At 41.9% G+C, this 238,047-nt stretch overlaps 6 protein-coding genes across 22 annotated transcripts in view; 1 reads left to right on the top strand and 5 right to left on the bottom strand.

Moving 5' to 3' along the window:
- Positions 1-66,846, bottom strand: part of Fbln5 (fibulin 5) — a 67,865-nt gene extending 1,019 nt beyond the window's left edge. Inside the window, exons 1-10 of one of the 2 annotated variants that reach the window (XM_076921385.1) lie at positions 66,490-66,846; positions 62,269-62,323; positions 59,799-59,850; positions 57,351-57,605; positions 21,960-22,082; positions 19,131-19,247; positions 15,514-15,633; positions 11,475-11,597; positions 10,406-10,532; positions 6,936-7,131 (exon numbers count right to left, since the gene is read on the bottom strand). In XM_076921385.1, the coding sequence (XP_076777500.1) occupies positions 6,936-7,131; positions 10,406-10,532; positions 11,475-11,597; positions 15,514-15,633; positions 19,131-19,247; positions 21,960-22,082; positions 57,351-57,605; positions 59,799-59,850; positions 62,269-62,323; positions 66,490-66,506 (1,185 nt within the window). In that variant the 5' untranslated portion in view covers positions 66,507-66,846. Of the gene's footprint in view, positions 1-6,935; positions 7,132-10,405; positions 10,533-11,474; positions 11,598-15,513; positions 15,634-19,130; positions 19,248-21,959; positions 22,083-57,350; positions 57,606-59,798; positions 59,851-62,268; positions 62,324-65,987; positions 66,166-66,489 lie in introns of those variants that run through there. The other variant, XM_076921384.1, reaches the window with a different exon arrangement.
- A 17,712-nt stretch (positions 66,847-84,558) lies between these two features.
- Positions 84,559-155,653, bottom strand: Trip11 (thyroid hormone receptor interactor 11). 5 transcript variants are annotated; one of them, XM_076921379.1, is made up of 21 exons: positions 155,209-155,653; positions 150,453-150,514; positions 146,866-146,976; positions 144,613-144,891; positions 140,460-140,519; positions 139,036-139,201; positions 138,196-138,540; positions 135,281-135,321; positions 134,295-134,381; positions 131,617-131,829; positions 127,676-130,696; positions 123,853-123,993; positions 123,047-123,240; positions 118,908-119,071; positions 117,364-117,467; positions 106,009-106,108; positions 93,296-93,377; positions 92,037-92,151; positions 90,834-90,950; positions 90,558-90,702; positions 84,559-86,659 (listed from the first exon to the last, which is right to left on the bottom strand). In XM_076921379.1, exons 1-21 carry the CDS (start codon positions 155,345-155,347, stop codon positions 86,439-86,441), a joined length of 5,907 nt encoding a protein of 1,968 aa, XP_076777494.1. In that variant the 5' UTR covers positions 155,348-155,653; the 3' UTR covers positions 84,559-86,438. The 5 variants fall into 5 exon arrangements, with proteins under 5 accessions (XP_076777494.1, XP_076777495.1, XP_076777497.1 ...); XM_076921380.1 differs by having other exon boundaries at positions 150,453-150,511; XM_076921381.1 differs by having other exon boundaries at positions 86,286-86,659; positions 138,316-138,540; positions 155,209-155,494.
- Positions 155,654-161,421: 5,768 nt separating this feature from the next.
- On the bottom strand, positions 161,422-198,896 carry Atxn3 (ataxin 3). Of its 9 annotated transcripts, XR_013106640.1 has the most exons (12): positions 198,788-198,870; positions 190,210-190,374; positions 189,945-189,989; positions 187,745-187,830; positions 187,317-187,383; positions 184,596-184,683; positions 179,939-180,092; positions 177,049-177,215; positions 175,375-175,471; positions 168,928-169,025; positions 165,499-165,795; positions 161,422-164,967 (listed from the first exon to the last, which is right to left on the bottom strand). XR_013106640.1 is itself a non-coding variant. In XM_076921373.1 (11 exons), exons 1-11 carry the CDS (start codon positions 198,809-198,811, stop codon positions 165,698-165,700), a joined length of 1,068 nt encoding a protein of 355 aa, XP_076777488.1. In that variant the 5' UTR covers positions 198,812-198,896; the 3' UTR covers positions 161,422-165,697. The 9 variants fall into 9 exon arrangements, 8 of the variants coding, with proteins under 8 accessions (XP_076777488.1, XP_076777489.1, XP_076777485.1 ...); XM_076921373.1 differs by having other exon boundaries at positions 161,422-165,795; positions 179,939-180,071; positions 198,788-198,896; XM_076921374.1 differs by having other exon boundaries at positions 161,422-165,792; positions 179,939-180,071; positions 198,788-198,886.
- Positions 198,897-203,215: 4,319 nt separating this feature from the next.
- Ndufb1 (NADH:ubiquinone oxidoreductase subunit B1) lies at positions 203,216-210,607 on the bottom strand. 3 transcript variants are annotated; one of them, XM_076921367.1, is made up of 3 exons: positions 210,457-210,607; positions 204,748-204,892; positions 203,216-203,325 (listed from the first exon to the last, which is right to left on the bottom strand). In XM_076921367.1, exons 2-3 carry the CDS (start codon positions 204,882-204,884, stop codon positions 203,289-203,291), a joined length of 174 nt encoding a protein of 57 aa, XP_076777482.1. In that variant the 5' UTR covers positions 204,885-204,892; positions 210,457-210,607; the 3' UTR covers positions 203,216-203,288. The 3 variants fall into 3 exon arrangements, with proteins under 3 accessions (XP_076777482.1, XP_076777484.1, XP_076777481.1); XM_076921369.1 differs by having other exon boundaries at positions 204,748-204,889; positions 210,457-210,597; XM_076921366.1 differs by lacking the exon at positions 210,457-210,607 and adding an exon at positions 206,781-206,865.
- A 30-nt stretch (positions 210,608-210,637) lies between these two features.
- LOC143436859 (uncharacterized) lies at positions 210,638-211,346 on the bottom strand. The gene is made up of 2 exons (XM_076921365.1): positions 211,186-211,346; positions 210,638-211,059 (listed from the first exon to the last, which is right to left on the bottom strand). Exons 1-2 carry the CDS (start codon positions 211,190-211,192, stop codon positions 210,638-210,640), a joined length of 429 nt encoding a protein of 142 aa, XP_076777480.1. The 5' UTR covers positions 211,193-211,346.
- Cpsf2 (cleavage and polyadenylation specific factor 2) lies at positions 210,789-237,807 on the top strand. 2 transcript variants are annotated; one of them, XM_076921363.1, is made up of 15 exons: positions 210,789-210,932; positions 216,025-216,206; positions 217,278-217,437; positions 217,516-217,621; positions 219,155-219,284; positions 221,010-221,125; positions 222,206-222,393; positions 222,964-223,254; positions 228,016-228,116; positions 228,483-228,683; positions 230,376-230,528; positions 231,216-231,441; positions 232,405-232,704; positions 234,070-234,204; positions 234,569-237,807. In XM_076921363.1, the coding sequence occupies exons 2-15, from the start codon at positions 216,058-216,060 to the stop codon at positions 234,659-234,661; spliced, it is 2,349 nt and encodes a 782-aa protein (XP_076777478.1). In that variant the 5' UTR covers positions 210,789-210,932; positions 216,025-216,057; the 3' UTR covers positions 234,662-237,807. The 2 variants fall into 2 exon arrangements, with proteins under 2 accessions (XP_076777478.1, XP_076777479.1); XM_076921364.1 differs by having other exon boundaries at positions 210,790-210,932; positions 216,035-216,206.
- Positions 237,808-238,047: the final 240 nt, after the last annotated feature.

Genomic DNA, 238,047 nt, shown 5'->3' with positions numbered 1-238,047 from the left:
CTCAGTAAGGATGCTGTCTTAGTCTGCTTCTGTGAAGCTGGGTCACCTGGCCACCTCAGTGGTGCTGAGTTTTTTCCCAGCTTTGCCCACTCTTTACCTGGTATGTCTCACCTGAACGATCATTTCCTGAGGCAAGCTTTCTCTGATTCCCAAGTCTAAGTCAGACCCTGCTACAGGGGCTTTAGCTTTGCACATGAGAGAATTATTACTGTATATTGAGAGAAAGGATATTTTACTATATATAATCATGTGTGCTGCAGCCTTGGTCCATCTCTGCATCCCTAGAGTATAGTGTGGTACCATTGTTTAGAACCATGGACTTTTAGGCTCCACCAAAGATCTATTGAGCTAGGATCTGTACCTTAACAGGATTCCAGGTGCTTGGTGGACACATAAATAATTTTTAAATGCTGACCTAAAAGCACCAAATTCTGGGGTGGGGTGGGATAGGGGCCAGTTGCCCTTATGTAAGGATTATCCTGAAGGTATATCTCATTATGCCATTCTATCAACAAACAAACTGAGGCCTAGTACGTTAAATAATCTATTGGAGCCATCCAGGGCTAGAGCTAGGGGGCTCCAGTTCATTTTTCTGCCTAGTTGTAAACCTCTTCCCCCTTTTCATTATTCAACAATTATCAGAAGAGATGACAGACTTTGAGTCTTCTCCCTTATGACACCCTAAGTAGAGGTACCCAGGATCAATGCAACAGACAGATACAGATGTCTGCAGAGGAAATAGTCTGAGTGAGAACAGGGACAGGCTGGATAATCACTTCTCAGAAGCTGCAGTACCCAGAAAATAAAAGGAACAAACTCCATGAAATCAAGGAACTTGGCCTGGATAAAGGCACACCAAGCATTTACTTTGTCTCCATAAAGGGAGGGCTCCCCACAAAGCTTGGCACCTCCTCCAAGGTTGCTCACTGGCGTGACAGAGGTGTGGGCCAAGCACTAGGCCTGCCTTGGCCATTGGGCTATCAGCAGTTACAGCCATGCAATTTCCTCCTGGCACTGGCTTTCAGTATTTCCATCAGCATCCACATAATTGGTACCTGTTTGTGCAGGTACCTTGTGCAGACTTTCTTCTTGGCCCTTTCAAAACCCCAGAGCCCAGGGCTAGGACTTCAGTGGGGACAGCTGTGCAGGGAGACGGCCACAACATCCACACATTCACTCATTTTGTCAGTTTGCACTGTTTACTTCAACAAAGGTCAAGGGTGCTAAGGACCTTGACCTGAAGGTGTCTGTGAGGAAGACAATTTGCAGAGATTCATGTCTAAATGGGGAGTGGAGCAGGGAGAAGCTGCCAGGCTACTCTTTTCAACAATATCTTGAGTGTATGAGATAGTGCTAGACCCACGTAGCCTTGGAAGTCATTGAGTTCACACTGGCAGGACCAGAGCCTTTGCACCCTGGAAAAGGCTTGCCCGTGGCACCTGGAAGTGCTCAAGTGCCTTCTGGGGCTGAGGACAGCCACCTCCCCCACCAAATTTAGATTTTAAGGCATTACTAAAATACCTGCCCTAAGAATCCTGGTCATTTGGTGGCTTTGGTGACCACTAATTCAAAGCAATGGAGAGAACATATCTCATAGATGGAACATTTGCCTAGAATGTATGAAATCCTGGGTTTGATCCCTAAGATCTTACACACCCCAAAGTGAGGGTCATATGAGGTCAGGCATTTGGCTACAACATTTGCCCATTTCCTACTTAGCCCTAAACAGGAAATAGGTTAAGAGTTATGACCTTTATATTCCATAAGGTCATACATGATTGCAATAGTAGAGTATCTGACTCTAAATGGCTTTTCAATCAACGGGTCCTCTGGTTCTCCATTTCGTGGCAAGTATTTGGCTTTGTTAGTTTGTTCCACATGTGCACCTCAGAGTGTGTGCTTGGGCAGAAGCCATATCATGCTTGTGTCTGAATTCAGTGCCTGGCTCAACTCTGCTTTAAGTGAAAGTGTGCAAGAAGTGTGCAAATGGGTGACCAAGGAAAGAGTGGAGTCGACAGCCATTCTGATCCCTGTCACCATGGCTAGACATAATGTGGCACAGTCTAAATGATACTCTAAATGAATAATACTAAATAATAAATAACTCTAAATGATACTCTAAATAAAACAGTCTAACTGATTCTTCCAGATCTAACTGCACCTCCGTGCCCTCTAGTAAACGCCAATACAGGCTTCTGTCCAAGGCTCAGCTCTTGACAGACTGCTCACGGGGCTTCACAGGCTATGCCTATACATATGCATGTAAACTTTGGTGTGTATGTATAACATATGTGTACGTGTGTATGCATGCACCTGTGAGCATGTATGCATATGTTTGCATGGGGATGGGTGTGTGCATGAGTAATTGGAAGCATATATGGCTTATCTGCTGACAGAATACTACTCCCAAGTACTTCTTATAAAAACCAATGAAAGTCAGTATGGTAGAACCTGAATGGCCACATGATGCTCCAGTTCCCCGGGTAGCATTCCCAACTTTTCCAAGCTCTCAGAGGCAATGGCTTTCTTACAACTGCAGTAGCAGTAGCAGTGGCAACATCAGTGTCTACTTATTAAATGCTTTCTAGTGCTACAAGATGCTCTTCTTAGAACTTAACACTGGAAGAGTAAGTCAAAAATACTATACATTCCAGATCCTGAGTAATGGCTACTGGTTAGGTTGCCAGGGCAACCTGCTAACTTCACTACTGAAAGTCTTTGTGGACTATAATGCCAGAAGGAGAGGTTTGATGTGGCAAGTACCCAGCCAGATACCCTACTGCCCATACAGGGAAATGGTCAGTGGGATATCCATAGACAGAGTTATCATCATCATCATCATCATCATCATCATCATCATCCAACATGGTGTTGCAAGAATTTGAGTGTCTGTCTCAGAAAGGGCATGACTCCTTGCTATAGTGACAAGATAAGGACCCTGGTTGTCTATCTCACCCTGTGTCCATCTCACTATCTATGCACCCTGCCTCTAATCCTAGAGAATCCAAAAAGCAGCGCTGTCCTTGCTGAGAGGGGAAGAAGAGGGCTGTAAAGACTGCGTCACCAGGGGCAATCAGAAACTTGACACTGAAAGAGACAGAGGTTGTGGTTTCTATGTGCAAGGACTTTGGTGAAAGAGAATGAGACAGTAGGACAGTTGTCAGGGAACGTTCCTGGAGTCTTACAGAAGAAAGCTGAGATGGTGTCACCTAGGTGTGTGCAGTTTGAGGCAGCAGGGGAGAAAAATGGACAAAGTGCTTGACAGTTTCATGCCCTTCAACCCTGCAATTTGCCAAAGTCGTTCCGTGTTCCAGATGCCATGGTAAGTGAATGAGTTCAGCTAATCCTAAAGCAAATAACATTAGGATCTTCTCTAGAGATCAGGACATCGAGGCTGAGAGCAGTTAGATAACGTGCTCGAGATAACAGGATTGGGGAAAGCTGGAGAAGACCAAGGAAGAGGACTTAGCCCGGTCACAGTAAACAAAAGGGAGCAGCCTCCTGAGCGGGGTTCTGGGCTCTGGACAACGGTATGCTCAGAAGCCCACTGATCCCAACAGTTTCAGTGTGCCACTCTCAAGCCCCTTGGCTTCCCCAAGTCTCACTGCAAACCTTTGTTCTGGTCTCAGGAGCAGTCTTGGAGACCTTGGCTACCTCCCTCCCATCCTTAAGACCCTTTGGTCATTTTATGGCAGGCCTATGTTCCTTTGTTGCTTCTATGCCTCTTCTGAATAAAAATTTAAAAAGCGTGCAGGTCTTTCTTGGTCACGAGAGATATAAGCTACATGCAGCTTTGAGCTCAGTGTCCAGTGTTCCTTAGCTGCTATGATAGTCTGGGCCCAGAGGAAGTTCCAAAGAATGGGGTCTCTTTCCTGGCCATTCCATGTAAAGAATAGTCTCCTTTTTCTACCATCCCTGGGCACCTCTCAGACTGGTCGCCAGAATGATTATGGGGCCTGGGGGATTTTAGTGAGTGGCACTCAAAGGAGTGACCTGTTGCCTAGACAGGGAAGCTTCTACAGAGCTCTGCTTGGGGCTGGAGTTTAACTGAGGCAAGAAGAGTTAGTGATGAAATCTTAAATTCCTAAATAGTGAAGGCCATCTCTTTACCCTATAACTAACTAGGATGCCTGTGCTTCTGATGAAGGACACTGGTGGGTTGGACTTACCTTGAGAGGACAGTAAACCCACCAAGACTTGACAGGAGTGAGTTGACACCAGTGCATATGAGCCCAAGGAAGGACACACACACACACACACACACACACACACAGAGTCACACATACAGTCATGCACATGTACACACATGTACCATCCATTCATCTCTTTCATATTGCAAAACATCCTCCACTTCCTCTTCCAACTTTTCCCAAAGTCTTTGATCCTTCTTCTTTGGTCTAAGCCAGCTCTAAACCAGTTCGACAAGTCAGGTAGTCACACATGACCTGATTCTGTTTGGTTATTGCTGAGAGTGAATAATGTTAGTGAGAATCCACTAGTCCCTAAGATTGACAGCTCCAGAGGCAAGTATTGAAAGATTTTGTCAAGGGGTTGGGGGAAGGGCATGAAGTTCAGAGATATGGCTCTGTCATAGGCCCTTGAATAGGTCTCAGATTAAGTGTATAAAATGTCCATAGGCCTGTTCCCAGTGGTGACTCTAGAGGATCAGATACAGGCTTCTGGGTTCAGTGGGCCAAATTGTGACAGCAAGGTTTCAATCCAGGCAAGATGGAAACATTGTAAGAAAATAAAAGAATTTTGAAGATGATTTTAAGAGTCTGAACGCAGGGAAATGGGTGTCCCTAAGTTACAAGGCTCTCTGTAAGGAGTATAGACAAAGAAGGAGGCAGGGATAATAATGTATAGGTGACCTGGAGTCAGAATGTGCTGCATAGTTTTATGCCAACCTGACACAAGAAAGAATCCCTGGAGAGGAGAGAGCTTCAGCTGAGAAACGCTTCCATAAAATGGGATGTAGGCAAACCTGTAGGGCATCTTCTTAATTGGTGATTTATGGGGGAAGGTCGAGCTCATTATGGGTGATGGTGGTCCTGGGTTCTATAAGAAATCAAACTGAGAAAACTGTTAGGAGTGAGCCATAAGCAGCATCTCAGTGTGGCCTCTGCATCTGCTCCTGCCTTTAGGCTTCTCCCTGTTTGAATTCCTGTCCTGACTTCCCTCAATGATGGACTGTAATGTGGAACTTAAGACAAATAAACCCTTCCTACCAGCTCGCTTTGGTCCTGATGTTCGTCACAGCAATAGAAATCCTAACTGAGACACAGGAAACTAGAGAACACTGGAAATGCTTCTCCTCTAGACACGGGACATACAACAGCCCTGCAATGCATTGGTGTAGATGCAGAAATAATTTCAGACATTTTGAGTTTCAAAAGCATAAAGGAAAATATTTCTGTTGTCTTAAACTACCAGGTTTGGGGACATTTGCTACAAGAGCCACAGAAGGAATATCCTGTCATGTGTGTGTGTACATGTGTTTGTGTGTATGTATGTGTGTGTGCTCAGGTACTTGTAGGCATTATGCATATGTGTGCATATGCATGTAAAACAAGAGTTCAACATCAAGTGTCTTTTTCTTTCTTAATCGCTCTCTACCTTCCCCTCAACCCCCAAGACAAGGTCTCACTATAGTCCTGGATGGCCTAGACATTGCTATGTAAACCAGGCTAGCCTGAACTCACAGAGATCCACCTGCTCCTTTCTCCACAATCTGAGTGCTTGGATGAAAGGGGTGTCACCATGCCTGGCTCCACTTCTTTTTTGAGACAGGGTCTCTCACTGAGCCAGAAGCTCACCAATTCAGCTAAGCTGGCTGGCCAGTAAGTCCCAGGGATCCCTGTCTCCAACTCCCAGTGCAGAGAGTCCAGGTACATATTACCCTCGATTCACCATCTAAAACAGGTCATCTATAGAAATAAAGTTCTAGGACCTTCCCCAGGACGAGTGTTTACATGCATACTATAATATGACAAAAACTGGTTATAGACCAGTGTAGGTAAGTCATTCCAGGGGCTGAAGAGATGAGAAGTCTAGTCACATACATGTCGTGGTACTAAAGATATATCCACAGTGTGGTACTGAAGGTACCCACAGCATGGTATTACAGGCATACACATGGCACAGCATTGAAGGTACATGGTTTATTTATTATACAAAGTAGACACGTTTTAGGACGTGTGCTACAATGTTTTCAAGCTTTTTATAGTGTTCTGTATCTGAGCTACTTCAGATCATAGCTGCAGGTGCTACACAGCACAAGTGCCAGGGAAGATGTTATTATTTCATTGTAATTAGTTCAGATTTTAAGAGTGCTAATGCCTACTATGTAAGCAAAGTTAGTAGAGTCCACACCTGAAAACTATACCTTTTTTATTTCTTTTTTGCTGACATGTAAATACCAGGAGAGTGAGGACATAAAATGTTTTTTAATGCTCTATTTTCAGCTTCTAAATATGCATGGTAAGTGTATAATATACTTGTCAAGATACAAATAAATGTTTAAGCTAAGGAATGGAGTCTCCCATACTTTTGAAACTAAAACTGTGTCGTGGCCTAACTTCTCCTTTCACAGAGGAGGCCCCTGGGACACATGAAGGAAGAACATGCAGAAAGTGATAGACGAGAGTCTCTGAGCAATGGGCTTCACTTTCCTCTCCTCTTTCCACACTTCCCATGTGGTCTATATGCTTACCTGCTTCCATGAAATGTGACTGTAGACTAGACTATACACGGCTGTTATTAAAGATAGAAATCACCAGGTTGCAAGTGATAGAGGAAGAAGGTGGAGAGCAATAGAACAAAGACAATCAACATTGACCTTTGGCCTTGACATGTGTATGTCATACACACACACACACACACACATACAGTGGCCTTTGTTAAAGATGGCAGCCATGGCTCACTCTTCCACTTACCCGCATGTAGAACTCTCGACCCTCATTGCCAGATTTTATCTGGAAAATATAATAGGCACCGGGGTATCTGGTTGTTGCTTGCATCTGGAAGATGTCAGCGGGAACGGAGCGTCCTGATACCACATCCATGTCCCGAAACAAGATGGTGAATGGCTGGTCTCTGCAGCCGGTATTCTCAGCAGGACACATACAGCGGCTGACAGGAGAGAAGCCATGGGAATGCTCAGTAAATCCTTTCCAGGCACTGACTGTCTTCTCCTTCACTTGAGAACAAAGCCAAGTCATCCGTATCGTGCACTGGTGTAACCAGAGACCATCTCTGCTCCCAGCTCTGATCTGAAGGCTCTCTAGAGTGAACATGAGATCTGCCTCCTAGACAATCGCTTTCCCTGGAATCAGATATTCTGGCTACTAAAGGATTTAATTGGATCTCTGGTCATCAGCACACTGGAACATTCTCCAGTATGTTTCACGTGCGACATGTGTTCAGACATGTGCTGATAGTCATATAGCCCTCACTTCCCAGTCAGGGACATGCATTAACAATATTTAAAAGTGGAGGCTGGAGAGCTACCTTAGCAGTTAAAAGCACTGGTTACTCTACGAGAGGACCCAGGATTGGTTCCCAACACCCTCCTGGCAGCTCACAACTCATCTTCACTCCATTCCCAGACATGGCAGCTCACAAGTGTCTGTAACTCCATTGCCAGGGTGATCTGATGTCTCTTCTGGCCTCTTCAGGTACCAGGCACGAATATGGTAGATAAGATGAAGGCAAATGCCCATATACATCTTTTCAATGAAAATTATATTAGGCTGATGGTTTTCAAGGATCCTTTACGTTCTCTACTGCACTCAGCTCAGCATGCACGGACTATAATTGAACCAATATACAAGAGTGCAGGACTCGCTGGACACTTCAGAAACTCAGTATTACCATGCCCTCAAGAAGTGTACCTTCTAATGGGAGAAATGCAAATATTTAAACACAAATATTTAAAATACAAAGCAGATAATTTCTAATCCTAGGAATAACATAACCTAACAGAAAGCCATAGTCATCTGTTGCCAAGGAATGCCTAATAGAGACACCTGCTGGCTTATCCATCTTTCCTCCATTCCCAAACACCCTCCTCCCTTGTGGGGCAGAGTTCACAACAGGAGGTGGATACAAAGAGGCATCTAGACTTAGAATTTACTTTGGAAGCAGAGCCGACAGTTTTTACAGGTAGACTGGAAGTTAAGGAACAATGACCTAAAAACAAGTATTCACCCCTCAGTGCTGGCCACTCTGTCACTCATCTCTCACCTGGCCCTCTGTGATGGCCTCCTAACAAATTGCCCTTTGTCAAACTAAGTCAAGCTACATCGTCTCCTGCACACTCTTCAGTGGTCACTCGATGAAGCCCAAATGAAAACTGAACTCAAGTTTTAGCCTCTATGGACTCTATGAGCCTTCTGGATCTTTCCACCCTGCCCCCAACTTTCTCAGACCACTGTTCTTCAACCTTCTATGGGGAAGGAGCCCAACTTCCTATGATCCCTGTAGGCTTAAAGGCCAACCTGGCTTTAGTTGCCTTTATGCATGCTGTTCCCTCTGCTCCTCCAGTCTCTCACTAGTTCACATCCACTCAACTTCCCACCCTATCCAAAGGTCATTCTCTCAGTGGGGCCTGTAGATTCCCAGAACAGGTTCAACTTCCTCTTTCCTTGTCTATAAACTCCTCACTCTGTCTGCTGTTATGTATTCATCCATAAACCAATCCACTCGCTGTCTTTCCCCTCTCCTAGACTTTTGTTGGTGCTCAGGAAGTCCACATTGCCAGAAAGGAGCTCAACGCTGGATTGTAGGAGGATTTCTGGTGTTTAGATAAAAGCTAGCATTCCTCTGGAACTTGTGGAACAGGTTTTCCGTCCCCAAAAGGAGTCCCTCCCTGTGGCTTCCGCCTTCTCTACAGGATATGTCCACCCTCTGGTCACACTCTCTCACACTTTCTCCTGCTCTGTCACTAGCTCTTGCTCTCTCCACTCTTTTCTGCCACTCTCTGGCTTCCTTTGTCTTGGCCATGTCCAATCTGTTTCTCTTTTTACTCTCTCTGCTCTGGACTCTTCCAGTTGTCACCGGATATTTTCTTTCTCTTCCTCACAGTAAAAGCCTTCCCCCACAATGGATCGGTCATGCTGGCAGTTTTTTTTTTACTGTGCCTTCTCCCACACACTGTTAAGCTCCACAAGAGCAGAGCACCACTAATAGTTAACAAGCAAAAGACGACAAGGAAGCATCAATGTATCATTTTGTTAAGACTGCAACCGAGCAGCCAAGTCAAAATATCCCTGGTGCCAAAATGATCACATTAAAATGTCACATGTCAGAGAGAAAATAATTGTTTTCTAAAAGAAAATTGGAAAGGGGAGTGATGGCTCCCAGCTGAAGAGGATCGTGAACAGCTGGGAGAGGGGCACTGAGCAGAGATCTGAAAGATGGGCCACCAGGAGATGGAAAAAAAATGCCTTCCATCTGGCAGGAAGTATACGCAGAAGCGCTGGGAGGCTGGGCCTACTGGGTATTGGTCAAGGTGAGAACATGCCCTGTTCCAGCTGGTGGTCCTCCTGTACAGGACTCCTGAGCAGGCAAAGAACTGGAAGTGGATGGCCATCACTTGGCCCTAGGGCTTAGAAGGAGGAAGTTAGTAAGCTTTTTCAGGTCAGAGGTTTCACTGGTAATATCTGATCAAGCCTGCCAGTTGGACAACATCAGTTCTTGAACAGACAAAACCAGAGAGACCCTAACATGGAGAGTGGCTTAATGCTCTCTCTATTGGGCTACTTAGGGATTTGGAATCAGAAACTGGAAGGTCCCTGTTCTAAAGAATTTCTTGGAAGTACTGCTAATAGCAACATGTGACACCACCTCTGAAGGAGCCCCCAGTCCTGACTTGGACTTCTTCTTCGGTCCATTCTTTTTAATCACAGCAGGAATCTTATTGGTTGAGCCCTGAATCTTCTTTAAGAGAAGAATGGGATGCCTGTGGCTAATCCAGTCCATCATCTCCACTGTGAGGGTTTGCAGTTGCCGTGGGAAGGGGGCTCATAGTTGACTGTAGAAAGGAGGGAAGATGTACATGTATGTGCTGTGTGCTGTACACGTGTGCTTTACATGCAGGATGAGGAACAGAGATGGGCCAGCATGAGGTGTAGATGGGGTGGGGTAAGGGGAAAGAAAAGAAACACAGAAGACTCCAGGGTTGCAAAACACATCCCAGTGCCATCATCTTGTTGAAGCTGTCTCCTCAGTGTTAGTCCTAACCATGTGGTGATTTAGTCATCGGTCTACCTTTGGCACTTCAGAACTTTGACTAGGGCAGATCTCTTGACTCCTTGGCTTGGAAAACCTCCTTTATAAGACACTGACAGCTTCCTGAGCCAGGTCTCCATCCCCTTCCACTTCCCAAGGATTAGCCTTGACTTACTTATCACCAATCGTCACATAAGGCTCCTCACAGCGGATGGGATCAATACATTTGAAGCCCCCTTGTAGATTGTAGCAAGTCTGCAGTGGGGTGCACGTGTGGTTTCTGTGCTCACATTCATTGATATCTGAAATGCAGGGTAGAAAAAGAAGCATGGTGTTAGCCCTGAACCAGGTGTTGGGAGTGGGATAGGAGTGAGAGTACATGCACCTTATCATCCAATATGGTAGCCATTGGCTCCACACGGTTATTGGGCCCTCAAAACATGGGCAGTGAAAATTAAGATGTAACAGGAAATAGACACAAGATCTCTATGATTTAGTAAAAACAAATTTATAGCATCTTATCAGTGACTTTTACATTGAGTATATATTAAAACTATAAAATGTCTGGACCCATGGCTTTAAATAAAAGATAGCATTAAAAGTAACTATATCTGTTTGTCTATATTATTTTTAAAGTGGCTTGTATTTGCGGTAAGCCATGTTTATACTAATTGGAGTGATAATTCTGATGTTCATCACCACCATGGATAATTCTTGCATGTTTGGGGGAATAAAATTAATAAAGGGGCAGTCATTCTGCAAGGGGCCCTGTAGCTACAGTGTCAATCTGGAGAAGACTTAGCTGTTTTGTATTCAGGGTCTGGATCCCGTGAGAGACCTAGTATACAATCTAGGAAATCAAAGAGGGCCAGTTACATAAGCTGCCTTCAAGGCAATATGAGAAAGCCAACACTGATCACTCAGTGGGGCCTAGCTCTAAGAGGCCTTGGTTAGGTCCAAAGCAATCGTTCTTGGGGTTGCATAGATCTATATGCCTGGCAAGAGAGAGACCACCCCTCAGAAAGTGCCATCTACCGCTACAGAGTTCATTCTAGACATGTATAGACCCTCTCTCCTGGTCAGAGGAGAGAAGAGAAACATTTCCACTCAGACATCCTGCCCAGAGCTGCCAGGTCCAACCATACCCAACCCTGCCATCTTCCTGAAGCAACAAGATTCTTCAGGAGGAGATACCCATATGCCCATCTGAATCAGCTCCATCCAACCCCTGTGGACAGTCTTACCCTGGCAGCTTCGGTTATCATCCAACAGGACGTAGCCTGGAGGGCATGAGCAGAAGTATGAGCCGGGCTGGTTCACACACTCGTGTTGACAGAGGAATTCGGAGAAGCTGCACTCATCCATATCTGAGAGTGACAAGGTAGAATTGTTGGTTATTTTCACAGACTACCTGTCTTTCCTAAGAGACAATAAACTCAATGCTACGAGGTCGCCAATTTACTTCTTGATCATATCTACTGATGGTGAGCTTACACCCTGTAAGGACACTGATTGATATTTGTGGCAAGGAGCAGAGCAGGCTCAATGCCTCTGGTGGCCTAGCTGCCTCAGATGTTCCTTAGAACATGAGATGCAGCAGTCTCTAGCCAGCCTGGAACCATCCTGCAGAGGAGGGCAGGGGGCAGCACTGTCCCAACAATGGTACCATTACTCTACATAGACCTTGGCAGCTAACGTAGGAGCAGGCATTCCAGAAAAGCTAATTCTTGATCACACACAGAATTTGGTAATACAGGCCCCATTTGTGCCTCATTTGACAGGCCTGCCAAAGAAAACATGTTTTTCTTGCATTTGTTGTTTCCCGAAAACTTGCTTTCACTGGTTTCCCCATGTGACATATCCTCTGACTACTCTGTAACTCACAGATCACTGATGGCTCAGAACACCCCAAGAGAGAGAGTGTTGGCATGAAGGAGACTGCCGCTTCGTCTTTGAAGAACCCGCATATCACATGACTAATGCTTTCTTTATCCAAAAAGGGAACCTCTCCCCATTTTTCTGAGCTGTCTCTTGGCCATGGATGAAGAGTCAGTGGCTTTAGGATGTAATTCACTAACTAAAGTTAGCATACTCCAGTATTAGTATTATCTAATCCTCAACCAGCTTTACAGAGAAATCTGAGGGTCTCCAGCTCCAGCCCATCATGACATGTCACCAATTGTTTCTGTGTAGTTTGCAGGTTCCATTAACTCCTTTACTACGTGTTAGTAGTGATGTCCATCAATTTCCAAGGCCTACTATGTGTCAATCATATTAAATGCTCAACATGTCTCATCATATTTAATCCCTACCTCAACCCTGAGAAGGTGTTATGACTATACAAATTTAATGAGGCTCACAGGACTTTGGCAACTAGATCAAGTTCATAGCTCAAGTGATTAAATAAGAGATCATAGATCTGAATGTGGCATCTCAAAACTACTCTAGAGCGCATGATGAGGTAACATCCCCTGAATAACAGCTGCTCGGGATCTAAAAACCATCAGAGCTGGGAGTGCCCATGTGTGAGAATTAGCCCAGCAAAGTTAGCTCCACTGTAGGATACAAGGGAAAAGCCCACCCCCACCTCCTACTGGATGAAGGAGGGTCCTCAACTCACTCTGGTTTGCCTTAACATCTGCAATTCCAGAAATCCCAGAAAGTTTTTTTTTCCCCCACAAAGGGCTGTGGCTCCACCCTCCACTGAAAAGCCGAAATAGAAGCCAGGTGTCTGGCAAAAAGTCCACGTTAGGCCATTTCCATTCCTCCATGTGAAACCCCATCTCATTTCTAGGATCAGCAAGGCTTAGCAAATCCTGGAAGGACACGGGGACGAGCAGGATCTGGTGCTGCGAAGAGGGGCTACCCCAGCTTTGAGAGCCAACTAAGAATAATAGTGTTCCAATTTCTGGGGAAAGTGCATAAAACACAGTCCCTAGGCCACTTCTAACTGTCCACAAGGCCTGCTGGAGCCAGGGTTTCCAGTAAAGTTGGTAGAAGGTGGTATCCAGTGACCATGGAGAATATACAGGTCATTTAGGAACAAAAGAGAAATCCTGCCAAACTAGAAAGGATATGAGCTCCCCATGAAGTCCAAAGTCCCTAATACTTAGGGAAATTTCATTAAGTGACCATGACATTGAGGAATTCCAATTTATCTAGTCTTTATGACCACTCCATGAAGATAACTATTTAACTAGGAGGAAACCGAGGCTTGAAAAAAGCCTTGGCAAAAGCCAGGTTCAGAACTAAGTGTTTTAGTTAGGATAGATGACAGAGGTTCTGGTTAGTCAACAAAATGATGGACTGGGTATTAGGACTATCTTGTACCTCACTGGTACAAATTGGCATAATTATGCTCTAAATGTATTTTGAGAGAAAAGTTTTATTTTAACAGGAAGGGTGATATGTAGGAGGAGCTAAGGTGGGAGGAGTACTGAGAGGAAGAGAAGGAGTAAGGAGAGGAGGAGAAGAAAGAGAGGAGAAGCTAGGTGACGAGAGAGAAAAAGAGGGGGGAGACAGGGAGGCAAATGTTCACGTGTCTCCACCAGTCAAAGATAGTTAATATATCTAGGCTGGGTATTAGGTTACACTTATGATTGAGCATTACCAAACTTATAAAGCCTTTGATTAACATTTTTTAAAAAGTGTATAAATGTAAAAAGGAAAAGGGGGCATGGGATAGGGGTTTTCGGGGAGTGGGGAAAGGGGATGGCATCTGAAATGTAAATTAAATATCCAATAAAAATAAAATTAAAAAAAAAAGAAAAAGAAAAAGAAAAGCTCCTTGGCTATGGGAAGTAGTGACTAACAGAGGCAGAGTTTGAACCCAGCTCTCTCTGGCTCCAGAGTCCCTACCTCAAGGCCCTGACAGTGGTCAATAAACGTCTATGGGGTTTCAGGTAATTCCGGGGAAAGTACTAATCCCACCCCATAATGCAAAGCTCTCCACATCCCTCAGTTCTTTGGTCCAGACTCCCTAAGGAATGCTATGAAAAGAAATGAAATGGAAGAAAAAAGAGGCCTTTCATGGTTTTGGGTATTTTATTTCTGGAGAGAGGGGAGCTGGTCTGTAATCAGGCTGAGGCTCTGTAACTGCTTGCTGTGACTCTGAGGGTGACCTGGCCCTGGAAAGAGGTGACCATTTGTTTCTGAGAACTGTGTCCCTAGAACATTCCAGTCCCAAGGGAAGCTGGTAAACAAGTGACATTCACAGCCTCGGTAGGTTCCTGTTATGGTAAACCCCAAGACTGGGACTCTTTCCATCCTGCAGGACAATTTTCACACCTAGAGCACTGCCTGCTTTTATTTTGAAAAAAAAAAAATCATAGGAAACATTATTAGTGTGGACTGGGCTAATTTACAATTGCAGAGGACATCAAAACTGGTGGGATGATTTTACTTTAACAAAAAATTTACAGATAACACACATGTAGAGACAGACAGAGAGAGACAGAGATAGACACAGAGACATACAAATGAGCCTATGAATCTGTGTTGTATAGGATACCACAGACTAAATAGAAATAAAATGTGTTTCTTAATTTCAAAACGTTCTAACTTTCATGATAGTTTTCTGACTATTTAGAAATTTGACTTTCTGGGAGGAAAAAAAAGTTAATAAGATAACTACAACAGATTCAAGAAACTAGCGTGAGAAGAGAGTAACAGCACCTGGGCTTGGATGAAATTTATTTTAAAAGTCAATTAATCCACCGTAGCTGTGTTCTGGAAACAAATCTCTAAGATTCACTCACTCAACAGTCAGGCTTGTACTTACTGACTGTTTACTGCACGCTCACTGTGCGCCAGGCCTAGTGCTGGGTCATGATTATTTGATGACATTCCCAAAGTATATGCATGTATATGTATTATTTACTTATTCAATGTCCTTCTAAGCTAGTGGCAAAATCAATTACCCCTAGATAACAGTCTTCCATAAATATCAACTATACTATTTCTAGGTTTTGGGCCAGTGCTAGGAAAGGACAGATAACTCTCAGATCAACGGGCAAGATTGGGTGAGTTCTTCCTCTCACCAACTCCATCCAGACACTGGCTGTACTGACTTTTCATTAAAGTCAGATGACCAGGAAGGTAACAGTGAACTCAGGAAGTGACTCATCTTTACTCTGTGTGGTTATAATCCCAGGACACTGGGAAATGTCTCCAGCTAGATATACAACCAGGAAACCAGAGGAAACACCTGTGATAAATCCCTTGCCCCAGCCCCGGATCTCTGAACAGGTGGACGGTGGACAGCTCCAATGCCCAGCCCATTACCACTGCAGTGAATGCCGTCTTCCTCAAGTTCATATCCTGGGTCACAGCGGCAGATGAAAGAGCCATAGGTGTTGACGCAGGTCTGAACACAGGGATTCTCAGTTTCACATTCGTTCACATCTGTACAAAACCAAAGTACATCACTATTAGTGTGACCAAAAAACAAAACAAACAAGCAGACAAACAACCACACACACAAATGAGGCAGACACATGAACTGGCAGCAAAATCTATCACCAAGAGCCCAGATTCCCAGGTACCAAGGATCCACCAGCCATGACCTATCAGACCATAATCTCATGTTCTGTGAGACTATACTAACTGTCAATTTACAGGATCTAGATGAGGCTTCAGACACACCTATAAGGAATGTAGCCTCTGGCCATGCCTGAGAGGGATTGTCTTGAGTAAGATAATTCAAGTGGACAGCACCATTCCCTGGACTTGGATCCTGGGCTAAATACATGAAGAACGTGAGCAAGAATTAGATTTCACCACCCTCTGCTCCTTAACTGTGGGTGTCATGTGAGCAGTTGCCTCCTCCTGCTGTGACCTTGACATGATAGTGTACTGTAACCTTTTGTCATCCTGAACCATAAGTCCTTTGTCTTTTAAGTTGCTTCATCAGAATGCTTTATCATAACCACAGGGAAAGCAACTAGGACCATCTCCAACATGCACCCTGAAGAGCGAGAACTTCTGTATGCATGGCCCCTTCTAGAGTGGCGAGCCAGAAGGGAGATGAACATGTCACACACTGCATCTATGTGTGTGTACACTTGTACCTACCAGGAAGTCCGCTCTCCCAGACTCTCACCCACAGAATTCCCAAGTAAAACCACTCTTTCCCATCTCTGATTTGCTCCTCTCTCGCCCCCACTGACTGCTATCAGGTAAATCATCGCAGCAATTCTGAGAATATGTTTATTATAAATAAATAGCCTCACTGGTTATTCTTGTAACAATTCTGCTTTCAGACCATTGCCCCTCCCCCATTCTCCATGTTTCATAGGTAAAGGAAAAGATTAGCAAGAGTACCAAGAGCAATGGCAGATACCTCCTCCTCAGTGTGGTAATGGTTTTATATCAATACTAGTGGGATAGTATACCTACAGCAGAGTGTTGTACTGTGTATCAATTACACATCAGCAGAGCTATTTTTGATGCTTCTGAACATTAAGAGACATGCCCCAATTCACACGCCAACAAGGGCCTGGTTAGAACTACAACATGAGTCAGGAATCCCCATCATAATCCACAGGACTCACTGTGTATAGTTCATTGAGGTGAGGGATAGAGGGAAGGAGAGCTTTCTGATGCTGGCATCAACTGACCCTAGGCAAGCAACCCCTCCTACATGTCATATGCCTATGGTGGAGGTTCTAGTTATGAGATGTTTTTCTCTACTTCACAAGTCCAGTTAAGCCTCTTAAGGCTCTGAAAAGAGCTTTGAATGTTCTCAGAAGTAAAGACTTTTGTGGTAAGCAGCTTTCGAGGGGCCTCATATAGGGGAAAGCTAATCCCATGCCCACAAAGTGTCTGCTTCCTGCCAACTCTGGAGCCCTTAGAGGAAAAACAAACAAATGAACAGCCATGTAGGAAGGGTCTGGTGAGATACCAGGCTGCCCTGGTGCCCACGCACCCAGCACTCATGGGAGACTGGGCATTTCTCCATCCAGACAGGGGCAGGACTGGGCAGAAGCAAGTCCTTAGTCTACTAAACCACACACCAGTTTCGATAGGCCAGTGTTGCTGCACTTTGGGGCTGGTGTCCTCCTGGCCAGACACTTTGCCAGTTGGTGATGAATGAGTTCGATGTTGCTTCCATAACTCAAAACTACTTTTGGTAGACCAGAAAGGGTTATACCCCTTGCACCCTAACTGCCTCTCTCTGCCAGATTTTCCAATGGTTACTTCAAAATCCCCAGGGCAGGGAACTGAGGCAACAGCTCAGTCTGAAAAGTGCTTGTTGTGTTAGCATGAGGAGCTGAGTTCAGATTCCAGCACCCACATAAAACGCCGGGCATGGTTGCATGAGCTATGTCCAGAGCTAGAGAGGTGGAGATCAGAGGGTTCATGGGGCTTGCTGGCCAGCAGCCTGAGTCCTGAGGGCAAGGTGCCCCAAGTGACTCACTGAGCCCTTGGTCTTCCTCTCAACTCTGCCACAATCAAGCCACCTGACTCTGACCAAGTGGCTTTACCTTTGTGAGAGTCCGTTTCTTTATCTGTAGGTCATAGCCACAAATCCTGTCTATAAGACTATTGATAAGGTCAGTGAGGTTTACAGGACATAAGCCCTTTGAGGAGACAGGAGGTGGAATGATTGCAAAAGCTTGACAGGATTCGTAACCGCCTGTGTGACCTCTGGGCCCTGCTGATGCAATATCCTGGTGGCCAAGTGCCCATGTACAAACCTAAGCGCTGCCTGAGTATACCGTGCCAGTCTCTGAGGGAAAACCTGGGCTGGCACCTCCAACCCCAGCCTTGGCCCCAAGAGACTGTCATCAACCACAAGCAGCTTATCGCAACAGCAAGGGAGCCAGACGCCTGCTCCCTGCTCCAGTGGGAAGGAAGGGCCCTGTTTTATTTATTTCCTCAAACTCCTGGCCCAGCTCTGCTCTCAGACCAAAAAGAAAAAGAAAAAGAAAAAAAAATTACCACTTCTTGCAAAAGAAACCCAGGCAGGGGCTTCTTGGAATAATTAGCAGGACCAGCTTTAGAGTCTCATAAAGAATCCAGCATCAAACCCTGGAAGGCTGATGCCTTCCTGTTTATCCAGTGATTTAGATATGATTAAACTAATGGAGACATAATATCCTCTAAATAGCTGGCCAGGGCCTGCATGCCAGAACTCACTCAAATAGTGTGACAAGGAAATGGGCCTGTGAAACCCAGTGGCAGACTCCAGCAAAGGCTTCATCCTTTGTCTCCATCCAGACCAACGCTAGGGACTGGAGGCTGGGGCCAGAGGTAGAACTCAGACCAGATCATGACTTCCATTAGTTCTTTGGGTCTTAAGGCCTTCATTGACTTCCAGAGCAGAAGCCTTCCAATAGGACCATGATGGACACACAGATTGCTTTTCTTACTGATCCTTGTTGGAAGCGATCATGTGGAAACCAGAAAGTACCTTTATTTTCATCTGCTTTGTGAAGCCTTCTGAGGGATCATGAAAGGTAACCCATCCTTGCCTGTACTGGGCAATATGCACTCCTTATATACACCAAAGGAAAAATTCCTGAGAGATATCTGGAAACGGCCCATGTTTACATGGTACGTAGTGTTTGTTTTGTGATTCATCAGAGGTCAGAAGCCTTGAAAGCCATTCCTGCCGGCAGACACAGAATCACGGGCAGATCACAACCTCATATAATGCTGTTTTGGTAGATGACTGTGGCTTTTCCCTCTGTGATCCTCAGAGCACTTTTTGAGCTGTTTTGTCTGCATCACCAGCTCTAGTGTCAGGTTTCTCTACTCAGTGGGGGATAAGCGGGCAGTGACTAGGAATGAGGACACACTTTAATGACACGTGGTTTGCAAACATCAACTGTCAGGCTCCGAGGGACACTGAATCTAGTGTTTCATACTGTGTCCATGTTATCATACACGTCACATACCTTGGCAAGACCTTCCGTCGTCATTGAGGGTGAAACCAGGGTTGCATGTACAGGAATAGGATCCTGGAACATTTGCACAGAGCTGCTGGCAGTAACCATAGCGACACTCATCAATATCTGGAAACAAATGCAAGCAAGGTAAGACAGGGCTCTTCCCTGAGGCCACCATCACTCTGGAGTCATTGTCCTCTTCTAGGATGGGCCCAGCAAGGGCCGTGAGAGGAGATGGCTGCTTAGACAGAACCTACTACGTTTCAGGAATGATGACCCTTTTGGACCACAGTGCTCAGCTTCATTATAATCCTCTACCTCCCCAAACGATCTCTGTTCCATGAATAACTGAACCTATCCTGAAATTTGTGACAAAATTTTTCTTCCTTGATTGGGATACTGCACAAGATGACTTTTCAGAACGTACCCAACTCAGGCTTAACTGAGACTTATGCAATAATAAGGTTCAATACTATGAGTCTCTATGATCCTTTCAGTGCCCTGGACATGAGCAAGTTAGCTTAGCATGTAAAAAGAATCAGCAGGAGCACTCTAATGAACTGTCTGCTGGCCCTATTGATAATGACTGTGTCCAGATGGCAGGAACAAGATACTGGGCCATCAGGATGAGCTGGGCAGTCCTACAGTAAGACCTATAAATGTGGTCATTGAAGGATGTTTGTGCTCACCTTGGCTCTGGAGTGGACACAGACCTTCAGATATAAATATCTGACGCATGGAAAGTAGCAACATGGTGGGGAATGTACAGTCCCATCAGAGCTGTGCCATATGCCCTCCCTGTAACATGTGCCAGCCTATGAGGAGCCTGATGTCACTGGACAAGCACTTTATAACATCCTGAGCTAAAAACAAAACAAAAAAAAAAGTGATGGGCTAGACAACTCACTCCTATTAGGCAGGGTGCTGCCATTGAAACCACCATTCTCTGTTTTCTGGGAGGAGCTGGGACCAGTTGATCTGACTGAAGCAGTCTCCAAGCCTTACATCATCCCTACTGTGCTGGAGAATCCTAATGTTGCCTCCCTAGAACCTCAGCTCCTAGAAACATACAGATAGCACTCTTCACATCTTGATCTCTGTGCTCAGGTTCTACTACCTACTTCTAGAAAGAATTCCCCCACCACCGGTCTAGCCCAACCCATTTCCTGTTTTTTAGCCTTCACCATATTCTGCTTTACCAGATTTTGCCCTACCTTGTGATTCTGCTGTATCTTTGTCCCATTTGCTTCTAAGATGGCCCAACTACATTCATCTGAGGTGGGCAGCTTCTACTTGAAAAACATTTTGACTTGTATAGTTGCTAATTCTGACCTCCTCCCAAGACACAGTTGGGAATATTGCCAGTGCCTGGAGAGGCATCAGAGACAGAGAAGGTACCCTCTCCTTGGGAGTATTTAAGAATGAAGCCCTCATCCTTCATAGTTCTGAAAAAGGCAAGGTCTCCAACTGTGCACAGAAGGGATAGTGGGTGGCCATCGAACCCACAAGTTAAAGAGAAAGAAGAGTTCAACCAAGGGAAGGCACGGGATCTGCAAAAATTAATAAAGGTCCCTGTCAGATGTGAATACTAATGGACCATGCAGTGTAGGCAAGTGAAGTACCAGTGAGCATCCTCCATAGTGCTCTGTGAAAGAGAACAAACTTGACAAGCAGAGGAGCAACATCTTCTGGCATCTCTCAGATAGAGAGATCTGCCCTCTGTGTGTCTAGGATGAGTCCATGTACCCTGCCACACATCTTAGTGCCCTTTGTGGTAAGAAAAAAAAAAAATCTGGCTGGGAAAGCCAGAGACATCAATATTAGACCCGACTTGTTTTAAGTTTATCCAAAATGTTCCTCCTCTTTGAGTTTGTCTCCAACTCTATAAAAGTTAGATGACATAATATTGAACATCCTTTCCAGCCCTGGAGTTTTACATAAGAAGTTCCTGTACAAAGAATTCCCTCTTGTTGTCGGCTTACATTCAAGCCGGTAGGATCACATTTTCCATTAGAGCAGAGGTTGGTTTTAATGCATAGCGACTATCGTATTCCCAGAGGCCCATGCCCATCAGCCCTTCTGTGCCTGCCTGGGAAGGAGAAGCAGGCCAAGACCAGGCAGCTTATCATGCCTCAAGGTCTCTTCAGATAGGTCACAAAGTAAACCCAAACTCAGCCTCAATCCAGAGACCTGGAAAAAAAGGTTTTTGGTGTTGGTTTTGGTGTTTTTGTTTGTTTGTTTCCACATACGTATATATTCTATACTGTTGTTTGGTTCTAACTTTAAGGCAACTTGGCTAAATGCAAATCCAGAGCATAAGGGAAAAAACGCCCCTAGTCAATGACAACTGCAAGGGATAAAACTGTCAATCAGTGATGATTGACACCTTTGGAGAGAGCACAGCCCTGGGTGGGCAGAGTGGAGTGGCAGGTATCAGTGCTGGAAAGGATGGCACTGGCACTCCTGATCTAACTTTGAGGTGTGAAACATTCCTTTAACTAAGCAAAAGTATTCCCTTGGCTCAGGACTCTTCTAACCAGGGTAGAATAACCCTCACTTCTATTACTTCTTGGCTTAGCTGTAAGCGTCCTGAAGGCAGGAAGAGTTCAGCAAATTTATGCCAAATCCTTTAAAATGTAGCTTTTAAAAAATATGAAATGCTACTGATAGTGAAAACCTATTTTAATGAGTAGTGAGATGTGTAAGGTCATTTCATAGCTTTCTACACACACCCAAAGAAAAACTTACCTGAACCTCTCTACAATTCTCACATTGTACTGTATCCATGACAACCATCAACTCCCCAGAATTTCTCTTGGAGCCTTGAGGAGTTCTTACCTAGGCACTGCCCTTCCAGAAGCCAGTACCCATCTGTACAGGAGCAGGTGTACCCTCCTTCCGTGTTGATACAGATCTGGGTGGGGTTGCACTGGTGTGAGTCTGTCGCACACTCATCCACATCTGTAACACAAAAATGATTTCAGGGAATGCTGCTCATATCTAAGAATCCTGGAGCCACCAGAAGTGCAAGCTGTACCTCTGTCTCGCTGAGAGGCTGCTGATAAAGTCACTGGGTTACACCGAGAGCAGAGTATTTCCCTGATAGGGACTTTTGAGAAGCGCTGGCCTCTAGAGCAGGTTTTGCTCTGAGAACTACACACAGGGGAGGAAACAACTATTTGCGCTGTTTGTTGGCCTTTATCCTTCTTGGCCTTTGTCAACATTCTCTGAACATGCAGTACACCAACAGTGACTCTCTTCTTTTGATCCCAGGCTCTCTTGCCTACCCTTCCTGTCATCCCCTCTGTCATGACAGCAGCTGGATTTGTTCATTGACACCTTCTTTGCCAAATGGACCAGCAGCAAGTCAGAAGTATCATTGAAATCTGCCATTCACTGTGTGGTTTGCTGAACCCCACATTTATCTTCACGGGACTTCGTGAGCCCACTTTACAGCTGGGCAAATAGAGCTGAGGAAGCCATAAATACCAAGCCACAGGCTTAGCCCATGCCTCCTCCTGCCTGACTGAAGTCTTCTCTGTACAGAGGTAACAGAGGACATAGCCAGGACCAAGCAGATGCAGGAGGGGCTGTCCAAAGAAAGTGAGCTATTACTGCCTTCTCTACAATCCACTTTGCATATCTGCCTATTGATGCTGCAAATTGCAGACTTTCTTCTCATCCATTCAAATGGCGTTTTTGTCAAATGGCATCTTTGGGCTGAGGACATAGTGCACCTGTCTGACATGCCTGAGGTCCTGAATTCAATCGCAGATAACATGTTTGCTTGTGTGTAATGGAGCTGGAAGGCTCAAGGACCCCAAAGTGTGAGTATCCTGAGACAAACCCTGACATAGATAGCACTGGTTTTGGCATGCTGTGTGCTCAGGAAGCCAGCACAGCTGAACATAGTAAGCAGGTAAGCAGCAATATCCTCAGGTTAAATGACAATCCACTATCCACAACAAGCCAACACTAAGGGAACTGATGAATCCCTGCCAGACTCCAAAGTGACAAGGTGTCTGGGTCCCATGGGGAGCCAGTCGTCACTGCTCTAAGCATGAATATCCTCAAGAGTCTTGGTTCTAGGTAGTAGCACCTTCATTCCACCCTGACACGGTGACAACATGCAAGGTCCCTACCCAGTTCTCTGCTGCAAACCCCTGCCCCGGCCCTTTGCCTCCCCTTTTACCCCAGCTCTGCCCATACAGCCCAGCCTCCCTGGGGAGCCTGGGAATAATGCTTGGCCAGTGGCCACTCCTGTCCCAATCCACTTCCAAGCTTATGACAATAAATAATGCCACCATCCGCCAGGACATATTTATATTTTCCCAGCAGAGAATGATAGATGGTGATTATGCCCTGGGAACAGCCTTGGGAGACTCTGTTCTTGTCCCTGACTTGAGAATGGTAAATGAATGTGACCAAAAGGAGGTGAGGAGCTGTTGAAAAGCCATGGCGACAAGTCCCCAAGCCTCTGCCTTTGTGTGACATGTAACATAAACAACATGCCTTCAGAAAAGTCCTGCAGAAACCAAACACAGCACACTGATCTCAGGAGGACATATAGATCTTCAACATGGGTCTACTGTACATGCACACAAACACATACACACACAAGTGCATATGCACATACACAGACACATTGGTGTACATGCACACACACATGCAAATACATGCACACATACACAAACACACGCATACATGCTTGCATGCACATAAACACACACATAATTCATCTAAAAATTTAGATTTAATTGTCACTTAATCTTTTACTATAACTTTTACTATATATTTTAAATGGACTTGTCTATATAAAGTCTGTTTTGAACTCAGTGGATCCATAGATCCCTGGAACAAGAGTACTGTAAAATCCCAGCCAGGCTTCCTCAGCCAACTAACTGACAGGATTTTGGATTGTGGAATTTTAAAGTGGCCACCACCCTGCAAAGCACTGTCAGCTTACACACCTGCTGGAGGAACCCAAACTGAAAATGTTCAGTCTGTGTTTCCACAGGGGGTGAATGAGGCTTTGCAGATTCCAGCTCATAGCTGAATTGCTTACATTAAATACATCTGACTTAAATAACAGAAGGAAAAATACATAGAATGGCTCCAAGGACATTCTTTGGCAGGCTGTCATTTTCTGCATCAGTGGAAAAGCACAAGTTATGGCAACCTGAGCAGGTGTCATTATCCTTGTGTGCAATCATGTCTGTTCCCTTTCCTGTGTGATAGTTAGGAATGGTCCCCGCAGAGGAAAGAACACTGAGAGAGAACAATCACTTATTCATTCATGTATTCATTCTTTATGCTGCTTGGTGTGTGTGAGTGTGTGTATGTATATTGTGTATGTGTGAGTGTATGTGTGTGAGTGTGTGAGTGTGTGTGTGTGTGTGTGTCCATCCAAACCTCCAGCCCTCCTAACCCATCTATTAGCTCTCTGCTTCCTCTCAGAAGCTGCAGGCTGAGGCAACTGCCTGGGCACCTTAAGGAGTCTACCACAGAAATTGTGGCTGGTCTCTCCCCAGGTGGGAAAATGTCCCTCTGGCTGTCTAGGTGGCTAGCCTCTTAGCCTTTAAGGAAAGTGCTCATGACATTTTCTGGAACCTGGAAAAGCCCAGGGTGCTCCCACCCAAAAAGACATCCTCAACTCAGCTTGCAGCTTTGTTGAGGCACTGTGTCCTTCACATGTCCCCAGGATGGTCTTCTCAGTGGCAGACAACTCAGAAAAGCCATCAGACCAGTCCTACTGTGCTTTGATGCCTTTGTCATGGGCAGAGTGGACACCTCAACATGAGGTGACTCACCAGCACTTCATATTACTCACCAAGTCTCATCATCTTAGTCAGACAGTGAGCTGACATGGGCAGGTAGGCCAGAGCAGGATGAAGGCAGGCAGGCCCTCTGAATCTGGTCAAGGTCTCACAGAGTCACCAAACGGAGGTACTGGCTTCTCACAACTGCCAATCATCCTGGGGACAACAAAACGTTCTTCCACTCTGACTCAAGAGGCAGCACGAGAAGGGGCCGCCTTCCACAAGCTACCACAGGCCCTAGACCCTGGAGCTAAAGTGCAGTGGAAGCCATGTCTGACTGGCACTCTGGTCTCTAAGTTCTCTGAAGACATTGTGGGTATCCTGCTGCTGACTTGAGCTCAGTTGATGTCCCTTCTCAGAAAGCACCACACACAACACCTTTTTTTGTCCCGTATGAAATGGTTCCAAGAGCAACCTTAGTGTTGATTCTCAGTTAATTAGCTAATAATTTCCATATATGACCACAATAGACAACGTTCCATCATAGACCCATTGCAGTGTGGATAGCATGCAAATATATGCCTGCTGTTGTTGTATGTGGGTACTCACATAGAAACACTACCTTGTGGCAGTCGCTCCTGAAAGTTAACAGTGATGTCTTTACACTATTTTCATATCAATAATTCTGACTGAAGGAAGATGTTCTTTGCAAACGTGGGCTGGGGAGCTGGCTAGGTGGTTCAGAGTACCTGCTCTGTTTCCAGAAGATCCGAGTTTAGGTCCCAGAACCTACATCAGGAGGCTCACAACCACCTGTAACTCTAGCTCTAAGCACTCTGACCCCTTCTCCTGGCCTCTGTGGGCATCCACACCCATGTGAGATGTACTTACATAGACACATAGGTGTAAATAAAAAGTTAAAAAGTTTTAAAGTTATATAAGCTGAATGTAGTGGTGGCACATGTCTGTAATCCCAGTCCCTGGGAGACTGAGGCAGGAGGATTATCAAAAGATCAAGGCCAGCTTGGGCTACACACTGAGTATCTGGCCAAGTAGGACTATATAGCAAAACATTGTGGTAAAAAAAAAAAATGGCAAAACACTGAGTTAAAATTTAAAAGCATAAGTGAAAGGACTGGTATGGCAGCTCAGTAGATAAAAGCCCCTGTCCCTGAGCCTGATGGCCAAGGTTTGATTTGATTCCCAGGACTCACATAAGCTGTTCTCTGACCTCCACATATGCATCTTAACCTATAGAAGTAAGAGGATGCAAACATACATACATACATACATACATACATACATACAATTTTTAAAAGTTAAAACAGAATACCCATGGCTCTCCCATGCCACAGGGAGAACATTTTCTGACCCATACTCATAGCACCAAAGCTTAAGAGGGAAAAGAAAACCGCCAGTGGGCTGAGACCTCTTCGTAAATGACTGTCGGGTAAAAGAATAAGAACTTGAGGGACTGACATTGATGAATGTGGGCCCAGGTTCCTGTACTGATAACTGGGAAGTACAGGATGAACTCAACACCCTCCTCTGGAACCTGCTGGTGTTAATAGCTACTAAGATGGCTGCCTCACAGGCTGCTGGGAGATTGTTAAACTACCAAGGATACTCACCCCATCACCAGTGCCTACCACAGAACCCGTTCTCAGACATTCCAATTGATTTGCCAGTGACAAGTTGTCCCTACCAACCATGGAAGATCAGGAAGTCTGGCTTGTGCTTCTTGTGGGCCATGGTCTAGAACTTAACAGAGACGTGGGCTGTGTGGACAGGGACATGGCCTTTCTCCATCAGATCCCCCATACACTGAGCAATAGGAGATTATGGTAAGAGGAGAAAAATGACAGACATTGTCTTTCAGCAACATCTCAATTTCCACCTCTGCACTCCGGCATCTGTGAGTCCTTCTAGGATGACAGCCGAAACATAAAGAGACGAGTCCTACAGAGTTCCACAGCCATTCCTCAACCCTGCACAGTCTATCTTTTCCCTTTCTGCACCCATGCTCCAATTCTGTGAACAAGTGAAGCTGATTTGGGGAGTCTCCACTGAACATGCCTGCTCTAGTGTGAGAAAAGCCATCGGCCAAAGGGAAACATTCTTGCCGGGAACAGCTGTCCAAGAGTACTTCACGCCCACACCTTCCCAAGGGCTCCGATCTTGATTTTTAGACATGGCAGAAATTATTTCTGTGGTAGTAGAATTTTTAGCCGGTGAAACAACATGTTTTTCCAGCCCATTTTTGGTTCCTTCCTTGCCCAAGCTAATGGGGTTTGATAAGAACAGGGAGAATAATACTGCCGCATTCCTGCACCTCTGCAGGAAGGCTATTCCAGCCCGGCTGCTGGGCTGGGTCACTGCCATTTTTTTCAGGCAGCCCAACCCAGCCAAGCCTGGAAGCCACACAGGATCTACTTCCCAAACACCTGCTTAATTAAAGACCTCAGTGTTTGAGAACTTGCTTGCTAAATTCCTAGCACATCTGCGCTCCATGTGTCTGATGGTCTTGCATGATCATTAGAAGTCAAAAAAAAAAAAAAAAAAAAAAAAAAAAAAAAAAAAAAAAAAAAAAAAAAAAAAACCCTCCATGTTTACAACCCTTTTCTCAATTCTTGATATTAAGCGTTGGACCACTAATTAGGCAACAAATGTGTGGTCCATTTTCCAAACAACAACAAAAGAATCCTTCCATCTTGGATGAAACCAGCTGGAATCTGAGACCCAGACTCTCCCTGGATGCTATTCATCTATCCATAAAGTGAGGCTGGAGAAGTGTTCTCAGATGGCCTTAGCTCTCATCTTCCACAGAGACTAAGTATGTCAGTAATGAGGATCATCTTGGTTGGGGGGTGGGGGTGGGGAGTAATTATTTTCATCCACAGAATAAACAGCAATGGGCTGAGCTTGCTTTCAAAATGGGGAGAGAGTTGGCCAAGTCTATTAGACTTGTGCCAGAGTTGGGGTGGCCACTGCTGTGGAGAAGAGACAACACAGGGGTTTTCTCAAGCATCATGAGTCAAGATGTTCTCGGAGTAAGAGGATCAGCCTGCTCATTGGAAACCTGGACATAGTTTTTAGGGCTTAAGACTTAGGCCATTATTGTGACTATAATGCAAACAGCATAGCACTCAAACTAGATTTCCACTTATTAAATTCTTGCCATTTGCCCATCACCAGAGAAGAGGTTTGGATGTAAACCAGGCAGCATTTTACAAACCTCGCTGTCCACACGAATGACTGACTACATGAGATTGTCTGGGGTTGAGGCTTGGCGAGCTGCCTTATTTTGAAGTGATTTAAATGAGTCTGGGGCAGAGGAATCTGTGGGACAGCAATGCTTTTCAACTTTCGTGTATATATGAGTCAGAGAGGTTCTTGTTAAAACAGGATTCTGAGATACTGTACACTTGACAGCTCCCTGGTGACACCAATGCACGTGGCTCAGGGACTACGCTTCACATAAGCGCACTCCTCGGATGATGCCCGAGTTCTGTGCACTCCTCTGACTGATGTCTGTGCACTCCTCTGACTGATGTCTGTGCACTCCTCTGACTGATGTCTGTGCTCTCCTCTGACTGATGTCTGTGCTCTCCTCTGACTGATGTCTGTGCTCTCCTCTGACTGATGTCTGTGCTCTCCTCTGACTGATGTCTGTGCACTCCTCTGACTGATGTCTGTGCTCTCCTCTGACTGATGTCTGTGCTCTCCTCTGACTGATGTCTGTGCTCTCCTCTGACTGATGTCTGTGCTCTCCTCTGACTGATGTCTGTGCACTCCTCTGACTGATGTCTGTGCTCTCCTCTGACTGATGTCTGTGCACTCCTCTGACTGATGTCTGTGCACTCCTCTGACTGATGTCTGTGCTCTCCTCTGACTGATGTCTGTGCTCTCCTCTGACTGATGTCTGTGCACTCCTCTGACTGATGTCTGTGCTCTCCTCTGACTGATGTCTGTGCACTCCTCTGACTGATGTCTGTGCACTCCTCTGACTGATGTCTGTGCTCTCCTCTGACTGATGTCTGTGCTCTCCTCTGACTGATGTCTGTGCTCTCCTCTGACTGATGTCTGTGCTCTCCTCTGACTGATGTCTGTGCTCTCCTCTGACTGATGTCTGTGCTCTCCTCTGACTGATGTCTGTGCTCTCCTCTGACTGATGTCTGTGCACTCCTCTGACTGATGTCTGTGCTCTCCTCTGACTGATGTCTGTGCACTCCTCTGACTGATGTCTGTGCACTCCTCTGACTGATGTCTGTGCACTCCTCTGACTGATGCTGAGTTCTGTGCCCATACAATGTGCTTAGGATTTCAGGGAGTGCTTAAGATAAACTGGGGATGGGGGCAGGGTTAAATATCTAAAACTCAATTCTTTAAGATAAAGCCTGCTGGCCGCAACAGCAACTCAGTCCTCAGTATCCATGGGTTCTGCAGCCACAGACTCCCCCTGCTGAGATTTAGGACATGTGGAAACTGGAAGTGTACCGACTGCATTCCCCACCACCACTTTAACAGGTTCTTGCTATGTCGCCATGGCTGGCTTCAAAGGCTCAACCCTTCTACCTCTATTTCTTCCCAAGTGACATGGTGACGTACATCAAGCAGGTTTTTGTCTCACCGTTGGTCCCCACCCAAACATCTCAGTAGAGCCACTACTTGCATAGCATTTATGTTGTTTAGGGTATCACAAGCAGTCCAGAGACAGTTGTGTTTGGGGGTGGATAAGCAGATTATGCACAAATCCTAGGCAAGTTTGTAATAAGAGACATGAGCATCTGAGGATGCTTATATCCAAGGATCTCCTGTCGCTACCCCTCCCGGTGGATTCACTGAGAATTTAGAGTATTATTAAAGCCCCTAGAGGGTACTGGGTCAGAGGTTAAGAGTGAATACTGCTCCTTCAGGGTATGGAAGTGTAGGCTCCAGTACTCACATCTGACAACCCACAACCACCTGCAACTTCCGCTCTGTGAGATGTAATGTCCTCTTCTGGCTGTCATAGACAGGAGCACACACAATCTCACACATGTGCATGACCACACAGACACACACATATAGACATTTAGACATAATTTAAAATAAAATCAATCCTAATATAGCCTGACCCACACACATTGCTGTTCCAGTACACACCCACCTCTACAATTCAATCCTGTAGTGGTGGGTGGCGACCCTGGGCACCTACAGCATCACATGTCATGAAAGGCCCTCCCTCCTATTGGTTCACTGGTAGTGTTGGGTTTTCCATGAGTAAACTCAATTCCCCAGATCTTCACTAAGTTCTTAGAAAGACTCCCCAGAGGTGATGGCCGAAGTGCAGAGATCCCAAGCAGGAGAAAGGTCAAGATTTTCCTATAAGACGTGGAATTATTTTTCATCAGATCTGTAAGCTCATAAATGCATGGATCTTATATCCTGAAATTTCCCTAGCTCCCCAAATGCACTGTTTTCTTGTCCTCTCTGAGCCAATTCCTCCACCTCACATTTTTTATATTTCATTTGGAGACAGGGTCTCACTCCGTAGCCCAGGCTGGCCTGGAACTCACAGAGATCCACCTGCTTTCTGCCTCCAAAGTGCTGGGATTAACGTTATGCACTACCATGCCCAATATATTCCAGTCTGCTTTTTCTCAGCGTCACAGTCTGTCACACCACACACACACACACACACACACACACACACACACACACACACCAGCTCCCCATTCCCAGTGCTCTGTCTTAATCATTGACATCACCTTTTTTCAGTGGAGAGTGGGGGGTGGACTAAAGACCTCAAGGCTCTTTGTCCCTTTCTAAGACCCAGTGGAGGGTACCACCCTCATGACCTCATCCAAACATCACCACCTCCCAAGACCTCACTTCCTGTTCCATCACACCGGGGATCAGCACATCAACACATTAATCAGGCAGAGCACAGACTTTCGAAGCCATGCCTGATATAGCTTCCTCTGTCTTCCTCAGAAGGTTTAACTTTCCAGAGAAAGTTTATTCTGAGAAGTGTTGAGGAAAGAAAATAATGGCCCTCCCTGCCCTGAAAGCACATATCAGCAACACCCCTCAGGATGCAAGGAGAAGCCCAATCTATTTTTCCATCCAGAGCAAAACCCTCATGAGCCCTGCTACTCATGTGAGAATGTGCAGGTGTGCAAATCCACCCCAAGGAATTAATCAGTCCAGCAGTGGCAACAAACATTCCCTCCTGGGCTACCCTCCGAGCTCCCTTAGTAAGGAAATCTGCAGGTGTGCCCTTCCCACCCCTGAGGTAAGAGGACCCTTGATCAGACTCTCAGTCCCTCACCTAGTTACCAGGACAAACCTGCACACGTTGCTGACCTTCTGTATCTCAGCTTCCTTATCTCTGATAGGAACTTGCATCACCTGCTCTCCAAGAGCTTGTACCAAGTACAGAAAACCGAGGTAGCTCCTAAGTACATAGATGGGACCAGGGCATGGCTCAGCTGGTAGTGTGCTTGCCTCACAAACACAAGGATTTGAGTTCAATCCCCAAAACCTACATAAAAATGGACAAGGAAGCACAGGCTTGAATCCCAGAGAGCTACAAAGCTATATCAAAGGATCCCTGGGGCTGGCTGGTCAGCCAGTCTAGCCTAATTGATCATCTCCAAGCCAATGAGAGACCCTGCCTCAAAGGAATGGAACATGATCCTGAAAATGGCATCCAAGGTTATCCTCCAACCTTTATACACGCACACTCACATATGCACAGCACAAACACAAAAAGCACACATACAAAAAGCACAGTGACTTCTTCCCAACTGCTCTCTGAGGTTTACACTGCTAGTTCGGTGTAACAGTGAGTCAAGGTGGCTGCCCCAGCCATCAGAGTGAATGATCCGTGGAGCAAGAATCTTTATCCCACACTTACCCATCTTCAGGACAATAAACTCTCATGGGACATAAACAGACTCAGGCTCTTTATCTTAGGGATGCTGGGATGACTGACTAGAGCTACTCTCTGCAGTTACATGTAACAACCTGGGGGAATCTTGATGACATTCTGTTAAGCAAAATAGGCCAGCTGCAAAGGACAGACACTTACTTTCTGACCCCTCTTCTGTGACATGCCCACAGGAGTCAAATAGAGCCAGAGAGTAGAATGATGGTTTCTAGGCAAAGAGATGGTTGCAGAGTTTTCAAGTTAAAAGATGGAGTTCTAAGATCTGAGGTCTGTTTCATGTCAGTGTGAATACACTCAACATGGCTGAGCAGTGCCCCTGAAGATGGCCGAGGCAGTGCATTTTATATCATGTGTGTTTTACCACAATGCAGAAGTTAATGGCTGAGAATCAGAGCCTATTTCTTCACTCGGCTTTATTCCAAATTTTACAAACTGTTCCTAATCAGAGAGATAAACAAGTGACCTGTGCTCTACAGCTAAACTCCAGAAGGAAGTCCACGGCAGCCACGCTGTGCCCTAAGGATCTCAGCTCTGTGCTGGAACAGCCTACATGTCTTCTGTAACTCAGAGGCAGGGGGAGAGACAGAGAGAGAGAGAGAGAGAGAGAGAGAGAGAGAGAGAGAGAGAGAGAGAGAGAGAGAGAGAATAGAAGGAAAGAAGCTACAAGAGCTCTGAATTATAATGGAGGGTGGGGGTGAATCCAGCCTCTAAAGTTTGGGTTCAACAGGCAACAGGGAGGTAGCCACAGGGAAGCTGGGGCCAGACCTGGTTCAAATCCTCCTGACCTCACTTTTTAGACACATAATGTAAAACAAATTCTGAGGTGTTTTTTTTTTTTTTTTTTTTTTTTTTTTTTTTTTTTTTTTTGTCAGCCCCTAAAACCTGATTTTTTTTTCATGTATAAAGAGAATCAATTACCCCACGTTGGGTGGCCAAACTGTAATGGCCCGCTCTGTTCCATAGGTCCGGGTCTAGCGAGAGAGAGTGTGGGGCAAGCGACACGAAGAATGGAGACAAGACAGAGGTTCTGATCAAGTCTCAAGTCTCGTTTATTGTGTGTCTCTCTCTCTCCTTTATTGTCTCTCTCATTGTCTCCCGTATTCTCATTGAAGGGAAATCTGGGGTATTTATAGGCTTTTGCCACGTGCCTTGTAGACGAGTGGATATCACGTGCCTTGCAGGTGTGGATATGACATAAGCCTTACAGGCGCCTATAGCATGGATAGCACGTGCACCGTGCACCTTGCAGGCTTGGATACCACGTGCGCCTTACAGGCATGTACGGAGTGGAGAGCACGTGGACAGCACGTGAACCGCATGCCTTGCAGGCGTGGATAGCACGTGCACCTTGCAGCTGGGGGCAGTAAACAGCAAAACAAAATATGTGGGATATCAGAGTGTGTTTCAGCTGTTGTAGGCTGTTGAAAAACAAGTCTCACGTCAGGGTATATGGCTTGAGATGGCTGCAAAGCTGATAACCGCTTTCTGCTAAAAGTTGGCTCCCAACAATTAATAACAAGAATAACTCGGGAGGACCAACTGTAAGCCAAGTCCTTACCACAGTGTCAGTCAGGAACTGGTCTTCCCAGTCAGGAACCGGTATTTAGACTAGAAGACTGTTTCACTATTTCACTAGTGGAGGAGGGGGAGAAACAGGAGGATCTATCTCTTAAATGAAAAGAGAGGAAGAAAGGTTTGAAAGGCTCAAATCCCAAACTAGCTCCACGGTGACCTTCAGGGACACCTTCCTTTGCAACACCACCTCCTCTGAAAAAACAGACTCTTGTGTCTAGAGAAGCTGACAAACCGGCTCCTCTGCGAGCTCAGGTGCCTACCTGAGCTGAGGCAGGCAGAGGAAGCCCCCTGGAGGACACAAGAGGAAGCGATGCCAAGAAGTCTGGGGCTTGCCGCAGCATACAAAGCAAGTACACATAGGGCACTGTAGCCAGATATGTTACAAACACTGCCATGTTTCCTAGGATTTGCTCTGGAATCAGAATGCCCCGGTATTTCCCTACGGACTCTTCTCTGGACCTCTTTAACAGGCATATCAAAATGAGCCGCTGAAAAGACAGAACTGTTGATTTATTCTTCTCACATTAACATATCAAATAGGTATTGATTCATAAAGGGAATGCGCTGCTCAGCCAGAGCTTCATGTCACTTCCCTCATTTGGTCAACTGTACTGATTGGTGCTGAACAGATTGGGCATTTCCATTCTTTGTCTACTGCTCCTCACAAGCAGAGCTAAGTATAGTCTTTATTCACACACATTCTTTTAGGCAAGTCGAAGACATTGCCACTTAACTAGCCAGCTGCTAACTAGGTTGGTGTCAAGCCCTTCATCTTCTTTTTAATAAAAGCATCATGCCTGAATTGGGGGAGGGGTCAACAAGATGAGATTCCCTTAAGGGGCTGGGGAGATGGCTCAGTTGGTTAAGTGCCAGCTGTGTAAGCATGTGAGCCTGTGTTTAGATCTCCAGGAGTCATGTAAAAGGCAAGCATGGTGACGTATGTCTGTAGCCCCAACACTAGACAAGCAGAGACAGGAGGTCCCTGGGCTTGCTGGCCAGTCAGTCTGGCTCAGTCAACTCTAGGTTCAGTGAGAGACCCTGTCTCAAAAAGATAAAATGGAGAGCAATTAAGGGAGCAATCGATGCCGGCCTTTGGCTTCTGCATGCATATGCACTCAAGCATACCTATATGTATATATGAATTCATCCATGTAAATACATACGTACATACATACACACCACATGCATAACACACACACGAAGTGGGAGAGAGAGATTTACTTGGGGACATCCCATCTTAAATGAATTTACAGAATTATTGCCATTATGGAAAAAATTGTCACTCTGTGGGATACACAATAAGTAAGTGGATCATTATCTAAATCTTTGATGTTTAAGACTGTGGTGGAGTCTCAGTTTTACAAGCAGCAAACCTTCCGTGTCTGCTTCTGGTACCAAAGACCAAGGAAGTAAACAGGGCCAAGGACAGTTCTTCAGGTCATCGAGTTTCTGAATGTGTAGGCTACTCTAACACTCAGTCTAGCTGACAGGAATGGATGGTCTGAGTTCAGGAAGAGGCAACTCCCGTGACAGATGGTTAGCAGACCTCATCATTCACTGTCTCTACAAACATTCACTAAGCAAATTCTATGTTCTTGGCACTGGGCAGGGCACTACAAACACGAAAAGGATGAACATATTCCAAATGAACGCCACAGAACCTGTATCAGGCAGACTACATTTCGTGATGAAAATGCAATTAAATGGAAATCAATGTGAAAAATACAAATCCTAATAATTGTAATTTGGAAAACTCACCACTACCTACATAAGAGACCAAGATGTAACCACAGTGAAAACCGGAATATTCTTTGATCTTAATAGCATGAAAATGTTGTGTGCCCTAAGACAAAATGACATTTCAGTCAACAACAGACTACACATAAAGTATTCTGAGCCCAAAAGATTGAAATGGGGCTAAAAATAAATAAATAAAAACACCTGCATTTAAAAAAAAAAACTCTTTAACCATTGATTTAAAATTAAATACAGCTTTTTTCTTCGATCAGTGGCTCTCAACCTTGCTAATGCTACAACCCTTGAATACAGTTCCTCATGTTGTGGTGACCCCTAGCAATAAGATTATTTCTGTTGTTGCTTCATAACTGTAATCTTGCTACTGTTGTGAACCATGATGTAAATATTTCTGGAGAAAGGGGTTTGCCAAGGGTCTCAACCCACAGGTTGAGGACCAATGCTTTAGACTACAGTTAGCAGGTACTCCACAGTGATGCCATCAACTCAACAGCATGCCACTCCAGATTCTGCAGGAGCCAGTGAGAACCAGAGTTCTTCAGGTTCTGCCCACCCTGTCCCCTGTGTTTTTAGTACCTTTCTAGTTTTAGATACACAAATACTTATGGCCTCTCATACCCCTTCTCACCTACAGGGTATAAGTAAATACGTATGTGTTGCAGTTGCCTACAGCATTCAGTACTGTAACATGCTACATTGGTCTGTAGCTTGGGAACAAGGCTGAACCATGTAGTACAGATATGGAGGAGGCCATCCGTGCTGGCTTGGATCAGAGCAGCTCCCAGAGGCTCATATGTCTGAATACTTAGGTTCCCAGTTAGTGGAACTATTTGGGAAGGATTAGAAAATTTGGTCTTTTTAGAGGACATATGCCACTGGGGTGGGCTTTGAGGTTTTAAAAGCCCACACAATTCCCAGCTGGCTCTCTCTGTCTCTCAAGTGCTGTGCCTGCTTGCTTGCCTTCTGCCATGCTTGCTTGCCTTCTGCCATGCTTGCTCCCCACCGTGATGGTCATAGACTCTAGCCCACTGAAAGTGTAAGCCTCAAAAAACTCCCTTCTTTCATATGATATTTTGGTCATGGTGTCTTCTCACAGCAATAGAAAAGCAACTAAGACTTTATCTCATCTTGGTCTGTGTATGTACACTCCAATATGACCACATGAAGACAAAATTGCCTGACAACACATTTCTCAGGACATATTCCCATTGTTAAATAACATTTAGCTATATATTTAAACTTGTAGAACATATGGGGTGTGGGTGTGTTGTCTCAAGTGCTGATCAAGAAATTTTTTAACACTTAAAATTAATGAATTATGTCTCAAGCCAGAGGAATTATAAAAGAAAAAAAAAGAAACCCAACACTTAAAAAGAGGACAGTAAAGATCACAGCAGAGGATGGGACAGATGACTCAGTGGTCCCAAACATTTGCTACCTTTGCAGAGAACCTATGCTCAGTTCCCAGCACCAGACAGCTTACAAATGCCTGGGACTCCACCTCCAAGGGATCCAGTGCTCTCTTCTGTGGGAATATATACACCTACTTATACACAGACACACACCTACTGGACATGCACACACCTACCTACACACACACACACACACACACACACACACAATTTAAAATAATATTTTTGGAAATTAACAGCAGAAAAAATCAAAAGAAGGGAAAACAAAAAAAGAAATGAGTTTACCAAAGCCAGAGATTGGTTCTTTAAAATGGTTAAATTGTTCTATGACTTGGCAGCGTTTGTCACACACACACACACACAACCAGGTTAAAGGGTAAAGGGTGGCTCAGCGGTTAAGAGCAGCACCTGCTCTTGTAGAGGACCCAAATTTAGTTCCCAGCATCATCAGGTTGCTCATGACCATCTATACTGCCAGTTCCAGGTCACCTAATGACACTGGCTTCAGCAGGCTCTGGTCCTCACGTGCTCATACATATAATGTAAAATCATAAAGAGAGATATTTTTGAGTACAAAAATATTAGAAATGAAAATAGAAAATGAACTATGCCTGCAGCAGGGAATAAAAAGATCATTCAGAGAATGTAGGGAAAAGTTCATTCAAATGAATCTAAAAACATAAATGAAGTCATCTTTAGAAAAACATAACTTTGCAAAACTCCTGAGGGAGGAATTAAGAGCCAGATGTAGTGATTCCTGTCTGGAAACCCAGCACCCAGAAGGTGGAGGCAAGAAGTGTTGCCAGCTTGGACTACACAATGAGTTTGAGCCAAGCCTACATTACATAGTAAGACCATGCCTGGAAAAAAAAGAGAGACTAGAAAGTCCAAATAGTCAAATTACCACATAATTGTAAAGAATTTATATTGGCAGCTGAAAACCTTCCCATTCACACACATACAAAAATACCAGATCTCAGTGATCTTACAGGCAAAATTCTAATGAAGTTTCCATGAACCAGTCCATGAATAGATCAGTTTAGCTTTCCAAAGAATAAGAGAGAAAAAACATCTCACTCTATCAAGATGATATGATACCAGAATCAGCCAGCATAATTCAAAACAGGAATGTGAGAGGCCACTTTAATTTGTAGATATTGCTGTCCAAAATCCTAAACAAAGTGCTAGCCAAACAAATCAGACATATTTTAAACAAATTATGCTATGTCATGACCAAGGCGGTTATCTTAGAAATGAATATGTAAATGATATGTAAATTTAATATGCAAATTTAATGTGCAGAATTAATATGCAAATGAATATGAATATACAAGAATACCTACTAGGGACTGGAGAGATACCTGACTCAGAAAAGAACTTGGTGTGCAAACATGAGGCTCCATGTTAAGGGAGTTGGGCATGGAAGTTTATGGTTGTAACCTAGTGCTGAGTGGTAGAGACAGGCAGATCCCTAGCGCTTACTACCCTGCTGGTATAAACTGGCAAGCTCCAGATTTAGAGAAAGACTATTTCAAGAAATAAGGTGAAGAATGACCATGGAGATAACAGGTCTCAACCTGTAGGAATAAGAATATTAACATGCACACACATACACGCAACACACATATACAGACACACAAGCCTACCAATGGGAGTAATCATATAAGCACATTTTCAAAGTGTCTAATTATCCTAATATTTGTATTAAAAGCATTAGATTTAACACCCACTCATTCCTTTGCAGTGCTGTGGATAGAATCCAGTCTTCCACTTACTAAGCAAGTACTCTATCACTGAGATACATAATGATTTTTGTATGTGAATATGCATGTGTTATTCATATATGCATATGTGTATATGGTGTGCATGTGTATGTGTACATGTGAAGGCCAGAGTTTGATGTCAGGTATCTTCCTCAAATGCTCTCCACCTTATATATTGAGGCGTTCTCTCACTTAAAACCAGACATCGCTGATTCAGATAGTCTAACCAGGCAACCTGCCCTAGGCATCCCTTGTCTCTGCCTGTGAGAGTCTCTGCCACCCGAATACAGGTAGGCTCCCATGCCTGCACTTATAGGGGTGATGGGAACCCAAACTCCAGTCCTAATTGTGGGGTAAGTACTGTACCCCCTGAGCCACCATCTTGGCCCTCATTCTAAAATTTTTTTTTTTTTTTTTTTTTTTGGTTTTTTGAGACAGGGTTTCTCTGTGTCCTGGCTGTCCTGGCACTCACTCTGTAGACCAGGCTGGCCTCGAACTCAGAAATCCGCCTGCCTCTGCCTCTCAAGTGCTGGGATTAAAGGCGTGCGCCACCACCGCCCGGCCATTCTGAATTTTTTAAACAAGAGAAAGACAACTCAGTAAACATTATTCTTCATAATGAAGTATTAGCCATGACCTTTTTGCTACCCAGAGACAGACAACATTCACTGTCATCACCTGTCTCTGTATTATGCTAAAAATCTCCACCAGTACAGAAAACATGAGAAATAAAAATTTTTCAAAACTATAAGAATTAGAAAATAAGAGAAAATAAAAAACATCCATTACTCTTGGATAGTATCATTGTCAGTACAGCCAAAAAATTCTACCAAGGACTGGACATGATGACAGAATTTCACCAGCCATCTCGACATAAGATCAACACTTAGAAATAAGTTGTGTTTCTATACATTTGCAACAGAGAGACTATTAAGTTTTTGTATGCTTGTTTGTTTGTTTTTGTTTCTTTGTTTGTTTGTTTTTAGGTACCATTTATAAAAAACAAAACAAAACACCAGCTTGGCAGAAATCAAGAAGTTTGTCAATATCAACTGTTGGTGAACTTTCACATCAAAATATATCCTCCCTACTGCTGTTTAGGGTGTGATCTGGTATAGCTGGTTTGGAAAACAGCAAGAGACCCAAGCTGTCTAGCAGAGCCTGCCAACGTCCTCTTGCTGATGCTCTAGGGATCAGAGGCAGTCACTCTGGGCTAACACAAAAGCCTGGAAGTTTTCAGACACAACCTATTTTGAGAATCCAAGATAAGAAAAGACCAAGGCTCTTAGATCTGGCCATGTCTGGAACTAATGTCCCTAGGCTTTTTCAGTATTAAAGCACAAACTACTTGTGGCATATTTTACACCAAGTATTCTTTTGTCATTTTGTTGCTTTGTGTTCTTTTGTTTATTAAGCCAAGATGAGTTAGGTTTGTCACTGGCAGCATAGAACACAGTCTTCTGTACCAGGGATCTTTTAAGGTCAGACCACTAAGACTCATTCTCTCTTCTTGTCCTTAATGACCAGCCCAGCTGTAATCCTCTAGGAGAAGGCCTTATTCAGTCTTTGTCCTCACTGAAGCTCCTCTCTTTGAGTTCCCCAAATAGTGTGTTCTAAAGTTCTAATCAGAGTTTAATTCAACTTCACTACAGCTTCCATGAACCATTGAGTTCTAGTGCTGATGTGTGCGTTGTCAAAACCCAAAGCAGCAGGGCATGGTGGGGCGTGCCTTTGATCCCCGAATTTGGGAGGCAGAGGCAGGCAGATCTCTGTGAGTTCAAGGCCAGCCTAGTCTACAAAGTGAGTTCCAGGACAGCCAGAGCTATTTAGAGAGACCCTGTCTCAAAAGACGAAAAAAAGGAACAAGCAAAAACCTAAAGCATCAACAGTATCTAATTAAGTAAATGTTTAAAGGTAATGCCAAGAAACCTGCTGAGTTAGCAGAAATCGCTGAAGAACATACCAGTGAGACACTATCCTCTTATCTTTTGTCAGTCAGGGCCCACGGGGAACATTAGAAAAGTGCTAACCGCACACAGTTAGCAGGCATGGATGGTTCAAGGACATCTGAGTTCCCTGCCAAGCATCCCAGGAACCACAGAGGACAGTGTGGGCATTGGGTTGCTTTGTGCCAGTGCATCTTGGGTCTGAGGGAAAGCTGGGGTGAGGAAGGATCTCCTGAGCCAACCTCAGGTAAGTGTTCTCTCAGTGAGATGGGTGACCTGCCTTAGAGAGCACCACACTCTTTCTGTTCCAAGCTCCACTCTAGAACAAAGTGCTTTTCAGTCTTACACTATTTTTCGAAGGCCGCCTGCTGAAGCCCAGTTGTTTGTGCAGAGTCAGGCTTTCAGGGGAGCGTGACTCTGCCTCTGTGGGAAGGACTCCGAGTGCTGCTGAAACTGCTTTTGCTCTCTCCAAAAGACCCAGACATTCAGCCAAGAAACAGGGGGCCAGAAGGTCACTGGGTTGGGGGTGGAAAGAGAAGTCTTCATAGAGTTGGGCCAGAAGAATTCCATTATTTAAGAAATGATTGAAGACTTTCTTCAAAACTGGCCCAAAGAGCCAGAAGTCTTGGGTTTCAAGAATGCTAAGCACCCAGTTTGCAGATTCTTTTGTTGACCTGCTGTGGTCAAGCCATGAGGGAAGAATGGAAAGAGTCTCTCTTCTTTATAAATTCAGTAGCTCGGCTTTGTCATTGAGGGCGAAGAGTTGAAGCAAAGGTTTGTTGCGGTGGTGTTTGCTAATAGCCGTGTCTTCCTGTTTATTCAGTGCTTATTACTCAACATTCTTGGACCATGGGCCCATCCATAGGCCAACAAACAGAACTGACCCCCTCCTATTCTAGACAGGAGGTGAGGGATTCAAGAGATGCAAAGACAACCAAGATAGAGGCTTTAGCACAGGAAATAGAAGTGTAACTTTGGTCTATAAGAAATGGTGAGAAATATTTCAGTAAGGTTCAAGTAAAGCACTTTGGGGCACAAAGGAGGAGGTTCCAATGGGCTCAAAATACGAATGGTAAAGATTCAAGAAGGTCTCTTAGAAGGGATCACAAAGAAGATTTTAAAAAAATGGCTTCTCCATTGACTCTAGTCTCAGAAGGGTCCCTGCTAGAAAAAAGGCCATGTTCCATGTTTTTCTGCCTCCTCAAATTTATATGTTTAAGACCTGACTCTCAGTACCTCATAAAATGTCTGTATTTAGAGATGGGATTTTTGGAGGCACAACTGAAGTAAAATAAAGTCCTAATCCACAATGATCAGTACCCTTCTAAGAAGAGAAAACTGGACAGAGCCATGTGCAGAGAGAAGGGAAAGGGCAGACGTTAGGGGAACTGCAGCTGGCTACAGGTCAAGAAAAGAGACACACAGCAGAACCACACCTTGTGGTCCTTAGAAAAACCTGACCCTGCAACCACCTTCATCTCACCCTCCAGAGCCATGACATGATATACCTCTGCTCAGTAGGATACCTAGTCTATAGCACTGTTACAGACACACTTGCAAACAAACCTTCCGCAAGACACACACACACACACACACACACACACACACACACACACACTCCAATATTTCCCACAGTGGAGGCTGCTCCAAGGCTTCAGGGAGGATGAAGTACCTCATTCTCCCTCCTCATTTGCTCTCAACAGCCTTGTTGATGAGACACTATTAGTCTGCGTGTGGCTGCGTAGTTTGATTTGGAATCCCATATCCTGTGCTTCATGGTCAGAAGGCTGCCCTGGAATGTGACCCTGGCAAGCTTTCCATGCTCATGAGAGCCAAGGCCAAGTCCACACTGTCTCCTGTGGTCTTGACGACTTTGTTTTCTATTAACTCATTGGTGGCCTGTCTATCTACAGAGGTGCCAAGCTATCCTGCCCCCCCCCCCCCATGTTTTCTGTTCTTGTTGTTCTTTGCTTGCTTTTTGTTTTTGTATCTTTGGAGGGATGACATGATAAATAGTCACTGAGCTTATATAGGAGAAAAAATGGAGCTCTATGGCTTACGGAGGGTGCCAAGCTTGATGTGGCTATATAGTGAGTTTGGGAAGGGAACTTGGCAAATCTAGACTCTCAGGAAAGGAACTGGAGTTAAGAGCCTACTTTTAAAAAGAACAGTTGGTTTATGCCTAGGCTTGCCATATCCTGAGCAAACTCCTTAGAAAGTTAGCATGCAACAAGATCAGACCTGAGGGTCTGCAATGCTCACTGGTTCGCCCTCCTTCTCAATGAGACTCTGTACTCACTTCATAACCAAGTAATGACTTGCCCACAATCACTCGATTTCTGGATCCCATTTCTTCCCATAACAATGCATTTGCCTTGATAATGAAGAATCCAAAGACTTTAAGTGAATTTTTGGTACATGACATCACATAGCAGGTGCTAGTTCTCCATGGAGACTGCCTCCAACAGAATTGGCTCTCCCAGGGTGCTCAGTCCTTGCACAGCCATGCTGTGCTTTGCACGTGAGTTAGACTCCCTGAACTCATTACATTCCATTTCCCATGGTCCCTTGAAGGAACTAGGGGGAGGAGGAAAGAGGGCTCAGTTGGCTAAGCCTTGACAATTCCCCTGGCCACTACCTCAACTTTCAGCTCCCTTTTGTCAACGAAGACAAAGTTTTGTGTTTAAAACCTAATTGTAGTCTTGGAAGCATCAACTTTGTCCTTCAGAAATCAAAGACTAGGGGGCTTCAGGCACTACAAACTCTCAAAGTACTACTTCAGGAAGTATGAGAAGTGGTCTCTGCTACCAAATCATAAAATGCTAATTCTTTTATCTAGAGAGTTCCCAATAGCTGCTGCCTTTAAATCAAAATGTAGGACTCTGAGCTTCTTGTCCAGCACCATGTCTGCCTGCATACTACCATGTCTCCTGCTATGACAATAATGGACTGAACCTCTGAAACTGTAAGCCAGCCCCAATTAAATGTTTTCCTTTATACAAGTTGTCACGGTCATGGTGTCTCTTTACAACAATAGAAACCTCAACTAAGATACCAGTGTAAAAGTGACTTTTAATTCTCTGTTCACAGAAAAAATGACCAAGTCAGTTGCATGGCTCTCATCGGCACACAGTCTGGTCCCAGCCAATATTCAAAGCCTCATCTTTCATTCTAAGCCTCTCTGTTCTCAGCCTGTGCCTATGAAGCACACTGGATAGGTGTGTGTACAAGCAGGTGACCAGTGTGCTCATCGCCAAGGCTGACCACCACCGCTGCTAGTGGTCCTGCCATGAACTTCTCTGCTCCCCCTCTTTGTCCATGCTGCTCCCAGTCTTTACCTTTCTCCACCCTTCTCCAACAGGAAAATCCTGCTCCAACCTCCAATGATCCCCTAAAGGCCAGCAGATCCCTTCTCAGTGTGGAATTTACACAGAGCACCCTTTTAGCACCTGGCCCCAACTGATCTCACTGGTTACCCCTGGAGAGATTCTGACTATTTATGTGCCTGAGTCCTCCCCTGACCCAGCACTCAGCTGGGAGATCCCAAGGGTAGGGGTTGTACATCGTCCATCCCTCAAACTTGGCAGAATCTGATACAGAGAAGGGATCCATGGCTATCTATCTAATTAAATAGATGCAAATGTCCTGGAAAAGTTGGGACTACTCTAGCCAGGGCCACCACCTTGTACCTCTAATGTAGGTCCATTGTGTTGTGATTATTATGTGTCAGAGTTTGCAGTTCCCACCAACTTACCTGACTCCTGCAAAGAACTCAAGAGTGAATGGATTCGTAAGCAGTAATAAGTTGGGCCTATGTGAGCAACACTACCTGTGATGTTATCCGTTTCTCTCTCTCTCTCTCATTTGAAGCCTACTCACTCATTCACCATGTGTGGCTCATCCACTCACTCAGCAAATTCTCGTCAGGCACTAAAAACACAACAGTGAGCAAGACAGAAGGTTCCCGCTAGGCTGTGAGATGTTAAATAACCAGGAATGTCGATTTATCACTGTTACGGAGTGTGCGCCAAAGGACAAGTACAAGATGCTATGGTCACTCCTGAGCTCTCCTTGAGTTCATCAGCCCTGAGCCATCAATCTGCATCCAATACCAGTGGCCCCAGAAGACATGGCTACTCCTCACTAGGCTCAGATACGGAGAACATATATCTTTTCGTTCTCACCAATAGGAATAAAGCAAAGGCTGGAATTTTTTGTGTCTTTGCATTTCTTCATATAACCTCCCTCAAAATTATTATCCTCCCTCCTCCCACGGGAACTATGGAAGATGCCAATTTCATACTGATTCCGGATGTGAAGTTTGTTCTGTCTGACCTCACTGATTCCTGGGGGATGTGTAAAGACCTGTGAAATATGCAGAGCTCGTAAATCAAGTCTGGCTGCATTTCTGCAAATGTTCTAATTTGAAGGAAAGTCAGACGGCACTGAAAAGCCCCCAGGCAGCATTGCCTCCCCAGCACTACCACATCAGATGTCTCCTGAGCCTGTCCCAGATGCTAGCTGCCTAGGGCAGGACCAGCTCAGACTGTCCCCATCTCCCCTCTGGCCCCAAACCAACAAGCTGGAAGGAAATAGAAGTCCAGTCCTTGACTTCTTGTCCGCTGTCTGGAGTGCTCTGGAAGAAAAGAATCCTGTGAATGTCCTTCCCTGGACAGACCCTAAGGAGATGGCTAAGACCCTTTCTCAGACACACTTCTCTGTGTGTGAAAGACAAGCAGAAGCCCAAGAGTGGCTGCAGGTTCCCAAGGCACCTTGGCATGGGATGCAACTGAAGGACACGCTCTGGGGTTGTATGAGGGGCCTTAGCTGCTGGCAGAGGTGTTAAAAGAAAATTTTATGGGTCCCATGTAAAACAGATATTATAGATTCTTTCTCCGTAGCCTGAGTAGCTAAAGTTGCCCCTCTGGTTTGCCAACCAGAGGCCAGTTAATCCGTAAACAAAGAATGCAGAGTTACAGGACAATGGGCTACTGAGCCATCCCAGGAATGAAGATAAGAGATAAACATCCGCCTGCAGGAACTGCTCCCCACCCCCATGGACCGGTTTGGCCAGATGTTCAAAAATTGGAAAACAACCAATCGTGTGCACCCGCGCGAAAGTTTCTCCTTTTCCCCACCCCAAGCTTATATTAACCCTAAACCCTGTCTCCTACATTGAGACACGTGTCAGCCCGGAACGTTCCGCCATTAAACTACCTCGTGTTCTTGCAGCAAGTTGGTCTTCTGTGTGTCCTTTGGGTGCGCGCCATCCTGTGACTTGAGTGGGGTCCCCTTTGGGGGCTTCCCGAGCCTTACAGTGTGAGAGCCAGTCTTTCCCACTAGAACCTCCCCCTCAAGAGAGCCCTTAAGAAAAGGCCAGTAGAGGTAGAACTTCATAAGCCATCTAACCCAAAGGCCTTCACTGGCCATGTTCCATCAGCTTCTCAGTCTCCCTGCACATCAGTTCTATTCACTACTCACAGTGCAGTCATATGCCAACACCAAGCTAATGTGGGGTATACACAGTGACCATCATGGTTATCACGGTCTCCCTTGGCACACAATACAGTATGGGAAATCATAGAGGTGGGGTTTATGTGGGGAATGAGAGGTCAAGTGAGAGGAGGGAAGCATCACTTTACTGGGCTGTTGGCACCAACACTTTCATTCATTCATTTACTCATTCATTCATTCCATTCATTCCTATGATTACAACTGATTGAGAGCTCACTCTACCATAGGCTATGGCTACATAGTAGGTGCTGGTGTGGTGCCTGCATCCCAGGAATGCCCCCACCAAGAATCCAACCCACTCTGGAGCCCTACATCGTGCCCTCAATATAAAAGATATAAACAAGGCACATACCTGGGTAACAGAGAGCCCTTGCCTTTCTGATTTCAGCTTGAGGTCCAGGGAAACTGGTATAGAGGGTGCCCAGCCCACAGTCCCCACAACAGCCTGCCAGGCTAAATGTATGTATATGTCTGATGTGATTATATCACCTGGTGATGCTGAAGTAAGTAGATGCTATGACATTCATTCACACAGTGACCAGACCACCAATAGTGAGTGCACTTCTCAGAACGTACCCCCATTCTAAGCAATACACAACTGTATCTGTATGTAATCATAAACTGAAGGAAGACCCCACCTCACTTCCCTTTCCGTTTGCTACTCTCTTCCCAAGTCTTCCAGCCTGTGCTAAGAAGCCATCAAGCATTTGTGACTGGACATTCACAAATAAGCCACAAAGAAAAAGTATTGCTCTTACAATATAATGAAACATAGGTTTGGAAGCAGGCAGCGGAGACAGTACATTCTTTAGAGGGGGTAGACCAAACTATCAGACACACAACATCTTCTCTGCTAAACTTTCACAAGTAAATACTGGTATCCCATCTAACAGACAAGATATTATCTGCAGGTGTTTAAATCCTGAACTAGATCATTGTACAATGAAAGGGTGTAAACCTAAGTATGGGTGAGTCTGGGCTCTCTCTGTAGCATCACACTGTCTCCCATTGTTTACTGGCTTAACAGGTCACATGATCCAGGCACTTCAAGAAATGAAGGCCCTCCTTTCTTTCCTAGAAGCAGGAATTATAACTTGGAGTTCTCAGAGGCTACTTCCACTAATCTGTTATTGGCAATGCTGATATGACTCCTCCGTTTTATTGACCTTACACATGAAACAGATGACCTGCAATCATAAGGTGTTTTCACTTCTTATTTCATTTGTTCTGTGGCACAAACAGCTCCCAGGTTGTTGTTTCTTGCATTATGGCTGTAGTGCAGGTGACAGCCAGAGGTGTCCTGAAGCTGCCACCCATAACAGAGGAGAACCACACAGGATGTGCACAGAAGTGGTTAAGTTACATTCCGAACCTTCCCAGGGAAGTTGGTTCCACAGTCCACCAATGGTATAGTCAATCTACTTTTAGGTAGAGGATGCTTGAAAAAACATCTGTGGCTAGCTTTAATGATGAATAAGAAGGTACAATCACCATCTTCCACTTCCATACGTGGAGAAGCACTGTAGCCCTGGCCCTCTCCAAGGCTGAGGTAGAAAACCTACTTGGCCCTTATACTGGCTGGTTTTGTGTGTCAACTTAACATAGGCTGGAGTTATCACAGAGAAAGAAACTTCAGCTGAGGAAATGTCTCCATGAGATCCAGCTGTAAGGCATTTTCTCAATTAGTGATCAAGGAGGGAGGGCCCATTGTGGGTGGTGCCATCCCTGGGCTGGTAGTCTTGTGTTCTATAAGGAAGCAAGCTGAGCAAGCCAGGGGAAAGCAAGCCAGTAAGTAACATCCCTCCATGGCCTCTGCATCAGCTCCTGCTTCCTGACCTGCTTGAGTTCCAGTTCTGACTTCCTTTGGTGATAAACAGCAATGTGGAAGTGTAAGCTGAATAAACCCTTTCCTCCCCAGCTTGCTTCTTGGTCATGATGTTTGTGCAGGAATAGAAACCCTAAGCCCCTGAACTTAGCCCCTGAAGCTTGAGACTAGCCAGGACAGCATAATGAAACTGCCATCTCTACCATGACCTTTCTACCAACTTCAAAACCACATGCTTAGTGCTTTCCCAAGCCCTGGCAGGTGATTTTGACCCCATGGTCATCCAGCAGGGACTGTATGGAGACCTGGAACATTGTCACTTTGGTCAGAACCATTACAACAGAGCCAAGTGGTCCTGCTGTACTGTACCACCCATACTCCATCCTTCCTCTTGCAGTTACGTCCTTTACACACACACACACACACACACACACAGAGAGAGAGAGAGAGAGAGAGAGAGAGAGAGAGAGAGAAAGAGAGAGACAGAGAGAGCTGGCTAATTCCAAAATCAAACACAATTTTAAAAAAACATGACCACACTAAAGAATCTAAGATGAAAGTCCAAAAAAAAGCATGTAGGTCATTGAGAAAACTGCCATGCTGGGCACTGGGGAAGTGACCTACTGCACAAAGACACCAGAGGCTGGTCTCAACAGTGGAGTTTACCCAGTTCATGAGGCCAGTCAGTGCACTGAGCCTCCACGAACTCCACCAGTGCTACCTACTAAAGCTACAGAGGGAAGAGAAACACTCATACAAATTTGTACCACCCAGTAGAAGGTGCCACTGTTTGAAACACGTAAGTAGACCAGAGTCACGTCATCTGAACAATCCAAGTAAGAAAGTGTTACCAGAAAATAGAGTCTGCACATACACACACACACACACACACACACATACACACACACACACACACACATACACACACACATACACACACATACACACATATACACACACACATACACACACATACACACACACATACACACACATACACACACATACACACACACATACACACACATACACACATATACACACACACATACACACACATACACACACATACACACACATACACACACACATACACACATACACACACACATACACACACACATACACACATACACACACACATACACACATACACACACATACACACACACACATACACACACACATACACACACATACACATACACACACATACACACACACATACACACACACACATACACATACACACACACACATACACACACACATACACATATACACACATACACATACACACACACACACACATACACACACACACACACACACACGCACCACTAGGAAGATTTGGAATGATAGACTATTCTGGAGCTGGAGAGGTCCCAACAAATCACACGTCCTGGTGAATTGTGTACATGTATGCCACAAAACTGTCTTGCATGGATGCACCCCACCCCTTCTCAAAACAATGTTTTTAAACTGCATAAAACAAAATTCATAGGGTTACCAAGAAAAGCTCTATATTGTAGAACAGTGACCAAAACATTCCAAAAAAACAAGTGTGTGGTAGAGTTCTATACGTGCTTTTAATATTAGTTCAGTTTGTGTATACACGCATGCGTGTGTGTATACATGTGAGCAGGCATCTGGAAGTGGGAGGTCAGTGTCTGATGTCTTTCTCAGTTACTCTCCACCTCACTTACTTTAGAGCCACTGAGCCTGGGACTCACCAATGCAGCTAAACTGGCTGATCAGTAAACTCCAGAGAGCTTGTCGTCATCTCTCCCATACTGGTGTAGAAGCTCAAACTGCCACATCCAGCTTTTCACATGGGTGTTGGGTGCTGGGATCAAACTCCAGTCCTCATGCCTAGCAGACACTTTACTGACCAAGCCATCTCTTCCCAACATTTTATATATGCATGTCCTTTAGTGCACCAAATAGCAAGATTGAGCAATAGACCTAATGCCTTTCTCTAAATTCTTGAGTAGTGACAAGCATGAATAAGATTTCAAAATCGGTCCAAAATAACTGTCCCAGCTGTGCTGTGATCTGTAAACACCTGGCTTTACAGAGTCAGGGGTCCTACCAGGAAGCCCATGGCAAGTTAACAATATACTAGATGGCAATGCTAGCTTTCAATTATACATTAGCCAGGGATCAGGGTGTAAAAACTAGAGGCCTTGACGTAGATGTACTGAGCTCACGTTAAGAGCCCTAATATAATATTAAACCTTTTTACAGCTGACAGCACTTAGATCGGAGAGGCTATCTGACTTTCTTAACACCATCAGCCAATAACAAGTAGATCAAGGGCCAGAGTCCAGTTCTTACCCCTGTCTTAACTGTCCCTTAACCAGTACAGCTGCCTCGGTTAGGCTTTGCTATAATTGGGAGTATCTGTTTTTTAAGTAAAATAATACAATTTTAATAAAGTCTAGCAATTCGGTGACTACAATTTTTAAAATGTTTCTGCCTCTCCTTAAGTGAGCAGACATGCAGTCAAGGGTTTTGTGGCTTCAGGTGTAATCGTAGATTAGCAACATTTTACAACCTGGGAGCACCATAGATTGTGCTCCCTGACCGCTAGAGATATGTTTTCGTTTCCTACCAGCTGACTTCGCAGAGTCCCTTCTCTGCTGAGTTCTCTGGAAGTCCATGCTAACTCCAACTGCTGCAGATGGAACATGGCAAGAAGCCAGTCCTAGGCCAGAAAGGGTAAGGCTTAAAATCATGATAGTAACTAATATGTAAGCTGCTGCCATGAGCCAGCCAGATTAGATGATCTGTGTGCCGTATCCTATAGAATTCTCAAAATAATCCTTCAAGGTTTGTAGTACTATCCATATTTATACTTAGAAAAATGGGCCAGGTGGCTTTGGTGCATGCTTTTAATCCCAGCACTCAGGAGGCAGAGGCAGGAGGATCTCTGAGTTCAAGGCCAGCCTGGTCTACAGAGTGAGCTCCAGGACAGAGTCAGAGCTACACAGAAAAAAAAATCTGTCTCAAAAATCAAAAAACATGAATTAATTAATTAATTAATTAATTAATAAAAGGTTTAGAGAAGGTGAGTGAGTTCCCATGCTCCAATTCCCCAGCCTATGACAGGAACAACTGAAGCAGATGTAGAACACTGTTTGGGGATGGCCAGTGGATACATAGGCTTGCTTGGAGCAGCACAAAGGCTGCTGACAAAAGCCAATGGCAGAGCCCCTGCTTCTATGCTGTTTACTCCCACAACCTAGTTGATCCCAAAACCCTCAGCTACTGAGGAACCCCCCATCCTGCACACTTTCTGAGCCTGAGGCCGGGGTGTCACATTACAGCCCAAGCTGGAGAGCTAGAGAGAAAATACAAAGTGTCCATCCATCCATCCATCCATCCATCCGCTAGAAGCAAAGCCCTCCAGTTCCTCCCTCACGTGTGCGAACCACAGACCTGCTGTGCTGTGACTGAGGTTTCAATGTGCTCTTAGCTAAGTCTTGGGGCTGGGAACAAATGCCACACTGGGCTGACTTCCATGGCTTTGTCTCACAACTTAAACAAACCAAGCCTTTCTGGAACCTTAAAGCAAATTCTAAAATCTCAAGGCTTTGAAGGCCTACAAGGTGGGTGTGGTCAAAGCTCAGCTTTGAGTTATTCTTGTTAAGGTTTCTAAAGAATCAGGCCTTCGATACACTTCAAGCTGTATGAGTCTTTGCACTTGCTATCACTTTAAGACCCTAGCAGCCTCCACCATAAATCATTTCCAAATAATGTGTGTGACATTCCATGCAGACTCTAGGTAAGGTATTTTCATGCAGGCTAGGCATGGTTATACTTTTTTATATTTTAGACAAAGGTATAGAACTCCAGGCTTCAGCTGTAGGAAGTAGTCAACCGAGAAGAAATCCAGGGTCTGGCTCACTTCAGAACTTTAGCCCTTCCACTCCCAGAGTCTTCCTGGCCCTGTGCCACATTAGCCACTCCCAGGCTCCCTTGTCTTTCAGCTGCTTGCATAGTATCTGATCTCCCTTCCTTGACCACAGACCCCTGGCTATTCCCCTTCGTGCCTAAACCAGAGAGCCTGGCATAAATGGGGCACTCTGTGAAGTAAATTAGTTGACTAAATACTGGCTAGCAGTCAGGAAAAATAACTCAAGAGCGTCTTAGGCCAACTCAATGCATCTTCCAGAAAGATCTGTACTTTGTTGCTTTCTGCCTGCTTGGGTGCCCTGATCACTCACAACAAAAGCCCAGAGCAGCTAGGGAATAAACAGTGGTCTGACCGTGGTCTCAGGAATGGCCAGAAGATGCCTGGAGCGGCTCTGGAGAAACCACTTTCTCAGCTGCAGAACACATCACGAATTTCTGTCACTGGTGGAGTGAGTCCCTAACTTGCTCTTAAGCCAAGTTGGTTAGCAAAGCCAGGCTTATGTAGAATGTCACCCAGAGAGATGGCATGTTGAAACCCATAAGGAATAAATATGCAGAGACTGGTGGCAACCACATTGCAGGATTGGTTCACAGAAGCAATATGTCATGAAAAGAAGGTTCCAGGATGGCAGTTTGAATCTAGGAAACCCATCATTGCACACACCCACCCCACTCCTTGCTTTTAATTCAACATAGCCAGCCCTTACTTTTCCCAGATGGCTCTTCACTGGCTCAGAACTCTGTGTGTTGTTTGATCTGCACTATGTCTGGGTCCAGGTCTGTGACCTCGGCTCCAACAGCAGCGTTTCTTCCTTGCCAGTTAGCTCTGCCTCACTGCCCTCAGCCCTCATCTAAAGAATCTGGTTACCATATCTTCCAGGGGTGGAAAAGCAAGGTGACACATTGCACCCAGCTCTGGATCCCAACAGCCTTGTTGGGAACTGGTCACCCTCAACCCAAGCTGTTGTTCTTCTCAGTACAAAGCATTCTTGGCTTGGGGACTGTAATTCTTGGGTCATTATGCCCCTGTCCACAAAAATGTCCCAAGTAATCTAGACTTTTAGCTAGGGACTCAGGGACTCAAACCCAAGGCCACACTGTTCCAGAACAGAGTTTAGTCACCACTGAAGTGTAACCCAAACCAGAGAAGTCAGGAAGGAAGGTAAGAGATACTGGGGTACTGGGGTTACTGGGGACCCAAGGCACTGGAAGAAGATACAAGCTAACTTGAGTATGATGAAGATGGCTTCTTTGAAAGTATGTCTGGAATGCCAGAAAGTTGAGCTTCATGGGGTGGAGACAGCCATTAGCTTGTTCAAGGTGATTCTCACACTTTATGAAAGGAAACCCGGAAGGGATGGAAGGGGCAGAAGACCAAAAGGCACTACCTATGAAGAGGTTTGCCCAGAACATTATGACAGAGCTGGGACAAGTCTCTAGACCTATTTCCAGCTCCCAGAATACCAGTTGGAAAGAAGGAATGGGCTATGAGTGGCCACTCCAGACAAGTTTGTGTCCACAAGGAAGTGGCAAGGAGAAGGGATGGAGTCAGCAACTGAGGCGATTAAGAAAGCTATGCAGATGTAACTCTGTGGACACAAGGGGGGGAGCGTTTGTGGGGGTGGGGGAAACGCACGTGTGTAGATGCATGTGTGTATGGGGAGGTGCACATATGCGCCACATGTATGTGAGTGTGCACATAGAGTTTGATGTCAAATAAATCTTCCTTTTCATTATATTTTATTCCATGTTCATGCACATGCTAATGCCACAGTGTCTCTGTGGAAGTTAAAGGACAATTTGGTGAAGTCTGTTCTCTCTTTACTAGGTGTGTAAATGAGGTATTGTGTTATCCCAGGAATCAATTTGGATAGCAAGACCCCTTACCTCCTGAGCCATCTCACTCGCCCTCATGGTTGTTTGTTTGTTTGTTTGTTTGGAACTTGCTGATTAGGCTAGACTGGCTGGCTACCAAGCCCCAGGGATCTACCTGACTTCATTTCCCATAGTTGGAGTTAGAGGCATGTACAGTCATGCCTGGCTTTTCTATGTGGGTTCTGGGGATCTGAACTCAGGTCCTTAGGCCTGTGAGGCAAGCATTTTGCTCACTGATCTGTCTCCTCAGTCCTGTGGAAAGAGCATTTATAAGACAATCAATCTAAACAACATATAAATATTTCACGGCAAAAATGAGTTTTACTGATTTTTATAGGTTTGATAATGTATTATAAGTTGGTTTTCTGGGGGGAGCATTTGTTTGTTTGGTTGGTTTTGGTTTTTGTTTTGCTTTTGTGTTTTGTTTGGTTTGTTGTCGTTTGGGATTTTGTTTTGGTTTTTGTTTTGGGGCTGAATGAGTTTCTCTGTGTAGACATGGCTGTCCTGGAACTCACTCTGTGGACCAGGCTGGCCTTGAACTCAGATATCCATCTGTCTCTGACTCCCAAGTGCTGGGATTAAAGACATGTATCACCACCACCCAGCATAGTATAAGTTTTAAAGAAGGCTTTGGGGTTTGTTTTGTGGTCTTTTTATAAAGAATCTTTACTTTTTTCAGAAAATCTTATAACATGTAGGGGCTGGAGATATGGCTCAGCGGTTAAGAGCAATGATTGCTCTTCCAGAGGTTCTGAGTTCAATTCCCAGCAACTACATGGTGGCTCACAACCATCTGTAATGGGATCTGATGCCCTCTTCAGATGTGTCTGAAGACAGGTACAATGTATGTGTGTGTGTGTGTGTGTGTGTAATAAATAAATCTAAAAAAAATTTTTTTAAACCATTTAACCTGATTTGGCATCTAAAGCTAAAGAAGAGATGGTGCGAGTACTGATAGCTGCAAACCTTGGGTGACAGGTGGAAAATGTCCACAGTGTTCTCTCAACTCTTGTCCAGTTCAGACTTTTACAGAACAAAAATTTTCTTTTAAAATGAGCAAGGACTTTGCTGTTAACAGTGACTTCTGCACTGACTCTCTAATAGCCCTTTCCACAAGTTGGTTCCTCATCCAAAGCCTGAATGGTTCAAAGTGGGACTCAACCCAACACACAGTGTGACTACAGCCAGGTGTCTTAACTTCTCAGTGCTCTGACTTCCCTAAAGGCACAACAGAAATACCAGTTCTACCTGTAGCATGCTGAGGACCCATGACCCTACTACACAAACACTAAGCTAGTGTATGGCGTCACTACTGCCACAGCTGGTGCTGATGCTCATAGGTTTATTTTGAAGGGGAGAAGATACAGGCATCTCTCCATGAGCCGCCAAAGCTTCAGAAATGTCTGATTCTCACTGAATTCTCACCACTCATCACTGTTTCCTCCTCAGAGTCCATTGCTCTAGGAATGCCTGTTAAGCCCTTTTCCCTTGCATACACCTGCTAACTCGCTCCCTCTCCTCTGCTCCAAGCCCCCTGCCCCCTGCCCTAGTTCCCTGGAACATTGGTTAGAGCGCTGCCCTTCCCAGCCCTTCCCCTGCCCTGGCCCTCTGCCACTACCTCTCACAATGCCCACAGAGGCCTCAGCCCTGGTAAGTCAGGAAACGGTGGGGTGGAGTGAAGGGAAGTCAGAAGAACTCAGGACTTATGAATGCATAATACTAGACATTTTGGAAATGGATGGGCCTGGTGCCAGTCCTTGCTGGGGTTCCCAGATTGTACTGGGCTTACAAAGGGGCCATTATGAAAGGCTCCACATGTCTATGTAACAGGTTCTGAACCACAAGTGGTATGACATCAGAGGGGTCACCAGATGAATAGGCTTCCCAGCATGTCTTCAGTGCCAAGAGCCTTGAGTCCCTGGAAGGAGGTATGTAGGATGAAGAAGGCCATCCAGGGAGCTCTAAGGCAGTGAAAGCCCAAATGTTCAATGGAAGGGCTGAGTGAGATAGCCCAAGAACTGTCTATACCAGGACCAGATACCAGATGAGACCCTTTTCCAAAAGCCTGTACTGCCTTCACTCAGCTCATCTGCCCTCCAGTATCCTCCCCCCCCCCACACACACACACCATCTTCTTTGAGGCCATTTATTTTCTACTAGATGGGAGCAGTTAGCTGGTCTCATATCCTAACTGCACAATGACCTAACTTGCCGAGGTCCACATTCACCTTTCCAAAAAATCAGAGGCTGCAGCTAAAGAGTATCCCAAAAGTCCCTTCTGTTTACAACGGCCTATTGTTCTGCTGTGTGCCATAAGAAGCATGATGCTGTCTTCTCCTGCAAAGCTGAGAAGCATGTGGCTTGACTGGGTTCCAAATCTTCCCTTGGCATGTTCTTAGTTAAGGTAAATCTCAGTCAGCACATGCATATGTACCCCCAACATACACACCAGGTCCTTTGAGACTCGTAATAATGCAGAATTATGAGCCCAGGTATATTCAGTTTTCCCTGTAGCGTTGAAGGACATATATATTTGCATAGTGTTCAAATATTTTTAGTGTAAATACATACTCATTCACATGAACATATTTATGTATTTATAATCAGCGCAGTCTCTAGCTGTTAGTTACTAGCTCTAGCTACTTCAGAGCCCTGAAACTCACAAAAGTCTTATTAACTAGACTGATAGTCTCTCGCACTTTTAAGGCCATGGAAAGTAAATATTAGAATTTCATCTCAAATTTATTATTACATTCTTTTAAATTTCCTATTTCTTACGTGTGCTTTATATTCCTCAATCCACATGAGCAGAACAGGATGCATGTGTCATGTATAAATATGCCTGTGATAGGGATCTAAGTCTAAAAGGATTTGGCAGAGGGGATACACAGTCAAAAGAGTTTGAGCTTCACTGTCAATCTCTCTTCAATGTTACCCTCCAAAGTTGGAGACAGTTACAGGAATTTAATCCAATTACTACCAAAGGACTGGCAGGACCCCAGGCAACTCTTCTCCAAGGCAGCACTGGCCAATAGAATCTGAGCTCTATAGGGTGCTGCTAATTGGGTGCTTATGATGTAATAGTGTCTACTTTCCCCCCAGAATCCCTATCAGCAAGGCCCCGTTAGTCGTAAGAAAACTGGCTCCCACCTAAGAAACCCACTTTCTTTTCCAGGTCATCTTGTGTTGGCTCTCAAGGCTTTCCTGCAGCAATACTCAATCCGTTTAATACATAGAAGACAGAGCATTGGCCCTGAGTCTGATGAGATGCATTGGGTATTTAGTTAAGAAAACATGAGGTTGATCACCAATGAGATCAAAAAATGAGATGAATGGGTAGATGATGATGAATGGATGGATAAATGGATGGATGATGGATGGATGATAGATGGATGGGTGGATGATGGATGAATGGGTGGATGGAGGGATGGATGGATGGATGGTGGATGGATGGATGGATGGTGGATGGATGGATGATGGATGATGATGAATGGATGGATACATGGATAGATGGTGGATGGTGGATGGATGGATGGATGGATGGTGGATGGATGGATGGATAGATGGATGATGATGGATGGATGGGTGGATGATAGAGAATAGATGGATAATAGATAGATAGATAGATAGATAGATAGATAGATAGATAGATGCTGAATGATAGGTGGATGGATGGATGGATGGATGGATGGATGATCTATGCTGAATGATGGGTGGATGGATGGATGGATGGATCAATTGGTAGAAATAAAGAACAAATTGGCTTTCTAGATGATTCAGAAGAGGACCCAGAAATATATCTGGAATAACACATTATGTCATTTGTAGACAGCAGACTACTGTCAGATTGGCATATTTCACGGCAGCTAGCTCCATTTGGGAACACATTTTAGATTCTGACAGCACCCTTGAGAAAGTTCACTATGTGAGAGGACAGTTACCGGGTTACTCACCCACACACTGGTTGCCCTCATCCATCTGATATCCAAAGCGGCAGACAAGAGGCCTTGAAATCGTGGGGTAGTTGGAAGCTGGTACTGGTGGGGCAGCTGCTGGGTATGGGCCTGAGTAGACTGTAGAGTAGGGATTTGAGTAGGGCCCTCGATACACTGGGTTGGTTCGAGGGATACACAAATACCCGCCATTCTGGTTGACACACATCATGTCCCCACGACAAGCCTCAGGGATGGTCCGGCATTCATCAATATCTGCAGGGGCCACAGAAAGGACAAATTTCAATGGCCCCTCCATGACACTGTGCATATAGAAGCAGTGCAGACTGATGGTAATGACCCTCTAACATTTCATCTGGCTCACTGCAATCTGATGCTTTCCCAACATCAGGCAAATTGACTTGAAAATTGACCTGTGTTGCCAAACATTAGCTCTTTAAGCCCTCTTATCACAAATGACCCCCACCCACAGAAACCCAGACTATTGTTGGCATCATATTTTTCTTTAAAGAACGCCACATTTGAAACCTGGGCAAATGTAGTCTTTAACATATAGGAATATAGCAGATAAAAATGCCTTTGATTTACATAAGGAAAGCAACCGTAAAAATAAATAGATTGGGGTGTCTGTGAGTGCAAAAACCTGCCAGATACTCACTCTCCTGTGCATTTCCTATACTCTGAAAACATGAGAGCAGAACCATTTCTATTCAAAGTAATAGCTGAGCAAGAAAGAAAGAGACCTTTACACCCAGAAAGACAAGGCTTGGCTCATAGTTACTTGCTGAGAAAGCAGAGCCATTGCTTTCAAGTTGACTCAAACAGTGCCAGCAAAACAAGACTGTGTCTAGCCCTGCTGGAGATCAGCTCACTCTGGAAGGAGAGTGGTGGTCTGTCTAGAAAAATCAGCCTTGTCAGGGTGGAGTCAAGGGAGGCCCCAACTCTGGCTCCAGTGAACAGCAGACCTGGCTTTGGGTGCTGGACCCTGCCACCAGCTCTGGAGCCTGCTCTGTGTGGAACTGGAGACTGGGGAGGGATGCCTGGATCTGGGCAGCTCGCCCATCATGTCATCTGAGAAATTCATGCCAACTCCCAGCTTGGGAACTGCAGATGCTGTGGTTCAGAGTGCAATGGTCTGTTCTTTGGTGAAAGAAATGGGCTGGAAAAGAAGCCTCGGCCTTCTCTGCCCTGTAGTGCATCCTTAAACCAGAGAGCTATTTTTGGTACAGTAAATCCAAGAATGAGGCTGAGTCTTCAAGGTTTAATTCATTCTTGTAAGCCAACTATCTCCCTTCTGGTTCTCAGTTGATGTGACTCGGACAGAAAAATGATTTGACCTAAATTAAATCTAATTAAGAATTTAAGTATCCTCCCAATGTGGGGTGGCCAGGCCTTATCCTCTCCACATGCTCTACGCCCTACCCTCAGCATGCCATGCCTGAACTGCCTTTATACCCCAGTTCTTTGTCTATGCTGTTCCTTCCACTGTGGCTGAGATCTCTCAGGATTCTATTCATCAATATCCAATTCAAACTGGGTCTGACTCTTGGCTGAGTCTGAGCATAAAGCTTGCCTCTCTTCTCTGCCTTTTCAGGGACCATCATAGTTATCTCCACTTGAACATGAGCTTACTCCACTAACTTGTCACCACAACAGTCTCTCCACTAGAGGGCAGGCTGAGAGAATGTCCATCAAAGTACTTCCTCGTTCCTGGAACCTGGGAAGCCGTTAGGTCAGAGCGCTGATTCCACTCAGGTTACCGATCAGTTGGCTTTGAGATGAGAGCATCCATCCTAGGTTATGCTATGGGACACCCTGTGTAGTTGTGTGAGTGGTAAAAACGGAGATGGCAGGAGATTTGGTCAGAGGAGTTACAATGGAAGAGGGAACCCATAATTGTGACTGTCACAGGCTACCAACCAAGGGATGAACACAGTTTCTAGAAGCTGGGAAGGGCCTCACCAGACAACCAGAAAGGATGGAGGACCTACAACCTATAACTTCAGGAGAGTGGATCCCACCAACTTCTCCCATGAGAAAAAAAGATGCTCGTCTCCTTGAGCCCAGAGATATAAAGCCCTGCCAATACTTTGGTATTAGCCTGGTAGATGGATGTCAGGCCTCGGATCCAGAGGGCTATGGGGCCTGAAATTAGCAACATTTAAGCTGCTATTCTTATGGAACCTTGTGGAAGTGGTGCAGGGGAGCAGATCCAACAGAAATGTTTGTTGAGGAGAGAGATGATTCTTTGGCCCCGGGAAGTGCTTACTTAGCACAACAACAGAAGCAACAAGGGTGTTACTGGCTTGGTCATTCCATCTGTGTACTTCCATGGAGAAAGCACATGAAGATTTGACAACACCGAACAACAGCTATGGCAGAAACATCATAGCAATTGAACTGTCACCAAATGTCCCCACCTAAAAAAGGACTGTCAGCATCACATACCTAAACACTGTCCTGTCTGGCGGTCCAGGTCAAAGCCGTTGGTGCACTGTTGCTGTAGAGAAGGAGAAAGAAGAAACAGGTCCGGTCACTTGCCTTGCCTTCTTTGTCATTATAAAAGCATCACACTTTACAAAAGCATTTGGGAAGTGGAGTAAAAGGGGGGGTTGGAGAGGCACACGTAACACCCACATGTGGAATAGGTCTCTACTTGTAAATGTTTTCTTACAATCATTGCACACTTAGTATTGTTTTTGAGACACCCTACACCACTGCCTCATGACCCCCAGTGTCAGGACTTATGGATTTTTGTCATGCCCATGTGATGAGGAGCAATAATGACCACATATGAAGCTGTAACGCAACAGCCCCACTTCCAGGGAAGGAGACTCCCCGAGCGCTGTCCACCTCCCCTTCACAGACCCACAAATCAGAGAGTCCCCTGGCTCTCAGTTGTGTTGGTAAAGCAAAAGCTACATGGCAGATGTGGACCATTTTCTAAGGACAGGGGATGGGGACATTCCTTCATTTCAATGTCAGCAAGGCAGTGACACATTTTGGCAATTGGCGACAGTTGTGATTTTACCTGAGCTATAACTGTACATTCAGGTTTTGGTTTTGGTTTTTTTTTTTATTTTTTATCTTTATTTATTTATTTTTTTTAGTTTAAACTGGTTTACTTTTGTTTTGTTATCAAGACAAAGATCTCATTATGTAATCCAGGCTGGCCTGGAACTTGTCTTTCCGCCTCTGTTTCCTAAGTGCTGTGAACTTTTGTATTTTTGGCTGTGGGCTGAGCCATCTCTCCAGCCTTGACTATAAACTTTTAGAAACTTGAGCTGGGAACAGTCTGAGGGCCCCTTGCAGAGGCCTGGAGTCTGACATAGGAATGAGTTCAGTGTCTAGGATTGTGCTACACCTGTCACCAAGCCCCCCCTTCAGCCTCAAGGTCAGGCTTCCCTGAGACATGGGGTGATTTGTGGAGATGCTGAGCCTGGCCTGTACTACTGCTGAGGGTCCCAAGCCTTAGAGCCTCAGGACAAAGGACCCAGAAGAACCAGGAGTCTATACCACAGAACCAAGGAGATCAGATTCCAGCCCTGCTTACTGCCTCAGTTCTGGGGTAGAATGGGCTCAAGCCACTTGTTTACCTGATTTTTAATTCTCACTAGAGTCCTTACTCTCCTCATCCCCTCCCTTTGCCTCAGTTTCTGTATCTGTAAAGTGGGGTACTGTTACTTAGTTATAAGTACTTACAAAGAGGAACAATGTTACTATAAATGCTTATGCTAATTAATGTTATCTGAGACCACTGTCTGCTTCTTTGCCTGTAACCCTTGGGACTAGATTACAGGTTGCCAAGGTCCTTCTGAGATCTAAAATTCTTTTACATTCTCCTCAAGTCCTTCCTGTCTCCAATGGCATGAGTGTGTCTAATGGCCTTTGAATGTACTTCATAATTCTTTTCCTTGCCTCACCCCAACATATTTTTTTTCAGTGCTAGATGTCAAACTTACGGCCTTGTGCATGATGGGCAGGTGCCTACCCTTCCTCACCTGCACCCCTCAGCCTTAGTGAGGACTGTCTTTATTTTCTGTCCACAAGAAGGGCCACACAGAAGGGCCTCTCTGAGCCATCTAGAACAGTGGCTCTTGGCCTTCCTAACCTGCAACTGTTTAATACAGTTTCCCCTCTTGTGCTGACTCCCAACCATAAAATTATTTCATTGCTACTTCATAACTGTAATTTTGCCACTGTATGTATCACGATGTAAATATCTGTGCTTTCTGATAGTCTTAGGTTGTCTGACCACCCCCAAAGGGGTCAAGAACTGGTCGTAACCACAGGTTGAGAACCACCAATCCAGAGGAATCCTACCACATTACTTGGGGCTGACTCATCTGGCACAGCCCTCCCTGTAGCTTTAAAAATGAAACTACAACTGCTCTTAGGCCCTCGCTTTGAACTCAACTTCATTACCCCTTGCACACTCCTCCCAGGGGAAGTGACACCCCCCCACATACTCCAGGTAGCACACACCTAGCCCCACACACTGCACATTGGGATGGTTGGGTCTTCACCTCCTACCTCTTTCACTGGGCATTGTATGAGTGGAAACGCACATTGACCTATCCATGGGGGTCCTTTGCAAGCATCCCAGGGGTCACCCTGACCAGAAACACCACATTGAACTACCATTTAAGTTAGTGAGGGACTTAGGTTAGTGTTCTCTGAGGGACACAAAGGTTTGGAGCCAGGGTGCTGAGATCCAATTCCAACTTTGCCACTTGCAACCTACGTCACCCTGGGTCCAACCCCCATCTCTTAGAGCCTTAGCTCTGATCTGTATGTATGGAGGGTAGTAAGTGGACTGCAGAATGCTTCCCATTCCTGTAACCCCAGGACCCTAAATGCATGGCTAGATGCCCTCCCCCAACTTTGTGACATGCTTCTGGATGACGTGAAACCTTACCTGCGCATTCCCACGATGCGGAAGCCAGAGTGCCAGGATGGTGACAGTGAGCATCCTGTTGGCAGTAAAAACCAGAGTGAGTGCCACCGGACGCTCACATTCATGAAACCCGGCCCTCCTGCTACCCAGACATTTACTTGGCGGTTTTGCCATGTGTTTGCAAGTGAACAGGGCACACTCAGCAGAGCCCAAGAGGGCTTTTAGCCCTCTAGTCTAACCCCGCATGAGCCAGCCTCTTAACACTTGCTTCATGTGTTGGGATAGTGAGTTAGGTCACATGCTTGACTACAACAAGGCTTCGCTGCTTAGGAACAAAAATCCAAAGACCCCCCCCCCCCAGCTGTGGCATCAACCAGTTGTCTTGGCCTTTTGTCATTCTGCATGGAGACCACCTGAATTAATCATTATTCAGACATGACTGCAAAGCTAAGAGCTTCTGTGTCTTCAAACCATGAAAGCTAGAATATGAGAGGCTTTGTGTTTGCAGGAAGTCACTTAACCAGAATGTGGGGCCCTCAGTCCACACATGTGAGAACCTGGGCTTAAAAGGCCCAGGAACCCAGGGTCCACCTAGCATGTGGCTTGTGAGAACTGCCATCCCAGGGTGATGGAAGGCTGAGGAACCAGTACAGGAAAACCAGTGGGTAACAGCAGGAAATGCCATGACACCCTGGCTCAGCCAACATGGCCACCCACAAGCAAGTAAACATTTTTGCCTGTGGGTAATTTGGTTCTTTGCTGTGGCCAACATTTTGTCTGGTGAAACTGTGGTCACCAGTACACTTTAAAACTGAAAAGTCTGTGCCGCTTACACCCATTAAGAAGGCTATGTGTGCAGCATGCACAGACCTATGTGTGCTGACATGTGTTGGTGCATGTGTGTCAGTGCATATGTACATGTCTGTATATCCCTACGGGCGCCAGAGATTGGCATCCAGTATCTTCCTCAGTCATTCTTTACCTGATACAGTCAAGCAGCAACTTTCATTTGCACCCAGAGCAAACACTCATACACATAAAATGATTTTTTTAATCTTAAAAAAAATGCAAGACAGAAAACAGCAGGTATGGGAAGAACGTAGAAAGATCACAGCATTACTGTGCATGACTGATAGAACGGTAAAACTGGTGCAGCGGTGTGCTGTCCTCACCCGTGATCCAGCAGACTCACTCCAGAGTGCACTCCCCAGAGAACTGAGTCAAAGACCAGACAGACATATGTACATGCATGCTCACAGCAGCATTTTGGACAATAACCAATCCAAATGTTCATGCAAGAATAGCTAAACCTCTCTCTCTCTCTCTCTCTCCCTCTCTCATACATACACACACACACACACACACACACACACCAACAATATTATTCAGACTTAAACTTGAAAGCTGGACATGATACAATCTGGAAAGCTAGGCATCTTGCTATGTACTTATAGTCCTAGCTGCTCCAAAAGGTTAAAGTGCAAAGGTCACTGGAACCCAGGAGTTCAAAGTCAGCCTGGGTAATATAGTAGAAAGAAAGAACCAACTTTTGAAAGTTGTCCTCTGACTACCACACGTGCACAGCAACACAAGCGCCTCCCAAGAAAGTAAATAAATGTAATTAAAATAAAACAAAACAAAAAAACTAGGAGCAACAACATTGATGGTCCATGGGAATGCCATAGTGAGATGAGTGACACACACAAACACATAGAATTCAATTTACATCAAGTATCCCAGAGTTTTCAGATTCAGAAGGAAAACTGGTGGCTCCCAGGATTGTGAGCTTCTGGAGTGGGGAGGGGGGTGTTTAATAGGTATAGACTTTCTATAAGTTTTTTCTTTTGTGGCTTGGGGTGCATTTTTTTTAAAGCAAGGTCTTACTCTGTAGCCCAGGCTAACCTACAACTTACAATATGGCCCAGGCTGGCCTCAAGCTTGTGGCAATTGTACCTCAGCTTCTTGAGTACTGGGATTACAAGACAGACACTTCAGCCAGCCTTTTTGTTTTGTTTTGATTTGATTTTTAAAGACAGGATGTCATGTAGCCCAGGCTAGCCTCAAACTGGCTATACAGTCAAATCTGGCTCAGAACTCCTGATCTCCTACCTCTGCCTCCCAAATGCTGGAGTTACAGATGTGCACCACACAACACGGAATAGGGTATAAGAGCTGTTTTGCAGGTTAAAGAGTCACGGAGCCTAACACTACTGACCTGGGCTCTTAAAGCAGGAAAGGTGGAAGACAGTGTGAAGTCTATGCAGATGATCCAGTCTGTTACCACACTGTTCAGCTTGCTAGCGTTTATCCAAGCAACTACAGTTTGCAGCATAGATACTGGGTAGGAGAGCCACAGAGCTGTGACCCAGACACCAACCACCTGAGCTGGCTGCTTTGTGGCATGGGCCTGGATTATAGGTTTGCTTTAATAAGAGTGTCAAGAGTCAGCAGAGGAAGCTTCCTGGAGGAGGTGATCTTGAATGTTCTCAGCATGGCTAGAGACCTGGTTGGAGTCCGAGGCTTATTATTACCCACCCAGGACCATGACTCCACAGTCCCTGCCTTTTCAGAATGAGTGCTCAGTGGATTCCACGCTCATTCACATCCCTGACCCATGGCTCAAGAGAAATAGCAGTAGGTATGTAGAAGATGCAGAGGAAAGGTGGTACCCAGACAAATCCAAGCCTGATGTGGTACTGGAAGATGCAAACCCACTTCCTTCACGCAATCCCAGATCCAATCCTGAGTAGACAGGTTTTCATTTCATCTAACCGCCTATGTGAGCCAGGTTCTCCAACACTGGAGACAGCTCTGACCTTATAAAGCGCAGAGCCAAATCCCAGGGCTTTTTGATATTTGCAAGAGCCAGACTTTATATCTGGAAGGAATAAGAGAACAATAACAAATTTATTTTCCAGTCTGTAGATTATGAATTTCAATGTTTTCCTGTTTCTTCTCATGAAGTTTCCTTTCAGGTGGTTATAAAATCCCGTCTCGTTTATGTTGGAGACAGAACAGCCTGACTGCATGCAGCACAGTTCTAGAGAGACTGGAAAAGGCATGCTAACCCTACCGGCTTCTCCCCCTACCCAACTCCCCATTCCTTTTGGCGAAAGCCAGCCTAGGGCTGGCCAGCCCCAAGCCCAGCCTCCTAGAAGAGCTGTGACTGGGTCCTGGGGGCCAAATAATCTCCAGGCTAACACAGAGGCTTTCCAGAAAGAAATTGTTCCAAAAACGAAGCATAATTAATACTGGATAGGAGAAACTGTGTCTCAAACTTTTTCTTTTGAATCTGGGTCCACCATCCAAAAAAAGAAAAGGAGTGGGAGGGGGAGGAGGGGAAGAAGACGACAGACCCTCCAACTGTCTGTCAATGACAGTCATTGCTGGTCAGGGATGCAGGATGATAATATTAACTATGGTAATAGCTTGGGGCTGGCCAGCCCTGGGCTGGCTTTCGCCAAAAGGAATGGGGAGTGGGGTAGGGGCAGAAGCCGGTAGGGTTAGCATGCCTTTTCCAGTCTCTCTTACCAAAATATGGATCAGTTTGTATTAGCATGCATGCACCCTTCCCACATGCAAACACACAGAGAGAAAGTGCAGATCTGTGCAGGGCAGCTATATTTTCAAGAGACGCTGGAGAAAGGGAGAACAGATGTCATCCTTAAACTTCCTCAAGGCTCAAGGATTACTTGACTGGAATTGCAATTTCCGCAAAGAACAGCAAAACATTTGCTTACATGTGTCTCTGTCTGCAGTGTCCACTGTTCATTGGCTCGAAACTTCTAGGTCCCATTCCCTCTGTAAATCGCACACATAGAGCAAACGCAGGCAGAAGTGTTCCGAGACTCCTGCTTTCCTCACAGCCGTCGCAGCAAAGCAATTGCTGGTACCGTAGTCAGCAGTCTCCCAAATTTAAAAAATATGTAGTGTGATATTTTATAAACTGCGCACAGTGTCGCTTCCCTTTCCAAAAAGAAAACAAAATGACCCGGAGAGGTTGTCTGCTGCCTCGCTCGAGATGCTGACTCCTGACGCTGTTAGAAAAATCCCCACTCCCAAACGAAGACTTCGAGAATGGGCGCAGCTTTTTGTAATTAACAGGGTCATTGCATCACTAGCTAAAAGTCTTTTCCAGTGCCCTGACACAGGCGGAATCTCAGCCATAGCCATTTTCCACCCATCAGGTCTGGAGTTAAGTTTCCTAAGCCTGGAGACAGTTCCTGGCGCCTTCCAACCTACCTTTTTAATCCTGGCATGTCCGAGATGCGCGGGAGGAGAGGCGACGCGAGGAAGGCAGGCTCTGCGGCGGCGGGACGGGGCGGCTTGGTTCCGGAGGGGCCGAGCGGGCAGCGCGGAGGGCCGGGACAGTGCCGGGTGCTGGGAGCCACTGCAGAGCCCTCGCCGCCGGCACCTGGTTTCGCTTAACCCCCTTCAGTAATTCAGCATTAAGCCAATTGGAGGAGGAATGTTAAAAATGAACACTTCATTTTCTAAGTATGTTAAACAATGCAAATGGGGCCTCAGTCTGGACACAGCTGGTTCAGATTACAGTGCTCACCAACTGGCTAGACTCCTCACAACAATCTTGGGGCGTCTGCCAGGGCCAAGTGCTCGGCGCTGGGAGGGGAGCCCGGCAGAGCGTGGGGCTGGGGGGCGCCCGGCCTCCCTGGGGCGGAGCGGGGCGCGTGCGAGGGGGCGTGTCGTCCGGCCCAGTGGCAGCACGAACTTGAACTCACCACCAAAGAGGCTTCAGGGACTAGACGTGTGAGCAGTTGGGAACCAGAGGCTTAAAGCAAGGGCTGGAACAAGCTAGGTACCCCTAAGCAAGATGTGGGGTAAGGGCGGATCCGGATGAGCAGGGAGGTTGTAGGAGAGCAAGCAATGGCTGAGAACTCTCCTTGGCGGCCCTCACCTCGTTCTCCTTGGCTTTTTACTGTTTACTTGCTGTGTCTGGCTTTCAAAGTAGAAGGGTGGTTTGTAAAAGTCAAAGGCGAAAAGCCTAAGAATGGTGGGCTACACATGGGCCCACCTGTGTCAGGGCACATAGGCCTCCCTTTTGTTCCCTAGCTCTGGAACCCCTTATCAAGTGCAAAAGTGGCAAAGACACTGCTCTTCAAAAGACACGATAGGACCGGGACACTGCAAGCCCTTCCTTGCCTGAACCTTCTCTTGGACCCTCGGCTGCCGGACCTACAATTCTGAAAGCACAGGGGCAGAGTTTCCCTCCCTTACCATGTCTCTGTGCAGTAGAAACAAGCTCCATTTCCTTGGAGGTGAGGATAAGAGGGGCTGAGTGACTTCCCAGTTGCTCCACGGCTCTCAGAGATGCCAGCGAGCCTCTGAAGTCAACATCTTTATTTCTAATGACACTGTTTTAAGGAAATGGATTCCTACTCTAAAATCTCATTAGGCTGAACAAGAACAGTCAGACATTGATGCCATTGAAGCTCAGAATCCAAGTGACCTGATCTATTTACTATGGGTGTATGAAATGTCTAAGAATAAACTATATTTAGGTTAATTCACGAGGTTGTACATCCCTCCCGTTGTTCTAACAGCTAGGATTATAAAAATCCTTACTGTCCACCAGTTCTGCACTAAAGGGGCGAAAGAAAGAGAATTTCAGATTGGGGAATCAGTGAGAGTAACCAGTCAAAATAGGTAGACCTCTAAGTGTGCACACTGGCCACCTCTGTCTACATAAAGGTCGAAGTCAGGCAGTGACTGGCAGAAGCACAAAGGAGCTGCATAAGTACCTGATGGTAATTTCTGACCAAGGTGCTGTGTACAAGGAACACAGACTTGGGGTTCGTGATGTTGTGCTATAACATGTCTTAAAATGCTAAAGAGGTTCCTCATACACTGATATTGAAGGCTTTCCGATATATTTTATAGTTCTAATAGTAGAATCTTGATAGTCATATAGACCAATTTATTCGATTAATAAACATAAAAACTATGACTGTAGGGGCTGGCGAGATGGCTCAGCAGTTAAGAGCATCGCCTGCTCTTGCTGAAGACCTGGGTTCAAATTCCCAGCACCCACAAGGTGGCTCAAAACTGCAGGTAACTTCAGTTCCAAGGGATCTGATTCTCACTTCTGACCTCCAGGGGTACTGTGTGTCTATGTTGTGCACAGACATATATGCAGGCAAAATACCCATATATGTAAAATAGAAACTTTAAAAATAAAAAAAACTTTAAAAATAGAAATAAATAAATGTCTAGAACTTTGTAAAAGTGCAATCAGGGAAAGAAAAAGTTAATGAGACCAAAACCTTAAGAAGTAAGTTGTACATCAGTCAGACTGAGCTCAGGGAACCTGGTGGGGGAGCTGGCGGAAGGACTGGAGGAGCTGAGGGGGATTGCAACCCCATAGGAAGAACAACCATCAGCTGGTCAGACCACTCAGTGCTCCCAGGGACTAGACCACCAACCAAGGGGTGTACAAGGAGGGATCCATGGCTCTAGCCACATATGTAGCAGAGGATAGCCTTGTCTGACATCAATGGGGGGGGGGGGAGGCCCTTGGTCCTGTGGAGGTTTGATGCCCCAGTGTAGGGGCATGTTGGAGGGGTGGAGCAGGATAGTGTGGGTGGGTGGGGGAGCACCCTTATAGAGGCAAAGGGGAGGAAGGAGAGGGAGATTGTGGGATGCGGGGGCTTGTGAAGGGGTAACCAGGAAGTGGGCTATCATTTGACATATAAACAAATTGAATGATTAATTTAAAAAGAAAGAAGAAGTGGGTTGTGGAGCATTGTGTGAAGCATGCCCTTAGTGTTATTAATCTCTCCCTACACAGTTTATAAGTTAACAGTGTCGTGGGTATATAAGGACAGGAAAAAGCATGGTGCATACGGGCTCAGTACTGACTTTGGAGTCAAACCTCCATTTTATGCCCAGTGTGTAAGTGATTGCTTGAACATGCTAGGTAAGAGCTCTCCCACTTACAGAGCTACGCCCTCAGCTCTCAACCTGAGTTCTTTCAGCTGGTCATTGTATATCACGTGACCCGGAGGCAACCTTGTCTATCTTCTCCTCAGGCTGCTTCCTTCCTACCAAAGCTGCACAATTAAAGACCAAGTGTGCCACACAGCTGCCTGGCAGCTCTCCTCTGCCCGCTATTTTTAACTATCCAAAGTTTTACATGGGTCCTTATTACATTTTCATATGTTATTCAAACTCTTTCTTTACAAATTCTGTTATCAAAAGCACTAAGTATGGTCCCCAGCTGTGAGCCCTACATCTGCTCGAGGTGACTTATTTGCCATGATCAGCTCCCCTTGTAGCTGTCAGAAGGGCACCTGTCTAGAGTAGAGTAGTGACTCTGTCTCATTGTCCCTGGCTCCTTCTCTTTTGCAACAGCTTGGTGCTGCTGCTGACTGCAGGACTCTGACTACCACCACCTTCTTACCTCAGCTTCTCTGTGTCCTTGACTCCCCTGTGTCCCTGCCAGGCCACTCTTCTACCTCACAAGCTGTGTACTTCCAAAAAACTAGTCATCTGGTCCACAGCCTGTGAGAGATTCTGTCAAACATCTGATAACATCAAAACACATTAGCTGGCTTCCGGCCTGGGCCAGAGCACTGAGCAGATCCCGGGCAGCAGCTCTGCCCCCAATCTCAAAGAACCCAGAGGAAGCAGGGCTCCCAGGTACTCTAACCCGAGCAGAGTAACTGGGACCCACAAGGACCAGGAAGTCACTCCCGGCCTGGAGCACTGGTTCCTTCTGGTCTGCGCCTGAGCACTGAGCAGATCCCCAGTGGCAGCTCTGCCCCAAACCTCAAAGAACTCAGAGGAAGCAGGGCTCCCAGGAGCCCTAACCCGGGCAGTATCTTAGGTAACCAGACAGCAACGCCCACTGGCCCAAGCACTGAGCAGATCCTGGGTGGCAGCTCTGCCCCCAATCTCATAGAACCCAGAGGAAGCAGGCCTCCCAGGAGCTCTAACCCATGCAGTATCTTGGGTAAGCAGACAGCAATGCACACCCCAAACAGGGAGTAACTGGGACCCACTAGGACCCAGGAAGTCACTCCTGGCCAGGAGCATTAGTTCTTTCCTGTCTGCCAATGAACACTGAGCAGATTTGGGGCCCCAGCTCTTACCCCAGTAGTAACACCCACCACACACAGTTCTGATACAACCAAGATAATAGGAAAGACAGGATCCAGTCAGAGACAGGGTAGGTAGCACTAAGGAGATACAGATGGCGAAAGGCAAATGCAAGAACATAAGCATCAGCCCAGGGTACTTGCCATCATTAGTACCTAGTTCTCCCACACAAGAAAGTCCTGAATTCCCCATATCACTAGTAAAGCAAGATTCAAATTTAAAATCACTTCTAATGATGATGATAGAGGACTTTAAGAAGGACATAAATAACACTCTCAAAGAATTTGAGAACACAGGTAAACAGGTATATGGATTAGACATGACAAAGTCAGGCTGCCAGAAGACTAAATTCCAGAATTCAAACAAAAAATTATCTTGATACGAAAATTTGTTTTGAGAATTGTATATTGCAGAATACACAACCTTGGTGTATCTACTCATCAAGCAAGCTGAGCAGACCTGCTCGAACCTCTGATGTCTCCACCACCCTTGAGGCAGTCTTGTAGCCCAGTGGCCTAATTGCAGGTTAAACTTCCTCTTTCACTATAAGAACATGTCCAGTGAGCACCTGGGATTCCTTTGAACATTCTCCAGCACCTCATCCCTAGCCAACGTGTATATATGAATGTGCACAGAGGGAGTCTGTGGAGGCCAGAAGGGCTGGATGTGTGGAGATGGAGGCACTTGGGAACCATATAGTGTGGATACTGAGAACCAGACTTGGGTCTGTAAAAGCAATATGGCCTCTGAACTGCTGAGCTATTTCTCCACCCCCTAGCTTCCCTTTACCTGTTCCTGAAACTTACACTGGTATTCAACACAGGAGTGACATCTCCTTAACTTAGAAGCAGTGTTGTCAATCAATTATCCTTACCTTCCCATCAGAGGCCTTCTATGGGAACCTGAGAAGGGGGTGCATCCTGCCCACCCGATCTTCTGCTTGCCAGCTCTGTTTACTGTCTCTTCAGAATGAGAAGCTACTTGTTGTTCTTGCAGAAGGACCCTGGATCAGTTCCCAGCATCCACAGGTAGCTTACAACCATCTCCAGCTTCTGGAGATAAAATGCCCTCTTCCAGTCTCCACAGGACCAGGCATGCAGGCGGTGCACAGACACACATTCAGGCAAAATGTTCATACACATAAAATAAATCTTTAGAAACATCTTAATGAGCACTGCTTTCTGATTACTCTTTGTTCCGAGCACTGCTCTGTTGAGGAGAATACAGCAAGTTGTCTATAGGTATTTATATCTTTATTATTATATCTTTCCAAAACATCCTACTGAATGCTAGAATCCTGTTAAATCTTAGTCTTTTGGGGTGAGTTGTCAATTGCTGCAAAGAAAGGCCTCCTAACCAGGAATTGATACGGTTATTCATTTATGAAGACTTTTTAATGTCCTCTGTGAGAAGCTTCATGGATTCCTTCACGGAGCTGTCCATCCACTAACTCATTCATTCATTCATTCATTCATCCATCCCAGTGCTCCCTAAGAGCACGTACGAGTGCACAGGCTCTCCAAATCAGACCAACTGCTTTGTTTGGCTCATTAGTTACTCTCTGTGAGATCCCGTTCATCAAACTGCAGCTTTCTGCTGTAAAATGGGACAAGAAAAAATTAGCAGTATTAAAAGATAGTGCCTATTGGGCACCAATACACACAGCCCTCAGCAAAACTCGCTCGCCCTCAGCTCAGTCGCAGTTGTATTCTCTCTCTCTCTCTCTCTCTCTCTCTCTCTCTCTCTCTCTCTCTCTCTCTCTCTCTCTCTCTCTCTCTCTCTCTCTCTCTCTTTATATTTATGTGTGTGAGTGCTTTGCCTGCGTGTATATCTGTGCACCATGTGTGCCTGGTGCCCTCAGAGTCCAGAAGAGGGTGTCAGATCCCCTGGAGCTGGGGTTACAGACACTAGTGAGCAGCCGGGTATGGGTACTTGGACCCAGACTCTGCCCTCTGCAAAAGAGCAAGGGCTCTTAACCACTGAGCCACAGCTCCAGACCCTGCTGCTTTTTTTTTTTTTTTTTTTTTTTTTTTTAAAGTTCCAGTAGAAATGTCCAGGCCTTAGGATTTTGAGAGAGGATATTTTACACAAGAGACCAGCACCAAAAGAAATGTAGAAACTATGCTGCAGAGGGGCTAAGCTATCCCAAACCATAGAGGCAAAGCACTCAGAACCAGGTTCTCCTACCTTTTGCTCCAGGATTCCTTCTCCTGCCAGTACCTGTGGTCTTTACCTCTGTGTGTGTGTGTGTGTGTGTGTGTGTGTGTGTGTGTGTGTGTGTGTGTGTGTTCGCGCGTACTCGCGCATGCTTGCGCTTGTGTTTTGAATCTGTTTATTGAATCTAGAAGCTCCAGCATAGTAGACGTGAGCGGGATGTTGGGATGTTCTGCGCATGCCTGGAATTTCCTGGTAATTCAGAAAACCATCAACGTGCCTGGGCTTTCCCTGCATTGTTTTACTGACTGTAGTTTTTATATATAGTTTTGTAAAACAAATAGAGAAGCTTCCATGGAGCTCCGGACTCAGACTTAGGATTAGCTAAGGTCATGTCTCCATTTGCCATTATGTCTAGTTCGTTCTTGTTTATTTGTCTTCTGATACAGTATGAATTCAGGCTTGGGGATCTAACACGTTTAACTATTAAATGGTGTGGTGTGGTGTTCAAATGACCCCACTACCTACCTATAATTCACATGAAGTGAATCATATGCATAGCTCCTACATTCTTGAATTTAGCAGCCCAGTAAGATCAACTTCTTAAAAAAAAGAAAAGCTAAAAAACTGGGCCAAGCATGGTAGTGCACACCTTTCATCCTAGCACTAGGGGGCAGAGGCAGGTGGAACTCTATGAGTTCAAAGCCAACCTGGTCTACATATCAAGTTTCTGGGCAGTCAGGGCCACAGAAAGACCCTGTATCAAACAAACAAAGAAACAAACAAACACCAACAACTGAGGGTGGGGAATTGAGGAGATGGTTCGGTTAGTAGATCATGCACGAGTATCTGAGCTCAATCCCCAGTACCCAGGTAAAAAGGCATTGTGCACTGCAACCCCAGCTGCTAAGTCAGAAAACAGGAAAATGTTGGGGCTTGCTAGCTATCCAGTCTAGTGGGCTCCAGGTTCAGTAAGAGACCCTACCTCAGAAAGGAAACAGCACTAGAGAAGACACCCAGAGTTAAAGACACTGCTCCCATAAGGACATGTGCACATTCATGTGCATGTGCAAACACACAACCACACACAGATATGAATACTCCCCTGCATGTGCAAACACACAACCACACACAGATATGAATACTCCCCTGCATGTGCAAACACACAACCACACACAGATATGAATACTCCCCTGCATGTGCAAACACACAACCACACACAGATATGAATACTCATATGAACAACATTATTTTGCTTTTTATTTTGCCAAATAAAAAATAAAAATATATAACAACAAGTATTTATGACGTCGCCATGTTTCAAGGGAGAGGCCTTACAGCACCAGAGGTGGAAAGCACGGGCTCTTTTATTTCTTTTTCTCACTCTCAGTGGGCTGAAGACCACCCCAGATTTGCATGCATTTCCCCGATCAGCAAGTTTTCAGTCATGAACTGAGTTCTGTTCTAATGGGCAACATCTCCCCATCAGTTACAGACACCTCCAGCTGTTCCAAACAGCTTCACAGCCTCCCTCAAGACCCTGGCTCTGTCCTGACAGTTACAGCATAATTGTCAAGGTGTTTACCTCAGCTCTACTTACTCAGGAGCAACAGTCTTATGAGACACCTGCTGTCTTCACACCACCAAACCCTAACCCAACCGGTTCTTAACCTGTGATTGCAGCGGTGTAACCAAGGAATCTCCATTTTAACTGATACCCCTGGTCATCCTAATTTCTTAGCAACAATGTGTTTGTTTGTTATCTTATTTTATTGGATATTTTCTTTATTTACATTTCAAATGTTATCCCCTTTCCCTGGTTCCTCCGCCCCAAAAAACCCTATTGTATCCCCCCTCTCCTGCTTCTATGAGGGTGTTCCCCCACCCACTCCCGCCATTCCATCCTGGCATTCCCCTACACTGGAGCATCGAGACTTCATAGGACCAAGGGCCTGTCCTCTCATTGATGCCTGACAAGGCCATCCTCTGCTACATATGCGGCTGGAGCCATGGGTCCCTCCATGTGTACTCCTTGGTTGGTGGTTTAGTCCCTGGGAGTTCTGGGAGGGGGGGTCTGGTTAGTTGATATTATTGTTCTTCCTATGGAGTTACAAACCCCTTCAGTTCCTTCAGTCCTTTTTCTAATTCCTCCATTGGGGACCCCAATGGGGACCCTGTGCTCAGTCCAATGGTTGGCTGCAAGCATCCCCTCTGTATTTGTCAGGCTCTGGCAGAGCCCCTCAGGAGACAGCTATATCAGGCTCCTGTCAACATGCACTTCTTGGCATCCACAATAGTGTCGGGGTTTGGTGACTGTATATGGGATGGATCCCCAGGTGGGGCAGTCTCCAGATGGCCTTTTCTTCAGTCTCTGCTCTACACTTTGTCTATGTATTTGATCCCTTGAGTATTTTGTTCCCCTTTCTAAGAGGGACTGAAGCACCCACACTTTGATCTTCCCTCTTCTTGAGCTTTATGTGGTCTGTGAATTATATCTTGAGTATTCCAAGCATTTTGAGCTAATATCCACTTATCAGTGAGTGCATACTGTGTGTGTTCTTTTGTGCTTGTGTTACCTCACTCAGGATGATATTTTCTAGTTCCATCCATTTGCCTAAGAATTTCATGAATTCATTGTTTTTAATAGATGAGTAATACTCCATTGTGTAAATGTACCACATTTTTTTTGTATCCATTCCTCTGTTGAGGAACATCTGGGTTCTTTCCAGCTTCTGGCTATTATACATAAGGCTGCTATGAACATAGTGGAGCATGTGTGCTTGTTATATGTTGGAGAATCTTTTGGATATATGCCCACAAATGGTATAGATGAATCCATAGGTCCAGTTTTCTGAGGAGCCACCAGACTGATTTCCAGAGTGGTTGTACCAGCTTGCAATCCCACCAACAATGGAGGAGTGTTACTCTTTCTCCACATCCTCACCAGCATCGGCTGTCACTTGAAATTTTGATCTTAGCTATTCTAACTGGTGTGAAGTGGTATCTCAGGGTTGTTTTCATTTGCATTTCCCTGATGACTAAGGATGTTGAGCATTTCTTAAGGTGTTTCTCAGCCATTCGAGTTTCCTCAGTTGAGAATTCTTTGTTTAGCTCTGTTCCCCATTTTTTAATAGGGTTATTTGATTCTCTGGAGTCTAACTTCTTGAGTTCTTTGTATATATTGGAAATGGGTTATTAAGCTCTGAAATCTGAATTTCACTCAAACTAATTTAAGTTTTCATTTAAAAGCCACATGTGGCTGGTAGCTTTCCTAATTCTCAGCGTGGCTTCAGTCCTCACCTGATGGTCAACTTGCTATGCTAGAAATAACACAGACTAGAGTAGTAGAAAGCAATTAAAATACCCATGTTAATCCAGGTCTGACAGCTCAGATGTGTAATTCCATCCTTCAAGAGGCTGAGGCCATGTAACTGTCTCGATGGAGCTCAAGACCAGCTTGGGTTTACATGGGGATTTCCATGCCAGCCTGGGCTACAGAGTCAGATCTGCATGGCTCAAAAGGACCTTTTTTTTGTTGTTGTTGTCGTTGTTACTCTTGGGCCAGGGAAACTGCTGTCCATAAAGTCCTTGCCTCCCAAGCATGAGATGAGCATCTGAGTTTGGATCTCCAGGTTCCACATTAAGGCCCAGTGAGTTGGCCCACATCTGGAGCCTTTGTGCTGGGTAGTAGTGATGGAGAAGGATGTGTTCCTGGCAATCTCTGAATCAATGAGCTCTAGGTTCAGTGAGATATTCTGTCTCAAAAAATAAGGTAGAGAGAGATTCTCAGCCCTAGCCCCATCCCCACCCCACCCCCAACACACACATAAGAGCAAGAGAGAGCCAGAGAAAGAGAATTGGCATTTTTCCCATAAAAATGGAGCCTCCTCCCCAACTCCCCAAGGTGCGGTGGTGCACACCATTAGTCTGGTGTTGATGAGACAGAGGTAAGCTGATTTCTGAGCTCAAGACTAGTCTGGTCTACATAGCAAGTTCCAGGAGAGCCAACTCTATATAATGAGATCCTGGTTTGCTTGCTTGCTTGTTTGTTTGTTTAAAAAGTACAAAAATCACAAACAAAATAGAACCTCAAGTCATGTATAATGCACACACCTCCCAGTACTCCAGAGGCCAGATAGGAAGATAATGCATTCAGGGCCAGCCTGGATCACATAGTGTGTTAAAAGCTAGCCTGAGTTACATAGTAAGACTCTGTCTGTCTCTGTAGCCCAGTCAGGCCTTGAATTTGCAAGACTATGTAAAAAAAAAAATGACAAAAAATCAGTATCAAAAAAAAACCAAACAAACAAACAACCAACCAAACAAACAACAACAACAAAAACCAGGGGGAAGTAGAAAGACAAGAGAAATACAGAGGTGGGGGTGAGCCCGCAACCATCTAAATTATCCAGGAAGAAAGCAGCCAGCACTGGGGGCACTGAAGGCCGGGAGCTAGTTACAAGTGTTGAAAGAGCTAGAGAGCCGAATGGAATGCTAAAGCAAGCAGTCCTAGGCCACATCAGGCAGCGCTTCGTGGGGACTAGAGGGATCCCTCTAGACAGTGCCACAGAACCCAGGAGCCAGACCACCCACAGGAACTGAGATTGAAGAGAGAGTCAGTTGGCCAGGGAGTCTGAGAAGGAATGTCTGTGGGACCCTGGGAGAGCAAGAAGGGGACACAACAGTGAACTGAACTAAGAGCAGAGGCAGGGGCAGCCACAGCAACATAGCAGTGGTGCATTTGGATCCCGACCTGCACTTGCCTCTGTGTAAAAGGATGGAAGACCTTCGATGCTGTCAGAAAACATGAATGCCCTTTGAATGTTGGAGAATAAGGAATGACTTACCGTACTAAAAAATAGTGGGGAAAAAATGAAATTGAATATTTAATCCTGAGTACAGGTTTGTGGAGGTTCTGTCTTTAGTTTGATGTTTGTGAAGAATAATTTCTCTTTAGTTAAAGTTTTGTTTTGCCTTTAGTTTGTGTGTCCATGTGCTCACGTGCATGCTACACAGCCCACATGTGGAAGTCAGAGGACAATTTGTGGGGACAGTTTTCTCTTTCCACTCTGTGGGTCCGGAAATCAATCCCAGGCACCAGCCTTGGCAGCAAGCACCTTTACCTGCGACACCATCTCTCCAGCTCAGAACTGTATTTTTTAGTGAGCCTATGGTGGGGTACCAGAGGCTGAGGCAGGAGGTTTGTCAGTAAGATTGGGGCTAGCCTGGGCTATGTATTAAGTTCCAGGTCAACAGGGCTGCAGCCAAGAAAACAAAAACCTTTAATGTTTCACTTATGTGACAGAAGTGTGGCCTTTTCTTTCTCCTTTATCCCTGTGTGTGCACATGTGGAGGTCAGCGGGCAGTTCTCTCCTGACACTTTTGCCTGGGTTCTGGACTTCAACTTAGGCAGCCAAGCTTGCACAGGTACCATTACTCACTGACCTATCTCACAGGCTCCCCCTCCCAGGTATCCATTTGTGCAGGCACATTTGCTAGTGTGTTCGAAAGTGTGTTTAAGAAAGCCTGTGTCCAGGCAGAGGTCATCAGAGGAGGCTGGGTGTCCTCTATCATTTCTCTACATTTTTTTCTATGAGGCAAGGTTATTCCCCTGAACCTGGAAGCCAAAAGTCCAGCGAGCCTTCTGACTTCAACCCTGACTTCAAGCTGAGGTTACAGCATGCAGTGGCTGCTGGCTTGTTATATATACTGGGGAATGAGTGCCACTTCTCATGACCACACCATTGAGCCATCTTGCCAGCCCCAAGTATGGCCTTTTCTCCCCTCCCTGGATAAACTCTCCTTTTGATAACACCATTCAGACTTACTGGCAAAATCCATGGGAATCTGATGAGTTTGACTAACATGTTAATTTGTGCACATGATGCCTAGTTATCTACCTGGGACTGCTCTGAGGAACATTAACATTGTATTCTAAAGCTGCACTGAAAGCCTGAGTTTGAAACATCATGACCACAAATGGAGGCCCAACATTTAATTTCAAATTAGGGGAAACACCTAATTTCAAGTTACTCAAGTTTGAGGCAGTAGTCTTGATGCAAGCTTTGCTGGGATAAGTCTTCCAGGGTCATAGGAAGATGTTGATACCCGAACCCGTTTTCTGTGCCTAGAACAATAGACTTGGGGCAACAAACAGGAAATGAGATCAGATTATAAAATTCTATTAAAAAGCCATCTGGGCTCAACCCAGGTGTTCAAGGTTAGAATCTGAGACCATGACTGGAACTCTAGAGACGGTCACGTTCTGTAGCCTCCAACATTGTCACAGAAGTGACTGTCTTCTCATTTCTAGACTTAGACATGACCTGTGTGGTCCCTTTTCCCCTGTCCCAGTGTGTCGTGAGAGGTACACACGCCCTGCTTCTTCCCGTGAGCAATGGATACTACTTGGCTTTAAAAGTCCATGGCAAGCATACAGGCTTCAGGCCCCGGTCCCACCCACAGATGTTCCCACAGGAAGGCCCATGCCTCCCTGGCCTGAACCTGTGTAAGCATCTCTGAATCCCAGATGTGATGTATTTGGAGTTTAAAGTCATTCCTAGAGAGGTCAGGACCGGGAGAAGTACTCACTGATGTCTAGATCGTCCTTCACAGAGTAACTACCAGATTGCCTCCTTATTTGGTATGGTTTTAAGATGTGCTACAGAACAAATGCTTTAACAAATAATAGATGGGAGTTTGAGATGACACGGGAGCCCGTGGGCTCGGGCTGGTGCTGGGCAGGGAAGTTGCTGTTATTCACTCCTTTGTGTCTGTGTTCAACGCTTCCCTTACTCTAAGCCTTTTCTAACACAGCACTGTTATGATACGATGAGGCCCAAGAGCAAAGGCTCATCCTGCTCTCTGCATTCTTTGGACATTCTTGAAGTTTCTGTACTTGCAATCACACTTTGAAGTGTTTGTGGGCCAAATCCAGCATCTTGGCCCACAGATTTTTTTCTGAACTTTTGCTGAATGTGGGTCATACTTTCTTTACATTTCTCATTATTTCTGGTTGAAAACTGGACACTTTTGGTTAAACTGACTCTGATCTGTTTTTGATGGCTTTAGCTTCACTAAATTATTTAACTCCAACAGTTTGTCTCACCACAGGAAAGCGGAGCTACTTCTGATCAGTTTTACATTCGTGTTTGAATTTCTAGTCTGACTTCCCAGGCTCAATCCTGGAGAGATCAGCAGTCAGCAGTTGTTCTTGTTCCAGAGGCCCCAAGGCTTACATATGTAGTAGTAGGGTTGTGTGCAAGTGGAACAGCCCACTCAGGTCGTTGTCCCAGACCTCCCTCCCAGTCAGGCTGTTTGGTCTCCCCTGCACCTGGTGGCCTCCCTCCCGTCCCAGGTCACATCACCCCCCCCACACACACACACACCCCGATAGCTACAACTCTCCCTCACAGGGCTGCACAGTGGAGCCCTGCCCTGCTGGCCCATCACCCTTCTGCCTTCATTGCCAGTAGACTCTAACTCACTCTGCAACAAAGCTGCTGGTTTTCATGATCCATTCAGAGGTTTGGGGTAAGAGCTGCAGCAAGAAGGCCCCAGATTCCAGTAATTCTTACACAAAGTACTAGAAGCCTTTCAGAAACTGTTTTTAACTTCCTGGTTATCTTTGTCAACTTCCCGGCTGGTGACTCCCAGAGCCCTCAAGTTAGTTTGCTTTCTCTGGGGAGCCTGGTTGATCTCTTTATGTGGTCATCCAGATGCCCCTAAGAGCCATGTGCTGTTATTTCACATACACGGAAGACTGACAGCAGGGTAAATCTCAGCAAGTAAATCTGATGTCCAAAGTAGGAAAGAAACTGGGTGTGGTGACCCACGCCTGTAACAGGAGCACGGTGGAGGCAAGGTCAACAGGATCTATCCAATATCCAGCTTCCCAGCTGTTTAATGGTTAGGAGCTCTTCCATAGACTCAAACACTCACACTGATTGGGTGGCTCACAGCCATCTGTAACTCCAACACCCTCTTCTGGCCTCTGCAGAACTTAAGTGAGTATACAGACACACACACACACACTAAAAGTAAATCCTCAAAACCAACAAGATTTACAAAATGATCAGCCAAGCGACACAGATGAAAACAGACAGAGTGGAAAGAGGGGAGCTTTCACTTTAAGCGGCAGTCCCGTGGCCTCAGCTCGGAACATCGTTGGTGCTTTTCAACACAGGCGCCACTTCAGACAGAAAAGCACAGTTGAACAAGTGTCTAAGACTCCTGAGGCAGGAAGTTTATGTGGTGTGGAAATGCTTTAAGGAGAAAAACAACCCTCATAATAATTATTTTAAAAAATTTAAAAGACTAAACAACCTGTGTACATTCTAAAGACAAAAAAAAAATTAACTCACTGATTTATAATTTTATAAACCAGTGTGATGGCTTCTGAGAAAGTGCCTGCTATCAAGCCTGACAACTTTGGTTTGATCCTTGGGATCCACATGATGGAAGAGAGAGACAACTTCTGCATGCTCTCCTGACATTCATACATTCGAACACACACACACACACACACACGCAAAATAAGCTAACCTGTAATAAACAATTTTATCCTCATGGTCCCTTTTTAAGGAAACTATCTGAAAACAGCTTTGGTTAAGGGGCTCACACATGATGTCATGGTTCCTACTACCTAAACAAGCCATACAGGAAACCCAAGGCAGATTTATACTGCTTTGTTTTGCCAGCTGTAGCGGAAGTGCCTTCTGGAAGTACAGACAGTTAAGGATACACATCAGTTCACTGTGGCTCAAGGACAGAGACCCTCTACTGTGAGAGAACTTACACACCTTCAACATGTACACATGCCTTGTATTCCAAAGAGACAACAACAACAAATGTATCTTGGATTTGTAAGGAATTTCCGGGCTACCTAGAAAATAAATTTAACAAACTTTGTATGAAACTCAGCCAAATATTTCAAATCACCCAGATATAACTGAGGGCCAGAAATAGTGAACTGAAGTTAATGGTTGTTAGAGCAGAAAAAGAATGTGTAAAAAGACAGCTGAAAATTCTCAGTTAGGCCATCATTACAGGGTAAATTGCTGACATCTTAACCCCAGCGTGGCTCAATGAAGGCTCCATGTGAGGAGCCAAGGCAGAAAACCAACTAAAGGTTCATGTTTGCCTTAAGTGATCTAAGTAACATTTTAAATTATTCCTTATCTCCAAGATAAATATTGTTGCAATTATAAAGGATTAGTAATTTATAGTATGTGCAACATTTTGACACTATGCTATAAAACCCTCAGTCACATCTCTATTCATATGACCTGAGTTAAGGACAGAAGACAAGAAGGTTCAGTTGCTACATTCTGTACTCCATTAGAACTGGTTAGGGCTAGAACCATTGTCTGTTGGTATTTCATTTACCAGCCTGTTTCCTTCTAGATATGCTCTTCCCGTTTGTCTGCCAGCCCAAACCAAGGCTCCCTAGCTCGTTGAATGTGCGACCCCAAGATTAGTTCTCACACTTCTCTCACCTCTACAAGTGTCTGTCTCACCACTTGGCCCAAGCCTCAGATTCCTTCCTCCCTCTTTCTCAGCAGAGACTTCTCATGACACACCCCTGTACAACCATTTGTAACCCTTTCTCGATCCTGTCCATACCCTTATGGGGTCTTTCCCATCTGAAGACAGCATTCCACCTGTGCGTCAATATCTCCTTTGCTGTCTTTTATCTTGGGCTCCCCATCGCCCTTCCCACAGCATCTACATGCTGTCTCTCCACCCCTGACGTCAGTCAGCAGAACTGCCGACAAACACTATCTGCACTTGCGACCCAACCGCTCCACAAAGAAGCCTTTGCTCTCCCCTTCCATCCACACTTTAGTCAAAACAAGACAGTTCCTGATCCCTAAACTCTACAGCAGTGTAATTATCCATGTAACACACATGTGAACAAACATGTCAGGTGTTCTTTGTAACTGTACAAGGCTGCTATCCGGTGGGTACCACTTCAGTTGAGAAAAATGAAGCAACAGAGGAATTTTGTCAAAGGTCACATGAAATGGGTCAAAGTCTGAACTCCAATTCCGATATGAAATTAAAACTCCAATCCTTCCAAGGCTAACATATCAAGAGTTAAAACTAGGCTCTGTGCTTAAGAGCAGATGAAGATGTCTGAACAACCTTGGAGAAAGACTAAGTGACCAGTGATCGTTCCTCTGAAGGGGACAATGAGAAGTCCACCAGCTAAACCCTCAGATCCTCCTTTCACACACAATTCTGAGAGTCTTAAGTGAACCAGGCTTAGCATCCAAGGCTGAATCCCTGCAGCAGACGTGCAGAGCGAGTGAACACCCAAATCATCAGAGGTTGCTACAAACAATCCATGCAAGTTATTTCTCCTCAAGAGATGCCAGCAGCTGTTTCTCAAGTGTTTTTATTGTGGATGAAGACACAGCCAACTTATATCATTTTTATTTAGAGGTTTTTTTTTTTTTTTTTTTTTGCCTTGCAATACTCCTGAGAAATTCAAGAGTGCACTGGCTTTAGCTCTATATAAAATACAACCAACTATTACGGTACAGTTGGAAATTTTTCACATTTAGACACCTTCCTATAAATCAAGACAATTATCAATTTTAGGTGATCAAATCATAATAAGTTAAGATGTAAAGACTGGCAAATCATCACAAATATCAACATTACAATGATCATTATTTCCCTGTAGGAATATATAAAATAAATATTACCTAACTGATATTTACAGAAGAGAAATTTTTGTTGATAGATGCTTTAAATGCTTTGATATATAAAAATTCCTTTAATTTAAAAAACCCAGTTCAAATGGTCTTCATCTTCACCTGTGCCAGTCCTGCCTGCCTCTCATAGCTGACTTGAGTAAGCACTTTGATACTCTTGAAGCCTTGGGATGATTGAAGAAACTAAAGGCTTTTGGGTGATAGTTGGTGTTTAGCTCGCTAGCTGCATGCCGTCTCTTTTTGACTATTTGGTCCTCCCCGCTTTTTAAAAAACAAACAAGAATATCAGGCTGTAAGACTCAACAGCACACGTGCTGGTGATCACATTCAATCAACACCAACGGCAGGGTGAATTCTCGATAGTGTATTTCATTGTACTTGAAAACCATTAGGAATGTTGTGAAGAACTGTGGCTTCCAACGCAAAATTCAACTACAAATTCTATGTGCAGAAAGACATCAACAGCCCTCTTACAGAAGTAAGTCTGTGGCTTCTGATGCAAAATTCAACCACAAATTCCACTGAGTGGTTGCAGATCTCAAGAGCAGACTTCTGCAGTCAGCACGGAGCCGCCAGCGAGCCTCCAGCAGTGTCCTGATGGAGTCACCCAATGTGTGTGCTTCTTGCTCTGCTGAAAGGTTTCCTTGAGCAGATGGTTCATCTCTGACACAACTTAGTATTAGAAAAGCTGATCGGTTATGTCTGGTTTAGATCAATGCACATTTAGAATGCACACAACAGAGACGTTAGGTACTGCAGCTTTCAGAGAAGGTTGTATACTTCAATAGCAGCCATGTAAGACAGTGTTCTTTGATGCCTGGATGTAGACTCCCCCCCCACGGCAGCCTTCAAACTTAGGTTACATGAAATGGTGAGGGAGGGAAGGTTGTTTCAGTCAAGGAACTTCAAATGTCATAAAAGTTATATTTAAATATAAAACACATTGCTTAAATATCCACCATGTACCTCTTCTTTAAAAGAAAACAGTTTATATCTTCTTAGTGTAAAAACTAGTCTTTGGGCTACTTTATTTAGAACTTAAAATTTCCTGGCAAGCAGTACTAATCCAGGCTAATAAGAGAGACTAACTTTTTAAGAAACATATAAAAACCTGTATCAGTAGACCCTCAACTTACAATGGCTTAACTGTTTCAATTTTGGAGTTTGCCAAAATGATACACACTAAACAGAAACCATGCTTCAGGTAGAGTTTGTCTTCTCTCAGTGCTGGGCAGCTGTGGGAGTGGTGGCTCATGCTCAGCCGTACTCAGCCATGCCGTTCCATGGGGCCGAGTGACAGTTAAGTACAGCAAACAAATGCTCCATTCAAGATGTTTTTATTATGGTGGGTTTATTGGGCTGTGAGCCCACTGTAAGTTGAGGGGCATCTGTAACATCAGCAAAACTGGCCAGAGTAGCCAAACATTTCTATTAACCCTGCTAGCAATGTTTTCTAACACAGAGCAAGAGAAATTAGGATAATAAGTTAGTTAAGGACACAGGTGACATCAGAAAGCAGCATTATCTCAGTTACTTAATTTTTCAGAAAAGATATTTTAACCATCAACACATCATTAAAACCTCCAGACTTCCAACCACATTAGAAATATACAGCTTACCACAGGTAAATTTTCAAACAACACAAGTTAGCACTGACAGGCGCCAGGACTGTCCACACTTCGAATTACTCTCCTTTCCACCTTTCCTTGCTATGTAGCTTTTCTGTTTTAAAGGCTTATCTGAATTTACAAAATATGCATGAAATGACTTTTAAATGTACAATGCAACAATTAATACAAATATGAACATCCTGATATAATGAAGCTGTAGAATCAGGATTTTTTTTTCTTTTACAACGGCTTTGTAAAAAGGTTCAGAAATACTTGAAGTCCCAAACACCTGGTATTAGTACACTGAAATGACCACCATAATAAGCAGAGTGCTGCACCCCACACAGGTGAAGCTCTCAGAGGCAGGAGGTGATAGGTCTCAGGCTATTGCTAACAGGTCTAAGGTTTACGTGAGTGCAGTCATACGTAAAGTGTAACCTTATATGAAAGTTACATGTATTTGTGCATTTGTGCAAGAAAACTTTACGATTTTTGATTGTTTGGTTTTTTGATTTGTGTGTGTTTTGAGGAAGGAGCTCACTATGGCTGTTGCTCTGGCTAGCCTGAAACTCACTGTGTATACCAGGCTGGCCTAAAATACTAAGCAATCCTCTTGCTGCTGTCTCTCAAGTGGTGGGATTAACCATGAGCCACCAGGCCTAGCTGGAAACCTGTAGTTTTAGGTGATACTTTAAAAAGACAGTTCAGCTCCTGAAACTAAATGATTCCATTTAGTTACTCACAGCATGTATTCCACAATAAAAAGAAACAAACTACTGACCCATGAAACAACTTGGATGGATCTCAAGGGAATTATGTTAAGTGAAAAACACCCATTTGAAGAGGTTACATAACATATGATTTCATTTAAACAGCACTTACAAAATAACAAAATTATAGAGGGTGACAGTTAGTGGTTGTCAGGGATTAGAGGAGGCAGCAAGGGTTGGAAAAAGGCAGCTCAAGGATCCTTCTGATGAAGAGTTGGATCCTGACCAAGATGGTCAGATGAATCTACACATATGAAATTGCATAGAACCAAATACCTGCTTGCCTCAGGGCACTGATAACCTCCCAGGACCAGCTCTGTTCTCTGTAGAGCACAAGGTCCTCTACAGGTGATACCTCAATACGTACTGCAGAGCATTTTCTGCTCCATATAGAGAAGCCTTTACTAGGCATCTCTGGGGGTGGGGGCAGATGAATTCCTTATCTTTAAAAGATAAACCACTTGCTCAGATATTAAATGAGCTTGAAAATTCAGGAAGATAAAAGTAGACATACAATTTACTATACTTGCTTCTCTTTTAGAGTTTTGTAAATTAAAAAGTAAACCAAATGTTTCTAGTTTTAAATTAGGTAACATCATAAAGTAAAAAAAAAAAAAAGCAGATGATATATCAGATACTTACTTGCTCTTCTGACACCTGCAAATTTCTAAAAGCATTAAGAATATTTTTATTAACAGAGAAATTACAACTACAAACAGATATATGACTCTTTCCAGAAGGCCACTTTGTGATAAAGTTCACACACATACAGTGTTCATGGTTTCTTTAAAGTGCTACACAGTCTCAGCCTTGAAAGCTACCTATTGCTTTAGAAGGTCTTTCAGCACAACACCTGCGCTGTTGTCTGGAGACACTGGCAAAGGGGTAAACGTGGGTAGAACATCTGAGATGGGTTTCAAAAGAAGATGCCCAGGCCCACCAGGTCCATGTCCAGCTGGGTTAATAAGGGGCACAGCAGCTGAGCGGGGAGCCAGGAATGGATTCACATCTGTTCTTCTTCCTGCCCTGGATTCTGCTGTATCTAAAGGATAAGATACAGATTTAGTTTCTATCCTTCACAAAGAGATTTAATGAAAGAACCCTCTAAACACAGTAATAGTTTTATCAAACTCATCAACATAGTTGTTGAGGTTTGTTGTTGAGACAGGGTCTCTAGCCCAGGCTGGCCATGAACCCCTAATAGCTGAGGGTAATCCTGCTGCTCTACTTTGAGAGTGGAAATTGTGCTAACAACCTCAGTTTTAACACAAGCATTGAGTAATCAATTTGTCACTACCATCCATTTTAAAATTCCACCCTGCTGATCATAACACTACTATTAAGCACATGTTTGGGCTATCCTTTATTCAAAACAAGAACACCAACAGACCCTCAAATCCTAAGCATAAAATACTAATGTGTGGGCCAACAAGATGGCTCAGCAGGTGAAGGTACCTACCACTGAGCCTCCAACTCTGATGACCTACGTTCAGCCCCAGAGCCTGTGTGGTAGGAGAGAACCAAATCCTCAAGTTGTTCTCTGACTTCCAAAAGTGTGCAGCACGGAGGACACACCCATACATATAGACACATGTGCGCACAATAAACAAACAGGATTTTAAGAATCCTAATGTGTATTGTAAAAACCTCATGAAAATTCATTCCTAGTCATTCAAACCATTTTCTAGTTAAAAAAAAAAATCCACATGTGCTTTCTCTATTTGGCTACCTACAAATTCAATGTGTATTCTGTTGCGTTCTGGATCCTGTAAGTAGAATCTATCTATAAAAAGTAGACAGACAAACATGGGGGAGGCATGGAGATCCTGGTGCTCACAGATAAACAGGAGGGGAGCCAGGAATGCTAGCCACACAGGGCTGTCCCTTCAATGTGCTATCTGCATGGCCAAGATCACACTGAACACTCCTACAGACTCTTGTAGTGAGCTTGTCAGTCCATAAAACCTATCTTTATAAAAGGTGTCACATGTAGTCAGTCAATCTATAGAATCCATTTGGAAGATGTCATATGTACTTTACAAAGAGTGCTGACTTAGTCATGTCTTCAGCGTCACTGGGCACACAGGACTGAGTCATTTACTACCAGATAATTTCTCACCAAATTGTGCTGTGCTTAAATACACTCGGGGTCAGACTCCCAAAGTTGAGCCAACAGCAGCTACTTGGTCCTGTTGAACCAAACTGTCTTCTTGCCTCACACTGATCTTCACTCTGCTGGTCATGGTGGTCACAGAGACCCACACACAAAAGAGAAGAACCAGGGAAGAACTAGTAGTAAAGGAGGCAAGGAGTGTGTGTGCATAATGGCAGTACTGTATCCTCAACTGCTAGTGATGTCCCTGAAAACTACACTTACTATAGTAACTCTGAAATGATGCTGTGCACGTTGCAAGGTAAATCCATTTCATACCTACCTGAAAGATGAAGGCCGTGAGAACTTTAGAATTCCCAATGGTTATAATACCTATGAAAAATGCTGGTATATCACATTATAGTGATGCAACAGTAACTAAAATTAATTTACCAGAAGAATAAATAATGTATACACATATGACTCAGCCACTGTGTCAGCAGTCAAAGGCTGAAGACACTCTGAATGATATCATTTCTCTACCAACTTGCGCAGTTGTTATACTTAATATTTTAAAATGGTGGCACCTAATTTGGCTTGTTTGGCGGGGCCACCATGTTCCAGACTAGGCAAGGCCTGAGGCCATGAGCGGCGGTGTGTTCTTGCTGCTGCTCAGCTCTGACCGGCCAAATGCACTGGCCCTGGCACCCAAGAGATGCCAGCGTGGGAGATGGCTCTGCCAATCTCCCACGCTGTCTGCACAATGTTTGGCTGAGCCCAGACAATCCCGCCATCCACACAGTACCTGGTAGAAATGAGACTCTAATGCTTAAGATTAACCAATGGCTTTATATATTTGGTAATGCTCAATTAACAATTTGCCCACTCAATTAGAGTTGCTTCCTAATATCTAACCTTAAGATATAAATTGTTACCCAGGACCGTCCTGGACCCCTGGTTCTTCATGGCTCCCACATCTCTCTCCTTTCTAGCTCCTCCTCTTCCTTCTCCTCTTCCTCTCCTCTCTCTTCCCACATTAGCTCCTTCCAAATTACCAAGTTTTGTTGTAAAATGTAGTGGGGAGAAATATCCCGCTACAGGCAGTTACAATTCATTTTCATTAGATTAAGAATTTGGCTTATGGTGCTGGAGAGACGGCTCAGCGGTTAAGAGCACTCACTGACTCACACTGACTGCTCTTCCACAGGTCCTGAGTTCTATTCCCAGCAACCATATGGCGGCTCACAACCATCTGTAATGGGATCTGATGCCCTCTTCTGGTGTGTCTGAAGACAGCTACAGTGTACTCATATAAATAAAATAAATCTTTAAAAAAAAAAAAAAAAAAGAATTTGGCTTATAACCAGTCTTAGGGACTATAGTTCTGCCTTATTACCCAAGGACACTAATAACTTCATTGGTGAGAGCCAAGCAAACCCTTGGGAGTTCCTTCTTAAGCAATGGATAACTAAAAACGCAGGCTCCTAAAACAACGACAGAGACAAACTCATTATATTCAGCTGTGACTGAGCACTTCTGGATTTCCACTTTGAATTTCCTGTGACCAACAACTTTCCAAACTGAAAAAGCTACTGTGCTGCCTAATAACCTGTGAACACAAGTGGACACAAAGTTTTATACACACTGTGAACACAGGAGGACATAAGGTCTACACACTGTGAACACAGGAGGACATAAGGTCTACACACTGTGAACACAGGAGGACATAAGGTCTACACACTGTGAACACAGGAGGACACTAAGCTTTCGTCCTCCATGCAAACCCTGATAAAACTCTGCCCACCTCTGATTGACACATACACTTAGCAGAGTTCTGATGAAGGAAAGGGAGATGGGCGAGGGGGCGGGGGGGGGGGGGGGAGATATGAGAGTTTTAAAACTTTAAAAAAAAATTCTGTAATTATTTTATTCAAATTTAACTATGGTGTATGATATGAACTAGGAAGCATATGATATGTTCCCTAAATCTATATTAAAATATGTAAATTATTAGGAAAAAGAGACTGGTTTATAGTCTAGTGGATAATTAGATTTTAACTCAAGAAATGTTACTATATGCCAATATCAATATGAAATAAGTAAGACAATTACAACTCAGTGGGATCAAAAATACACAGATGTAACCACCAATCATTTCCTTCCAGACAGACCTTTTTGCATGCAAGGGTGCATGACGCATTCTTGGATGTTTAAGTCAGTTTAACTAAACCAACATTATATATATTATTTATGTGGCAAAGTTTGGTTATTGAATAACAAGAAGTCCAAAGATGAAAATCATTTTCAGACTATAAATTATACGTGTAGCTTTGATTAATAAGAAGTAACAACAGAGAGAAATGAAAACAGGGGACAAAGCAAAGATTTAACTAGCTCACTACCATTTCCAGGAAAGTAATTCAAAATGACTTATACTGATAATAAAAATAAATTTGCAAATAAAATCACAGGTTACTACAATGTCTATAAATATAGCTCAGTATCCCTAAATATACTATAGTGTCTATAAATATACATACATATATATATGAATGACTTAAGGGTATATGGAAACGGCCAATGAAAGATTTCTAATGAAGACTCTGAGAATTTTTCCTATATAAAAATAAAAACATTTCATACTGTTTACATTAATTAAAACAAATAAATAATAAGTTACTAAAACATATCAGGCCCAAATTAGCAACATTAGAATTTTGGAAGTAGTATTACAATTTCAAAACACTGAAAACTTTATGTCACTATCATGAGTAACAAGTTAGTAACAAATCCTAAGTTAAGCATTTGATTTTTTACCACTGAGGGAAAACCACATCCCTCATTTTACCTCTGAAGCTTTCGGGTATGCCTGTGTCAACTTTCCTTCTTCCTGGAGAATCTAGAGGCTTCAGGTCATGAACGGACAGCTTTGGGGGCGGGACAGATGGATGAGATTCTGTTTCCAGAAATTTGACAAAGAGTTCTGAAAAAGACTAAGAGAAGATATTTTGGTATATTACTGGGGTTGTATTAAATGATGCAGAAGAAATCTGATACTATGCAAATGACTATGGTGTGCAATCACTTTATCACTCATGTCAGTAGGAATAAAAATGGGTCTTACACTATTAAACACAGACTGTTGGTTTGGTCTCAAAGGTGTACTGGGCACACTTTTCGATCCTCTTCCCAGCCACCCAGCCATCCACCGAGTAACACCTCCTTGATCTTCTGCAAACAGCTGTAAGCACATTTTAAAACAGAAAATACTATCAATACAAAAATAAAAGAAATACAAAAGAAAATAAGAGCCACTCTTCTGTGACTTCAGAGAAGAGGAAACATGCTTTTTAATTCAAGTTCTAGTAGGTGCTTCCTAGACTGATAGGTTACAGAGAAAACAGAATGCCACCCCAAACACAATCTGAAGTAACTGTTCTGGACATGGTTATATCTCAAAAATTTCAATCATCTGATAAAACAACTAGTTTATAAGTTGTAAGATACTTAAACTAACACCATACAAACTGATCAAAAGCACCTCTTTGACTAGGAAAACTGTATTAAACCCGAGTTATATATACAGTAAGAAGAAACTATTTTTCATGGTACCCTGTATTATAAATGTAATTGTAGCTCAGTGGCAGAGCACTCACCTAACACGTCAGAGACAAGCTAGATTCCATCCCCAGTGAAACCAGAGACAGAGAAGTAGGGAGAGAGGGATAGAGTACCACAGAGTAAGAAAATGACAAAGAAAGATGTGGCAGGATTTTTTCCTGCCCATAGTATTTGCAGTGGAGCTTGGTGATTGGGCAGTAGAAGAGGTAGGTGGAGCTGGGAGTTGGGAGGAGGAAGGAAAGGGAGAAGAGGAGGATGGAAACAAGATGGAGGAAGACATGGGTGTCTCTAGGAGTCTCGGGTAGTTATTCACATCAAGGGTTAGATACTGGGTTAACAATTCTGATTGTGTGTGTATCTTGTGTATTGAGCATTTGCTAATACATAAATCTATTGGGTAATCTTCAACATTAAAAGTCTCATTTCTACCGGGTACTAGAATTGTTATATCTACCACATGTGGGTGGTGGTTATTCCCTGGGCTTGGGGGCATGGACTTCACGAAGCTGATTGGCGGAGGCAGCTGCCGTGCTAACGTCCCGGCAGGCACTCTTGGCTAGCCCATGCCCTGGAAAGAGTGGGAACATGGCAGCAGCCCAGGAGCTAGCAAGCCGGGCCACAGTTTTTTCAAATACTTCCCGATTCAGAAAGAGGTGGGGGTGGATAGAGGAAAGGGGGACTTGGAGTGCTTTTACTGCCTCCTCACCTCCTCCATTTCCTCCCTTTTAACACCCAAGATGCTCCCCATGAGTCGCAGCACTTCATGTCGCTGGTTTTTTGGCGTGTGGAAATGGCCAATGAAGAGGTTTCTCATGAGGACTCTAGGGAAATCAAGGCAGAAACAGCTGAGGTCAACCTAACATGGCCAATCTATGACAACCATACCTAAACACTAAACAAAGAAACATTTTCTTATATTTAAACAATGAGATGCTTAATTATAAAGACTGAATAATAAGATACTCTAAAGTAGCTTTTTAAATAAGTCTAATTAGGAATATTTCAGACAACTTAAAATGCATACTTTAAGAAAAATCCCTTATTAGCTAGCCATTTCCTTAGACCCATAGCTAACTGAAGGAGGTACCTCATAAGTAATTCTCGACACCTCAGCAGGTGATTCTCATTGAGAGACACAAAAATGGAGATAGATGTTATGCATCCCCAACCATACTTATTAAAAAATTTAAATAATATTTTGTTGAGGCCCACATTCTGCCTCAACATTTTTGCCTCAACACTTTGGTGCTAAGTGCTCTGGTCAAGAGAGAGAATGGGGCTCTTGGGGCAAGAGACGCGAAGAATGGAGACAAGACAGGGTATGATTCAGTCTCTTCTATTTTCTCAAGTCTCTCTCATTGAAGGGAATTCTGAGGTATTTATATACACAAGCAGGAGAACACAGGTGAAAACATTTTACCACGTGCACCATACAGCTGAGGTCACTAAACAGCAAAACAAGCTATGTGGGATAAACAATATATTTATCAGAGTGTGCTTCAGCTGTTATAGGCTATTGAAAACCAAATCTTTCGTCAGGGTATATGGTTCCAGATGACTGCAAAGTTGATCTAGCCGCTTTCTACTAAAGTCGGCTCCCAACAATATTTTAGATTTAAAAATATATCAGATATTATTATATAAATAACAGCTTTCAGACTTACATTTATATATTAGATATGTTTACCTAAGGGCAGTGAAGAGGGGAAAATATTAACAGTAAACCTTTTATTTTCCAAGTATTTCATAGAGAAGTGATTTTTTTAATTCTTGCATATGGTTTTGAGAAAAATGAGTTAGGAAACAGATTTTAAAATAAAAGAAGGTAAGTTATTCTATTGACCGTCATAAAAACTACCTACACCTCATTGTTTAAGAAAAGGAAAGGCTTCTTGAACTGTGGGCTTCATGTGTAAGCATCTACCGTAGCTAGGCTGTCCTAGGCAGTCAAGAGGCAATGCTTACTTGTCCACTTTTCCCTCTGTGCTGTTCACTAAGGTCATCAGTTTCTTCTGCGCATCATCCAGCATCTCTTGCTGGAGCTCATCTGTTTTAAGAGGAAGTGGAGAAAAACGGTGTTAACTGACCAACGTGGATCAACGCACGGCGAGGCTTACTCAGAAATGTGAATGCATGCCCATTCTACTGGAAATGGCCAATTGCTGTCACCTTCTCTTTGGTTCAGGGAACTTGGACCTCTATTACAGAAATTACATAGAAGGAAAGGGAGGCAGAATTCTGCATGGTTTGCCGCCAAGAAAATGATCAGTTCCTTAACAGAAGTGTAAAGATCACACGGTTCCCATCCTCCTTGAAACTTGCAGGCAACGACCAAATTGCCATCCCTGCTGTCTTGCACAATGTGTTTGCAGATCAACTCTCTTACTGGGAGAGAATGGAAAGGACAACCTTAGATCTCCCTTGCTTGATTTTCCTGGCTGGCCTCTGCTGCTGCTGAGCCAAAGAGTGTCTAAGAAACTAACACCTTGGCTGAGCTCAGCTGACAGGGCAAGGACTCTTCAGAAAGGAAACTGGAAAGCACAATGAAGAGCATGGGCTCTCACATGCTAATCAGGGTACAATGCTGCTGGCTGACTTAAAAGGATGTTTAGATAATTTCTAAATTTGTACTTTAAAATAAACAAAACCTGTAAAATGGTTGGAATCCCGGCGATTTTTATAGGTAAAGTGTAAATGAAATTAGGAGACGTCCTGTTCATAAGCTAATCATGCCAAAGGACCAGTACTGGCTCCTCTGTCTCACATCCACTCTTCATTCTGGAGTCCCCTCTTACTTCCTTGCATGCTTTCCTGAGACACAGTAGGGTCTCTCCTTTGTCTCCATTCTGCCCATCCAATGACTAGAATGCTAATTTACAGCACTAAGTGCAAATTATAAAGCGTCCACGTTAAAGGCTGCAGTGGTTTGTGCTTCTCTAAATTGTAATGCTATTCATATTATAGGCTAGCTTTACCAAAATAGAGATGGTTGCCATAACCATATTATAAAAACTGAGTTTATGTTTGGAAAATCTCCTAAAGATTTTTCCTTTCCTGTCTTTCCAATAAGGAATTTAGAATTGGATATAAAAGGCGGGGGTGGGAGAAGTATTACTGAAGTCTGACTCAGTAAAGAGCATTTTCTCCTGGATTCTTCAAATACTTTATACTATGGGCATGTGCTGTTATTTGAGCCTTTCCTTAGTATTACATCCTAGATGCAACAGAACTCTTGGCCACTGGAAAAACATCAAACCAGCAAGCTGAAGCAGGAATCACTGTAATGACGCCCCCTCCTCCAGGACTACAGAATAGTAGCTGAGAAACAGCTCAAAGTGCCCCACTCTAAGCACAGGTGCCTGTGTGCTCACACAGAGGCCAGAGGAGGGCATGACTCTCTGCCTTAGTCCCTTCAGACAAGAGTCCTCAGTGCAGGCTCACTGGGGATCCCCACAGTGCTGGCTTATGGGAATGAGTGTAACCATGTGGCCCTTTTACGCAGGTACTGGGATCCAAACTCAGCTCTTCATGCTTGCACAGTGAGCCCTCTTACCAACTCCCCTCATCTCCAGCCCTGCTACCTTCTCATTCTAAAATGTGTTTTATACTGATTACATTGCAAGTAATAATAATTTGGGGACATATGTTATTTAAAATAAATTATAAAAATTAATTTCATGGGGCTTGGTAGTTTCTACTCTTGCAGAGGAGCTAGGTTTGGTTCCCAGAGCCCATATGTGCCTTACAACCACATAGAACTCTAGGTTCAGGGGATCTGATGCCCTCACATACATGTACATATGTTGCACATAAAACCATGTAGATGCACATAAAAATAATAATCTTTTTAAGATTTTGCCTTATCTTATGTGTTTGGGTATTTTAGCTTATGCATGTCTGTGTACCACATGCATGACATCAGATTCCCTGAGACTAGAGCTAAGAGACAGTTGTGAGCTGCCATGTGGGTGCTGGAAATCAAACCCAGGTCCTCTGGAAGAGCAACTGATGAATCATTTCTCTATTTCCAATATATATAGTTTTATTTATTTATTCCTTTTAACTATTTCAATGTAGGCATAAAACAAAAACTTATATCAAGCATGGTAGTTAATACATGCTTGCAATCTAAGCACTCAGGAGCCCAGGGCAGAAGACTTCCTCATTTGAGGCCACCCTGAGATATATATGGAGGGAGAAAACTGCACAAGGCTCACGGCTTATCTGTATTGGACAGTATGTTCCTACCACATAAACCACAGAGTAATCTACATTACTCTCTCTGTTTAAACAAACTAGAAAAACAAAAAGTGAGCTGCTGAGCCAGGAGACGGTTTAGCGGGAGAAAGTGCTGCTCTGTGAGCCTGGTGACCTGAGGTTTATCTCTGGGATCCACAGAAAGGTGGAAGGAAAGAACTGACTACAAAACTGTCTTCTGACCTCTGTGTGCACCACGACGTGTGTATAAGGCCCAGTGCACATCATATGTACATAGAATAACAACCAATAAAAAATTAGTTGTTTTAATAAGCTGGGCATTGTGGTTTGTACCTGCAGTCCCAGATGCTGAGGAGGCCAAGGCAGAAGGATCAGATGAGCCCGAGAGTCTGAAGCCAGCTTGGGCAACATAGTAAGGCCTCACCTCAAAGAATACCAAACAAACAAAGGCCTGCATTATACATAAACATCTTCAGAGTAAAACTCATAAGCAAAGGTTCTGATAAAAGATATTTTAATAATGCAAGTCAGAAAGCCAAAGTTTGAAACTCACTATTGGTCCAGACCTAAGACACTATGGAATGCACAAGGCTGCTCAGACTCATGTGCATAAATGTACTGTGGCATTTGAGTAGACAAAGGAGAAACAAAAGGACCCAGAGGGACGCATGGGAAGGAACAGATTAATTTTGAGAGCTTAGAAGAAAAGGAAGTCACACACCCATTCCAAAGTCCCTCGAGACTCATCTTTTTCTCCAACAACACTTACTCTCCTCTCCTCAGAAATTCTGAATATTTCTCTACAAAAACTAAGTTCAAACCACAATTTGAAATCAGAACTATATTTATATGGGCAGGCAAAATATTCTTATTCAGAAATGAGTTCTAGTCCAAATATAACAGTGCTGTGAATAATCACACACACCCAGAGAATTGTTTAGAAATGCGAGCTAAACCTGAGGAGCGCTCTCAAGTTAAGCAATGAATCAGCCGAGACTGAGTCTAATCTGGAGAAAGCAGGTCTCTGAGTGTGTGACGCCGTAAATCTTCCACCACAGAGCTCTCAAATACCCAGAGATGACACCATGATTTCAGAATCAAAATTGAATGTGCAACAAGTCAGCACATCATAACTTTTCATTTTACTTGTGATTAATGACAGTGTATGATACCATCTCCAGAGAACATCTCACAGTGTGTCATAGTTCTTGTATTTATCTGTTATCTCATGACTAAGCATCTATGAATTGGTTTACTCCAGTCAGCTGAATGAGATAACAGTGAAGACCAGAGAGACCCAGAAACCCCAGAGATGAACCAGGTTCCTACTGCCAGGCCCTCTTTGATCATTTCCTTCCTTCCTTTCTTCTTTCTTCTTCCTCATTCCTCCTTCTTCTCTTCTTCTTTCTCTTCCTCTTCTTCCTCTTCCTCCTCCCCCCTCCTCCCCCTCTTCCTCCTCATCTTCCTCCTCCTCCACTTCCTCTTCCTCTTTCTCCTCCTCTTCCACTTCCTCCTCTTCCTCCTCTTCTTCCTCCTCCTCTTTCTCCTCCTTTCTCCTCCTCCTCCTCTTCTTCTTCTTTTCTCCTCCTCCTCCTCCACCTCCTCTTCCTCTTTTCTTCTTCTTCTTCTTCTTCTTCTTCTTCTTCTTCTTCTTCTTCTTCTTCTTCTTCTTCTTCTTCTTCTTCTTCTTCTTCTTCTTCTCCTTCCTTCTCCTTCTCCTTCTCCTTCTCCTTCTCCTTCCTTCTTCTCCTCCTCCTTCTCTCCTCCTCCTCCTCCCCTCCTCTTCTTCCTCCTCTTCCTCCTCCTCTTCCTTCTCCTCCTCCCCCTTCTTCTTCTTTTGAGACAGGATCTCACTACATAGCCCTGGTTTTCCTGGAACTATGCAGACCAGACTGCTTTCAAACTCACAGTGCTCTCCCTGCCATCTCTGAGTCCTGAATGCTGAGATTAAAAGCATGCACCACCATGCTTGGCTTTCATCTGATTTCTTAAAATAGCAATTAAATTTTGCTCCAATCAATAACAATCATATATATCATTTTGGTTGATACTTTGTAATTTTCCCCCCTTATTTTGCATTTTTCTCATTTTTAAGAGCCAATGTGAATAGAACAGAAGAATACTGAATAGAAGGAAGAAAAAATGTTTGAAAGACAATTTCACTTGTCTGTATAAATGTCAATAAGTAAATAGGATATGAAATCTTATTTGCATTGGCAATCTTTACAATTTTTAAAACTATTTGATTTTTAAGTATGTGGCTGTGTGTGGGTAAGTGTATGTCTTAGTCAGGGTCTCTGTTGCTGTGAGAAAATACCATGGCCAAAAACAGCTTGGGGAGGACAGGGTTTACTTCAGCTTGTAGTTTCACGGCACTGAGGAAAGTCAGGGCAGAACCTGAAGGGAAGAAATGAAGCAGAAGCCATGGAGGAATGCTGCTTACTGGCTTGCTCCTCTGGCTTACCAGCTGCTTTCTTATGGCATACAGCACCATGAGCCCTGGGGTGCACCACCCACAGTGAGCTGGGTCCTCCCACATCCATCAAGAAAATGCACTACAGGCTTGTCCACAAGCCAACTGGGTCAAGGGCCTTTTTCTCAATTGAGGTTCCCCTTTCCCAGATGACTCTACCTTTCGTCAAGCCGACATAAAACTATCCATCACAGAGTACACAAGCACAAACGCCCAGGAAGCCAGAAAAGGATACCCAGGACCCTGGAGCTAGAATTATGGGTGGTTATATGGGTGTGGGTATGGGTACTGGGAACCAAACTTGGATCCTCTGCAAAACCAGTTCATGGTCTTAACCAGTGAGTTACCTCTCTAGTCCCCAGAAAACTTAAACTTGATACAATGTTATGAACCATGAGCTCACTAATTTGGCTAATCTAACTATACAGCTTGCTCTAGGAATCCCTTGTCTGCCTCCAAAGCACTAGGATTACTGCCTCTCGGCATCCACAGGATGCATGGCAAGTTCTTTACCTGCTGAGTCATCTCTCCAAGCCTCCAAACAGTCTTTTTATTATTGGATTTCAACTTATACTTTAAAAAATCACTTTTAATTCTAAATATTTTTTAAAAGAGTATCGCATCTATTTATAACTTGAAGTAACAAAGAACCATTTTGTCTTCAACCCTATGAAGGGCAGAATTTTAAGGTCTAGAATACACAGTGAATGGTTTTTTTGTCTTTTGTTTTGTCTCATATAATTAACTGCTAAGTAAAAAACAGTTACCATTCTTTTTCTTCTTCTTCTTTTTTTTTTTTTTTGGAGACAGGTTTCATGTAGTCCAGGCTGACCCTCAATTTGCTTTGCAGGCAAAGATGACTTTGACCTTCCAATCCTCTTGCCTCTATTTCCTGAGTGCTGAGATTGCATCCATATCCCTCTATGCTTGTTCTATTTAGTGCTGAGGATTAAATTCAAGGGTGTGTGTGTGTGTGTGTGTGTGTGTGTGTATATACAAGTATTCTACCAACTGAGATATGTCCTCAGCCCCTAAAGTAACACTTAAAATTCTGTTTGTTGGCAATGAATTTATTCATTAGTATAGTATAATATCATTAGTATGAATTCTACAACACCATAAATTGTGATGAAAATAAAAGAGACTTACTGTATTGCTTACATAGTTAATTGGAATCTCTATGCACAATTGGAAAAAGCCAGAGACAGAGGGAAGGGAATGGGGGGAAAGGGGAGGGGGCAGGAAGATACTGAGATTTTTCATTTTCAGCTCTGGGGACTGAACCTAGTGAGAGTCAAGTATTCTCTCACTGGAAGAGATTTTATATAATTACACACTTTTATATGTGTATATAAGTGTTCATGTATGTGCATGTGCATGTGCATGTGTGTGACAGCCAGAGGTCACTGCTGGATGTCCTTTTCAATTACTTAACACCTTATTTTCTCAGATGGTTTCCCAGTGACCCTCAGATTCACTGTCTCCCCTGTACTGGCTGGCCACCAGGACTCAGAAGTCTGTTTGACTATGCTCTCCAGCACTGACATTACAGGACAGACAATACGCCTGGCTTTTATGTAGGTGCGGTGACTAAACTCATGTCCTTGCACTTGAATGATAAGCACTTTATTAACTGAGCCTTCTCACCAGCCCCCACATATATAATAATATTTTAATGCCAGCAAATCAAATATGCTTTCCCTTTCTATTAGAGACCCTCAACCCTTTGTTATCAATTCAGATCACTTACAGTTCCATATAGAAAGTTTTAAAAGCATCCTTATATAGTATATATTTTTTAAACATTTTGCATAAACAAGACATATCCCAAAAGATAGAGCTGCAATTTTACCTCTGAAAAGGAAAGCTGCAATACTTTTCCCACTTAGTAAATATTAATTCCATGTCAAATCTTCTAAGAGCAAAGGTTTTCTGGGCCACAGCATCAGTCTCACTTCTGAAAACTTCCTATTGGAAATCCTCATGCACAGTGTCCTCCCAAGAAGTGCCCTGTTCTACCCACACATGGCTTTTACAAAGTCCTAACTGAGAGAAAGCCACAATCTATCAAATTAAAATCTCAATTTCATCGTCCCTTGTAAGACTTAAGATCTGAAGCACTGGATTCCCAAGCCTATGTAGCAATAGTGGGGCTGAGCTGAGAATCCTACAAAAAATGCTTCAACTCACAGATTTACCAGGGCTGTCCAGTCTGTAGTCATAAGTAACCACGGCTGCAGCCTAACATAAAACTGTTAGCTTACTTAAAACATGACAAGATTAATTTGGGGGAATGCAGGGGAGACAACCCAATTTGCTGCTCTCCAGTGTGATAAGGACGGCATGTTACAATGGCAACAGATGCCCCCACCACCACCACCTTGCCCATCTCCTTTGCTGTTTTGGCATTTACAGTTTACAATCTGCTTGTGATTCATGACTGAGTTCCATTTCCCCATAGAGCAAATCACTTTGACTTCTACCTTCCATGTCCTCCACACCAACACACCCACCACACCAACAACCCACCACATCAACACACCCAACACACCCACAACTAACAATTCACCACATCAACACACCCAACACACCTTCCACACCAACACACCACACCAGCACACTCTCCACACCAACACACCACACCAGCACACCCTCCACACCAGCACACCCCCACACCAGCACACCCCCACACCAGCACACCCCCCACACCAGCACACCCCCACACCAGCACACCCCCACACCAGCACACCCCCCACACCAGCACATACTTACATGCACTCTACTCTTACGTTTTAGAGTATGCCACCTCACTTCATATGAATCCCTCCGTCTAGAATGATTTTTCCCTAGCTACCAATCTACTTAGCCTGTGTGCACCCACTAGGTGGGTGGGGGAGCCCCCTCGTAGAAGCAGGGGGGTGGGATAGGAGGGTTCTGGAGAAGAAACTGGGAAAGATGATAACATTTGAAATGTAAATACATAAAATATCCAATAAAGAAAAAAGAAAGAAGTCACTAACTTCTTACCCTCCTATACCATTAGTACCAAGTACAATGGACTACTACTTATACAGAAAACTCTTTTAAAACAATTTCTTTGGATAATTTTGTTCAACATGCTTTAATCTTAATTACCTGCTCCTACAGAGTCTACAGATCCCTCTTCCGGTTCTCTACCCACCTAACCTTGTGTCTTTTTCCCCTTTTTATAAGTGAAAAAAAATTATATTATTTATTTTGTATCCTTTTATTTATAACCCATCAAGTCCAAGGTGTACTGTCCATATATTTTTGGATGTGTGTCTTCCATTTAAGCACGGCTGCCTTACTAGAAACTACATACTGTTAAAGAAAAATGACTCTTTTCACAAGGGCTATCATCATTTGCCAATAGCTCCTCACCTCCTGCTGGCCGTTGGGATTTTGTCTGCCTTGAGCTTGCACAGTCCATGTGCATGCTGTCACAGCTGTGAGTTCAAATGTGCAGCTGCTCTGCTGTGTCCTTGCAGCTATCCGACAATTCTGGTTCTTTTAAACAAGTCCTTGCATGTACTTTATGACATGTCTTCCTCCCCTCCCGCCTGACTGTAAGCCTTCTGAAGGAGGCTTTGTCACCTATCTATCCTCAGGGCCTATTTTTTTAGGGCTTGGTACTCAGCACATAAACAAGGAATACTCGAAATACAATGAATAAGTGACTGGTATTCTCTGGAAAGAACAAATAAAATAAATTACATACTGAGTGATTCAGCTATTACTCAAGAAAAGGAGATACAGTACACAAAATATTCTCATGAGTACATGATTTAATTTCCCCTTTGTTTATAAAAAATAGTTTTAAATTCTAATTTCTAAGACATTGTTTAATTTAGATATCAATGTCAAACTCATTTTAAATGTAACTAGAAGTATGAAATGGCTTATTTACCTAATATTCTTTTCCCTTAATTTAAATGTTGGCATTGTTGAGCATACCCAGATGTTTATATCATTACAAATACCTTTTAACCATTTATGGCAACTCAGAAAATTTCATCTGGTATTTCTTATAATGTTTCCTCTAAAACTACCACTTCTGCCAAAAACATCTATAAAGACCTCTCTCAGAAGACCTGGGTAACAGGGTGTCTGGGAATGCGTTTGGCTCCTGTTCAACAGAACATTGTATGTTTTCTTGTACAAGTCACGTCCTGAAAAATGGAATGTCTCTATTTAAAATAAAAACCCGACCATGCAGCATCATAAAGGTAGCTCCATGTGAAACATTTCAAGCTCATTTTGCCTCTGTAGCTTTAAAACATGTTTTTATATTTAACATATATTAGAGTAAGGTTTATGGGGGCTCATTTTATATACACTTAATAGATTTTTTTTTCAAAATATTCTAAGGGAAAATTTCCATTTTCAACCCATACAAGACATTTTAAAAAGTAGCCACTATTCTTTAAAATTAGTTATAAAAGCCTTAATGTACAAGTATAGGGCTTGGGATACAGACAAAGACCGTGGGTTCCATCCCTAGCATAGACACAGTTAAGACAAACTATTTTCACTGTATAGAGGCATAAACTAGCAAGTAGAACAAAAGATGTTCCTAAGGCTAGAACTAAATTCTATTGCTTATGAAACATACTATTCTTCCCATACCACAAAATTCAGTGCTTTTTAGTACTAAGAACCAAATCAAAAACCATCTTATACCTTCCATTTCAATTTATCTAATCATTTTCAAATACACAGGAATTTATCTTAAGGGCAATGAAGAAAACCAAGAAAAGAAAGCACCCACCTACATACATGACAGCATATTTTAATGGCTCCACTGTACTAGGTTTACATAGGTGATACTTTCTCATTAATAACAAGTCTATAGGAATTCTTAATTCTGATGAACTATATAAAAGATACTAACCTACTCTCTTCATAGACTGGTGCACTGACTTTAAAAAGTACAGGACAGCATGAGAAAGAAGTCTTTGGAACTATGTTAATGTTGACAGAACCTGTCCAGAAGAACAACAGTGACCCCGGTACCAGTCAACATTACCTATTAAAATGTAGCTGCCATAGGATCTCTTGTGGGGTGGGAGGACGTTAGCCTGCCTAGTTCTTATGGTTTAAACAGTTTTCACAATTGCTAAGTGAAATCCTACTAGTGGCTTAACACTTTCCTTACGTCTCTATCCCTTAACAGTGTTCTAGAGGAACTAAATATGCCACTTAGGGCCACTGCTGTGCACAACTGTCTTAAACTGATGTTTGTCACATGTCATTTCCTTAGCTCCTTGAAAGGGGGCCTATTTAATGTTCTACACAGCAGCCAAAGGGAAGCTGAGCAGCTGGTCTTTATTAGGTGCTTACTGACCAGTAAAGCACCAGGTGTCTGTCTTCATGTTTCTCACACAGGGCCGATAAATGCCCTTACCATGTCATGACCATGGCTGCATGTACCTGACATTAACAAGCACATACTCTAAGAGGGACTGAGGTATCCATGTACTACTGCTTTAATACTGGGGTCATATATAACCACTCTTTCCTATGTTTGGCTGGATTGAATCATATCTAGGTATTAATGATATAATCAACCATTTTGAATAAAACATTACTTCTTAAAGTAAATTTCCTAATATTGTCTAGATGTTTAAAACAGTGTATTAACTAATCATTAGTCTACAGAGGCTTAGACATAAAACAATACTTTGCCTTTATAATTCAAGTCTCTGTGTATTTTATTGCAACAAGAACCAATTTGTCTTTTTCAAAATTGTTTCTCCTGGCAAAAACTTTGGCTGTCTGGCCAACTTTTGTGTTAAAAATAAAGTACAGTATTACAACATCAATCAACATGTAAAGTACTTAATGACTTATAAAAACATACAGGGATGCTTTTTGAAATAAGTAAGCCAATCAAGAATTTATTTATATTATCAAATCAAGAATACAGCATTGAGAAAATAAAATCACATTTGTGTTTAGAGATATAAAAGTGGCACTAAGAGCTGAGGTAATGTAAGAAAACACTGTTAGAAGCTATTAAAGGCAGGAATAACTTAAAGACACAACAGAATCAACTGTCGCAGCAGTGTTCCTTTCCTGTCTGGGCCACACTGGCTCCCTGGGCCTTTTCAAACAGCAGTTGTACAAGCTGAAGTAAGCACAACATTCTCTAATACTAGCTCCTAGAATGAGCCCAGAGTTCCTACTTACTAATAATGAGTATTTGCTATGTTTTACACAAATAGGAACCCAGCCCACCTGCCCTACCAGACACAATGAAGAAAAACTGAAAGATATCTACTCCCAGAAGTTTAACTAGGTGTTTGTGCAAATACCAAACACTATAGTAAGTCACAGACTCTTCTTTATGTGCCCTTAGACTACTGTGAGTGACTCAAGTAAATGTCTAAAGAGGATATGGTCTTTGACATCAGGGAACCCAGCACCAAGATGTCATACACAGATAAGTAATTTGGTGCAGAACCCACTGTTTCCCGTCCACTGACAGCTCAGCCCCATAAGCCTTGGCTAATGCTTTGGGTGCTCAGGGTTCCTTTGGCTCACCATGTCTTCCAACTAACATTGCAGTTTCACTGGTCTTCTAGCTAGCTAGATTATTTTCCCAATATATGCTTCCTCTTCTTAAAGAAGTGGTTTCAACAGTGAGGGCACAGTAAAAGGGACAACACTATATCTCCAAAGGAACCACAGAGAGAGAGAGACAAGTCAGGCACTTTACAAACACCCATTTTCTTAATAGGAATTCAGTGATGCAGAAAGATCAAAGCTTTGGTACAAGTAACGAGATCTGCAAGGAGATCTCCGTTTCTATAATCTGTGGAGGAGACTGATGTCCTACATTAATGCCAAATGAATAAGGAAAAGACTAAACATTATAGCCTTTGTTAGGCACCTGTTCATAACAGATACTCACTCTATTATTTCCTTGCTGCCTATTTCCAGGCCTACTTGAGACTCAGAGTTTCCCATGCTAATCAATACTTATAAGATCAAAACTCAGAACAAAGTCTCAGAGTGAAGTTAGCCCAATGATGCCAACTCCCTTGCATTTATTACTATTTTCTTGTACTCACTTTGGGGTCTCCTGGGGGATCTAGGCCAAGTTATTTAGATTGTACCCGTGGGCCAGTGGTTCTTGTGGGCTTATTTTCTGAGTGTCCATATCATTGTTCCTGTTTTAAGAGCATCTCTGTTGTTCCAGCTACTTCCATTTGTGTTTTCTGCTCTCTATTTTGTGACACATGGTATATATTTCTTCATTTCTTAGCAGCAGTGTTGCTGCTACAGCAACAGAGATGCTACAGCAGTGCATTTCCAGGCTCCGTTACCCCCTCCCCAATCACTTCAAGCCATTACTAATTACACACAGCCCCAGAAAAGCTTCAAGTCCCTGGCTATGCCTAAACAAGAATGAAATGAAATGATGCAATCACTGTCAGGTGTTACGCCTGCCCTATCACCGAGGTTCAGTTCCTGATCTGAGTACAGGCATCAGCTCTAGAGAACTGACAGAACTGGGGATACTCTACAAGCACCAACCCCAAGGGTATTGAGTGCCTCGGGGTAAGGCCATGTACAACCATAAATCTAGTAAAGTTACACTTAGCCAGTCGCTTCACAGAGAGTTACCCAGTACCTCACTTGAGAATGTGCCCTCTCTAGCCTATTGGCCATCAGCCATAGCATGAACTATCATCAAGAAGACAAAATCATAAAAAAATGGATCAGTCAAATCAAGCCCTCTTGATCAACAGGGTGACAGGCAACACAACAGTCACAGTTCAGTATCCAGAACTGACTGACAGCGAGGCTCTCCGAATGGCTTTCATTCCATTAGACTCAGACTCACATTGAAGCAAATGGAAGTCTAATAACCTTGCCTGACTCAGCTGTGCCAAGGTATGGCCAAAGAGCTCCCCTGAGTCAACAGAAGCACCGTTAGAGAGAACACAGAAAAAAGACTTACTTTGCTTTTTAAGTTCTTCAATTTGTTCTTCTTTTAAATCTAACTGCTCTGTAAGTCTTGATGCTGAATCCAATGCAGCATTTGCTTCATCCAAATGTTCCTGGGGAAGGAAAGTTTATTAAAAACAGTATGCAAAGTGCCCTGCAAACTACTGGGCTGGGAGGAACTTCAGAATCAATCAACAGCTCAGCCAGTGGTGCAGCTGCGACTCTGTGGCCATGTGCAGGTTTGTGCAGCCCGCTGACCTCACACTCCTTCACAACGCCCTTTACAGAAACGAAACAAAGACGATACTAAACAATAATATAACCATTTTTTAAGTAACAGTAACAAGCTACAATTTTAAAAGATGTATAAAGTTAAAACTACAGTAACAGCTGGTTTTGTTCTTTTATGTTTCTGTAAGCAAACCCTAGCCACTTCTTCTATGAAGCCACCGTCAACAAAAATGCACATTTTCGCTCTCAGCGGCATCAGGCACATGATCCACAAGAACAAGTCCTGCCCTGACATCGGCATGGATCTACTTTCTTATATGAAGACCTCCCTTTAGTCACAGCTTGTGTATCTCTACCTCACTGCCTCACCATCAGTTAGTGTAAGTACCTTGTATGGTAGATAGAAACCCTTTGTTCTCTGAGCAATGAAAACGAGGTCACAAATTGGTCTACTGACTACTAGCATTTAACCCCTCTGTAGGTTAAGGAACAAAGTTTCTCCTTTACTCTTATAGTTTCTTGAGTTTAATGGGGATTAAAATCCTCCTTACTTCTAGACTGTACATATAGTCAAGAGTTTATTGTAAAATATTTTGTTCTCTGTATTTAAATTTCTAATATAGTATTTCTCGATAAAAATACTTTTGATAATCCCTAGTCTACTAAATGTCAGAAGGACTGCCCAGGTCATCACACCATCAAAAACACTCTCATGGAGGAACCAACAGATTGATTTCCAGAGTGACTGTATCAGTTTGCAATCCCACCAACAGTGGAGGAGTGTTCCTTTTTCTCCACATCCTCCCAGCATGTGTTGTCACTTGAGTTTTTGGCCTTGGCCATTCTGATCCAGTCTCAGCATAGTTTTGATTTGCATTTCCCTGATGACTAAGGATGTTGAACATTGTTTTAAGTGCTTCTGGACCATTTGAGATTCCTCTGTTGAGAATTCTGTTTAACTCTGTACCTCATTTTTTAATTGGGTTATTTGGGTTTTTTTGGAGTCTAACTTCTTGAGTTCTTTATATATTTTGGGTATTAACCCTCTTTTAGATGTAGGGTTAATGAAGATCTTTTCTCAATCTGTAGGTTGCCGTTTTGTCTTATTGATAGTGTCCTTTGCCTTACAGAAGCTTTTCACTTTCATGAGGTCCCATTTGTTAATTCTTGATCTTAGAGGCTGAGCCATTGGTGTTCTGTTCAGGAAAACTTCTCCTGTGCCAATGTGCTATTTCTCACGTTGTCTTCTATAGATTCGGTGTATCTGATTTTATGTTGAGGTCCTTGATCCACTTGGACTTGAGCTTTGTATAAGGTAATAGATACAAATTAATTTGCATTCTTTTACAAGCAGAACACCAACAGAACCAGCACCATTTGCTGAAAATGCTGTCCTTTTTCCACTGGATGGTTTCAGCTTCTTTGTCAAAGATCAAGTGACCGGATCTTCAATTCTATTCCATTGATCTTCCTGCCTGTCTCTGCACCAATACCATGCAGTTTTTATCACTATTGCTCTACAGTACAGCGAGAGGTCAGGGATGGTGATTCCCCCAGAAGTTTTTTTATTGTTTAGAACTGTTTTTGCTATCCTGAATTTTTTGTTTTTCCATATGAAGTTGAGAATTGTTCTCTCCATGTTTGTGAAGAATTGTGTTAGAATTTTGATGGGGATTGCATTGAATCTGTAGACTGCTTTTGTTAAGATGGGCATTTTCACTGTGTTAATCCTACAGATCCATGAGCATGGGAGATCTTTCCATCTTCTGATATCTTCTTCAATTTCTTTCTTAAGGGACTTGAAGTTCTTGTCATACAGATCTTTCACTTGCTTGGTTAGAATTACATCAAGATAATTCTACCTGAAGACCCAGATATACCACTTCTGGACATACACATGCTACATTATGGTCATAGCAGCCTTAATACTTACTATTCAGCTATAAAAAATGAAGACATCATGAATTTTGCAGGCAAATGAATGGAAATAGAAAATATCATCCTGAATAAGGTAGCCCAGACCCAAAAGGACACACAATAGTATGTATTCACTGATAAGTGTATATTAGCCAGAAAGTACAGAATACCCAGGATACAACCCAAGACCATAAGAAGTTTAAGAAGAAAGAAGGCCCAAGTAAGGATGCTTCAATCCCACTTAGAAAGAGGAACAAAATAATCAAGAAAGGCAGAGAGAGCGAGGCATGTGGGTGGGATACGGAGGGGAAAGGGGGACAGGCTCAGATATGAGGATAGACAGGAGAGAAGTCCAGAGGAGTCAGGAAAATGAATGGAAATATGCAGCTGCAAGGGGATGGCAGGTAGGAGGAACCTCTAGAAAGTCCCAGAGAACTGGAATGTCAGAGGCTCCCAGAACTCAATGGGGATGATCTTAGCCAAAATGCCCAATAGTGGGGAGATGGAACCTGAAGAGTCCACCTTCAATAGCTAGACAGGGCCCCTAGTGGAGGGATGGTGTCACCAACCTTCCTTCAAAATTTATGGCCCAGAATTGTTCCTGACTAAAAGAAATACAGGTATAAAAATGGAGTCGAGATTGAAGGACAGGCCTTCTAGTTACTGGCCCAGCTTGGGATTTATCCCATGGGCTGGCACCAAACCATAACACTATTACTGATGCCATGTTGTGCTTGCAGCCAGGAGCCTAGTGTGGCTGTCCTCGATAAACTCTACCAGCAGCTGACCAAGACAGATGTAGATACTTACAGTCAACCACTGAACTGAGGTCTGGGACTCCTATAAAAGAGTTAGGGGAAGGACTGAAGGAGCTGAAGGGGATGGTAACCCCATAGGAAGACCAACAGTGTCAACTAACCCCGACTCTAGGGCGCTCCCAGAGACTAAGCTACCAACCAAAGAGCATACATGGGCTGGTCTGTGACTCCCCAGCACATATGTATCAGAGGACTGTCTCATCTGGTCTCAGTGGGAGACGATGCACCTAAACCTGTAGAGACTTGATACCCCAGGGAAGGGGGTGGGGGAGTGAGCTGAGGGTGGGCGGGTTGCAGGGGGAGTACTCTCTCAGAGGCAAAGGGGAGGGAGATTGGGGTTTGAAATAAATTTAACAGTGAAAAAAAAAACACACTCGCATATCCAGATGTGGTGGCATAGACCTGTATTACTAGGACTCTAAAGGCTAGCATGAGCACAGCAAGACCCTGCCTTAAAACAAAACAAAAACTACTCTGAGAAGCCAAAATCACTACCAGGTAAGGAGTCTTGTTTTGGTATAACTGCAATTTATTTCTTTTGTCTGCATGGATAGTTTGCCAATGTCATTTATTTTTATTTTATTTTTGTGTTTACTTTGAGACAGAGTCTTATGTAGCCTTGCTTGACTTGGAAAGCCCTATGTTCACCAACCTGGCCTTGAACTTACAGAGAGATTTGCCTACTTCCATATTCTGCATCCTGCAATTAAATCTCTGCCCAGCTAATATCATTTTTAGAATTCGTGATACCTGGTCAAGAGGAATAAACAGATGTACAGCACCTAGCCCAGTAATCTGAGGTCCCAAAACCTTTTCCTAGGGCCTAGTTCACCACAGGACTATGGGAGTGTAGCTCAGGGAAAATGGCAAAGGGATTATGGTAGTCATGAAATGTTGATCTGGTAAGCAAAACTCAGTCACTCCTTTTTATGATTTATTTATTTATTTATTATTTATTTTATGTATGTGAGTACATTGTCACTGTCTTCAGAACACAGCATGGGATCCCATTATAGATGGTTGTGAGCCACCATGTGGTGGCTGGGAATTGAACTCAGGATTTCTGGAAGAGCAGTGAGTGCTCTTAACCACTGAGCCATCCCTCTAGCAACAGTCACGTCAACAAGAATGCATGGGCACCCTCAACAGCATCAGACCCATGATCCACAAGAACAAATTCCACCCTGAGATGGGCATGCTGGCCATCGGCTGAGCCAATCCCACCCTGAGAAGTGAAAAGCTCTGGTGGTGAAGAGGAAGCAGACTCTCCCCACCAAGAGTTCCTGAGGTCTACACCCCAGGAGCAACAGAGTCATTCCACTGACTTAACAAACACCACTGCCAAGAAAAGCAAAGCAAAGGAAAGCAAAGGAAAGCAAATTAAATCATTTCATTTTAAATTCTCAAGTTATCTTCTGGATTCCCCCTCTGTCCCATTGATCTAGAACATGTTGTACTGGCACTATTCTGATATAATCCTTCCTTACTGCTTTTCTTTGTTCTAATTTTCTTGGTTATCCTGAAGAATTTACTCATGTAAATTCCAGACCATGTTTTTGATTTGATCTTGGATAGGTTATAGTCCCTAGTCATCAAGTACAGACCTCACTACATTCTACAAGTGTGCTTCAAGCCTTCAAGGAAAACTCATGCTCCTGAGTAATCTGGCAGGTGCTGGCTGGACCTATCAAAAATTCTTAAAAGCAGAGATTGGGTGTCAACCAAAACGACAAAATCCCTTTGATGGACAGCAGCTTCTTCCAGTACTCACAGAGATCTCTCCTGCGGTGACAGCCCTCACCGCCTGAAGACAAAAGCCATGTCCAGTGCCTGAGAGTTCCAGCTGAGCCTTTGATGTGCTCTTCCCAGCTTGACTGCCAGCCCTCCAAACTTCAGACTTGCTTAACCAGCTCTTACAATCATAAAGCAATTCCCTGTAATCAATTACATGTGTGCCCAAATAGTATAGGTAAATTATGTACATACACACACTCCTTACTGATTCTGCTATCTAAGGGTTTAACTGTGAAGAGGTCTGGAACAAAAAGACTTTAAATAACAATGTTATTATTCCAAATCTGTACATCTAAATTTGGTATACAGAAAGTTTAAGTATTTTTTAAAAGATCTAAACATTAAAAAACAAACAAAAAAGCAAACCACAGCTTCATAGTGTTTATATGTATGTCATGGGTCTTTTGGTCTGTGGGGTTTGCAGTGCTGGAAACAGAATCCAGGGTGTCACCTGTCCTGTGCCAGCACTCCACCACCGGGCTACAGCCCAGCCCTCATAAGAGGACAATAGAGAAAAAAGCCTCTTTGCACATTAGCATTTACATTTTGTTACTTTGCCATTTGTTTGGATTTTACTTTACTTGTTTACCTTTTATTTTTACTAATTTCCTCTTAAGTCTCTTCTGGCTTATTTTATTTTTTAAAAAATGAAAAACTATACTTTAAATTAAAAATAAAACTAGTTTTATGAAAGATCTGGACTTTCACTTTAAGAGACCAATGGACACAATTAAAAGTGTTGAATAAAAATTTATCTTTTGACTGGTTGTAGTGGTACATACCTTTAACCCCAGAACTTGGGAGGCAGAGGTAGGAGGATTTCTATGAGTTCGAGGCTAGCCTAGTCTACACAACAAGCTCCAAGATAACAAAGACTACATAGAGAGGTCCTGTATCAAAAAGAAAAACAAAACAAAAATATATCTTTCAAGATACATTTATAAACTTTGATAAAGGAAACCAACAGCTGAAAGCAGGGCCTGACTGGGAAGAAGGCCACTGCTGTGGAGTGGGCCTTATAAGAAAGGACAGGTTCAGGCCCCTCCTGGCTATGTCTTTCTGGTCCTACAAAAAGATGATGTAATAAGAAGGCCCTTGTCAGATACAAGTCCCTCAAAATCAGAGGTCTCAGTCCCTAGAAACATACACCAACAAAATCATTCTCTTTATAGGTTACCCTGGCTGTAGTCAAAACTGTAGAAAATAAATAATATACCTTCCCAGCCACCAGTGTGGTAAAACTTCCAAATCTCATGATGTAACATGTTGACAAGGATACAGAACAAGAATCATTAATACATGAATAGTCAGAGTAAATTAACATGAACATATTTAGAAAACTATCCTCATGAATTCCAGGACTGCCAGGGCTATTGCACAAAACAAACAACAAACAAGAAAGGAAGGAAGGAGGGAAGGATGAAAGGAAGGAAGGAAAAAAGGAAGGAAAACTATCCTTTAATAAACTTAGGCTGCTATATACACTCTATATCTCAGCAATTCTAATCAAAGCCTAGCTGATAGAAACATGTGTACCATGAGGTAAAAGAAGGAAGTACATTCCTTCCGTTATGGGACTGAGCACTGAGCAGATTCTGGGTGGCAGCTCTGACCCCAATCTCACAGAACCCAGAGGAAACGGGCCTCCCAGAAGCTCTAACCCAGGCAGCATCTTAGGTAAGAAGACAGCAACACCCGCCCCAACCAGGGAGTAACTGGGACCCACTAGGACCCAGGAAGTCCTTCCTGGCCTGGAGCACTGATTCCTTCCTGTCTGCACCTGAGCACTGAGCAGACCTTCAGCCCCAGCTCTAACTCCAGTAGTAACAACCACCACACACAGTTCTGATACAACCAAAATAATAGGAAAGACAGGCTCCAGTCAGACACAGGGCAGGTAGCACTAAGGAGATCCAGATGGTGAAAGGCAAATGCAAGAACATAAGCATCTGCAACCCAGGGTACTTGGCATCATTAGAACCTAGTTCTCCCACACAAGAAAGTCCCTAATTCCCCATATCACTAGTAAAGCAAGATTCAGATTTAAAATCACTTCTAATGATGATGATAGAGGACTTTAAGAAGGACATAAATAACACTCTCAAAGAATTTGAGAACACAGGTAAACAGGTAGAAGCCCTTAAAGAGAGAACACAAAAATCCCTTAAAGAATTACAAGAGAACACAACTAAACAGGTGAAGGAATTGAACAAAACCATCCAGGACATAAAAATGGAAGTAGAAACAATCAAGAAATCACAAAGGGAGACTACCCTGAAGATAGAAAACCTAGGAAAGAAATCAGGAGTCATAGATGCAAGCATCACCAACAGAATACAAGAGATAGAAGAGAGAATCTCAGGTGCAGAAGATACCATAGAAAATATTGACATAACTGCTAAAGAAAATGCAAAATGCAAAAGATTCTTAAAACAAAATATCCAGGAAATCCAGGACACAATGAGAAGACCAAACCTAAGGATAATAGGTATAGATGAGAGTGAAGATTCCCAACTTAAAGGGCCAATAAATATCTTCAACAAAATTATAGAAGAAAACTTTCCTAATCTAAAGAATGAGATGCCCATAACCATACAAGAAGCCTATAGAACACCAAATAGACTAGACCAGAAAAGAAATACCTCCCATCACATAATAATCAAAACGCCAAGTGCACAAAACAAAGAAAGAATATTGAATGCAGTAAGGGAAAAAGACCAAGTAACATATAAAGGCAGACCTATCAGAATTACACCAGACTTCTCACCAGATACTATAAAAGCTAGAGGATGCTGGACAGATGTCATACAGACCCTAAGAGAACACAAATGCCAGCCCAGGCTACTATACCCAGCAAAGCTCTCAATTACTATAGCTGGAGAAACCAAGATATTCCACGACAAAATCAAATTTACACAATATCTTTCCACAAACCCAGCATTACAAAGGATAATAGCAAGAAAGCTCCAATACAAGGAGGGAAATTAGACCCTAGAAAGAGCAAGAAAGTAATCCTCTTCCAACAAATCCAAAAGAAGATAGCCACAAAAAGATAATTTCACCTCTAATAACAAAAACAACAGGAAGCAACAATCACTGTTCCTTAATATCTCTTAACATCAATGGACTCAATTCCCCCAATTAAAAGACATAGGCTAACAGACTTGATAAGTAAACAGGACCCAGCATTTTGCTGCATACAGGAAACCCATCTCAGAGACAGAGAAAGACTCTACCTTAGAATAAAAGGCGGGAAAACAATTTTTCAAGCAGATGGTCCTAAGAAACAAGCTGCAGTAGCCATTCTAAAATCTCCAGCCTGAGAACACAAAGGGAGGGACTCATGGTTCCACCTGTATAGGTAGTTGAGGGTGGTCTTGCCAGGCATCAGTGGAAGTGGACAGCCTTGGTGCCTGAAAGTTGGGATTCCCTAATGTTGGGGAATTTGAGAGCAGGGAGGCGGGAATGGGAGGATGGTGGGAGCACACCCTCATAGAAACTCCCAGAATTATATGGATTAGACATGACAGAGGCAGGCCGCCAAAAGACTAGATTCCAGAATTCAAACAAAAAATTATCTTAATACTAAAATTTGTTTTGAGAATTGTATATTGCAGAACACACAGCCTTGGTGTGTCTACTCATCAAGCAAGCTTAGCAGACCTGCTTGAACCTCTGATGTCCTGGGATTCCAGATGAATGCAGTAAAGACACAGCGTCAGAGGCTTATCAATTTACTCTTACTCCTGCCCCTCTTCTAATATCTCAACGCCCATAATCAGCTTGAAGAAGTTAATGAAGAGTCTGCGCCCCTATTCCCTGGGCTTGGGGACTAAGGTGGTTAATATTGGGCTATCTTTCTAGGAAAAAAGTAGTGGTTTTGTTGGAACAGGGAGGATTAGCTAGGATTTATTGCATAGCCATAACCTATTGGTAGAAATAAGTACAATTGTTATTAAGATGAAGTTATAATTTCTTAAATGGTACAAGTTTATTTTCATTTCAAATTTAAGGTTTTCATTGGTACGAGCTTCTTATTGATATAAAAGTGAGATGAATATTAATACTCTCATGGGCATTGTGCCTGTATAACACATTTAGGAATACAAGGCTTAGACCCAGTCCTTCTTTAACTTTTTTAACTGATTTGGGACTGTTAGCCTATGAGTTAAGGGACTATAGCAAATTCATGGTTTTGAGTTTATTGTTAGGGTATTTTCTATATTTTATTTAGAAATAGCTGAGAGGAGTTAACAGACAACAGTCCAGATTGCCTTACATGGATAGTTGGTTTTCAAAACATCAGAAGTCCACAGAATTGATGTGACAAATGTTTCTGTATTAATGTTCATTTTGATTAGAGACCTGTCTGCTCCTGACAGCTTCCTGTCTTGGATTCTAAGAAGAAATTGAGCATCCTTGGAGTTACTCCAGTTGTGGTGAGACAGCCACTAGGCAAGAATTGCCTCTTTCCATCTACAGACAAATCACTGTCCAGAAAAGGACACACTTGCCGAATAGTCGACTGATTGATTATATCTGCCAAGACAGAGTAATCAGCCCTTAATAACTCTGCATCACTAGGTCTGTCAGATGATCCTGGGCCAGAAGGCTGAAGATTGGATGCTACAACGTTTTGTAGTATAGGGACTGTCCAGGTGTTCAGCGGTTTCTATAAATTGGCTAAGTTTTAGAAGCTATACTTTGTGCTTTCCATAATTTCAGTTAACTCAGTCATTCTGGATTTTGACGGGATTGAAGACTTATAGTCTCATAGCCAATCTCAGATATTTACTTTGAGAGAAAAGATTTGAGAGGATGGTTTTCAGCTGACATTCATTCTAAAGCCAAGAAAAAAGCCAGGTTCAGAACTAAGTCTTTTAGTTAGGAGGGATGACAGAGGTTCTGGTTAGTCAACAAAATGATGGACTGGGTGGGTATTAGATCTATCTTGTACCTTACTGACACAAATTGGTATAGTTATGCTCTAATTGTATTTTAAGAGAAAAGTTTTATTTTAACAGGAAGGGTGATATGTAGGAGGAGCTAAGGTGGGAGGAGTAAGGTGAGGAAGAGGAAGAATAAGGAGAGGAGGAGGAGGAGAGGAGGAGCTAGGTAACAAAAGAGAGTGGGGAGGGGGGGACATGGAGGCATGTCTCCGCCAGTCAAAGATAGCTGATATATCTAGTTTGGGTATTGGGTTACACTTCTGATTGTATGGGCATCTTGTTATTGAGCATTACCAAACTTATAAAGCCTTTGATTAACATTAAAAAATATGTATAAAAGCAAAAAGGAGAAGACGGGATGGGATAGGGGTTTTCTAGGGAGGGGAAATGGGGAAAGGGGATGGCATCTGAAATGTAAATAAAATATCCAATAAATTTTTTTTAAAAAAGATAAAGAAAAAAAAAAGAAGGAAGTACATAATAAGCACACTGCATGCACAGAATATAAAACTCCATCTCAGTAAATAGGAAAAAAGTAGAATCCAATTTCTATACAAACAACTGGAAGGCAGACTCTGGAAGACAGCATTCCAATACACTGGGTAGAGAGAATGTGGGCATTTGCTCAACTGCCATCCTTCTGTCATGTACTTATTTTACATATAGTAATATATACATTAATATTTTTACAGCCATTTAATATTTAATAAAAAATTTTAAACAGTGGAAATATGTTTCCTTCCTTAAACTATCCCCAATCCTAAACAGAATGCCCATCACTAACTCCAGATAAAGGTATTTTATTGCTGGGCAATGCTGGTGCACGCTTTTAATCCCAGCATTTGGGAGGCAGAGGCAGGTGGATTTCTGAGTTCGAGGCTAGCCTGGTCTACAGAGTGAGTTCCAGGTACAGCCAGGGCTACACAGAAAAACTGTCTCAAAAAACCAAAAGAAAAAAAAAAAAAAGGTATTTTATTACTTTCACCAGCTATTGCCAGAGTCTACCTATGACTGAGAAAAGTGTCTCCAAAGCAAATCATTTTGGCATCATATCTCAGCAAAGAGGTTGATTTCACCCATACTTTATATGTGACATTATATATAAAATAGAAAATAGGGGGAAAACATTTCAAGAGGCTATATAATGAAAGACTGAGTCCAGTGACTCACTCTGCATCCCAGCATATGCAAGGCTACAGCAAGAACTGACTGCTGAGAGATCAAGTGCAGCCTGGGTTACACAGTGAGCCCCTGACTCAATAAACAAAACACACCAAACACATCAAACCCCCTCAAATCACACATCAGTAACAACAGAGAACCACAAGAAAAGATCAAATGAGATAATATGTAAAGCCCTGAATAAGGATGAAATACAGTATACAAACATTCTGTTCAAAAGAGAAAAATTCAACTTAATTCTGTAGACTAATTTGTTTTCATTTAGCAGAGTCCCTAAGACACTAAAGTGTGCTAAAGTATTTAAAGTGACTTTCAGCTCACATTCACTGGGGCTGCTCTGAATGTTAACTCAACTGAGAGATTCTTAGCCCAACAGCAGAGGGCTAGATACACTCACTCAAACATTAAACAGTAGATGATTGGTTTATGAGACTACTTCAAAGTCATAGATCTTAAAAGCAAAGTTGTTTTGCCTACCTGCAGCGTTAACACTTTTCCTTCCAGACTCTCTGCCTTTTTCTTCCATTCAGCTAAGAGCTGGTTTTGCTTTTCTAGTTCAGCAGAATACATAGCTTTTTCCTCTAAGGACAAAGGAAAAGTTATAGTAATATAATATAATATAATAATTAAAAAAAAAGTCACCTCAGAGCAGTCTAACTGTCCTAATGAACATGTCTCTGCCTTGCAGGCTCTTCTCTCCTGGGTAACATCCCACTCTGCTCCTTTTACTAACTCTCTCTACAGCTACCACACCACCCTCCTTTGTTCTCACCCTCAGCCTATTACATTTCAATTACATTAAAAAATAGGGTTGGGTTTGTTTTTTTGTTTTTGTTTTTATTTTTGTTTTTGTTTTGTCCCACTATGTACCCCTGCCTGGATCTATGTAACTCAACAGTCATGTGCCTTTGTCTCCTGAGTGCTAGGATTAAAGGTGTAGACTACCATATCTGGCAAGATATAAGGAATAGTATATTTCAAGATTTCAACTAAACATATAGCCCTAAAGGATCACATAAGTACAAATTAAAGTTTTGTTATGCACAAAAATATCCTCCTCATCAAACTAGCAGTTAGCCCAATTAACAGTTACTCGATGTATTGCATCAACAAATTGATGGGTCAGTGATCTAACACAGTAAACCAAAGATGATACTTGTTTTTAGCATAAAAACACTAGTCTCCATTAGTCTGTCTCTAAAACAGTATTTTCTATTTGCAGCCACCTCAAATACAAATGAACAGTTAAGAACTAGCTGATATATCAAAGGATAGTAATTATGATGATTAATACTTAAAAGGGGCTATTTTTAAATTAAAAAAATCTAACAATCCTTTCTATATGTGTATCATCTCTTCTTTGTATGCTCTTCTTTTACAATTTTTTTCTTTCATTTTTGTTTTTTGAGACTTTTAAGAGAGGGTCTGTCTATGTAGCCCTGGCTGTCCTGGAATTCTCTATGTAGACCAGGCTTGTTTAGAACTCACAGAAACCTGTCTGGCTATTACCCTAGTGTAGGTACTAAAGTTGTGTGGCACCACTCCAGGCCACTTAATAAATGCTTATTTATTTACTTCCTGTGTAGTTCTGCGCGCATTCAGACCACTGTGCATGTGGAAGTCAGAGAAGAACTTGTAAGAATGGGTTCTCTCCTTCCGCTACAAAGTCCTGGGGAATCAAACTCAGGTCGTCAAGCTTAGCAGCAAGCACCTACTCCCCGAGCCATCTTATCAGCCCTATGCATCCTCCTGTGTCACTTGACTCTCCTTCTTCACTGGGTTTCTTTTCTAACTCCTAAACTTCATCACAGTTAGTGATAAGATACTAAAACTTTAAAAATTATGATAGTTGTAATCATAAAAAAAGAATGAATTAACTTGGTGATGCTGACTTAACATTCCTCTTAATAAGTCAGTAACCATTTATGGATTTCCTATGCCTAACTTCATATTCAAATCTGGCCAAACTACTATAACCACAATGTTTCTTTACGAAGACAACAAGCATGCAAGTAGCTCACCTTGTTGGAAGTGTTCGAGAACCATCTGCAGGTTGGCTAGTGACAGAGCATACTGCTTTACTTGTTCCTGCGAGACGGAAAGCTGCAGTGCAGTCTCATCTCTTTGCTTGGAGACCAGGTTCAGCTGCTCTTGCAAAGACTCTACTTGCACACTGGCTTGGTGACTTCAAATAAACAAAGAAAGGCAAACTGCTTCATCTATTTAAGTAATTTAACAACAAATATAAAAACAACAAAATGCTTTCCCTACATCTTAATGCATTAAATTCTGGTTAGACTGCAAGGTATTTTAGTGCAAATGTAGCAAGACAAACACTTCTCTGAATTTTTAAAACTGGGGTGAAACCCAACATCTGCTGCATATTCACTATCAAGTGCATAGTTTGGAGGCATTCTGGCCATTTACACTGCATATAAGTACCACCACCACCCATAGTACAGGCTGCTGGCCATATGCATCCACAGTCAAGAAGCAGACGGCAATGATTGTATTTAGCTTGCTTTTCCCTTTTTACTCAATCCGGGACCACAGACCACAGAAAGGTGCTGTCCACGGAAGACATAGGTCTTCCTACCTCAATAACTCTCTCTGAATAATTTCCCAGGCATGCCCAGAGGTCTGACACCTACCTAGAAGATAATCCTGTCGGACTGGCAACACTAACCATCACAGCACCTATTCTGACTTATATCTTTTTAAAAATTAGTTTATTTATTTATTTATTTGTCTTTGTGACTTTTGAGGTATGGTCTCATTATGTAGCCTTTGGCTGGCTTGTAACTCAGTAGACCAAGCTGGCCTCAAACTCTACTTGCCTGGAAAGTGCTGGAATTAAAGGCATGCACTACCACACCTGACCTGGCTTTTATCTTATCTTTGGAGTGTGTCTTTGCTGAATGATGTTTATTTTTAGAATACCACAATGGTCTTTATGAATATTTAATATCCCATTAGACCCTTACTCAAGAGTAAGCCAATTAAAAACAACTCTCACTTGGAAGATATTTTACCCAACAGCACCCTCTTGTGGAAAGAGAGATAAACTTAACTAACAACTAAAGGGTCCCCAAATGTCCCTGGATTTTCATTCAACTTGAAATGGTTAGCAATTCAAAGCATGATTGCAAGGATAAATGAGTTTTTAAATACTTACAAAGCCATAATGTGACTTGTAGACTGGATTTCATCATATGACAAAAATTTACTATTAATCTATGTTTAATATATATTGTGGGAAGGATAGAAATTCAACAGCATCATTTCTAGACACAATATTTCTTGTGTCTTTTGTTTTTTATAGGACAGGTTAAGACATGCGATACATACATAATGTATATTGCCTATACATTAAATGTAAATATAAGGACCATCAAAGACTCAAAGCATTGTACATGTTCAGAAAAAAGACATCCCAGCAGGGTTTGGATTTAGATACAGGGCCAGGGTACTAAATAGTGCTCTATGAAGAAGATAGAATTGGAAAAATAGGTGAGAGTCATAGGAAATCTCTTAAGAGAGACAGGTCGATCCTTTGGTCAGAACATAAGAAAAAAAAGGAAGGGAAAAAAGAAATTGGGAAATAGTATTTGGGGAGCTGAGTGATACAGGCTGGTCAGATAAGACCAGAGCTCTACTTGAAGATGCTTATCTTCAAAGTTTATACCGAATGGCAAGTAAAATGAATAGAGACTAAAGGTATTAGAAAAAAAAAAAAAAAAAGGCATGGTCCTTGATATATGTTGGAGCATCTTCTGGGTATATGCCTAGGAGTGGTGTAGCTGGATCCTCAGGTAATGGTATGTCCAATTTTCTGAGGAACCGCCAGACTGACTTCCAGAGTAGTTGTACCAGCTTGCAATCCCACCAACAATGGAGGAGTGTTCCTCTTTCTCCACATCCTCGACAGCATCTGCTATCACCTGAGTTTTTGATCTTAGCCATTCTGACTGGTGTGAGGTGGAATCTCAGGGTTGTTTTGTTTTGCATTTCCCTGATGACTAAGGATGATGAACATTTCTTTAGGAGCTTCTCGACCATTTGAGTTTCCTCAGTTGAAAATTCTTTTTTGAGCTCTGTACCCCATTTTTAATAGGGTTATTTGATTGTCTGGAGTCTAATTTCTTGAGTTCTTTGTATATTTTGGATATTAGCCCTCTACTGGATGTAGGATTGGCAGGAATCTGACACTGGCCAAGGACAAGGAAGTGGGCTTCAGGCAGGATTCTGACATTTGGCTAGAACAAAGAAGTAATTTCAGGCAGGAATCTAAATCTTAGGATAGGACAGAGAAGTAGGCTCAGATATTTTGGTCATCCTGATAAGCCCTTAGAAATAGTGATCATGGGAGTGTTCATGGAATTTTGTTTATTGCCTTGCTTGTTCTTTGACTATTTGTGTTCTTTGTCTTGCTTGTTCCTTGAATATTCGCATCTATTGTATTGCTAGTTCCTCAACCTAAAACTGACCTTAATACTTGCATGTAATTAAAATGGTATAAAAGCAAAAAGGAGGAGGAGGGATGGGATGGGGGGGCTTCTTGGGGGGGGGGCAAAATGGGGAAAGTGGATGACATCTAAACTGTAAATAAATACAATATCCAATAAAAGAAAGAAAGAAAAAATAACAGGCCTGAAAACTGCAAAATAGGATTTTAGTATCTACTGTTACAGCCTGAGGTTATTCTAGCATTTCTACCTATGTACATATGACCACTCTAATTTCTAATTTCCATATTAGATAAGTTTTTCCATCTAAATCAGAAAGCACATAATCTATCACAGATGTAGAGAGGGACTTACTTTCAGTGCTCGCTCTACTTATATGTTCTTTGAAGACAGAACTATCTACTGTCTCCTTATAGCACTCCCAGCACTGAACACAGTAAAAAAGAGAGGAAATGTAACTACACTTGGAAATATAAATGAACACAGTTTTCTAAAAGTTCACTTAACAACACAATCTCCAAAGATTTAAACTGCTCTTAACCTACAAGTTCCATTTCTCAATATTTACACTTAGGAAATATTCTAACGTCAACACAGAAAGTATATTTTCAGGTTTCACAACATTGCTCTTAGTTATACTCAAAAGTTAAACACTCCAGGGCTAGAGAGATGGCTCAGTGATTAAGAGGACCTGAGTGTGACTGCCAGTAGCCACATCAGGCAGCTCACAACTAAGTCCAGCTCCAGGGGAACCAATGTGCTGCACACACATGACACATATAGGCTACAAACAGCAATGTCCAGTAATGAACAAGTAAGTAGATTAATGCTGTGCTATGCTGTCACAAACTATTGTTGCAGAAATATATGACTCACTGCATAATGACACACTACGTAGCAGTAAAAAACAGTAGGTCACAAAACAGTGGTAATAAAATGATCTCATTTTTGCTCTTAAAGAGACAGAATTCATACATACAAATAAAATGGCATAAACCAGTACAAAGAATGATCTTGGGTGAATGGAGATCTGCTTTAGGGCTTTTTCACTTCTGTGATTTTTCTAAAATGTAATATTCTTGTAGGGTGCAGCATGATATGACAGTAATCCTAGCACTTGGGAAGCAGAGGCAAGAGAGCTCAAGTTTGAAACAAGTGTGAGTTAGTGAGCCCTGTCACAAAAACAAAACCAAGCACTAAATATCAAATCTTTATGCTGAGGAAAAAGAAAAATGTAAATACTTAAGAAGGGAATCATGGAAAGCTTCTAATAAGCCACAGGGTGGCTCCTCCAGCTGATCTACGCCTCTGACCTGCCACTGCCTACGCACTTTCATGTCCAACATTCATATGCCATCAGCTTTGTCTGCTGAAAAGTAAGACCTTAGGAATTAAGTTACCTCTTGGGGAACTAGACAGTGCCAATACAACCGGCCAGTATTTCAGGACCATCCCCTAAAGTGGCAAATTACAGTATCTAAGATGGGCAAAGCGGCAGGAAGTTGAGTGCTAGATCCTCATGAGACCCACACTGTGTGCCTGGAGCAAGTTTTTACACCACTTCACCCTAAGACTTTTCATCAGTAAAATGGAGACGAGGACTTTTGTGAAAAATGAACTAATAGAAAAATGTTTACTAAGCATGAGGCTCAACAAATGACCAGTTAATGTTCATGCCAAAAAGAAAAACTCACCTTGCATTTTCCATTGCATTAGAGGATGAAACTAGCTTTTCCTCCAACACTGAGACCTTCTTCCTCAGTTTAGCCTCTCTATCTTCTGCAGCCAAAGCTTCCCGGGTATGAGAGTCTTCTGACTCTAAGAGGTGGTCGCGCAATCTCTGTAGCTCCTGGTTTAACCGGGATTCTTTATCCCGTAAGCGCTGAACCTAGGGAGAGGAGCTTTCTTTACTTTCCTTCTATGCAATGCAAATCCCCACAAAACATCAAGTTTTTCCATATTATGTAAATGTATTAGTATACTGTACCTATATTATTGTAATTGTTAATTATAGCTCTTATTTTAAATATAATTATTTTAATCATAATATAGTTTAATTATATAAATATAGTATGTTTGACTTAACATCAATTATATTATGTATTATATAATAATGCATTACTATACTAATGCCACACACTGCAAAGTACATTTATACAGGGAAAACTTCTCCCCAAATTACATAAAGATTCCTATGAAGCTTTACTTTTGCAAGGTCTCATCTGCGTGGGTTTATAAAGGAAATGGAATTATACAGAAATATTGGACTCTTATAGCAGAGTACCTTTTTAGTAAATCTCATTATTTTTCATACTTTATGGGTGAAATAATTTTCTTATACAAAAGGTACATATCATAGTTTTTCCCTTTTGATAACTAGGTACCCGAGGGAGATTAAAACCCTACTACAGCACATCAGAGGAAGAGACAAGAACATGTGCCTTAGTTAATGGTTACTAAACATATAGCTCGAGTCACTGTTCATTACACTCAAATATACCTCATTCTGCAGGGTACTGTTTTCCATTTGCTTCTGTTTCAGGGCCAACATGACTTGGTCTCTTTCCTGTTGAAACGTAACTGTCTTCTCCTGCATTGATTTAACTGCATTTAAAAGCTGATTTAGCTCCCCAGCCTTGCCCTTTTGGAAAGAAACAACTTTAGCTTTAAAGAATAATGGATTTTCAAAAAGACATTTTCTTCATTAAATAATTTTAAAATATAGTTAGCAGTAACAAAGTCAACAAAATCCAAAGACACTCTGAGATGCAATGGGAGAGATGTGCTACCTCCTTATGGTGTGGTGTCCTACACTACCCAGCACCTGCAGCAAGGACAGATGATGAGTGCTGTGTAATGCCAACAAGCTCGAGCTCCAGCTTCTGTGGCAATGCTGCTTCAGTAGCTGTAACAACCACTGAAACATGTAAGACACTAAGATAAACTGGACCAGGAGGTAGTGACTCATGCCTTTAATCCCAGCACTCAGGAGGCAGAGGCAGGTGCATGAAGTCAGCCTGGTCTACAACCTCTTCAACTTGTCTATAAACCCAAAGCTATGCTAAAAGTTAATATTCATTTAAAATGTTTTAAAAGGAGCCAGGTGTAGAAGTACATGCCTTTAATCCCAGCAGAGGCTAGCTCAAGACCATTGTGGTTTACACAGTAAATTCTAGGCAAGCCAGAATTATGTCTTGAGGCTTTATCTCAAGAACGCAGCCAACCCCATCAAAAAAAAAAAGTTTACAAGGAGACTGGGAAACTGGCTTAGTGATGGAGTCCTTGCCTAGAATGTGGGAGGAGGCCCTTGGTTTAATCCCTAGTACTTTAAAAACAAGACAGAAAAATGAAAGAAACATTTTAAAATATTAGGACATGGGTGATATAAAGGGGAAAATGAAAGAAATATATAGGGGGGAGACTTTTAATTTGAGAAAGAGAGGAGGAAGGAGGAAGGATAAATAAATAATACTAAATACATTTGAAAAAGCCATAGAAAAACATTATTTTGTGTTTACTTTAAAAGGTGTATATATAAAGTCATGCCACTTGGGATGACAATGCTCCCTACAAGAGCCACAACCTATCCTACAAAACTCTATGCCGGGCATTGGAAAGCTCCTTTGAGCTGTTGGCAAGGAGACTCCAGGAGACCCCCCCAAAAAATATCGACACTGCCCTTGGCTGCCTCCCAGAACTTGAAGGTACCACACACACTTTGGACACAGGGCTTGAAGAAACTGGACTAGAACTGACCTGGAAGCTCCCTTCCTGAGCACTAGGTTCTCACAGTATCTAAAGGTAGATGCAAGAGGCACAGAGAGAAAAGCAATTAGCAGTCCTACTCGTCTGTAAAGCCTATGGACATCAAGGACCAGCCTGTCAAGGCATCACCAAGGGCGCAGCATGTCACTTGTGTGTTGGGAGTAACCGACAGATTACTAATAGGACTTATTGCCTGATGAGTAAGGAGGAATCCACTCCTGGTAGTCTAAACCTAGCCAAGTATACGTGGCTAGTAATGTCACAGACCCTAAAAGAGAACCCACTATTCCCACTTTACTAAAACAGCCTAACTTCTAAATCAATTCTAACAACTTATTTAGACCCACAGATAAGTATCAATTTCATCCCTCATCAAAGAAGCTATTTTTGCAGTAGGGAGAGATGATTATAAGAATTCACAACTAGTCCAAATAAAGAGAATAAGCTAACACAAGGTATCCATACAGAATTAACTTATCTTTAACACAAACTCTACACCTAAGGTTCAGGGAACAACTCAGAAGAGGGAGATGGTAATAATATATAAACCCTGTGAGGAGCACATCATCAAGTTGGTCATCAAAAAGTCTCAGACTTTGGACCATTTCTGATTTTTGACTAAAGCTGCTCAAGCTGTATATGTTAAACAAAGGTGCCTTTAAATTACATAAAGAAAATCCTAAAAAAATTATTTAGCTTATACTAAGTACAGTCAAGTAATAAAGTACTTAATATAGATCTTCAATATAATCTGCATAATTTCGATCTATAAATATCGATACAACAGAAGGAAATGGCACCAAATGCCAAAACTGCACTTTAAAAAGCACAAAAGTACAAGAGACATCACTGTCCCACCTCCCAGTTATGCTCTTAGAACTGTAAGGTACTGTACCCACTATCAGTCAAAGAACAGTGGAGGCTCGAAGACCTTGTAAAGCAATTATAAACCGGTACAGGCTAGAACCATTAAAGATAAGAGATCTGAAAGACTTAGGTTAGCTTCATAAGGCAGTCGAGGCTGACTCCTGATCCTCTGGCCTCCATATCCCAAGTGCTAGGTTTCCATGGACCACCATGTCTGGCTAAACAGTTTGATCAGATAATCCAGGACTCTTACAGGAAAACGTAACTGATAAAAGAATTCAAACCATTTTGAACCCTGTGCCTAGCAGTACATACATGTTCAAGAAGCAGATGCTGGACTGGGGATGTAAGTCAGTGGCACACTGCCCCCTAGTAAGCATGAGGCACTAGGTTCAACCCCAGCACAGCCAAAAAAAGAAAAACATCATCTGTGGTTAAACATGACATTGTCCTGCCTATCATCTCCTTTCTAAATGTATTCTACCAAAGTACAGAACTCACACTAGAAAGCAATTCCAAAGACATTCTACAGTACTTACAGATCATACTAAATCTTCAAGGGTTCTCACTACACCGAGTATGTTTAAAATGCCCCTAAAGCAAGCTTGGTAAAGGAGCTTGAGGTGCGCATACAAGCCAGTGACCACATCCAAAGGAACTGACACTTTACAGTTAACTGCTATCTACCACCCTCCATTTTATCAGTGAGTAAACAACCCAATTGACCAAAACATTCCAATATTAACTGCTGAAAAAGGAGGAAAAAATTCTATCAGCAACAGAGATTATTCTGTCGAAGGAACTACTCACTGCAAACACTTTCAAACACTTTCAAAGTGTGGATTGATCTAATAGAGTCAATTTAGAGGCTGCAAGATGGCTCAGTGAGAAAAGACAGCAAAGCCTAATGACTTGAATTTGATCTGAGGAACTCATGTGGTGGAGAAAGAACACCAACCTTCTAAAGACAGTCTCTGACTTCTGCACATTCACTGTGCCAGGACCACACACACAATAAATAAATAAATAAATAAATAAATAAATAAATAAATAAATAAATGCTATGTAAAGTTAGTGGATCACCGAGCATATTTTTTCTAATAGTTTATCATAGGTTACATAGATAATTTTGGGTTTCTCAAACTTTTCAGTGTCTAGCATACATATACAAATATATGCACACAGAAGTCACAATGTAAAGTATTTTAACTGCAGCTCATGGTCCTTCCACACAGGAATCTCTAAAATGTTGGCCATTTCTAAAACCTACTGAAATACGCCTAAAATGTAATTAAAATGACTTCAAAACTGCCCTCCGATGGGCCAAGGAACAGCTTGTAAGTAAAGTGTTTCCGTAGTATTTGAGGTCCTGGGGCTCATCTCTACCGTCTCCTCAAGAAACGCTCTAATAACTCACTTCTATTACAGGGAAGATGTTACTGCTACTGAATTTTTGTTTTGTACTATGAAGAATTAATCTACTACTAAAAAATTTGAAAATATCTAGTAATTTAGGGGAGAAATTTCTAAGTGTCTGAGGAAACTGCACACAACCAAAAAACTCTAAAATAAGTATTACTAAGTGAACAAGTTTAGTCCTCCTTAGAAACAGCATTAAAAACACACACACACACACACACACATTAAAGACTCCTTCTCAGCAGTGTTCTACATACTTCACCAAAACGCACCTGCTCTTTCTCTTTCAGCAGTTGCTCAAAAGCAAGCGCCTTCTCTCTCATCGAATGGCATTCAAACTCTTTTTCTCGTAACATCATGGAAAATTTCATGTTGGTCTCTTGTAACGCCTGGTATTCTGTTTCCTTCCCCTTGGATGCTTCTACTATTTTTTCATTTTCCCCTTTTAATTTAGAAATGTCCATTTCTAAAATCAATATTCTCTCCTTCAAGTTTGTCACTGCCTGCCTCAAAAGCTCATTCTCATTCACCTTGTTAGTGAAGTTCTCATTTGAAGAATGTAACTGGTCACTTTTGGCTTTGATTAAGAGGTCTTTTTCCTTAAGTAAGTTTTGTAAAACCTCTTGTTTCTCCTTTAGCTGCTTAATTTCTGAATCGGTTTGCTCATGTTCCTTTCTTTCTACCTCCGAGGAAGCAGCAACAGAGTCAGACAGTCTGTGATTGTTTTCCTGGAGAGTTCTAATCGTGGCATCTTTTTCCTGAAGTGATTTTCTCAGATCATCTACTTCTTGTTGAAGCAACTGAGAAGACTCATGTGGCCCAGAAGACTGGCTTGCTTTAAGAGACTCTGCTGCCTGAGTGGTAAGTGATGAGCCAGAGGAGAGCTGGGGTGACATAATATCAAGTTTTCCTAAAAGAAGGTCCTTAGTAGTACAAAGCTGCCCTATGCTATGCTGAACTTGTGCCAATTCCTGCCCAAAGTTCTTAAGTTTGGTTTCATTCTGCTCATAACTCTGGATCAGGCCTGTGTAGTCCACTTGCAATTTAGAATTGTTATCACTGTCAACAGAAACTTGTGCCTGAAGTTGGTGAAGTTCTTCCTGGAGCTGGGCAGACTCATGCTGCATGTTCTGGACGGTGGTCATCACTTGCTGTTTCCACTCCTCCATTTTCTTCACCTGCTGCTTCAGTTTATCCCGCTCCTGTAAGAGCTCCTCAAACTGGTTACTGTTAACCCCTCCAGGCTCGCTACCCGTGCCAGAAGTCTGCAAGACCGTCAGCAGGGTCTGGCACTTCTGACTCAGTGCATCTATCTCAATGTCCTTTTCTCGAATGATCCGGGACAAATTCTGAATAGTTTCTTTAGCCATATCTTGACCACTACTTTCAAATCTACTGGACATTTTTTTATTCTCATCTTGCAACTTAATAAGGGCTGCTTCTTTGGCACTAATAATATCGATCATCTTATGATATTCTGTTTTTAGCTGGCTATTTTCCCTTGTCTTCTCATTCAAAACAACCATTACTTTCTCTCTTTCCATAGCATATGCATGCAGCTGCTGTTGAAGGTACACAACATCCTGTGAGTAGGAAGCTGAGGAAATCCTGGCACGAAGCGCTTGTATTTCCAAGTCTTTCTGCTGGATAATCTGAGTGAGCTTGCCGACCTCATCTTTGGACAGCTGGTCGATCTGTTTAGTTAAAGAGATATTCTTTTCATTCAGAAGCTTGATCTCCAGCTCCCGCTCTTTTATCCCCTTCACTAACCTTTCTGTTTCCGCTTTAGATAGATCATGCTTCTCACTTCCATTTTCTATATTAAGGCTCTGAACCTTTGTTTCTTGAAAAATATCAGAATTCTCTGTTTGACTACCCTGTCTTTCTTCATGCAACTGGGTTTTTATTTGTTCAATTGTTTTTTGCAAGTTCTTAATTTCCTCATCTTTTTCTAAAAAGAGCCGTGTGTGTGTGATACTCATTTGTTCATGCTGGTATTTAAACTCATCCATTTCTTTCTTCTGCTCCTGTAGAGACTGGAGTAGTTGCATCTTATTCTGGTTTTGATCTTCAATCATCTTCTGGTGATGTTTAATTTCTTCTTCCAGATGATCCTTGATTATGTGCAGCTGAGACAGCTCAGATTCTAGTTCTGTGGTGCTGTCAAGGGTTCTAGGCTCAGGCACGGGCACAACCCGACTCTGCTGCTCCCGAAGCCGCTCTAGCTCCTCCTGCAGGTGATTGTTCTCTTCTTTCATGGATCCAAGACTTCTATCCTTTTCTTCTATGGTCTGCCTTAAAGCTTCATTTTTCCTTAAGGTCTGAGCACATTTGTCTAATTCCTTCTGCAGTTCTGAACTTTTTTCTTTAAGTTTCACAATACAAATTTCTTTCTCATTTATAAGTTGTGTCAACTGTTTCTGCTCTTCCAAACTAGATGACAAAGTCTCCTTGGTTTGTTTATGATCAGTATCCATTTGCTCAATACTCTTTTTGAGTTCTGCTATTTCAAAGTCTTTTTCTTGGTTGAGCTGAATTAAGCGCTCCTGTTCTAGCTGTAAGGCCAAGGTATCCAGGCTGCGGGTGCTGGACAGTTCCTCAACAGTTTGCTTGTTCTTTCTCTCTTCTTCCAACAGCCTCTTTTCAGCTCTACACAGCTCTGTTTCCAACTGTGCCTTTTTCCATTCCAGCATGGCAGCTTTTTCCAGAGAAATCTGGTTGTTTCCAGCAACAGATTCTTCCAACTGATTTCTTACATCTTCACATGCTACAACCAACTTTTCATTTTCTGTTCTGAGATCAAAAGCAACTTGTTTTAAATGTTCATTGAGCTTTTCTATTTCTGAAAGATTTTGCTTTAAGTTTCGAACTTCAGTTTCCCTTTCCTTAAGTAAGTCATCCTTCAAGCTACTGCTGGAGCCTTGGGCTTGAGACTGAGTTAGCTCACTCCTGACTGTGGACAGCTCCTCTTCATTTTGTCTGATGTGTTCCCTCAGTTCATGGTTCTCCTTCTGAATGTCGAAATTATTTTTCTCTGATTTACTCAGCTGATCTACTAAATCTTCTACTTTGTCTTCAAGCTTCTGCTTGGTTAACTGTAAATCGCTAAGAGCCTGTTCACTGTGAGTTAGCTTTTCTTTCTGTGCCTTTAACTCTTTAATAATATTCATTTTATCATCCTGCAGTTGATGGGTTCTCTGCTTTTCATCATCTAGCTCTTCCTTCAGTTTCTTGATGACACTATCTCCTTCACTTTGCTGTTTTGATAGCTGATCTTTTATCAAAATCACATGCTGAAAGAAAAATTAATTTACACAGTAACTTTGTGATATTTTCTCATGTTAGCCTAATGCTAACATTTTAACGCTAAATTTTATAAAATTTCATATATAATAGAATAATAATCTGATAATTTTAATCTACTTAAAAAACAACTTTCTATCCACCATGTCTAACAAAATAATTTATAAAAAGTCAATTTTATCATTTTAGGAGTAAGAATCTAAAATTGAAAAAGACTCTAGCTTTTTTAAACATCATACATATTCTGTTTCCAACTCTTAAACATGAGAGCAGGCTTCAACAAACGGTAGCCCACGGCTGCTGCCTGTCTATGGAAAGCATTTACAATGCCGTGCTGACTTGTTCACATCCCCTAACTCAGAGCTGAATAGCTTCAAATACAAACATACTGTAGTAACTAGCACTTTAAAGACAAAAGGTAAGTCTCTCACTAGATCATAAATGAATAAAATATGAAACCACAAAATGTTGTCCCTAATAGTTCAGCACCCAGACGACAGACTGGAGAGTGCCCCTCATGCCTCATCATATGGAACGCACTGTTAGACCACCCATTGGAGAGTGCCCCTCAGCCTCATCATAGGGAACGCACTGTTAGACCATCAACTGGAGAGTGCCCCTCAGCCTCATCATAGGGAACGCACTGTTAGACCATCAACTGGAGAGTGCCCCTCAGCCTCATCATAGGGAACGCACTGTTAGACCACCCACTGGAGAGTGCCCCTCAGCCTCATCATAGGGAACGCACTGTTAGACCACCCACTGGAGAGTGCCCCTCAGCCTCATCATATGGAACGCACTGTTAGACCACCCACTGGAGAGTGCCCCTCAGCCTCATCATATGGAACGCACTGTTAGACCACCAACTGGAGAGTGCCCCTCGGCCTCATCAGATGGAACGCACTGTTACCTTAGTAGCCTCTTGGTTCTGCTTGTCCAGTTCTTCTAATTCAGCCATGAGTATTTCATTTTCATGAATACTCTGGTTCAGTTCTTTCTCCTTCGCCTCCAGATTATGTTTTAAGTCATGGACTTGAGAAAACAAATCTAAGTCCCTTGTAGCTGTACTTTTAATGACTTCATATTCACTGCTCAGTTTGGAAAGTGATATCTGAAGTTCTTCCTTAAAGAACAAGAGAACAGGGAAAGCAGCACATACCATCACTTAAGAAAAGACCTTAAAAGACTGAACATACCGACATAAATAAACATACGTGAATCATTTCTCTTAAACCCTTTGTACAGGAACCACACCCCAGCCTTCGGTCATTTTACTTACAGCTCCAGCAAGAGTACTTACAACCTACAACACTGTGTTCACCTTCTAGCTCCACCTTCTTTGCAGAGGACTATTCTCAGTGCAGAGTCTTTAAGCCCATTCCCATGGCTATCACCCTTTTCTCCATGCTGACCACACAATTTTATTAAAAGCCCCCAGCTTCCCAGATATTTATTTCTATTCTCTAATACCTAGGCAGATTAAACGAAAATGAAAAAAAATCAGTACATAATCAGGAAAATAAAAGGCATCTTTTCTCATTAAAGGAACTTACTAATGATTTGATTCTGCTAAAATACAAAATTTCTCTTAACTGAGGAATGGAGCTCTCTGCTTCCTTTACCTTCTGAGCAAGTAGACCAGGTTCCCCTCTCACAAACCCAACATTACTAAACACAGACCTACACATGCATTAATAGTCTACTATGTAATAACACTTTTCCTTAAAAAACCTAAGAAATTAGGCAGTTTTCTATGACTCAACATCATTTTCCCACAATTATGTCTGTTACAAATTTTGTTCCAATATAAAGCCATCTTAAATTGAACTTTTCTGGGATCTACTTTGAAAGAAATAATCTCAATTTCCTTTTTAAAAAACTAATAATTTCATGCAAAGAGGTCTATAAAACTATATGAGAGTATCTCTATTAAACTTTCTCATTTCCTTCTGATCCAAACGGTAATTCTGAGCCAGATGCAGGGGCTCATGCCTGCCACCCCAGTGCTTATGGGGCTAGACAGAGGAACTGCTATAAATTTGAGACCAGCCTGAGGCTTTATAGTGAATAACAGGACAGGACAGTCTAACATACAGAATGAGATCTTATCTCAAAAAAACAGTAACAAAAAGGAGGATGACGGGGAGAGATAGCTCAGCAGGTAAGAGGCCTGGCTCTTATAGAGGACTCAAGCTAGGGTCCCAACACCATGACAGCCTGTAACTGTAGTCTCAAGGCATCTCATCTCTTTGGCCTCAATAAGCACCAAACATACATGTGGCACAAAAACTACATGCAAGCAAAACTACTCATACACATCAAAGAAAAATATGTAAATTGTAAAAAAGAAAGAAAATAACATATTTTCTTAAATCTTCCTAAAGTTATCTGTCCATTTAGAAGAACCACAAATAAGTTTTTTCAGGTTGATCAGAAGAGCACACATACATCTGGCATTAGTAAGTGGGTAACAAACACAATTCCGAGAAGCATTACAATGAATACTAACATCACAAGAAAGGAGAAACAGCTAACAGAAAACTGAAAATATAAGACAAGTCAGCAGGCCCTTCAGCATATGTGAAGAGGTCTACAACCTCAAAGTGTACTTGAGCCAGTTAGATAAGAGCAGGACTCAGTGGGAACAAAACCAGAAGATGCACATACACTGCAATAAAGACAGAGGCAGTGAGTCACTGCTGTCGCTCCATGGACAGAACAAATGGCAGGAAAACTCTCCCCATGTCCAGGGCTGTACACAATCAACTTAGAATTGAAAGGCCCATCATGTCTCTGAGAGTACTATGTATATGCTGATGTGAAAAGAAGCTGAAACTAAAATGTTTAGGAATATAAAAACAGTGTATATAGCATGGTGATACTGGTATTTTTTAAGGCTATATATGCAAAGCCAGACATGGATTGATATATCCAGGAAAAGTATTCTAGGAATTTTTAACACAGACTGTCTCTGGGAAAGAGGCCATGTAGCAAAGGCCTAAGTTTTCAGCATGTATTAGTGAATACATTCACCCATAAATACATATTACTTTAAAGATTCACAATTTAAACTAAGTTCAAATTCTAGTCTCTAACTCAATTTCTAGCTGCCTCTATCAAAGTATCTGCCATTGATGAGAAATAAATTCCTAGAGACACAAACATGTTTCTACCAAACAGTGTATCATAGCACTCTATTCCATCTTTGCTACTAACATACACAAAGAGATTCCATTTCTAACAGCAAAACTATCCTTCTTTACTGCTCATCAATATTCTTATTCCTACCTACCACGATGGCTCTCCACCTACCTAGGTAAGTGCTGCTACAGGGACTCCATTAGAAACCACTTCTTTTCTGCTCATATCTGTACACCGACTGGCTTCTGTTTGCACACACACTCTGGCCAGCCTCTCATACTCTGAACCTTGCCCAGCTACTCCAACCTGGCTTGGCAAGCATATCAATGAGCTCAGACTGGTTCTGAGGACTCTATCACCAAACATTCCACTTTCATAGAAACTGACGCTTAGCTGTGACCTATGACCCACATCATTTTAATTCTACCCCATTTTAACAGCACCTACCTTTTCTTGATTCAATAAAGACTTCTCTTTTTCTAAAGTATGGACACATATTTGAAGTTTCTGATTGTCTTCGGCAAGATTGGTATCCTATGAAAATGTTAAAGTAGTATTTTCAGATAACAGAATTTTCAATTTATAAGAAAGCAATCTGGTTACATAATTGTGCAATTCTACTCAGTATATCTTTAGTAGCATCTAAAGACTGAAATAATTCAGTTTAGAATCAGTCCATCATTTTAGACATTCTTATAGAGTATTTATTACATTAAAAAAAAAAAAAAGTAGGGCAATAGTGGCTCACGCCTATAATCCCAGCACAAGGGAGACTCCCAGGCAGGCAGATCTCTGTGAGTGGGGCCAGCCTGGTCTACAGCCTGTCCTATAGTTTTAGGATAGCCAAAGCTACATAGTAAAATCCTGTCTCAAAAAATCAAAATAAATAAATAAATAAATAAAAACAAAAAGTCAAAAACAAACCAATGTGTGTTTACAAAGTAATTTGAACTAATACACAGGGACTGGTGAGATGACTGAGCAAGTAAAGACACCTGCTGTGTAAGCCTGGCAATCTTAGTTTGATAGCAGGAACCCATGTAAAGTTGGAAAGAAAGAAAGGACTCCTAAAATTATCCTGACCTCCACATGTACACACACACACACACACACACACACACACACACACACACACAGAAACACAAACATAAAACAAAAAGCCCTTTACATTTCTTATGGAACATCTGATATAGTATCTGGTGACTGTCTACACTGTCAAATCCCACTGCAACAATGTACCTTTTCCAATTACATAGCAAACACATCAATTTCTAATGCGAAAAATTGCTATTAATAAATAAGCACAAGGTTACTAAAGTTCCTGGGATAAATTTACATGAATTTGTGAGAGAACAAAAGAGAAACAAACACAACAAATCAAAAATCTCTTAGTAAAACAACGCCCAGCACTTTCTCCCATAACAAGAAGTTACCTGGTTTAAGCTACTTAGTCTCATTATTTCATTTTCAGCATCTGTAAAAACAATGAGTGAACCTAACATTACTTACAGAATATTTGAATAATTGCCTTCCACATTAAACTCATAGATGCAGTAAACGAAGTACATTTATAGACATAACTAGCAAGCAGGTTGACAGTTTAAAATAAAAAACACTTCTACCATTTTCTATTTCTAGTATGACTTTAACAAGTAAGTTATAAGCTTAAATCCATGCAAAAATCCAATTCTTTAAGAAAGTGTAAGAATTATCACTGTGCTCTGGATGAGGCATTAATTTACTCTACTGATAAAAATAGTATCAACTATGTTTCAAAACACAACCCATTAGTTTGAATAGTATAAGGTCTATGATTGTTACTTAAAACAAAACAAAAAACCAACCAACCAAAAAGACAACCTTGAAAAGCAATAAATAAAAATTTATACCATAACAATATAAGTATCTAATCACTTTAGATAAAGTGATTTAGTAATACATATACTATATATAGATCCATAGAGAAAAAACGTTCTGAAAGAGGAACCCAGAGACAGAACAACATGAGAGCAGCTGAAGCAATTCACTTACCACTCATTCCAAGACAACTGAGCACTTATGACAAAGCCAGTGTTAGACAAAAAGAGAGAAAACTTCACTTCTTGCTCCCTATGAGCTTATACCTCAGAATAAAACTGTGACAGAAACAACGATTACACACAGTGTGAAACAGCAAGCATGATCATTATGAGGGCAAAAAGGGCAAGCATCCAGTCTAGACCAGGTGGGAACAAAGCAAGAGGCAATGCAGGCCCTCCTCGTCTTCCTAGGTGCAGCTAAGGCCTTCACTGAGTCAATCAATGTGCTATTAGTTGGTCAAAGGAAAACTAGGGACACTGTCCAGATAATGCAGCAAATACTATGGAGAAAAAACCAAGACAATACTGGCTGAAGGAACCACAGAGTCCATTACAGCTAAAGTTACAAAGCTGGGCAATGGGAATAAACTGAGGAAGTAGATACAGACCAGAAGACCAGACATGTCATGTCCAACTAACAAAGCTCAGATTTCATCTTCAAGTTCCCATAAAGCCATAAAGTACTATAAAATTGGGGACTAACTGGCTTTGCATTTCTAAAAGTTTATTCTAGCTGCAGAATAGAAAGATAAAAAGACAGACTGGAGAAAAACAGAAACCAGAGAATAAACAGCCAATACTTTTCCTAACACTCGCTTGGGAACAGATGTTGTTCAAAAGGAAAGTCTGCAGATGTTCATAACTCACAGAGCCCACAGGACCTTCCCTACAAGGAAGATACTACTATTACCTAACCCAGCCTTCTCGTTTTTTAAAGAGTGATTTGCATGTGTGAGTGTATCTCTATGCTTGTTCACAAGCCAAGAGAGGGTGTTTTGTATTTCCTCCTCTGTCACTTTCCACCTATCTAGTAGTCTTTTGAAGCAGGGTCTCTTCCTGCATGCAGACTCATGTTTCTAAGGCCAGGCTGGTGCCAGCAATCCTCCTGTTTCCACCCCCTCAGAGCTCAGGTTATAGGCTCACACAGGATGCTCAGGTCAATATTTGGATGATGGGATCCAAAGCCTCATCCTCATACTTGTTCAGCAAGCACTTTTAACAACTGAGCCGCCTCTCCAGGCCCCAACTCTCTTGATGTTAACCATTTGTCTACTTACTTCATTAAGAGATCTGTAACAGTGAACTCAGCAAATAGGCAATTGTTTCCTGACTGAAGTAATTCCATGGTTATGGACATGGGAGAAGAGGGAAGGACTAGGAAAGTAGCTCTACTGTTAACCAAACTCAAGGGGCTCACTCAATATGGTAAGAAAATAGACTTATAAATGAGCAGAGTAACTTGGAAGTCCAGATCCCTCACTGAACTGCCTTCCCTTTGCCCAGGTGGCCGCTCCCAGTGCTGAAGCACCTAAGAAACCCTGGTCCTCGGGTATGCAATCCTGAGTATCACTCACATAGGAAGAAATCATGGAACTAAAAACTACAGAACATGGATGACTCCTAGAACTCTGCTTCCCAAAGGTTAGGGAAGGAATGCAAGGAAGGGAGAGGAGAAAATAATCTTACTTTAAATTTAATTTTAGGTTGAAAATCCATGTTGTATATAGATTTGGCCATTCAGGCCAGGAGGCCATGATTGACCGGCATGTAGGATACAGATATGGGTGTTTATAAGCACAGAGAACTGGACACTTTCAGAGCAGGAATGAATGAGTTCACACAGAGCTTATACTAAAGGGGACAAAATGCACAATAAAATGCATGTTTTCAGCCGAGGAGCTCCCTCCCACTATTCTGCTACGGATGAATACTGGTGCTGTGTCTATTTCCTTTAATACTCATCTTTCTGTACCAGTATTTAACGTACTAAGAATCAGCTGGAGCTGGGAGAACAAAAGACTATCTATGGCTCCTATCACTCAAGCCTTTGCTTCTATTACAGATCACTTCAAAGTGTAACAATGAATTGTTTCTGATGCAGTGTTACATTCCGTAATGAGAGAGTCTGGGCTCTGATTAGTTACAGACAGTATTCAGTTCTGTCTACATTAAAGAAACAGACTAACACCTATGAATAACAATTGCTATACCCATAAACTCTTCTCTGAAATCTACCTGGCTTTCTAAATCACTAACTTCTATATAAACACCTAAGAGAATAAGGAAGAGAGGCCTAAAGACATACTCTTAATCCTTACCCCTTATAGAAGACAAGTATTTGGTGCTGAATCCAAACCCCACAATTCTTCTCAAATTACTTAATAATTTACATAAACTTAATTTCCATAAAAGTGCAATTATTCAAGTGCTTGTCTATAAAAAGACCTAGTGTGCCAGAAACACTAATGAAAGTTTCAAACATTTTGTACCAGTCAAAGCTTGCTGTAATCTCAAGACCTCTGCAACTGAGGAGCTCTGTGGGAGGACCTTCTCCTCAGTCCCAGCATCACTCTGCTGGGGTTCACTGTGTTCCTGCTTTAAGCGCTCACACTGCTCAGTCATCTGTCTCTTTTCCACTTCCAGCCGCTCCTGTTCTTTTTGCCAGACTTCCCGGTCATGTTCTGCAGAAGACAATCTTTTATGTATCTCTTTTATTTTATTCTCAAGGTCTTCAATTTTTTTGGTAGATTCTACTTTTTCCATCTGTAAGATCTGAATAGTATTTTGCATCTCATACACTTCAGAGTGATCAGTTACCGTAACTCCTGAGCCACCTAAAACATTAAAAAAACAAGAGGAATCAAATATCAAGTTCCAAAAAAATAAATTGCTTGCTATATACAATATAGACTTAAGAGAGTTTAGAACTTGGACTACTCAAAAAGTTAAATTATTGTAATTTTAAATAAATAAAAAGTCAAATACTTCATTTGAACTAAAAAAAGTCTATATATTTAAGTTTAAAATGGTGAAAATCTCTCTCCCTCCCTCTCTTTTTTTTTTTTTTTTTTTTTTTTGGCTGTAGTGTCATCAACAAACAATGCAAAGCAATCCATGAATTGTAACTTATTTTATAAGTGCTGAGGACTTTTCATGTCTACAGACCCAGAAAGCCATGGTATCACTGCAAACTCAGCAATGAATAGAATGAGTCACTTCTTATTCCATGGAACTTGGCCTAAGTTGACAAAAGTATTCTGATCTACAAATTGTCTAAGGTTTATCATTTAAGAATGTCATCTAAACTGTGACATTAGTAAACTCATAACCTTGCTGTAACAGATTTTCCAATTCTTCAATTCGGTCTTCATAGTCACGTAACTCCTCTCGATGCCGACGACTTATCTCTGTTAGTTTCTGTTGATGAGCATTCTGCAATACTGACATTTCATGCTGATGGTCATCAATTTCCTGACTTCTGTTCTGTTTAAGTTCCTTAAAAAACAGGGACAAATTTAAGAATGTACATGATCAATAAATAATCCAAAAAAGTGTTTTATTTCATTGTGTTTAAAAGTTCGTATTACTAAAAATGACTATCTGAACATATTAAAGCTGGAAAGCATTCAACCACAGTCCCCAAATTAGGACAATTCTAATGGGTCTATGCTTCCTTAGAGTTTAAAAAGGTGTCCTATTTTTAATGGGGAAACATCAAGAACACAATAGAACAAAACATAGGTAAAAGACTCCCTCATACTTGTGACCAAGAACACCTCTTTTTCTTTAGGAAATATTCCCTCAATACTAGAGCCAAGACCCTGCCTTTGTTTCACTGTTGTTTTGAGTCAAGCTCTGGTTGGTCATGAACTCAGTACACAGTCCAGGCTTTCCTTGAGGTGGTGATGCTCCTCCTGTCACGGCCTCCCTAGGGCCTGGATTACAGGTGCATAGAGTCACACCCAGCTTTCCGTCCAACCTTAGATCTTGAAAGAGTGGGGTCACTGCAAACATCTGGGAATGAGCACAGCTAGTCGTGTTCTTATTCTTTGGAATACAGTCCATACTTCCAGCAGAGCCCTGATGTTGGAGTGCTACACGTATCGTTTATTTGTGTCATCTAAACGGTGAGACTAACCACCTTGCTCCAACAGACTCATCACTCATCCATACAGGTTTTCCTTCTGCTCCTATTCTCTTGCTCAACTGTCTTTCTGTAGTTTGTCTCACAAAGTGCCGAGAGCAATGCCTCCACACATCCTGATAAACATCTCTCCAGATCTACATTTCTAACTTAGCATTAAGCCAAAACTAAAAGTTCTATACCTGACTATAATTATAATAATAATTATTATTACTATAATTATTATATTATCATTGCCATGATAAATATATGTAATCAAGACTTTTCTCATAAAAGAAATCTGACCAAAAAAAAAAAAAACCAGTAAAATTCTATCACTAAGGTAAAATAGTTACAGTAATAGTTAGCATTCTATAAGCTCAAACCTTTAAAATGTCATCAAACTGGAAATATGAAAGACACACAGATTTAGGATTACTAAGAAAATATTTAAAAGCAAAAGTTCTTGGATGTATCTTATTATAAAGAATAAAAGTTGAAAACTAGAACAGTTGAGTATCACCATCTGCATAGTGAATTTATAACTAAGAGTCCTAATTTGGCTTATATCTTTACAATCTACAGATATTAGACGCACAGCAGATATCAACAATCAACAGTTTGATTTACCTTAATAATATTTTGTAGTTTGCAGATTTCAGTTTGATCAGAACTTTGTGCTCCCTGCACCTTAGTTTAGAAAGAAAAAAAAAAATAATTACACTGATTTTCTTTTGTTTAAAAAAACAACAACAAAAAACATGGTACTGGAGAGATGTCTCAGAGGTTAAGAGCACAGTCTGTTTGTCCAGAGGTCCTGAGTTCAATTCCCGGCAACCACATAACCATCTATACTGAGATCTAGTGCCCTTTTCTGGCCTGCAGGAATACATACAGGCCAAACACTATATACATAATAAATAAATGAATCTTTTAAAAAAAAACACAATCACAAACTAACTTTATTAAAAGTTTATTATCTGAAAAACAAGAGCATTTCCCAGATATAGTCTGATTAAGAACTCCATACACTCTTCAAAGTCTTTAGTTTATTATTACACAATAAATAAAAGACGCCAGTCAAGAGCTGGCGTCTTTTATAATTTTACATCATTAAGCACAATAATAGATCTAAAAAATAAAGTTAAGATGAAAAAATATTTCACTAGATAACCAAAATATAAATACGAGAATAAATGAGTAGCTTTCTGAGATGATAGAAAGTTCCCCAATACCAATGCCACCAAAAGTCTTTTTAAAATGAACTTATGCCAGGCATAGTGGCACATGCCTTTAATCCCAGAACTTGGGAGGCAGAGGCAGGTGTATCTCTGTGAGTTCAAGGCCCTCCTGATCTACATAGTGAGTCCCAGAACAGGGAGAGCTATATAGTGACACCCTGTTTCAAGAAAGCAGTAACTAGATCCATATGATTTTATATAGGGCTAAGGGTGTAGTTCCGTGAGTAGTAGGGTGACTGTGTAGAATTTAGGTGTCCCTGATTATAAGCCCAGCAATGCATAAAACCTGTAATGTTAGCACTTGGGGACAGGAGGATTAGAAGTTTAAGTTCAATCTTGACTACACAGGAAGTTTGAGAACAGCCTGGGAGATATGAGATCCTGTCTCAAAACAAAATAAAGACAAAATAATTTTATCCATAAGATCTCTACCTTAGTACAGAATAATCTTTGGTTTGACCAAAACAAGTTTTCAATTCCTTTCAAAGTTGTATATTGTCAGGGCTGGAGAGATGGCTTAGTGCTTATGAATGTGCTCTTCCAGGGCTTTCATCCAATTCTCAGCATCCATGTCAGGCAGCTCACAACTACCTATAAACTCAAGCTCCAGGGGATCTGAAGTTTCTGGCCTTCATATATACTGTACTCGCATGTGCAAATCTATACACACACACACAAAACACACAAACACACATACACAGCCTGCCTACCTATACACACACAAAATTAAATTTTCTAAATTTGTATATTGTTCATTATCTTTAAATTTTTAATTGATACCTAGTAGTTTTACATATTTGTAAGGTACACTGTGATATTTCAATTTATGTACATACTACGTAATGTTCAAAGCCAGGTAGTTAGAATCATCACAAATGTTTATTGTAGTGACAGTATCCAAAATCCTCTCTTGAGATATTTTGAAATATACAGTAGTACTATGATCCATAGTCATCCTAATAGACAACACCAGAACTCATTTCTCTCATGTATAGATTATTTTGTATTTGAACATTTATCCATCACCCTTCTCCACTACTCCATTCATTTATCTTTACTAACATTTATTATATGACATGTTACTGAACCAAAGCTGCTCTAAGACTGAAAGAAAAAACATATAATGGCAAGACTCCAACTCTCCAGTCCAAAGACGACTATGTGTGTATACACCGACAACTGCAGTTAGGCAAAGGGGCTAAGAAAGGAAGATGGCAAGTTCACGCTAGCCTGGACAACATAAGAAATTGGGGTGGGGGCAGCACAGAAAATGAGTGAATCTCAAGATAAGACTTAGTGTCATAGCCAGGCAGTGGTGGCGCACGCCTATAATCCCAGCACGTGGGAGGCAGAGGCAGGCAGATTTCTGAGTTTGAGGCCAGCCTGGACTACAGAGTGAGTTCCAGGACAGCCAGGGCTACACAGAGAAACCCTGTCTCGAAAAAACAACGACAACAAAAAAGACTTAGTGTCAGAACACACTTGTCTTGCTTGCAGTGACCCTCATACCAACCCTCAAAGTGTGTGTGTGTAAATTAATCCCTGACAATGGGAATAGCATTTCTAGCAATAACTTAGATTCCTCACCTATAATACAAAGATAGTAGTGTTTCATATAATAATATGTTTAAAATTTTTATAAAGTTTAATACAAACAATAAATTCTTGTCTTAAGCAGAAAACAAGCCTTGCTGAAGGTTGCAATCATGTCCTTGCCACCTTTATGTTCCAGTATTTATCTGCCACATACTAAACATTGAGATATGCCAAACACATTTTTAAAAACAGAGCCTCCTCTTCTCTATTAAATACTAACCTAACCAATGTTCCTTTTGTCTGCTTGGTTTGCTTGTTTTGTTTTATTTTTCTTTAAAGACAAGATCTTAGTAAACTCCCAATTCTGCTGCCCCCCAAACCCTTGCTGCCATGTAAGCTGACCTAACCTCATTTCCCAGGACTCCCCAGTGAAGGAGAGAGCTGACTCCTACTAGTTGTTCTCTGAAGTTAACATATGCGTGTGTGCATGTGACCCCTTCTTACCCCACATACATAAAGGAACAAATAAAATTTTAAAAATTAAGATAAGATTCTCAGGTTATCATAATTGCCTGGCATGTCTTTGAAGTTCCTAAGACCCTAAAACACATACTAAATTGAAGTCTACTTGCACACAGGAAATCCATGCCATTATCAATGCTTCAGGTTATTCTCTATATATAAAGTTTAAAAACACTGGCTTCAGAAAGAAAAGATGGACAAACAGACTGTCCTAGCTAAGGTCATATTATAGAAGTCCAACATGTTGTAAGCAAGCAAATAATTTTAACTTTATTTTCCTTTCCATAATTTGATGACATTCACAAGAAGACATAAATGTTGTTTTTTTTTACTATATCAAATATATTTATATGCTATATTTTCCCCTCATATCAAGGAAGCTAAATCCAAATGTCTATTGTCTACTGACAACTTCCATAAATACATAAAATCATGACATAGCTGGGTATGGCAGCACATACTTTGTTCTTAGACTATGGAGGTAGAGGCAAGTGGATCTATATGATGAGTTCAAGACTGGCTTGGCTTACAAAGTGAATTCCAGGCCAGCCAAGGCCACACAGTGATAGCCTGCTTCAAAAGGAAGGGGGGAAACAAACAAACAAACAAACAAACTACAACAACAAAAACCCAGCTTGGTATACAGAAAAAAAAGGTTCGTTGGGAGAAAGTTTACAGTTCAAACTATCAAGTACTTAATTTCTAGTACATGAGAAACAACATACAACTTAACATGTATTTTTAAAGATGTAGTTATTTTTATTTTATGTGTATGGGTGTAGTGCCTGCATATCTGTGCACCATATGGATGTAGTACCCATGGAGGTCAGAGGATCCGATCCTCCTAGAATTAGTTACAGTAGTGATCTGCCATGCAGGTGCCAGGAATCAAAACTGGGTCCCCTGGAAAGAAGAACAACTAGTGTTCTTAACCACTGAGCCATCTCTTTAGCACCAGTATAATAATATATTTTTAATACTAATAATCAAATTTCATTTTACATGCCATTAGAACTTATAAAACATCAGACAAAATCCTACCACTTTCAAAATACAGCACCTTAAAGTTCCATGCTTCCATCAGGGAAACCAGACACTTCAAGACTTGGCTCAATTTCATTTTATCTTATGAGTCTGGGTTCATAACTTTTTTTAAGTGGATCAACCAATCTATCTATCTATCTATCTATCTATCTATCTATCTATCTACCTACCTACCTACCTACCTATGCATCTATCATCTATCTATCTAATTATCTATCTAAATTTTTTTTTCACATATCATCCAAAAGAGAAAACTAAGGTTGAAAAAGAAAGGTGACTTGACCAAATCACTTAGAAAGCTGACTGTTACATTAGAAAACAAATATAGTTTCTCTATTTTTCTAATCAAGAATTATTTTTAGTACCAGATGCTCTCCCTAAATAATACCAGCATTTTCACTAATTCATAGTTTTCACAAATTCATCCAAATTTAACCAACCTGAGCAATATGTTTCCAATGTCCAAGTTCAGATTCAAGTCTTGAAACTTCATTTGATAATCTGTTTATTTCTTGTTGTGATGAGATCACATCTCCAAAGTCCATGTCATCTTCATGGAAGGGTGACACACGATGACTGATCCCATAGCTGAACGAAGATGATGCATTGGCTGCTGGTGCACTGCCAGATCCTGAGTGGACTGACTGAGCAGCTGCCTGCAGTCTGAGCAGTTCATCCTGGAGTGCAATCTGTCTTGCTTTAAGGTGGCTGATTTCTTCCTATGGGATTTATAATCCATGTTTTAGAGAAAGTATTTTTAAAATCCTTACTGGCCTTTTTATAGATCCCAATGTTGAAAGGCATAATGATGACCTAACAACAGTACTCAATTAAGTGAACTCAGATCTTCCATAATACCTGAACCGTAAGATGTTAGTTGAAAAGCAAACACAATGCCCATACAGTGTAGATAATGTACCAAGTAGCATGAAGATTAGGAATTCACTCACTTGTTAACTGAGCAATGAATTTCTCAGTGGAAGTCAGTTTACTATCTTCATAACCTGAGTTCTCAGAACTCTGTTTATGATCATCAGACATGAAATAAAACAGAAGCTGTGTGACTTACACATTCAAAGCTTTCTTGGAACTACCCTGCTAGGAAAGTCATAGGTAAATCAGGTCATTTAGAGCATGGCTGGGTTTAGGCTGAAAACTGCCATGAGTCAGCAGTTACTTTGCACTGGTCTATACAATATGACTGAAAAGAATGCTCCGATTTATTAATCCAGTCTTTTTAGATAAGATAACACAGTCAGCTTATGGTTATTAGCTCATTAATCTTAGAAAGAAATATGCATTAAAACGGGCCCTGGCTTTAACACTGACCAAGAGGGGGCCAATAAAACTCTGACCCTATTTAAAGAGATAACACTATAAAAATTCTGGCTGCAAACCCAGGACTTTGGAAAACTGAGGCAGGAGAAAGCTCAAAAATTAAAGGCTATCCTCAGCTATATAACATTTGAGGCTAGACTAGGCTATGTGAAATCCTGCCTTAAAAATAATTTTAAGAAGAGGGCTAGAAATATAGCTTAGTTGTAAAGTACTTGAACATCTATGTGCGAGGTCCTGGGTTCAAACCTTGTACTGCAAAAAAAATTGCATATAACCTTCATTTGAACTTATATCTCTACTTTTTGTATTTGTTTTATTCTTACAATAATTTATTTTATATAAAATTATCAATTATCAATTGTTAATTATCAATTATCCAATTAAGATAGAAAACTTAAGCTCTAAGTGTTTATTATTCTCTTAAATGTAGCATACTTTTACTCTGCTTTAACATATCACTAAGAGAACTAGAAACCAGTTCATCTAAGTTTTTGTTTTTAGTTTTGTTTTATGGTGCTGGGAACTGAACACAGGGCCTCCCACATAAGCACTCTTCTGCAACTACTGAGCTACAGTTCCATCCCTCATTGAAATTTTAAAAACCCAAATACGACTATAGTATAAATGAAAAGTTAGCCACCAAGCTATAGAGTACCCAAAATGATCTGGATAATAAAATGAGAAATGGCTCAACTTAATGTAAGTATTCATTGCACTCTACTTAAGTATTAAACGTAAAAGAAGATTTAACAACAGGATTCAGAGTAACATGGTTTAAATTATATAGTATCTATTTATTATCTATTATTAAGACTACACAGAAAAGATAAAACAATGCCAAAACAACCATTTTAATCAAAGTAAAAGAAAACAGAAACACAAAAAAGTTCAACTGTAAAACATTTAATATAGATTTATGTGAAAAATCACGTACAAGCCAATACAAAAAATATTAACATGTATAGTAAAAATGTATTTTTACAAAGGAAAATGTTTTGTTAATGATCACACTGACTTAAAACCAACTTAAAAAATAGCTAGCATATGCAAGGTCCTGGGTTCAACCTCCAGCACTGCAAAACAATTTAATTTAATTTAATTTAAACTAAATAAATGTTTTTAAAACCTAAGAAAATATATATTAAATTATATTTCATAAATATCAGAACTTATAAGCATCAGATCATTAAAATGTTGAGACTCTTAGAAACTAGAATTTAATCTTTACAAAAGTCAGTTTATAAAAATAAAATTAACAGGAATGTTGCCCCAATCTTAATAAATTTACTATTTTAATACTTTCATCAATCTGAAAAAAAAAAAAAACCCATGAAATAACAAGAATCAGCTCTTGCCTCTTTCTGCTGTAACTGACTTCGGTAACTTGAAGATTGCTGCTTTATTTGAAGTTCTGATGCTTCATGCTTTTCCTCTAGATCAGTGTAAAGCTTTTTAAGTCTTTCATTCTAGAAGCAAAGAGAAAAGTATTTTTAACAAAAATATTTCAAGTCACGCATGTTAGCAATCATTACACACATGAATCATAAAAATATTCCACAAAAATAATGTAAAATATCAAAAGTCTCAGACAGAATTCTGGCTTTTAATATACATCTTTAAATTAAAATGCTAATTCTAGCCCTGTTTTCTCTTCAACAAACTCACAAGCTGGCAAAGTTCCCAAAAGTATCTATTGGTTTTTAAGAAACAGGGGAAAGCAGAGGTAAGTCTACAGAGGTGACGGTAGAGTCCAGATTTGGTTCCCAATGCAAAGAACAGTAAACACTAGTTGGCTTTGTTGTTGTTTTGTTCTTTTCCTATCAAGCCCTGTAAAACTTGTGTTTATGAAACAGAATTTAAAGACTTTTACACAGATGTTTTAATCTCCCATACACTTTAGGTAAAACCTTTGTTTACACACAAAGGCCCTGCTATGAATTAAGTGGCTTTCTTTGATTTCCTTTGAGCCCAATTTTGAAAGGCTGAGATCAGACTCTTAGGTATATGCAAGCAAAATATTTACCTGTACACATAAAAATTGGGGTTTACTGTATTTATAACATATTAAAACTTCTAATAGGAATATGAGAATAATTGAGTAGCTTTCTAAGATGATAGAAAGTTTACTAATGCCACTAAAAGCCTTTTTAAAATGATTTTATGCCAGGCATAATGGCACACACCTTTAATTCCAGCACCAGGAAGCAGAGGCAGGTGTATCTCTGTGTGTTCAAGGTCAGCCTAGTCAGTGTATAGCCAGCCTGTGCAAGAACAGCTAGGGCTACAAAGAGACCCTGTCTCAAAAACAAAACAAACAAACAAAACACAAGTTCTTCATTATCAATTTATTCACACTTCTGAAAAATGATTATATAAAAAGACCAAGAGAGTCTACTAGATATAAATAATAAGTGTAATATAACTATTTTTGGCAAAAAGAGGAAAAGGTAAGTTAGCTAGGTGAATTCGTATCATTTGCAATTAGACTCCTAACTAGGGCTCATACAATAGGCTAGCCAGTGCCACATAGCAAGGCCCTGTCTCTAAAACACAGGGCTAGGGAGGTGGGTCGATAGGTAAAATGACTGCTGCATGGTGTGAGAGCCAAAGCTCAGATCACCAGAACACATACAAAGCCAGGCTTGGCCATAATCCCACTGTCCCTATTTTTAGATCCAAGGTGGATTTAGGAGAATCCCTGGGAGCCTATGTGCCAGGCAGCCTGGCACATGAAGAAGCAAACCCTGAGACCCTGTCTCAAACAAGATGGAAAACAAAAAATGATAACTGAGGTTGGCCTCAGACCTCCATACATGTGGCGCGCGCGCACACACACACACACACACACACACACACACACACACACACCTGACACAAATATACAAAACAAGGAAAAAATAGAAAGAACCATAAGGAATTGGGTAAACCAGGCATCGGAAAATCGAACACCCTGGAAACACATCGCCTTTTGCCTAGACTAAAACTTGCTACCATCACCTTATTCTTGTACATCAGTGAGTCTTGAGCACAAAGTGACAGAAGGTGCTAGAGTGAGACTAGAGCACAAGCCTGGTGCAGGCATATGTAGGCATATACATGTGCATATGTGGCTAGAACTTCCGTTACAGCACCTCAGTAGAGCCCTTGTCTTCCGCTGGTATTTGAGTAGCATCAAATGAGGAAGAGGCTTACAGGGGGTGAATGTGTCTCCCCCAAATAAATATTTCTAAGCTTTAAAACCATACTTGCTAGAAATGATACAACCATAAAAAACATTAAGGGACTGAGATCCACAGAAGGACATATGGGTTCTATTTCCTTTCTCAGATTCAGTATACAGCAGACATTATTCAAGTAGGTTAATCAATCTTACTTTCCCCCAAAATATACACTGGCAAGTTACAGTAGCATGCACACACTCTAACTTTGCTGGGTGGGTCTGTACTACTGAGGGCCTATACTACTCAATGATTTTCTAGCTCATTCTCACTAAGATTGCATGTATCAGTACCACACCTGTGTTCCTTATCAAGTGCCTATGCTAAGGTCTCTAAGTGCCACCACAATGCTATCTTCTTCTCTAGGCTCAGTGCTAATGTCCTCTCTTACAAGTCCCTTCTCTATTTTAAAATTCCACAATCTCACCTTGATATTATAGACCAAAGTTCAGCAAGGCTTGATAGGAAATACTGTCTTAGCATCTAGAGTCAGTGTTTTCTTTTTATAGGCTCAGAATTGAGAAAATCATGCTTACCACAGTCCTCTAAGAACATCACTCGCTACAACACTAAGTGTTCTCTTACTGTTCTTATCCCAAGGCTAAATTGTTGAGCTCCGATAGTCCTTTATAATAGTTCCCACTCTGAGATCCTTTTAATTTCTTTAGGGCTTTCCTCTGCACTTTTCCAAGCTTTTCTCTTCCCTATTAAGTATAATATAATGTCCAGAATTAGTGACAACTACACATTGACTCATAAGGAACAAAACAGTAAAATTAGCTTATTATTCCTATATTCTTAACTTCTTTGCTCCAAATATTATATTATTATTCTAATGTTAGGAAATTTAAAACTCTAGATTACACAGAATTCTATGTTTCATATTACATTTAAATGTACCTCTAGCTAAGTATAATGGTTCAGGTCTTGTGGTAGTTTGAATAAGGATATCCCCCATAGGCTCATATATTTGAAAGCTTAGTCATCACAGAATGGCACTATTTGAAAAAGATTAGGAGATGTGGCCTCGTTGGAGGAAGTGTGTCACTGGGGGTGGGCTTTGAGATTTCAAAAACCCATGCCAGGTCCTGTTTCTCTTTCTGCCTGTAGATCAGGATACAGCTCTCAACTTCTTTTCCAGTACCATGCCTACTGCCATGCTCCCCTCATGATGATAATGGACTAACCCTCTGAAACTATAAGCAAACCCCCAATTAAATGCTTTCTTTCATAAGAGTTACCTTGGCCATGCAATAGCCATAGCAATAAAACAGTGACTAAAACAAACCTGTTATCCCAGAACTCAGGAGGCTAAGGCAAGAGGATCACCTGTTCAAGGCCAGGCTGAGCTACATGGGAAACCTTAGCTCAAAAGCAAAGCCAAACAAAACAGGTAATAAATACAAGCAAATAAATGTACTTCAGTGTAACACATGTCCAGGCGATATTAATGATACATTTTTAACAGGACTATTTCTACATCTGGCAGTTTTCCCATTTCCAACAGCTAGAAGTGAAATGAGACTACAGAAGAACCGACTGTGGCAACCACACACACATTCCTCACTTGGTGGGGTTGTAAGACAGGATCAAAATGAAACCCTGAGGAACAGGAAAGGTCGAAAGGTCAGACAGTGCATTTAAAAATACTTAAAGTTTCAATAACTTTTATGGTTTCAAAAGAGGAAACTTGAAGTTTGACAACTGTCCTTAATTGTCCTTACCTCTGATCTTAAGACTGAATGAGTAGCTTCATTTTCCTCTCTCCCGGAATTGGGCAAATCTGCTACAAAACAAACAGTATATACTGAATAGTTGATTAACACCATATGGAGTAATAAGCAGTTGTCCTGTGGTGTGGGTACTGGTACTAGAAGACTGACTCCTAGGCCTTGCCTCTGTTAGTCAAGTGCCCCCCTGCTGAGCTCTCTCCCCCAACCCTAAAGAGGCATCTTAAGGGAATCAGAGTTCACTGAGTTTAAACAGAATGCTAGGCTGAACAGAGCTTATTCGGAAGACACGTCATTCCTCCCTTACCAGGACGTCCTTCCCACTGCTGATGCTCACTACAGTACCATAAGTGCCCCATCTTCCTTTCGCCTGCTCCTCACAAGTCTCGGTTTACCTGTGACACTCTTCATAGACTTCTCCTTTAGCTTATGTTGTAACTTGAGATGAGACTTACTCAACTGGAGTTTACACTTTCCTCTCACCTTCTAATCCCAAACTACCGAATAATTAATGACCTAAAATTAAAACCAAAAATACTCTGAGAATATTTAAAGTAACACAAACACAACTTATTAAAAACAGGGATGAGGGGCCAGAAAGTTGTCTGTGAGTAAAGGTCTTGTTACCAAGCCTGACTCCTTATGCCAATCCCTAAAATCTACATAAAAAGCCAGATAAGGTACCTAAAATCTGTCATCCCAGCACTTCTGTGTCATGACTGGGGGCGAGGGACACTGATAGAAGCTCACTTATACAGTGCAGAGAACTGACTCCTGAAAAGTTGTCCTCCAAGCTCCATGTACACCAGTACTCCATCTTGTGAACACTGGCTCTCTTGCTCTCTCGTTCATGCTCTCTTTCTCTTTCTCTCTCTCTTCCTCCTTCCTTGTCTTTCCCTTCCTCTCCTCTCTCTGTATGTCTCTCACTTATGCTCATGCACACATACACAATAAAGAAACCTTTTAAAAAATGATGAACTCATTCTGACTTCGTTTTCATTTAAAGTAGTCAAAAGACTCAAAGACACAGCTCAGATGGTACAATATCCACCTGGATTGTGCAAAGCCCTAACTTAATCCCCACAACCAAAGAATGAGTAAATGAATGAGTAGTCAAAGCCATCTGGGGTACAGGGGAGGTACATACTTATAATCCCAACACTTTAAGAGACTGAAGTAGGAGGATCTGAGATGAAAGCCAACCCGAACTATAGAGTAAACACTTGTCTCAAATAAGTAAGTGGATAACAATTAAAAAATAAGTAAGTTAGTAAATATAGTGAGGGTGCACCAATGCCAAAATGGCACCACTAATCTTGCTAGAAATTATCATCTACATATTTACATTTTTCCTTTGTGTACTGGTATTTTTCCATTTCTGCATCTGGACATTATAAAAAGAGAAGAGGAGATAGAGCTACATAGTCCTGACTTGACTAGTAAACCAAAGGCCCAAGCTAGAGAGATGGCTCAAAAATTAAGACCACTAGCTGGTCCTCCAGAGGACCTGAGCACCCATATCAGGCAACTCACAATCACACAGAATTTCAATTCCAGGTGTCCAATACCCTCTTCTGACCTCCAGTGGTATTAGCACATACATACACATACAAACCATCCAAGTCTACACAGACAAAACAATGAACAAACAAAAAAGAATGGTCTCCATGGTTCACATATTTGAATGCTTAGTCAACAGGTAGTGGAACTATCTGGGAAGGATTAGGGGGTGTGGCTTTGTTGGAAAAGGTATGGTACTCTAGGCAAGCTTGTAGGTTTCAAAAGCCCATTTCCAGTTAGCTCTCCTTCCTTCTACCTGGTGCTTGTGGGCCAGATATAAGCCCCCACCTACTGCTCCAGCAGCACACCTGACTGCCTGTTGCCAAGCTCCCTGCCCCGATGTTCATAGACTCTAACCATCTGGAACTACGAGCTCCCAATTAAATACTTTCTTTTATAAGTTGCCTTGGCCATAGGATTTTGTTATAGCAACAGAAAGTAACTAAGACATCCCTCCGCATATATCACAGGGAAAAAGTCAAATTATCACTCAATATTATCAAGGATAAAGTTGTTAGAATACAGAACATTAGCAACCAACTCACCTCATGTGGGGTCAGAACACTTTCACAAAGTCTCTGACACATGATCAGGGTTATACAGAAAAACTATTTTCCAGGCAAAGGAGGGTAAAGGAGGAAGTAAAGACTTTCCATGGAGAAGCTTGGAGTGGTGGAAACCTAGCAGAGTTCTGTGTGACAGAAGCTTTGGGAACAGGCTGCACTTGTACATGTACAATAGCAGGCATGGAGACTGGTATTGTACCTAGAAAAGACAGTTTGAGTCTTGAGGAAACAGGTCTTTGACCTCCCAAAGTAAGAGTTTTGGCTTTTTTCCTGTAAGTCAAAAAACTTTTAAACCAATGTATTTTTAGACTGGCAGTACAAAAGAAAATGAATGAAGAACCAGACCCAAAGAGCATAAAGCGGGGAGAGACTGAGGATCTGAGCTGAAGTAGCAGTTATAAAGAAAAAGGATAACCGTGACACAGGAGGAACAAGTTCAATGGCCAATTTGAAGTAGACAACAAGAAAGATACAAAACAAACATGACAAAGATCTCTACTTCAGGAAAATCAGCAGCTACCCAAATCACTAAAGCTGAGACTCAAGCCAGGCTTGGTGGTCTGTGCCTTCTATCCTAGCACTGCAAAGGTAGATGTAGGCAGATCTTCAAATTCTGGGCTGGCAAGGCTACAGAGTTCAAAAAGCAAAACAAACAAACCTAAAATTGATACTACATGGAGGTGAGACAGGAGAAATGCTATTGGGGGTCAACCCTGGGCTATTCTGCAAGTACCAGGACAGCCTGGGCTTCAGAGAAAACCTTGTCTCAGAAAGAGAAAAGGTGGGTTCTGTTTGTTAAAAGAGTACAGGAAGCTCTCTGGTGAGGAGAACAAAATGAACTCTATATCAGGTTATGGGTAACTACTTTCCAGTTTCAGGTCAAAGAGATACCAAATAGTTCCTATCTATAATACAGTGAGAATCTATTCTTTAATGCAGCTATTAGCCCTTCTCTGCCCTTTTAAAGTTTTTAAAGCCCTTTTAAAGTCCCATGGCCCTTTACTGGACACATGAAGGCCTTTTGTTCTCATTGTCCCAAGTTGTGACCCTTCCAGTCAACAGAAGCCCAAGCAGTAAGATGGGTTTGGGCAGTGATCCAGTTTTCCTTCTAAATATAAGGACTTTTTCTATCAAACCATTTTACTCTATTTCCAGCCAATACACACAGCTATTAAACCATGATGAAAAAAATGGGAGTTGGGAGAATAATTCAGTGGAGTGTGCTTACCATGCATGAGGCCTTGGGCTCAATCTCTAGCTAGTCTTTCCCATAGATTAAACTAGAACAGTAAGTTGTTCGTTATAAAGAAATAAGACTGTCCTAGAATGGTGGTCCACACCTGTAATACCAGCACTGGGATGCAGAGGCAGAAGACTATCAACTCTAGGTCACCCTGAGCTGCACGGCAAACCTTTATTAAAACTTTAAAAAAATACGTATTATTATTTTATGAGTATGGGTATTTTGTCTGCATCTATGTCTCTATATTATTTGGGTGTCTAGTGCACGCTGAGGCCTAAAGTTGACACCAGATTTTCTAAAAAACGAAATGAAGTTACAGACAACTGTGAGCTGCCACTGGGTGCTGAGAGTCGAACCTGGGTTCTCTGGGAGGGCAGCCAGTGCTCTTAGTGGCTGGATCTCCCCACTTCCTTGATTAAAACTTTTAAAAACCCAACCTGCTCAAAGCAATGTCTAGAAATCAGAAGAGTAATAAACCTAACCACTGATAACAATCTAATTCTAGGTCACTATTTATTAGGATAGCAAGATGACGACTTCAAAAATAAGGGAAGGAGCCTGGCTAGATGAGTGAGTAAAGGTGCTTGTCATTCAAGCAAAGTAAAAAGAATTCCATCCCCAAATTCTACCTAAAAGTGGAAAGAGAACTCCACAAAGTTGTCTTCTGACTTCCACACACTAGTGACGTGGTACAGACACCCATGCACATATACGTCATATACATACATACACAGACACACCCACACACACATCACAATATTTTTTTTTAAGTTTTAAAGTGAGTACAGGTAGGTAAGAATACTCAAAAGATAAAGTATCCCACTACTTCTGCCAAAAGTATGGGAGAAATGTGCAATCCTACACAAAAATACGTTTTCAGCCGCAAAGTGTCTTCAAGATGAGCAAAATTATAAAATAGTTGGAATAGAAAAACAGCCCTATTCCCCTAACAACGTGCTAAAGCCAGGACAGGAGTCACCAAATGTTTAATTCTGAGTAATTATTGTCACAACGTATGAAAAACAATTGTCATACTTTAGTTGTCATACTAAAGGATCAAAATGAGATCAGCCCCCAAACTCTGGGCAAAGTAAGTAAAAGGCATGGACCGCCCAAAGAAGACCCTATTCGGCATAAAGGAAGCAGTTCCACTTTACTGAGCTATCCAGCGTATTCAATGGAGGGAGGAGGACCAGAATCCTCCACCGTGGTCCTGAAGGCTGGAAAAGCGGCTGCGGAGGTAAAGGGGGGAGAGCAAAGAAAAAAAGTGTGGAGTGACTCCTTCGGGACCTGTCCGCATCTGCTGACGGACCGGACCCGGAACTAAGTGGACTTTCTTGGGGTCCCAAGCAAGCCCCACCGCCCTCGTTCCAGCTGTTACCTGGCACATCCTCCGTGCCCTCCATCAGCATATCCTTCGTGAAGTTTGAAATCTGGCCAGTGAGGGAAGCCAAGCTGCCCCCTACTTGACCCAGAGACTGGCCCAAGCCGGAGCCGAGGCCCCCGAGCCAGGACGACATCGCTGCGGGTGGACACGTCCGCTCCAAATGTCCCTGGACGCCGAAGCTGGTGCAGATCCAGACGCTGAGGACTCGCAGGACACGACACTCCCACCAACCGCCGCGTCAGAAAGCCGAGGCCCGGCCTGGCGCTTCACCAAGGGTTCGCCGCTGCGGACACCGTGGCCCCCGCGGGGCCTCTGCTCATTCCCACGGCTTCCCGCCGTGCGGCTGCACCACTTCTTGCTCAGCTTTACTGACTTTCCTCAGTTTCGTGGGCCAGCCCTGCCAACTCAACGCCGGCCGCCATGACACCGCCGGGAAAGCGGCAGGGATCATAGAGAAGCTCCGCGACGGCGTAGAAGGGCCGCTGACAGATGCGTCCCGGACGCGAAGGACGGTGGGATCGCGGAGGACCAAATATGGGCCAGCCAGACCCGTGACTTCCGTGTAACCTGCAGAACTTTAGGTGGAGACCAGAGGCAGTGGCAGCAACGGTGGCACTTTCCACCTGCGGAGCTGCTCTTTTTTTGTAAGAGGAAGCAACCCTTGACAGCCGCCTTCTAATCCTGTCTTCGGGAGCTATTGCATCGCTAGAATTCGATAGGGTCGTCCCACACCACAGGGAAGCGACCTCAATCCATCCACATTACTCTATTATCCAGCCTCTGCGGATAATAGATTATCCATGCCAGAGGGTTGGAAACGAGGTTACAAAGCTGAAAGAGCGGGTTGCAATTCAAGTATCCAGGCAGAAAACACTTGTTTTGGTGTATGTTTTCAGTTACCATGTACTTAAAGGAACATTGGGAATACCCACTAGAATGTGGAATCCGATGACAACCCCCCCCCCCCCAAATTATCTCTCCCTGAAACTTGAATAATTTTCAACAGGTGTCAATTTGGGTTTAGGGGTTGTCTCCGAGGAGTTTTCAGCTTCTGTGTCCCAGAGCAAGGAATTGGACAGAGACACGTGGATAGTAGTAAGGAAGTCAAGAAAATGGAGTAAATGACACACACTCAAGGGAAGAAGCAGGGCAGAACACTGTCAGTGATGGTGGGGTTGATGAGCTACATTTTCAGCTTGACTTGGAGAATTTTTGGTGCTGAAGATCAAATCCAGAGACTTGCCCGTGCTTGGCACATAGGCTTAGCCACACCCTCAGCACTTGTTTGAGACGGAATCTCCTATAACCCAGGTTGGCTTTGAACTAATGACCCTTCCTGCTTCTACCACATGAGTAATAGATTACACATATGTACCATTATGCCCAGTACAATGTTTTTAAATGTAGTATATGTAATCATCAAATGATTAACCTGTATACTGTTAATTCTGGGCACTAGGGAATGTTAGGGAGAAAGTAAAACAGGGGAAGGATAGTATGGGCATGACATGATAAGTGGAGCACTGGGAATGGAGAAAATGGTTGAGACCTCAACAGTAAGATAATCTTGCATAGAGACTTGAAATGAGCAAGTGAGATATACAACTATATGGGTGGGGGAGGAAGTCTAGATAGTAAGATATAACTGAATACAAAGTCCCTTAAACTGGGCAATTTTGGAAATTTATAAAAAGGCAAGGATGGCTTGAGCAGAATGGATTGGGAAAGATTTGTGAGTAAGGACCCAGAAAATATGAAGAAGTTGAATCACAAGGGCCTGGTAGGCCATTAACAGGACTCTGGTTTTTATTCAGTTTAGGATGATGAGTGATGAGTGACATTAACTTAGGTTCATGAATGACTGAAAAGCTTAGCAACTGTAATCTCATTTTTCTTTAGGTATAAATCCTCTGGAGCTTCACATCTGCTGGAACATGGTCCAAGAATAATCCTGTGAGAATTCTGAGTGCTCGTGAGAAAACTCTAAGACAAGACAAGAATCTTGTGACCTTATAGAGGAATTTGAATCCAGCAACATGGCTGCTCTGGCAAGGGATCACATCCAAAGACCTTCTAAGTCTACAGGAACCAGCCAGAATACAGACAAACCCTGGATTACAGTATGGCCTGGCTGGAATACAGACAAACCCTTAGTACACACCTCTTAATCCCTAACAATGGAGGTAAGGTTAGTTTGTAGAAGGAAGCAGCCTTCTTTGAAAGTGATGTCTAATTAAGGGACAGACAATGTGACAAATCAGAGAAAGATTTGACAGAATGAGTCAGAGATTGAATACACCCAACTCACATGAGAACAGAACAGGAAAGAGAGGCTATGAGACAGAGACAGAGAGACAGAGACAGAGAGACAGAGAAACACAGACACAGAGAGACTAAGACAGGGAGACAGAAACAGAAATATGTGTGTGGTGATTTTACCAAGACAGTTTTACAGAAACAAGTTAGACACAGACAATGACAGAAGGAGCCAGAGAATGAGGAGGAGCCAGAAGATTAGAACATGTTGCCAAAGTTAAGTATGAGGCCAAGCAGAGCAATTCAGTCAGAAGCCAAGAGAAGATTAAATCAGTCAGCTTGGAAGATTAGATTGTACACAGGCTAGAAGCTTCCAGGCCTGCGCCTAAGGATAGTTAGACAAACACTCTAGGCTCAGCCCAAGCCCTGTACTCGCATAGCTTGGCTATGGCTCTCATCTCATCCTTTCATCTGAGGAAATGAGTGACATTTACACAATTTCAGTTTCCTCAAAACCACTCAATTGGAGTGTGCTTGTGTGTCCCTCCCAGGTGTAGTGCATAGTGTGAATTTACTTCAGGTTATTCATTGCAACTAGCTGTTGGTATTTGTTTATAAGCCTCTATGGGAAAAACATGTTTTCTTGCATGGGGCTTGCCCATCATATTCGGCTTGCCTCTGTGATCATACACTTTGCTCATGTATCTCCTCTTAATCGTCATAGTATGATGTCTGAAGATCTGAATAAAGTTGTCTATTACATGAGGTGTTAGTCTGCCTCATTTTTCAGCTCTGTTCTCCAGGCTCCACCACTTCTAGAGCGGTAAACACACACATCCATAAATTCACAATGTGCTACAAAATCCATGGAATGAAATGCAAGGATGAAATTAAGAAAATACAAATGTAAGCTTTTGCACCATTTATTAGAACAAATGCTACCATTTGTTCTAACATCTAAATAAGTGGTTCTCAACCTTCTTAATGCTGCAACCTTTTAATACAGTTCCCATGTTGTGGTGACTCTCAACCATAAAATTATTTCATAACTGTAACTTTGCTACTATATGAAACTAGCTAGAACCGTAATGGAAATGTCTGATATGCAGGATATGTGATATCCAACCCCAAAGGAGTTTAACCCAGAAGTTGAGAACCCCCTATTCTAAAACTTCCTTCAGATGGATTTTTTTTTTATAGCCCCAGATCCTTAAGTTGTACCCTGGTAAGTAGCATGATATGCTATCCTGAATGTACTTCAAAAAAAAAAAAAAAATGGGAAGAGAGAGCATGAGAGGAGAACTGTCAAAAACTAGGCTGAAGAGATAGCTCAGTTAAGCAACATTCTTGCTTCACAGACATGAGGACCCGAGTTTATCAGATCCACATAGAAAAGGTAAGTCATGGTGGCACATGTATGTGCCATGCTGCTGGAGAGACAGGAAGATCACTGGGGCTTGTTGGCCAGCCAGGCTAACCTAACTGATGAACTCTAGGCCAGTGAGATACCCTGTCTCAAAAGAGAAGTATAGCTTTTCTGAAAATAACATCTGAAGTTGTCTTTTGACCACATGAACACACATACATGCATGCCCACACACACAAACACACAAACATGAACATACATGCATTAAAAAAAATTGTCAAAAGCCCAGACATAGTGGTGCATGCCTTTAATCCTAGCACTCAGGAGGCAGGTGGATCTCTGTGAGCCCCAGGCTAGCCTGGTCTACATAACAAGTTCAAAGCCAGCCAGAGTAACATGATGAGATGTTGTCTCAAAGTGAGACGTTGTCTCAAAAAATACGTTGCCAGAAATTAGTCATTATTGAAATTAGGTTATGAGTTTACAGTTGTTAATCATACCAGTCTTTATATATATATATATATATATAGATGCTTGGTTTTTTTTTTTTTTTTCTAGTAAATTTTAAAACCTCCATTTGATAACATTGGAGTTTAAAATGCTATTCTAGTTTGCTTTTCTGTTGCTGTGGTAAGTACTGTGCCAAAAGCAGGCTGGAAGAGGAAAGGGTTTATTTCATCTTACAATTCTATCACAGGTCTCGATCTATCACTGAGGAAAGTCTGGACAGTAACTCAACCCAAGAACTGAAGCAGACATCATAGAAGAATACTGTTTACAGGCTCACACCCAAGTTCACAATCAGCTACCTTTCTTGTTGTATAGTACAGGCCCACCTGCCTAGGGATGGTACCACTCACAACAGCTAATCCTTCTGTATCAAGCATTTAAAAAAACAAAACAAAACAAAAAACCAGACATGTCCACAGGCCACTCTGTTTGAGGCAATTCTTCAATTAAGGCTCCTTCTTCCTAGGCAATCAAACTGTCATTTAAGATTAACCATCATGGACAACTTTTCCTTTCCCTGCCAAACACCCCCAATAGCTAGCCTGAGCTGAGTATCCCCAATCATCATTCAGGAAGTAGCAAGACCAACATGGCACAATTAAACCCACTACCATTAGAAAGAAGCACCATGCCTCAGAAAAATACTGTCATCTGCACTACCCACCTCACTATGTTGCCTGAACTTGCTACATACACCAGGCTGGCCTCACAGTCCACCTGTCTCTGACTTCTGAGTGCTAGGGAAAAAAAGACATGAGTCACCCACTACTCCAAGTATTTTCTCATTAATACTATATATACTACCCGTTTCCCTTATGAAAAATAGATGGATATTTTTGTATTTCCTATGTCCCCGCTCCCTTTCCTTCTAGGTTCTAAATACAGAGTTATTTTTATCATAATGAATGAGAAGTCATCAATATAGAATTTGGCGTGGTTTGAGTGAGATGTCCTCTCTGGAGTATTGTTAGAATGCTTGATCCCTAGGTGGTGGTACTGATTACGGAGGAGGTAATGGAACCCTTTAGAAGTGAGGCCTAGCTGCAAGACCAGGGGCAGGACTTAAAAGGTTACAGCCCAGCCTCCATACCAGACTAGTCTTGACTCCTGATATACCAAGATGGAGGATGTGGTAGCTTTAGGTAGCTGCTAGGCTTTCCTGCCATGATGGCCTGTACCCTCGGAAACTGAACCCAAACTGACCACTCCTAAGTTACCTCTTGTCGGACATTTTGTTACAGTGGCAAGAAAGGCAATTAAGAGATTACATAGACCTTGCTCACAGCTACTGAGCCATGTAAAGTACTAAACACATCCCTACAGACCAGACCTGGAGACCATTCATATTCTGAATGATTAGTATTACTCATGGTTGTTTCTAAGAACCTAGAACAATGAATGATCCACAGTAAACACGCAGATTGTTCACTAAATACTACATGAATTTCTCTATGGTGACCTGAAAGACAAAGGGTAGCTAAGGTCACTGGCAGAGTAGAGAACGGTCTCAAGAGAAAAAAAAATGCTAGCCAAGGATAGTAGTGCATACCTGCAAACCCAGCACTCAGGAGCCAAAAGCGGGAGATCCCAAATGCTCCAGGTCAATTAAAGTTATATAGATGTCTCAAAAGAACCAACACAAGTTATTAATGTGCTGTCTCTCGAGGTTAAGAACAAGTAACAAATAGTTAAAACCAGATTTCAAGAAGACTGTGGCATTCTATTCTTGGGAAAGATCTGAGGAGAGGGTACAGGTATAAATGTCATTGGGTTCAGTCTTAAGCAATGAAAAGTAAACTGTGGAAGGCTTATGTATCTGGGATCAGGTGACAGTGTATTATGACAGGAATCTGTGAGGGCTCCCCTGGTCTATTTCATGTATCACTGCAGCTGTGTAAAAACAAGCAACTCCACAGACAGTGCTTCTCCAAGTTCCAGCTCCAAGGTCCTGGTACAGGGGTCGGAATGTGGCCTGAAAATGCATTTAGGAAATGCTTCCAAGAGACAGATATATAGCTTGCCTCCCACCAGACTTTGAGTAGCAAAATTATAAATTAGCAATACAGACAGAAAGGTTAATAGAAAATCATTCTCTTTATTTAATAATCTCTGATATTTAAAATACAACTCATTAGCATCCACATCAACAGAACCCTCAGTGTTCAACAGTGCTCTGGAAGCCCAGCTTTCAAAGGAGCAGACAGATGGAGACCTGTGGAGTGGCAGCGACACCTTGAGGCATGGGAGGAAGGGCTGCAGACCTGGGTCCTGAGGGAACTGCTCGGCCACAGTGCATCACACTGACCAGAAGACAATGCCGTTTACTTCACGGCTTCTGCACTTGAGTTTCTTATACTTTATTTATACAGAACAGTCATTTTTGTAAAAAAAAAAAAAAAAAATTATTCCTATTAGTCCAGTGTTGTAGAAATTAGATAATCACATTTCAAATGTCTGTATTCCTTGGGAAAAAAGTAATTAAAAATTTTTCAGGAAACATACCACCTTTAAACTATGTAAGAGACAAGTGAGTCCTGCCTACCCAACTGCATTTCCCACACACTTCTCACTAGTGCCTTACCTAGGACTGTGTACTGGTACTATTAAACCTCCATCACTTAGGGAGTATCTATTTTTTTGTGCTAATTCTTAAAATGACAGACCATTTTAGGCATACACACAAAAAAGTATTCCTCAAATTAAAAAAAAAAAAAATCAATATTCTTTTCATTCATGATAGACTACAACAAAATCTTTTTATTATGTATAAAACTTTGGAAAAATACAATTTGTCTCTTTAATTATAAACAAATTAGGAATGAAGGGAGAGTTATTAAACATGAAAATCAAAGAATTATTTACACTACTGATTAGCTGATCCAATCTGGCTTTTCTTAATTAAGGTCACATATCATAGCTGTACACTTGTTAGGACTAAATTACAACAAACAACTCACTTTCAAAGTGTTTCCTTTAACGCCTCTCTAAATGTAGGTTACGCTGTGAGCCTCTGTTCTCCTTTTGCAGTGTTAGAGACTGAACCCAAGGCCTGGGCCACTAGGTGACTGCTCTACCACTGAGCACATCCACACTGCCTAACTTGAATTTGGAGGTTTCAGTATTAACTGAAACCTCTTACTAATTTAAAAGATTCAGCTTTCCCAGCTTAAGACTCTCAGATAGCACGTTTGGGTTCTGCACTGCCCAGTTTGGACTTATGCAGGGCACAGGGGCAAGTTGTAAGAATTTAGTAACTCTTGGCACTGACATGATTTAAATAGTACCAAACATGCAGGTATTCAAAATATGTGGCTTAGACTCTGACACAAATAAAACTTATTTTACTCAACCTGATATTAAATAAAATAATGTAGACTACTCCTTTTGAGAATTCGTTCTCATTAACTTTGGCTTCATCAAGAAAAATCAAGTTTTCAGGAAAAAAAAAAAAAAAGCACCACCTCAGATAGTCTGTGAAGTGTAAATTATTTGGCCAAGGTTTAAAATTTTTACCACAGAGTTCACCTGCACTGACTGTACCAAACAATTTAAATTAGTGAAATGTCTGCATAGAACTGTCTTTGGGGGTGTAGATTTATGGTGTACGTCAAAGGACAGCTATTCTAAATTTTTGAAACATAGTTAAGTTCATGACATCCCAAAATATGAAAGTGGTCTTTCCAAAGGTTTTTTTTTTTTTTTTTTTTTTTTTTAATTTTTTTTTTTTTTTAAAGAGAGGTGTGCAGCTCCTTACTGTGCAGCTCCTTACTGTGCAGCTCCAGCAAGTTTGGAACTTACTATGTAGATCAGGCTGTCCTTGAACTCAGAGAGAAATCTGCCTGCCTCTGACTCCCAAGTACTGGGATTAAAGGCATACAGCACCATGCCTGGCCTTCCAACATGTTCTTACACTCAGTTATAACACTAGCATCACGGCTGTACATATTTTATCTGGTAGAACAAGTTACACATTAGAAAAATGGCATCAGTAGTTTAAATATTAAACATTAAAGTGTTCCAATTGGTAAACACAGAATGGAAATGTCAGTCAAGTCTATAACACAACCGTGATGGTGGACTCCCTTGCCCGTGTCTGTCCTGCAGTACTATAAACAGCAGCTCCTGGGTGAACTAGAATGTCCTAGAACTCTTACACTTTGGATACTCTGGTTATAATAAGCATTGGCATCTTTTCATACTGGCTATGCATTAATAATAAAATCTAAATGCTTAGGTAAGCCTAGGTCAATCCAAAGGGGATGGCAGTTCAATGGTGATTTTGGATTTGCTTGGACAAATACCATAATTTATAACAAACTAAAAAAAAATGCACTCAAATATATTCAGTGTATGCTCAGTTTCTCTTTAAAACATTTCAATACAAGATCAACATGCTATATTTCATATGTGATTTAACTAGGGTGTGTTATATATGAAAGTTTTATAAACTCTAAAGTTAAAACCGAAATGCATATTGGCTTTCTCATTTTTCTATCAGGCAGTACATCAATCTAAATATATGGAAAGTTTAATGTGATTTTTCAAAGAGTAAGAAAAGGCCAATGTCTAGTCATGTGACCAGCACACTTAGGGTAGTTACATATCAACTATAAGCAGAGTCCTAACTCTAACACCCTACAGCTGCACAATTCTTCTGAACCTTTGCAATTACTAAAAGAAAACTTCGTAGATTTTAAAATAGAACTGCCTAATTTTTCAGAAAACAAATAAAAAAAAACTGTAATTGGCACAAAATGGCTAGGAAAAAAAAACCAAAGAAACACCTGTTTTGGATCTGGGAATGTAGCTCAGAGGTAGAGGGCTTGCCTAGCACACAGGAGGCCCTAGGTTCAATCCCTTGCACAGCCAAACAAAACATAACAATCCATCCTATCAAGAAAAAGCTCTTTCATAATCATAAATAAAAATATTTGTATCTTTTTCAGTTAGACAGCAATAAATCCTACATCCAAAACTTTCCCTGATAAAAACGTGTGCAGAACACACACCAGTAGAGCAATATAGCATGCTTCACCTTCCCAAGCTGCTGGCTAAAATCTCTTCTTGGACTTTACCTATGTACAAGTCAACATTCAAAGGGGCTTCAAAGGGTAGGGGAGGGGAAAGCAGATATCAGAATCTATGACACCATGACAAAGACACATAGTTAATTTTCACCCAAATCATACCAAGTATTGACACACCAAGACTAGCTGTGCATCCCACTTAATATTTATCAAAACTAAGGACTTCTTATTTACAAACAGAACTTTGAGCACTGTGACTTCTATAATTCTTAAGCAATTTAAACATGATTGCAAGGGTCAACCCATAGTATATTTAAATATATTTTCATTAGTAAATTACTTTGAGATTCTAGACCATCATCCTAGCAGCCTATTTTCTACTAAAATAAAAAAAAATTAAAAATTTTAAAAAGTGAAGCAGGCATCTATTTTCCAGGACTTAATCATGAATAGAACACAAAGCTCCTGTCACAGAGAAAAAACTAGAACAAACCCACCACCAAGACTGAAGGGCGAGTTTCTCCTGTGGTACATTCATGGTGCATGTGAAGCAGAAGAAAATATGTTTGCGTCCTCTGCCTCTCCTTTTCTCAACTGGAAAAGAAAGGAAATAAGGTACAGGGAGGATTACAGAAATCAGCCAGGACACAACTGAAATCCTTCACAGGGCATCTAGAAAGCACATGCTCACATGCTCACAAAAAAACCTCAGCCCATCTACAAGAGCAGAGCTGACTTTAGAGGAATGCACCAGAATTAAGAAATAATGATCCCACTAAAAAAGGCTTTAAAGGTAACAGATCACCACGTAGAGTTGCGAGAGAATAACCAAAACCAGAGAAAATAACACCAGAAAGCATTCCCGTGCCCTACATATATACGAGAAGACAGATTGATCTTTCCGTAACATGACATACAAAAGACATTTCATAAAAAGGTTGGTCTGAAATGAAGTAAAAGTTCAAGAGAGCCAAGCCACCTCCAATGCAGAGAGAAAACAAACACTACAGGATCAAGTTCTGTGGCAAGAGCTAATCAGTTGGTCCAAAAGAACCAAGAAAATTTTCATAATTTCAGTCAGATATTGCACATTTGAAAAACAAGAAGGGACTTTTAGAAAACTACCTTGGGTTTCTTTCGTTGCTGACTGCCTCTTTGGCTAGTATCTCCATCGTGCCTTAGTCCTACGACACATTCCTGCCTTTCTGCTTATAAACCACCAGCGCAGTGTCTTATCTCTTCTGGTGAACACACTGCCAAAGTGGACCTTACTGTAATCATACAAGGTTACAAAATATGAATAGCAAAATGACTTTTAAAGGTACTATTTTTTTCTTTCTGCTTTCAAATCGTCTTTAGTAGTCTCTGAAGACATGGTCACAGTTGCCGGAAGCATGTCCTCTTCGCGCACAGCACCGCCTGCTGGGAAAGAAAACAAAGTCCCCCGCTCATCACAAGGCAAACTTCTGAACCAGAGCTGTAGCTCAGTTGGTAGGATGATTGCCTAGCATGCACAAGGCTCTGGGTTCAATCCCTAGCATGGCATAACATCGGGAATGGAGGCACATTCCTGTAATGCTAGGCACTTAAGAGATGGAGGCAGAAGAATCAAGGTTGTCCTTGACTATGTAACATCTAAAGCCAGCCCAAGCTACTTGGAACCTGTCCACAATGAAGAAAAAAAAAATCAAATTCTTATCAAATATATTTCTACTTGAATATAGTTTCTTTTTTTTTCTTTGACAAAAGACTTTGTTAACTGTGTGTACATCTGTGGGCACTATGTGTCGTGACATGTATATGTTAACTGTGTGTACATCTGTGGGCACTGTGTGTCCTGACATGTATATGTTAATTGTGTGTACATCTGTGGGCACTGTGTATCAAGACATGTATAGAGGAGTTAACTGTGTGTACATCTGTGAGCACTGTGAGTCATGACATGTACAGAGGATAGGCAGAGCCAGTGCCCACTTCCATCATGAGGGTTCTGATGGTTAGATTAAGATTGACAGGTTTGGCAACTGGAGATAGCTTCAGAATTAGGTATGGGAGATGGCGTTCACTTACTTTCCCCTCTCAGTTATGAGACACCATAAGGCTTAACCTGAGCACCCTGCCACCATCTCTATGAGTTCACACTTGCATCAATTCTGTTGTGTCTGGAAGGCACTGTTTCCCTGGTGTCTTCTATCCCCAAAGGCTCTGACCATCTTTCTGCTATCTTTCCCTCAAGTTCCCTGAAGCTTGAAGGGCAGAGTTTGATGACACATCCTGGTTAGGACCAAGTATTCCAAGCTGGTTACTCATCTCTGTATCTGTTCCCATCTATGGCAAGTGCAAGCATCTCTGATGGTGGCTGATGGAGAAGCTGATCTGATTACCAGGCCTGCAAGACCACACCTTTCTTTAGCTTTTAAGGATAGAACTGCTGGAAAAATTTTTGAAACTCTTTCCCAATCGTCTCAAATGTAATTACTGCATATGTAATCCTGGGTTTAAATGTTTCTTTCAGCATTGGAAACACATTATCCACTCCTTCACTCATAAGACACCTCCCATTTCAAATTGCTGTTTGGACAGTTATTTCTTTGATTGGGGTTGTGCCTTCAGTTTTCAAAAGTCCTAGTAAGTATTTCTTTGGGTTTACAAAAACTTGAAGTTCATTCTACTTCTTCCATTTGCAGGTTTCTAGTCTAAAGTGAGACAATGAAAAGATCATCAGACATTTTTTGCCACCCCTTCCACATCCCATTAGGAGGCTCCTGTGAGTTGGAGGTTCAGCTGCAATGTCAGAAGCCTCCAGCGCTCTGCTCACTGTATGGTCAGTTTTCTGTGTTGATGGGAAGGATCTCTACAAGCCTGTCGTCTAGTCCACTGAGTTTCTGAGCTGAGTCCATTCACTGGGCTCTTACATTTCAGTTATGCTGCTGCTCTAAAATGTGTATGTGAGATCCGGGTGGCAGTGGGTGACCAGAGCCTCAGCACTCAAGAGGCAGAAGCGCGACAATAGTGAACTCATGGCCAGTCTGGGCTACAGAGTGAGACTCTGTTTCAAAACAGAACAGAACAAAACAAAACAAAAAACAAAAAGCAACGATTAATTGAAATTGTCCATGTGGTTCCTTCTTTCATGGTTCCTGGCATGGCAGTGGTTTTCATCTGAACCCTGGATAATAGAGTACTGTCAACTTGTGAGTTTTACTTAGTCTTCATTTTTGTGAGCCTCCTCTGATAGAGGCATCTGTGTAGGGTATGTGCACATTGACTCTAGGTGCCTCAGTTGGCCAGAGGTGTCAAAGCCACCTGCAGCTGCAGTTACAGGATTCTGTATAATAATGTGTTCTCTAGTGTGAGCTACATCCCACATCCAGGCCTTCATCAGTTTTTGTACTGTTCCATTCTGAGAGCTCTGCATAGATTCTGTGAGGTCCTCGGACAAACAGGGCTTCTTCTCCACTCAACTTCTACCACTACCTGGCTCAAGTTTAAGAGCTATTGCATGGAGGACAGGTAAGTAACCTGGACTCCAGCTGTTATCTAGACTACACTAATGTAATGTTTTCCTTTACTAGGTGGTGAAATGTATTTCTATTCCACTAACTAATATTCATTACCTCTAAATCATCCCTGAAGGATTTTTCAAGGATGTGTCAACTGTGATGTTAAAGTACTATGTGTGTGATTTAAAACCAACCAGGGCATGCATTGTAGTGCATGCCTGTTACTGCTACTACTAAAAAGCCCGTCATGAATTTGAAGCTAGTCTGGGCTACACAGTGAGTTCCAAGCTAGCCCTAGCTATGTAATGAAACTGTCTCAAAAACAAAACTACATTAAATAAATAAAATTCAAACATTCACCAAATGCCTTAGTCTACCTGCTTTATACTTCAGAGGAACTTGGTATATTACAAATTCATTTAAGAGTTTTATAATACAATTAAAGAAGAAAGAAAAGGGGGCTGGAGAGATGGCTCAGTGGTTAAGAGCATGGGTTGCTCTTCCAGAGGTCCTGAGTTCAACTCCCAGCAACACTTATAATGGGATCTGATGTTCCCATCTGGTATGTAGGCATACATGCAGACAGAGTACTAATACATAAAATACATACATTTTTAAAAAAAAGAAAAAAGAAAAAGAAAAAGCCAGGTGGTAGTGTTCATCTTTAATTCCAGTGCTGGGAGGCAGAGGCAGGCAGAGATCTCTTTTGACTCTATGTATGGTCTACAGAATGAGCTGTAGGACAGCCAAGGCTATAAAGAGAAACCTTGCCTCAAAAAGAAGAAAACAAAAACAAACAGACAAACAAAAAACACAATACCAAAAATAGTAGTAACAGTAGTAATAGTAGTAGAAGAAGAAGAAGAGGAGGAGGAGGAGGAGGAGGAGGAGGAGGAGGAGGAGGAGGAGGAGGAAGAGGAGGAGGAAGAGGAGAAGAAGAAGAAGTAGTAGTCGCAGTCGTATTTGTAGTCGAAAAAGAAATATAAAGTAAAATTGACAAGGACCTTGGGTATCAAGTACATCAATCACAGTGAATGGACAGAAAGCATACCTTGGTTGCCCCCAAGTTCTCCTGAACTTGTGGTTGGTCTTTCACATGGGTATGAAAGAGGTCCTGGTCGATCTATCTCCTGTTGCTGATGCTGTTGTCTGAAACATTCAAAAGTGAATCTATGTTAAAACAAAGCATAAGAAATCTGCCACGAGAGCAGCTAATCATGTAGGAAATAAGCTGTCCCATAAATCAAAATGGTCACTGGCCTGAATACCTCAAAAGGTGAGAAATTAGTTTAGTAAGTATAAAACTGTCAAAGCTCTGATTCTAAAAACCTACATACTTGAATTATCAGAGAAGAGGTAGGTATTGGCATTTTCTGTACAAGGTTCACTAGTAGTGATCCCTATACAAATGAATGTTGGTTTATGTATCTTTATCACTGTTATCAAAGCCTCTGGACAAACACTTTTGATAAGAAAAACCATCTCACTCTACTGTGCTCTTTCCCGGGCTGGCTCCCTAACCACCATTTAAGTCTGAATTTACTATGCTTCTCCCTGGAGGTCCATGCCTGACCACCCCACTTCAAGGGGCCACCTGGGTTTCTCACTGCTTCATTTTAATTCCTGGCAAAAATATACTGTCATCTTGATGCTCTGTCCGGTCTGTAAGCTATCAGAGCACACCTGATGCTGCTTACCTGAGTCTCAGTACCTGAAACTGCACCTTGTCACACAGCAGCTTCATCATATACTTGAAGCATTAAAGACATAGAAATAACTGTATTCAGTACCACTGTATGTTGAAGTATGTGATCTGTGTTCTGATTTTTACAGGGGATTACAGCAAAGAGATTGCCATGAACGTCAGAAGACACTTTAAATTTTGAAGCAGTTTTAAGACTGAAAGACTATGGTGACCTTTGAACTTGGATTGAATGTATTTTGCATTATGACATAGTTACAAGCCTGTGGGGACCAAGGACTAGAATGTAGTAGTTTGAATATGAATGGCTCCACAGGCTCATATAGATGTAGTCTTACTGGAAGAAGTGTGTCACTGGGGGTGGATTTTGAAGTTTCAAATGCCCATGCCAGGCCCAGTCTCTCACTCTCTGCCTATGGATTCAGATGTAGAACTCTGAGCTACTTCTACTAGTACCATGTCTACCTGAATCCCACCATGCTCCCTGAAGTGATAATGGACTAAATCTTTGAAACTCTAATCCAGCCCCAATTAAATACTTTCCTTTATGAGTTGCCAAGGTCATGGTCCCTCTTCACAGCAACAGATCACTGGCTAAGATACTGTCTCAAAACAAAAGTAGTGAAGCTTGCTGTGGTGATGTGTGCCTGCAGTCACCAACAGGCCAAGGGAAAAGGTCATCTGAGCCCAGGGATTCAATACCAGTCTTGGTAGCATATCAACCCCTATCTCAAAAACAGTAACAACAACAACAAACAAAACAAAACATGCAGGAACATATCCTTGTATTTAGAAATGTGTGCTGAAATACCACACTATAATAATAAGGTGGTTATTTCCAGAGGCCTCTGATTTACAACAATCTGGGGAAGGGGTATTGGGAGGCACAAGGAGCTGTGTGCACTAGTTCTGCTTTTAAGTAATAAACACACAGAGAGCTAAAAAACAAGAAAACCCATGAATGGCAGGACAAAAGGTCATAGATTTAAAAGCTGTGTGATTTTAAAAAACCAAAACTTTAAAACTCAGTTATAGTTAGCATATTTTATTTTTCTGTTGTTCTTCTCAATTTTGAAACAGGGTCTCTAGTCCAGGTTGGTAGCCCAGGATGACCCTGAACTCCAGGAGCTACTGGCCTCCACCTCCCAAGGGCATCCTGCGTGTCCTCCTCAGACTTGAGTTTTTAATGTGAGCAATAAAGACAATTCAGATAGTAGGAACTCCATCTTCTCCCTATTGGCCTTTGAGACAAAATACTGCCTTTCTGGTGCTACACATCTCTACACATGGGTGACGTGGAGGAAGGCCAGAGCTCTGGGGATTATGTGAATGCAACTTCAGAGAGATACCCTTTAATTCACTTTTAATTTTTTCATCTAATATTGTACATATTCATGGGGTTATTATAACCTTAAATTATGTAAAATGAGAAGAAAATCAGCTGTCAACCCTGAACCAATCATTGTGAAGCCTTGAAGATGCTGCTATGGAACAAGTCTCTCAGAACCCTCCCCACCATGTCTTCAGTATTACAGCAGCTGCAGAGCTAAAACCTGGTCTCTAACTACAGATGACGTATGCGCACAAGCTACAAAGGGCATATGAGTCAGTGAGACACAGCCTTTATCCTGGTAAGCAGTCATAGAGATTAGCCCTGAATCCTGTCTGTCAATGGGACCAGAAAATCTTGACAATTATATCATAGCTATATATCACTTCTGGTTCTTTTGTTGTTTGTTTTTAAGATTTAGTTATGCAGTAATGAAGCCAGCCTCAGCAGAAGCTGTGTTTGCATCTCAAGTAAAGAAGATGCAGCAAGAGAACAGGAAGCCCCAGGAGCAGCTGATGCTACAGCCTTCTAAACGAGGCACGCTATTCTTGTAGGTGTGTACAGGCCATCCCCCAAGGTGAAGAACTGAAACTCGAGCTGTCTGCATTGAAGAAACGTGTGCTATTACTATTGCATGTGTATTTTTTTATTTTTTTAAGGGGGAGTTGTTTCGTTTTTGTTTTTCTATTAAAAGACTTGTCAAAAAAAATTTAGTTAGGTAGCAGTTGAGGGTACAGGCTGCTCTTCAGAGGACCTGGGTTCAATTCCCAGCACCAACAAGGCAGCTCACAACCATCTATAAGCCTGGCCCCAGGGGGTCTAATATCCTCTCTGGCTCCTCAGGCACTACATGCATGTGGTACTGATACATACATGCAAAAAAAAAAAAAAAACACCCATACATATAAAAAACTGAAGAAAATGTTTTATTAATTTATATATATATATATAAAGGATTTAATGTTTTAGATTGTGTGTGTGTGTGTGTGTATGTTCGCATGAGTGCACACACACCCTCAGGGGTGAGACTGGAATGTAGAAACCTCTGGAGCTTGGGTGATTATGAGGCATGTGGGGGTTCTGGGAACTGAGTGTGGGTCCTCTCTGAGCATGTCTGATCCCCACCATCCAATCAGATAGTAGGTTCGGCCCTTTTCACAAATTGGTCTATATTTCAAAAGTGTGGCTCAGGACAATCCCTAAGATTGTTAAGCCCCTAATCTCACTATTAATTAGTGTTTTACTTAAACACCCCTACCTATTTCTGTTTCTTAAACTGAACTGTCTGATAAACTAAGTCACATCATGAAAGCTATAGCATTAAGTATTAGCAAATCAAAGCATCACAACACTCCTTGGCCATGAATGCTGCAGTCTATCTGTTCTACTGGAACACTGTTTCTTGTAACAGATAGACCACAGCATTCAAAGCTATACCTAGAGAGGACATAAGTGATGCTGACACACATCTGTGGAACATGTAACAGCTGACAAACAGTCTCCGGTCCTATCACTGACTTCTATGCTCCAAACAGCAAGTATTAACAAGGCCGGAGTAAACTTTATTTACACATCACTGCTAAAAAAACATGTCAAGTCAAGTAAATATTACTTAGCAACCCTTACTTATAAACTATGAATTTATAATAGGCTAATTTTTAGTAATATTCTTTAAATAAGAAAAGAAATGCTATAATGTGTCATATTTCATATCTCCATTACAAGGCAGTGGGGAGATGAGGGAGAACTCCTGACCGGAGAGTAACAAGCTGACAGCAGGGCCAGCTTGGAGGGAAAGAAGGGTCAGAGTTTTAGAGGCAAAGACAGAACCCAGAGAAACAGGGAACTATTCCAGCTAAGAAATGGAGGCAAGCAAGCAAGCAAGCCAGCCAGCCAGCGAGCCAGCCAGCCAGCGAGCGAGCGAGCGAGCGAGAGAGAGAGACAGAGAGACAGAGAGACAGAGAGAGAAAGGGAGGGAGACTTTGAGAAAAAGGCAAATGCCATCCTCCAGCATCCCCCACCCATCCACACACACCTTTTTCTTAAAATCTGGTAGTATACTAGCACTTTTAAATGCTAGTTAATGTTGTAAACACCACAAAGTTAACACTTAATTCATCTCAGATACATGTGATTTCATAGAACATTCTCTAGCTGTCTAAGTTCTTGGGAGAAGATAAAAGACTAAAGCTAGAAGCAATTTTAAATACACAATCAACCACTAGAAAAGAGGCATGCTCACACACAACCTTTTTTTTTTAAAAAGGGTGCACGATTGGCCCCAATCTGTCAGCTCAGAAGCACTAGTTATGACTTTTAAACTATGATTGTCACAGCGCACTTATTCACCAAGGGATGTTACTGAATTACCTTTACTGCTACTAAAAGTAAAAAATAGTGGAAGTTTCAAATTTTTATTTTAAAAAAGTTAATAAAATGTTTAAATAAAAGAAAGGAGTTGACGACAAAGCTCAGCAAGTAAAGACCCTTCCTTAATGCCAAGCCTGGTGACCTGGACCACTGACAGGACCCACATGGTGGAGGACAGGGACCAACTCCTGCAAGCATCCTTGGGCCTCCTGTGTAGTATATATAGTGTACTGTACATGCACACTCACACACATGCTCACACACACGCTCACACACATGCACTGAGACAAAGAATATGAATATGTGTATGGCAGAAGGAAATATAGTCACTAATATCACTTATTGAAGGAAGGGACAGTGGGAACATACTTTTTAAAAAACTTAAATTGTCTAGAATACTCATTTTGCCTACTTAAGTAGTTTTAAGTTCTTTTTAAAACTAGATATTTATGTTAAATTACTACTACTACTATATTGTGATGACAGAACTTATTAGGAAAAATAAAGATATAGTCAAGTCAGAAGTGGTGTGCACACCCACACTCCAGCACTGGGGAGCAAGAGTCAGGATGACTGGGAATTTAGGATTCACACAAGCAGTGAGTGAGACTGCTCAAAAAACAACACAAAAATAAAACCACAAACAACCCTAAAGATCACAAGCAAACAAATGTCCTAGACTATTTTGGAGGCACAGACAAAAAAAGTAATGGCATGCTGACTGTGACTTGGAATAAGTCCGATGCTGTGGGAAGGACAGAAGTCAGAGGCATAAAACCTGGGCTGTGTGCTGGTGCTTATCAACAATAAGTATGTCACTTATTGTTATATGAGTGTGTTGTGCATAAATCTAAGGTTTATCATAATTTAAAAAGTAATAATTTCAAAAACTCAAAAGGACATGAAAAACACTAAGACTATTCTAAAACGTAAATATAATTAAATCTATTAATCAGTCACTGAATAAAGACCAGAAATATCTCACATTAAGAGGATGTCAGCTGATCAGAACTTTCCTTCATATACTTCTGAGTTGTGACTTAAAAAAACAGAAAACAGAAAAAGGTAAACATTATCTTCAAGACACTAACAGATGCAAATCGGTCCAAACTTTACTAATCCACCAACTATGACTAAGACGCAGCTGCTCAAGCTCAGAGGTGCTGCTGAGCTGCTGAGTTGTGCTTGGGCGGGGGAGGGGGGATCGCTCATTCAGCTCCCCTCTGAGCTGCATCCCAGTCTTCTTAGAGATTTTAAAACGTGAAAATAAATGCATCGCTGAATTGAGAGGTGTGGTATATAACCGGGTGGAGTCCATCCCCTGGCCGGACCTTTCCGACCTGAGGTTAGAGGGTTCAATTATCTTGTATTGATTATATAACCTTTAAGGTGGAGTTTGGTTTAAAAAAAAAAAAAAAAACTAGGTACGACAATATGTACCTGTAGTCCTAGCACAAGGGAAACTGGGGCAGGAAGACAGCCACCAGTGAGGCCAGCTAAGACTACAGGAAAATAGTCATCAATGAGGCCAGTAAGGAGAACACAGCAAAACCCTGTCCCAAATGAAAAATAAAAGGAAGCCTTGTGAATGATGATCACTATAAAGGAAAACACGATAAAAGTGGAAGCTTATGGCTCAGATTTATGGCTCCTATGCCACTGATGCTGATGGGCTTGGACCACCAAAAGTGTCAAGAGCAGGACTAGGGAGCATGTACCCCTGCACTTGGGAATAGGCTCCACCTTCCTCAGATGCTGTGTTCCCTGTTTACTGATGGGAGAGTTAGCAGGCAGGACTCAGGTGACCAACGCTACATACAAAGGATCAACAGGCACAGTCCTTCATGTCCTAAGTCAATTTTCCTTTTGATAAGCAAAATTTCACAGGGTTTCCTTTATTCTAGTCTATGTAAATTTATCCAAAATCTGGCAACGGAGTTTCTCCAAACTATTAAGTATTTTACACCTTATTCTCTGTAAAAACTTTAAAATATATATTCTTATGTTCCCAGTTTCAGGCGGTAAGCAGTAATTTATAAACAGACAAAATAAGCAAGTATTAAATATGTAACTTTAATCTGTACCAACTACTTTACTTTTCAAAGTAGGCTTCTCTTCTCTTCCGCAGCTCTTCTGAAGAAAGATCTGTACTTGATGTCTGTGGACTATCTTCACACATAGTTCTGGAACTACCTAAAAAAAAGAATCATTTTATATACCTGTACAAGCAGTAGTATGTTTGTTCTTACCAGAGCAAGATTCTAGAAAGTTTTCTTCCTGAAAACATTCCATTACTGTTCTGTAACTATAAGAAGCCTATGGAAGTCTTGCAAAATCTAATTAAGGACTTACAATTCACTGTGCTCCTGCAACCAAGGCTGATGCTATCTGTGATGCATCAGATGTGAGGATACAAGCTCACTGTTCTTACACCTCATATAAGAAGTATCAAGACCACACTTCTGTGCTCTTTAACTTCCAAAACTGCATCTATACCTTCAAAGGCAAGGTGTTCCTCACAATCACCTTTGATGGATGACCATAGCTTGCCCTTCTCTGTTCCTAACAACATGAATGTTTTGAAGCTTTCAACAGTAATTGTACCAAGCAGATTCTACGTAAATTGTGAAAATGGTAAGACAGTTTTCTGTATATTACTTCAATAACCCAGTAAGCCCCCTCCCAATAAAACATGGGACTTCACACGACAAGGAGGATGCAGAGGTAAGCCTGGTGGTGAGGAGTCTAGGATAATGATAATGGCTGTAGTGGCTGGTTGTGTCAACTTGACACAATCTGGAGTTATCACAGAGAAAGGAGCCTCCCTTGAGGAAATGCCTCCATGAGATCCAGCTGTAAGGCATTTTCTCAATTAGTGATCAAGGTGGGAGGGCTCATTGTGGGTGGTGCCACCTCTAGACTAGAAATCCTAGGTTCTATAAGAAAGCAAGCTAAGCAAGCCAGGGGAAGCAAGCCAGTAAGTAACATCCCTCCATGGCCTCTACATCAGCTCCTGCTTCCTGACCTGCTTGAGTTCCAGTTCTGACTTCCTTTGGTGATGAACAGCAATGTGGAAATGTAAGCTGAATAAACCCTTTCCTCCCCAACTTGCTTCTTAGTCATGACGTTTGTGCAGGACTAGAAACCCTGACTAAGACAATGGCTATGTTAACAAAACCTCAATACACTAAGACATTTAAGGGATTTAGATGATGAGCAATCTCAGACGTAGAAGCAGCTTCATATGAATTAGATTAAAACAAAATCACAAAAATAAAGTTCAGGAAACTGTTTTGAGTGTCTCAACACTTTTCTCTGCCTACACTCCTCAGGGACTTTATCTTCACTTTCCTCCACTGATGATGGACTTTTACATCAATGAAAAATATGTATCCTCCAAAAGTAGGCTTAAGTCTTAATCTGTATAATCTGTATAAGTCTTTATAGATAGTAAGTGCTGCATGCATTTGTTAAAACAGCTGGCTTGGGCAAGGGGCATCTGGCCACTAGAAGAGTAATCAACCAGTTGTTGTATTGGTTCAGTATCATACTCAACAACATAGACACAACTAAAATTATAGATATGTTAAACACAATATAGTCTTAGTATAATTCAAGGTATAAAAATAACTTAAGATCAAGAAAATTGAAAAGAAATGCTCAAAGTTTGGAGCTACTGCTTTTGCAGTAACTATCAAAGAGCTTCCAAACGCTAAGGACATGACCCACTTCTCCAAAACCGACTAAAGTACACATCCAAGTGTCCAAACCTTGCATACTGAGCTGAATGGCCCTGCGGAGGTCGGCTTCTTCATCCTCCATGTCGATTTCCTGGCGACTTATGGCTAGAGCTCTCTGTAAATCATCCTCATCTTCATCAAACATTCCTGGCCCATCAGTTGCCTCTAAGACTCGTTCCAGATCTGCTTTGAGGGCACTAAACAACAAATGAATCCATCATAATTACAGCCTAGTTTCTAAGAAACCCTCTCTCAAGAGAACAAAACAATGTGCACGGATATTGTGTTTGCATGTGTGTCTTGCACAATGTATGTGTAGTGCCTGAGGAGGCCAGAAGAGTTACAGAAGGTTGTGAGCGAGCAGGTGAGTGCTGAGAACCAAACCTAGGTCCACTAGAAAGTAGCAAGTACTCTTAACCACTGAGCCATCTCTCCAGCCCCTTATTCCTCAACTTTAGATAAAGTCTGATAAACATGAAGGCACTTACAAATGAAAGATTTTAAATCAAAAACATGCTCTAGCAGATAAGATCTAGTAACAACTGAGTTGTGATTAAAAAAACAAAAACAAAAACAAAAAAAACCTAATGTATTTTAGGAATTCAAAGTGCCGATTCCATAAACTTCACTAAAACATAGCCTCCCTGTGCATAGTGACATATGTTTGTTGAGTATAAGCTACTTGAGCCAAAAACAGGATGTCAAGTTTGATACCTGGGCAACTTAATGAGACCTGTCTTTCAACAGAAGGGAACAGGGGAAGGGACTAAGGAGCTGTTCAATGATAGAGTGTATGCATAAAATCTAGGATTAGAGCCAAAACACTACAAATAATAATATGACACTAAATCACTTTGGCTGGGGGCGGTATGTTCTGGAGATGACGCACAGTAGGTAGAATATTTTTGCATAACATACACAAATCCCTGGGTTCAGATTCCATCATCATAAATAAAATAACATGGGGGTACACACATATGTAATCCCAGCCAGCGCTACTTGAGATCTTATTTCAAAAAGCAAATAAATACAGAGGCTCCTCAAATAGTATGTGAAATGTCACACTGCACTCTAAGCACATCAGACCTACAGACTAGTGATACTCAGAGAAAAGCTTCTTTTTTGCAGCCATTGTTCTTGTTTCCCAGCAGAACTAAATAGTAATATCTAATTGGTGGAGATGGTGGTTATGGAACACTCTGGTTACATAACAGAGAAACCAAGCTGGAACTAAGCTGGAAGCTTCCACCTTGCCAACACACTTTCATAGTGCTGGAAGATTCTGTGCAGGCTGCCAGAGAAGACAAATCATTAATAGTCTTAATCAGCCCCTGTGTGTCACAATATAATAGTCTTTTGCTAGACAACAGTGGCATGACTATTATGCGGCAACCAACCACTTTTTCTTTGTATTTTATTTATTTGAGACAGTGTCTCTCTATTATCTAGCTCTGGCTGTTCTGAAACTCAGTATGTAGACCTGATTGGCTTCAAACTCAGAGAGATCTACCTGGTTTTGCCCCTCTAGTGCTGGGATTAAAGGTGTGAGCCACCAGGCCCAGTCCAACCATTTTTTTGTTTGTATTTGAGGGCCACTTCACATTAGGTAGTTCATGCCTGGTACCAAAAGCCTGGTCAAAAGCCCATGACTATGTTGGTGGGGGAAACTATTACTACTGTTTCACTAAACGGACATGTCAATCACCATTTTAAATACATTTAGACATTGGTCAGAAAAGCTGCCCTCCCCCTGGCAAATAGCAGAACTGTTCCAAGTGTTTGAAAGTAAGTGACTGTTAAATGCCCAGACTTAAATGGGGTATCTATACCATCCCTCTAAGGCTCAAGGAACTTCACAAACGAGGGGGAAGGAAGGATGTAAGAGCAGGAGATTAGAAAGAATGCTGTCACATGCTAGCGGTCTTCTGACTACACTGTGGCTGTTGCTCTCATAAACTGACAGCAGCTATGGCTACCAGCATAAAAGCTGCACAAGGTCTATCCATCAACACTCTAGTATGGTTAAGGAGTACTCAGAGGCCCTGTCCCTAGCTGAAAATCTACAGATGCTAAGAGACTGAAGATCTATGGCTGCCAAGGAGTAATATTTCTTCATTGGTACAACCACTGGTAGGTTGTCCATGTAAGCAAACCTAATTAAACTCAGTGAGTCAGGAAGAAGAAAAGGAGGAAGGGAAGGAGGAAGAGGAGGAGGAGGAGGAAGAAGAGGAAAAGAAAAACAAAGGGGAGGAGGAAGAAGAGAAGGAGGAAAAGGAGGAGGAACAGGAGGAAGAAGAAGAGGAGGAAAAGAAAGAGGAGAAGGAGGAGGAGGAGGAGGAGGAAATGAACACAGGAAGGGAACCTGCTGGAAAGGTAAAGGGATTCAGAGGGAACAGACAAGGGATAAAAGAGGGTAATGAGGGATAACATAATAAAAAATATTTATACACATTTATAAAATTGTCAGATAAATATTTAAGATAATATAACATACACACATCAAAGTCTTGAACTCCCTGTCCTCCATCCAAGTGTGTCTACATAATTAAATAGAATGATTTAATTAAAAATTAAATTTTTTAATAGATAAAAACAAAGGGTTGAGCACAACTGACTAGAATATTTGTCTAGTATGAACAAAAGGTTGATCCCCAGCACTCCAAAAGAAAAATGCACAAAATAACTACCCAAATCACTGATGGTAAAATGATCACACATTAAACGTAAGAACAGAGGGCAGGAGATGGCTCAGGGATTCATATACTTCCTGCTCTCCAAAGAGCAAGCTCAGTTCCCAGCACCCACATCATGAGCTCAGTCATCTGCATGTTCTCACAGAGACACAAGGAATGGAAGCATGAACATTTAACTCTTCTAAGGTATGCTGTATTATACATTTCACACTAACTCGTAACTTTACCTCTGTTCTTTTAGATGTGCTAGTTCTTCTCCAATAAGTTTGGGTCGATGCATCTGTTGGACCTTGATCATCTGCAAAAGTTGGTCAGCTTCACAATCTGGCAGATCACCCTTAACAACAAATATAGAATAACCTAAAAAGAGGCAAAAACAAACTAAAACCACCAGTAAGAAATTCAAACTTGTTTGAAATGATAGCTGACAGAAAGAGCACAGTAGGAAAAAGAGAAAAGAGCTGATTTAGTGACACCTCTCACTTGAATTAGGAAGGGAATCTACAGAAGTCACACAGAATCTTGAGCCTCACTTTTCTCATCTCTAAGCCTCAGGGCCTACAAGACACAAAGGCCGTCTACAAGGGCCCTAGGAGGGCAGAGCCTGAGCACAGTCTACTCACTGAAAGGTAAGGGAGGAGTAAAGAGGGATCTGGAACTGCCTGCTGCCTGCCTGCACTTTAGCAGAGCTCTGCTACTTGCCAATGCCACACGGCTGTCAACTATCGCACCCATCTCTGTTGGTATCCTTTATCGAACAGGGATAAAGGAACCTTCCTCAAATGGCCAGTGTGACGACACATTTGGGCAGTCCAAGGACTGATAACACGGATAAAATAAATCACTGGAATATATGCTGGAAATGGCACCCTGCTCCCTGCCCTATACAGATAGGCCTTCTAACCAAAAACAGGAGCTGAGAAGCCAGTACCCTAAATCTAGTTAGTGTGCCCTCTGTTTTAGAAAACAAATACACTAGTACAAAAGCAATATTTAATAAATACATACATAATAAGCTAAGTTTTCTCAACTACAATTAAGTTTAATTTTATTTAACATTTTCTGCCATTGACTTTTCTTGTACTTCAATGAAACAAATGAGAGGGCTGTTCACTAAAAACAGTATGTTTAAAATTTTTTAAGGACAAGCTTATTCAAAGTTTAGGTGTCTTAATGTGTTTTCTGCTAACAAAACTATTTCTGAAGCCTAGAATCAGCATGGCAGCTCACTATGGTACCTACTGAACATGTCCTGAAGAGAAGATACTCTGCTTTATGCAAACACCACAGTAATTCTGGATTTTAATTAAGACTTTGGAGTTTATTTTGGATGTACTAGGAAACCTCTAACTAATAGAAGGGTATGACATAATATACATTTTATTTTTAAAAAGCACTCTGGCTACTTTATCAATATAACATATAGAAACCAGGGTGCAAGAATGATTCTTACTGAAATGGAAACATGACAGAAAGCATATAAAGACAGGCAAATAAAACCAACCAAACAAACAACAACCACGGAAGCTAAGTCTTTGCAGCTGGTGGGGTTGTTCAGAAGTTAACAGGTTGTTTCAGAGGATTTACATTTGATTCCTAGCACTTGTATGGTAGCTTACAACCATCTGTAGCTCCAGTTCCAAGGGATCTGATGATGGCCTTTTCTGGCCTCCAGTGGGTACCAGGCACACACATAAATAAAACACTCATACATGTTAAATATAAAATAAACATTTTAAATATCTTTTGTGGACCTGTTTGAATTAAAATCTTCCTGAGCTACCACACAAAGGTATTCCAAAGGAATGTCTAGGCTAAAGATAAAAGTCTGGGAATTATGAGTGTACAGATCATAGCCTGTGATTAAAGTAATGAAATAGCACATAAGGAAGAAGCTGAACTGAACCCAGGTCACCCCAAAGTTAGACACTGGAAAGAGAAGGATGATCCTCAAAAGGAACCTGAAGGCAGCAGCTGGTGACAGGCAAGTGCCCACATGTCACACCACTGTATCAGGTTCAAGGACAGAAGAGATCTAAGCACTGGTCCCTAACAGAGTTAAGATCACCCAAGGACAAGCAATACCAAATGCCATAGCATTCCCAAACCAGCTTGAGTGTAGTTAAGTATCTACATCTCAGGTCCAGTCACTAGAGCATCTTGTGGTCAGGGGAAATGTACCCAAGAAAAAAACCAAGATGTGGTGAACAGGCAAATGACCCAATATCCCAAAACACTAATATCCAAATCCAATATCCAATATCCAAAAACACTAGGAAATACATCAAAGGCAAAAAATAGAGACAAGGAAACTTATAAGTAGATTTAGTGAACAAACAAACAACCCAATACAATTATTGAACTTGATTTCAACTCAGATTGAAGTGTAAAAGAAATCATCAGAGATGAGGGGCAAGGGACTTAAGCACTGGGTATCTGTGACATCACAGCTCTGTGGCCAGCCAGCTGGGAAGACAGAGCAGAGTGGAGTCCTGCATCACACACGCACAATGGGAATTTTCAATCCCCATCAGCACAAAGTACGACACTTTTAGGTATAATTATAGTGCCACTGGTTTTTTTTAAACATATAGTGTATGTGTTTAGTAAATAAGTCAATAAATAAATAGAATTCACTTTTAGAGCCTTTTATCATGAAAATGTTTACAGAGAAAAAGGGAGAAGGAACAGGAAGTGGACAAGGTTTAAGGAAACAGGCCACAAGGGGAAGGGTACAGGGAGGCACATCACTTCCCCTCCTTTTAGATTTGTTTTTACTTTGGGTTGTTTGTTTGTTTTTTAATAAGAAGTTTGTTGTGCTCTGTTTAGACTGGGTATAATCAACTGCCTCGTCAAATATAGGAAATCCAAGAATTGAATTCTGGCACTGGCAATGTAGAAGTCACCCCAAAACTGAGAAGAGAGACTTCTGGAGGTCACTGGTTTGCAGCAACCCAAGTGGAACGAGTTCAACAGACAAGGCACTAGAGATAATCCTACCGAGAAGATTTTAAATGGGCAGAAGCTAAAGCGTCAGAGGAGTTTCGAGAAGCTCTATTTTCAATCAATGAAGGCAAAGAACTTTTTACTCATGTGTAGACTTTTTTTTTAAGGGACTGGGAGAAATGTTCAACCCAGGAGAACATTAAACCAGAACTGAATGCTGACTAGATGGGAGCCCCGGGGATACAGCAGACATGGAGGGGCTGGCTTTACATGGAGGGCCAGGTCCACCTATTTTAATAGACTCAAACCACAAGATACAGAAGCAAGGTGAGAAATTTGCTACCAGGAAGAGAATTATGTCTTTATGTTCACAGAAGAATATAAGAGAAAGCCATAAATAATAGCAATGTGTAAAAACCAGAGAGTTGTGAAATAACTACCAAGGCATCATTTGAAACCTGTAAGCACAAAACTATATCCAACATATTTTACCTAAGTTTGAAACCATGTTCAGCTGCTATAGTACAGGAACGTCTAGGGTCAAGATCTAGCTTACCTACACTCAAGATTCTTGTAATTTAGGAATGATGGGGGAGAGAAAGGAAAGAAGCAGTTGAATGACAATATCAGGAGTTGGAGAGATGGTTCAGAGTTAAGAGCACTGGCTACTCTTGTAGAGGTCCCAGGTTCCAGTCCTAGCACCCACATGGTGACTCACAACTGTCTGTGAATCCAGTTCCAGGAGTCCTAAAACTCTCTTCCAGCCTTTTTGAGAACTGCATGCCTGTAGTGCACACAGAATCATGCAGGCAAAACATCTTACCACATAAAATAAATTTTTAAAAATCTTAAAAAAGAAAACAATCACCAGGCATGGTGGTATATGTCTTTAAACCTAGCATTGGGAGGCAGAGGCAGGCAGATCTCTTGAACTGGAGGCCAGCCTGGTCTACAGAGTGAGTTCTGGGACAGCCAAGGCTACATAGAGAAACCCTGTCTCAAAAAAAAAAAAAAACAAAAAAAAAAAAAAAAAAAAAAAACAAAACAAAACAAAAAAAACCAAAACAAAACAAAAAAAAAAACACCAAAAAACAAAAACCCACCCTGAAGAATATAAGAAGAGTTCTGGATCTCATGGTAACTTTAGAGCCTGGTCAGAACAGCAAAATGTCATAAATGTAGAAGGTGATGGTCAAAGACTAAGATGCTTATGACAGACTAGAATTTGAAGGTAGTTAGTTACTGGCAATGGCAGGACAAGAGTGAAGAAAATGATCTTTGAAACAGGAATGAACTGGTGTGGAAATGACTAAGAATTTAAAGAAAAGAGACAGAGACAGATAACCAGACTTCCAAAGTCTCCAATAAAAAAGGCAGCTCACAGATGACTGCACAGACAGGGCGTGGCAAATCCAGAGGAGGTAACTCTAAGGCACCAGAGTCCACAGAGAGGACCATGGCTGAAGATGAGTCAATGGGAATGGAAGGAGCATGGCCCTCCTCTTGTCAGCCCTGTGATGTGGAGGATATAAAAGCAAAAGATAGCACTTAAGAATGGAAAGGAGGCTGGGCAGTGGTGGCGCACGCCTTTAATCCCAGCACTTGGGAGGCAGAGGCAGGCGGATTTCTGAGTTCAGGGCCAGCCTGGTCTACAAAATGAGTTCCAAGACATCCAGGGCTACACAGAGAAACCCTGTCTCGAAAAACCAAAAGGGATCGAAAGGAAGCCCCAGGCTCAGGGGATGTCCCAGTGTGGGGAGCACTCACACAGAACTGTGTCATCCAAACCACAGCCAGAGATCAGTACTGTTACACTCACAAATCTGAGATCAGTATTGTTACACTCACAAATCTGAGATCAGTATTGTTACACTCACAAATCATGACTCAGTTTTTATTTAAGCTACTTTTAAAGATAACATTTTTGGTATTATTTACCTTCTTGCTGTAATTGAGCCAAGAATAGTGCGAGGTATGTATCTGATATTAATTCTGGACCCGTCAACAGAGAATTCAAGTTAAACCACTAGGAAAAAAAAATCAGTATTTAAGTTAATGAACATTATATATAAAAATGATTTCTCATGTTAAGCATATATATAACCACCAAAATTTAATAAGACTACCTAAATAACAGAAATATATCAAACTGAGAATTTTTAAAGTACTAAATACTGTGACTTAAAAAAATGCTGAACACTTGTCACTATTAAATGCTTTTCTTTTCTAAAAACAAATTTTTAACAATAAATTAAGGCATTAACCTGAACTTTTAAAAGGAGAGCCACTGACAGTCAGTATCTTAAGATGCCTGTTTGATGACTGTAACTAAGTGGTTTCCACCATCAGGCCAGCACACAGACCCGTGTCACATGGACAGACAAAAAAAAGACAGCAGCACACTTTTTCATTTGGCCAAAAGATTCCAACTTCTAAAAGGTAGACACTCTAAGAAGAGAATTTATGGCTAGCACTTCATTCTGACCAGACCTCTAAGCTATTGCTGCATGTGATTAACAGCATTCAGTCACAACCTCAGAGATGCCCTAACTTAAAACAGAAAAATACAGAAAGGTTCCAAAGTCAAGCTCAATTCCATGTATAACTAAGGGCTCTTCCTGGATTTTGATACCAGACAGAGTACTTTCTCCAATCATTCCTTTCTTTACACAGGGACCAGAGGCTAGCCTCAGAACTCATAGACCAGCCAAGCCCCTGCCTCCTGAGTGCTGGAATTAAAGGTGTGTGACATCACATCCAGCTAAAACTCTGTTCTTAAACAAGAATATGAATCAGAACCAAGGACCAATATACATATTCAGCCATCTTTGTACCTGTCAGAGATAAACTAGTTCAAAATGTTAAAAATCCAAGAAAGAGCTAAAAATTTCAAAAGCTCAAAACAATGTTTTCCTATTTCTACTAAGTTATGAGTTTTACATTTCCAGACCTTAAAACTCTAGTGATTACTTGATACAGGAAAATAACGCTGGGTCATAATTTTCTAAAAGCACAAATAAACCCTCAATGACTACAACAGAGGAGGGCAGAGAAGTTAAATAAAGTTGACCCTGAACTTTTGAAGACATGATCCCCGTTCCAGTTAAGCTATGCTACTATACACACAGCTCTTCACCAGTTCTCTGTGCACCTTACAAAGAACCTAAAGACTGCTTGTTCCTTATTTTTTTTGGAGAAGGAGATAGAACTTTAGGACCTTGTGCTTATTACTAACATAGATCCTGTCAATGATCTACATCACCAAACAATCACTGAGGACTGGCTACTTCCAGGTGGCTGAATTAAAAGCTAACAGTATGGTTTACTTTAAAAAAAAAAAAAAAGTGGGGGTGGAGAACACAGTGAATTAAATCAATATACACATATATACATGTAATATATATGTTGATTTAACTTAGTGTATTCTTTTTAATTAATTAATTTTATGTGTATGTATGTGCATCATGTGTGTGCTTGGTGCCCAGAGGCACCACTTTCATAGAGCTGGAGTTATAGACAGTTGTAAGCCAACTTACAACTGGGTGCTGGGAACCAAACCCAGGTCCTCTGAGAGAGCAGTAAAGTCATAGCTGCTGAGCCACATCTCCAAGTTCAGTGTACTGTTTCTTGTGTAACTTACTGTTGGATTTTTAAACACAGGGTTTCATTCTGCAGCTTTGGCTGAGCTCACAGAGATCCATCTCCCTGTCTTTGCTGGGATTAAAGGTGTGACCACCACACTCGACATTTTTCTTCTTAGTTAAAAAACAGCTTTATTGGGGCACAACTGACATGAAATAGACTGCCTTTCCTGTCCCCCATCTCTCTTGAGGGTTTCATGATGTGGTCCAGGCTGGCCTCAAGGTCTTCCTAGGTCACAGCTATCGGCCACAGCACTGGGATAAACTGAACATACTTATATTACCATTTCTCTTTTTTACAACTTGTCATTTAAAAAAATCTCTATTACCTGCATTATTAGCCCATCAACATGAACAAGAGAGGGAGCACACTCAGTCTCCCATCTCCGGGTCTCTCTGGGTACTTCTCTCATGTGTCTTCTCTCCACTCCAGCCTACTCTAGCACTAGTCAGTCTACTTTCTGTCATTAGATCTTAGCCCCACTTCTGATATTCATCCACACTACGTGGATACTAGCAGTTCACACCCCTTGACCGTATAAGCTGGTTTTCAATAACCCTTAGCAAGATCTAACATTCTAACCAGGCCTTTATGTGACTATTTTAAAACTATATTCAGCGGTGACTATATACAGATGTCTGGACTGCCAGACACTGGAATCGCCTAAGAAGCCCATCCCAATAATGCCAACTTCTAAATGTTTTGCTTATTCCTGACATGATCTCAGGCTTGGTTATAGTACTTTGCTAAACACAAATCGTCACACAAAAACATATTTACATATGTTTTTAATAGTAACCACATATGCACTGTTTTCAATACAGAATCCTCATTATGACATGACATATATGGGTTTATCTTAAGCTAGCACATTTTTATCTGCTGAATTGAGTCCAGACTTAGGCAGGGTGCACAGAATCAATCCTGGGCTTCATTCCAAAGACACCAAGCTCAAATTTTAGTTTCAAATAGAGTACAGAGTGTGATAAAAGGACAAGAAAATAGAAGATATATTACCTGTTTTCCTAATTTTCTAACTGTAAACCAGTGTTCTTTATAATTGCATATAAAGGATCTTTCATTTCTAGAAAAAAAAAACCATATACTGTTAAGTTGGGATAGTAGAGATATATACTAGCAGATACTATAAAATTTCTATCATTTAGGATGTAGTTATACTTAATTACTTATTTTAAAAAATACAAATCGCATAACTATGCATTTTTCACATGAGCTAAGTGATGCTAAGCCCAAAACCCTCCACACCACTCAGGTCAGGGCCACCACTGACACTGAATAAAGGCACCAAAAAGGTGACAGAGTGAAATCCAAGGGCATCAAATACAGAAATCAAAGCAAAGACATTCATGATGAATTTGTCCTCATTCAGAAATTACAGCTTTAAAGATCAAATTTAAATAAAGAAATGAAGAAAAAAGTCTTACATAGGATCAATTCTGAGCCTCTGGTACTCTGGACTGTTGAATAGGATTAGTTCTAAACCCCAAACTTTCAAGGCATTGCTTATAACCTGTCAAAAGAAAGATAACCACTTCTCATGAGCTAAACCGTCAAGTCCAAGCTTAAGTAGCACAGCTACATTGTATAAGCAACTATACTTCATATATACAATTTGAGGATATAGTTTTTAAAAATTATGTCCCTGTTGTACCCCACTAAATCCATAAATAATATATACATGTGAACTTAATTTTATTTCATTGCAAGTTTTAAAAATTTATTGTTTTATTATTTTTATCTAAGTGTGTCTGAGTGAGTACAGGCCATTGTATCAGCATCAGTTGTCCATATATTGGAGTTATAGGCAGTTGCAAGCAGTCTAATGTACACGCTGGGAACTGAGCTGGTCTTCTTCTGAAATACCATTAAGTATTCTTAAATGGGAAGCCATCTCTCCAGCCCCTCGCATCCATTTTGAAAGAGTGTTTTTCCAGACTAGGTTTCTAAAAACTGTCAGAAAACCACAGAATTTGCAGAGAATACTGTCTTAGGCATCCAGAAGCACACTCCATACTGTGGGTACCGTTTGTAACACTATTCCACTACGTACACGCACTACCTGCAAAGGCAGTGGCCAAAGGGATATAGTAAATAAATTCTCCCTGGGGACTGAAAAGAAAGGTTTGACTATGGTCAACAGTCCATACTGTTCTTACAAACCCAAGCTCAGCTCCCAGCACCCACGTCAGGGCTCACGTCCACCTATAATGTCAACTGCAGGCTCCAGTGCCCTCCTCTCTCCTCCACAGACACGAGCACTCATGTGCACATATCCACACAAAGGCACATACTGTAGACAAATAATTTTTAAAATCAATCTTTAAAAAGAAGATTTGATATATTTTAAACTTCCAGAGTCATGAAAGAGAATCAAACCTGATGATAGCAAGCTGAAAAAAAGAGAGAGAAATTAAGACAATATTCCATCTGTTATCCCAGGAAGGCAACAAAGAAACACATACAACTCAGACCAAACACAAGTGCAAGAGAGCAGAAATGTAAGTATGACACATACAAGAGATGCAGGGGCTGTGCCAGCTCTCACCTCTGCTCTCAGCTCAGGCCCACTGGACCTCACAATGTCACAAGTGAGGTCCTGGGTGGAAATGCTAGAGAATGGGGACTCTAGAAGGGTGGCATAGAAGGAGTGTATAAAGAAAGACATAAGTAGGTCTCTCAAAAGACAGATTCAGAAAGAATTTGGACAACCCTCACATCATCAGAATGGACTTCACAAATACCCATATAAAGTCAGGCATGGTTGCCAATGACTTCAATCCCAACACCTGGGGGGGTGCTGAAGCAGGACTTTGGAAAGTTCAAGGCCATGTCAGGCTACAGAAGGACACGAATGCACATGCATATGTATACACACATATGTATGTAAAACCACAGGGCTAGAGGTTTTTTCTAGAGTAGAATGTTTGTCTAGTATGTGATAAGACCTTAAATATCATCCCCAGCACTATAAAGAATAAACCAACACAAAATTAAAATAGAACCTAAGGTACTGGGATGTGGCTTGGTGGCAGAGTCTGAGCTTGGCACAGGCAAGGCCTTGAGGCCAATCTCAGTACCACCTTCCCAAAGGGCTACAACCTGCACTATAGAAATTCAATCCTAGAGGATGATTTAAATAGGAGACTGCAAGACACTGCAATTTCTCAGATATACCAGAGATGGGAAGTTTGAAGCACTCTAATTTGTTAGAGTCATTAGCACCTACATGCAAATTAAGCAATCTCTCAGAAAGAAATTTTTAAAGGCCCCATTCTAAACTGACTGTGGTAGCACACACCTATAATTTCAGTCTGGAGACACAGGGGAAGTCGATCACAAGTCTCACACCAGCAAGACTACATAGCAAGAGCCTGCGGGTCCTAAGCATGTGAGCAGCGGCCAAAGCCGTTCTAAAGTGAAGAGGCTACTGTCCTGGGCTCATCTCTGTATGTGAAGCGCTCTGGAGCGAAGTCTGATCTTCTGTAAACACAGTTCACAGATGGAGCTGCTGAAGCCTCCATTGTTACATAAAAAGCCGTGTCACACCGCGCCACACCAACCACACTCTGAGCCTAAGCACAAGCGGGCTGAAGATGAGGCAGCACTGCACTCTGGACTACTTACTTGAATAGAGAAAAAGCCGCTGTCATCCATATTTCCAGAAGGCTGCTGTTCAATTTTCATGGACAGTTGTGGGCAGAGGGGGATGGGAAAAGGATTAAAATTAGTGTGCACATTTAAAAGAACACGCTGTACAGTCCCATTTACCAAGTGAGGAGCAGAGTTATAATTAACAAGTCAGACTCCTGGGGGAGAATGGCTCATCTTCCTCTTAAGAGCACCCACATTTCCAAAATAAAATGGGACTTAGTGAGTCTGAAATCAGTACCTGTAAAAATGTGCGGTAGTCTTCACTGGTGACTCCTCCTTCTGCCATTCTCAGCCTTTCCTCTTCATCTAGCTGGTGTGCAATGGAGGATAACTCCACAGGACTGAAATACTCTCCCTGTAATAGGTTGTTCAGGCAGTGCTGAGCACAAAGTGAGCCTTCTTGCTAGTGTTGCCAAAAGAAAAAAGTCAAATGTCATCAAGCAGATCTGTACAGTATCTTCTAAAAAATGTAATTACTAACTTTTTAATGCAGTCAAAACCAACCTTGTAAGCCCTATGCAAACCTGATTTCACAAGTACATGCATTTCCCTTGCCCATGTGTATTCTACAGTTATTTAACTATAGAGGCAAAAACGAAGAATGATTTACAGTATAATTCATCTATCCAGTCTCATATAAGCCTAAATATTAACCTATAAAAACATTTAGCCTTTGAATTTTTCAGTACCTATTGGAATTTATCTTTGGAAATTCCACCGTAAATTACTACTGCAAAAAGGGAACATAAACCCCTAGAACATTCCTTCTTTTAACAAGATGGTTGCTTGACCTTAAAAGCCTGTCCTTTCAAATTCAAGAAGTGGGTGAGAACAATCCTGTCTCATTTTAAGTTAAGGCCCACAGTTCTACAGCCGAGGCTCTCATCAGCCAACTTTGCAGGTCCCTTGTAACATGGAGAAGAGAAAAACAGGCCCAAGCTGGAAAGTCCATGTCCACGAGTGGACAAACTAGTAAGAGGAAGTGCAGGCAAGTCCAGCTCCCTAAGGGGTCATTAACATTCTCCTCCTGAAGGGCGGGCACAACGCCCCATGGGCCCAGGGGCTTCTGCACAGGCTAGCTGACTTGCATATACAACTGGCACACGGCCCAGTTCCATATCCAGACTGACTAACAGTGGGAGCTTGCTTGTCACCCTCCTGGACCAACAGTACTGCTTTCCTAAGCTATAGATAAAGAAGGGAGACACATGAGTAGATGAGTCCTGTGGACACAGACCCTAAGTCTGCCTTTCTGGAAGACAGAGGCAGATGGGAGAACACTTCCTTCTAAAGGGCCAAAGAGGCCTACTGAACTCAACCTGCCTGACAACATGCCTCCTGGTCTGAGCTATGTCACATGGCAAACAGTAACTCCAAAGAGCACCTGCAAGATGCATTTCCCCCCTGATGAATCACTCCTAGAGGAACAAATGTAACTGCTGAAGTAGATATAGTATACATGTCTGCTACGGACTAAGAAGGCAGAGTTCAGAGAGTATGCGTCTGACAGAGCTACAACTCATCTTCAGAATTCTTTTGTCTCTGCCTTGTTTTTCTTCTAATGTTGATCTACTTCCACTCAATACTGCCTACCAAGAGGTAAGGACAGACAGATGTTCTACTTATATTCTAGTGGAAACGTAAATCATTTCATGAGATGCTTGAGTAGCTAAAAGATGCAAAAAGATGCTCAACTTCATTAATCATCAGGGAAATGTATATCAAAGCCACAACATGGGGCAGGAGATGGCTCAGAAGGTAATGGTGCCTGTTGTTAAGCCCCAAATACTACTGTAGAAAGAAAGAACTGATTCCCGAGTTCCTGTCCCGAGCCCCACATGCACGCCTAGCCACGTGTATGCCTGCACTCACATGCACGCCACACAAACAGTAAATTAAAAATGTATTTTTAAACACTGCACTTATTGATTGATTGGAGGGAATGCAGGATGATAGAGGACAACTTACAGAATTCAGTTTTCTCCTTCCACAGTGTGTGTCCCAAGGATCCAACTCAAGAGTACAAGGCTTGGCAGCAAGTGCCTTTGCTTGTTGAGTTATCCTGTCAGCCCCTAAAAAATGCTTTTGTTGTTTTTGAGACAAAGTCTTACTTAGCAGCTCTGGCTAGCCTGGAACTCACTATGTAAACCAGGATGGTCTCAAATTCATATCTGTTTGCTTCTGACTCGGATTAAAGGTGTACACTACTGTAATGGCTATTCCTGGTTGTCAACTTGACTATATCTGGAATGGACTATAATCCAGAATTGGAGGGCTCACCTGTGATCCAGATCTTGAGGCTGAAAGACACAAGTTTCTGACCTGGATCATGACATGGAGATCTTGAGGCATAGTGGCCATGAAAAGCTCCTTTAATACCAGGAGACTGAGACAAGGAGATCTCTGAGTTCAAGGTCAGCCTGGGACAAACTAAGTCCCAGATCCAGGTGTGGTGGTACACACCTTTAATCTGGGCCATACCTTCTGCTAGAGGCCTACATAAGGATACTGGAAGAAGGAAGATTCATTCTTCTTCACCTGCTTGTACTTACTCGACAGCACATCTGTTGGAACCTACCTCTTCCAGCTTATAAAGAAGACCAGCTGAAACAACCAGCCTCATGGGACTGAGCAACTACTAGAGTCTTGGACTTCCCATCCATAGCTGATTATTGTTGGGTTAGTTGGACTACAGACTGTAAGTCATCACAATAAATTCCCTCAATATATAGACATTTCATAAGTTCTGTGACTCTAGAGAACCCTGACTAATACAACCACCACACCTACCTAGCGAAAAAAGCACTTTTACAAAAGAAACATTCACATGGTGTTACTACTCTGCAGTCTCCAGAACAGCTATTACAGTGGGAGGTTTAGAATGACAGAAAGCCATTGTTACAGGAATAAGTATAAATTAGTGAAACCACTCTACAACAATCCTCAGTTGCTACTAAAGCTTAGCTGTGTGCTGTGATTAGACACATACACTGCACATGCACTCACTAAAGCACTACTTAAAAGCTTTCCAAACTGGAAAGCACCCAAAGACAGTTTAGAACACAAGAATTACATTAACATAAGGACACTATATAAGAACAAAAGTAAATAAATACAAGTAACTAACAATATAGACGGATCTCTCAAATACTGTTAAAAAGTAAACACACAAGTCTCAAAAGAGTAGACACCAGAGCTAAGAATGTATCTAGTCTGCACTAGGACCTGGGTTTAATCCCCCAATACTACCACAGCCAGTTAAAGACAGTTAAAGAGCAGAATGGGACAGGTGAGAGAGCCTAGAGACCTGAGTCCTATCCCTGGAGCTGACTCAAAAGTGGAAGAAAATTCCACAAAGTTTCCCTTTGATCTCTATACATATACACTGGTATGTGTCCATTCACACAACATATCATGCAGAGATACACAGTAATAAAAAATTTAAGTACATGCCATTTTTTCTTTTCTTTTTCCTTTCCTCCCTCTGTGTAGCCTGGCTATCTTGGAACTCACTCTGTAGAGCAGGCTGGCCTCGAACTCAGAGATTCACCTGCCTCTGCCTCCCAAGTGCTGGGATTAAAGGCTTAAATGGTTTTCTTACAAGAGCTTTAAATAGAGAAAATTAATCTTAGTCTACGAAGTTAGATTTTCCTTGTGGAGTAAGCACTGAGGAAGAGCTGGTTCCTGGAAGACAGGCTAAGGGGATGTAGAGGATTCAGGGAAACCGTCTGTGACTTCACCTAAGGGCTGTTTCCATGTGTGCTCCCTTGACTGCATGCTCTCCTAATTTGTGTGTTCTTGTAGATGAAATGCTTGATTTAAAACACTCAGATAAGAGGGCCAGGCATGGCAGTAAACAACTTTAATCCCAGTACTCAGGATGCTGAGGCAGGTGTATCCCTGTGAGTTCCTGGCCTGTTACCTACATAGTGAGACCTTGTCTCAAAAAGAAAAGAAATCAACAGATATCTAACAAAGTAACCAGACACTCAATTTGGGGGAACAGTTATGATGACTCCTCATTCCTATTGATAAACAATATGCTTCAATGTGGAGTTCATAAACTAGGGTCACCATATTTTTTAAAGGTATTTTTATGTGTATAGGTGTTTTGCTTATATGTACATGCCTGGTGTTCACGGAAGCCAAAAGAGGGTGTTAGACCTTCTGGGACTGGAGTTGCAGACAGTTGTAAGTGGTAAGGGTACTTATGGTGATAAGGGTACTGGGGATCCTGGGTCCTCACTGAGCCATTTCTAGTTCCTGGTCACCGTATTTAACCTCCAGCAATAAAGGCATCCAATTTTTTGATAAAACATTCTTGCTATTAAAAATTGGGATTTGGAGGCTGGAGAGATGGCTCAGGAGTTAAGAACACTTGATATTCTTACAAAGGGCTCGGTTCCCATAATCTACAGGGGAGCTCACAAGCAGCTAATAATTGAAATTCTAAAGGATCTGCAGCTGTCTCCTGGCTTCCTCAGGCTCTGTATGCGCATGGTGTGCTTTGGTTCTCGAAGGCACTTGTACACATAAAAATAATTAAATCTTTAAAAAATCAAAAGTAAAAGTACCTATCTCATTATGCCCAGGTCATGTGGTAGATAAAACTTATGCTTTACTCATCCTAGGCAAGCACTCTACCAAATGTGCTACATTCACAGTCTCTAAAACAAGTGGCTTTTTTATTATGAAAAATAAGCACTTAAAATCAAACCATGACCAAGTAAAATGGTACTGCTACAGGAAGTATGTTTTAAATTTCTAATATGATTCATGGAAGGAAACAACAAATTGTTCAAATCAATTTAAAAATCATATTGCCAGCGAACGAGCAGTGGCACACGGCTTCGGCGCCAGCCTCCAGAGGGCAACCCGCACCTTGCTCTCCCGGTTCTAATCCTGCGTCCCCCGTGTGACTCTGCCAGAGTCTCACGGGGGGGGGGGGGGGGGGGGGGGAATCATATTGCCACAAACTGTCAAATTCTACAGGAACCAAAAAGTTACATGTCTCATCTCTCTCCACCTCTAACTATGCATTTTTCTGTCTTATTGCCACCCCTCAAGTTAATCCTGTTAGCTCTTTCTAATCAAGGTTTTACCCAAGCAGGGAACTGGCAAAATGACTCAGCAGGAAAAGGTGCTTGCTGAGACCATGCAGACCTAAGTTCAATCCCCAGGACCCACACAATGGGAGGAGAGGACCAACCCCCACTAAACTGTCCTTTGACCTCCACATGTACACTGTGGGATGCATGGAGCAACCCCCTACATGCATATGCAATAAAATATAATAAAACACTTTTGTATTTCACACAAGAGGAAGAGAAATTCTCTTTGCTATTCAAATTCTACAATTTGGGGTCCATATTTTCCTATGTTGGGCTCAGAAGACGAACACACTACACTTCCACTCTACCAAGATAGTTACAAAATCACAAAAGGAAACCGCAACCAAGCCTGCTACCTCTGCCTCCCAAGTACTAGGATTAAAGGCATGTGCTACCATACCTGGCTGACAACTGCTTTTATATTCTAACTTAATAGTAAGTATTCAAAGGGGTTAAGTGTAAAATTAATTCCAAGAGGAAGTGGTTGATGTCTTCTCTAGTTAATTTACTGGTTGAAGGCAAATTATGGAAGGGAAAAGAATTCTCTGGAAAACAGTAATTATGCTAAATATTCCCAGTATAACCTCTTATATGCCTAATAACCTACAGTTACAGGTGCATTCTCTTGAATATGCTATGACTTCACTAAGCGTTGACTCGCTACGTATATTTAAGTTGCTGATAAAGGCAAATGCACTCTCCAGGACTGGGGAGATGCCCCAGATAGTACGGTGCTTGCCATACTAGCCTTAGGATTTGAGTTTAATCCCTAGAACCTTCATTTAAAAAGCCATGCATAGTGGGACCCATTTGTAACTATAGTGCTGGGGAGGTGAAAACGGACAGATACCCGGAGGCCATAAGTTTCCCTACTTATGAGGACCACCACCAAGGTTGTCCTCCTGCCTCTAAATGCATATGCACATGTGCGTGCACACACACACACACACACACACACACACACACACACACACACACGGTAAAGGTACTTCTCAAGTATTTATTAAGTATATACACCTGCTGATAACTGAATGACTTCTGGGTAAGCAGATGTGTGTGTATCTGCGCATGCATGTTTATATATGTATATGTTCTCATATATATGTGTACATGGAGATGTATACATATGTGTTCTAAAGGTCCAAGTCAGATGTCTTCCTCAACTGCTCTCCACCTTATTTTTGAGATGGTATTTCACTGAGCCTAGAGCTCACTGATTCAGCTCAACTGGCTGGTCAGCAACCAGAAACCCACCTGGCTCTACTCCCTGCCTCAAGTACTATGGATACAAACACACACTGGGATCAGAACTCAGGTTGTCAGGCTTACGCAGCAAGCACTTTACCAGCTGCGGCATATCCTCAGCCGAGTAAGTTCTTGTTAGCCTAGCATTTTGGAGATACTGGTTCAATAGTGACCTTCACTGAAATCTGCTCAAATGAGGAACAATCAATATTGTCAAGAAGGTACTGTGGAGTTGGAGAGCTGGCTCAGCAGTTAAGAGTACTGGTTGCTTTTCCAGAGGACCTAGGTTCAGTTCCTAACGTCCACGTGGCTATTCGAAAGCCTCTGTAACTCCAGTTCCAGGGGATCTTCTGGCTTTAGTGAGCACCAGGAACACACAGTACAGAGACATACACAATGGCAAACACCAATACAACTTGTGTTTGTTTGTTTTTCTTGACAGTTTCACTGTATAGCCCTGTCTATCCTAAAACTCTCTCTGTAGATCAGACTGGCCTTGAACTCACAAAAGATTCCCCTGCCTCTACCTCCCCAGTGCTAGGATTAAAGGTGAGTGCTAGAATTAAAGGCTTACAACCACTGCCAGCCAAAAATAGTTTTTTTTAAAATGCATTGTTTAAATGTCCTACGTTAAGTTTCAATCCCAGGACAAGTGACTGAGGTATCTATTTAACATATCAAACCGGACCTGGCTTCCAGGTCCTCCCAGCATCCCTCAGTCCCTACCTGTTACAGGATATGGCTGGTTACCTGGCTCTCTACCCTGAACTCTCCAGATCATGAACTATGCTGCCCTTCCCCTAGTGGCTCTTGCCTATATAATCCATACGTTCTGGCTACCAGCCCTCTTTGGATCCTTTTGCACCTTTGGCCTCCTGGCTGCTGAACTTCATCCCCCTCTCCCCATGCGGCTCAGAGTCATGCCCACTCTGGACTCTACCACATGTGTCTGCCCCTGGCTCGGCTCTGCTCTCCCACGTCATTTTAATAAACTCCTCCACCATACCTAGGAGAAGCCATGTCCTTTTTCTTTTTTCATTCACCCTAGAGATGACTCAGTGAGTAAAGGGGTTTGCTGAGAAAGCCTGAGACACCTGGAACCCACACCAAGTTGGAAAGAGAGACTCGACTTTATAAAGTCTTCCTTGACCTCCACAAAAGCACATACACAAAATCAGTAACTTCTTTTTTTTTTTTTTTAAGAATGCATGGCAGGAGTCTCATGAAGCAGTGTATAAAGTGTTCAAGGTATAACATGTTTAAAATGGGTTTTATTCCAAAGCCTTTGGAAAATTAATTACAAATGAATGTGGGGGGAGGGGTGCACTCAGAGCCATGGCACATGGTCATTTATCTCAGACAGCACTCAGGAGGCAGAGACAGGAGGATGGAGAGTCTGGGGCCAGCTTGGACTACAAGAAATCTTGTCACAAACTAACTTGTACCAGCCCAAAAACACTCAGAAATGTCTTCTTAAGAGCACTTCATTTAACAATTTCCTTGGATTTACATCATTTTTTTTCTTTCTTTTAACGTGCATGGACTTTAAACGCTATGAGTAAATGCTCCAAGTGATAAAAAAACAAAGGCCCTTTGCTCCAACGAAATAATAGTCTCAGCTAACAACCCTCTCCAAACCTAAAATGATTATGAAACATGGTATCATGCCAAAATTGTCCAAGGAACACCCAAATGACTTGATAATTGTATGTGAGCATAGACCAGTTTCTCAAGATGTCACAACAATACTTTTAAGCGTAGTCACTTAGGAATTAAGGTGAGGAAGAATGAGACTAGCCAAATCACACAGTAGAAAGATTCTAATCTATCCATAATACCTAAAAACAAAGCTGGCCTCCTGGTCCGGAAAAATGGGAGAGCAACCCAAACATCCCGTAATAAAAACTCTTATGACGACTTCCCTTCGGGGTTTCCTACTTTACTTCCTAAGTATCAGGCCCTTCAATGGGAGAGCCACGGTCACAACTGCAGAAGGACGTGGGATAGATCATCAAGATCTAAATGCATGGGACATTCCATTATAGAACTGAGTTGAGAGAGAAAGTTGGTTCTGCCAGAGGATAGGTTAGGGGGCGTGGGTGGAGTTAGGAAGGGTCCGCCAGGTGTGAAAAGGCTACTCGCTAGATTAGACCCTAGGAGAGAAGATAGAAGAAAGCCGAAAAGGCGTGGCAAGTGAACAAGGCATGCCCGCGCTAATCCTCCGGGTGAAGCCCCCCGAAATGCCCAGGTTACCCGCCCGGTCTTCTAGGGCGAGGGTGCCGGGGACGCATGCGGGAGGCTTCACGAGCGGAGCCTAGGGGAGAAGGCAGGAAGCACCCCTCACCCAGCCAGGTCGGGATGGGGGCGCTCGGGCCCCGCCTGAGTTCCTGAAGCGGCGACGCTGCTCCCCACGCCCGCCGCCGAGCCGCGGACGGCTCCCCACCGAACGCCCACACTCACTTTCTCGTGGAAGATGGACTCCATGTTTATTTGTCTGGAGCCAACGGCCCCGGCGCGGAGCAGCCCCCTCCAGCAGCTCCGCCCCCGGCCCCACCCCTCCGCCCCAACCCGCCCCGCCCTACCCACGTGCCTCCCGCCAACCAATCACTACTGCGGGCGCACGTCACGCGGCACGCGAGCCAGGGAGCACGGGACACGTGACCTGGGCGGCGCTGGTCCTCCGCGGTGTGTGTGGTGCTGCGGCGCCGCCTACTGTGCGGAGGAACTTCTCTACGCAGGACAATCTTGTGATTCTAGGGTTCTAGATGAGAATCCTCGCAGCCAGGTTTTAGGTTCTTTTTTTTCCATCTCCACCTCCTTTGGTACTTTCTGCTCAACTTCATGTAATACCTCCTTGCCCACTGAAAAACCTCATTCCACAAAAGGCGTTTTCCCAATACCTAGTATTTGTGTAAAAAACTATAGCTAATATTTAGTTAGGGCTAACTTAGCCCACTTCTAAGTGAAATTTAATACGGAATTTTTGATGTGTGTGTCTGATGTAATATACAAATGGAGGCACGAAGAAATTAGAACAGCACAGAGTGAATATCAGGTCCCGTGGTAAATGCTCAATCTCTGGATGAGGAAGTGGGGAAATGAAAAGTCCAGCAAAATGTTGAATGTCTAGCGCTGGGAGGGGGGTGGGGGGTGGAATGGAGGAAATTGACTAAGATTAAGCGATTGACTAAGATTAAGCACTGGATGGGCGCAGATCTTGTATGGCGGAACCATTTTAGGTTCTTCAAAGTCAGCAAAGAAACTGGGTACAAAGACTCATTCTCCTAATCCTTGCACCTCACCTAAAGGTAGAGGAAAGTGTATACTGTGTTGGAGGATAGCTGGGCTATGCCAGTCTGTAGCCACGGTTACATAGGACGATATTGCCTGTCACACCCCCCACCTCCCACAAAAAAAAAGCTACAGGAAGTTAAAAGATTTTAAAAACTAGAGACATGGGGTCAAATTAGGATTTTAGAGGATCACTGGTGAACAAAATGCGTGAAAGGCATTTGGGGAGAAATGAAGAGACTATGGTGGTCAGGACTCCAGTAGTGATTTGAGAATTGAGAGAGACCACTTTGAAGTTTTAGGACGCAGACTCAGAAGACTTTGGTGAGGAACTGGGGCGGAATGGGGGTATTGGGAAAGACTTGTGGGTTTCCGCTGTAGGTACCACCTAAAGCAGAAGTGATACTCCAAAGAGAAAGACTTGTGGGTTTCCGCTGTAGGTACCACCTAAAGCAGAAGTGATACTCCAAAGAGAAATACTTTGCAGAATGAGCAAGGTCTGGGGAAGAGAAGACACAGGTTTAATTTTGGAATGAGTTTAAATGTCTGTGCAACATAAAGGTGCTTTTTGTCGAGTAATAGATGTCAGGCCTGAAGTTTATAGAGACTGTTTTGAGCTGTGTGGTGAGATTCGTTGCTATTTAGAAGGTAACTAAAGGGCTAGAGAGATGGTTAAGAGCATTTGCTGTTTCTTGTGTAGAGGACCTGGGTTTGACTCTCAGAATCCACATAGAGGCTCACAGCAGTTGGTAACCCCAGATTCAGGGGATCTGTTGCTTCTGCAACATGTCTGGTATGCACAGTGGTGCGCATATATACATGTAGGCAAGCACTCATGCACATAAAATATAAAGAAAAAAATCAGAACACAAGGTAACTAAAATCATAAAGACGGAGTATAATCTCAGAGAAAAGGGAGAGACTGAGAAGAGAATGGAGAGCTAAGCCCTGAAGATGGAGCAGTAGGCCAGAGTGCAAATGCTAGATGCTGGTGAATGTTCTAACGTGGAAGATGGTGGAGGAAGAGGAAGAGGAAGAGGAAGAGGAGTAAAGTCTGTTTCCTTGTGAATACCTTAGAGTAGGAGATCGCTGTGATTGACACAGCTCTTATTTGAGTCGTGTCTATTGCCTTTGTTAGGTTTAATTACAAAATTTGATCACCATCATATAGTAGTTTCTCCAAGTGTCAGTGGTTTACATGAAGTGGCCATGGGGCCCTGAAACTGTAACAAAGTTGTACATAGCTCCAAACATTTTTAAAATGAAAAGGCACTCTCCTGTGAGTCCTCCTCACTCAGTGCACTTTGCTGTTGGTGTGACAAGGCATTTGAAGATGTTTCTGGCATTTTGTTCTCAACTCGTAAGGTAGTGTTAACTATATGATTATTGGCTAGAAATCCTGAGTTGTACATATCTATAGTTTGTAAAGAGAACAAAACAATCCAGCAGATTCTTGGTGCTCTTTGTTTGGCATGGAGGCTGTGAGAAGATCCCTTTTTGGAGGGGGCCCATAGCTCAGGCATTCACTGTGAGGCTGGACCTGTTGGTACTGCGGTGGGCATCCATTTAGCTTCAGGCTGTCTTGTTTTTGTATATAGTGGCATAGCATTCTGCTGACATTCTTAATTATGGAAAGGGGGAGGGGTCAGCTGGAATGAGAAGTGTTTGAAGTTTTTGTAGTTACGTGCAGTAAATTTTAAACTTTTTAAAGGAACTGTAGAACTCATCATTGTCAGTGAAGAACTACTGCATCACTGAAGTTCAAGAACCCGCTGTACCTAAACACAATTTGTAACATTGTTATTTTTTGTATGTTTAAAATGCTGAAATATTTTTGAAGTTAAATAAATAGTATTACATTAAAAAAAAAGTACAAACAACCCAGTGCCCAACATCTGATAAACAGACATGAATATATGTGGTCCATCCATATTTTAGTAATTTTTGCAAAAGAAGAACCTTCCCTTCTAGAAAGAAAAGAGAAGTGTGCAGGGCTCCAGCACTAAGGAAGCTCATGAAACTCCAGAGACACTAAACTTGAAAGCCTCTCCCCAAGGTTCTATAAGCAATAAAATCATGGTGGGTGGTGGGGAGACTCTTCAGCGGGGCTGCCTGAAGACAGCAGCTTTTGTGAGTTGTTGCCTGTATTGGGATGTGATTTTTAGTGTAGGGCTACTTGAGTCACCCATGTAACCCCAGTAAGCTCACTGGTTCATCAAGACAGACTTGGGTGGAATAATTTCTTTGGTCTGTTGTTAGTGCCCTTGTCTAGGGTGAGTAAGTGTTGGTTTACATCTCCCCAGGAAGTCACACACCAGACAAGGAGGATTTAACCATTAGACAAATGAAGCACTGATACATACTTTAACACAAAGCCTAAAACAAGGCGGGGGGGGGGGGGGGAGTAGGGGAAGCATGCTGAAGGAATTCGCACACAAAGGCTATGTTAAATGAAGTTATATAAACTATCAAGAATAGCCTCTACCACCGTCTGAGCTGTATGTACCCCCATCCCTAAAAGAATAAGTTTTAAAATTTTGATTAAATATAACTTGCTAATCTTTCAAAAATGCTGTTTTGTATTTGGAGAATCATTGCCAATTCTAAGGTTTAGCTATGATTTTACCAAGCAAAACCCTTGCATCATCCTTCAGAGTTCCCTGGAAGCACACTTAGTCTCCATAGACTATAACAAGGTATTGGAGGCCAGACAATAATAAAGAGGTTGATTTTGCTCACAGTTCTGAAATTCCAAGGTCCAGGGCCACATCCAGCGTTGGCCTTGTTGCCAGTCCTGAGACCTGCCTGATATAAGGAATCATACAGCAGCAAGAATACATCTCTTCTAAGGCCCCAGGAATTCAGTAACAGATGTGGTACTCTAATGTCTGGCCTAATCCTAATTGCCTCTCCGAAGCCCTACTTCTATACATGGTAGTCCAAGAAGTTTCTGTTCTTTTAATGCTTCACAATGGAGATAATGAATCAATTTCTAAAGGACACACTGAAGATATAAGGGGGAAAATGGTAATTATGGCTTAATAACACCATTCCAAAAGGAGAAACAAAAAATTAAATGTGAAAAATAAACGGGATACCTACATATACAATGGTATGCTCAATTGTCATCGTTTTTGATTGTTTAAGACAGCGTCTTGATATTCTTGGCTGACCTACACGTGCTATGTAAATCAGGCTGGTATTGCATTTGTGGGAATCTTCCTGCTTTTGCCTGTTGAGTGCTCAGGTTACAGGCCTGACTAGCACCTGGCCTCAGAAGCCACTTTTTAAGTCAACTGTGTCTAATACTTGAAGGTTACTGCAACAGAACAAAAAAAGGATATAAATGGTTATCTCAGTAAAAGGTATAAGCGGGCTAGAGAGATGGCTCAGTGGTTAAAAGCACCAACTGCTCTTCCAGAGGTCCGAAATTCAATTCCTAGCAACCACATATTAGTTCACCACCATGTGTAATGGGATCTGATTCTCTCTTCTGATGTGTCTGAAGATAGCTATAATGTACTCATATACATGAAATAAATAAGTCTTTAAAAATAAGTAAGTAAATAAATTGTATAAAAAGAATCACACTTTAAATTCTTCTAATAATAAACGTTTTTATTTCTCCAATAACTCTTAAATTGTGAACATTCTGTGATTTAACCAGCTTTTACTTCCAAGTAACTTCTTCATTGGGCCTCAGTTCCCTGTGTGAGAAGAAATCAAGAAAAACAGTAAATAAACTTTAAAAAGACATTACAATTTTATTTTATATGTATGTGTGTGCCTTCTAGCACATTCATGCATCATGTATGTGCACGTGCTCTAGCAAGCTGAAAGAGAGCACTGGATTTCCTGGAACTGGAGTTACAGGCAATTGTAAGCCACCATGTGGGTGCTGGGAACCAAACCTAGGTCCTCTTTAAGAGCAGCAAATGCTTTTAATCACGAAGCCATCTCCAAAAGCCATGGTAAATAAAAATTATAAAAGGGCCAGAAGTTTATGTTTGTTTATAGTCTATCAAATTGACTAAGTCTTACATTAGATTCATCATATTCATTCATGCATGCATTCTATCTTCAAACTTTACTGCCTTTCCCAGTTTAAAGAACTGTAATTTCTTGGTTTACATGACATCTCTGTTCTTCTGTGTGCACTTAATGGTTTCTAGATCCTTTACAGCTTCTTTCATCTTCTAGAAATACTGGACGTGAAAACTACACACTAGTGCATAGTGACACTGGATGCTACTCAGTCTTTCATACCCCTTGAGGGTAGACAGCTATACCCACTGGCAGACGGCTACACTATCTGGTCTTGTTAGCCATGTTAGACTCTGGCAAGTTGGAGGGTGTTACCACTCAGTCATCATATATAAAGTATCCTGTTTATTTCAGCTGTATCAAATCAGTATAAACTAACATATATTAAAGTGTGCATGATAGGTTTGGGGCAGCTGGTTTGAGTTTAGTTTCTAAACTACAATACACTCTTTATGTTTTAAAACTTCTGACTTTCCAAAGAAAGGAGTACAACAAGGGGAAGCCTCAAGGAAAAGGGCAGCAATAAAGGGTAATTTTTTTAAAAGACAAAATATTACATGTTTTCTTTTATATGCAAAATCTAGATTTAAATATATGTGACATGAAACAGAAGGGACTCTGTTTGGAGCGAAATGGAGCCAGTGACAGGGAATGAAAAGTACAAATACATGCTTGTATGAAGATGCCATATTGAGGACGCTGGGAAATGGCTCAGTGGTTATGAGCGCTCTCACAGGACATCCACTAGCTACAACTACAGCTCCAGTGGATCTGACCCCCTCTTCTGGCCTATAAGGGAACCCACACACAACATGTGACAGATGCATAAATAATAGGTTTTTAAAAGTCATTTTATATATTAGGTGAACAAATTAATAAAAGGAAAAAAATGAAACTTTCAAAGATCTGAAATGGCTAAATCATAAACTAAAAATTGTTTGCGCTCCAGAGGTAGTCATAGTTTCATCCAACAATTAAATAACAACCTGAAGTATCACTTGACTGTTAACTGTTGGAGTAGGAGAAACACCCTTCTTTGTTTGGACCAAAAGAGACAGAACTCCCCAAAGCTGCCATGAACTAACCTTCGAAATAGCATACTCTTATTCCGGAAGGCAGTTAGCTTTTCATCATCCTTCCTGTCTAGATAACATCCGAAGAGAAATCCCGCAGGGACAAATATATGAACCCAGTGCTCACGTACAAGATGAAATAAGGTCATCTTGACTGCTAAAACAGAAAAAATAATAAATAAATACAAAATATAACTACCTTTGAAATACTGAAATAAATGATAGGCAGGGATTACTGTGGGTTGGGAACAATACACCACAGAGGGAGACCAAGGTGGAGGAAGGGTGGATACAATCATTGCATGCTATATGAATAGGGATTCCATTAATATGTACTATTAATGTGTTAATAAAAACACTTTGGTTTGGAGATTTTTGTTTTTTTTTTTTTTGAGACAGGCTCAATTTTACTACGGTTATATTCTGGAACCCAGCATATAGTTGAGGCTGACCTTGAATTTGCAGCAGAAGCTCCTGGCTGTCTGTCTTCCTAATACTCAGATTGCAGGTGTAAACTACCACACCTGGCTTAAAACAAGTCATCTTTAAATTGCATCTGAAGTGGACATGAGACTTGTTAAGAGCATAAGCCTCCTTAGGTTTGCTTGGCATCAGAAAGTAATTAAAAGTTAAGTAAAAAACCTGGCAGTGGTGGGCACACCTTTAATCCCAGCACTTGGGAGGCAGAGGGATCTCTGAGTTTGAGACCAGCCTGGTCTACAGATGTGAGTTCCAGGATGAAGGCACTTATTGCCAAACCTGACTGAGTTTGATTTCCAGAATGCACATGCACATGAGAGAGAGAACCACTCCCACAAGTTGTACTTTGACCCTCATGTTTGCATACATATGCACACACACACATGCACACACAAATAAACATAACAAAAATTATACTGCGTTACATTATTTACGAATCTTATTTCTTACTTCATCAGTGATTTGATATGCTGTAGAACCAAGAAGTGGAAAAATTTAAATTTACCTACAAAAAACAGTATTTGTACTTTGTGTTGCTTCAGAACTTTCATGTGTAAACTATTTGCAGATGTTCTCATAATGCAATCTAAATTTAATATTTTACTAGTAGTAGAATTTTTGAGTAAAGATAAATTTATTGAAAATTGTTTTCTATAGGATAAAAACATTGAAAAGAACACAATGTCACAAGATCAAAAAATTACTATAAAAGAAGAAAGAATTTATGGAATGGGTAGTAGACACTGAGTTATCATATTTCTATATAGAATGTGGACTAGCTTTTATTAGCCTCATTTTATATGGATACAAACTTGGGGCTGAAGAGATGGCTCAGTGGTTAAGGTACTTGTTCTTTCAGAGGATGTAGAGTCTGTTCCCAGTACCTACAAACAGCTCACAACCATCCATGACTTCAGTTCTATAGAACCTCATGACTTCACATTTCCAAGGGCACCAGGCTCAAGTGTGTTGTACATACATATACATCCATGCAAACAAAACAAGCATACACATAAAATACATTTAAAAAACAGCTTAACTCAAATAGCTATTGATTGCAAGCTGCTGTTCAAATTCAGGTCTCTCCAAACAATGCCTCCTGTATCATAGCACACTTCCCCTTCTCTTGAGCTGATATTTCTGGTTATTTAAGTGCTTTTTAGCATTTAACACTTTCTAAAAGGCAGATAAAGAAGAACAGAACTGGCAATCAAGTAAAAAATAGCAAATGTGTACTAAAGTCAATAAAACACCACCAAACTGCCAATTTTTCATACACAGATGAAGCAAAATCACATCCATATGTGAATATACCACATACAATGGTTGAGAGGACATGTCAACCCTAGGAGAAGCAACACATTACTGCCAGCAAGAGTGGTTTGCTTAACCTGTGCTCATAGATAACATTCTTGTTTTACCTGAACTGGTCTATATCCTAACACAGTTCTAATTATTTCTCAAGTTTTTAAGAATTAGTTTCTAAAGTCACAGTGTTAGACTATAACCATTAAGTTAAAAGTTGCAGTTACAATAAAGTTCATAATATGTAACATTCCACATACCAAATTGCAGCTTGAACATCACGGATCTCTACAATTATGTAGCATGTGATGAGATTACTTAGCCATGTTAGTTATGTTGTAGTTGGTTGCCTAGTTACAGCTAGAATTCTCAACCTTAACTACACATAGTACCAACTAGGGAGTCCTTTTTAAACTGAAGAATCTGGCTTTACCTCCAAGATGAGGCTAGAATAACAGAACCATTACTACTGGCATTCTGAGAGATTTAATCTGGCTCATTCAGGAAAGAGATGAGTTAGGACTATGGGGCTCTTACCACATATAGGCTCTTATAGACTCCAGAACTCACCCACTGACTTGAATACAAATGCTTCTTGGAGATTTAATGTAAGTAAAGGCAATCTTCATTTCCTATAAGACAGTTGTTCTCTTACCCTTTATTAAGTAGCATCACTTATATTTAAAGCATTTCTTGAAATGTTAACCAAGAGCTCACCAAGTGAACAGATTACCTTTATAAACTTGAGCCAGTCAAGTATGGAGATGGTAGACCATTGTGATGTCACTTTTAATGGCAATCAACTGCAAAATACTTACTAGCCAATGTCTGTGTTCATGAGACTGTTTGAGTTTGGCAAACTCTGGCCACCTACACTTTCTGTCCTTATTGCAAAGTTAAGGGCCAGAAAGATGACTCAGCAAGTAAAGTTTAAGGACTCAAGCTTGATTCCTAGGACTCACATAAGGGAAGGAGAGCCGACACTTGAGAGTTGTCTGCTAACTTCTGCACCAGCAAGTGTGCTATGGCATGAAAATGCATACACAAACACACAATTAAAAAAAAAAAAAAAACCCTTAGCTTCATTGTTTATACAGCTGTTAAGACAGCATTTTTGCACTAACAAGTACTTGCTGATTCCCAGCTCACAGCAGTTTAAGATAAGCTCACAGCTACAAGGCATTACTATGAACATTCTAAGAGATGGGTTTGGTCTGGCTCTACTTAGAAGAGAAGAGGTAAGCCTTATGGGCCTCTTGCCACATATGGGCTCCTATAGACTGGAGGCATAATGACAATGGTACTAAGAAACATTCTTCACAGAATCCATGGTTGGCCTCACCCAGCATGAAGGAATATCCATAAGAGAAAATGACAAATCTTCATCCTAGAGAGGCATCTCATATTACAGTATACACTCAGCTGGCTCGGGGAGCAGTGCAGTGAACATAATTACAGTGATGTTTTTCTGCAAGTAGATGAGCAGGGAGGGCAAAAAAGGACATGTGTGAGGCAGAATGGTTTTCCATAAAATTGGTAAAAGTAGAGCGAGGATCTTGGTCATGGGCCTAAATCTATAGCGTTTCCTCTAGTATAGGTAAAAGTGGTGAGGACCTGTACAAGCTTCACTTCTTGTTACCAAAAGGCCAGGGCCAATGAACTGCTTTAAGGAATATATTCCTGGCTGGTGCTTATGAGAGCACATATTAAGGGTCTCTTTAGCTCTTAAGATTTATTTTCATTATTTTTAACTTTGTGTATGTGCCTGTGTATATGAGTACAGGCACCCAAGATGGCCAAAGGCACCAGAGCCCTTTGGGGCTGGAGTTGTGAGCCACCTAACATTGCGAGCTGTGAGTCGAGAGCTGGGAACCAAACTCAGGTCCTCTGGAAAAGCAGCAAGCACTATGAACTGCTGAGCCCAGCCGTCTCTCTAGCTCCAGGTGTCTTTTTGTATGTGGGCCCATACGATGAATTTTGTTTTTATTTCAGAAATTTGGAGCAGCTATAGTATTTTTGCTTTGTTTTTCAAGACAGCATTTCTTTGTAGCCCTGGCTGTCCCGGATCTCACAGAAATTTGTCTGCCTCTGCCTCCCCCTGTGCACCACTACCTGGTGCTGTAGTATTGAAAAGAAAGAAAAAGAGAGGTGGGGGAGGGAGAGGCTGGGCAGTGGTGCACTAATCCCAGCTAGCACTGAGGAGGCAGAAGCTGGAGGATCTCTGTGAGTTCAAAGCCAACCTGGGCTACACAGAACCAGAAAGAAAGAAAGAAAGAAAAGAAAAGAAAAGAAAAGAAAAGAAAAGAAAAGAAAAAGAAAGAGAAAGAAAGAAAGAAAGAAAGAAAGAGAAAGAAAAAGAGAAAGAAAGAACAAAAGAAAGAAAGAAAAAGAAAGAAAGAAAAGAAAGAGAGAAAAAGAACGAATGAAAGAACAAAAGAGAGAAAAAGAAAGAATGAAAGAACAAAAGAAAGAAAGAAAGAAAGAAAGAAGAGACAAGAAGGAAAGAAAAAAGAGAGTGAAAGAAAGAGGAAGGAAGGAAGGAAGGAAGGAAGGAAGGACAGACAGACAAAGAGAGAAAGAAAGAACTGTATCTTAGGGCATTAAGAATTAAGGAGTCATCCTGTCTTTGAAAAGCACATACTGTATCACAGAGCCACACATTCTGCCTTGGTCATTTATTTTTTTAATATTAAAGTGATTTTTTTTTTTGCAAGCTTCTAAGAACTGAATCGATTTTTTTGTTTGTTTGTTTGTTTGTTTTGAGACAGTCTTACTATGAAGCCCTGGCTGGCTTCAAACTCAGTATCCCTCTGCCTCATCCTCACAAGTATTTGGAATTACAGATGTAGGCCACATGGAAGAGGCGTTTCTGCATCATCACTAATTCATATACTCCTCACCACAGACTGCGTTAAGTAACAATGTCTCAAGACTGGGGGCATTTTTTTTTTTTTCAGACAAAGAAATCCAAATGTAGTTATCGTAAAAGTGACTTGCTTTAAGTTTAGTCAGGATTAGCAATAGTACCCAGACAATCTGTATCTTGATATGGTTTAAGCTCTTATGTTCTACTGTCTCTCCTATGTACGGAGGTAAACATTTAAATAACTCCTCTAATTCTTTCTTCTTTGCAGAGCCTAACTGTCTGTCTCTGTGTGTGTGTGTATATATATATATCTCCTAGAAGTCACATGTATGCCAAGCTAGTCTTGAACTCACAGAAATGCCTTTGCCTTCTGGGCACTGGGATTAAAGACATGCACTACGACACCCAGCTTTTGCTTTTTAAAAACAAGCAAACAACAAACCCCACATATTTTCCTAATATTTTTCTCTAATACAAGTTTCTTTCCCTGTTCAAGAAGAAAACAAAAACCGCTGTGGGCCTTACTTTGGTGAGTCGCTCTGGATTCAGGCTGGAAACATGTAGACGTTTTAAAAGGTAATACCTTGTGTCAGACTGGACCCCCACAGTTCTTTATAATTATTACAAAGTGTCACCTAAGCCACGGAAAACAGAAGTGAATGCATAGAGCAATGAAACCTTTTGAGATCGTGACATACACACGCTGGAAACCGAGCAGAAAGCCATGTTTTAAAAAGGCAGATGGGTTAAGTGCGGGTTTCACATTTAGGAGAGCTGGACGAGGAAGGCAGAAGCGCCCTGCTTCTGGATAGAGGCTGCATTCCCTACAGTGGGCTCAAGAGTCGGATCCTTGAGAACCCTTCCTAGTCCCTCGAGAGCGAGGCCATCGATCGGATCGTCCCCAAAGACGCTTTGGTTGAGTCAGCAGCAGAGCACTCTTTGTAAAAGGTGCGGAGCGGGCAGCGAGCAGCGGTCACCCGAAGGCGACCCTGTTTTCCCCTCCATACGACCGTTCCCCAGAACCCTCCCGCCTGCACCACAACCGGTGGCGCCGGGGTCCCCAGACCCACCTTCAGCCCGGTGCCAAGCGCGACCAAGGACAGCCGCAGGGAGCTAGGCCACTGGTGCCGGCGGAAGCCGTGACTTAAGGAGCTGCCACTTTGCCGCGCCGGCCCTGAGGAGAGGGGTGGCGACGGCGAATCGACGGCTCTCTCTTCCCCCCTCACGAGTAAGTCCTCCTCGTTTTCAGCTTTAAATAATCGTGGCAGGCTCGGAATAAAACTTAGGTCCCAGCCGACGAGGTTTGCGAGCTTCTGCGCTGTCCTCTTCTCTCACCCGGTTCCTCGCCACCCCTTCAGATGGTGTCGCCCGGGTCGTCCCCGCCTCAGCCGCTCTCCTCAGGCCCAAGATGGCGGCCACCACACAGGCGCTCCTGCCGGCTGTTCTCCGCCGCTGAGCGCGCGCTAGCTCTGCTCGCTCTCCGACCTGCGTTCCACTGGGGGTTGGGAAGGGCGGCGGACAGTGCCGGGGAAGACTGACCTGGCAGGTGAGGACGGGAGAAAGGAAGGAGCCCTCGGGTTGGGAGGAGGCCCTCAAGGGACTGGGTTCCCGCGTCGGCCCTGTGTCGCCCGGACGCGCTCCCGCGGTTTCGGTTGTGACCGTCTCCGTGGTTCCTGCAACAAGCGTTCCGCAAGGGGAAGAGAAGTGACTTTTCCACGGGCTGTAACCTCGGGGTGTTTGGGGCGCTCCTATGGTTCCTCCTCTGCTCTTTGCCTTCCCTTCTGTCGAATTCCTCTGACCTTTCATCCTCCGGAGCTAAAAGTAAATTCGAGTCCAGCTTGGGCTTTCCCCCGGTGCCGCTTTACCCCCCAAGCCTCCCCATCCGTGCCTTTCCCATCTTGGGTTCAGAGACCAGGGGACCAGCAGGTGCCCTCCCAGCTCCTGAATTACGAAGACCCATGAGAGGTTTATGCCACGCCTGGTTAGAATTAACGTCGCTCTCAGCGCTACCGCAATCGCTGTGTTTCCCAAGATCCCATTCTTATTTTTCTTGCTTACATACTTTTCAGGAAACCAGAAGTCAGGCCATTTTCAACCCCAGTACTCTGGCCCTTGTGACAGAGAGAACTTAAACATCATCTGTGTCTACCCTCTAACATTTAATTTTACAACTCCCTTCCTTGTTCCAAAGCCTTTCTTTACCTGAACGATTAAAGAGAGACTTCTCCCACTCTGTATAAACCCAGGACTAGTCCAGCTCCCTTTTTGCGTATTTCTCATTGATTGTCCTCAACTTGCACGATCATTCTCCAGAAAGCAAGCATATATTTGGGGACAATGAAAAGGTTGCACCTGAGCTGGATCAAGAGGAATTTGCTAAGCCTGGGAGAACAAAGTTACTCCTGGATGCAGAAGAGGGATTAAGAACTTGAGAAGGCTGGGCACTGTTGGGGAGATTTAAAATCAATCAATCAATCAATCAAACAAACAAACAAAAAACTGGTTGGTGGAGATTGAAGGTGCAAATTAGGTCAACTTGTGAGTGGTCTTGGAGCTTGGCTTTCATTTAGTTAACAGGAAGCTAGTGCACACTTGCAGGGAGCAGGCATGAGGTATTTATTTCTTAGAGTAGTCTTTCTTATAAGGATATGGAAGGACCAACCTGAGACAAGAAAACTAGGTGAAAGGGCACCCATTCAGGAAAGGCAACAAGCACCTCCATTGAGGCTGGAGAAGAAAGACCTGGAGAAATGAGGTAAATGTCCAACATAGGATTCCACTAGTGACTACCCGTTTGCTGGTGGTGGGTGGATGATTTTTAGTCTGGGAAATTTGAAGATTGGTGAAACCATTGAAATCAGTCTGAGACATGGACATAAAAACAGGGTGGTGCCAACTTTGCTCTTAAGCAGTGGCAAAACCACAATGGTTCCCAGCCCAAAGCATTGATTTTGGAGTCTAGACCTCTGCTATTACAGTAGCCACTAGCCACATGCAGTATTGAGCGCTTGGGATAAGGTTGGTTTGAACAGGGATGTACTGGAAAGTACATACCGAACATAGTGCAAAAACAGTGTAAACTGACTCATGAAATGATGACCTGTTGAAACGATGATTTGACACTGTTCAAACCCCAGGCAGACCTTACCTCTTTTTACTTTAAATGTGGCTGTGAGAATTTTTAAATTACATCTGTGGCTCACACTAGTCTAGACTAATGGTGGGAGAAGGATGAGTAGGGAGGCAAAATTTGAGCTAGACCTTGAGAAAATAGTAAGCTGGTGTCCAGCAGCTTCTGGTTACTCCTCACCCCACTCCCAGTAAAAACATTCAGTTATTTGTTTTTATTTTTTCCCCTTTAGGCAGTAAGATAGTTTTTAAGGTTGTTTTCTTTTGTCTTTGTTTTTTGTTTTGTTTTGTTTTGTTTTAAACTATCATTTCACAATAGCATGTTCTTGGGGGTGGGGGCCACACATCTACCACAGTGTACAAATGAAGGGCAGAGACAGCTTGGTGGAGTGGGTACTCTTCTTCCACCAAGTGGGTGCAAGGGATTGAACTCAGGCTTAAGTTAACCACTTGCCAGCCCTTCCTTCAAAGACTTTTGAACAAGGGGTAGTGTGTATAGAGATGTTTTGATTTCTCTGGCAGTCGTGTTTCCATTGACATAAAGAGGGGAAAAGCTTCGGGAATGAAATGGAGAAACCCAAATGTAAGGTAATGAGGCCTGCCATTCAGGTATCGGCAGTAAGAACAGAAAGGGGACATTATACGTGCAAGGTATTCTGAGGGAGAAGCAATCCAGAATTGATAGGAGCTGGTCCCAGAGAAATAAAGGGAAGACCTTCAGCCTTGGTTACTTAGCTAATAATTAATTGATAAGGAGTTAAAAAATACAGTTGAGACAAAAAAAAAAATTAGTCTTAGAATCAGTGAAGTGGAGAGGTGTTTGAGTGTAATTGAGAATTTCCCTTTTTCTATTTTTGTGTTCTGTTGGTGTTCGGTCATGCACATCCAGTTTTCCATCAGTACAGAGTTGCCTGTATTCTGTCTTCCTACTTAAGAATGAATTTGTAAGTGCTTCTGTATTGCCTGCAGAACTAGGCCCAGGGTCCTTCTGCTGGGCCTGTCCTGCTCACTTGGTCAGTCTGTCTGTCTTTTTATGGAAGCATGCCAAGCTGAATTTTTCACTGATACTCTCTAGCTTAGTGGTTTTCATCTTAGCTGATGTTATTCCAATCTTTTGAATGTCTTCTCTCTTTCTGCCCTGACCATGTAAGTCTTTAATAAGTAATCTTAGTTCCTTTAATAACAGAAGCAATTGAGAATTTTTTAAAGTCACTTAACTGAAATGGTATACATAAGCAGTTATAACCAGTTTGGCCCACTTATGTTTTATCCCTTTTGTAAATTTAACTCCTTACAATTTATGTGTGTCTTTTTTTTAGATTTAATTATTTTATGTGTATTAGCTTTTGCTTGTATGTATACATGTGCAACACATACATGTGTGGTGCCTTTGGATCCCCTGGAGCTGAGGTTGTAGATGGTTGGGAACCACTGTGTAGAGGCTGGGACATGAACCCAGATCCTCTATAAGAAGAGCAAGTGCTCTTAACCTCTGAGTCCTTTCTCAACCCCCAGTGTTTCTTTTTTTTAAATGGAACATATAGGCCCAGGCCTGATTGTACATGCCTGGAATCCTAGCATTTTAGAGGCTGAGGCAGGAGGATAAAGAATCTAAGTCTATTTTGCCATCTGAGGCTATTTGCGCTATATTGTCACAGGGAAAATTTGTCTAAAAAGCACTTCTTTTGTTGCTCATGACGCCTTAGAGAAAGACAGAAATTAAAACACCATAATTATAACTAGAAGTATATTGGTGGTATATTTGTTTAGCTATGTTATTGGAATCTTACACCTCTACCTCCCTTCCAATCCTTATTCCACTCTAATATCTTCCAATCTCATCCCCAACACTAGGTAAGAGAGAAAGAAGGTTAGGGGGGAAAGGGGGTATAGACCTTAAGACTACTTCCTGCTGTTTAGGGGCATTGGGTTTCTTGGCACAAGTCCAATCTTTGTGGTCAGGCTATCTCCAACTTCTCTCTTTGCTCAGGACCCTTGACAAACTGCAACAACAGGAACCAGCAGTAGCCACCACAGACCGTCTCCAGAGCCCCCAAAATTCCCACTGTAAACTATCTGCAGCTGGCAAAAATCATGTCCCTGCTAGTACACTCAGCAGATGATAATCACCTGCTGAGAGGTGGCCGCTTATCCCACACCTGGGATTAAAACAGAAACATCATCACATGACATAACTGGGTTTTTTTTTTTTTTTTTAAAGAAACCAAAATTCTTACCACAGAAGTAAATTACGTTCATGAGACTTTTTTAAAAAAGATTTATAAAGAACTTCTAAATTTGTGTTTTATCATATCTTCAGATAAAATATCAGTAAGTAATGAATCTAGTAAAGATGCTTTTCATCTGTTAAAAGTCTGGGTCTTTCTGTAAAAGTTAATGTGAACTCATTCAGTTATTTGCAAGCACTTTGAGTTTGGTTACATAATTAAAGTGAGAGCTGAAATCAATTTAAAGAGTTGGGCATTTAGTTCAGCACACTTGCTTAACATGCATGGGGCCCTAAGTTTGTGTTAAAAAAAAAAAAAGTAGAAGACATTTTGGGGAATATTGCCTACATTCTCTTCAAAATTATATTTTTGAACATTGTTGTAGAGTAGAAAGTTTTGCCCAGCATCTCAAAAAAGTAAACAAACAAAGGGAGTTGGATCAGTTAAAGGTACACCCTGCATTACCTGCTGAGCCAACTCACTTCCTGTTCCCAAAGCCCGCATACATTGCATCAGGAGTATGCCGAATGCCTACTTTGTGTCAGTTTTTGTTTTGAGAATTACAGACATAAGATACTGTCAAAATTAATTGCAAACATTAAGACAGTTTTCAGTTGCTTATAGTGTAGCACAAGTGTTGTTAACATTAAGCTTCCTGAAAACCGTGTTTCTATGAATGTATACATTGTGTGTGTGTGTGTGTCTGTGTGTCTGTGTGTCTCTGTGTGTGAAGGACTGTGGGAGAAAGGAAGAGGTATGGTTTCTAATCAGATTCTCTGGAGAGTGTATACATGATCTCTTGTATAGAGAAAAAAACATGCCAACTTACCAGTCCAGCTTTGAACGTGATTGGCCTTGGAGAGTGAGTTCTTAATTCACTGCCACTTAAGTACTGAGCACCATGGGTGGTGTAGTCTCTGCTCACATTAGTCTCCACATTATATGGACTCCTCTACCCTTTGTAAATGGCTATGACTACTAATGTTGTCTGGATTGGAGGCCCCTGGTGAGAAGTTGATTAACTTGCCCTGTATCCAGTAGGAGTGGATTGACATCTGGATCATTGATTCCAAAGTCCACTACTCTCCAACAGATGTGCCCTGAGGGGACTTGGAAGGACTTTGTAAACAAAGTTGTACTTTTAAATATGGCTGTGATAGAATGGGTTTTTAACATGCTAACTTTTAATCAGTCTAGAATTTCAGTGTACTTAAAAATTTGAAATAATCTGCCTGTTATATGGATTGTGGTTTTATGTTTAATTATATTTTTATTTGCAAGCACCTTTTAGATACCCATTACTGGACCAGAAAGATGACATCTATCATCAAATTAACTACCCTCTCTGGGGTCCAAGAAGAGTCTGCTCTTTGCTATCTTCTCCAGGTTGATGAGTTTAGATTTTTGTTGGACTGTGGCTGGGACGAGCACTTCTCTGTGGACATTATTGATTCCCTGAGGAAGTAAGTTACAGTTCAGACTTCTAAGGTTTTATTAAATCAGCTTTAAAAACTCCTTAGCTGGACAGTGGTGTTGGTGGTGCACGCCTTTAATCCCAGTACTTGGGAAGCAGAGGCAGGCAGATCTCTATGAGTTCAAGGCCAGCCTGGTCTACAGAGCAAGTTCCAGGGATCTAGGGTTACAGAGAAACCATGTCTCAAAAAAAACCAGATCAAGTTTTCTTCTACACTTTCATGACATCATTTGATGTTATATACTGTTGCTGTCATTTCTTTAGTTTATAGTAAATTTTATTTATAACAAAAAAACTAAATTGTGGCCATTGTAATTTACAAAGTTTTGATTGGCTGATAAGTTATGTTTTTGAAATACAGCAAAACCTTATTATTACTTTGCTAGTGAACCAGAGAAAGTATGCTCTTTACTTTTTGGAAAGAGCATGAGTTTGTCAAAACCTGAGGAGAGGGCACTTCCCTGAGAAAGTGCTGTCCTCTCATCACATGACCTCACTTTCTCTGTCTCCATATTCAACACTGTGACTTGCTTCTTTGAATGGTACCCTCCTGATACAAATATGTCAGGAAAAAAAAATCAGTTACATTTGCAACATTATTACTATTAGTGAAGGAAAAAGGAGAACTTGAAGCCAAAAAGAAAAAAGAAAATCTCTAAGGCATCTCCTTTATTCCTGTTGTCCCTGAGGATGTATCTATCCCAGGTTAATGATATTTCTACAACTGGCATTTTATTTTTGTCACCAAGCTAGAAAGCTGAAGCAAAGTCACTAAACTATGTGAGATTTAAATGTTGCCCCTTTAACAACATACGTGATACCCATTTAAAATCAACTTACATGTGGCGTCTACATTCCCCTTTTTAAGTGTTTTAAAGTGCACCTGATACCATAATATTAGTAATTTCAATTCACCGGGGGTGAGGGGGGCATTGTGTTAGCCCTTGGGTTTGCTCTTCAACCTTAGCGTACATTGACCCTAGAATGGGTCAATCATGATGGTGGTTCTGCCCTTTCTGCTCAAAGAACTGACAGTGCTGCCCTCTGGTTGTCTTCAAAGGCATGTTCACCAGATCGATGCAGTGCTCCTGTCTCACCCTGACCCACTCCACCTCGGTGCCCTCCCATTCGCCGTGGGGAAGCTGGGGCTGAACTGTGCCATCTATGCAACAATTCCTGTGTATAAAATGGGCCAGATGTTCATGTACGACCTTTATCAGGTAACTGAAACAATTATAAGAGAGGCTTTTGCATTCCACTCGTGATCATTTTTAATCCTTGGCTTGTTTTTCTTTTAGTCTCGACATAATACAGAAGATTTTACTCTCTTTACATTGGATGATGTGGATGCAGCCTTTGATAAAATACAGCAGCTAAAATTCTCTCAGATTGTGAACCTGAAAGGTAACGTAGTAAACTCATGGACTAATGGAGTGATGGAAGCTTTGTTGTTTGCTTTTTTCTGTCTTTGTGTTTTTAGCTTTTTAGTTTTTTCAGTCCCAGGAGATCCAAGCCAGAGCCTCATTCATGCTGGGCGAGGAATCTTCCCTGTAGCTGCATCATGCCAAGCTTGGACTAATGGAGTTGACTTAACCTTCTGAAAAGTACTGAAAGGAATTCATAATAAAAATTACAGGCAGTGTGGTATCGAAATAAAAAATAGCATTTGGAGCTTCCATTTGAATTTTAAAGTATTTCAGACTAAATACTGACAAAATGTTAACAGCTTGGGGTCCTCATATCTGGGTGGGAAATAGCGCTTAAGCTGTATAAAATGAACAAAGCTGATGTGTCTGGATCCTCCTCAGAACTTACGGTTAGGTTCAGGAGATGAACTGACTCAGAGTCCTGAATGTAGTAACCGAAGCAAATGAAATACTTGGACAGCAGAGTGGAAAATGTATTACTTAATAAGGATATTAAATGCCAAGTCTGCAACAGGGAAGCCTGTGACAGATTTTCTTTTACATGAACTCTGGCATTAAATACGTGGCACAGTAGCAGTGGCACCTCGTGCCTGTGATCCCAGCACGAGGAGGCTAAGGGAAGTATAATGAGTTCAAGACCTGTCTAGGGTAGTAGTGAGTTCAAGCATCCTGGGCTGCATGTAGTGAACCCTGTCAAAAAAGGGGGGGATGGGGAGGGGCTGGAGAGATGGCTCAGCAGTTAAGAGCACTGGCTGCTCTTCCAGTGGACCTTGGTTCAATTCCCAGCACCCACCAGACAGCTCACAGCTGTTTGTAGCTCTGGTTCCAAATCATCTGACGTCCTCACACAGATATGCATGCAGTCAGAACAACAATGCACATAAAATAAAAATAAATCTAAAAAAATTTTAAAAAAAAAGGCAACCAAGAAAAGTGACACACTAGCATTTGCTGCAGCTGATTGAGCCACAAAATGACCAGGAGTGGTGCGGGCTTAGCAGTTTTACTTGTGTTTAGCTTTTCTGTGAGTAAACTCTTTACCATGATGAGCTTCGTATTGTTATTCCATCAGTTTAACAGATTTGGGACCAACTTGACAATTATTTGTGCAATAATAAATATCACAACTTAGTCCTCAGGGTGTAGCGTAGTGGTGTTTGCCTGGCGTGCATGAGTCTCTGGGCTCAGTCCTCAGTACTACAAATACAATGTGCAGTTTGTGCTAAGTAATAGTGCGCTGGCTTTTAAGTCCCGTTGCTAGCCTTGTATTTATAAGCACAGATAGGTACCTCTGGGGGGCACATAATGAAACGAGAGGAATGGTCATCCCCATTAAGGGAGCAGAGTAGCTGGAGACAGGAGAGAAAGGCGTTCTTTTCACTGTAAGCATTTAACATCTGAATTTCATGCCACTGTGGACTACTGTGTTGCTGTTAACATAACTTAGAAATACAGCTGCCCTAGGGTTGTGAAAAGAAGTCTCAGAATTGACATTATCTTGTTGATGTAGGCAAAGGACATGGCTTGTCCATCACACCCCTGCCAGCTGGTCATATGATAGGAGGAACAATATGGAAAATAGTCAAAGATGGAGAAGAAGAAATTGTTTATGCCGTTGACTTCAACCACAAGAGGGAGATGTAGGTATATCTCGACGAGGGCTAAAGGAAACGCGGTTATTGTCTCCTTCACTGAAGGAAGTCTCAGAAGCAACTTTCTAATTTTGTTTTTTAATCAAACCTCTACAGCAATTTAAAACCATCAAGTACTAAGTCTTTTCATTGTAGGGCAACAAGTCCCTTATAAGACACAGCACTTAACTTCTTATGCATCAGTATCCATTCTGTAAAACAGATGATTCCCTGGAGGTGTTCAAAGGTGGTGAATTTTTGTACATTAAATTATATTTTATATGATCTTGACTTATTTCTTGATAGGATTTTGTGACTTCTTGTCTTTTTAGGGGCAGTAAACGTAGTGATTGCCATCTAATTTAATGATAATAAGTGACAGATTCTGTTTAAAATGGCATATATTAGTTATAATTTTATATTATTCATTTGATATTCAGAAAAATACTATAGATTATGTGTGTCCGTGCATGTATGTGAGTTCCTCCGGGCTTCCTTTGTCACATCTGTGCATTAAGTTCATGGGTATCTTGTGTTAGATTCCAGTAATCTCAAGCTCTTTACATTATGAAGCAGTAAGGACTAACAGGACATAGACTTGTAATTGTGGGTGAATGAGAAGGATGGAAAGGAAGCAAATGGTGAATGAAGCCAAATGAATTAAGAAGGTGACGGTAAATTCTAGGAGGGTCTAGAATGGAAGCTGTGTTGTTGTGTCTCTGATCTGGAAGAAATTGTACGCACAAAGATGAAGGCTCAAGTTACTTACAAAAGAAGTAATAAATTTGATTACATACAAATTTAAGTTAAAACAGTAAAGCCACTAAGCAGAGAAATGCTGTAGCAATTAGCCAATGATTTACATACGTATAAGACTAGGAGTTACTCAAGACATCAAAAATACACTAATTGCAAGATGGGCAAGTGTTAGTCACAAAGAGGATATTGAAATAATATGTACTTATTATATGCTTAGATTATTTTAAAATACTGATAGCTCTGACAGTCTTTCTGATCAAATCTTTTCAGAAAAGGATAAGCCTTTCCAGAAAGCCATTTGTCAATAATTGCATATTCTAGAGAATACATTTCAAGGAATGTCTTAAAGAAAAAAAACTATAGCCAGGTGCAGTGGCATACTATGCCTCTGTAATCCGAGTACTTGAGAGTTGGAGACAGGAGGTTGGGATTTCAAAAACATCTCTTTCAAAGATAAAGTGGTAAAAAGTGCATTCAGCAGATAAAAATAAATGGTCAGATGACTACAATACTGTACAGATATAACAGGAAGTTTGTGCAGTGTTGAGGTGGATGGATGCCTTGCTGCATGCCTATAATCCTGGCGTTTGCAAGGCTGAGGTAGGAGGATTGCACCGTCCCCTTGGCTGCATATAACCCAATTCTCTAAAAACAACCTTCGGGCAGAAAATTTTTACAATATCTAAAAGTTAGATTTAGAAAAGTGTTAATGTCACAGAAAAGTCTAGAATATAGAATGGATATATAGAAATAATACATGAGCTATCTATGTTCTAAATGCATATATGGATACAGAGAAAGACTTGTATATTTAGAAAGATTATGTCCAATATATCATATCACCTATCTCGAAGAAGTGGTCCTTGTTAGTGTGAGGGAGGCCTTGTAAAAGCAGTTTCTTATTTTTGTAATAGGTGAAGCTATTACTGTTCATTTGAAATGACAGATATTCTTTGTCTTTCAACTTTGTTATAGCCACTTAAATGGATGTTCCCTGGAAATGCTAAGCAGACCCTCTCTACTTATCACAGATTCATTTAATGCTACTTATGTGCAGCCTAGAAGAAAACAGAGGGATGAACAGCTCCTGAGTACGTATGTCTACTCTTCTGTTGGGATAGCTGTGATGTCGTAAAAGATCGCCTAACTCTAATATTTTTCTAATTGCATTTTATGCATTTTCTATGTGCATGTATGTATATATGTCAGCACGTGCTTGCCACAGAGTACATGTAGAGGTCAGAGGAAGTCAGTTCTCTCCTCCCACTATCTGGGTCATCAGGCTTGTCAACAAGTGCCTTAACCCATTAAACGGTTCTACTGGCCCCATAACTCTTGTGTTATTTTAAAGAAATGTTAATGTGACCAGTTCAAGATGCTCTCTAAAGGTGTTGGCTTCCTCTGCCACTCTGCCCATAGTGATAGCTCCCCCAGGCAGTCACTGGTCTCCGTCTAAATAACAACTGCTTATGTACAGATCAGAAGGACAGTGAACCAGAGAGAGAAGTGAGGATGCACAAGGTCTGCTGGCTGGGTGTTGGGTGTTTTATTCTGAGAGTTATCTTGCATTTACAGAGGTGCCTCTGAGCCATCACTTCTTGCTTCTGCTTTGACTCGTTCTGCTGTGCTTTGTCATTTTTTTTATAAGCCATATGTGATTGCAACAGGAAAGCTGGGTTCCACTATTAAGTTTATGAACAAACACTGTCATCTGTCTACTTATTAATTCTCTAACTTTAAGAAACTCTTTAATTCGTGTGCATGCACATGTGAGTACGTGTGAATGCACGTGTGTGTGTGCTTGCCATCTACAGTGTATGTGTTTACATGTGTGTTTTCCAGTTAGAGTTTGCCTTTACCCAACACTTTAAGGTGACTTTGAGAGCAGGGACATCTATTGCTAGTTGCTAGTGATACTTTTTTTTTCTTGGAAAGGAACATGCTCTATGTTTTATTCTACGTGCATGCATACAAAACATGTATCATATGTTTTATTCCTAGGAAAATATATTCAACTCAGTGAAAAGTAATTGTGTTAATCTGAACAAATACCTTTATATATGTCGTTGTGATCACTTATGCAGTCTTAATAAAAGGCACTGGGATATTGTGTTGTGCTAAACTTTGTTGCAAAGCACATGCTTTATAGGGTTCTTCTGTTCTTGATTAAGCAAATGTCCTGGAAACTCTTCGGGGTGATGGGAATGTGCTAATAGCCGTGGACACAGCGGGCAGAGTTCTGGAGCTTGCTCAACTTCTTGATCAGATTTGGAGAACTAAAGATGCGGGGTTGGGCGTTTACTCACTGGCTCTCCTGAATAACGTCAGTTACAACGTGGTGGAGTTTTCCAAATCACAGGTTTGTTCTCATATACCATTGAGTAAAAAGGTTGAGTGTGTGTCTTAATTGCCCTTCAGATTTTATTTTCCTGAAATTAATAGTAATAGTAGCTGAACATTATTTGCTTACTGTTCTTTGTTCTTCACATCACTTTTCTTTTAAACATAAAGTCTGTTTTTGTCTCCATTTTGCAGCTTGAAAAAAATTGCTTGGTTTTTTACTCTTGATTTTCTGATCTATAAAAATGGGGGTAAAAATAAAATATCAATGCAAGAATGCATCCTTCTTAAAATGAGTTCTTTCCCTCCAAGTGACAATCCCTGGGTTATAATATTCATATAGAACATCTTCATTCTCTTAAAAAGATTTAAGCTGGCATAGTGAAACGTTGGTTTTGTTGTTGTTGCTGTTGTTGTTGTTTAAGATTTAAAAACTGGAGGGGGATCTAATGAGGAAAGAAGCTGGCTAGCTACTTGTCCAAATTGTACAATTTAATCAACTAGGGGAAGGACTTAAAGCTTGATTATTGTTAAACATCTCACAGGTCTGGCATTTTCTAATTATTGTCATTTTTCTCCCTTGCATTAGGTAGAGTGGATGAGTGATAAATTGATGAGATGTTTTGAAGACAAAAGAAATAATCCATTTCAGTTTCGCCATCTCTCTCTGTGCCACGGTCTTTCTGACTTGGCTCGAGTTCCAAGCCCCAAAGTTGTACTTGCCAGCCAGCCTGACCTGGAGTGTGGATTCTCAAGGGACCTCTTTATTCAGTGGTGTCAGGACCCTAAGAACTCAATCATTCTAACTTATAGGACAACTCCTGGGACGTTAGCACGTTTCTTAATTGATAATCCTTCTGAGAAAGTTACAGAAATAGAGGTAAGCACTTATATTTGAACTTTATTCTCTTTATTCGGCACTGGGTCTGGTTAATGCTGCCTGTGCACATATGCGTTAATGAGGCCGTCCACTGAAGCACGGGCAGCACTCGTGTGCCATATCCCCAAAGAAAAACGACTTGTCCTACCCTCAGCAGCTGTCAGCTGCTTGGAGCTCTTCAGCTAAAGGTGGGGATCCTCTCCTATCTGGGCTGGAATTTTGCCTTGCTTGGTCTCATGCAGGTAATCACAGCTGCCAGAAGACATTTCTCAACACTTCTCTGTCTTCCAGCTCTTAAATTCTTCCTGCCCTCTCTTTTGCTGTGTTTCCTGAGACTTGGAGACGTGCAGCAGTTGGTACAGGGTTCCCATCTAGGGCTCATAGTCTCCCTTGACCATGGAAGAGTCTTCAGCTGCCCATCACAAAAAGCTTTTGCAACCAAGGTTGAGAGCAGCACTCATCTATGGTATAAACAAAAATGTTTGGAAGGCAGTTTAGCCTTTGGCTGGACTAGAACTCGGAGATCTACCTACCTCTACCTCCTGAGTGTTGGGATTAAAGATGTGTGCCTTCACACCCTTCACACATCTCTCTCCATTTCTCGAAGAATACCTTATTTCCTAGTGATCTTGTCCACTCTGCCTTGGCTGTCTCCCTGTCTACAGTGTCGGCAACTACAGGGTCAGTAGTTGTCAATCTCACTTGGGACATTCAGTCCCTTTTAATATGCATTGTCCTGTTAGCACAGGGACAGTGTCCCACGATTAAAACGCTGCAGGCATTGCTAGCAAGCCTACCTTTCTTCTTGACTAGCCACACCTTTGCCCTGATGTGTGTCTGTATTCAAGCAGCTTTATGCCATTTGAGTTAAACAGGAAGAGTAAACAGATTTCCCTTCATGTTGAGACCTCATCTCCAAGGGCATTTGGACACTGGCATTTGGCAGCAGGTTGATTTTTTTTTTTTTTTTTTTTTAATCCCCCATAAGCCAAATTTGCCTTCTTTCTCCTCCAGTATCCTACAGCTAGTTTCTAGCCTCATTGCTAGGGCAAGAGCTTGTCTGAAATTTAACAGAGAAGTTAGAAGAGTCAGTCAGGAACTCCTGTCCTACCACTAAGTAGAGTAACCCGCCTCTGCACCTTCATCTGCAAGGCAGCTAGTGGAATGGCCACGATGTGAAAAGATTTTGCTTAATAACTAAGCCATCAAATCTGTCAGTTTTCCACACCAGTACTGTTGACTCAGAAGCTCAGAGCCATCATTTCGGTGGCTTGGCCTGTAACTGTGGAGCTCTGTGTAGTTTAGGTGTCTATTTTGTATTACATCCTCATAGCAGCATTTGAAGGAATATTTACTTTGTAAAAAGCCGTGTGATACCGTCTTATATAATAAGTCATTTAAGAAAAGCATGACATCAGCAACCAAAGTCTGATAAATACTCACTGTAACTACAGCATCGCTGATCTAGGATCGTCAGCAAGCCTATCAAAATAAAATACTGTCTTGGGTTATTCAATAGCTTAGAAATACCAAGTTAAAAGAACTGAGAAGTACTTGAGATGGTTTCATGAGAGATGAAATGCTGAATTTGAAAATTTTAATTACTAGAAACTCAATTAGAGTTGATATGCCATTGAGGAGTTAAAAGGACATTAAAGGTTTGGGAAAACAAGAGGGAAAATGACATTGCAGAGCATCTTTATGATATCAGAAATAGCAGGAGCATAAGAGGTTTTAGTTTAAAAGGCTACTTAGTGCGCTCTGGTTCTGTCCCTGCTCACGTTGTCCTTCCCTCCCAGCGCCATGTTCTGCCCTCTACATGGTCACACCCAGAGCACTGTGTACTGTTGCTTGCCCCAAGCTTGCCAGTGTTTTCATAGGAAAAGCAGCACTTCATGGTCTCCTGTAAGGTCATACTCTTGTTCCAGAAGTGTGTTATGTACACTGGCCAGTAGCTGTAGTAACTGACTTCTCACACACAGCATTCCGTGGGGCCTGCTCCCAGGTCGTCACCATCACCATTCCCCTGTCCTGACCCTCCTGCCCCTTGCTCTTCTTTGACTCCCTGTAGCACTTACCTCTTTTTTTTTTTTTTTTTTTTTTTTTCTTTTTGATAATCGCCGTTCTTGCTGGGTGATTTGCATGGTCCTGTTAGTGACCCAGAACAGTTTTTCGCATACCTGTCAGCCATTTGTCTTCTTTTGAGAAACATCTATTTAAATCTGTTGCATGTTTCTAGACCAGATCACATGGGTTGTTACTGTTTGAGTTTTCCAAGTTCCTTGTGTGTTCTGAGTATCAGCCTCTTGTCAGATGTTTTCTCTTACTCTGGAGGCCGCATCTGGACTCTGATGGCTGTTTCCTTTGCTGTACAAGTGCTTTGTCGTTTCTTTATGCTTTCAGAGGACAACCCATATTCACTGTGGTCACACAGGCTCTGGTCTGCATCCACCTTTATTGTTTTATTTTGTTGTTGTTGTTTTGTTTTAATGAGCAGGGTCTCACTATATATATCCTAGCTGTCTTTGTATACCAGGCTAGCCTTGAACTCAAAGAGATCCATCTGCCTCCTCTTCCTGAGTACTGGGATGGAAGGGTGTGCGCCACCATGTTCAGCAAGCACACACTTTTCTGACCCAAGCACATGCTACACACACTGGTCAGTGCACTACTTATCCCTGGTGGTTCTGCCCATAGGGTAATCTCATGACTTACCCGCGCTGGCTCCTTGTCCTCCTCAGTCTGTTTAAAGGGCCTCAACTACAACTATCTAGTTAGATACAACCTTGTATTATTTTTGTTAATTTTTATTACAATGTATTCTTTATTGTTGTCTTTTTGCCACCAAAGTGAATAAAGTTTCAAAAAAGGAGGAACTTTTTTCATATTCTTAGTGGCCGGAATAGTGCCTAATGTACTGTTGGCTTGTTGAATGTGCTGGTTGCATCACAATGACAAAAGGCACAGCATTACACATGCATTTTGTTTGTAAACCATTTGAAAGAAAACTGCAGTTATTCCCGCCTAGCCTTGGATAGTGCCACAGTGGATTCTGTGGACGAAAGAGCCATAGGAAGCAGGAGATAAGCTCTGACCCTGCCAACTCTAGGCAGCTGGCACAGCAGTGTCCTTTTAAATTACATGTTCCAGTTTTGTCCCCGAGTACATGTACCCAGGAGTACATGTTGCACTGAGTCCTTGTGACTTGACATTTGAAAATTATTAATAATTTTTTAGGTTAGCATTGCAAAGTGGTGAGTTTCATTACAGCACCGTCACGTACACATGAGCCCTGTACTTGGCTCTCTCTCCCCGCCCCCGCTCGCTCCCTTCCTTCCCCCAAATAATTCCTCTTCCTGCTCTTCCCGAGTTCATCCCATCACTGTCTCTACTTCTCCCTCCATCTCTCTTCCTCCTTTCTTGTGATTTCATTTCTAGTTTCATGATCTCCCAACATATATGTGTATGTATGTGTGCATACACACACACACACACACTAAAATCTAGGCTCTGTTTACATTAAATACTTTGTCATTGGTTTATATGTGTGGGTGCTTTGCCTGCTTGTATGTCTGTATCATGTGCATGGCTAATGCCTATGGTGGCCTGAAGAGGGTGTTGAATGCCCCACAACTGTGCTTACAGACAGTTGTGTGCTGCCTGTCTTCCAAGAATTGAACCCAGATCATGTGGAAGAGCAGTCAGTCCTCAACCTCTGAGCCACGTCTCCAGCCCCTTGGTTTCTTTGATTATGTTTGTAAATCATTATGTATTTGTGGCTTGTATGTACACATGGTGCACTCGTGGAAGTCCAAGGACAACTGTCTGGAGTTGGTTCTCTCTTTCCACAGTGGGTTTTAGGTTGGAGCTTAGGTCATAGGGCATTCAGGCAAGTGCTTTTCCACTGAGCCGTCTCGCCAGCCCCAAGAATTCTCTAGTTTTTAAGGTACTCTGATGATAAGAGAATAAAAACTGCTAATTTAGTTGTTCCATATTGATGAATTTGCCCAGTTATTATTATTTTAAAGGTTACTACTATATACTTTTTTTTTAAAACATCTCTTTCAGTAAATTGAATTCTAGAAATAAGAAGATCTGTATCAAAAGACAAGCACAGTTTAATTTTTAGTTGTTAACAAATTATCTTCTGGCAGTTTGCTAATATCCCCTGGAAACACTGTAAGGTACCCTTTCCCCAGGTAGCAAGTACCATTTCCAGCCTTGCAGATTAAACAAATTGTGATAACTTATGTGTTGCCTGTGTCAACAACCGCTACGTCACCTGTCCGTAGCTGTAAGCCATCCATGTTTCTTACTGTTTAAATGTCCTTGGCATAGCTTGTCCTTTTTGATGTGGCATCTTGATTTGGAGAGTTCTTAGGAACGAATGGCTTCTGACAGGCATAGTTCAGCCAGCTTTTTCATCTTTTCTTTCATGTCTGTGAGATTTAAAAGACTTTTATTTTTTGTATGTATTCTCTATTCATTTTTTTTTTTCATTATGACTTATGACTTTGGGGCTTTATGTGACTTTTCTACTTCATACTATAAAAATACTTCCCTTTCCTCCTCCCTCGATCGACTGGCGTAATTTAATGAGTTTGATGGAAATCCACTCCCCTCACAGCTCACTCGTAGTGCCAGTCTAAACAAGATCTATAACATTGTCATGGAAACCTGATTAATTCACTTTATGATGCATCTCACGCCCACTGCCCAACCCTCCTGACACTGCCTTTTCTGTTGTCTATATTTCATCAGCTGAGGAAACGTGTGAAGCTTGAAGGGAAAGAACTTGAGGAATATGTGGAAAAAGAAAAACTAAAGAAAGAAGCTGCTAAGAAACTGGAGCAGTCGAAAGAGTGAGTCGCTCTTATCAAGAGTAACTTCTGAGTTACTCATAAGGTTAAGTCCGTGCATGTAATGTAAAAAGAATACATTTGTAGGATTTAACACTCAATGGAAATAACTTAAATTTCCTTAGGACTTTATGATTCTTATCAAAGTTTTTAAATTGTAAAAATAAAATTCTTTCAGTACTAATAATACCAATTTATTAAGCAAATTAATGTTGTTTTTTTTTTTTTTACAAAATATTGATCCATTTATACTGACTGTCATATTTCAGTTGGGGTCAACGTTGGATAGGAATTCATTCATAGTTTTATAAATATTAAGTCAAAGTGCCTCAGGGACATGATAACCCGTTGTGTTGCCAAACCTTGCAGGGCAGACATCGATTCCAGTGACGAGAGTGACGTGGAAGAAGATGTCGACCAGCCGTCGGCTCACAAGACAAAGCACGACCTGATGATGAAGGGGGAAGGCAGCCGAAAAGGGAGCTTCTTCAAACAGGCCAAAAAGTCCTACCCCATGTTTCCTGCCCCAGAAGAAAGAATTAAATGGGACGAGTATGGAGAGATCATCAAGTATGTGAACAAAACAAACTCTCCTGGCTCCATGAATTTGATCTCTGTAGTCACCATGAGCTAAGCTTGGAAAAAAAACCAGAAGGCTCCTTATTTGAAGCACAAAAACAGAAATGTTGAGGGCGTCCTGAGCATTAGTAGTGAAGGGAAAGTTAGTTTCATTAGCTAGTTACAGGAGAGCTTTTAGGAAAGACAGTCTAGACATTCTTTCCCCTTATTAAGAGGTGAGGGACATGCTGTGAAGGGAGAGAAGAACAACTTCTGTTCGTGACTGTTTATTTGAGGAGTGGCTTATGATGCTTTGGCTACAAGGGGAATGTGAGATAAAGGTGGACCCATGAAAAACAACTGAAACCACGGGCTCCAATTACAAATTTGAAAACACTGCTAACCTAAGTAAAAGTCTCCAGGGTACCCTCAGCTTCCCCAGAAAATGTCAGGTGCCTCAGCCTAACGCAGTGCCTGACACTCTTAGTTCTTCCTGCTTTTCTCTCATGTTTTCTCTTCCTCTTCCTCTTCCTCTCTGGCTATGGAAAATATACTTAAGGATCTGAGTGTTGACACCCATGTAATTACTGCTTATGTAGCCAGGATTATAAGCATCCTTTATACTTGCATACGACTCCCATGACAGTATGGAGCAGTTCATAGACTCAGGTCATTCTTGGGCTTGCTTAGGAAAATTTCATTGCCTACATGGCCCTCGAAAGCAACGGAAAGAAAATGTGTGCATATGGATGTAAGAGGAGAACTTGCAACAGTCACTTCTCTCATTCCACTGTGGGTTCTAGAGATCAAGCTTGGCTTGTCAGTTTGGGCAGCAAATTTCCTAACCCACTGAGCCATCTCACTGTCCTGGACACTATTTAACTTGACTCTTCCTCAGAAACAGGGATACAAGTTAAATGAAATTGTAGGAAGTTTTTGTTGCTTTGGTTTTTTAGGGAGGGGGGAGATGGAGGGAGGCTTAGGGATCAAACCCATGGCTAATACACGCTCAGCAGTTATAATACCACTGGGTTACCCTCTGTCCCATGAGGGTTTGTTTTTAAGGTGTCTAGCTTGCATCATTCTAAACGTGCTTTAAGTGGCTGTTGCTGCTTTTGTTATTCTATGGTTTTTACAGGTAGAGATGTTGGCTGTGGGGAATAAAGAGCTGTAGCAACCGGGGTGCTGGGTAATAAAGCCTGAGAATGATCTAGAAAGTTAAAAGGATGACCACAGGGTTAGAGAGATTTATAAAACCAGCTATCTCATGCCTCAGTAATGCCCATAGAGAGAACTACACACACACACATGTATATTCACTCTTAAGTAAATTATAGAAAGAGTGCAGGGCCAGACTACAGGAGTGCTCATTTCGGCCATTCAGATCTTCTTGTGGCCTGTTCAGGGGTTCTCACTGGTCTACAGCATCCTTAAAGAGTTTGCTTGGACTGTGGATATAGCTCAGGAATAGCATGCTTGCCTGGGTTGTGCAAGGTATTGCTAAATAAATAGCACTCTTCGATGGTTATGAAAAACATTATACATGTAGTCATCGGATGATTAATATTATGTATTAATTAGCTTTGAGTTAAATGAATATTTAAGTCTTAAAATACATGAGTCTTAAAATTCTATTAGTCAATTACATATGTTACATAATGTTAGCATGCCTTCCACATGTCTAATTAGAGACTCACTGTTTAGACCAGAAGATTTCTTAGTGCCAGAACTTCAGGCTACTGAAGAAGAAAAAAACAAATTAGAATCCGGTTTGACAAATGGAGAGGAGCCCATGGACCAGGACCTATCTGATGTTCCCACCAAGTGTGTTTCTGCAACAGAGTCTATTGAGATAAAGTAAGTGCCTTCGCAGGGTTTGGAGATTAGGTTATAAGATAGTTCCAAGCACTTGAGTTATGTAACATAGATTGTTTCAAAAGTGGAATTTCAGCAGAGCCTCTAGTAAGCTCTTGCTTTTAAAATTCCTCTTTCTGTGAGAAGACCTGTGAAGGATGGTGGTGTTTTCATTGATAATACTTGGATACCAGAGTAATTGGGTTAGTGGTAGGATAGAGAGGGAGCTGAACATTAAATGTACATTTGTATGAAGAGACATTATTTCTGGCTTTTTTAATAAGTCTGGTAACAGGTGTGAGAGCAGTACAACTGAGAAGCTAATTCTTCTGAGTTACTGCTTATTTCATGAAATGTCCTCCTTAGCATAGGCATTCTAATAACTGGAGCTAGGAAGTTTAACAGGACCAGAAGTAGTTAAGAAACTTCCCTTTTCTTTTTCGCATAATGCAGTTAACACTGCCAAGAAGTCACTATTTTGGAATTTGAATCATTGGAGAACACGTGATTTGTTTGTCCAGTGACATCTTTTGTATATATTCTTGGACACAGTTTAGTTGGGATACATACTGTAACACGTGTTTCACGATTGCCCCTTAAGTTTTGTGCATTTCTTGGCTAATGGTAAAAGCCTAGTTTTTAAATTAACTTACCAAGACAGTGAACTTGAATAATGATGTCTAATTACAGAGCCAGAGTTACTTACATAGACTATGAGGGACGCTCCGATGGAGACTCCATTAAAAAGATCATCAATCAGATGAAACCGAGACAGCTGATCATTGTCCATGGCCCACCAGAGGCCAGTCAGGATCTAGCCGAGTGCTGCCGTGCGTTTGGTGGGAAAGATATTAAAGTGTACATGCCAAAGCTGCACGAGACAGTCGATGCCACCAGTGAGACACATATCTACCAGGTAAGTGCGTGGGTGGAGCCATGGGGAAACAGACATTGCTGTTCACACTAGCCCACTACACTAGGAGTATGGCGAGTGAGGTGGGTACCGCAGGAGAGTGTAAAGAAGGGGACAGGAGGGGCTCCTGTCCAAGTTGGAGGTTTAGGAAAGGCTTTCTGAGCTGGCTCTTCTCGGATATCAGGATACAACAGCAGCAAAGAGTAGGGAGGATGCTCTAGGCAGACGTGAGGGGATAAGAGATCACAAAATTAGAAAGACATGTTCATTTGTGAATGACAGGGTCTGGCTGTGTAGCCCAGGCTAATCTCAAACTCTCTTCTGCCTCAGCCTCCGAGGTGCTGGAATTATTGGCATGTATTACCGTACCTCAAAAAACCAACAACAACAACAAAATTAACCTTTGCGACAGTTCTTCTCCTAATTGGGAGAAATAGAAACAGGAATAGCTAGTTAGAAGAGAAACCTGGTTGTGGGAGGTAGTGTCAGTTGAAGGTAGGGGTTACATCTTTGTCTGGAGGAAGTTAGATCTTGCCAAGCAGAAAAATTATTCTGGGTAAATAAGAGGAAGAGACATGGGGGTGTGAAATTACATGGCACGTTCCAGAAAGCACAGGAGCCAGCACTCTAAGGTATGCCAGCTGTAGCTGCACATCTGGACTTAGTCTTTTTTTCAGTAATTACACTAGAAATACTAGAGGCAGCATCCAGTGTTAGTATCAGGGTGGGAGTAGGGGGTTCCATGTGATTCTGTTTTGCAGTCATATTGAGAACCTTGTTTTGGAAAGTGGCCAAGGATCTTTAAGACCTTACAGATAAGTATGTCATTGTGAAGACTGAAGATCTAAGGAGAGATGTTTTTAGATGTTGATCATATTGCCAGAGTAAGATAATGACAGAGATTGTGTTTAACTAGTTACCCACACCCTGTGGGTTTTTTTCTTCCCCCTCCCCGTGCATATCCAGGTAAGATTAAAGGACTCACTTGTCAGCTCCCTTCAGTTCTGTAAAGCTAAAGATGCCGAGTTAGCTTGGATAGATGGTGTCTTAGACATGAGAGTTTCCAAAGTGGACACAGGAGTTATTTTAGAAGAGGGAGAACTCAAGGACGATGGAGAAGACTCGGACATGCAAGTGGATGCTCCTTCAGATTCTAGTGTGATAGCCCAGCAGAAGGCCATGAAGAGTCTGTTTGGAGATGATGAGAAAGAGTTGGGTGAGGAGAGTGAGATCATCCCCACACTGGAGCCTTTGCCACCTCACGAGGTGAGAAGAAGCCTGTGCCATCTCTGTGTCTGTTTAGTGGTGCTGGGATTGATGGGGGGGGGGGGGGGCATGTGCTCGCCACATGCTCTGCCGTTGAGCAGGCCCTCTCCATTGATTGTTCCTCTAGTTTCCCTGTTGTGATTTTAGCCATTTAAAATACATTGTATGGGGGCCAATTTTGGAGTTCTTAAAAATGATTACCCAGGACGTATGTCTATGTATCTTGATCTGTGCAGCTAGAGAATGATAATTTCAAGGAAACCCTTATCAAATCTTCTTTTTTCATTATTAAAAAATTTTATGTAGCATACACAGAATTAAGGTTTATGATTTTTAAACAGAATATTTTGCTAATTCTCCCTCTTTCTTCTCCCTCATCCCCTGGCCCTCCTTTATGCTTTCATGGCATGTGGGCCATATTACCCTCTCCTAGCTGCTAATACAGGTGTGCCATATTACCCTACTCTAGCTAATAATGCAGTTCATGATTTGATTTTTAGTGTGGACTTTGACATACACAATCTGATTGGAGGATTGTCTCCCTGGAGATGGGAGTTTCCAAGGATGCCATTTTTCTGTTGTCAGTTCCATTCAAATCACTTCGGTTTTGATGCAGTTAAACATCTTCCATGAGTACAGCTTTACTGCAAACCTAGGAGTTACATGTTCTCAAGAGGGACTTGGTTAATTAGAAAGGCTTCTAGGTAATGAAATTAGAGCAATATTAACCTGTAAGAGTCCTACAGACTTGTCAAGTGAAGCCTTTTAGCCTGCCATGGGGTCTGAGCTAGCACGACGACGACTCTTGAAATGCAGGGGAGATGTGAGGAGTTCTTTTTTCTCTGTGCTAAAGCTATAGTGCTCTTCAGAACACTTTCAGAGTAGCAGCATTAGGCAAAACCACTTGCTCGTCTGATCCTCAGCCTGTAGCACCCATTGCAGTCACTCTGAGGTAGGAGGGAATGTGGAAGTGGCCTTAGGGACTTAGCCTCTGAACTAAGCAGGGACTGGGACCTGGAAAATGAGGTTCCAGTTCCGTTCTGCCTCTTGATACTTTAGTTGACCCCTCCAGCAAGTGGGTGAGCGAAGAGCATAATATTGCCTTGAGTCTCTGCTATTAGGAGACATGAGTAATAAAATTGTGAAACATCAGAAGATGTGAAAGGCTTTGTAATGGTTAAGTGACAAGGTAGAACCCAGAATAACAAACTCAGAATGTAATTTACAGTCTTAAAAAGATCTGTCAAAGGACTCAAGGGATTAATAAAACTATCTCAGAGGTCGTGCAGTGTTCCACTTTATCTAATACAGCTTTGTGTCTACTGTTCTACTGAAGTTCCTGTTTCTCCCTTGACCTTATTCAAGGTTCCTGGACATCAGTCAGTTTTTATGAATGAACCGAGACTGTCTGACTTCAAGCAAGTTCTTTTGCGGGAGGGGATTCAAGCGGAATTTGTAGGGGGCGTACTTGTCTGCAACAATCAAGTAGCGGTTCGCAGAGTAAGTTCATTTTTCATAAGGGCTAGGTTGAATGTGTGCTTCTGAAGCTTTATCGTAATTCTGCAGTCTTATAATTTCATAAAACTGAAAACCAGCCATTTAAATCCACAATGGCGGCTGTAAAGGCTTACAGCAGTGATTCAGATGAATGGCACATGGTTTTATAGTGAGTTTTTATCATTTGAATCTTCTGACATTTATGTGTCTATAAAAACCCATTACTACAACGTTTTACCTATATTCTGAAGTGAGGGCAACCCATTTCCTGACCAGTCATAAAGTGGCCCATGTTATAAATGTTGCTTATTTCTGCATGTTGATGAATGGGAGATGTACTAAAGAACTTTTAAAACTCTTTTTCTAGACAGAAACTGGACGCATCGGGTTAGAAGGCTGCCTTTGTCAAGACTTTTATAGGATACGAGACCTTTTATATGAACAGTATGCCATTGTGTAAAGGACATGATGTCAAGACGTGTCTGCTTGACCTTTCTCAGGAAGAAAGGATTCTCATCTGAGGCTAAACTTTTGCTGTCTTGTTTTGTAACATACAAAAAGAATCTGCCAGGAAATGTGAGCATGTATTAGATTTTTGAACAATATGAATCAAGGGTCTGGGGTGTAGCTCAGTGGTAGAGCTCTTGCCGAGCATGTGCAAGGCCCTAGGCTTGATTCTCTGTGCTGAATAAAGAAAGAAAGAAAATGTAAATAGAACCATTTTGTAAATGCTCTTGCCTAGCTCTGAATGCTTGAGGCCCAAGAAGAGACAGGCCCAGAGCTGAAGGGGATTGGTTTCCTCTGCAGATCCCTTGTTCCAGGGGCTCATTACTTGAAGAAGAAAAAGGAGAAAACAAACAAAAGAACAGTGCAACTTAGCAAACCAGTTGATGGCCTTACAGAAACTAGTGTGCATGCATGTGTGCAAACAGTTTCATGTGTTTTCTGGAATAAGAAGGGAGAATTGTATAGGAAGAATATGCTATGGAAGGTAACAGAAGCCTCGTGAGACATTTTTCTTAAGAAGGGGTGATGTGCTGCTCCTTTTGAGCTCTGATATGCAATTGCTCCACGTGGAGCCTCTATCCTCCCTCTACCTTCAGTGCAGTGTGAGGCAGTACAGTTAGTTTAGAAACAAACTTTTATTTCTCCCATTTCTTTTGTTTATTAAGATTTTGTTGTTATTCAATTTGAATTTATAAGCTCATCATTTGAATAAATGTTATCTAAAAGAAAGCCTCTAAGCTGAATGTGGTACATGCACTTCTAAACCCAGCCCTCGGGAGGCTGGCGGAGAAGGATTGTGAGTTAGAGGCCAGCTCGAGCTGCATGGTGAGAGCCTGTCTCAGCCTGCAAAAGGAAGGCCTGGTGTGTTACCAGTTCTGCATATATTTTATTAAGAATCATCTTAACTGTTGGGCCAGTAACTGTATCTGAAACCATCCGATGCTCTGTTTTTTTAAAAAGCAAATGTCGAGCCTCACATTTTTATAAGGTAACAGTGTGATTTAATTAAAGGGTGTAAATGTTTTCCTTTCCGAGCTTGTTTTCTAAGTTTATGTAGACAGTGGTTGGATTTTCTGCTCATTACTACAAATATAGTACTGAACCCAGGGAATTGCCATCCTTGATCCAGAACAAGAGAATTCTGTTAGAGAGTAAAAACTGAAAATATGTAACTCTGTTGACTGGAACAGTGAGCCATGCTGTCCTGTTGTAGTTTGTCGGTTTAATTTTTAGAAGGTAGCTTAAACAGGTAGATCCTTGATACCTTCTTAAGCATGTGAACCCTCTTCACTACACTTAGCATTCAGAGAGGCTTCACTTTTGTTTAACTCTGGAACTGTATATTTCAACCCAATGACCCACTCTCAGTCCAGAGTTAGTCTCTTATTCAGCTTCACTGCTGACAGAACCTTCCGTGTGGATTACAGCACTGAAGCAAAGTTTGTAGCCTTCTGATACTGAAAACCAGGTGTACAAAATTGTGTTGCAGAAGTGAGTGTAAAGGGTGTATTTTCCTTTTAGCAGTCATGAAACATTCCTCTTTCACTCCTGTTACTATATAGAGGAAGCCTATAATTCTGTTTCTATTCCAGGAGAAGGAAACCTGCAGTTGTTACATGCTATAAGCTCTGGATATATCTATTACATGATAATACCTACATCTAAATGTCTTTCTTGCCTAACCTTTCTGCTGACCTAAGAACAGGAATTAGATTTTAAGGTATTCCTTGAAGATTGGCTGTTGTGCATGATGCCATTGGAGAGCAATACTACTGCCTGTGTCCCAAAATTTCCGAAATGGAGACCTTCACTCAAGCCTCAGCTACTTAAGAAAAACATGACTTTTAAAGACAACAGTGAGCTAAGTCATGAGAGCAGAGAGGTTCTCAGATGCAAAGATAAACACAGCATGTGAGACACCAGCCAATGACTGCAGATAGTTTTCTTAAAAAGAAATTGTATCTGGGCATGGTGGCACATACCTGTAATCTCACCAACTTAATTCAAACTTGGCTTAAGGCCAGTCTGGACCACATAATGACCCTGAAAGGGGTTGGGGTGATAGCTCAGTGGACGAGTACTTTACCTAGCATGTGCGAGGCCCTGGATTTGACCCCCAGGTCTGAAGGTTGGGGGCTTGCTTATTGTATTTGTTGCAGTGTGGTTATACATGTCAGGCATCTCTGCAGTTATTTCTATATTTTTGTGACTCAGTACGTGACCTGAGACAATAAAGAAGAAATTAGTTTGTAAGGTGGGTTGTTCACCTTTTTTGTGTGTGTCTGTGTGCAGTTTACATACTGTAAAATATTTACTCTTTTTAAGTATACAATTCACTGGTTTTGGCCAAATCTGCAACCACTTCTATGTAATTCCAAAATTTTTTTTTTTATCATTCCCAAAAGAAACCCAGTAACCATTTGTACTCCATTTTCTCTTCTCCCTAGTTAATCGTCAATCTTTCTGCCTCTTCCAGACATTTCATAAAGAATCATGCAACAATGCTGCCTTCCTTGTCCTCTTTTTATTTCAAGATTCATTAATGTAGACATGTGTCAGCATAATCTTTGTTTGCTTTGGGACGTGGTCTTGCATTGTGAAGCTCAAGCTGTTTCAGACTCATAATCCTCCTGCGTCTGGCGTGCTGGGATTATAGGTGTATACTTTCAGATTCATTTTGTAGTCCTGTGACACTCCTTCGTTTGGATGTCGTGTCTGTTCGTCAGCTGATGTACACTGAGTAGTTCCCAGTGGTCTTGGCTGCTATAAAGAATGTTGCTTTGAACATTTTTGTGCAAGACTTTTTAAAAAAAAAAAAAAAAAAAACGAACATTTGTATTGTACATTTTCCTGTGTGTATGCTTGAGAATAGGATTGTTGGGCCATGTGGTATCTTCGCTTAACCTTCTTAGGAACTATTGATTTGTGAAGTAGGTGTACTGTTTCGTGTTCTGATTGGCATACATGTAAGGAAAGGTTCCATTTGTTGCTGCATGCGGTATTGACGCCGTCTTCTCTTCCCACCATCCTCAGCATGTGAGGAGGTACTGCCTGGAGGCTTTGACTTATATCTTGCTAATAAAGAAAAGATGCTGAGTGTGCCGTGTTTCCTGTGCTTATTGAATGGATATTGTATATGTCGTGGAGTAATGTCTCTTCAACTTCTTTGTCTGTCTGTAAGCTATTCATCTTTTTCATTGTTAGTAGTAAGCTTTGTATGTTTTTCTAGATATTTCTATATATGCGTGGTAAATACTTCTGGGGCTTGTCTTTACTTTGTTGGTCATTGAAACAAAATTTATATTGGTCAAGTCCATTTCTTCTCTTTGGTCACTTGTA

The sequence above is a fragment of the Arvicanthis niloticus genome, chromosome 23, assembly GCF_011762505.2.
Source record: "Arvicanthis niloticus isolate mArvNil1 chromosome 23, mArvNil1.pat.X, whole genome shotgun sequence".
In the NCBI taxonomy this organism is placed as follows: Eukaryota; Metazoa; Chordata; class Mammalia; order Rodentia; family Muridae; genus Arvicanthis; species Arvicanthis niloticus.
This window is presented reverse-complemented; position numbering and strand designations above follow the sequence as displayed.

Coding starts and splice junctions, on each gene's coding strand:
- Trip11 (XM_076921379.1), bottom strand. CDS start 155,347: ATGTCGTCCTGGCTCGGGGGCCTCGGCTCCGGCTTGGGCCAGTCTCTG. Junction 139,202..140,459: donor AACTACAAAATATTATTAAG/GTAAATCAAACT, acceptor CTGTTTTTTAAG/GAACTTAAACAGAACAGAAG. Junction 134,382..135,280: donor GACTAAGTAGCTTAAACCAG/GTAACTTCTTGT, acceptor ACATTTTCATAG/GATACCAATCTTGCCGAAGA.
- Atxn3 (XM_076921370.1), bottom strand. CDS start 198,811: ATGGAGTCCATCTTCCACGAGAAA. Junction 187,831..189,944: donor GCGGCTTTTTCTCTATTCAA/GTAAGTAGTCCA, acceptor TTCTTTTGACAG/GTTATAAGCAATGCCTTGAA. Junction 180,093..184,595: donor GGCTCAATTACAGCAAGAAG/GTAAATAATACC, acceptor TGGTGGTTTTAG/TTTGTTTTTGCCTCTTTTTA.
- Ndufb1 (XM_076921366.1), bottom strand. Junction 203,326..204,747: donor AAGAGTATGCTATTTCGAAG/GTTAGTTCATGG, acceptor CTTCTCACACAG/GGAACTGAGGCCCAATGAAG.
- Cpsf2 (XM_076921363.1), top strand. CDS start 216,058: ATGACATCTATCATCAAATTAACTACCCTCTCTGGGGTCCAAGAAGAG. Junction 221,126..222,205: donor GAGGGATGAACAGCTCCTGA/GTACGTATGTCT, acceptor TTCTTGATTAAG/CAAATGTCCTGGAAACTCTT. Junction 228,117..228,482: donor AAACTGGAGCAGTCGAAAGA/GTGAGTCGCTCT, acceptor CAAACCTTGCAG/GGCAGACATCGATTCCAGTG.